Raw genomic sequence first — 288,358 nt, 5'->3', positions numbered from 1 at the left:
TTCGATGAATCAAATCGAATCGAATTGGTCGAATGGTCGATCGAAGCGGTTGGTCGAATCGTCGAATGGTCGAATTGGTCGAATGGAATTGGTCGATTGGTCGAATTGGTCGAATTGGTCGAATCGAATTGGTCGGAATTGGCAAATGTAAACATTGATTTTCAGATTTTCCATGTAATAACGTTTCCAAAAATGTATAGGTTTGCTAATCTACCATGATTTTGAACGAAAAAACATAGTGAACCTGACTAAGTGGAGGCTCTCGAGAATAGACTGCCACAATGCAGCTCAGGGGAGCTTGCAACCTGATTCGAAAAATGTCAAGCAAACAAAATGAAATACAATCAATTTACTTCAAAGAATGCAAAACGATACAATAAGCAAATCATATAAGTATGATGACGGACTTAATTAATAAATCATGACAGACTGAAACAAGAACGGCACTCAGTCGAGAGCATACCTCCGCCTGGTTGGCCATGTCACTCAGTGGTGAAGAATCACTTAAAAAATTAAATAATTCTTATATCCGAATCCATATTCAGATCTTCACCAAAATCGAATATATTCTTATTTGTCACATACATAACTTGTCCAAGTTTCGTCCAAATCCATCCATAACTTTTTGAGATGTCCTGCTATGTATCGTTTTTGGCCCTATCTCCCAATGGTGAAGAATCACTGACAAAATTCAACAATTCTCATATGTGAATCCATATTCAGATCTTCACCAAACTCGAATCTATTTGTCCATGTCAGACACCCTTCGGTACACCAAGTTTCGTCCAAATCCGTTTCCAACTTTTTGAGATGTCCTGCTATGTATCGTTTTTGGCCCTTTCTCCCAATGATGAAGAATCACTGACAAAATTCAACAATTCTCATATACGAATCCATATTCAGATCTTCACCAAACTCGAATCTATTTGTCCATGTCAGACACCCTTCGGTCCACCACGTTTCGTCCAAATCCGTTTCCAACTTTTTGAGATGTCCTGCTATGTATCGTTTTTGGCCCTATCTCGCAATGATGAAGAATCGCTGAAAAAAAATTCGTATAGCCGGATCCGAAGCCGGATCTTCACCAAAATATCATCATTTCGTCATGGTAACATACGCTCCATCTCTGCCAAATTTCATCCGAATCCATCCACAACTTTGACATATTTTGTTCACAAACAAACAGACAGACAGGGGTGAAAACATACCCTCCATCCACCTTTGGTTGCGGAGGTAACAACTAACACAGGCCACGTACATCCGATACGAAAGGCCGACACAACATCACACACACACAGACCATCTATCTAACCCAAGAAGGGAAAGGGAAGCAAAAAAAACAAAAACAACAATATTCGCAGGGAACTCAAATAAAACGGGACGTGAGGATGGGAATGGAATGGGGTTCAGGCTTGTTTGAAGGTCAGATTCATCGATGCTCGTCAGAGCGGGGCTTGGTGGGAACAAAGTGAATGGACCAGTCATCACGCTCTGCGATTCCTTTCTCCAACCTCCTTCATGCAACACATCAAATCCCTCAGCTCAGGAAGTTCATCGAGTTCGACTCCCTCGTAAAGCACACGTCGAGCCCGTTCACAGCATGAGGCTCCGATTGTCCCCACAGAGACCCAAATAAGCACCTTTTTCCACGGAATACCTCTTTTCCTTTTTGTCCACCTGCTTCTTGCACACTGAATCCTTCAGAACGTTCATAGAGATCCAGTCCCTCACACCAACATGCTCAAGCCGTTCACGCCACGAGCAAGGATTCTCTTTTTAACGTGCCGCCAAGAGCCGCTCTTCTTCTTCTTCTTCTTCTGCCTATCTCCTCCCACACGTTCTTGTTTCAAAGAAAAAGAGTTGAATCCTTTCCAAAGCTGTTTTTGTGTTCCACCACCAACAGTCAAAATCACGTGGATTAAAGGGAGTGGATATGGGGTGAACTTTTAGAAAAAGTATAAATAAATACGAAAAGGTCCTATTTGGGATCCACAGTTGACCTGGCATTTCTTGCGCAATCCACCCAAAACAACACGAAGACCCAAAACACCCCGAAGACCCAAAACACCCCGAAGACCCAAAACTTCCCGAATACCCAAAACACCCCGAAGACCCAAAAGACCCCGAGACCCAAAACACCCCAAAGACCCAAAAGAGCCCGAATACCCAAAACACCCCGAAGACCAAAAATACCCGGATGACCCAAAAAGTCCCAAAGACCCTTAAAGAGACCGAAGACCCTTAAGACCCAAAAGCCTCTGAAGACACCAAAGACCCTGAAGACCCAAAACACCTCAAAGACCCAAAATACCCTTGAAGGCCCAGAGGATCCAAAAGGTCCTGAAGACCCAAATGGCCCTGAAGACCCAAAACATCATGAAACCCAAAAGACACCGAAATGGTCAAAGATGCCTACCCCTCTGAAAAGACGTGTGGTGAGGCGCGCGGAGCGCGCCGAGTCACGCTAGTATGTATAATCACGCAAGCATAATATATAAAACAAAGTGTGTGTATGTGTGGGTGCGTGTCCAAATGTAAGTGTTAAATTTAACTTCCACGCCCCGCACGACAATCCGACAAGCTAAGATGACTAATAAACATAGTATAGGCTCTGTGGGGTTGCTTGTGTACATCTCTCTTCTACGGCAAAACTTTTGATTTTCCTGTTCTATATGTTGAGACCCTTGGAAAAAATCTGGGTAACACTCCCAGATCAAGTACGTTTTTTCTGCACACCCCAATACGTGATTATGACTTGAGGCCAATTAGCCGAAATAGCAAAATTCAGTTTTCATGGAATAATTCAAGAGTAGGCAGCTTTAGATTCAAATGTAACATTTATTTATCATGTTTAGACATAGCTAACACATTTTTAGCATGGTTCAATACTATAAACTGTCTTTTTTAGGAAAAAAACACGTCATTTAGCTTCTTTTTCTCCAAAAATCACTTTCAGTTTGAAAGGCGCTCAAAATCCGATCACCTCTCATACACCCAATTATGTAGATAAAGCAACCAAAATTTGTCAGAAGCTTCCTTATGAAGCCCTTTAATAATTCCATGCATCATATTTATGATTCATTATATTGTATAGTGACAGTGGGGTCAAATGTTAACAAAGGTTACCCCTACCCCAAAAAGCGGTATAAACCAAAATTGGTTAAATTGGTCTAACTTTAGAAGTAAGTGTGATATTCGGCTGATTTTGGTGTCTATGTATGGGTTTTTGATAGCAAGCTATTCATTGGAACCATAACCAACCCCTTTTGAATATACCTAATTTGCATAATTTCAAAATGGCCGCCAAACACCTCCTGGCAATGATGTTGACTAAATTTCGCTCAAAATTCAGCTTAAGCAAAACTATTACACTTACATAGCTTAAGGATTCATGAATTAAAATCATAACATGTCCACAAACCCAATATAACTGTCATAACAAGGAAGCGCGTGCTGTCAATTACCACCATTTACCACCCGTGCAACTTCAATACATGTACTCTTTATCAAGCGACAGGATTCTTGCAGGCATCAGGGGAAGCCTTTTTGCAATGACAAAAATTTACACATTTGACTATGGCGGTCCTACAGGGGCATGTTGACCTGGCACACTTAGTGCATGAACAGACAACTGTCCAATGTGATTCTAGAGTTTTCCACGTTGTCTCAGGTATCAGCTGTTCCTTGTCATGCGTATAACCACAATCCTCTGGCTTAAGTGCGATCACATTTTCAGAATCTTGATGAAGCTCCAAAGCATGCATGATATTGTAGGCATTGAAAAAGCTACGCTTCATATGTGGCAGGAGACCTTGGCTGGTTGGTGGCAGGTTGTGATGAGAACTCCCTTTGACATGATGGAAGATCTCCGCACGCAAGTTCGAAAATTTCTTCGCATCACTTTTTGGTTTCAGTACTTTGACCAAGTAGGATTCTGCATTCTTGATCAAAGGCTGAGAAAGGGTCGGCAACCCTCCAAAGTGCTTCAATAACTTTTCTGGCTCGGCATTCAAGGCGGCTTTCTTGGTCCCAACTTTGCTAGTGATATCACATCCTGTAAGACTGTGTACGGCAGGAAGAACAGCACAGAGTTGACATCCGATGCGCTCGAACAAGGTATGAAGGGGCACATACCGAGTGCTATCTCCAACTCCAGCTCGTACCCACAGCTCCTCTAGGTCATGTTGGAGAAAGACAGGCATGTGGTGGAGCAAGGCAACAACTACATCAGTATCATTGGAGATGACAACACATATTTTGTGTCCTTCTATGAGCGCGTCCAAAACATGAAGGAGTATGCGAAGATCCGCCTCTTCAAATGTGGATTGAAGGTGTACCAGTGCGCTCTCATCTCCGTTGTGCATTTTCATACATTTCCAATCCTCGTTCTCTCTGGTCACCTGTCCGAGTACAGTTGGGTACTGACCGGTATTTGCAATATTTGAACGAACATGGCTGTAGATCAGTTTTTCAAGGAGAAGTTTGTTGTTGTTGGAAGGCCAGAATGTGTTCATATCCTTAGGTAGTGGTGTTGATGGCTCTATTGAAGTATATTCGATGGGTAGAGTGTCACTTCGCCTTTTCCTCTCGCTGTCCTTCACTGATGGGTCATCAGAATACATGTCAAAGACATAGTCAGTCCGCCCAAACCGATGATATATGGCCGAAAATGACATGAAATTTGATAGAAGGTCATTGAATTTGGAGAGTTTCGTAACATTAACCTTTCGGATTGTGGCCATGATGTCAACTACAAATGATGCGTCTTTCCGATGACTATATGTAAATTCTTCCGGTTTTAGGTGCGTCTCCAACTCCTTCAGTAGCTGGCTCTTTGCTGGTTTAGTCATCATTCCTGCATCATCAAACAACACTGGGGAGGGAACAATATCGTACTTTAAGAGATCATCAGTGGTGAGGCCACGCTCCCGAGCTATTTCTATGTTTCTCTCAGCGATGTTCATCTCCTTCACTGTCGTCTTGGTAGTCTTCTGTGGCTTCTTTCGAAGAGTTTTCATCGTCTTCAAGTTTGTGCGGTGAATGGTACTGCTTATTCGTTCAGTCTTGGTGACAAACCTTTCCTTTCTGAATTTCAGGTACTTCTCTTTTCCTTTTGAAAAGGCATTGAGCATGTCAGTTTTTATATCATCGGACATAACCTCTTTTGTCACAAAGTTTTGTAGTGTTTTGGAAGCGTCTAGAGACAGAGGGGACCCCTTCTCTTCAATGAATCTCATCATCTCCTGAATATGTCCTTCTTTGCGGTTCGTTGTGGCTTGAGATGATTCGTGGTGGCTGTAAGTCTCATGTGTCCTGTCAATCACATCACTGTATTGCCGATGTAGGTTCTTCACTGCCATCATTTCATGGTATATTAGGTCCCACTGGGCGACATACTGTTTTTGCTTTGCATGTCCAATGACTCCATCGCTGCACTTAGATGAAAGGTTAATGCTTTGCTCTAATTTCTGGTCTCCTCCAACAGCGGTGAATCGGCCGGGTATCTCTCTGATTGAAAAATTGCCTTTGGCAAATTCTTCATGAACTGATGGTGCAGTCTCAGGTAGACGTCGCATGTCTTCAAGGTAGAGAGAACACCATCGCAAGTAGTTGGTCGAATCGAATGCCGCAAACAGGTTCAATGCACGCTGGACAGCGTCAAGATGCAGTTCCCAAATCCCTTCACGATCAGCTCTCAACAGATCACGGACAATATCCATCATTTGCAAGAACTGAGTCCAGAACTTGAAGTTTTCATTGGTATCAGACCGTGTTTGGATGAATCTGTTCAAATCTTCGACCAACGTTTTTGATGCATCAGCAAACTGAACCATATACTTCTGACTATCTGTGATGCATTTCTCCTTGACACTAGACTGGAGGTTCGTCAGGATGGCAAGCTCATGTGTATATTGGTCGATGCCTTTCTCGGAGAAGAATTCTTTGTACTGGAGGCGTTCAAAGGCTTCAGCAAGGAGCTGCATACCCTCAAGACAGCGGCTGTAGTGACCTCCATGTAGAACAGAATCCTCGATGACAGTTGGACCAAAAACACCAGCCTGCAACCATGTGATGTCTGCGCCACTTCCATCCAGGAGTTTGCCAATACATTTCAAAACAGTTTTCACTAAGTGAAACGTTCCCAGGCATGGAACCAGGGTCCTGAATTCCTCTGGTCTCAGCAGTTGTATATCACGGATGATGCAATAAACACCTTCATCACAATACATTGGTATCTCATTTTGAGTCAGCTGAGAACCAATGTCCATAAAGTTCTTCATAGCCGTATAAACTGTCGCGTACTCTGTAACTGGATGCGGCAGAACAGGCACAAATGCAAGATTCTTTAATGGGATGGCCTCCTCCGTCCAAACAGAGTTGCTAGCACTCCAAGATGGCATTGTTTGTGACTCGGGGTAGATGGACACTTCATCATGCATGACGTTCAAGCGTGCGAGGGACCAAGAAATATCCTTCAGTTTTGCTGCATCGGCTTCGGAGGAAGTGTAAGGCAGTTCGGCCACTTTGTAAGTTGCTGGGATGTCAGCACGGCGTGCAGGCTTGTGAAAGTCGGACAGTACCTGGCATTTTAATATTAAACTGAATGACTGTGGACCATGTGTGACCTGTGTGTCAGAAATCTTTGGTTTACTGGTCGACGACGGGGGTTTGTCTTGGTAGAGAACAGTCACAGTGTCATGTTCAGATACATTTGCCCCCTCATGGTCCCAGTTGTCAATTGCACCGGAGGTGAATTGCCCAGGATCAAAGTGTGACGGCAGTGAAACGCGATCGTTGTTGTGCTGTGCTGTAAACGTGGCAAGGTCATGTTGGTACCTACGCAGCTCTGGGTAGCTGATTGCTAGTCCTCCGTGGTTTAGAACTGTAGTTACAATTTTGCCACCACGCCCAAGACCATGAACTGATTCCGCATTCATAATATGCATTGGAGTTCTCTTTCTACCGCAGTGATGGATATAGTACATGACTTGGAAGACAGATTGTATCTTTCTGCAATGCTGTGTGGAGAGGCTGTTACCTGATGGCTTGCTACCGGTATCGTAGTCATCATCATCTTCTTCATCCTCATCAACTGGTTCATCACTTTCTGTCATGACAGCTTCGGCTGCTTTTGCATATGTGTCAGGATTGAAATTGTACAAATGACTGAAAAAACGTAGTACAGGTTCAGGGATATTCATCTCGCTCAAGGAATGCTTTAGATCATGCGCATCACAAAAGCTATCGTCAAGGCCAAAATCATACTCATCTAGAGCCTTCCTAATCACACCAGCGCATACCTGAACAGGATCAAGGGAACGAATGCGCTCAGCTAACACTTTCTTTGGAACACTGAATACCATCATTGATTTTTTGAATGAACTGGGATATGTAAAATCAATCTCATTACCAAAAGTGTTCAACAAGAAAACTTTTACATCTCTATTACGAAAGTTACATTTGTCATCAATATTGTTCAAAGAGTCTCTGACAGCACTAAGTTCATAACCCCTCCCTTCTTTTAGGCCTTGCTCTAACTCTTTAACAACCTGATTCCAAGCAAGCTGTTTCTCAGACACTTTTGGTATGGAAGCTTTATCACGAGAGTCATACTTATACAAGTATTTAGTCATGCAGTCCCTGTGGTAGTACAGATCTGCTCCAAACACAGAATGCGCATCTTGAAGGTCGCACGTTCGGGTGAACACATCATCTTGAAAGAAGTTTGTCGCAGCCAGAAAGGCTGAAGCACGGCCTGATTCACTAATGCGATATTTCGTGTACTGTTGTTTGTGTGATTTACTGTCACAGATAATACACTTCACTTGACGTAAGGCTGTTGTGGACGTCTCTGTATTCGGTGGATGTCGGACGGCCTTAGAACGAGTACTTCTATCTTCTTCCTGCTCAAAACGGGACAGGTCTTGGCATACAGCGAGACTCTTCCTTTTCCTATTGAGAACTGAAGTCATGGTGTATTTTTTGTAACAGTCATTGGTCACATGATAAACAAACCCATCTCCTTTAACCAGCTTAAGCCGTTTGGAAACTTGATCATTGTGGATGTAACTTGCTTCTCGTATCCTTTTGCAACCATTAGTTGTGCTCACAGTTTTATCCCCCGCGCTTTTCTGGCAGATGATGCAAGTAGTGTAATAATGTTGGTTCTGGGACACCCCAAATCCCCATTCACTTACATGTTAATTTTTCCATTCCCTCATTGCCCCTAAACACCTCTATTTCTCTCACCCTGTTCTTTACGAACCTTCTAACCTTTTGACATGTTATCCTTATTCATTAGACCACTTAAACAATGGTCCTTCTGTGTGAACCTGTGATCCTTCTGACCTTATGGACCTTTTAACCTTTTACTCTTAATATCATCTGGTGAATCATCTTTGACCCACTCAAACAACGACCCTACAAATATTTGTTTATGTGTGGGAAATAATTTAATTCTCCTACAACTCTCCTCACCGTCTAATACATTAACAAAAAACATGTTTGAGTTTGGTTCTTTGAGTTTGTTTGAGTTTGGTTTGAGTTGAGTTTGAGTTTGAGTCAAGATATTTTAACTGAGCTAAAATAAAATGATAAACCTCCCTCAATGTTATTGTCTGAGCGCCTCCAGTGCCGCCCACTTTTTGGTAAGCTCCGCCCACTTTTTGGTAAGTGCCGCCCACATTTTGCTAGGCTCCGCCCACTTTTGCTAAGCCCCACCCACTTCTGCTAAGCCCCACCCACTTTGTTAAGTCCGACCCACTTTATAAACTCTTCAGCATTGTATCATTTCCAGGTAATACATTACATCATTTTCAGGGAATTTCCATCACATCATTTCCAGTTAAGACACGCCCAGGTTTGCCCAGGGAATTTCCACAGGAAATGACACACACCCAGCCCTTCTTATAAAAGGCACCGACCACACAGGCTTTTTCAAACACGCTTTCTGCTTCACTTGAGAATGGACGACTATGCCGAAATGGAATGGGATAACTTTGCTATTCCTTGGAGTCCTACTACCTGTGTAGAACTCAACCTTCAGATTGATGAACTGGACTCGAACCTCTTATCAATGGAGGTAAGTTTGTTTATTTATTTATTTAATTAATTAATTTTTTTTTTTTTTTTTTTTTTTTTAGATGAGACTCGTGTAAGAGTTAACAAAGTTTATTTTAATATTCATAGAGCTTGATTTATACAAATAAAAATATTGTATTAAATTAATACATTGTTATTTTCTTTCACAGGAAATTGTATCTGAGATACGAAATGAAAATTCTGCTTTTAACACAACTTGGGATGAAGTTATTTTTTTGTTTGAAGACTTTTTGAACAACCAAGACCCCCTAGAACGAGTTCTACCTTGATGATCCAGCCAAAGAGTTATACCTTGTAGATCCACAAAATCCTGAAAAAGAGTTTTACCATGATGATACTTGTTGTGAGTTATCAAAACAAAACCCATTGAACAAGTTCTACCTTGATGAGTCAGAATACAAGTCATACATTGGAGACCCACAAATTTCTGAAAATTGGGAAACGGGAATTCTCCCTGATGGTCCGCAGTTATACTATGTGAGACACATCATAGAAACCCTAAAAAATTTGGCAAGGAGAGTTCTCCCTGATGGTCCGCAGTTATACTATGTGAGACACATCATAGAAACCCTAAAAAATTGGGAAATGGGAATTCTCCCTGATGGTCCGCAGTTATACTATGTGAGACACATCATAGAAACCCTAAAAAATTGGGCAAGGAGAGTTCTCCCTGATGGTCCACAGTTATACTATGTGAGACACATCATAGAAACCCTAAAAAATTGGGAAACGGGAATTCTCCCTGATGGTCCGCAGTTATACTATGTGAGACACATCACGGAAACCCCCAATATTTCTGAAAATTGTGGTTCTACCTTGGAGACTTGGAAAGATGGTTATATTTTTGGAGACTCGGAATGGGGGTTTTGTTTTGATGACTCGGAATGTGATACCTATCTTGGAGGCTCAACAGGAATGTGGTTATACCTTGGGAACTTGGAAAGTTGGTTTTATTTTGGAGACTCTACCTGTGGGGTCCATCTTGGAGACTCTTTGCATTCTAAAGCAGTGAACAATGTTCTTTGTTTAATGACGCTTGATTTAAGCAATATCAAGAAAGTTCGAGGAAGAAAATGCTGGAAAATTCTTTCTGCCCATTTCTACTTCTTCAAACTTGAAAGCCTTGAAAGACAGAATTGGAAGAAGAGGAGGAAAAAAAAATGAAATATGTATTTAAAAAAGAAAAAAAAAAAGACTATGTTAGGGTTAGGGTGGGATTTTGAATGTGAGGGTTAGGGATGGGGTTGGGTTAGGGATGGGGTTGGGTTAGGGTGGGATTTTGAATGTGAGGGTTAGGGTTGGGCTTCGGTTAGGGATGGGGTTGGGTTAGGGATGGGATTTTGAATGTGAGGGTTAGGGATGGGTTGGGTTAGGGATGGGGTTGGGTTAGGGATGGGGTTGGGTTGGGGATGGGGTTGGCTTAGGGATGGGGTTGGGTTAGGGATGGGGTTGGGTTAGGGATGGGGTTGGGTTAGGGATGGGGCTGGGTTAGGGATGGGGTTGGGTTAGGGATGGGTTTGGGTTCGAGATGGGTTTGGGTTAGGGATGGGGTTGGGTTAGGGATGGGGTTGGGTTAGGGTTTGTATATTATTATGACTCACTCACACATACACACACACACAAAAGTTAAGCCCCAACTAAAAAGTTGTGGGATTCTGTGTTTGGGGTTCACAGATTTAAAAACGTATCCCCATTATACACACACAAAAGTTAAGCCCCAACTAAAAAGTTGTGGGATTCTGTGTTTGAGGTTCACAGATTTAAAAACGTATCCCCATTACATTTTATTTATTTATTTATTATTTTCAAGGGTATTAGCTGCTTACTTGTGTTTTTTGTAATTCTTGCGAGTAAAATGAACCCAAGATTTCTTCTCCATTTAAATCATATAATTTGTAGGTCCAAGGGACTGTATCCATTACATCAATGATTTTAAATAATTCACGAGTCCATTTTTGTGTATAACCTTTCTCAAAATGACTTTTCCATTTGTATATTCTTACAATATCACCAACTTTAAACTTGGGCTTTCTCAAATTAATCTCCTTTTCATATTCTAATTTTGTAAATGTTTCCGATGGTTTTGATTTTGTTGATGAATGAACTGTATTATTGTAATTATCTACAATATCCTGAATTAAATACACCCATTTTTGAGAACCGAGTTGTGTGAATTTTTTATATAGTCTCTCTTTCAAAGTGCGATTAAAACGCTCAATAACAACTGCTTTTCCTTCATTAAAGGTGCTGTATAATTTAATACCCTCCCCTTTAAGAAATTTCATCAATATTTTGTTATAGAACTCTGTTCCCTCATCGGTCCATAACTTTTTTGGTTTCCTTTTATCCCTATCAAATATTAGCTTAAAGGCTAACATTAAAGTATTACCTCTCTTGTTTTTCAATGGAACAACCCAGGCAAATCTACTCCTCAAATCAATAACGGTTAAAGCATACCTGTATCCCCTGTCATTATTCAATTCAATTAAATCAGCGGACCATATGTGGTCGGTGTATTTAGAATAAACTTTCCTTCTTTTAAACTTTGTGATTATAGGTTTGTGTAATTCATTAGCCAAAAGCTCCTCAGTCTTGATAACATCATTGGAGTCTAATAGTTTTTTGAGGGTGAATAACCAAGACCAAGTTTCAATTTGACACTTATCATTTTTTTAACAATAAACCTATCAACTTTCTCTCTCAATGTAGGATTTTGTATCAAAGACAAATTATATAACATTTCTCTGTCTGCTTCATGTTTTTCATCCAATGTAGCGGTTTTCCCATAAGCAATATCATGCTTCATACACACTTCATCAACCCTATTTATAGGTTTAGACCAAGATTTAGGATTGTCAGCCTCATCTAATCTTTTATCTAGGTTTGTTCCAGGACCACAGAACGAATATCCAGGTAGATGTAATTCCCCTGGAATTCCAGTTGTTGTAAATTTACTTCCTGAGAGAAACCTTTGAATGTCTCCTCCTCTTTTAGGAGAGATGAATTGGCACTTTTTAGAGCCACACACTTGACATATTCCTTTTTGATAAACTCTATTATTTTTAGCTTTAACATAAGAGATATTTTTAGATTTAGTTTTCTTTTTACATTTGAGACAATAACTCATATTTATTTATCAGAAAAATTCCGACAGAGGATCAAAACCTTTTTGGTTTTCAACATATACATTTCTATCTTAATTTTTAAAACATAAAGAATCCTAAGGAATGCCTTCACTCTCTCCTCCATTTATTTACAAATAAAACTAACTAAAGTCAATAACACCAACATCATCAACCACATAATCTTTTCCTTCTTCTTCTTCTTCACCACTTTCTCGTTTAAATCTCCCCCCTGAAAGTGAAGACATTGACGCCGTTATTCTTGAAAATAATATTTCCATTAGACTTTTCATTTCTTTATTTTCCTCCTCAGTGCGTTGAGTTTGATTTATTTGCTGTAATACCTTCAATCTTTTATTAATCTCACTGATTTCCATCTTTTTATATTTTTCCTCCCTCTCTCTTTGCTCCCTCTCCTCCTTCTCTCTTTTCTCCCTTTCCTCCCTCTCCTCCTTCTCTCTTTTCTCCCTCTCCTTTTTTTCCCTTTCCTCCTTCTCCTTTTTCTCCCTCTCTTCCTTCTCTCTTTTCTCCCTTTCCTCCCTCTCCTTTTTCTCCCTCTCCTCCTTCTCCTTTTTCTCCCTTTCCTCCTTCTCCTTTTTCTCCCTTTCCTCCTTCTTCTTTTTCTCCCTTTCCTCCTTCTCCTCCTTCTCTCTTTCCTCCTTCTCTTCTTTAACTCCTTCCTCATCCCTTGCTACCCTTGAGCTTGAGCCCCAAAGAATATTATACATATACTCATCTGGATTTTGAGATATTCTTGTATCTATAATTATTTTTCTCATAATAGGATACCAATAAGATTTGTTGACGATTTCTAAAAGAGTTTTATATTTCATAACTTTGAGAAGTTCATTTTTATTTAATATTTTAAACAAGTCTCTATTTGTGGGTTTAACAATATCAGTATAAGGCCAGTTTTTTATGACAAAATTCCCATGTATATGCTCCAAATCATAAGGTATGTAATACCGAGCACCCTTTTCTTGTAGGTATCCTTGAATACAAAAATTATAATTCTCTTGTAGTCTTCTTCCTGCCATTTATGTATCAGAAATATATGTGAGATTAATATTATGACAGGTAATACCACCCCATCTTCCCACTACCAAATCGGTTTGTATTCCTTGGCTTTCTATCCTTATCTCATGACCTTCCTTCTTTGTCATGCTAACCATCGCTATACTATCATATATTTTTCTTTTCTTAAAACCATGTATTTGTTGTTTATTAATTGTACTTCCACATAAATCCTTATCCTCACCAAGTGGATAATATTCTTCTTTACGAGACTGATTAAAATCATGTAGGTCTTCTATGTTTATTGAAAAAGACCAATTATACCCTAAATCAGGCATATCATACCCCCATTTATTAATTCGCATATCAACTATATGTCCTTCTTTATAAAATTCAATTGTAAGCAGGTAGTTAAATTCAATGAGGAAAGGTGTATGGTCAGTATAACCAGGTGTTGTGGTTGTAAATTTTACTTGTTTAACAAAGCGTGCTGTTTTCTTTAAAAATATATATTGTGATAAATCACTTAATCTAATTAAGTCATTCGCATCTGTAGGGTTTGGATAATTGATTAATTTATAAGTATTCTTCATATTAATATTTTTACTTACACTATATTTTTGTCGTTCAGCCTGTGCCTTTGTATAATAATTTGATAAATCAATATCCTGAGAGGATTTTCCAAAGATAGAACCATCTTTTCCAACATGTCATTTATATTAGATTAAAAATGATATCATAAAAATTTTCATTATTGTTGAGTTGAAATAATACATATAAACATAATTGACCACAACATTTAGAATTAATTTCTTGAACTTGAAATGTTTGATAAACACCATTCTGTAAGAATTGTATTACTTCAACAGGTGGTGGCATACCATAACTATCAAAATAATATTTATCCTGACTATTATGAATACAAACCCAATGAGAACCATTCTGTGTGTCTAAATTCATAATAATATTCTTTGTATTCTTATTTATATGTATTAATTCATCTCTCATACAAATAACCACATTATAAATTTTTAGTGTTTTACAATACTTAGCTAGTTCTATATTTGACGTTGTATTCTTTCCAAATTGTTTAAACCATTTATCCATTTATTTATGAGAAAGATACAATCCATTACCCCGTTTAGTTAGTTTAACACCCGCTTGAGCGATAGAGGAAAGCATATCTCCAACCAACAATCTAGCTTTATCAGGTAGACTTTCAAGTTTTTGAGCAAAATCTACAATTACACCACTTCCACTAATTTGTTTCTCCAACTCCTTGTTATGTCTTTCCAATTCTTTTTGAGCTTTTAGTTGTGCCTTCCTTTCGTTAGCAGTTTTTACCGCTGCTGAAATACCACCAGTCAATGCTCCCGCCGCACTTAAACCAGCAAATAAAGGAATTAGAAACGGGAGAAATCCTCCTCTTGACTCGTCTATTGAATATTTCTTTAACATAGGTTTCGTCATTTTAATTTTAAGTGATCCAACATCATTTAGTGTTTTTACTTGTGTGTGTGTGAGTAAAACATCAATTCTTACAGCTCCTTTTCTTTGAATTGTATTAACATTAATAATACAAGGCTTTTGATTTTGAATACAAGATGTTAATTTATTAAGATTGATTTGATTAACATATACCCCAACCATTTATTTATGAGAAAAAACCTATGTGATATTAATCATAACACCATTATCTGTATTAATCTGTAATTCTGTTTCCTCCAAAAGCAAACAATATTGTTGTGGATATGAGAATGTTTTTTTATTTTGATGTTGTTGTAAAAGGTTGTTGTAAAATATCACCCCTCCTCCCTCCGTTTGTGGTTGTATAAAGGTCAAAGGGCGTTTCCGTAGTTAGTCCATAAAACATACATGCAGGACACGATATATCCTTTCTTTTGACAGTTATATCCTTATTATGTGTATTAGCGTAAGGCTGTGTCTTCCATTAATTGAAATACTCCATTGCACCAGTGAAAGAGAATAGATCCCCTTTCCTTCCCATCCCCAAAATCTCCATCCCATATTACATCCCCTCTCGTCATTGCCGAGCCTCGATTGCCAATATTACCTCCCCTCCAATAACCGCCATTGACCACGAGGCTCGAGTCAGGGAAGGAAGGCGTGTCTCCACCTCGTCAGAGGGGAGGAGGGGCGTGCCCGCCCGTCGTCATCCAGGGCGGAGCCCGAGGGTCGCGCGACCAACCAGGGCCGAGGTGAGCACCCCGATGGGCGTGTCCTGAACGCCGGCGGCTTAACCGCCGGAGGCGCTATAAAAAGGCGCGCACGGAAGTAAAAAGAGAGGTGGTTGGACAGTTGGTTGGTTGCACAGAGTTGGTTGCACCGTTGGTCAGGGTTGGTTGCACCGTTGGTCAGAGTTGGTTGCACAGAGTTGGTTGCGGTGAGGAGTCGGTGGTCAGAGTGAGGGACCAAGAAAGAGTGGAGGGTTTGGACCAGACGAGTGGGACAAGGCCTGGCAAGGCAAGTGGAGGCGGGAGCAGCAGCGACACCCGGCAGCCGCTTGGGGCCTGGGCGGCGGTTTGGAGCAGGGCCGAAAAGGAACGGCGGCTGCTAAACGCGCCGATCGTGCTGCATGACCCCCCTTGGACTTCCCTCTCCCTCCAGCCATCCACATCCTGCGATTCCTGCAATTCCCCGCGTGAGTCAGTGTCTTTTGTTTGTTCTGTCATGGGATAAGTTAAGCCTGTAGATAAGCTAGTATTTGCACTGTGTCACCTGCGTCTTATGTGTTGTAAATAAACTTGATTGCTCCTTTTTGCTTGTGTGTGTAAATAATAAACCCCATTACTCGTCTGTACGTCTTCTCGTTTTAATTCCTTTTCCTCTTGCATTGCGTCGTTTTTGTCTTTGCCCTCATTGAGCAGCTACGGTGCGATACGGCCAAAGTTCTGGGTGAATCGGGTGAGTTTTGTTAGGTCGCGGTCTTACACCACCGCTCGGTCTATAACATCTAACCGCGATCTATAACAATTGGTTGTCAGGAGTTGGATTCGAACCTGGGACTAAATTTATTTAGCCCAAATTTTGGAACACCAATTGTACTATTAGAGTAACAATTGGTGTCTGGGAGTGAGATTCGGGGCCCGAACCAAATTTTTAAAACATCTAGAAAAAAAATTTTGGTCAAAATTACGAGCTGCCGAACTTTGTTTTTTTTAAGCAAAACCCGAATTTTGAAATCGCGCCATGGCTGTTCAAGGCGACGGGATGCCGGTGGGAGAGATAGACGGGGTAGAATCGACCCAGGACTTAGGAAAAAAAATGGTGGAGGAGAGGAAAGAAGGTGTGGTTGAGGGAGTATCAGACGCACAAAATGGCGCCTCGCACATTGCTACGGCGGCCGCACCCGCTGCACAAGTGGGAGGGATGGCCCAAATGCAGGCCCTCATGGAGCAATTTATGGCACAAATGAGGGCCTCTATGGAAGAGTCAGTGTATAATTGGAAGAGGGATGCCATGTCAGACGAATCCGGGTGTGATCTAAAAAAATTGAGGGAGGAATCCAGGTGTGAAGTGGAAAAACGGATATCAGAGGCAAGGGAGGAGCAGAGGGACAGAGACCGCAAGTTGGGCGAAAGGGTCCCAGGGGTGCACGACGAGGTAAAGCGGGTCGAAAAGCGCTGGTTGAGCGAAGCGGAGAAAAGCACGGGTACAATGACGGGGGTAGAAATCGCGACACGGGGTTTGAAAAAGCCGGCGACCGATGAGGTAGAGGGAATTTTATTAAAGCCAACGGTCGTCGAGGTGAACAAAGAAATTATGGGTATAGTTGAAATTGGAGAGACCGGGGACTTAAAGTTAAAAGAGCAACAATCGGAGGAAGGAATGGAAATTGCTCAAAGTCTAAATGCACATCCTGATGCTGTACTCGCTAACCCGAATGGAAGTTTGCAGGTTCGCGTGGAGAAAAGGATCCCCCAGGTGAGTCGTGCTGTATATTGTGCGGGTAGATTTTGCAGGAGGATGTTTAGCGACAAAAGAATTTTCGCGCGCTTGGGATCGAGGAAGCACCCGGGCGTTGGTGAAGGGTCCCGTGTGAGTGGAAATGGCACGCGTGGGAAAAAAAAGTGTGCGTCGGCGAGTGGGTGTGTTATAAAGCGTGGGAGTGAAACCGAGTGCGAGCGAGAATGCACGTCGGTGTGTACGGGGTGTGACACAGGGAGTGAGAGCAATACGGAGTGCACGCCCATGGTGAGTGTTACGGAGGACGTAACGGAGGAGAGGTGTGGATCGAAGTGTGCGCAAGAGGTGTGGTGTGTAACAGAGAGAGCGTTGGTGGAATGTACGGACGGCGTTGGAACGCCAGGTTTTGTGAGGGTGAAAGGGGTAGCGTATGCTTGTAAGCATGCAAGTGAAGCGTCGATGGTAACCGGTTTAGTGGTTAGAGCGACGGATAGCCGATGCGAGCACTCGGTGCGAGGGGTGCTTGGTTGGGTGCGAGGCCCGGCGTCGATCGAAGCTGCGTCGTTTCTCTTCGAAGCGTCGTTGCCGATTCGGGCTTGGCCCCGCCCCGCACGGTCGAGTCCGGGCTTTGTCGGGCGAGGCGACCGGTCCGGTTCGAGGGCGAGTGGGAGGAAGCGGAACGGTGCCCCCTCGTGGGGACGGGGTTCCGACCGGGGGAGATGGAGCCATCGGGCCCGGGACCGCAAGGTGCCGCGCCGAGATGGTGCGTGGAATCTCGGTCCAACCAAACCACCTCCCTTGAACCGAAAGCCGGACGGATTCAACCTGCAGGCAACCAAACCACCCGAATTCATTGCTCGGCTTTGCGAAGCCGAGTTTAATGATGTCATGGCGCACCGAGAGGATGTAATAAGTAGACGGATGATGATGGTAGTGATTTGATACGAAATTAATAATAGTGGGTAGAATTGGCAGTAAATGGAAAATTTTTGAATTGGTTGGAATTTGGTGTGCCAAATTGATAGAGAGACCCCCGATGTGGTGGGATGGCAAATCCACCATCCCTCACAGGTTGGGCAAATGCGCTATAGCTTATGGGGTTGATGGCAGTGAAAACTAGCCCGGGTGGGTTAGGTTATATTGATAGGGCCCAAGAAGATGACATTAGGTGACGTTAAGGTTAGTTAGCGACTGATACCTGTAGTGGGGACGCAGGTAGATTAGTGTGGATTATAATGACGTGGGAGCGCAATAGTTTAAAGGGACGACTGGGAAGCGCAAGTTTCAGAGGGGAGTAGTTAGCTGAGATGATGCCGTGGGTGTGAGGATTGAACAGGTGAGAATGGAACAGGTGTGATTGCACAGGTGTGCGACTGAACAGGTGTGTGGAGCAGTGTATGAGGGAGTAGTGGTGATTGCGTGTTGTGCTGACCAAATGGTCCAGGAAGAAAGGAGGGTGCAGGTGGCACCAGGTATGATTGCACAGGTGTGCAACGACAGGTGAATGAAAGACAGGTGTATGGAATAAATGGTCTGGAGAATTGGAATGGATGGTCGTGGAGTGAGAATGGTGGAAATTGTGGAGTGGAGTGGATGGTGCGAAGGTGTGAATGGGGGAAGAGTGGACCCCCATCACGGATACCCGGGGCGGGTAGTGTAAGTGTTAGGTAGAGGGTACAGGTAAATTGTGGTTGGATATTGGCATCTGTGGTGCGGGTTCATCATCAGTCCCTCCTAGGGAGTGGATGGGTGCATTAGTGTTGTGGAAATGGCTGGGCGTGTAGCCTGTTAGTGTGTGTAGTTGGTTGGGCGCTCCACCACTGTGAGGATGTCGGCCAGGTGAGGCCGCAGGTGGGCTCTGGGAGCCGGTAGTAGTTGTTGTGGATGGGGCCCGAGGATCCGGAGGACGGACCCGGGTAGCCCAGTGCCAGAGGGCACCGAGTGGGGTGACAGAGCCAGGAGGGGCCTGCCCCAGTTAGATAGGTTAGGGTGAGGAGCTAGGTAAGCTCGGGTGGCAACTGCAGTGGTGGAGGTGTGCAGGTGGGTAGACCCACTGGGAGAGGTACACGCCACAGCCCAGAAATTGTGCGAGGGCACCGGGAGATGAATCGGGGGAGTGAGACCCCAAATTGAAAAGCACCACAGTTTGGCCAATGGGAATTGGTTTTTAGAACCCATAGTGTAAGAGGGCCAATGGTTTGGCCGGAGAAAGACCCCGGGTAGTGTAAAGTGTGTTAAAATCATTTAGAGGATAGTTAGGATGAAGGATCTCCTCGCACCATCTGCATCCACTCACCTGAGGTGACAGGTACTCCACACCATGCCATGTTTAATTATTTTTACTGTGCAAATGTTTGGAATGAGAGACGCATCATGACGTGGGTGTGACATTGTGCGTAATTCCATCTCTTCCTCCTTATGAGGATTGATGATGAATTGATGATGGCAAATTTTTGAAGTAGAGGGATTGTGGTGACGAATTTGGTATAGGGGAAATATGGGGAAGACGTGACAGTAGTGACGAATTGTTAATGTGTAGGTTTTGTACATATGGGGTAAGGGCAAGGGTGGGCTAGGTAACAGGGGGCTGACGTACGGTAGGGACGAGCTTTCTCACTTCGCCCTCCGTACGCATTTCGCCTTGCATTGCCTTATTGATGTGTACCCTTGTGACCTTACCCCTCGCTCAATTGTCTTTCTTTTGTCTCCCACATGACCTGTGCGCCGTTGGGCGCCGAGGGGAGCGTGCGTGGGTTGGCCATTGTGCGCCCGAAATTCCCAGAACCAGCTGTCTGCATCGATGCACCACATTATGGACCACATGCCTGTGGCCGAGCACCACTTATAGACCCCATGGGTTGGGGCATGGCCCCTCTGCTGGAACCGGCCATGAGGGCCCGAAATCTTGCTGGCGGACCTTGGCCACAGGGCACCGATGCCCCACAGGTGAACCACACTAGTCGGCCCTGTGGGCCATAAATAAAATAAATAAGAAGGACACATTGGGCACACTTTATTGCAAATAGGCCGCCAGTAAGCAAAGCAAAAGAGAATGACAACATCTGGAAGACAAATAATAATAACCAGCAGAGGGAGCCGAAGAGCAAGAGACACCTGCAGGGTTAGGGGTTGTTTGGTTATTTTTATTCATGAACAGTGATGACTGTGCACCGATTGGTGCTTGAGGGTGCTTTGGTGCGTTTTTGGGTGCTTTAATGGTGCATTGATGCAGAGCAGACTGTCTCCCCCCCAGAAAGAACAATTACAGGTCCTGGGTTAGTTTTATAAATAAAAATAGCGTCAGTGTAAATAATGCTTCCCACCGTCAGTGTATAGTTTGAAGACCATTCCGCAATTCGGTTAACTGTGGGCGTAAGTCTGTTAGGCAGGGTGCAATGGAGCAGCGGGACACATTTATTTATGTTTTAAAACTGTCGCACTCAGGGTCAGGTTAAAAGTAGAGGGAACTACACCTACGTGTCACACTAAGGTAAAAGTAATAGGCCCGGGACGTGCCTAAGGGGAGGAGGGTGCAGTGTTGTGGATATGAGAATGTTTTTTTATTTTGATGTTGTTGTAAAAGGTTGTTGTAAAATATCACCCCTCCTCCCTCCGTTTGTGGTTGTATAAAGGTCAAAGGGCGTTTCCGTAGTTAGTCCATAAAACATACATGCAGGACACGATATATCCTTTCTTTTGACAGTTATATCCTTATTATGTGTATTAGCGTAAGGCTGTGTCTTCCATTAATTGAAATACTCCATTGCACCAGTGAAAGAGAATAGATCCCCTTTCCTTCCCATCCCCAAAATCTCCATCCCATATTACATCCCCTCTCGTCATTGCCGAGCCTCGATTGCCAATATTACCTCCCCTCCAATAACCGCCATTGACCACGAGGCTCGAGTCAGGGAAGGAAGGCGTGTCTCCACCTCGTCAGAGGGGAGGAGGGGCGTGCCCGCCCGTCGTCATCCAGGGCGGAGCCCGAGGGTCGCGCGACCAACCAGGGCCGAGGTGAGCACCCCGATGGGCGTGTCCTGAACGCCGGCGGCTTAACCGCCGGAGGCGCTATAAAAAGGCGCGCACGGAAGTAAAAAGAGAGGTGGTTGGACAGTTGGTTGGTTGCACAGAGTTGGTTGCACCGTTGGTCAGGGTTGGTTGCACCGTTGGTCAGAGTTGGTTGCACAGAGTTGGTTGCGGTGAGGAGTCGGTGGTCAGAGTGAGGGACCAAGAAAGAGTGGAGGGTTTGGACCAGACGAGTGGGACAAGGCCTGGCAAGGCAAGTGGAGGCGGGAGCAGCAGCGACACCCGGCAGCCGCTTGGGGCCTGGGCGGCGGTTTGGAGCAGGGCCGAAAAGGAACGGCGGCTGCTAAACGCGCCGATCGTGCTGCATGACCCCCCTTGGACTTCCCTCTCCCTCCAGCCATCCACATCCTGCGATTCCTGCAATTCCCCGCGTGAGTCAGTGTCTTTTGTTTGTTCTGTCATGGGATAAGTTAAGCCTGTAGATAAGCTAGTATTTGCACTGTGTCACCTGCGTCTTATGTGTTGTAAATAAACTTGATTGCTCCTTTTTGCTTGTGTGTGTAAATAATAAACCCCATTACTCGTCTGTACGTCTTCTCGTTTTAATTCCTTTTCCTCTTGCATTGCGTCGTTTTTGTCTTTGCCCTCATTGAGCAGCTACGGTGCGATACGGCCAAAGTTCTGGGTGAATCGGGTGAGTTTTGTTAGGTCGCGGTCTTACACCACCGCTCGGTCTATAACATCTAACCGCGATCTGTAACAATATGCATTAACCTCTTCACTCTCCCCTCTTTCAATGTATAGAGAAGTATCCACTCGATTAGACTTTATAGTTTCCTTTTGAGAACTCAGGTCAATTGCGTAGATTGTATAAAGTTTTTGAAACGCAACCATATCCAACATAGGATCATTATTACCATTACTTTCACACACCTTTTGGTAGGACTTGTAGGCTTCCGCATAATCATTTTTTTCCCAATCAATTTCCAATCTATCTTGTGGATAAAATGTGCCATCAAGAGAAACCCGAAGTTGTTTTACCTTAGCATTATCACTCAGCGCATTATTCTTATTAGTACCGTCCTCTCCATCTGGTTTTTTAAAAATGAGCCAGAGGTATCGTGGCTTTCCTTGAAGAACACCCAAATTCCAAGTGTAGGTAGTGTGTTCCAGTTTAACGTGTTGACATCTTCTTTTAAGGTATGATACATTTAGCGGTTTCTTTGAGTTAAGTCTTCTATTTAACATCTCTTCCGTTTTAAGATTAGGAGTATATTCACTGATATACCAACACAAATCATTAATAACAAATTTATTGTTGTCTCCAAAAGCATTTTCAACCCCAAAAAGCAACCTATTTACATTATCATTCCTTTATAGTTGAAATCTAATTTTAAGACCATACAAAACTTTGTCATAATCACAAAATCCAAATATACCTTTCAGAGGTACTGCTACGGTAAAACTATTCTCTGGTTTTGTGTCATCATTATACATTGCCTTCCTTTGACTATAACCAGGGTCTGTGTTTGTACCCGTTGACATATCAGGAATAAAACCTTCAACAGCTCCCTTACCCATTCTATCACCAAACGAATATAGTGTAAATTTCATCATTTCAGATGTAGCAGAGACATAATCAACCGCTTCAACCTCTTGTGTTCCAATATACAGGCGAACACTATCAAACATTTTCCAGAAGAAATCATTTACGAGTGTAGCATTAGTATTATTCGCAGCCTTAGTGAATTTAAATTTACACAGCAAGAAACTATCAGCTATATTCAAGTAAATTTGTTGATTATTTATTTCAAAACTTTTTGTTCCGTTTGAATTCCAGTCTGTTCCTGTTATAGCATTTACCTTAAAATAGTCTTCCTTTTTCGTGGAGTTTGAAATGATAATTGTATCATCCAAATCATAGATACTATCAATCGCTTCCATACTTGTATTTATATAGTATTAAAATCGTTGAAACCCTGACCCAAGTATTTTAATGATTTTTTGTCGTTCTTGTGAAGATAGTTGAGTTTTACCTTTTTTTATTTCTTTGATTGCTTGTAATTTATGAGACTCCTTTTGAGCATCTTTTATACTCTTTATAGCACCCGCAACCGAGCCCACGGCAGAAGCAGTTGAACCAATTAGGTCTTTATGTTTAAGGATGGTTGAACCAATACCCATTAGAGTATCAATTATCCCATCTCCTTTATTTCGAAATTGATGACCTACACCTCGTTGTCTCTTAGGTTTATAGTATCCTTTACCCACATACCTTGTATCTTATGGTGAAAGGTACATGCCCTCCCCTGTAATTATTTTATATTTTCCCAACTCGTGTTTTCTCACAATAACCATTATTTATTTATTGAAAAACTTCACGTAGGTGAATTCTGATGGATATAATTTCATCATTAAAGGATATCATACTTTGCTTTGCTTTGAGCAATCTTGGTCGGTTATCCTAAAATTTACTCTGTATATGGTTTTTCCTGACACAGGTAAATAGACAAGATTTTTTGGTTCCATATTAAATTTATAACCAATCGGGGTTGAGTATGCACTGAATGAAAATATTGTATTTGTTCTTATTTCATCGTTATAAGCACCATCAATCAAATCACAATGAATTAATACTGAATTTATACCGGAGGATATTTGGATAACATTATCACTGTAAAACGTCCCGTTATTTTCAATCTTTTTTGAAGAGAAACCCAATAGCTCTCTAAACGAATTTTCAGTCGTGAAATCAACTTTATAATTATTTTTAAGTTTAATAGTTGATTTTGAAGTGTGTTTTTGAATATCTATTACAATATTTTTTGGTTCATCACCTTTTTCTTTCATAAGGCGAGAGACTTCTGAAGATATTTGAGAAATCTCGTAAGCTCCAGGTGAAACGGTTATAGTTTTATATCCACTTCCTGGATTATAACTAAACTTGTTGTTTTTCTCTGTGATATTAAACAAGGTATTATAAGTTTCCATCGACAATAAAGATGCCTCATATGAGGTAAGGGGGTCAAGTTGTAGTGGGTAAGGGAATGAAGCTGTGTAATCGCTCGTTGTGAAATTAAAACTAAGAATTGTGCTTCTCATCTTATTTAATATCTAATAAAATATCTTTGTATTGACATTTATTAATTATTTTCATATTCATCAACTGATCTAAAATGGCTGAGGATTCATTAAAACAATTGTTGTTTCCAGCCTTCTTACTACCTAACAACAATAATAGCCTATTAACTAATTGTGATGGGTCATTTGGAAGAAAACTAACACCTGAACCAAGCTTACTTAAAGCATCAATAATATGTTTCTCCTTCTCATTCTTCTTACTTTTACCAGCAACAGAAACTCCATAATCAAGTGCATTTAGCAACTCAATATATACCCTATCTTCCTCTCTTTCCATATCAAGTGGTTCCTCAAAATATTTTGAACCGCTGAATCCGGGGTTTGTTAGAAGAAACATTAATCTTGGAGTTAATTTAACATTTGGTTGAGTAGAACTCAAGAACATCAATTCATCATTAAATACCAATACCTTTTCTTTCACAAGATGAAACACTGCTGGTTCTTCTGTTGGAATGAGACCTGCTCTGGTTTTTGAATCTGCCAAATATTCATTGTTTTGAAGAGCTTCCACTACATAATTAGGGGGTTGATTTACCTCCTCAAGTTTCTGAAATAATTCTTCATCATATTCTAATTTTCCAAGTTCTTGTTTTGTTATCTGACTAAAATCTTTGAGCATTTGAAGTTTTTTCGGAGTAAATTCTACCGTGGGAACTGTAGGGTGTTGAGTTTTTAAAAGCGGTTTAAAAAATTTATCTTGTTTTCTTTCAAAGGCTTCTTCACCAGTTAGTTTCTGTCTCCGTTTCTTCTTTATCTCTTCCTGTTGTTTTACAACTTTTGAAACCAACTCTTGATGTTCTTTAAACTTTCTTGCTCTTTCTTCAGTATTCATTTTCTGTATTTATTTATTGAAAAATATCATTTAATGAATTGTAAAGGTCAATGGGAAAATTTTCCTTTTCTTCATCATTATAGTAAATGTGTTGAAATAAATCCTTTTCTTTAAATATTTCATGAAATTCTTTATTGGTATTAATACGAGTTGTTATTTCTTCTTCACTAATACTTGTATCTCTGCTTTTCATACGTTTGCGTTGAGTCTCCTCATCGATATCAAAACCGAATGATAAAATCTTAACTCCATCACCACACAAATGTTTAATAATTTGTCTCATTCCTTCAGGATTAGTTTCTAAAATCCCAAGACCATTAGATTTTACTTTATTTAACTCACTCTTACAATGTGAATATTTTGTAGAACCAAGAGAGACCTCCTCAAATATTTGACCTTCGTTCCTCAATTGCATATGTTCCTCCATTGAAATGTAGTAATAATCTTTCCCTTCTACTTCTCCTGGTCGCTTTGCTCTGGTTGTAGTACTCACAAAACGAATCATAGGGTGTTTTTAAAAAAAACTTACAATCTTTTCATTTTTACTATTCAAGAGTTTAGATTTATGAAAGTTCTTTCCTGAAGCAGATTTACCCACAAGATTAATAATAATAGTTATCATTTATATATGTAATTATGTTTAAAATAAAAATACATCCTTTAATATCTCATCTTGTTTCACAACAATATATTTATATTTTTCAATCGTGTGTTTCATATAATTTTCAAATTCTTTTTTACTACATAACGTAGAGCAATTATCTCTCCAAAAATTATTTACATCTATTGAATTTAACTTAAATAAAATAAAAGTATTGGCATTGTTTCTTATTGAGCGTCGAGGGAGTTGAAAATATGATTGACTAAGATATATCCAATTACAAGAAGAATGTCTCCCTCTTGTATAGTAGCTATCCATTACTGTTTGGTTTCTCTCATTAACACAATCATCAAAGATGACGAGGTTCTTTTTTGATTTATCTAAATCTTGAGGTGAAGGTATATCATCCGTATTATCACTGAGAATACAAGTTATGGGTTTTGGTTTCGATTTTGATTTCTGTGTATCACAAAATAATTGTATTATATCTTCAATATTATAATCATTTAGTTTGTTTTGAAGTTTAAATAAACCGATTATGTCTTCCTATTTAAGACCTGCATTAAAACCCTGTGAGAGTAGTTGATACTCGGGTTGAAAACTAGACTTTGTAAAAATTATTAAATTATCATAATCTAAAAAATTAGGACCAAGGAGCATCTTTAAAAGTAAACAGGTTTTTCCACATCCGCTTGAACCAACTATTAGACATCTCAATGAATTTGGAATGTTTTTATGGTTATTAAATTTTATCTTATTTTCCCAAACGGGTAAAACATCATTCATTTATATATTTGGAAAACAAGTCATCTAACTTTTTTTGAGCTATTTTAGAAACTCTATATTTTATCCTGAGTTCGGGTTTAATTTCAAAATAATTCATTATTTTATTTATATAGTATCTTGTATTAACATTTCCATTAAAATTATTTTGAATAATAAATATCATTAAACCCTTATACATTTCCTCAATACAAATGGTCTCTTCCCTTGAAAGAAATGGTGTATTATCATCACAATACTTAACATTCATCTCTCTTATTAATCTTGTAAAGTAATTCATTTTTGGTTCTAATTTAAAAGAGTTATATATTTTTTAATATTTTTTATTATCATTAATTAAAATTAAATCACAGAAAATACATTGTTTATATGAACCCTCATTATTAAGCCCTATTCTATCACAAGCCAGACAATTCTCTAATTTATCATATGGAGAGTCTGGAAATTCTAAATATCCTTCAGAACTTATCATATTTATATGGTAAATTTTTACTTAAACTAAACGCAAGTTTATTCATTAATAAATACAATGTTTCAAAGCACAAAAGACAAATTTCAATCAATCTCTACTTCGGTGAAAGATATAGAAAAATATGTCAAAGATGTTAAATTGAACAAAGATAAATATGGAAATTTTTGGGTAAAACCAGTTATGGAAAAGAACATGAGCCCCTCTATTTCATTTAAAGGAAGAGCTCTAACTATACCTGTAAAGACATCTATTAAAGTAAATCTAACAAAAGTTTCTCCCCTACTCCTGGCAATTTATTCAAAGCTTGAAAAAGTGATTGACCACGATACTTTGAAAAAGAATGATAAGACCATCAACAATACTCGTGGAGAAATTTGTATTTACTTTAATAATCCAAAGGGTGTAGATCTAAGTAAAATGAATGATGTTAATATTTCTGGTGAAATGTCATTTCGTTCTATGATAGTTAGAGATTATTTAAAGATAACTTTTGATATTAAAAATGTAGAGATTGAATCCGTTAATGAAAGAAAGTATATTGGTATAGATGGAAAGGTTTTTTCTGCTAATTAAATATGAGTCATTACAGCAGTGAAGATTTTACTATTTCATTGAACTCGGACGATAGTGATGATAGTATTTCATTGAACTCGGACGATGGTGATGATAGTATTTCATTGAACACAGATGATAGTTATGATACTAATAGTTTGTGCTCAAATGATAGTTATGAGAGTAGCTTTATTGATGACTCTGAGTATGATTCTGAGTATTCATGTGATAGTTATGACTTAGATGATTCTGAGTGAAAAAGTGTTTTAGTTTAAGCACAGCGATATATATAAAACGGAGCTGTAAAGCTCAAAAGTGTTTTATTTTAAACACAGCGATATATATAAAACGGAGCTGTAAAGCTCAAAAGTGTTTTATTTTAAGCACAGTGATATATATAAAACACCACGTTTTCTCACGCTATAAATATGGTTTATTGTGATACTTGCGAGAAGGAAGTAAAATATTATAAACAACATATTCTCACCGCAAAACATACATACAACATTCTTAACAAACTTTCCCCTCTTCCACCTAAAACAAAACATTGTAAGGTCTGTAAAACAACCATCCTCAAGAAGGGGTTTAAAGCCCATCTTAAAACTAACAAACACTTGTCAAAATTGTTTACTATTAAAAATACTGATGGTGCTTTCAAAAGACATATCAGGATTCGAATCTTTAACTTCAAACCTCCCGAACCAAAGTCTATAGTTGATGCTGTAGAAATAGTCAAACCTGCTGTTCAAACATTGATTGAAAAAACACTAAAAGAAATGAAACCACTTAAATTTTATATGGGGGTAAAATTAGAAATGACAAAGGATAAAGGAGTTATAGATACACCATACATGAGAACTGAGCCACACTTTATATCTTCATATCAAGATTTTAAAACATCAGGAGTCTATGATGAACTTATTAAACAAGAGCAAGATGTGGATAATTCAATCGTAGGAAGTGGATTCAATATAGGAAAAATTATTTACATAGACATTCATATTCTTAAATCAGATCCTCTAAAAGCTTCTTCTTACATTGATTTACCCAGTGTTATCAAAAATAGAAAAGCAGTTATCAATATCAAAAATAAAGACAATAAATGTTTTCTCTGGTCTATTTTAGCACACTTACATCCTCCACATTTTCATGATGAAAGAGTATCTCATTATAAAAAATATGAGAATACATTAAATACGAAAGATCTAAAGTTTCCGATGACTTTAAATGATATTCCTAAATTTGAAAAGATGAATAATTTATCAGTTAATGTTTATGGTCTAACAGAAACAAACAACATTCAGGTTTTAAAGCTTTCTGACAATTGTAAACAAACTCATATTAATTTTCTATATTTTAATTCAGAGGAAAATTCACATTATACATACATCAAAGATATTGCTAAATTAATAAAACCACAAGTCTGTAAGAGAACAAATAAAATATATATTTGTTTGCGTTGTCTTAACTTCTTCAATTCACAAGAAAGATTAGATAAACATACAAATTATTGTGGCGAACATAAATCAACGGTAATCAATATGCCTAAAGAAGGCTCAAAGATCACATTCAAAGATGAAAATAAAAAGATCAAACATCCATTTGTTATATATGCTGATTTTGAAAGTATTCTAGAAAAAATAGATACTGCTTCTCCAGATCCAAAAGAATCATACACAAATAAATATCAAAAACATACTCCTTGTGGTTTTTGTTATTATATCAAATCATCCGTTTGTGATGAATATAACAAGTTAGAGGTGTATAGAGGCTCAAATACCCCAGAGGAGTTTGTGAAAAGACTAGAAAAAGACTGTGTCCGATTAACCAAGATAATGAGAGAAACCAATAAACCAATGTCCTGAACAAGTAAAGAAAAAAGAGAATTTAGACAGCCAAAGGTTGACTGTCATATTTGTGAGAAGAAAATTGGTAAAGGTCTAAAGGTTAGAGACCATTGTCATCTCACTGGTAAATATAGAGGTCCGGCTCATCAAAGTTGTAATATTAATTATCAACTCCCCTCTTTCATTCCTGTCTTTCTTCATAACAACACTCATTATGATACACATCTATTTATCAAGGAACTCTCAAAGACTTCTGGAAGTATCTCAGCAATTCCAAACACGGATCAGAAATACATTTCATTCACAAAAACAATTCACACATCTCCTATTACTCATATCAGATTTATTGATACATTTAAATTCATGGCAAGTCCATTGGCTAACTTGGTTCAAAATCTAAAAGAGTTTCCATGTCTTTCAGAGTATTTTTTAGATAAAGATTTTCTAACACAAAAGGGAATTTACCCCTATGACTATATGGAATCATTTGAGAGATTCAATGAAACACAACTTCCTTCAAAAGAAAATTTCTATAACAAATTAAACAACAGTAATATATCTGATAAAGATTATGTACATGCACAAAATGTTTGGGAAAAATATAACATCAAGAATCTTGGCGAGTATCACGATTTGTATCTCAAAACTGATGTGCTTTTATTGGCCAATGTATTTGAAGCCTTTAGATCTGTTTGTCGCACTGGATATGGATTGGATCCTGCTCACTACTACACAGCACCTGGATTGGCCTGGAGTGCGATGTTGAAAATGACAAAACAAGGTTTGGATTTGATAACCGATGTTGATATGCTTTTGATGATTGAAAAGGCAAAAAGAGGTGGAATTTCACAAGTCTGCTCGAGTAGATACGCAAAAGCAAATAACAAATATCTTCCAAATTATGATCCAACGAAAGAGAGTTCTTACTTGATGTACTATGATGCAAACAACCTGTATGGCTGGGCAATGTCTCAGGCTCTTCCTTATGGAAAACTTAGATGGGTAAAGGAAAAAGACTACAAAAACATTTTACAAGATGTATGTATCTCTACACAAAAAGAATTGGATGAAGAAAAAGTTGGTTATTATTTTGAAATTGATTTAAAATATCCAGAGGAACTCCATAACCTACACAAAGATCTCCCATTTGCTTGTGAGAAAGAAAGTCCAAAGAAAGAATGGTTGAGTGATTATCAACGATCGTTTGATATAGGTGAATCAACAGAAAAATTACTTACTACATTATATAACAACAAAAATTATGTTCGACACCAAAGAAATTTGCGACAATATTTATCAAAAGGTCTAAGAGTAGAGAAGATCCATAGGGTTCTAAAGTTCAATCAAAGTCATTGGTTAAAGGGGTACATTGATCTTAATACACAAAGAAGAACAGAGTCAAAAACAGATTTTGAGAAAGACTTTTATAAATTGATGAATAATGCGGTCTTTGGTAAGACTATGGAGAATGTGAGGAAAAGACAAAATATCAGACTATCAACATCTTGGGAACAAGCATCAAAATTAATTAATAGACCGAGTTTTACTCGAGCTGAGGTCTTTACTGAGAACTTTTGTGCGATCCATTTGATTAAAGAGAGTATTGAAATGAACAAACCTATTTATATTGGAACATCAATTCTTGATTTATCAAAGTCATTAATGTATGATTACTTTTATAATAACTTGAGGAAGAAATATCAAAATGATGTTAATCTACTTTATATGGATACAGATAGTTTTATTTTGAAAATTAATACCAACGATGTTTATTCAGACATGAAAAGAGACATTAATATCTATGACACGAGTAATTACAGTCCAGAGAGTGAGTTGTTCTCTTCTAAAAATAAAAAGGTGATTGGAAAGTTCAAGGATGAATTAGGAGGAAATGTTATGAGTGAATTTGTGGGATTGAGGTCAAAGGCTTATGCTTATAAATACATTGTGAATAACGTTGAAAAGACTGATAAGAAGTTAAAAGGTGTAAAGAAAAATGTTATTAAAGAAACAATAAACTTTAAGGATTATTATAACTGTTTAACAACAAAGAAAGAAGAGTTTAGAAAGATTAATGGAATAAGAAGTTATAAACATCAATTATATTCAGAAGAGATAAATAAGAAAGCATTGGGGGCTTTTGATGATAAGAGGTTTATTTTAGAAAATGGAATTGATAGTCTCCCTTATGGTTATATAAGTATATAAGTGATAAGCTATATATAAGTGATAAGATATATATAAGTGATAAGATATACATAAGTGATAAGATATATATAAGTGATAAGATATATATATAAGTGATAAGTTAAAAAGGGGGGGTTGGGGATTTTACCGGGCTACCGCCGCCTTTTTTACTATTATATAAATGATAGAACCAAGTATCAACCAGACTAAAGAGTGGAGGTGTAATCAACCTTGGTATATAAATGGAAAACATAATGAATGTGAAAAATATCAAAAAGGTATAATTGAAAAGGCAACTGGTAAAAAAGTTCACAAAACAAATAAGAGAATTAATTTAAATACCGGTGAGTTGGGTAAAAAAGATAAAAATATTTTTGAGTGGACGGAAAACTTTGATGGTTGTCAGGAAAATATATACATTAATTTTAAAATGGTATGTGGGAGAGGAGGCGCTCAGACAAGAACATTGAGGGAGGTTTATCATTTTATTTTAGCTCAGTTAAAATATCTTGAGAAAGAACCAAACTCAAACATATTTTTTGTTAATGTATTAGACGGTGAGGAGAGTTGTAGGAGAATTAAATTATTTCCCACACATAAACAAATATTTGTAGGGTCGTTGTTTGAGTGGGTCAAAGATGATTCACCAGATGATATTAAGAGTAAAAGGTTAAAAGGTCCATAAGGTCAGAAGGATCACAGGTTCACACAGAAGGACCATTGTTTAAGTGGTCTAATGAATAAGGATAACATGTCAAAAGGTTAGAAGGTTCGTAAAGAACAGGGTGAGAGAAATAGAGGTGTTTAGGGGCAATGAGGGAATGGAAAAATTAACATGTAAGTGAATGGGGATTTGGGGTGTCCCAGAACCAACATTATTACACTACTGATGCAGTTAGTCGCATCAAACGAACTGTCTTCGGGCGGTACTGAGAGAGTAACAGACTCCATCGTCAGCGGCCACGCCTGAAAAACAAAAAATGGATATTAGTTACGTTTCTACGGCTGTAAAAATCGGCAAGGTCGGACCATATGCTGAAAATATAAAATGTGAAAGACTGATAAGCCACAAAGAAACCCATGTTTATCCCTATTAAAGGGCTTCATAAGGAAGCTTCTGACAAATTTTGGTTGCTTTATCTACATAATTGGGTGTATGAGAGGTGATCGGATTTTGAGCGCCTTTCAAACTGAAAGTGATTTTTGGAGAAAAAAAAGCTAAATGACGTTTTTTTTCTTTCTAAAAAAGACAGTTTATAGTATTGAACCATGCTAAAAATGTGTTAGTTATGTCTAAGCATGATAAATAAATGTTACATTTGAATCTAAAGCTGCCTACTCTTGAATTATTCCATGAAAACTGAATTTTGCTATTTCGGCTAATTGGCCTCAAGTCATAATCACGTATTGGGGTGTGCAGTAAAAACGTACTTGATCTGGGAGTGTTACCCAGATTTTTTCCAAGGGTCTCAACATATAGAACAGGAAAATCAAAAGTTTTGCCGTAGAAGAGAGATGTACACAAGCAACCCCAAAGAGCCAGGAGTAAAGGGATCACGGAAAGTCAGACCTCATGGGATACAAGATACTGGCACAGACAGAGCAGCGCCGACTCGGACGTGCGTTCTCGAGCTTGCCCCGCAAGAGACCTCCCCTACCCGCGATGCTGAAATAATCAGAAACACTACAATTTAACACAGGTGGAGGCTAATGAACTTTGTGTGTGATTTTGAAGGTGCTTGGTTACACCTGATCTAATTTATAATTGCTATTATATGGGGGGTGGACACCTATCCAACTAAGATATTTTAGTTTTGTATTTTTTATTAATTTTCTGAAATTTGCATAATTTGTTTTTCACTTGGAAGTTGTGGGTTGCGATATGTAAATAAATTGGAAAACGTCTGATTTAATGCAATTTAATTCCAGGCTAAAGGGCAACATAAGGTGAAAACTTTGAAAGGGGGTGTAGACTTTCTATACAATATTCTGATAATGACCTTGTTTCGAAATGCTCCTTAAAATTGAGATTGAGTGTGATGTTTTATTTTCAGATTTTATTGTGGCTGTGAAGGTGGAGTCCGAGTGGCTGGACCAGTCTTCCTCATTCGACAATGGTTTGAATGACAACAATCTTCATGTTGTAGTTCTTTTCAGTTGTTTTTTTACGATAAAATGAGAACGCTATGTTTGTTTGTTTTGCGAATTGTAGTTTCTGGTTGATGCTAATCAGGGGGCAGTCATAATTTTCTTTACGAGTGACTGTCGGGCAGTGTATTGGTTCAATGCAATGTTCATGTGAATTATTATTGATCATTTATTGTTGATGATTTTGTGTTGTTGAGATGAGGTGTTGATTGCAAAAGTTAGAGTAAAAAAGGGACAAGTTTCTTGCAGTTGGATTTGCAAACCATAGAATTATTTATTTATTTTTAAATTTAACTTTATTTTTGTTGTTGTTTTTGTTTTTCCTGAAATGTTAAGGCTCATGAAAGAGCTAGAACACTGAACAGATCAAGACGCAGCAGTATATAGAGGGGGGAAACACCAACAGCAGGGTTGAAGGAAAAAATAGAGCAGGACCTGGGCAAATAATGGGTGTGGAGAGGAATGGGGGGCAGGAGAGGATGCATGGAGTGGACAAGATGGATACAGAAGCAAACTGTCATGAAGGAAAAACTGGAAGTTTGGAGGGAGACGGGGTTGTGGATGGCCGGTTGGTTGGGGGTTGGGGGGTCAGGAGGTTAGCCTGTGTGGAAAATATCATGGTTTTGGATGGGGTATGATCTGAGATGGTGGTGAACAGCTGTGTTGAAGACTGGAGAGAACAATGTGATTGAAGAAAATGTGGAAGTTGGTTCCAGAGGTGGGGAAAAAAGAACAAACTGGAATGGCACCCAGGAGAGAGAGCATACCTCCGCCTTGTTGGCCATATCACTCAATGGTGAAGAATCACTGAAAATTTTTTTTTTAATCACATCTGAATCCATATTCAGGTTTTCATCAAAATCGAATCGATTCTTCCTTGTCACACACGCACACCCTGTCCACCAAGTTTCGTCCAAATCCATCCATAACATTTTGAGAGAATTCTGCAATGTATAGTTTTTGGCCCAACTCCCAATGGTGAAGAATCACTGAAAAAAATTAAATCATTCTCATATCCGAATCCATGTTCAGATCTTCACCAAAATCGAATTGATTAGTCCTTGTCACACACCCAACGGCTCCACCAAGTTTCGTCCAAATCCGTCCACTCCTTTTTGAGATATCCTACTTTGTATCGTTTTTGGCCCCACCTCCCAATGGTGAAGAATCACTTTAAAAATAATAGTAGCCGAATCTGGATCTTCACCTAAATCTAATCATTTCGTCCTTGTGACATACGCTACATCTCTGCCAAATTTCGTCCGAATCCATCCACACAACGTTTTGAGATATTTTGTTCACAAATAAACAAACAAACAAACAGACAGGGGTGAAAACATAACCTCCATCCACCCTTGGTGGTGGAGATAATGAGCAGAGGTGAACCATGATCTTGATTAATGTAGTTTCACCAGCAGGGGGTTTACGGTGGACTGCGTGTACCCTGCAGAAACCTGGGGGGAACAAAGCACGGAAAGAGCAGAGGGTGCAAGATCAGAAAGGAGACCCAAGAAGACAGAGAGACGACCAAGCTGTCTGCGATGGGAAAGTGATAGGCCCACTGACTCATCTTCGTCACAGTAGATTCCAATAATATTGAAGGTCTTGGTTTATATTGGCGTCAAGCTTAGCAAGGTGTGAGGCAGGGGCACCGATTGCCCAGGGGGAGAGCAGTACTCCTTCAAGCAGCAGATGAAGGCCGAGTTGGTGGATATGAGTGCAGGTCTCAGCTCTTTCACGAGCCTCGATTATGTATCCAAAAAAAGAAAAGAAAAAAAAAGGTGTGCCAAGAAAGGATGTTGGCTTTGGAAACCAACTTTGAAATGTGGTTTGCCCACGAACAATCATGCCTGAAAGTGAGACACAGGAATATGAATGACTTATTTACACCACTTGACTTTTTCACATTTTCTTGTGTTTCATCTTGAATTCAAAATTGATTAAATGGAGATATCTTTTGTCACTGATCTGCACATAAAACCCCTTAATGTCAAAGTGCAATTTTTGGGGGAATTTTTTTTATAAACAAATTAAAAATGAAAAGTTTAAATGTGTTGCGTCAATAAGTATTCTTGGGAAAATTCCAGGGGCATAGAAAAGGCCCCTTTATGTAGTATGCTCCATGTGGCAAAGTACATTATAGAAAAGAAGGGACATTCCATAGCTTGTAGAAAATGCCAAACAAAACAAAATAAGGGTTATTCAAAAATCTTGTGTGCATGCTGGACTCCCTGTGTGTTCTGAGGAGGAACCAAGTAATGCTCTGGAAAAGTTCATATTAAGGTGTGCCCTACATCTGGCAAATAAAATTCATTTACTTCTTCATGCAGGTGTATGAATAAAATTGGCACCTCTTTGTCTGAACTGGTGTCTATTTACTTCTGTCATGTCTCTGTTTATACAAGTGCACATTCGCATAAATAAATTTAAAACAATTACCAGACATTTGAACACAAATAATCATAAAAATTCCGGAAGCGGTCGAAGTTGGTGGTAAAGCTTCTTCCTCTTCCTGAACGTCATCATACTTTACTCAGAAACGTGATCAACTTTGATTGATCAACATTCAGCTGCATATATTCAACGAAAAGGTAAAATGATGATTTGACATTTGTGATGGATTCTGATTTGGATGTAAATGCTTTTCCATTATATTTGCCCTCAAATATGTTCATGTCTTTTCGCTTTGCAACGTGGGGTACTCCTGCAAGTACCACATATGAAGGGGCCTTTTCTGTGCCCCTGGCATTTTTCCCAAGAATGTCCCTTCTTTTCTATAGTTTGCCACATGGCACATACCAGATAAAGGGGCCTTTTCTGTGCCCCTGGCATTTTTCACAAGATATATTTTAAATACAAACAAAATGCATTTGTTCATCGTACAAGACTTTATTCAAGACGATATAAAAGACTTGAAGAAGTAAGGGGAAAAAAAGATTAAACCCAGATGGGATTTTAACCGACAATCCCAGCTTGGGAGTCTGATGCTTTATCCATTAGGCCATTGAGCAAGCATGTTCAAATTTTTTTAAAATATATTGTTATGTCGGAGGGTAAAGGAATATCTAGGGCCAGGTAGATCTGTGTAGGTAACATGCTTCGACTGTCGCAATAGGGAATCTACCCTGTAATAAGTTCTATGTGTAGTCCGGTTTGTCGGAATAAGCTGTATTGATGTCCCTGCTACGATGGAGCAGGGCGTCCTAAATAGTACAGGGATTATGGAAAAGATTCCTTTGTTCGTCATCCCCTCTGTTGTCAAACCTGTGTCCCTCATGGCAATGCACTCATTCAATCACTTAGATAGGTCCTTAGTGCACTCATTAAATAATTCCAATCCCTTACCACAACGGCTTTGGAAAACGGCCAGGAGGCCAGGCCGGGGCACCGCCAATGGGGCCGCAACCAGCCACACCACCAGCTGGCCTCACAATCAGCCTCGTGGCAGGATAGCCACGCCCAGGGAGCGGGTAATTGGTTGGAGCGGGAGGCACTCGACAAATGGGAGAAAGCCAGCAAGTGCGAATGTTCTGGAGGTCGAGAGACGAGGCTCTGGTTGGAGAAAGAAAGGCCTGATGCCAAAGGGCGAACCGTAAAACTGCCAGCTCGCCGGGATTGCGCTCTCTTCTCTGCTGACCTGGGCTGATTCGTGTCCTTCCTTCCTCCCCTGCTCTTGCCGTTCCTGTCTCTTTGTGTCTCGTATTGGAGATCGACCTCGTGTGGAGATCGCTAGCCCTGCGTTGGTGCTTGGAGCGGTGCTCTGTCCTTCTTTGTGCTTTTGGTGCTGGGAGCGATCGGGCCTCGTGGGTGTTCGACGAGGAGCCTGGAGTGGGGCATTGGCTCGGGCCTGGCAGAGCGAGTGGGCGAAGCAGATGGAGGGTTTCCTCGCGCCGGAGCGTGGAGTCGTGTTGGACGGTGGACAAGACTGCAGACAGTTAAGACGCACCACATTTCACACGTACACGATGGACAGTTATTTTTGCAATTCATTCCCCTGTCTCGTATTTGGAAGTCAGTGTGCGGGATCCCGATTTAGGACATTTTATTACCGGTGCGTATTTCCCTGTCCCGTGATTCCTTGTAATTAAACCCTTGCTTTATTTTCCTTTTCCATTCAACATCTTGTGTTTGTTGAGTTAATTCCCCTGCAGGATCGGAGCTGCGGTTGGATCACTATAGGTAAGCTCTCCCGCCTCTTCCTCTTCACTTCTTCATCCCGCGGTTTATAGCCGAATCCGTATTTGGTCGTCGCCACAATTAAAGCCGTTTGGTCATTCGCGAGCCCTGGTATTAACCGGGGGGTATTCGCACGACAACTGGTAGTCAGGAGTGGGATAGAACCCTGTTTTAAATTTGGTGTAAAGAGTGTGGAGAATTTGGAAAGAAAATTTTCGTAGTCGGAGGCGATAAATTTGCATCGTTGATCGGTGCGCGGGACGCGAACAGGGTGTCAGTTAAAATTTTAATTTTATTCCTGGTAAAAGCCGCGTGGGAAAGCGACCTCTGCTTAAGGGATGGAGGAGGTGGGCAATATGGAAGAAAGGATGGAAGATGCGGGAAGCATTTGGGGTGAGTCGGATGTAGATGGGGGGGTTGAGCATCGTGATGGAACTTCCCCCGCCGTAGGGACGGCCCCCATAGACAACCAGGCCTTAATGCAATTTATGGCGCGATTGGAAAATAAAATTGATGGAATGAAATGCGATTTGAAGGGAGAGATGGGAGAAATGAACAATAAAATGGAGGGAATGAAAAATGAATTGAAGGGCATCCACCTGGTCCCGATAAATCTCCAGGCCAGCATGTGGGAAACATCCTCCATTTACCTCTTGGCAATCCCCATCTACCTGAAGGCATTCCCCATTCACCTGTAAATTTGCAGTCTCCCATTTTAATTTGCTTGCCATTCTCGGTGCAATTCCCAATTTGAGTTTCCCCCGTTCCGATTCAAATTCTGCCACCCTTGGCTCCTCCTGGGCCCCATCGGCACCATTCTTCCCTCCTTCCTCCAATTCTTTCGTCCATCCTTCAATTTTGTTTTCCATTCCCTTCATGTCCCCCTTCTATTCATTTTTCATTCCCTCCATTTGCTCACTCTGAGCCTCCATTTTATTGTTCATTTCTCCCATCTCTCCCTTCAATTCGCATTTCATTCCATCAATTTTATTGTCCAATCGTGCCATAAATTGCATTAAGGCCTGGTTGTCTATGGGGGCCTTCCCTACAGCGGGGGAAGTTCCATCGCTATGCTCAACCCCCCCGTCTACAGTCATGTGAAAAAGTAAGTACACCCCATGTAAAGTTTTGACTTTTAAAACATATTTCAACATACAGCTATTTGATCTTCATTTCAACAATATTGACAGATAAAGGTGATATAATATAACAAATATCATGAAACATTTACATTTTGTAGTCCATTGATAATTTAAATAAACATAAATGCAAATTTCGCATGTGGAAAAAGTAAGTACACCCTTGGCTCTAATAGGTGGTATTGCCCCCTTTGGCAGAAACAACCTCAAGTAGGCGTTTCTTATAACTGTCTACCAGTCTATGTCATCGACTGGGAGAAATTTTTGCCCACTCCTCCATGCAGAATTGTTTCAGCTGTGCGATGTTTGAGGGGTTTCTTGCATGCACAGCTCGTTTCAAATCCCCCCCACAACATCTCGATGGGATTTAGACCCGGGCTTTGACTTGGCCGTTCCAGAACCATCCATTTCTTTCTTTTTAGCCATTCCTTGGTGGATTTACTGGTATGTTTCGGGTCATCATCATGTTGCAAGGTCCACCTTCGGTTGTGCTTCAACTTCCCGACAGATTTTCAACTCCATCTCTTTATCTCTATCTCTATCTCTCTGTCTCAATCTCTATTCTAATCCTCTCTATCTCTTTGCTGATGACTCCACTCTCTGCCGCTCCATTCCTCTTCCCTCAGATCAGCAGTCTGCAGCCTCCTCACCCTCTGAAGACCTGGACAAAATCACAGACTGGTCAAACAAGTGGAACATGTCTTTCAATCCTGACATATCTCACACTCTTACTATGTCTCTCTGAAAAGATCGACTAGACAACCCTCCCATCTACTTTCTCAACACTCCTCTCCAAGAAGTTCTGTCGCTCAAGCTTTTGAGTCTCACTATCTGCCATGATCTTTCTTGGGAAAACCACATTTCCAAGCTGGCCTCCAAAGCCAGTCGCCGACTGGGCATCCTCCGTCGTGCGAAGTCCCTCCTCGGCACACCTGAGCTCTTCACCACATACAAGGCTTTCATCCGCAGCTCAATGGAATACTGTTCTCCCCTATGGGCCGGTGCTCCTGCCTCACACCTAGCTCGGCTTCACGCTGTTGAAACCAAAGCTTTCAGAATCATTGGAATCTCCCGTGATGAAGCTATCTCCGAGGGCCTTTCACTCACTCACCGAAGACAGGTAGGTGGTGTTTCTGTCTTCTACCGACTCCTCTCCGGCCTTGATCCCCCAGCTCTCTCTGTGCTTTGTCCCCCAAATATTCCTACAGGTCGCACAAGATCTGCCAGCAACCCTCTGATGGTTAAACTGCCGAAATCTCGGCTCTCTGCTCACCTTCACTCTTTCATTCCTCTTTTCTCCCGCCTCTGGAACAAACTCCCACACTCCCTTCAATCCCACTCCTCCCTCCAGGTCTTTAAAAGAGCTGTTCACCACCATCTCTTATCTTTCCCCATCCAAAACCTTGATCTTTTCTACCCCCACTAATTCACCCAAGATCCACCTTGTTTGAAATTCCAACTTCTTTCCTGGAAGTCCTGGCAGTGTCCATATGTTTTATACCTCTCCCACCCCCCCCCCCTTCCCATGCCTCCCCCCCCCCAAAGCCCTCTCCCTCCCACTGATCTCTCGATGTCCCTGCTCCCAGATGTTGTGTTTGTGTTCCTCCCCCTCTCGCCCCATCTTGTCTACCGCTCCCCATGTTATATGTTTTATGTGTCGGTTTGTCTTTCTGTGTGATTAATGTTAGCTCTTTCACGAGCCTCGATCTTGTATACAAAAAAAAAAAGGGGGAAAAAAAAAGATGGCCTCACATTATCCTCAAGCACCCTCTGGTACAATTAAGAATTCATGGTGGATTCTTTGATAGTGAGCTGCCCGGGCCCTGATGCAGCAAAGCTGCCCAAAACCATACTATTTCCACCACCATGCTTTACAGTTGGTATCAGGTTCTTGTGGTCAAATGCTGTCTTTAGTTTTCGCCAAACATGTCTTCTGGTACTGTGGCCAAATAGCTCTTCCTTTGACTCATCTGCCCAGAGCACATTGTTCCAGAAGTGCTGGTCTTTGCCTAGGTGTTCATTGGCAAACTTTAGTCTTCCCCTGATGTTCTTTCTGGACAGCAACGGTTTCCTCCTGGCACACCTCCCATGTAGATCAAATTTGTGCAGCCTCTTTGTAATGGTAGACTCGTGCACTTTGACATCAACAGTGGCAAGAGCTACCTGTAGGGACCCGTTATGGCATTCGGGGTTCTCAGAGACTTCTTTCAGCATCTTGCGGTCTGCTATCGGACTGAACTGCTGGGGCGGCCTGGCCTGAACAAGTTGGCAGTTGTTTGGAATCTTCTCCACTTGTAGACGATCTTCCGGACAGTCGAATGATTGATTTCAAATTGTTTGGAGATCTTTTTAAATCCCTTCCCAGACTCGTAGGCATCTGTAACCTTCTTTCTGAAGGCCTCAGAGAGCTCTTTTGATCTAGGCATTGTGACGCCGTACACTTCAACAACAAAGAGCAAACCAAACGAAATGTCTGAGGTTTAAATAAGACACGTTCCTCGAAGATACTCTCTAACGATGTTCTAATCATTTGCACCTGAGCTGGTGCACCTGATTCAAATTTTAGGTATTTGAAGCAGTGATAAATGTTGGGGTGTACTTACTTTGTCCACATGCGAAATTTGCATTTATGTTTGTTTAAATTATACAATGGACTATAAAATGTAAATGTTTCATGATATTTGTTATATTATATCACCTTTATCTATCAATATTGTTGAAATGAAGATCAAATAGCTGTATGTTGAAATATGTTGAAAAAGTCAAAACTTTACATGGGGTGTACTTACTTTTTCACGTGACTGCACACCCGACTCACCCCAAATGCTTCCCGCATCTTCCATCCTTTCTTCCATATTTCCCACCTCCTCCATCCGTTAAGAAGAGGTCGCTTTCCCATGCGGCTTTTACCAGGAATAAAATTTAAATTTTAACTGACGCCCTGTTCGCGTCCCGCACAGCGATCAACGATGCAAATTTATTGCCTCAGACTACGAAAATTTTGTTTCCAAATTCTTCACACTCTTCACACCAAATTTATAACAGGGTTCTATCCCACGCCTGACTAACAGTTGTCGTGCGAATACCCTCTGGTTAATACCAGGGCTCGCGAATGACCAAATGGCTTTAATTGAGGAGACGACCAAACACGGATTCGGCTATAAACCATGGGAGGAAGAAATGAAGAGGAAAAGGCGGAAGCGCTTACCTATAGCGATCCAACCGCAGCTCCGATCCTTCAGGGAAATTAACTCAATGAACACAAGATGTTGAATGGAAAGGGAAAATAATGCAAGGGTTTATTTACAAGGAATCTCGGGACAAGGAAATACGCGCCGGTAATAAAATGTCCTAAATCGGGATCCCACACACCGACTTCCAAATATGAGACAGGGGAATGAATTGCAAAAATAACTGTCCGTCGTGTACGTGTGAAATGTGGTGCGTCTTAACTGTCTGCAGTCTTGTCCACCGTCCAACACGTCTCCAAGCTCCGGCGCGAGGAAACCCTCCGTCTGCTTCGCCCACGCGTTCGCACTTGCTGGCTTTCTCCCATTTGTCGAGTGCCTCCCACTCCAACCAATCACCAGCTCCCTGGGCGTGGCTAGCCTGCCACGAGGATTGTTGCTAGGCCAGCTGGTGGTTTGGCTGGTTGCGGCCCCATTGGCGGTGCCCCGGCCTGGCTTCCTGCCAGTTTTCCAAAGTCTTTGTGGTAAGGGAGGGGAATTATTGTCCCCCGTCACACCGTGGAGCGAAAGGGGGACTGACTATGGTTTTCCCCTCCGTCCGTGTGTCTGTCCGTGCGTGTGTGTATGCGTGCGGGCGTGCGTGGTGCGTATGTGCATGCATAGGCAAAGGACCAAATTCTAAATTGGTGTGTGGGTGCAACCCACGTCAAAATCCAAGATGGCCACCACCATGTATGTCTGAACCTTGTGAGCGGAATATCTTGAAAAATAAGCGAGGTACCAACTTCTAATTTGGTGTGTGGGTGTGTTGGGAATCGAACCAGGGTCCACAACGAGAATAAGGAGTAACAAGCAGTTTATTGAAAGACCACACAGCTGTGGAGAAGAATTTGGCACATACAGCTCCATAGAACAGCATGCGTCGCAGACCCTCCTATGAAACTGGCAAACAGGGTTTCTTTATATAGACAAAATAATAGAAAAAGTCTCCGCTAAAGACGTGAACTTTAACAAAGGACAGGAGTGGGCTTAACAGCTCTCACCAAGATCCCATCCTGGAGAAATGCTGAGTTTGAGGGAGTAAGGCATTGTGACATTTCTCAAGTCCTTATCTTTCAGAGCAGATATTAACCAGACCTTCCTTCAAGGGCAACAGAAAGTGAAGGGTGTGTTTCCACAAGGGAGTTTAAGCAGTTCCTCAATCCTATTACATTCTTTGTCACAGTTGGACAGCAAAGCATATTTAAGCCATGTGAGATATAACAAGCTTAATTCCAACATAGTGTTGAAGCAAGCATTCTTATTAAAATACAAACAATGATTTATATAAGCATATAAGTCAAAGGATACATAACAAAGTCATGTATCCGACATTTCCCTCCTCTTGTCTTGTAGAGACAACGCATCTAAAGAGACAATCTGTCACATCGGGCTTTATTCGCAAGCAAAAGGGAATGGTGGTGTGTGTGGCCACAAGGGGCTTTATTGAAAGATGATTGTGTGATATGTGTGTCCTCCCAAGGGTATGCCACGCGCTCATAGCGCCACGCATGCACGCTTGAAAGGTGTGTCATGATTGTGCGTGCTTTGGAATATGAAGGGCCAGAACATGAACATCCATTATCGTTTCAGATCCACAACGAAGGTGCCTGGTCCGGCTGGGGATGTGTGCCCGGGGGGTCTCCCAACCCACCCTTGCAGCAGCGTAGGTGCAGCTGAAATTTCCCCCAATCGAAGGGCTCCCCGTCCTCGCACAAACGCGGTCCTTGCAGATCTTCGAAGTTAATCGAGGTCCATGCTCATGAGAGCCTGTACATGCTGTTGTTCTGAGGAATACATAATGTTGTCAGTATCTTGTGTCATGTGTTCCTGGTCAGGGTACAGAGCATTATAATTCAAAGCATTCAAAGTGAAGAGAGAAACTTCCTTTATGTCGAAGTCTTTCATGGATGCATACTCAGCTTCGGGAACTAGAGTATCCGTGTCGGGTCCCTTGACTGCCAGACCCAGCGTCGCAATCAGATCCAGAGTTGGATCGGCCGGAGGTGTGCAGCTGTGAGCTTGTAATACATCAGAAGCATTAGCCAGTTCCCACAGGGGACTTACAACAAAATCATCACAATTGTTAGCAATAAAATCAGCACAATCTTCAGAAGCGACGATCACATCAGCATCGTCCAGGGGCTCGTTCAGGTCGACGGCCTCGGCGGTCAAGACCATGGTCGTTGTCGGCAGTTTCTTCGTTGTCCATCCTGAAAAATACTTTCTCACGCAGAGGAGGACTAAAGCCTTCATTAGTGCTCCCCAGATCACCACCCCAATTATTACCGCCAGTGCGGTCAACAGCCACTTTACTATCGTACCTGTCCATCCCGAAAACCAATCAGTAAGCCAGCTAACCTTAAAATAGTTCTTACGTGCAATCCGATCAACAGTCAGTGCGTGGGTCGTTTTTCTCAATCTCACTATTGCGGCCGACACCCCTTCGGCTGGATCTGGTATGTATGTGCAACATTTTCCCTCTACTATCCCACATACCCCTCCTTTCTCTGCCAGAAGCATGTCCAAAGCCACCCGATTCTGCATTACCATTGTGCGCATATGAACTACTGTGTCCAAGAGTACATCATGGGCTGTGGCGGTGTCGTTAGCCACCTTTTCTCGAGCCAAAGCCAACTTATCTATCCGAAAACTATCCATAACTGTGCCGGCTCCTGGGAAGAAGAAACCTATCACCTTTTCCCATATGGCTCCGTCTAGTTTAGTGGTTCCGTCTTCGTTCCATACTGACCTCCTATGTCGCCTGTCCAGGGACCTTGGATCTAAATCATCCAGTATCTCGACGTCGGGAAGGACCGAGCCAAGATAACATGTGCCACCCCAATTATTTGGTAAAATAGGGGTATGCCTTATCGCCGCATATGAACATTGTCCCATGGGGTGGGACCAGGTGGGTGGATAAGCACTGGATTCCCTTTGTCACCCCATTAATCCTACTAACCCCCCTAGAAAATAATATAGCCGTTATATTGTGGTTGTGTTTATCTTGCAGTACTATTCGTAGTGTAATCCCGGTGCTCCCCTTTTCCAGTCTCCCGGGGAGAGTGTAGGCACATTCTGATTCCCCCATAAGCAAGTGGCCGGAGCCCTGGAGGCAGACCATCCCTTTCTGTGGTTTGACCCAGACGGGGGCGGGCCTCTCGGCCACATGGGCAATCATTGAAGGGCGATAATTAAACTGCCGATTACAACTCCTACCGTTGCCAACCCCCTCTCTTTCCAGAGTGGTGACTAAACATGGGGAATCGATAGGTTGTGAGCAAAGATCATTAAGGGACAAGGGTAGCACTACCATTTGTATTCCAGTGGTGCCTGCTTGGGGAAAGTGCATGCATGACCAGTAGTGAGTCCTATTCTGAATTGTCGCCACCTCTCTTGCTACCTTTCAAAATGTGTTTGCACCCTTTTTGGGGGCCTTGTCTTGGGGGTGCGGCGTGAGTACGTATTCGATGCATGGTGTGTACTTGGTTTCATCACGAGCCACGCCAGGAGTCCAGACACTACACTGAATCTGTATAGTCATGCCTTTCTCTAGGTGTGTCCGTGTTTGTAGCTTAAAATCAGGGGTTCCCACTTGTATCCTGGTTGGGCCCAAGTCTTGACGCTGGCTTGCCCGTCCTCCCGGAACTCTCATTGTTTTCGCAATACCACGCCTATACGTCCAGGCCCTGCCGACAGTGCTAACCATCTTACGCTTACCCAATTTGTGTGCAGGGTTTTCTGCTCAAAACATGGTAACGATACCTTTTGTCCCCATGTTATGGTGAAGTGTCGTGTTTTGTTTTCGCACCTATTGTAATCGGAGCTTGGTGGAGCCCATATTGTGCTCCCAATAGATGCTGCCGCTATCAGTAGCATCATACCTGTGACTGGAACCATCGTTACTGTGGTTGCTGTGGTGTAGTGTCTGGTGCTTGGACAGCCAACTTACAGTGTGTGGCGTGGATCTAGGAGGCCTTGCCCTCGCAAAAGACAGCAGTTGGTGTAGTCAGCAATACCTGGAATGGTCCCGTCCACCTTGGTTCCAGGGCGTTCTTGCGGGTGAAGTGCTTCACGAGCACGTAATCGCTGGCTTGGAAGTTGTGGATGGCGTGGCCTATTGGTTCAGGCAATGCCTCTCGTACTCGGGCGTGGATGCTGCGCGCCACGTTGGACAATCCTATGCAAAACTTTAAAAGCATGTCATCCATCACAGGCAAATCAAGTTTGGACATGTCCATCGGGGCCGAAACAGGCAAACTCATAGGTCGTCCCATCCATATCTCATGGGGGGAAAGACCCGTGGTGCGGCCAGGAGTGGAACGAGTGCTCATTAACGCAAGCGGGAGAGCCTCCGGCCACTTCAAACCTGTATCTGCACAGATCTTTGCTCACTTGAGTTTCATGGTCCCGTTCGTGCGTTCCACATGTCCCGCTGATTGTGGATGGTATACGCAATGGAAGGATTGTTTCACACCCAATGCCTTTAGGATACCCTTAATCACCTCTCCCGTGAAGTGGCCCCCTTGGTCTGAAGATATTTTCTGGGGAATGCCAAATCTGCACATGAAATCCCGCACGAGGCATTTAGCTATTGTCAGGGCGTCTGACCTAACGCATGGATAGGCCTCGACCCATTTTGTGAACATGTCCACGATTACCAAAATGTAGAGGAACGACATACTCGGTTCCATGTTTATAAAATTGAACTGGATATGGAAAAATGGCCCGATGGGTTGAGGATGGCCCGCGTTGTGTGGGTGCCTCGGTGGTGCCCCCCTATTGTGTTGTTGGCAATCCACACATGACCCGCACACATCTGATGCGGTTCGTGACAGTCCCGGCGCCGCCCAAGTATAGTTTATCTGTTCCATCACCCCGCTCTGGCACACATGGCCATTTTGATGTGCCATACGTGCCAGCCAAGGCAGTAGTTCCTTGGGTGCTATTGGTTTTCCGTAAAGGGTCCACATCTCATTTGGTCTGGGGCGCGTGGCCCCTCGTTTTATCCAGTCATCGTGTTCGACTGCTGTCGCTGCATTTTGAAGTTTTAAAACGTCATCGTTAGTTGGTGTGGCAGTTGGCCCTGAGGTCGGTACATTGGCAATCTGTGCGAGCACCCCTTTTGCTCATGTCACCACCGGCATGTTCCATCCTACGTTTTGGTTGGCTGCCTTTCCTGCCGCAGCATCCGCCCTGGCGTTGCCCCGAGCAACGTCAGTGTCCGCTTTTTGGTGGCCGCGACATTTAATCACCGCGATAGCGTGGGGAAGCACTTTGGAGTAGCCCTTCGACCAATTCGCCGTTCTTTATAACCGAACCTGCAGATGTGAGGAAGCCTCGCATCTTCCAGATTTCCCCTTTGTCTTGGACTACCCCATGCGCGTAGGCTGAATCTGTGTAAATGTTGACGGCAAGGCCTGCCGCCAAGTTACATGCTCTAGTTAGGGCGCACAGCTCCGCCTGCTGGGCAGACAAGGTGGGTGGAAGGCGTCCGCTTTCCACTGTCTCATTATCAGTGCACACCGCATACCCGGATAGCAAAGAGCCATCCCATCCACGTTTAGCTGATCCGTCGACATAATATACACAATCGGGGTCGTCGAGGGGAACGTCCTTTAAATCCGGACGCACCGTGGAGACTTGCTGCACTACATCGACGCACACATGGGGTTCACCCTCCTCTGGGGTGGGCATCATTGAGGCCGGGTTGAGTGTAGTGCAACGTTCAACAGTGACATTGGCTGCGGTGATCAGTGCGGTTTCGTTTTGCATTAATCTGGTGGAAGACAAGTGTTGTGTTTTCCGCTGTAGTAACAGCGAAGTGATGCAGTGTGGCACCCGCAACGTTACCGGGTGTCCCATTACGATGTCCGCTGTCCTTTCCACTTCGTACCTGACCGCTGCCACGGCTTGCAGGCACACTGGAAACCCCTGTTCGACCGGGTCTAGCTTTTTACTGAAGTAGGCTACCGGTCGCTCCTTTTCCCCGTGTGTCTGTGTCAATACGGACTGGGCAAAACCCCCTACTGCGTGAGTGTAAAGGGTGAATGGCTTCGCATAGTCGGGGAGTCCTAAAGTCGGTGCCATAACCAATGCCTTTTTTAGACCCTCGAAACAGCGCATCAAGTCGACCGTCCAATCCAAAAAGTGCGGGGCTTCCAATTTGGTAGCCTCGTACAGTGGTTTAGCAAGCAGCACATAGTCAATTATCCAAGTACGGCAGTATCCTGTCATACCTAGGAAGCGCAACATTTCCCGTTGCGTGCGCGGTAGCGGCATCTCCATGATAGCAGTCACTCGTCCGGCGTCCATTTCTCGCTTCCCATGCGAAATGGCATGACCCCAGTAGGTTATGACCTTCCGTACGAATTGGAGCTTTTTTCGTCCCACCTTGTGGCCCTTGGCCGCCAAGGCCTTTAGCAGGGCCATAGAGTCCTCCTCACAAGCTTCTTTGGAGGGGGAACAAATCAACAAATCATCAATGTATTGCAACAACACCGATCCCCCCTTTAGTTCCACGTCCGCCAAATCGCGGTGCAGCGCTCGGGAGAACAGGGTGGGGCTGTCGGAAAACCCTTGGGGTAACACCGTCCAGGTGTACTGGCGCCCTCTATAGGTGAAGGTGAACACATATTGTGACTCGGGTGCAATAGGTACGGAGAAAAAGGCGGAACATAGATCAATAACAGTGAAGTGCCTTTTCCTATGTCTTTCCTGATATGAAGTGCCTATGTCTTTCAATCCTGACAAATCTCACACTCTTACGATGTCTCTCCGAAAAGACCGACTGGACAACCCTCCCATCCACTTTCTGAATAATCCTCTCCAAGAAGTTCTGTCACTCAAGCTTTTGGGTCTCACTATCTGCCATGATCTTTCCTGGGAAAACCACATTTCAGATCTGGCCTCCAAAGCCAGTCGCCGACTGGGCATCCTCCGTCGTGCGAAGTCCTTCCTTGGTACACCTGAGCTCCTCACCACTTACAAGGCTTTCATCCGCAGTTCTATGGAATACTGCTCTCCCCTCTGGTCTGGTGTTCCTGCCTCACACCTAGCTCGTCTTCACGCTGTTGAAACCAAAGCATTCAGAATCATTGGAATCTCCCGCGATGAAGCTAACTCCAAGGGCCTCTCACTCACTCACCACAGGCAGGTTGGTGGTCATCCCGCCTTCTACCGACTCCTCTCTGGCCTTGCCCCCCCCAGCTCTCTCTGGGCTCTGTCCCTCAAATATTCCTACAGGTCGCACAAGATCTGCCTGCAACCCTCTTATGGTTAAACTGCCAAAATCAAGACTCTCTGCTCACCTTCACTCCTTCATTCCTCTTTTCTCCCGCCTCTGGAACAAACTCCCTCACTCTCTTCAATCCCACTCCACCCTCCAGGTCTTCAAAACAGCTGTTCACCACCATCTCTTCTCTTCCCCCATCCAAAACCTTGATCTTCTCTATCCCCGCTAATTTCACCCCAAATGCCACTTTTTTGAAATACCAACTTCTGTCCTGGAAGTCCTTGGTGTCCTTGTGTTTTATACTTCTCCCACACCCCCTCCTCCCCTTCCCACACCTCCTCCGCCCAAGCCCTCTCCCTCCCACACATCTCACTGCTCTTAAATGTTGTGTGCTCTCAAGTGTTTGTGTGCTTCCCCTTCTCTTGTCTTCCGCTCCCTCTTTTTATATATTTTGTTTGTCTGGTTGATTTGTTTGTGAAGTAAATGTCAGCTCTTTCACGAGCCTCGATTCAGTGTACAAAAAGAAAAAAAGAAGAAAAAAAAGGACATTTATTTTAAACTATATTTTATTTTAGAAATTGTCACATTTCAACAATTTACATACATACGTATATAATCGATAAACAGGAACAGGAATTCTTATGTTATGTTATATAGCTCTCCCATAACGATACAAATACCGACATACATTACAAAACGTGTGTACATGGAAATTTTAAATATCGATATTAACAGAAGTGGTATTCGTCATATTATATGTTACATATTTAGTACAACACTCAAAATGTGCATACTAATAGTCGTAGTATACAATACAGGGACGCAATATAAATCAAAACGATTAGACTCTAGAATGAGACTCTTTCTGGTTTGAAAACATGTTTCGATGAATGTTAGATTCGATTAGATTAACTGGTTAGCAGCGCAATGAGAAAGAAAACTACATACTCAAGAACAAGAAATAAATTCTGATAAACGCACACATTACGATCTCCGAAACGCATAATCAGTTTATAATCTGGTAATAAATGTCACTTAAAACTGTGCCCCAGCATATGTGCATGAAAGTTTGATGTAGGTGGGAGAGGGGCAGAGGTATTTAAATGACTATCATTTAATTAATCTGACATGCTTGGGGCTTTTTTGTATTTCAGTATATAAATATCATTCATATCACTGTCCTCTCATCCTTGCTTGAGAAGTCACTGCTATCAAGTTATTTCATCACCATGGATGGTCCAGAGGTGACATATCTGAGAGACTATCTTGTATCTGGTACCTATCCTACTGATTTTGACAAGGAAGATAAGCGGCGGTTAAGAAAGAAGGAGGCATCTTTTACGACAATCGACAGGGTCTTGCACCACAAAGGCAAAGATGGCAAGAAGCAGAAGGTTGTCATCAGAGATGACGAGAAGCAGAAAGTCATGGAATCCCTTCACTCCGACCTCGTTGGGGGATGCCATTTTGGCCAGAACGCAACTATAGTGAAGATCAGCAAGAGATTTTGGTGGAAGAAGATGACCAACCACATACGTGAATTTTGTAAGAAATGCCAGAGATGTCAAAAAGCGAACACCAACAACAGACCTCATGTTGCTACGTTACACACTGTTCCGGTAGAAGACCTTTTCCATCGCTGGGGAGTTGACCTTATTGGACCATTGAAGGAGACGGCCGACGAGAAGCGTTATGTCATCATTGCCACTGAGTATCTGACCAGATGGGTTGTGGTTGATTCATTAAGTGACAAATCTGCTGACAGTGTTCATGCTTTTCTGATGGGACTGGTGTTTTGGTTCGGCGCAAGTGAGGTTCTCCTTCACGACCAAGGTCGCGAATTTTGTAACTCTTTGGTGAAGCAGTTGTGTGACATCCTTGATACAGACCAAGCAATGACATCTGCTTATCATCCACAAATGAACGGTTTGACAGAACGTTTCAATCAGACGATGGTAACGCAGCTTATGAAGATGATCAACGACGAATGTGACGATTGGGACAAGTACCTGCAGCCCATTGCATTTGCCTACAGGACAAAACCACAAGCCTCAACGAAGATGTCACCTTTCGAACTCCTCTATGGTCAGAAGGCCCGATTACCTGTTGATCTGCAGACCCCCACCTGACCCATATACTGTCGCAACGCGGATGAAGCAGTTGGCTGATGCCATTTCACGTCGACGTGCCACTGCCCGAAGCAACATTGAAGCAGCCCAGGCCAAACAGAAGCAATGTTATGATATCAAGCACAGTGGTCCCATGTTTAAGGTAAACAGGAAGCAATGCATAATTGAAATTTGCAATCTAACTATGTAATCGTCAGTAAGACATTGTGTTGAAATGGAAATCTAGCAACAGATCCGTAGTGAACAGATGAAGATGAACAATTGAGTTATTGCAAATTATATAAATGAAATATAACTTGTTTTAACATGTACATCGTGATGAGGTATCTGATTGGTTTGACATCTTGGGCATGCATACGGTAATCTTTCGACACATATTTACACAGATGGGTAACTAATTCTTTTTTTTTCTAGGTCGGCGATCAGGTTGCCTGTGTCAATCGTCGGCGAGAGACACAGATGGGTGATAAGCTAGCAGCCCGCTTCCAGGGACCTTATGTCATCCACCAAGTCCTTGGCAAGGGATTGTATATTCCACAGTAGGGGTCCTCTGTTCTGAAGAAGAAGTACAACGCCGCGAACCTCAAGAGATGGTACAACGGAGAAAAAGCAGATGCCACCATCGCTTCCAGTATACACCAGTCTGCGCCGACTCCTTCTGCACCATCATCTCCATCTGACTCACTGCCATCCTTGACATCTCCGAATCATGGACCGAGTTCACCATCCCAACCATTGGAACCATTCTCCCCAACGACATCACAACCATCCTCCTCATCCGTGCCTTAGAAATTCGCCCGACCATCACAAGAAGTGAATATCACAGACATTGAAGAACGAGAGATCCAGTTCATCCCGATGAATGCCGAGTGGCGAAGATTCAACTGCGAAAAACTGGATATTCCAAAACCACGTGGTTGATGGCCAGTTTGAAAGCCAGGTGTCCTGGATGGCAGTCCCAAAAGAATAGATCCCACAGTTGGTGACAGAAACTGTCTATTTCGGGCCATCTCCAAGGAGATTTGTGGAAGCGAATCCCAACATGTGTCATCAGATCGAAGGTCGTGGACATTCTCGCTGATGCTAAATATCGACCTCACTTTGAAGGATACTCTGGACATCCTGATATGACCCAGTATTTGCCACCCAGTGGAATGGAGAAAAACTCTGTCTGGGCAACTGATGTAGAAATAGTCGCTGCTGCTTCCCTGTTGAATACAGCGATCACCATACACACTGAAGACAGGCATGGTCAAAGAAGATGGATGAGATATGATCCCTTGTGTGTCGTCCCACCTGTGAGTGAAAGTGACTTTACATGCATGATTTACCTGACCAACTACCATGAACACTTTAATCGTGTTATTGACGTTTAAATTACGGAATCAGTGAAGCATGTGTGAGAATCAGGTTTAAATCATTTGGCAGATGCCAGATATACTTGCATGTACCTACATTAAGGCGACAACTGTACAAAAGATATTGTTGTCTTGGTATTTAAGATTTGTACGACTTTCTCTTACAATTTGCAACTGTGTCTCAAGTCTCCAAAAATAATGTAAAGTCAAACCCGTTGACTTGCATATTTCTCAAACTGATTGAAATTGATCATTTTGGTACAAGTATAATGCATTGCATATCCTATAATTCATATCTTAAAGAGTACCGACCTTTATAGTGACTCTCTTGGTGTTCTGTTTCAATATTGAGATATTTGACAAATGACCGTACTGTGTTTATTTTTTATATCTCTCTGATTTCTTCTGATCATGATTTTATTTTAGAACATGTGTTTCTTTACTAGACAGTGAGAACTATTGAAATGTATCGAACTTCTCCGCATTTGTCCTGGCACTGTGCGTCCGATACACATCGGGAAATAAACCACAAGGATGTATATATTTGTTCCATTATTCATTTACACAAGTATATCCGTTGCTATAAAGTGGAAATTAAATAGAACCCATGGGTATCTGGGACATTGAGGCTTGTGAGAAACGTGTTTGTTTTTTGTTTAAAAACTACCATTTGCATTTTACACAAATGTTTGAAGGTGCAGTCTTTTGAGGAGGACTAAGTGGTCTAGTAAATGTCGATCATTGTTTGGTATATTATGGTCAGTTTCCAGAAGACTTTCGTAGAAAGTTTTTACCATGTAAAAACTATTAATTGACATCATTAATTTCAGTTTGTATAGTAATGGGGTGTGTGTGTGTGTGTGTGTGTGTGTGTGTGTGTGTGTGTGTGTGTGTGTGTGTGTGTGTGTGTGAGTGAGAGACATCGAAATCGTTACTGAATGTTGGCATCCATAATGTATTAATTTCCAGCGTTCAGTACTTTGTATAATATGTATACAGTCACGTGAAAAAGTAAGTACACCCCATGTAAAGTTTTGACTTTTTCAACTTATTTCAACATACAGCTGTTTGATCTTCATTTCAACAATATTGACAGATAAAGGTGATATAATATAACAAATATCATGAAACATTTACATTTTGTAGTCCATTGTATCATTTAAATAAACATAAATGCAAATTTCGCATGTGGAAAAAGTAAGTATACCCTTGGCTCTAATTCGTGGTATTGCCCCCTTTGGCAGAAACAATCTCAAGTAGGCGTTTCTTATAACTGTCTACCAGTCTCTGACATCGACTGGGAGAATTTATTGCCCACTCCTCCATGCAGAATTCTTTCAGGTGTTCGATGTTTGAGGAGTTTCTTGCATGCATAGCTCGTTTCAAATCCCCCCACAACATCTCGATGGGATTTAGATCCAGGCTTTGACTTGGCCATTCCAGAACCCTCCATTTCTTTCTTTTCAGCCATTCCTTGGTGGATTTACTGGTATGTTTATTGTCATTGTCATGTTGCAAGTTCCACCTTCGGTTGAGCTTCAACTTTCCGACATGTGGCCTCACATTATCCTCAAGCTCCCTCTGGTACAATGAAGAATTTATAGTGGAATCTATGATGGCGAGCTGCCCAGGCCCTGATGCAGCAAAGCTGCCCCAAACCATAATATTTCCACCATCATGCTTTACAGTTGGTATCAGGTTCTTGTGGGTAAATGCTGTCTTTGGTTTTCACCAAACATGTCTTCTGATACTGCGGCCAAATAGCTCTACCTTTGACTCATCTGCCCAGAGCACATTGTCCAGAAGTGCTGCTCTTTGCCTCGGTGTTCATTGGCAAACTTTAGTCTTGCCCTGATGTTCTTTCTGGACAGCAAATGTTTCCTCCTGGGACACCTCCCATGTAATTCAAATTTGTGCAGCCTCCTTCTCATGGTAGACTCTGCACTTTGACATCAACACAGTGGCAAGAGCTACCTGTAGGTCCTGTGATGACATTCTGGGGTTCTTAGAGACTTCTTTCAGCATCTTGCGGTCTGCTCTCGGGCTGAACTTGCTGTGGCGGCCTGGCCTGAACAAGTTGGCAGTTGTTTGGAATCTCATCCACTTGTAGATGATCTTCCGGACAGTCGAATGATTGATTTCAAATTGTTTGGAGATCTTTTTAAATCCCTTCCCAGACTCGTAGGCGTCTATAACCTTCTTTCTGAAGACCTCAGAGAGCTCTTTTGATCTAGACATGGTGACGCCGCACACTTCAACAACAAAGAGCAAACCAAACTAAATGTCTGAGGTTTAAATAAGATAGGTTCCTCCAAGATCCTCTCTAACGATGTTCTAATCATTTGCACATGAGCTGGTGCTCCTGATTCTAATTTTAGGTATTTGAAGTAGTGATAAATGGAGGGGTGTACTTACTTTTTCCACATGCGAAATTTGCATTTATGTTTATTTAAATTATACAATGGACTACAAAATGTAAATGTTTCATGATATTTGTTGTATTATATCACCTTTAACTATCAATATTGTTGAAATGAAGATCAAATGGCTGTATGTTGAAATATGTTGAAATATGTTGAAAAAGTCAAAACTTTACATGGGGTGTACTTACTTTTTCACGTGAATGTAGATATCTGGGTATTAAGTTTGTCGAAATCGATGTCCTCTTCATTCAAGAGAATATGATCCACATTATGTTTGTGTGTGAAATATATACAGACTTGGCATTTAATATGGCATAGTTTTTTTTGTGGGGGTGAACTTACTTTTCAAGATGTCTTAGAACCAAAAGTTCATTGGAATTATGTTTAAATTATTCTAGATTTTGTTAATGTGACCTTTAAAAGAAACAAAAACCACATTTGACATTTCAAAACAAATAAATTGATCCTTCAAAGTGATGTAAACTGATATCGAACTCAATTCATGGACAGTACTGTGTTAAACTTCTGTACGTTTTCCAGAAGTATCTCTTTATTTTGCACATTCGCCAATTTTTTTTTAACAAAAACAAAAGTAAAATTACGACTGGGATTACGGACAGTAAAATTACAGTTCAGTACTTCGTGTAACCCCCATGAGCATTCAGGAGAGCACGTACACGTTGAGGCATGCTGTTCACGAGATTTGCCAAGGTTTGGACAGGAATTGCTTGCCATGCAGTGACAATAGCCTACTGCAATTCATGCACAGAGGTCGGCTGCTGGTCCAAGTGGTCGATTTGACGCATTAATTCTGCCCACAAGTTCTCTATCGGATTCATATCCGGGGACATGGCAGGCCACTCCATATGCTCTACACCACGGTCAGCAAGGAAGTGTTGGATCATGCGAGCACGATGAGGCCGTGCGTTGTCATCTTGGAAGACAAAGTTTCCTCGAAAGGCTGCACGAGCAAATGGAAGCAATGTTTCTTCCAGAATGTCCCTGTACTTGAACTGGTTCAGGTTTCCATTCAGAACAACCAGGTCAGTTTTGCCCCCTGCATGAAAAGCAGCCAAAACGGTCACCCCACTACCTCCAGCTTGGACTCTTGGCACTATACAATCTTTGTTGTAGGCTTCATGCACTTGTCTGTGCACTCGGAACGCGGCCATCTTGACGATAGACCAGAAATCTAGACTCGTCACTGAAGATCACGTGATTCCAATGTCCTGGCTGCCATTGACGGTGCTCTCTGGCCCACTGCAATCGGCGCTGGCGGTGTTGTCTGGTCAGGCGTGGCTTTCTCAGGGGACGCCTGCACGATAGCCTGCTTGAACCAGTCATTGGTTGACTAGCCTTCTGGATACAGGCACATTTGTCAGTTGCTGCCACTCAGCCCTAAGCCGATTATCTGACTTTGTACGGCCATTGCAGACTAACCGGTGCAGCTGGCGATCATCCCTCCTTGTGGTTCTGCAGGGATGTCCTGGCCTCGGTATTGGAGTAGGGACACCCCTCTGAGCATTTCGTTTCAGGATCTTTGACACCTGACCTTGAGTGATGCCATACTGCCGAGCAATAGCACGGTCTTTCATGCCGTAATTTCGTAAAGCCACCACTCCATGACAAACAGCAGTGTCGAGTTGACGGACCATCTCCAGTGGAAGCAGCAATAACTTTTGGAGATGTGCAGCAGTTGTTTTCCACTAATACAGAATGCAACAGCCCTTGTATAACCGACTGTGAAGCCAATCGTCAAATGCACCTGTCCATAAATTTTGCCACGCCACCTGTGATATAATCCTGTTGTTGACTTCTTGCTGCGACAGACAATCAGTGACATGGTTCTTTTGTTTGATATCACAGAGAAAAACAACAAGTTTAGTTAAAATCCAGGAAGTGGATATAAAACTATAACCGTTTCACCCGGAGCTTACGAGATTTCTCAAATATCTTCTGAAGTCTCTCGCCTTATGAAAGAACAAGGTGATGAACCAAAAAATATGTGAATAGATATTCAAAAACACACTTCAAAATCAACTATTAAACTTAAAAATAATTATTAGGTTGATTTCACGATTGAAAAAACATTGGTTTTTTTTTGTTTGTTTTTTGAATACTGAATCGAGGCTCGTGAAAGAGCTAACATTTATTTCACAAACAAATCAACCAGACAAACAAAATATATAAAAAGAGGGAGCGGAAGACAAGATGGGGAGAGAAGGGGAAGCACACAAACACAACATTTGAGAGCAGGGAGAAGTGTGGGAGGGAGAGGGCTTGGGGGGAGGAGGCGTGGGAAGGGGGAGGGGGGGGGGGGGAGAGGTATGAAACACAAGGGGACCGAAATTAGCGGGGGTAGAAAAGATCAAGGTTTTGGATGGGGGAAGATAAGAGATGGTGGTGAACAGCTGTTTTAAAGACCTGGAGGGTGGAGTGGGATTGAAGAGAGTGAGGGAGTTTGTTCCAGAGGCAGGAGAAAAGAGGAATGAAGGAGTGAAGGTGAGAAGAAAGTCTTGATTTTGGCAGTTTAACCATAAGAGGGTTGCAGGCAGATCTTGTGCGACCTGTAGGAATATTTGGGGGACAGAGCCCAGAGAGAGCTGGGGGGGCAAGGCCAGATAGGAGTCGGTAGAAGACGGAAAGACCACCAACCTGCCTGCGGTGAGTGAGTGAAAGGCCCTTGGAGTTAGCTTTATCGTGGGAGATTCCAATGATTCTGAACGCTTTGGTTTCAACAGCGTGAAGACGAGCTAGGTGTGAGGCAGGAGCACCAGACCAGAGGGGAGAGCAGTATTCCATAGAGCTGTGGATGAAAGCCTTGTAAGTGGTGAGGAGCTCAGGTGTACCAAGGAAGGACTTCGCACGACGGAGGATGCCCAGTCGGCGACTGGCTTTGGAGGCCAGATTTGAAATGTGGTTTTCCCAGGAAAGATCATGGCAGATAGTGAGACCCAAAAGATTGAGTGACAGAACTTCTTGGAGAGGATTATTCAGAAAGTGGATGGGAGGGTTGTCCAGTCGGTCTTTTCGGAGAGACATCATAAGAGTGTGAGATTTGTCAGGATTGAAAGACATGTTCCATTTGTTTGCCCAGTCTGTGATTTTGTCCAGGTCTGCAGAGAGTGAGGAGGCTGCAGACTGTTTTCTGTTGAAATTTTGTACATGTCACATTGTCACATTTCACGGGTAGCCCAGTGAAAAAATTTAACACGGATATCAGAATGAAACTTGCACATGAAAAGGACATGGAACTCTTGTTCAGTATTAAATACATCATGTATGGTATGGCAACACTGAGACACTCGAGCTTCATATCGAATGTACTTATGTGACATGTACTTTAAAATTACTACATCTGAAACGAGCAATATGGTTTTTTTTTGGTTTTTTTTCTTTTTATGTATACATAATCGAGGCTCGTGAAAGAGCTAACATTTATCACACAAACAAATTAAACAGACAAACCACCAAAGTATATAAAAAGGGGAGCGGTAGACAAGATGGGGGGAGAAGAGGAAGCACATAAACACAACATTTGTGAGGGACATCGGGAATGTGTGGGAGGGAGAGGACTGGGGGGAGGCGGCGTGGGAAGGGGGGAGGGGGTGGGAGAAGTATAAACACAAGGACACCAAGGGCTTCCAGGAAAAGTTGGTATTTCAAAAAAGAGGATTTGGGGTGAAATTAGCAGGGGTAGAAAAGATCAAGGTTTTGGATGGGGGAAGATAAGAGATGGTGGTGAACAGCTGTTTTGAAGACCTGTAGGGAGGAGTGGGATTGAAGAGAGTGAGGGAGTTTGTTCCAGAGGCAGGAGAAAAGAGGAATGAATGAGTGAAGGTGAGCAGAGAGTCTTGATTTTGGCAGTTTAACCATAAGAGAGTTGCAGGCAGATCTTGTGCGACCTGTAGGAATATTTGGGGGACAGAGCCCAGAGAGAGCTGGAGGAGCAAGGCCGGAGAGGAGTCGGTAGAAGACAGAAAGACCACCAGCCTGCTTGCGGTGAGTAAGTGAAAGAAGCTCGGAGGTAGCTTCATCGCGGGAGATTCCACTGATTCTGAACGCTTTGGTTTCAACAGCGTGAAGATAAGCTAGGTGTGAGGCAGGAGCACCAGCCCAGAGGGGGGAACAGTATTCCATTGAGCTGCGGATGAAAGCCTTATATGTGGTAAGGAGCTCAGGTGTGCCAAGGAAGGACTTCGCACGACGGAGGATGCCCAGTCGGCGACTGGCTTTGGAGGCCAGATTTGAAATGTGGTTTTCCCAGGAAAGATCATGGCAGGTAGTGAGATCTAAAAGCTTGAGTGACAGAACTTCTTGGAGAGGATGCTGAATGTGCAGCATCAAACTCAAGATGTCCAAATATCACACAAATCCATGCCAGTGGGATTCCCACGGGTGACCCCACTAGTCTTATTATAATAGAGCAAACGTGTATGGTTATGTATGGACCAAAAGGTCTTCTTCTTCAAAATAAATTATTAACACCGTCTTAACCCTTTTAATTACGTTTAGACAACTGAGACCCCTCAGTCCTTTGACGACCCTTTAATTCCCCCAAGACCCTTAATACCACCAAGACCCCTGAAGACCCAAAATACCCTTAAAGACCCATAATGCCCTCAAAGACCCCAAAGACCACGAAGACCCAAAACACCCCAAAGACCAAAAATACCCTTGAAGGCCCTGGCGCTCAAAAACACCATGAAGACCCAAATGGCCCCGAATACACAAAAGACCCCGAAGATCCAAAATACCCCAAATACCCCGAAGATGCAAAACACCCTGAAGACCCAAAACACCCGAAGACCCAAAACATCCTGAAGACCCAAAACACCATGAAGACCACAAAGACCCTTGAAGACCCCGAAGACTCAAAACACCCCAAAGCGCCAAAGACCCAAAACACCAAGAAGACCCAAAAGACACCGAAATGGTCAAAGATGCCCATCCCTCTGAAACGACACATGGTGAGGCGCGCGGAGCGCACCGAGTCACGCTAGCATTTGAAAATATTTAATGAAGCAAAAACTATAACACTCAGGTGGAATTTGTTTCGAACACCATTAACGAGACCTATTGGCCAATGTATATTCCAAGTTCGAGCTAGTTTTAATGTGGAGCCCTTGATATATGAGTGCCAACATATTTTGGGTGGACGGACGGACGGACGGATGAACAGACACCAACGTGATTTCGACGGTTTTCAAAATAAGACTCAAGAATGCAGAAACAAGCCGTTGATGAAATTTGGAACCTATTACCTGGATGGAAAAACAATTTCTCGTGTTTAAAGTTCCCAAGAGCACAATGAGCTCCATCATTAGGAAATGGAAGAATATAAGATTGGAGAACCCCAACCTCGCCCTCTCCCAGGGAGCATACCTGTTTCTCCGGGTTTGATCGGATTTAAAAAGTCTGATGTGTATGTTTGCAAGTTTGTAACAGATGCTCCAAAAGCCTTAGAAACTTGAAAAATCTAAAGTTCAGTTTTAATGTGATGTTTTTCTTTTCAGAATTGATTGTGAAAGTGAAGGTGGAATCTGAGTTTGAGGATGACTCACTATCTCAAGAGAAAGGTCTGAACCACAACAACATTCTGCTTGTTCCAATTACAGACAGTCATGTGTGTGTCTACATTGCACAGGAGGTTGTGAGAGATGCTTTTGCACTTGTCTTTTAAGGCCACATGGTGACTTTAGGCCATGTTAAAATGACCCAACTCATTAATAACGGATTCCTCTCTGCATATTGAAGCATCACGATATTTGTTTGAGATGTTCAGGGTAAACGTGTGTTTCAGAGGAGGAATTAATCTGTAAAACTATTCGGGTCAAATACATCATCATTCACAATGCATGTTCCTCTTGAACAAAACAAAATAAGGAGAGAGGCTAGATGCTAGAGCTTCGTCAATGCCGCACATTCGTAAATCCCCACAATTCCCACCTAAAGTTAAAATATAGCAAAAAGCAAGGTGTTGACACCTGGAAAAGTATTGCCTATATACTCACAGTACCTCTGAATGGATAAACCAGCCAACTCGCGTATTTATTTCGTAAATTAACATTTTAAAGAGTCTCACCATCCCGAATGACATGCCCACGAGAGATGGCAAACAGGAGCATGTACACTGGGCATTCGCCAACAGGCCTCGCTATGCCTTGATTCTTCTTCATATTGCCAATGAACACTTTTCAGAGAACTGCAGAGTATTGTTTCTCCGAGAGGGCTGGTACCCCTTTGTCCTTCGTCTCTCTTCTAGATATTGCAGATGGAAAAGTTATGAAAGTCATTCTGTGTTGGTGGACGCGTAGAACAATGGATGGATTCAACAGAATGTTCATCAAAGTATGTTAACCACCAAAGGAAGCAAGGAGAAACTGATGCTACAATCATTAATACATGGTGGGGACAAGCCTCTGATTGCTATACACTGTCCAGAATGATGGAGCAACCTCTGATAAGATCGTTTGTGTGTGATCAGTAAATGTCTGACTCATTTGGGGAGATGCGCAATTCCTCTATTTTTGAATCTTTCCTGTTCAATCTAATTGAGCATATTTGGGGCCAATCTTCAATCTAATTTGAGTGAAATGTATGTCAATTTTGTAAAGTTGGTGCAAATTAATGATGATTTTTGTGACTTGTCTTTGCAGGGAAACAAACGAAACTGGTTTCTTGTTCAAACTGTTCCCAGTGGTTTGACACGGAAGTTTTCAATCGGCCCACGACTCGGAGTGTTTGTCAAGAAACTGACGAACCTGGCAGCGTGTCTTTCACACGCAGATGTAAGCGTTGTACAGAGCCGCTCAAGAATATCCGAGGAAGTGAGAGACAACACAAGTGTTCCTTGTGTGACAAATCATTTATAACATTGTCATCTTTAAAACAACATCAAGCAATCCACACGGGCAAGAAGCCATGCAAGTGTTCGTTTTGCAGCAAGGCATTTGCTGATTCGTCATATTTGCGTCAACATCAAAAACGTCACACAGGAGAGAAGCCGTACAAGTGTTCGTTTTGCAGCAAGGCATTTGCTGATTCGTCATATCTCCGTCAACATCAAAAGATTCACACAGGAGAAAGCCCTATAAGTGTTCACTGTGCAGCAAGGCTTTTGTTTATTCTTCAAGCTTGGGTAAACATCAAAAACGTCACACAGGAGAAAAGCCATATGAGTGTTCACTGTGCAGCAAGGCTTTTGTTTATTCTTCAAGCTTGCGTCAACATCAAAAACGTCACACAGGAGAAAAGCCCTATGAGTGTTCACTGTGCAGCAAGGCTTTTGTTTATTCTTCAAGCTTGCGTCAACATCAAAAACGTCACACAGGAGAAAAGCCCTATGAGTGTTCACTGTGCAGCAAGGCTTTTGTTTATTCTTCAAGCTTGCGTCAACATCAAAAACGTTACACAGGAGAAAAGCCCTATAAGTGTTCAATGTGCAGCAAGGCTTTTGTTTATTCTTCAAGCTTGCGTCAACATCAAAAACGTCACACAGGAGAAAAGCCCTATGAGTGTTCACTGTGCAGCAAGGCTTTTGTTTATTCTTCAAGCTTGCGTCAACATCAAAAACATCACACAGGAGAAAAGCCCTATGAGTGTTCACTGTGGAGCAAGGCTTTTGTTTATTCTTCAAGCTTGCGTAAACATCAAAAACGTCACACAGGAGAAAAGCCCTATAAGTGTTCAATGTGCAGCAAGGCTTTTGTTTATTCTTCAAGCTTGCGTAAACATCAAAAACGTCACACAGGAGAAAAGCCCTATGAGTGTTCACTGTGCAGCAAGGCTTTTGTTTATTCTTCAAGCTTGCGTCAACATCAAAAACATCACACAGGAGAAAAGCCCTATGAGTGTTCACTGTGGAGCAAGGCTTTTGTTTATTCTTCAAGCTTGCGTAAACATCAAAAACGTCACACAGGAGAAAAGCCCTATGAGTGTTCACTGTGCAGCAAGGCTTTTGTTTATTCTTCAAGCTTGCGTAAACATCAAAAACGTCACACAGGAGAAAAGCCCTATGAGTGTTCACTGTGCAGCAAGGCTTTTGTTTATTCTTCAAGCTTGCGTCAACATCAAAAACATCACACAGGAGAAAAGCCCTATGAGTGTTCACTGTGGAGCAAGGCTTTTGTTTATTCTTCAAGCTTGGGTAAACATCAAAAACGTCACACAGGAGAAAAGCCCTATGAGTGTTCACTGTGCAGCAAGGCTTTTGTTTATTCTTCAAGCTTGCGTCAACATCAAAAACATCACACAGGAGAAAAGCCCTATGAGTGTTCACTGTGCAGCAAGGCTTTTGTTTATTCTTCAAGCTTGGGTAAACATCAAAAACGTCACACAGGAGAAAAGCCCTATGAGTGTTCACTGTGCAGCAAGGCTTTTGTTTATTCTTCAAGCTTGCGTAAACATCAAAAACGTCACACAGGAGAGAAGCCGTACAAGTGTAAGTTTTGCAGCAAGGCATTTGCTGATTCGTCATATTTGCATAAACATCAAAAGATTCACACAGGAGAAAAGCCCTATCAGTGTTCAGTATGCAGCAAGGCCTTTGTTTATTCATCAGGCTTGGGTCAACATCAAAAACATCACACAGGAGAAAAGGCCCATCAGTGTTCTTTATGCAGCAAGGCTTTTGCAACTCCATCATACTTGTGTCAACATCAGAAACATTCACACTGGGTGACCAAGAGTAAGAACAGTAAATGATAACGAGGAGATAGATTAGGACAAACTGCAGAGGAAGAAGAGGAAGGTGACAAAATATTTAAAATGAGCCGCAATAACTGGAATAAGATCAAAATAGAGGAGATGAGCTGAAAGACCATGACTCCCTGGAATAGAAATGCAACAAACGGAGAAAAACACGAGTAAGAGGTTTTTTTTCACTTTTTTAAAAATTGTATACGGGATCGATGCTCGTGAAAGAGCCAACATTAATCACACAAAAAAATCAAAGAGACACATAAAACATAATAAGGGGAGCGATAGACAAGATTGGCAGAGAGGGGTAAGCACACAAACACAACATTTGAGAGCAGAGACATCGGGAGATCTGTGGGAGGGTGAGGACTTGGGGGGAGGAGGCGTGTGAAAGGGGGGCGGGGGGGGGTGGAAGTATAAAACACTTGGACACTGCAAGGACTTCCAGGAAGGAAGTTGGTATTTCAGAAAAGTGGATCTGGGGTGAATTTGCAGGGGTAGAAAAGATCAAGGTTTGGGATGGTGGAAGATAAGAGATGGTGGTGAACAGCTCTTTTAAAGACCTGGAGGGAGGAGTGGGATTGAAGAGAGTGAGGGACTTTGTTCCAGAGGCGGGAGAAAAGTGGAATGAAAGAGTGAAGGTGAGCAGCGACTCTTGATTTTGGCAGTTTAACCATAAGAGGGTTGCTGGCAGATCTTGTGCGACCTGCAGGAATATTTGGGGGACAGAGCACAGGGAGAGCCGGTGGGACAAAGCCGGAGAGGAGTCGGTAGAAGACAGAAAGATCACCAACCTGCCTGTGGTGAGTGAGTGAAAGGCCCTCGGAGTTAGCTTCATCGTGGGAGATTCCAATGATTCTGAAAGCTTTGGTTTCAACAGCCCTTCAGAACCATTTAGAATTAAACAGTGGGTCAGAAAGTTTTGTCAACTTTATTTTTAACGGACGGATGGAAGAAAGGACTTCGGCTTATATTGAAATGGCTTCACAGCTTAAAATGAACACTGAAATATATGTGATATGAATGAAAAATACGTGAAAGATATGTATTTGTAAATGACGATCCGAAAGATTTGTGACATTAAACGACCCAAAACCAATTATAATCCTCTTTTCTTCTTTTCCTCCCCCTTCTCTTCCCATTATAAGGGATGAGGTCCAACCAAGCTGCCTCGACCACAATACTCCACCACTTCCTCCTGCCCTCAACAATCTCTCTCCACTCTCCAACCACCCCACCTCATTGATATCCCTGCTCACACAATCCTCCCATCTCAACCAGCCAATCTCTTCATTCCTCCTACTTTACTCCCTTAACATACCCACTCTCTTTGCCATTCTCTCTTCCTCCATACACATCAAGTGTCCAGCGCACTTCAGCCGGCTTTTCATCAGTCTCTCCGTCAAGCTCAATTGCACACCAATCTCCTTCCTCAGTTCATCCATCCACCTTCTATCCACCCTCTTCACTTCTGCAATCAATTTTCATGATATCTTTATGGCTGCCATTAATCCCTCCACCCTCCTCCACGCATTCGCAACCACCAGAAATCCTGCCTCCATCTTTCCCTCCAACTCACCGAAACTGCCTCCAACTTGCCATCACCGGTCTCTGTTGCCCCCAGATACTCAAACCAATATCCCTGTCTGATCTCCTTCACCTCTCACCTGATACTCATTTATTTCTTCTGCTGCCTGACCCACATCACCTGAGTCTTTGCATTCCTTCAGCCCATGCTTCCCAAATGCCTCTTTCCACTCCCCCAGTACTTCCTGCATCCCCCTTCTTATCTTCCTGCATCTCCATTGCACATTCACTCCACCAACCTAACTTCTGCTTCCGGCAATCCCATCCATCTCAGTGTCGCCATCACCATGGTTCTCAGGACAGTGCCATAGGCCATTTGTAGGTCCACAAATCCCAATGCCAATTAACCTTGCACCTCCAACTTCGTCTTCCTCAGCTATGTTAGCCTGAACATCCCACGCGTTGTCCCTCTTCCCTTTGTCAACCCCTGCTGCTCTTTGCCGATCTCCAACTCCACACTTCCTTGTCCTTCCATCCAGAATCCTCTCCAGTACAGTTTTCATGACATGACGAATGAGTGTAATGCCTCTGCACTTCCCCAGAGCTTGAACATCACCTTTTCTCTTCCATATCTGCACAATTAGGCCTGCCCTCCAATCCTCCAGTTGAACCCTCTCTCATACGTACATTCATCAGCCTCCTCGTCCAACTAACTCCAACTTTTCCCACAGCATCTGTCATCTCTGCACACATCTCGTCAATGCCTGACTCTCTTCCCCTTCTTTATCCTCTTTATTGCTGTCCTTGCTTCCTCCTCCGTGATCTCCACTACCTCCACTTCCCCTCTTCATAACAAGGAAGCACCAGCTCACCATTGCTTCCTCCTCAGTTCATCAGCTCCTTCAAATATCCTCCCCACACATTCACCACTAACCCCCTCCCCTCTCTGTCACTAACCTCCCGGCACCATTCAAAATCACCACCCACCCCCAATTCATGCCCTCACTATCCTCATCCCTGTCCTCATCCTCATCCTTACTATCCCCAATTTATAGATTATCTTCTTCCCACCATCCTCTTCCAACTTGTACACCTCCCTTCCATATATATCCCCACCTTATCCACATCTCTTCTTGCTGCTTTCTTCTTTTGCCCGTGCATGTGCAGCAATCCTGCATACAGTTGAACCCTATATCCTCAATCTTCTCTGTGCGCCTATTCCAAATCCTCCTTAAAATGAGAAATCTAGAAAAGGTAACAAAATAATTGTTTTCAATATCCAGTGCCTTCAGAAAGTATTCACTCCCCTTGACTTCTTCACAATTTGTTGTTACATCCTGTATTTAAAATGGATTAAATCGGGATTTTTTCCACTGATCGACACATAATACCCCATAAAGTCAAAGTGGAATTTATTGTTTGGAGTTTTTTTCAAAATTAATTAAAAGTGAAAATATGAAATGTCAATTAATCCCCTTTGCTATGACACTCAATTTGAGCTCAGGTGCAATCAATTTGCTTTGATCATCTTTGAGATGTCTCTACAACCTGCTTGGAGTCCACCTGTGGCCAATTCAATTGCTTATCTCCGAAAGTGCTGCATCGAAAAAATTGAGACATGGCACATTGGAAAGAACTCTCCAAAGGGGAATAACATATTGTTGCGGGGGCCGGAGGTACAAAGGGCCGCGGCGGTGAGAGCGTCGAATCCTAACCACAAGACCACACCTCATTCAATTGCGTGCCGAGCGGTTTTGCACGGTGTGGAAAGCGGCGTTACCCCCGCGAGATTTATGGACCTAAGTCGAGCCAAATTCGGTCTCGGATGATGCTAGGCCAATTGGTGAAAGGGCTTACCGAACAGACTGGAAAGAAATTAAATGTACAGCCTTTTATTCAGAAGGCACAGAGAACAGAGACGAAGATACACCTTAACAATGCTAACCTATCATAATAAACCCCACTGGCGCCTTCACTCTCTGACACACACACTCAGGGAATAACACTGGTTAAAAGGCACAGAGAACAGACGAAGATACACCTTAACAATGCTTACCTATCATAATAAGCCCCACTGGCGCCTTCACTCTCTGACACACACACTCAGGGAATAACACTGGTTAAAGGGCGTCCCGATGTACGTGCTGGGATTCCTCACAATTGGCCACGGGGTCTGGTGTGTGCGGCTTGCAGTTCGATGACGTCAGGTCCGCAGGACGAACCGCCACCTCGAAGTTGGCACGGACAAACTCAGCACAGGTAGATGAACTTCAGTGCAGGTGAGTCGTGTCGAAATTGCCATCGCTTGCAGGTCGGCCGGATGGCGCAAAAGATCGGCGTAGACGCGATGGGTGTCGGGCGTCAAACAAAGACCAAACACATGTCGTGGAAGAAACGAAAAGGCAAGCGAGGTCTCGTCATGGACGTGGCGAAAAGGGCAAGAGCTCAGATGTGCCCTCGAAGAATTCCAAAAAGCAAGAGAATCGTGTCGTCCACGAGGCAAAGAGAGAACAGAGCAGCAGGTCGTCGACGTGGCGAAATCCCAGGCAAAAGAGAATGAAATTGCGATCCGCGTGGGCTTTTACCAGATCCGCCCACGCCCCTCAAAATGTTCCAGAGCCTCCCTTTGGCTGAGGCATGTTGCATCATGGCAAGGTGTTCCCGCACCCCTCACTGGTCACGTGGGCCTGTGCTTCTGGCCACACCTTTCTGCTTATTAAAAACATGGCTTCCCTTAACCATACAAGGGTGTGACATTATGCCTAACTCAACGCATATTTGGTCTTTTTTTTTACTTCTCAATGGGAAAGGGCTAATCTTTACATTCAATAAGACATAACTGACATAAGACATAACGCGGTTCTGAGAATGTACATATAACATCAATAAAGGTTAAAGGTTTGCCCCCATAGTTAATGCACATGCAACACGTGGGCCACCTTAGAACATTAGTTATGTCATAGTATGTGTGAGGATAAGGCCATTTCCAATCGTGATAACTGCGTTGTGTAAAATAAATAAGCTGAGGTCCCGTTCATTTTGCGGCCCACCCTCCAAATCGACCTCGTTGGGCAGCATCCATCTCGCGCCCTGATTCGGCTAATCCACCTCATTGGCCGGCAGCGTGAGCTGCCAGTTGCTCGCTCGAACTAGTCGGGTGGCCACGAGGTATGCCTGGAAAAGGGGGAGGAGCGCGAGGTCGGGGTGTGGCCACGTCAAGCAGCACGTCAAAGGCGGAGCCAGTAAGAGCCAACAACCAACCAGGGCGCGATGATGGGCATGGCTTAAGGGGCATGGTAAGTGCGTGGCTGGCAAATTCCAGAGGGTTCGCGGGGCGGCGCGATATAAATGCCTGCACAAAGCCCTTCGAGAGGACTGAGAGGACTGATCGATGTGAGATAACTGTATAAGAGGACTGAAGGAATCGTGCTTGCTACCAAAGGGCTTTTGCGACGTGATTGTGCCAAAAGGACTCGTGAGGAGAAACGCATGAAGAAGCGCGTTCGAGCTGCCGATTATTACGTACGCGGTTGAGCCGCGAGTGTAACCGCCAAGCCAGCCTACCTTTCGCCCGCATTCCGCCCTGTAATTGACCGCTCCGCGCAAACGACATGAGAGTTCCTGGCCGCTGCTGCCTGACCATCGCCTTCATGGCACGAGTCGGGGACCGGAGTGAGCTGCCTGGACGCCATCATCCCGGACCATCAACCCAACCATCTACATCCCCGTGTGAGTGTGTCTGTGTGCGCGGGCCTGTAGTCTAGTAGGAAGACTAGGTCCCCCTGCACCCCCCGGAGATATACTTCTAATCAGTGTTTCTAGATTGGAAAAAATGTGTAGAAAATGACTAGCTATGGCCCCAAGCTGAAAAAATGTCCCACATACCATTTTTATGCAAATTACTGCTGCAAATTTTATGCAAAATTATGCAAATTTTATGCAAATTTTTGATGAGGAGTAGAGTTGAGGGGTCTTTGAGGGCTTCATCGAGGTGCTCTCGGTTGCAAGACTGGGTCATTCTGAGAAGCACAGCAGGGTCAGAGATCATGATGTTCTCCTCCTCAGTGAATCTCTCCATCAACAGCCTCTCCATTGCCTCACACACTGTTTTGAGGCAAAAGAGGGACTTTGCGTAGGCCTTTCCACTGAGAACACCTTTGAGAGATCCACTTGTTACTAGTTGTGCCTCAAAGAGAATCTCTGCATATCCAGAACCACGCATCTTGTGTCCAGTGAGCATCCCGATGTAGTTCATGGATGTGTGGAAGGGTCCAATCGTTACTACATGACTAGCAAATTCATTTGGCCAGCGCCAGATGATGGGAAGGGCTTTCATGCAGACACCCAGATCAAATGTATTCAGGACCCATCTCTGACCCACCTCAGCAGTTGCTGCCTCGGAACGCTTCAGTAGCTCACGAACAACTGCGTTGTCTGTGATCGGTTGGTGGATAGGCGTGCAGTAGTCGACTGTTGATTTGCTGGGTGGGGGAGAACCAGTTGCAGAGGTGAAACCCCCTAGCCCAGGCACAGGCTGCAGGCCATTGCCATGCCATGCAGGCACCAGGCACAGACCGATCACAGACAACGCAGTTGTTCGTGAGCTACTGAAGCGTTCCGAGGCAGCAACTGCTGAGGTGGGTCAGAGATGGGTCCTGAATACATTTGATCTGGGTGTCTGCATGAAAGCCCTTCCCATCATCTGGCGCTGGCCAAATGAATTTGCTAGTCATGTAGTAACGATTGGACCCTTCCACACATCCATGAACTACATCGGGATGCTCACTGGACACAAGATGCGTGGTTCTGGATATGCAGAGATTCTCTTTGAGGCACAACTAGTAACAAGTGGATCTCTCAAAGGTGTTCTCAGTGGAAAGGCCTACGCAAAGTCCCTCTTTTGCCTCAAAACAGTGTGTGAGGCAATGGAGAGGCTGTTGATGGAGAGATTCACTGAGGAGGAGAACATCATGATCTCTGACCCTGCTGTGCTTCTCAGAATGACCCAGTCTTGCAACCGAGAGCACCTCGATGAAGCCCTCAAAGACCCCTCAACTCTACTCCTCATCAAAAATTTGCATAAAATTTGCATAAATTTGCATAAAATTTGCAGCAGTAATTTGCATAAAAATGGTATGTGGGACATTTTTTCAGCTTGGGGCCATAGCTAGTCATTTTCTACACATTTTTTCCAATCTAGAAACACTGATTAGAAGTATATCTCCGGGGGGTGCAGGGGGACCTAGTCTTCCTACTAGACTACTGTTTGTCCTGGGATAAGTTAAGACTGTATAAGCTTCACTGTGTGTTCTTCTCCTCCTTCCTGCACAAATTGTAATAAACCAATCTGTTCTTCTTGTTTCTTCCTAATTCGACCGTATCAGTCTTTTCCTCCATTGGGTAAGCGAAGCGTGGCATGATTCGGAACCGCTCAGATCGGGTTTAGTTCTGTTAAGAGCTCGGATCACGGCTCGTTATCGCTCGGCGTTTCCACTAAAACCGTGGTTTGGGTGGGGTTATTTCCTTGCTTCCTGGGAGGCGTTGGTAATTAGGTATTAGGAATTCGGCCTACGACCCTACCCAGTGCTGACCTGAAGGAACGTCATAGCCCCGGATCACGTCGGCTAGATAAATGACAAGGGGATTAATCCCCCCTTGATAAGGGGAAAGGCCGACGTTGAGATCCGCAACGATATCTTATTCCCCAAGGGCAGTACTTGACAATGAGCCATGTTTCAATTATTTCCATGGAGCGGTTTCGGAGATATAGAGGTGCAACTTTTTCGATATTTTCCAAGATGGTGTTTGTATCACGTGACCCATGATGTTATAATAAATCATTACAAAATTCTGCAGGAGAAGCTGCATATATTCAGAAAATTTCGTGTCCATCGGTCCAACAGTTGCAGAGGAATTTTTGTTTTATTCATACTGATCAGATCAAGCGTTGTACTTGTTGAATTATGACGTCATAATTAAGGCACCGATCCCATCAACATATCTTATTGCCCATGGAGAGTACTTGACAATGAGCCATATTTCAATTTTTTCCATTGAGTGGTTTGGGGGATAGAGAGGTGCAACGTTGTTCCAAGATGGCGTCCGTACCACGTGACCTATGACATCATAATTATGAATAAAAATATTATACAGGCGGAGGTGCTTCTATGGTAAAATTTCGTGTCAATCGGACCAACTGTTGCCCAGGAAATGATTTTTTTTAAATGCAAACATGTACAACATACGTACACACATGAATGCTCAACTCTGCTTTTCGCTTCGCGAGCACAGGGTAATGATGATGTCATAAGTGCCTCCATTATGACGTCATAATTTGACAAGGGAGGGGAGGGAGGGGGAAGGGTGTGGAGGGGGGGAAGGGTAGGGGAAGGGGATGTGGAGGGGAAGGAAGGGGGTGAAGGGGAGGGGGGGAGGGAGGCAGGAGAGGAAGGGGAGTAGCTCACGTTTCTGAGTGAATGTGGCTCACGTTTCTGAGTGAATGTGGCTCACGTTTGAGTTCAGTGTGTTGCCGATCAGGAAGAAGAAGAAGCCGTACTCTCAAATTCGTACATTTCCAGAATTGTTTGATTTATTTGTATTCAAATGTCTGGTAATTGTTTTGTATTTATTTATGCGAATGTGTACTTGCATATAACTGTCATTAATTTAAAAGGGCTTCGGCACGATCGAGAAATTATAAAAAAAAATTACACTCCAAAAAAAACGAATTATTTTTTTTCTTCGTTTTTTTTTTTTGCCGAAAACACTCCCACGAACTCCCTGATGAACCTCTGAAAGTTTGATGAAGATCCGTTCAGCCATCTCTGAATAAAACGTGGACACACAAAAACTGGACACACACACACACAGACACCTCGGTTTATATATATATATATATATATATATATATATATATATATATATATATATATATATATATATATATTCAAAAATTGATCCAGACGTCTATTCTCTTTCAAACATTCAAACCGACAGGGGTAGTTATTTATCACAGCATCTGTAGAATTTTCACCCTTTTACTCAACTCCGTTTCGCTGTTATTTGGTGGAGCAAAAAGTCAACTGAGCTTTATAGATATTTACATTCTGCTGGGGGCACTCCAGTTACGGTACGTGGTCGTGATCTATAACCGAGCAACATGCGTGACAAACGCGTTTGAAGCGAACCTTGAGTAACATGCCTTAATCCTTGCTTGATGATCTGTACAGCATGCTCTGCCTGGCCATTAGAAGCGGGTTTGAACGGAGCAGAACGGACATGTCTGATGCCATTCAACCTCATGAATTCCTGAAATTCCTGACATGTGAAACACGAACCATTATCGCTTACCAACTCATCTGGTTGACCATGAGTAGCCAACATGACACGGAAATTATCAATGGTAGCTGCAGAAGTGCTGGTAAACATGATAGAGCATTCAACCTACTTGGAAAATGCATCAATGACAACAAGGCACATTTTCCCTCAAAACGGACATGCAAAGTCAACATGAATCCTGGACCAAGGTTGGAAAGGCCACGGCCACAGGCTCAGTGGCGATTTCACTGGCGACTTACTGAGCTGCGTACACGTATCACAACGATGAACAAAAGATTTAAGTTCGGAATCAATACCAGGCCAGCAAACATGAAACCTTGCAACAGCGTTCATCATAACAATACCAGGATGGGTAATATGTAGTTCAGAAACCAATCTCCCTCTCCCCTGTTTTGGCATGATAACACGTCTGCCCCAAACTCGTCAATCTGACTGGACAGACACCTCATCTCTATTACGTGAATATGGTTTGTACTCCTCCGAGTCTGGTATGCTGGACCAATCGCCAGTCATAACGCAACGCTTGACTACAGACAACACAGGATCTCTGTAAGACCACAACCTAACTTGAGCAGCAGTGACCGGAGAGCTGTCACTCTCAAACGCATTCATAGCCAATACAAGGTCAGCAGGTTGAGGAGTATTGTTGCGATCAGCAACAGACACCGGCAGTCGACTCAATGCATCAGCACAATTCCCAATGCCAGGCCTGTAATGAATAGTATAATTACAAACAGACAACGTCAAGGCCCACCGCTGAACACGGGAATGACGCATTGGTGTTGATGCCTTTGTTCTCTGAAAACAAGAAAGTGAGCGGTTTGTGGTCGGTTTCAAGCTCAAATTTATGACCAAACAGATACTGATGCATCTTGGTTACCCCAAACACACAGTCTAAGGCTTCTATATCAATCATATCATCGGCTCGTTCGGCTTTCGTCAAGGTTCTGGAAGGGAACGCAACCGGCTGTAACTTGCCCGACTCATTGGCTTGTTGCAATACACAGCCTACCCCATAGGCACTGGCATCACACGACAATACAAGACGCTTGCATGAATCAAAAAGAACAATCAGCTTTATGGAACACAATAGACCTTTAGCTTCCTTGAAAGCATCATCCTGGGCCTTGGCCCAACCCAAAATTTTTCCTTTCCGAAGTAGCTGATGCAAGGGTTCAAACACTGTGCTCTCCTGTGGCAAGAAACTGCCAAAATGGTTCAGCAAACCCAAGAAGGAACGTAATTGTGACACATTTTCTGGTATGGGCGTGTTCTTCATTGCATCGACTTTGGAATCACAAGGCATGATTCAAGCGGCGGTGACTCTTCTGCCTAAGAACACCACTTCGGGCGCCATAAACACACATTTCTCACGTTTCAGTCTGAGCCCTACTTTATCCAAACGATGCAGAACTTCCTCCAGGTTACTCAGGTGTTCTGTCGTGTTGCAGCCCGTGATCAGGATGTAGTCCTGGAACACGACAGTTTTTGGCAAATATTTTAATGGACTCTCCATGTTTCTCTGAAAGATGGCCGCTGCTGAGCGGATTCCAAAAGGACAGTGATTGTAGATGAACAGCCCTTTGTGAGTGTTGATGCACATGAGTTTCCTTGAATCCTCATCCAGCGCTTGTGTCATGTAGGCAGACGTTAGATCCAACTTGGTGAATGACCTCCCACCAGCTAATGTCGAAAACAGGTCAGCCACTTTGGGCAGTGGATACTGATCTGGTATTGAGTGGCGATCGATTTATGGTCACCTTGTAGTCCCCACAGATCCTCACTGCTCCATCGCTTTTCAACACAGGAACAATTGGACTGGCCCATTCATTGAACTCAACAGGAGAGATGACCCCCTCATTCTGGAGTCTCTCAAGTTCACACTCAATCTTTTCTCTCATCAAGTAGGGAACAGACACGAGCTTTGAAATAGATGGGCTGCACTTCCGGATTCAGATGAATTTAAACTTTCATCCCCATGAAGGAATCAATTCCTGGCTCAAATAGAGATGGAAATTTATCCAGCACTTGAGCACAACCAGGAGCCTCCACTGTCGACAGCTCTTTGATATCATGCCAGTTCAACTTTTTTCTCCTAAGCCAGTTCCGTCTGAACAGTGTCGGGCCATAGCCTGGCACAACTCACATGGCCAGTTCATAAATTACACCATCACAAGACACACTGACAGCTGCGCTGCCAAGCACCGGAATAATTTCCTTCGTGCATGTCCGAAGTTTGGCTCTCACCGTGCTCAATTTAGGCTTCAAGGCCTCACAGCCCCAAAGCTTGGCAAATGTTTCCTTGCTCATAAATCGACTGACTCGGCCCTGTGTCAACTTCCATTGACACCTGCTTGCCATTCAGTTGAAGATCAACCGTTATTTGTGCGGGGCCACCAGAAATCGTATGCAACTCATGCTCATCATGCAGCAATGACTTATCAGCACGAGCGACATTCTCGCCATCATCCACATGATGGGTGGTGGTGGTGTCACCATCATTGCTGGACTTGAGACACCTCTTTTGAAGATGCACAATCTTGCCACATCCATTGCACGTGTACCGTTTGAAACGGCACTGGTGAGCCACAGGATTCGCACCACAACGCCAACACATGTTTTGAGGGCCTCTCGCTACCAAGGAAGCAGGTTTCAAAAACACGACTGGTCTCGGCACAGCCTTATACAAGGATGGAGCAATCTTATTTACAGTATCTGCACTCGAAGAGTTCTGCCCTTTTGACGAGATCTCCTTCAGGTTTTCAGCAGTTGTCACACACGTCTGTGCAGTCTTCACTGCTTGTCCCAGGTCAAGGTCGTCTTCTTGAGCAATAACTTTTCGTAAGATGACATCGTGATTTACCCCAATCACAAAGAAATCTCGGAGCATCTCATCAAGTACAGCACCAAATTGACATGGCTCTGCTAAACAGCGCAGATCAGAAACAAAGCCGGGAATGTCCTGATCCTCCCATCATGTGTGTGTAAAACTTGTACCTTGATATGATGACACCAGCTTTCGGCTTGAAGTGGAGCTTGACAAGCTCACAGAGTTCCTCATCGGAAAGGTCGGAAGGTCGCCGTGGTGACAGCAGGTTTTTGATGAGTCCGTACACCTTCTGCCCGCACACAGTCAACAACACAGCACGATGACGGACGGCATCACCAGCGGCCGCCATGTTGTTGGCCACTGTTATGGATTCGTCACTTCCGTTGTTGTGGTTTTCATCCACTTGAAACATTTCTGGTTCCATGTATTATTATTATTGTTGTGAGGGAAATAGCAAATATTATTGTCAAAACGTCAAAAGGTTAATGTTTTAAATGAAACAGGAACCGGACGGCGACGAAGAGGGAGAGGAGAGAAAGAAGGCGGAGCGAGTGAGTCGGACAAGAAAGCCGAGTTGCTCCGAGTTCGGAAGCGAACGTTGTCGAACGGGAGTCACTAGCGAACTTTCGGGTTTCCCGGGAAAGGGATTCCAGCGATAGAGTTGCATCGCTGTGACCGATCAACCTGCGTGTCAGGTTTTTGGCGGTGGATTCCGAAGAGAATCATCGAAGGGCCGTTACGTCTCGAGAATGTGCCGTTGGCCATTTTGACTTGCGTGCTTTGCGCGTCGAGCAAGGTTTCTTTGCTTCGTCAGCCGTTTTCACCGCTTTCAGACGTATCTGGTGTGTGTGTGTGCACCATGGCTTTTGACGATTAATTTGCGGTTCGCCGACTGTGAGCCGTGAAAGTCCATACCCGAGGGTGTGATCTCTCAGTCGCCTGGAGGGCGCCTTTGGATTTCCCAGTCGCCTTGAGGGCGACTGTGTGCAGCTTTGGCTGGGTGACTGTACTCGCCATCCGAACGGGATTCTGGTCTCGATCGGACATCGTTCTGGCGATCGCTGGAGCGGATCGACTTTGGCGTGCAGCCGGGATCGACTTTGGGAAAGAGACATTGGGAATGTTCTTGTTTCACTCACTTGGAGCACAGTGAGTTATAAATTACAATGGTACCATCACAGGATATTGATTGTACTTTTGATTCATATTATTGTTGTACTGTTATTCTTGTGTGATCTTAATACAATATTTGCTTGTGAGTAACAACTGGGGTGGCTTCTCCATTGATTTTTGACATACAGAATAATACATTTTTCTGCCGTGACTCCTCTCGGGTCTCGGAGGTACACCGTGACCAGGGGTCGGGGAGGAGCACATAACACCACAAAGCACTGGTCCGGCCTCTCTACAAAATCCACCCAATCCACCCAAAATCCACACAATCCTCCCCATCGGAGTATTCATGGAAAATGCCGACAGTCGCCATCGAGACACGAACGGGTCTTCACCTCGTCACCACTTGTGATGTCTGGAAGCACAAACAATCAGACCAATGAAGGCACTCAACTTTATATCCGCTTTATTACCCTGCGCTCGCATCGTGAAAAGCGGCGTTAAGTATTCAGTTGCGTACGTGTGCCGTATGTGTGCTGTGTGCCGCATGTGTGCTGTGTGCTGTGTGCCGTACGTGTCTGCATTTTAAAAATCCATTTTCTCAGCAACCGTTGGTCCGATTGAAATGCAAATTTTCACCACAGGAGTGCCTCTTCCTGCAGAATATTTTAATGATTATTATGACGTCATAGGTCACATGGTACAGGCGCCATCTTGGAAAAAGTTCGCACCAAGACATCTCTCAAACCACTCCATGGAAAAAATCGAGTCCTGGCCCATTGTCAAGTACTCCTCATGGGAAATAAGATATGTTACTGATGATGTCATCGGTGCCTTCATGACGTCGTCATAATTCGACAAGTACACTTATCCGCTCATTATTTAAAAAAACTTTCAGCAACTGTTGGTCTGATGGACACTAAATTTTCACCATCGGAGCGCCTCCTCCTTTAGAATATTTTAATGATAATCATGACGTCATAGGTCATGTGGTACAGGCGCCATCTTGGGAAAAAACAAAAAATGTTGCACCGCAATATCTCCAAAACCGCTGCATGGAAAAAATTGAAACATGGCTCATTGGAAAGAACTTCATATGGGGAATAGGTGCTGTTAACGATGACGTCATTTGTGCCATAATTATGACGTCATCATTCGACAGGGACAACACTTCGTCTGATTAGTTTGAAATGTATTGAGTGTGATCTCTGCAACAATTATATTAGAGTTTATAAATTCATGATGTCATCGCTCATGTGGTCTGGCAGTCATATTGGATCAACAAAAAATGTTCAAAAACAGAAGAGTTGGCTCGCAACAAGTTGACTGCTCAGGGTAAGTATTCTATGAATACCATCAGGTTAACATTGCACTCAGCTCCACGTTCCTGGTCCCGTGTGTCGGGCGTCCGCACACCGGACTCACATACATCACACCATGTAATGTCGATATTGCAACACCATGTAATGTCTATATTGTAACACCATGTAACGTCTTTATTGTAACACCATGTGATGTCTTTATTGTAACACCATGTGATGTCTTTATTGTAACACCATGTAATATCTGTATTACAACACCATGTAATGGCTTTATTGCAACACCATGTAACGTCTTTATTGTAACACCATGTCATGCCTATATTTTAACAACATGTGATGGCTTTATTGTAACACCATGTGACGGCTTTGTTGTAACACCATGTGATGTCTTTATTGTAACACCATGTGATGTCTTTATTGTAACACCATATGTAATGTCTTTATTGTAACACCATGTAATGTCTATATTGTAACACCTTGTGATGTCTTTATCATAACACCATGTGATGTCTTTATCATAACACCATGTAATGTCTTTATTGTAACACCATGTAATGTCTTTATTGTAACACCATGTAATGTCTTTATTGTAACACCATGTAATGTCTTTATTGTAACACCATGTAATGTGTATTTTGTAACACCATGTGATGTCTTTATCATAACACCATGTAATGTCTTTATTGTAACACCATGTAATGTCTTTATTGTAACACCATGTGATGTCTTTATTATAACACCATGTGACGTCTTTGTTGTAACACCATGTAATGTCTTTATTGTAACATCATGTAATGTCTTTATTGTAACATCATGTGATGTCTTTATTGTAACACCATGTCATGTCTATATTGTAACACCATGTGATGTCTTTATTGTAACACCATGTAATGTCTTTATTGTAACACCATGTGATGTCTTTCTCATAACACCATGTAATGTCTTTATTGTAACACCATGTAATGTCTTTATTGTAACACCATGTAATGTCTTTATTGTAACACCATGTAATGTCTTTATTGTAACCCCATGTCATGTCTATATTGTAACACCATGTGATGTCTTTCTTGTGACACCATGTAATGTCTTTATTGTAATACCATGTGATGTCTATGTTGTAACACCATGTGATGTCTTTATTGTAACACCATATGATGTCTTTATTGTAACACCACGTAATATCACCATGTAACACCACGTAATGTCACCACGATTCTTCTGTTTGAGGTCTCAACCCGCTCTGTCTTTATTTCCGTTTCCATTCCGTAGGGGGCGGGGTCATGAACAAAAAGTACAGTGAGTCACAGGAGCAGAGGCTCTTCACTGCCTTGGACTGTACTGCCTTGGAGTTGGACTGTACTGCCTTGGACTGTACTGCCTTGGACTGTACTGTACTGCCTCGGACGGTACTGTACACGACGACACAACACTTTACTCTCCTGTGTCCAATGAACCGAGATCTCTCCGATGAGGAACACGTGGTGAACACTCCGGGATCCACGATGGTCTCCGATGGAAGGAACCTGCTTGATCCGGGAGAATCTCCCGCGGCCAAGGAGTTCGGACCCGGTACGTGACGTTCTTATTAGTCCCCGACCGGTGTACACCGGAGGGGACTTTCGGTTTGCACTCCGTCCCTCCGTCTGTCCGTCCGTCACGAAAAGAACAGTTTTCCGGACTTTTTTTTCTCATCTCTTAATGCTAATGATTTCAAACTTGGCACGTGGTTTCCTTATGATAAGTTACAGATCAAGTTCGAACTTCACGACGTTTCGATCATTTTTGACAAAGTTATGGCATTTTTAACTTTGGTAATTTCCCCAACAGTTTTCCGGAGGACAGACTGCCGGTCGGGGACGTGAATTGCAGCGCTGATGAACAGAGGTGAAGAAGAGGCACGTGGTTTCCTTATGATAAGTTACAGATCAAGTTCGAACTTCACGACGTTTCGATCATTTTTGACAAAGTTATGGCATTTTTAACTTTGGTAATTTCCCCAACAGTTTTCCGGAGGACAGACTGCCGGTCGGGGACGTGAATTGCAGCGCTGATGAAGAGAGGGTGAAGAGAACAGAGAGAGGGAGTGAAAGAGCGGAAGAACAGGATTTTAGGACCCGTGGGCTGATGCCGTCAGGTCCAGTTGCAGAATCAGAGTCGAGGGTTGACAGAAACTTTTCCACCTTGTCAGGAGGAAAGGACACAGTCCAGGAGCAGCTGAGTACGACTGGGTATGGTGGGTACAGAGATGGATGGGTTTGGGACACAAGATTTAGAGGCAAACACAGAGTTGAGACATTCAGCTTTTTCACGTGCGGAGTCAGCTGTGTAGCCATTTGAGGTAAGGGAGGGGATGGAGGGGGAACAAACACCAGAAACAGATTTGACCAGACTCCACCAGGATTTGGAAGAGGGAGACAGATAAGAGAGTTCACACACTTGTTTCCGGCTTCGTGAAAGGAAATGAGATTTCCTTCCGTTGGATTTACTTTCCATGAGACGAAGGCAAGTTGTTTCTGGGCAACAGCCTCACCACATGATTCTGTGTACCATGGATGGGAGGAAGGGTATGACACCTGAAGATGAGATGGGATAAATTTGTGCATGAGAGAGAGCAATTTACTTTGGAAGAATTCCCAGGATGAGTTGATGTCAGAGGTGGAGCTGAATGTCTCTGTGCTCTGTCCCCCAAATATTCCTGAAGGTCACACAAGATCTGCCGGCAACCCTCTTATTGTTAAACTGCCAAAATCAAGACTCTCTGCTCACCTTTACTCTTTCATGCCTCTTTTCTCCTGCCTCTGGAACAAACTCCCCCACTCCCTTCAATCCCACTCCTCCCTCCAGGTCTTCAAAACAGCTGTTCACCACCATCTCTTATCTTGCCCCATCCAAAACCTTGATCTTTTCTACCCCCGCTAATTTCACCCCAAATCCTCTTTTTTGAAATACCAACTTTTCCTGGAAGTCCTTGGTGTCCTTGTGTTTATAATTCTTCCACCCCCTTCCCCCTTCCCACGCCGTCTCCCCCCAGCCCTCTCCCTCCCACACATTCCCGATGTCCCTCACAAATGTTGTGTTTATGTGCTTCCCCTTCTCTCCCCATCTTGTCTACTGCTCCCCTTTTTATATACTTTGTTTGTTTGTCTGTTTAATTTGTTTGTGTGATAAATGTTAGCTCTTTTACGAGCCTCGATTATGTATACATAAAAAGAAAAAAAAGAAAAAAAAAAGCATATTGCTCGTTTCAGATGTAGTAATTTTAAAGTACATGTCACATAAGTACATTCGATTTGAAGCTCGAGTGTCTCAGTGTTGCCATGCCATACATGATGTATTTAATACTGAACAAGAGTTCCATGTCCTTTTCATGTGCAAGTTTCATTCTGATATCCGTGTTAAATATATTGGTGTACTTGTATACAAGTGTAACTAATTTGAAAATTTCAACAGTATGATGTCAAGTAATGATATTATTGTTTTGAAGGGTCTCGGGACGTATTTATACGATGTACAGAAAAGGAAAAAACAGTTACTCATGTAAATGTGACATGTACAAACACTATATATTTTGAAATAGATGTATGTTTTATCCTCCGTTTCTATGTTAAAATCCTTCCTTCATTGCATCGTTCGTCCCATTCTGGGTGTCAGATTGCCCATTCTCTGTTTAGGACATTTTATAACGTGTATTTTTCAAATTTAAGCACAAATGTGGTGGGTTGGGGCACAAAAATGCAGTGATATGGAAGTATGTTCTTCGCCATTTAAAATATAAGTGTCTGAGGTCAATTAGAATTTCGTCCAAAATGAAGGATTGAATGCGTCCAAAATTGAGTAGGACGTTGCATGAAACTACTACACAAGGGGATGATTGCACTTTACCGGGTGCGCTTTTCTTAACCTTCTGACCCGAACGTAACCCTAAAACCCTCGGTAATCTGCTATCTACCCTGATACAAAAGACGTACATAACAATATTGGTGATATGAATGCACTTACCTTCAATAGGTGATTAGATTAGTTTGATTATAAGTTCAATCTTATGTACTTCAACTCTCCCGTGCTTTGTAATAATTTGTGTGATTTTATTTTAAATGGCGTCACAGCTTGTAATTGATTTTGCATGACAAATGTGGCACACACACACATGGCTAGAATAACACTTCAACATAACAAGTCATTCCTAAAGGAGTTAATATTCCTCATTAGTAGTGAAGCTATCTGTAGCTCTCTGCACTGACATGGTCCCAGTGAATAATGCACACACGTCATGATCAGAATATTTCGACAAACATTGTGTGATGAATATTTTGATAAATATTTGATCAGTTCATGCATAAGTATATATTTCACACACAAACATAATGTGGATCATATTCTCTTGAATGAAAAGGACATCGATTTCGACAAACTTAATACCCAGATATCTACATTCATGTGAAAAAGTAAGTACACCCCATGTAAAGTTTTGACTTTTTCAACATATTTCAACATACAGCTATTTGATCTTCATTTCAACAATATTGATAGTTAAAGGTGATATAATATAACAAATATCATGAAACATTTACATTTTGTAGTCCATTGTATAATTTAAATAAACATAAATGCAAATTTCGCATGTGGAAAAAGTAAGTACACCCCTACATTTATCACTGCTTCAAATACCTAAAATTCGAATCAGGAGCACCAGCTCAGGTGCAAATGATTAGAACATCGTTAGAGAGGATCTTGGAGGAACCTATCTTATTTAAACCTCAGACATTTAGTTTTGGTTTGCTCTTTGTTGTTGAAGTGTGCGGCGTCACCATGCCTAGATCAAAAGAGCTCTCTGAGGCCTTCAGAAAGAAGGTTATAGATGCCTACGAGTCTGGGAAGGGATTTAAAAAGATCTCCAAACAATTTGAAATCAATCATTCGACTGTCCGGGAGATCATCTACAAGTGGAGGAGATTCCAAACAACAGCCAACTTGTTCAGGCCAGGCCGCCACAGCAAGTTCAGCCCGGGAGCAGACTGCAAGATGCTGAAATAAGTCTCTAAGAACCCCAGAATGTCATCACAGGACTTACAGGTAGCTCTTGCCACTGTGTTGATGTCAAAGTGCATGAGTCTACCATTAGAAGGAGGCTGCACAAATTTGATCTACATGGGAGGTGTGCCAGGAGGAAACCTTTGCTGTCCAGAAAGAACATCAGGGCAAGACTAAAGTTTGCCAATGAACACCGAGGCAAAGAGCAGCACTTCTGGAACAATGTGCTCTGGGCAGATGAGTCAAAGGTAGAGCTATTTGGCCGCAGTATCAGAAGACATGTTTGGCGAAAACCAAAGATAGCAGTTGACCACAAGAACCTGATACCAACTGAAAAGCATGGTGGTGGAAATATTATGGTTTGGGGCAGCTTTGCTGCATCAGGGCCTGGGCAGCTCACCATCATAGAATCCACGATGAATTCTTCATTGTACCAGAGGGAGCTTGAGGATAATGTGAGGCCAACTGTCGGAAAGTTGAAGCTCAACCGAAGGTGGACCTTGCAACATGACAATGACCCTAAACATACCAGTAAATCCACCAAGGAATGGCTGAAAATAAAGAAATGGAGGGTTCTGGAATGGCCAAGTCAAAGCCCGGATCTAAATCCCATCGAGATGTTGTGGGGGGATTTGAAACGAGCTGTGCATGTAAGAAACCCCTCAAACATCGCACAGCTGAAAGAATTCTGCATGGAGGAGGGGGCAAAAATTTCTCCCAGTCGATGTCAGAGACTGGTAGACAGTTATAAGAAACGCCTACTTGAGGTTGTTTCTGCCAAAGGGGGCAATACCACCTACCTATTAGAGCGAAGGGTGTACTTACTTTTTCCACATGCGAAATTTGCATTTATGTTTATTTAAATTATACAATGGACTACAAAATGTAAATGTTTCATGATATTTGTTATATTATATCACCTTTATCTATCAATATTGTTGAAATGAAGATCAAATAGCTGTATGTTGAAATTTGTTGAAAAAGTCAAAACTTTACATGGGGTGTACTTACTTTTTCATGTGGCTGCATCTATATTATACAAAGTACTGAACGCTGGAAATTAATATATTATAGATGCCAACATTCAGTAATGATTTCGATGTGACACACACACACACACACACACACACACACACACACACACACACACACACACACACACACACACACACACACACACACACACACACACACACACACACATACACACACCATTACTATACTAACAGAAATTAATGATGTCAATCAATCCCCCCCCCCCCCCGCTCCCTCCCCCTCCCCTTCCCACGCCTCCTGCCCCCAAGCCCTCTCCCTCCCACACTTCTCCCTGCTCTCAAATGTTGTGGTTGTGTGCTTCCCCTTCTCTCCCCATCTTGTCTTCCGCTCCCTCTTTTTGTATATTTTGTTTGTCTGGTTGATTTGTTTGTGAAATAAATGTTAGCTCTTTCACGAGCCTCGATTCAGTATACAAAAAAAAGAAGAAAAAAAGAAGTTTTTACATGGTAAAAACTTTCTACGAAGGTCTTATGGAAACTGACCATAATATACCAAACAATGATCGACATTTACTCGATCACTTAGTCCTCCTCAAAAGACTGCACCTTCAAACATTTGTGTAAAATGCAAATGGTAGTTTTTAGAACAAAAAAACAAACACGTTTCTCACAAGCCTCAATGTCCCAGATACCCATGGGTTCTATTTAATTCGCCTTAATGTAGGTACATGCAAGTATATCTGGCATCTGCCAAATGATTCAAACCTGATTCTCACACATGCTTCACTGATTCCGTAATTTAAACGTCAATAACACAATTAAAGTGTTCATGGTAGTTAGTCAGGTAAATCATGCATGTAAAGTCACTTTCACTCACAGGTGGGACGACACACAAGAGATCATATCTCATCCATCTTCTTTGGCCACGCCTGTCTTCAGTGTGTATGGTGATCGCTGTATTCAACAGGGAAGCAGCAGTGACTATTTCTACATCTGTTGCCCAGACAGAGTTTTTCTCCATACCACTGGATGGCAAATACTGGTATGGGTCATATCAGGATGTCCAGAGTATCCTTCAAAGTGATGTCGATATTTAGCATCAGCGAGAATGTCCACGACCTTCGATCTGATGACACCATTTTGGGATTCGCTTCCACAAATCTCCTTGGAGATGGCCCGAAAGAGACAGTTTCCGTCACCAACTATGTGATCTATTTTTTGGGACTGCCATCCAGGACACCTGGGTTTCAAACTGGCCATCGACCATGTGATTTTGGAATATCCAGTTTTTTGCAGTTGAATCTTCGCCACGAGGCATTCGTCGGGATGAACTGGATCTCTCGTTCTTCATTGTTTGTGATATTCACTTCTTGTGAGGATCGGGCGCATTTCCGAAGTCACTGATGAGGAGGATGGTTGTGATGTCGTTGGGGAGGCTGGTTCCAATGGTTGGGATGGTGAACTCGGTCCATGATTCGGAGATGTCAAGGATGGCAGTGAGTCAGATGGAGATGTTGCAGAAGGAGTCGGCGCAGACTGGTGGATACTGGAAGAGATGGTGGCATCTGCTTTTTCTCCGTTGTACCATCTCTTGAGGTTCGCGGCGTTGTACTTCTCCTTCAGAACAGAAGACCCCTTCTGTAGATTATACAATCCTTTGCCAAGGACTTGGTGGATGACATAAGGTCCCTGGAAGCGGGCTGCTAGCTTATCACCCATCCGTGTCTCTCGTCAACGATTGACACAGGCAACCTGATAGCCGACCTAGAAAAAAAAAGAATTAGTTACCCATCTGTGTAAATATGTGTCGAAAGATTACCGTATGCATGCCCAAGATGTCAAACCAATCAGATACCTCATCACGATGTACATGTTAAAACATGTTATATTTCATTTATATAATTTGCAATAACTCAATTGTTCATATTCATCCGTTCACGACGGATCTGTTGCGAGATTTCCATTTCAACACAATGACTTACTGACGATTACATAGTTAGATTGCAAATTTCAATTATGCATTGCTTCCTGTTTACCTTAAGCATGGGACCACTGTGCTTGATATCATAACGTTGCTTCTGTTTGGCCTGGGCTGCTTCAATGTTGCTTCGGGCAGTAGCACGTCGACGTGGAATGGCATCAGCCAACTGCTTAATCCGGGTTGCGACAGTATCTGGGTCAGGTTGTGACGGCAGCGATGAGTCCTCTGCGTCAGTGGGGGTCTGCAGATCAACAGGTAATCGGGCCTTCTGACCATAGAGGAGTTCAAAAGGTGACATCTTCGTTGAGGCTTGTGGGTTTGTCCGGTAGGCAAATGCAATGGGCTGCAGGTACTTGTCCCAATCGTCACATTCGTCGTTGATAATCTTCATAAGCTGCGTTATCATAGTCTTATTGAAACATTCTGTCAAACCGTTCGTTTGTGGATGATAAGCAGTTGTCATTGCTTGGTCTGTATCAAGGATGTCACACAACTGCTTCACCAAAGAGTTACAAAATTCGCGACCTTGGTCGTGAAGGAGAACCTTACTTGCGCCGAACCTAAACACCAGTCCCATCAGAAAAGCATGAACACTGTCAGCAGATTTGTCGCTTAATGAATCAACCTCAACCCATCTGGTCAGATACTCAGTGGCAACGATGACATAACGCTTCTCGTCGGCCGTCTCCTTCAATGGTCCAATAAGGTCAACTCCCCAGCGATGGAAAAGGTCTTTTACCGGAACAGGGTGTGACATAGCAACATGAGGTCTGTTGTTGGTGTTCGCTTTTTGACATCTCTGGCATTTCTTACAAAATTCACGTATGTCGTTGGTCATCTTGTTCCACCAAAATCTCTCGCTGATCTTCACTATAGTTGCGTTCTGGCCAAAATGTCATCCCCCAACGAGGTCGGAGTGAAGGGATTCCATGACTTTCTGCTTCTCGTCATCTCCGATGACAACCTTCTGCTTCTTGCCATCTTTGCCTTTGTGGTACAGGACCCTGTCGATTGTCGTAAAAGATGCTGCCTTCTCTCTTAACCGCCGCTTATCTTCCTTGTCAAAATCAGTAGGATAGGTACCAGATTCAAGATAGTCTGTCAGATATGTCACCTCTGGAGCATCCATGGTGATGAAATAACTTGTGATAGCAGTGACTTCTCAAGCAAGGATGAGAGGACAGTGGTATGAATGATATTTAAATACTGTTGGGGGGTCCTTCCCTATCCTCTGGTCTCGGTAAACCTCTGAACACCGAGGAAGTCCCTGGCAGAAAGATGTGTTGTCCTTGGTTGAAAACAAGCCAATCAATAATGAGTCCACACCAAGGGTTACGAACAAACCACAATATATTATAAATCCCACACAGGAATCACGACCCCAATTAGTACAGCACTTCACCATATAATTCCTATCTGCAGGTGGCACCACCTTATCGGGTCCCTTAACCCCCAAACTCACGGCCCTTTCCCCAATGTCTCTGGACTCCTCCCAGGCGACGTCGATTCCCTCCAGCGATCGTGGAATCAATTTCCGATTCCAATCAGTGGAGGCGTAGACGATCGAACCAACCCGCAGGTCACGTGGTCCAATCCCCAGCACGATAGCGGTAGAATGGGTACCTCCCAAAGCCGATTTCTGGTACGTACACGGTTGCGGTTCAATCCGCGAGTCTCCTCAATAACCCTCCAAAAGCCACTGCCTTGTACAGCCGTCCCCGGCAAGCCACCGGAGAATTACGCCCGGCCGACACGACACAAAAACCTGGTCACTGCCGGTTGTGCGCTGTCGAAGATGGCGGACGGCTTTCTCTCGCACCCGGATTTGGAGGTAAGGATACTCGGCAACCTCAGTGAGGATACCCGACTACGCAGGCTACGCAGCAATCCGGCGATCTCCTATCGCGTGGACTTCTTTTCCAAGGAGGCAAAGTTCCCTTGTACTGTACGTTTGACTGCTCGGTCTGGAGCTGCAATCAGAAACGTCGGCTCACGATCCTCTGCCGCTTCTTCCCTCCCCCCTCCTTCTCTTCCGGGTCACGATCCGATTTCCGGCGACATTTTACCAGCCACAATAAGCATCATCTAGAATCGACATTTTCTTTGCTGATGACTCCACTCTCTGCCGCTCCATTCCTCTTCACTCAGATCGGCAGTCTGCAGCCTCCTCACTCTCTGAAGACCTGGACAAAATCACAGACTGGTCAAACAAGTGGAACATGTCTTTCAATCCTGACAAATCTCACACTCTTACTATGTCTCTCCGAAAAGATCGACTGGACAACCCTCCCATCTACTTTCTCAACAATTCTCTCCAAGAATTTCTGTCGCTCAAGCTTTTGGGTCTCACTATCTGCCATGATCTTTCTTGGGAAAACCACATTTCCAAGCTGGCCTCCAAAGCCAGTCGCCGACTGGGCATCCTCCGTCGTGCGAAGTCCTTCCTAGGCACACCTGAGCTCCTCACCACATACAAGGCTTTCATCCGCAGCTCAATGGAATACTGTTCTCCCCTATGGGCTGGTGCTCCTGCCTCACACCTGGCTCGGCTTCACGCTGTTGAATCCAAAGCTTTCAGAATCATTGGAATCTCCCGCGATGAAGCTATCTCTGAGGGCCTTTCACTCACTCACCGCAGGCAGGTAGGTGGTCTTTCTGTCTTCTACCGACTCCTCTCCGGCCTTGCTCCCCCCGCTCTCTCTGTGCTCTGTCCCCCAAATATTCCTACAGGTCGCACAAGATCTGCCAGCAACCCTCTGATGGTTAAACTGCCGAAATCTCGGCTCTCTGCTCACCTTCACTCTTTCATTTCTCTTTTCTCCCGCCTCTGGAACAAACTCCCTCACTCTCTTCAATCCCACTCCACCCTCCAGGTCTTTAAAACAGCTGTTCACCACCATCTCTTATCTTCCCCCATCCAAAACCTTGATCTTTTCTATCCCCGATAATTTCACCCCAATGCCACTTTTTGAAATACCAACTTCTGACCTGGAAGTCCTTGGTGTCCTTGTGTTTTATACTTCTCCCACCCCCCACCCCCCCCCCCACCCATTCCCACGCCTCCTCCCCCCGAGCCCTCTCCCTCCCACACATCTCCCTGCTCTCAAATGTTGTGCGCTCTCAAGTGTTTGTGTGCTTCCCATTCTCTTGTCTTCTGCTCCCTCTTTTTATATATTTTGTTTGTCTGGTTGATTTGTTTGTGAAGTAAATGTCATGGGGGGGGGGGGGGGGTTCTGGAATGTCAGCTCTTTCACGAGCCTCGATTCAGTATACAAATCCAAAACCTTGATCTTTTCTACCCCCCACTAATTCACCCCAGATCCACCATGTTTGAAATTCCAACTTCTTTCCTGGAAGTCCTGGCAGCGTCCATATGTTTTATACCTCTCCCACCCCCCACCCCTTCCCATGCCTCCCCCCCAAAGCCCTCTCCCTCCCACAGATCTCTCGATGTCTCCATGTCTCGTTGTGTTTGTGTCCTTCCCCCTCTCTCCCCATCTTGTCTACCGCTCCCGATGTTATTTGTTTTATGTGTCTGTTTGTCTTTCTGTGTGATTAATGTTGGCTCTTTCACGAGCCTCGATCTTGTATACAAAAAAACCCAAAAAAAAACCATGATAACAAGAACCACCATAATTAGGGCCGGTATCCGTAACAATACTGAAATACAAAAAAGCCCCAAGCATGTCAGATTAATTAAATGGTAGTCATTTAAATACCTCTGCCCCTCTCCCACCTACATCAAACTTTCATGCACATATGCTGGGGCACAGTTTTAAGTGACATTGATTACCAGATTATCAACTGATTATCCGTTTCGGAGATCGTAATGTGTGCGTTTATCAGAATTTATTTCTTGTTCTTGAGTATGTAGTTTTCTTACTCATTGCACTGCGAACCAGTTAATCTAATCTAGTCTAACATTAATCTAAACGTATTTTCAAACCAGAAGGTCTCATTCTAAAGTCTAATCGTTTTGATTTATATTGTGTCCCTGTATTGTATACTACGACTATTAGTATGCACATTTTGAGTATTGTACTAAATATGTAACATATAATATGACGAATACCACTTCTGTTCATATCGATATTTAAAATTTCCATGTACGCGCGTTTTGTAATGTATGTCAGTATTTGTATCGTTATGGGAGAGCTATATAACACAACATAATAATTCCTATTCCTGTTTATCGATCATATACGTAAGTATGTGAATTGTTGAAACTAGGGCGTGCCCGTAAGTGCGTGATGTGACCGTACAATGAATGTATCGTCCCGACGCCGCAGCTCGGATGGCGCTGCAGTTAATCGGGCCTGTATCGGCAGAGTTATTATAAACGCGTACTACAATCGATCGTACCTTACAACAATCAACACAGATTGCAACGTCAAATAAATGAATACGCTCTCAAATGTGCCGTCCGAGGCAGCGTCTGCTCGCCACGTTCAGCATCAGTACGTCGTCACTATGACTATCCGTAAGTCCGGAAGTGACGTCCTCATTTGACTGTCCGGAAGGTCGCATATCGCAGTTACGATGAATCGCAAATTAGTTTTAATTAGTTTTAAAACATAGTTTAACGCCAACATAGCGCCAACATAGTTTGCCAACGTGAAATAAATGAATACGCTCTCAAATGTGCCGTCTGAGGCAGAGTCTGTTCGCCACGTTCGGCACACGTGATAGCTCGCTGCTCTCTGATTGGTTGAATCGTTTTTTGGACATAGCTCGATAACTACTTCTCCGATTAATATGAAACCTTGAAAAGGCACATCCTCAGGTCCCCAGCAATATATCTGGCAAGTTTCAATTAGATCGGACCCGTGGTTGTCGAGAAACAGCGGTCACAGACAAACACACACACACACAGACACACACACATACACACAGAGATTACTGGAATTATAGATAGATGTGACAATTTCTAAAATAAAATATAGTTTAAAATAAATGTCACCCAGTGTTTATAAATATTTGAAATATCTCCATTAGCTTTTGCGTAAACTTCATTAAAACCGCCAACTCTGAGTTGGGATTCAGACCAAAACCACTTCGTCATTGTAAAGAAAGCAAACTTGTGTAATCTCATTTATTTACATCTTCTTCGAAATTTCATCCGCAAAAATAAGCACCACAAAAATGAATGGGTGATGCACATCATAACTTGCGGGGTTTATTCGAAAATTTTGATTTACGCTATCATGATGTATGATTACAACAATGTGATATTGATATTGTTACGGTCCGCAGATTAGATGTTATTTACCTTTATTTACCTTTATTTAGATGTTATTTTACATTAGAATGTTATTTACCGAGCGGAGGTACCGCGGCCGAACAGTTTTTCCCCGACTCACCCGATTCACCCAGACGTTGGCCGTATCGCGCCACAGCTATTCAATAGGGAAACGACTAAGACGACGAATGCAAAGAGGAAGAAGAAGACGTACAGAAGAGTAACGGGGTTTATTATTTACACACACATCAGCAAAAAGAGCAGTCACGATTATTTACAGGGGACATGAAAAAGCAGGTAACACAGTGCAAATTACTAGCTTATACAGACTTGGTTTACTACCCAGGAGAGCACAAACAGAACAAATTCACGTACACGAATGGGGAACTTGCTGGCAGGAATGGCTGGAAAGGAGAGGAAGGTCCGGAGCTGGCAGCACGATCGGCGCGTTCGGCAGCCGCCGTCCTTTCGCGGCCCTGCTCCAAACTGCCGTCCAGGCCTCAAATGGCTGTCGAGTCTTGTTGCTGCTGTAGACACTACTGCTGCTGCTGCTGTAGACGCTGCCGCTGGCGAGCAAGGTGACGAATAGCAGGCTGTTGCGCTTCCCCGGATGATCTCTGCTTTTGGACCTCACAACTCAGCTCTTGTCGTAGCTCGTCTCAGATCTCCGCTCATCTCAGCCTTGGACCTTTTTGCAACTCTCTCGCAACTCTCTTTGTCATGTACCTCTCCACGCAGCTCAGCTCAGCCCTGGACCTTTTTGCAACTCAGCTCTCTTCTGACGACCCAGCTCTTTCCTTTTGCACCTCACCACGCAGCTCAGCTCAGCCTTTGACCTTTTTGCCACTCTCTTTGGGGAACGTCCCGCCGCGGGTTATATAGGCCCCGCCCCTCAACCTTTGCGAACCTCCTTGATCTTTCTCTCCACCCCCTCTCCAAGTCCAACCCCTTGTTCGTGGTTGGTTGAGTGAGGCTGACTCAATCCTCCCCTCTATGACGAGGTGGGGACCCGCCTTTCTTCCCCAACCCTGCCTCGTGGTCAATGGCGGCTTTGGAGGGGATGTAATTGCCAATCGACAAAAGGGGGAATGGAGGTTTTTGGGAATGGGAATGAAGGGAATCTATCTCTTTCACTTGGTGCAATGGAGTGTCATTCTAATGGAAGACAAGGCCTTACTCTAAAACACATAATAAAGATATAAGCTACTGAACAAGGGTCTTATAGTGTCCTGCAATGTGGTGTTTCATGGAATTAACTACCGGGACGCCCTTTTTACCTTTACACAACTCTGGAGGCAGGAGGGGCCACATCCAAACAATGTTACACAACAATTTGCCACAATACAATACACACAATCAAAAAAATGCAATCCTCATATTCGCAACAATATCAAATCTCAAGAAAAGAAAATATACACTCTAGCTATAGATTTCACGAGTCGTTTCTTCAAACATGGTCTGACACATGTAACGTCTTCACGGTGAGCATCAAAATCTATCAATAATTACTATATCAAGTGTTCAAGTATGTCTTTAAAAGATTGAGAATATGTGTGAGTCTGCACTCAATATGTGTGAGTCTTCAATAATTATATTGTAATTATATTTCAATTCGGAGTAACAGGTTCATGTTAAACAACTGAAATAATCATTATTTATATTTAAAAATCACGCAATGCCTTATCTGCTTTCTGTATATTATATAAATTGTGAGAATACGATAAATAATGCACGTATTGAAACGCCAAGAGCTTATTTGTTGAGAAAATGCTCAGCAAATATGTTTTATTTAATGGAAATGTAAACGAGAATGGGGGGCGATTCTATTATGATGGGGGCGAGAAACGTATCCGCGGGGGGGGGGGGGGGGGCGAGTTTATACCGGTGCAGATTCGCCGGGGGGGAGAGTTTATACGGGGACGGATTTATTTCGCGACACCGGCAAGCTGACCAAGCAGTTTTGGGGAACTTGAACTTTTGTTTTTATGCAAGCAGTGGAGGCTCTAGAGTTTAGACTGCCACAATGCAGCTCAGGGGAGCTTGCAACCTGATTAGAAAAATGTCAAGCAAACAAAATGAAATACAAACAATTTACTTCAAAGAATGCAAAACGATACAATAAGCAAATCATATAAGTGCGATGACGGACTTAATTAATGAATCATGACAGACTGAAACAAGAACGGCACTCAGTCGAGAGCATACCTCCGCCTGGTTGGCCATGTCACTCAGTGGTGAAGAATCACTGACAAAATTCAACAATTCTCATATCCGAATCCATATTCAGATCTTCACCAAAACCGATTCTATTTGTCCTTGTCAGACACCCTCCGGTCCACCAAGTTTCGTCCAAATCCGTCCACAACTTTTTGAGATATTCTGCAATGTATCGTTTTTGGCCCTGTCTCCCAATGATGAAAAATCGCTGCAAAAAATTCGAATAGCCTGATCCAAATCCGGTTCTTCACCAAAATATCATCATTTCGTCCTGGTAACATACGCTCCATCTCTGCCAAATTTCATCCGAATCCATCCACAACTTTGAGATATTTTGTTCATAAACAAACAGACAGACAGGGGTTAAAACATAACATCCATCCACCTTTGGTGGCAGAGGTAACAACTAACACAGGCCACATACATCCGATACGAAAGGCCGACACAGCATCACACACACAGACCCTCTATCTAACCCAAGAAGGGAAAGGGAAGCAAAATAAAAAAGAAAAAAAATATTCGCATGGAATTCAAATAAAATGAGATATGAGGATGGGAATGGAATGGGGTTCAGGCTTGTTTGAAGGTCAGATTCATCGATGCTCGTCAGAGCGGGGCTTGGTGGGAACAAAGTGAATGGACCAGTCATCACGCTCTGCGATTCCTTTCTCCAACCTCCTTCATGCAACACATCAAATCCCTCAGCTCAGGAAGTTCATCGAGTTCGACTCCCTCGTAAAGCACACGTCGAGCCCGTTCACAGCATGAGGCACCGATTGTCCCCGCAGAGACCCAAAGAAGTGCCCTTTTCCACGGAATAACCCCTTTTCCTTTTTGTCCACCTGCTTCTTGCACACTGCATCCTTCAGAACGTTCGTAGAGATGCAGTCCCTCACACCAACATGCTTAAGCCGTTCACGCCACGAGCAAGGATTCTCTTTGTAACGTGCCGCCAAGACCCGCTCTTCTTCGTCCTCTTCTTCTGCCTATCTCCTCCCACACGTTCTTGCTTCAAAGAAAAAGAGTTGAATCCTTTCCAAAGCTGTTTTGTGTTCCACCACCAACAGTCAAAATCACGTGGAGTAAAGGGAGTGGATATGGGGTAAACCTTTAGAAAAAGTAAAAATAATTACGAAAAGGTCCTATTTGGGATCCACAGTTGACCTGGCATTTCTTGCGCAATCCACCCAAAACAACACCAATCGTCGTCTGTGCATGCTTTGTAAACGATTGACAGTCCCACAAATGTAACAATATGAATCATGAAACGACGTCACCCCGACGAGATGTTATCATTCCTCAATACAGGACAAGGGTTGTTGTGACCATATAGTCAGGTTCACTATGTCAATAAATTCTATTTCGTTCAAAATCATGGTAGATTAGCAAACCTATACATTTTTGGAAAGGTTATCGCATAAGGAAACTAAAAATCAATGTTTACATTTGGAGAGATACCTGTATGGAGGCCATTTTGGATTTTCAAAATGGCCACTGTAAAATACATATTTTGTTCTATTTCTGCCTCTAATTACCCTAAAAACTTTTAAAAATATACTAAACCTATATTTTCAGGGACAAGGAATCCAATGAAAGTATCAAATTAGTGTTATGGGGAATGGTAAGACACGAATCAAAGGTTTTGAATTGCAAAATACTGTCTTTATATTCGCGATAAGTTGCATAATCAAATACATGTTATCATTTTGTACAGGCAGTTAATAACATCAAAATGTGTCACAATAATTCATATCACCAAACATACACAGGCAGTCAGCAAAATCAGATATACACAAGCAGTCAGTATAACTTCACATCTACACAGGCAGTCAATGACAAAATATACACAGGCAGTCAATGGCATCAAACATACACGATTACAGAATATGCCATTTAGAGTTCGTCATCACTGTCCTGTGTGTCGTATCCGACAATATAGTCCGCATCGTTTTCACAGTCCGTTCCACACAAGCAAAGGTCGGTCAAATTGATTGGCAAATCGAATTGGTCGAATGGTCGATCGAATCGAATTCGATGAATCGAATCGAATCGAATCGATCGAATTGGTCGAATGGTCGAATGGTCGATCGAAGCGATTGGTCGAATGGAATTGGTCGATTGGTCGAATCGAATTGGTCGGAATTGGCAAATGTAAACATTGATTTTCAGATTTTCCATGTAATAACGTTTCCAAAAATGTATAGGTTTGCTAATCTACCATGATTTTGAACGAAAAAACATAGTGAACCTGACTAATAAACCAACTCCACACATCCTTCCACAAATGTTTCACGCGGAGAGCCGGCTGGCTTCCCCCACCTCCCCATCATGGCATGGCTGTTCTCAACACTGCACTGAACAGTTCAATTAATTTTAACACAGTGTAGTTTCTACCACATTATAACTTTCACCATGTGATTGACGACTTAAATGGTATTTATTTTGTAACATCCTCGCATCCAGTCGTGTGTATCTTCTTTTTGTTATAAAAGAGCAAACGTATATGGTTACGTCGCTCTGCATGTGTTCAGATGCGACTAAAACGTCTTCTTCTTCTTCTTCAAATAAAATTACCACCCTCTTGATTAACCCTCTTAATTGCGTGAAGACTGCTGAGAACCCTCAGACCTTTGATGACCCTTTAATTTCCCCAAGACCCTTCAGACCACCAAAACCCCTGAAGACCCAAAACACCCCGAAGACCCAAAACATCCCGAACACCCAAAACACCCCGAAGACCCAAAACACCCCGAAGACCCAAAACACCCCGAAGACCCAAAACACCCCGAAGACCCAAAACACCCCAAAGACCCAAAACTCCCCGAAGACCCAAAAGACCCCGAGACCCAAAACACCCCAAAGACCCAAAAGACCCCGAAGACCCAAAACACACCGAAGACCCAAAACTCCCCGAAGATCCAAAACTCCCCGAAGACCCAAAACTCCCCGAAGACCCAAAACACCCCAAAGACCCAAAACACCCCAAAAACCCAATACACCCCGAAGACCCAAAACACCCCGAAGACCCAAAACACACCAAAGACCCAAAATACCCGAAGACCCAAAACACCCCGAAGACCCAAAACACCCCGAAGACCAAAAATACCCGGATGACCCAAAAAGTCCCAAAGACCCTTAAAGACACCGAAGACCCTTAAGACCCAAAAGCCTCTGAAGACCCAGAAGACCCAAAACACCTCAAAGACCCAAAATACCATTGAAGGCCCAGAGGATCCAAAAGATCCTGAAGACCTAAATGGCCCTGAAGACCCAAAACATCATGAAACCCAAAAGACACCGAAATGGTCAAAGATGCCCACCCCTCTGAAACGACGTGTGGTGAGGTGCGCGGAGCGCGCCGAGTCACGCTAGTATGTATAATCACGCAAGCGTAATATATAAAACAAAGTGTGTGTATGTGTGGTGTCCAAATGTAAGTGTTAAATTTAACTTCCACGCCCCGCACGACACTCCGACAAGCTAAGATGACTAATAAACAAGGGATCTCGGAAAGTCAGACCTGATGGGATACAAGATACTGACACAGACAGAGCAGCGCCGACTCGGACGTGCGTTCTCGAGCTTGCCCCACAAGAGACCTCCCCTTCCCCCGATGCTGAAATAATCAGAATCACTACAATTTAACACAGGTGGAGACTAATGAACTTGGTGTGTGATTTTGAAGGTGCTTGGTTACACCTGAGCTAATTTATAATTGCTATTATATGGGGGTGGACACTTATCCAACTAAGAAATTCTAGTTTTGTATTTTTTATTAATTTTCTGAAATTTGCATAATTTGTTTTTCACTTGGAAGTTGTGGGTTGCGATATGTAAATAAATTGGAAAACGTCTGATTTAATGCAATTTAATTCCAGGCTAAAGAGCAACATAAGGTGAAAAACTTTGAAAGGGGGTGTAGACTTTCTATACAATATTCTGATAATGACTGTTGAGAAATGCTCCTTAAAATTGAGTTCGAGTGTGATGTTTTATTTTCAGATTTTATTGTGGCTGTGAAGGTGGAGTCCGAGTGGCTGGACCAGTCTTCCTCGTTCGACAAAGGTTTGAACGACAACAATCTTCATGTTGTAGTTCTTTTTAGTTATTTTTTACGATAAAATGAGAACGCTATGTTTTTTTTTTTTGCCAATTGAAGTTTCTGGTTGATGCTAATCAGGGGGCAGTCATAATTGCTTTATGAGTGACTGTTGGGCAGTGTATTGGTTCAATGCAATGTTCATGTGAATTATTATTGATCATTTATTATTAATGATTTTGTGTTGTTGAGATGGTGTTGATTGCAAAAGTTAGAGTAAAAAATGGAAGGGTATATTGTAGTTGGATTTGCAAACCATGGAATTATTTATTTATTTTTAAATTTAACTTTATTTTTGTTTGTTTGTTTTTCCTGCAATGTCAAGGCTCATGAAAGAGCGAGAACACTGAACAGATCAAGACGCAGCAGTATATAGAGGGGGGAAACACCAACAGCAGGGTTGAAGGAAAAAATAGAGCAAGACCTGGACAAATAATGGGTGTGGAGAGGAATGGGGGGCAGGAGAGGATGCATGGAGTGGACAAGATGGATACAGAAGCAAACTGTCATGAAGGAAAAACTGGAAGTTTGGAGGGAGACGGGGTTGTGGATGGCCGGTTGGTTGAGGGTTGGGGGGGGTCAGGAGGTTAGCCGGTGTGGAAAATATCATGGTTTTGGATGGGGTATGATCTGAGATGGTGGTGAACAGCTGTCTTGAAGACTTGGAGAGGACAATGCGATTGAAGAAAATGTGGAAGTTGGTTCCAGAGGTGGGGAAAAAAGAACAAACTAGAATGGCACTCAGCAGAGAGCATACCTCCGCCTTGTTGGCCATATCACTCAATGGTGAAGAATCACTTAAAAATAATTTTTTTAATCATATCTGAATCCATATTCAGGTCTTCACCAAAATCGAATCGATTCTTCCTTGTCACACATGCACACCCTGTCCACCAAGTTTCGTCCAAATCCATCCATAACATTTTGAGATATGCTGCAATGTATAGTTTTTGGCCCTATCTCCCAATGGTGAAGCAACACTGAAAAAAATTAAATCATTCTCATATCCGAATCCATGTTTAGAACTTCACCAAAATCGAATTGATCCTTGTCACACACCCAACGGCTCCACCAAGTTTCGTCCAAATCCGTCCACTCCTTTTTGAGATATCCTACTTTGTATCGTTTCTGGCCCCACCTCCCAATGGTGAAGAATCACTTTAAAAATTCTAGTAGCCGAATCTGGATCTTCACCTAAATCTAATCATTTCGTCCTTGTGACATACGCTACGTCGCTACATCTCTGCCAAATTTCGTCCGAATCCATCCACAATTTTTTGAGATATTTTGTTCACAAACAAACAAACAAACAAGCAGACAGGGGTGAAAACATAACCTCCATGCACCCTTGGTGGTGGAGATAATGAGCAGAGGTGAATCATGATCTTGATTAATGTAGTTTCACCAGCAGGGGGTTTATGGTGGACTGCGTGTACCCTGCAGAAACCTGGGGGGAACAAAGCACGGAAAGAGCAGAGGGTGCAAGACCAGAAAGGAGACCCTAGAAGACAGAGAGACGACCAAGCTGTCTGCGATGGGAAAGCGATAGGCACACTGACTCATCTTCGTCACAGTAGATTCCAATAATATTGAAGGTCTTGGTTCTATTGGCGTCAAGCTTAGCAAGGTGTGAGGCAGGGGCACCGATTTCCCAGGGGGAGAGCAGTACTCCATCAAGCCTCAGATGAAGGCCGAGTTTGTGGATATGAGTGCAGGTGTGCCAAGAAAGGATGTTGCATGATGCAGGAAGCCCAATCGGCTGCTGGCTTTGGAAACCAACTTTGAAATGTGGTTTGCCCACTGACAATCATGCCTGAAAGTGAGACACAGGAATATGAATGACTTATTTACACCACTTGACTTTTTCACATTTTCTTGTGTTTCACCTTGAATTCAAAATTGATTAAATGGAGATATCTTTTGTCACTGATCTGCACATAAAACCCCTCAATGTCAAAGTGCAATTTTTGGGGGAATTTTTTTTATAAACAAATTAAAAATGAAAACTTTAAATGTCTTGCATCAATAAGTATTCTTGGGAAAATGCCAGGGGCATAGAAAAGGCCCCTTTATGTAGTATGCTCCATGTGGCAAAGTACATTATAGAAAAGAAGGGACATTCCATAGCTTGTAGAAAATGCCAAACAAAACAAAATAAGGGGCATTCAAAAATCTTGCGTGCATGCTGGACTCCCTGTGTGTTCTGAGGAGGAACCAAGTAATGCTCTGGAAAAGTTCATATTAGGGTGTGCCCTACATCTGGCAAATAAAATTCATTTACTTCTTCATGCAGGTGTATGAATCAAATTAGCACCTCTTTGTATGAACTGGTGTCTATTTACTTCTGTCATGTCTCTGTTTATACAAGTGCACATTCGCATAAATAAATTTAAAACAATTAACAGACATTTGAACACAAATAATCATAAAAATTCCGGAAGCGGTCAAAGTTGGTGGTAAGGCTTCTTCCTCTTCCTGAACGTCATCATACTTTACTCAGAAACGTGATCAACTTTGATTGATCAACATTCGGCAGCACATATTCAACGAAAAGGTAAAATGATGATTTGACATTTGTGATGGATTCTGATTTGGATGTAAATGCTTTTCCATTATATTTGCCCTCATTTCAAATATGTTCATGTGTCTTTTCACTTTGCATCGCGGGGTACTCCTGCAAGTACCACATATGAAGGGGCCTTTTCTGTGCTGCCGGCATTTTTCCCAAGAATGTCCCTTCTTTTCTATAGTTTGCCACATGGCACATACCAGATAAAGGGGCCTTTTTATGCCCCTGGCATTTTTCACAAGATATATTTTAAATACGAACAAAATGCATTTGTTCATTGTACAAGACTTTATTCAAGACAAAACAAAAGACTTGAAGAAGGAAGGGGAAAAAAAGATTCAACCCAGATGGGATTTTAACCGACAATCCTAGCTTGGGAGTCTGATGCTTTATCCATTAGGCCATTGAGCAAGCATGTTCAATTTTTTTTTAAAATATATTGTTATGTCGGAGGGTAAAGGAATATCTAGGGCCAGGTAGATCTGTGTAGGTAACATGCTTCGACTGTCGCGATAGGGAATCTACCCTGTAATTTCTATGTGTAGTCCGGTTTGTCGGGATAAGCTGTATTGATGTCCCTGCTACGATGGAGCAGGGCGTGCTAAATAGTACAGGGATTATGGAAAAGATTCCTTTGTTCATCGTCCCCTCTGTTGTCAAACCTGTGTCCCTTATGGCAACGCACTCATTTAATCACTTAGATAGGTCCTCAGTGCACTCATTAAATAATTCCCCTCCCTTACCACAACGACTTTGGAAAACGGGCAGGAAGCCAGGCCGGGGCACCGCCAATGGGGCCGCAACCAGCCACACCACCAGCTGGCCTCGCAATCAGCCTCGTGGCAGGATAGCCACGCCCAGGGAGCGGGTAATTGGTTGGAGCGGGAGGCACTCGACAAATGGGAGAAAGCCAGCAAGTGCGAACGTTCTGGAGGTCGAGTGACGAGGCTCTGGTTGGAGAAAGAAAGACCTGACGTCACAGGGCGAACAGTAAAACTGCCGGCTCGCCGGGATTGCGCTCTCATCTCTGCTGGCCTGGGCTGATTCGTGTCCTTCCTTCCTCCCGTGCTTTTGGTGCTGGTGCTGCTTTTGGTCTCGGTGCTTTTGGTGCTGGGAGCGAACGGACCTCGTGGGCAGTCGACGAGGAGCCTGGAGTGGGGTGTTGGCTCGGGCCTGGTGGAGCGCGTGGGCGAAGCGGACGGGGGATTTCCTCGCGCCGGAACTTGGAGCCATGTTGAATGGTGGACAAGACTGCAGACAGTTAAGACGCACCACATTTCACACGTACATGACGGACAGTTATTTTTGCAATTCATTCCCCTGTCTCGTATTTGGAAGACAGTGTGCAGGATCCCGATTTAGGACATTTTATTACCGGCGCGTATTTCCCTCTCCCGTGATTCCTTGTAAATAAACTCTTGCACAATTTTCCCTTTCCATTCAACATCTTGTGTTCGTTGAGTTAATTCCCCTGCAGGATCGGAGCTGCGGTTGGATCGCTATCGGTAAGTGCTTCCGCCTCTTCCTCTTCACTTCTGCCTCCCGCGGTTTGTAGCCGAATCCGTATTTGGTCGTCGCCTCAATTAAAGCCGTTTGGTCATTCGCGAGCCCTGGTATTAACCGGCGGGTATTCGCACGACAACTGGTAGTCATGAGTGGGATAGAACCATGTTATAAATTTGGTGTCAAGAGTGCGGAGAATTTGGAAAGAAAATTTTCGTAGTCTGAGGCGATAAATTTGCATCATCGCTCGGTGCGCGGGACGCGAACAGGGCGTCAGTTAAAATTTAAATTTTATACCTGGTAAAAGCCGCGTGGGAAAGCGACCTCTTCTTAACGGATGGAGGAGGTGGGCAATATGGAAGAAAGGATGAAAGATGTGGGAAGCATTTGGGGTGAGTCAGATGTAGATGGGGGGGGGGGGGGTTGAGCATAGTGATGGAACTTCCCCCGCCGTAGGGATGGCCCCCATAGACAACCAGGCCTTAATGCAATTTATGGCGCGATTGGAAAATAAAATTGATGGAATGAAATGTGAATTGAAGGGAGAGATGGGAGAAATGAACAATAAAATGGAGGCTCAGAGTGAGTAAATGGAGGGAATGAAAAATGAATTGAAGGGCTTCCACCTGGTCCCGATAAACCTCCAGGCCAGCATGTGGGAAACATCCTCCATTTACCTCTTGGCACTCCCCATCTTCCTGTAGGCATTCCCCATTCACCTCTAAGTTAGCAGTCTCCCGTTTTAATTTGCTTGCCATTCTCGGTGCAATTCCCAATTTGAGTTCCCCCCATTTCCGATTCAAATTCTGCCACCCTTGGCTCCTCCTGGGCCCCATTGGCACCGTTCATCCGTCCTTCCTCCAATTCCTTCGTCCATCCTTCAATTTTGTTTTCCATTCCCTTCATGTCCCCCTTCAATTCATTTTTCATTCCCTCCATTTGCTCACTCTGAGCCTCCATTTTATTGTTCATTTCTCCCATCTCTCCCTTCAATTCGCATTTCATTCCATCAATTTTATTTTCCAATCGCGCCATAAATTGCATTAAGGCCTGGTTGTCTATGGGGGCCGTCACTACAGCGGGGGAAGTTACATCACTATGCTCAACCCCCCCATCTACAGTCACGTGAAAAAGTAAGTACACTCCATGTAAAGTTTTAACTTTTTCAACATATTTCAACATACAGCTATTTGATCTTCATTTCAACAATATTGATGGATAAAGGTGATATAATATAACAAATATCATGAAACATTTACATTTTGTAGTCCATTGCATAATTTAAATAAACATAAATACAAATTTTGCATGTGGAAAAAGTAAGTACATCAGTGGTATTGCCCCCTTTGGCAGAAACAACCTCAAGTAGGCGTTTCTTATAACTGTCGACCAGTCTCTGACATCGACTGGGAGAATTTTTTGCCCACTCCTCTATGCAGAATTCTTTCAGGTGTTCGATGTTTGAGGAGTTTCTTGCATGCATAGCTCGTTTCAAATCCCCCCACAACATCTCGATGGAATTTAGACCCGGGCTTTGACTTGGCCATTCCAGAACCCTCCATTTCTTTCTTTTCAGCCATTCCTTGGTGGATTTACTGGTATGTTTAGGGTCATCGTCATGTTGCAAGGTCCACCTTCGGTTGAGCTTCAACTTTCCGACAGATGGCCTCACATTATCCTCAAGCACCCTCTGGTACAATGAGGAATTCATAGTGGATTCTTTGATGGTGAGCTGCCCAGGCCCTGATTCAGCAAAGCTGCCGCAAACCATAATATTTCCCCCACCATGCTTTACAGTTGGTATCAGGTTCTTGTGGTCAAATGCTGTCTTTAGTTTTCGCCAAACATGTCTTCTGGTACTGTGGCCAAATAGCTCCACCTTTGACTCATCTGTCCAGAGCACATTGCTCCAGACGTGCTGGTCTTTGCCTCGGTGTTCATTGGCAAACTTTAGTCTTCCCCTGATGTTCTTTCTGGACAGCAAAGGTTTCCTCCTGGAACACCTCCCATGTAGATCAAATTTGTGCAGCCTCTTTCTCATGGTAGACACGTGCACTTTGACATCAACAGTGGCAAGAGCTACCTGTGGGTCCCGTGATGACATTCTGGGGTTATTAGACTTCTTTCAGCATCTTGCGGTCTGCTCTCGGGCTGAACTTGCTGGGGCGGCCTGGCCTGAACAAGTTGGCAGTTGTTTGGAATCTTCTCCACTTGTAGATGATCTTCCGGACAGTCAAATGATTGATTTCAAATTGTTTGGAGATCTTTTTAAATCCCTTCCCAGACTCATAGGCATCTATAGCCTTCTTTCTGAAGGCCTCAGAGAGCTCTTTTGATCTAGGCATGGTGATGCTGCACACTTCAACAACAAAGAGCAAACCAAACTGAATGTCTGAGGTTTAAATAAGACAGGTTCCTCCAAGATCCTCTCTAACGATGTTCTAATCATTTGCACCTGAGCTGGTACACCTGATTCAAATTTTAGGTATTTGAAGTAGTGATAAATGTAGGTGTGTACTTACTTTTTCCACATGCGAAATTTGCATTTATGTTTGTTTAAATTATACAATGGACTACAAAATGTAAATGTTTCATGATATTTGTTATATAAAATCACCTTTGCCGGTCAATATTGTTGAAATGAACATCAAATAGCTGTATGTTGAAATATGTTGAAAAAGTCAAAACTTTACATGGGGTGTACTTACTTTTTTACGTGACTGCACACCCGACTCACCCCAAATGCTTCCCGCATCTTCCATCCTTGCTTCCATATTTCCCACCTCCTCCATCCGTTAGGAAGAGGTTGCTTTCCCGCGCGGTTTTTACCAGGAATAAAATTTAAATTTTAACTGACGCCCTGTTTGCGTCCCGCACACCGATCGACGATGCAAATTTATCACCTCCGACCACGAAAATTTTGTTTCCAAATTCTCCACACTCTTGACACCAAATTTATAACAGCGTTCTATCCCACTCCTGACTACCAATTGTCGTGCGAATACCCTCCGGTTAATACCAGGGCTCGCGAATGACCAACCGGCTTTAATTGAGGCGAGGACCAAATATGGATTCGGCCATAAACCGCGGGAGGAAGAAGTGAAGAGGAAGAGGCGGAAGCGCTTACCTAGAGCGATCCAACCACAGCTCCGATCCAGCAGGGGAATTAACTCAACGATCACAACATGTTGAATGGAAAGGGAAAATAATGCAAGGATTTATTTACAAGGAATCTTGGGACAGGGAAATACGCGCCAGTAATAAAATGTCCTAAATCGGGATCCCGCACACCGACTTCCAAATACGAGACAGGGGAATGAATTGCAAAAATAACTGTCCGCTGTGGACGTGTGAAATGTGGTGCGTCTTAACTGTGTGCAGTCTTGTTCACCATCCAACGCGGCTCCAAGCTCCGGCGCGAGGAAACCTATATGGTTATGTATGGACCAAAAGGTCTTCTTCTTCAAAATAAATTATTAACACCCTCTTAACCCTCTTAATTACGTTTAGACTACTGAGACCCCTCAGACATTTGATGACCCTTTAATTCCCCCAAGACCCTTAATACCACCAAGACCCCTGAAGACCCAAAATACCCTGAAAGACCCATAATGCCCTCAAAGACCCCAAATACCCCGAAGACCCAAAACACCCCAAAGACCAAAAATACCCTTGAAAGCCCTGGGGATCAAAAAGACCCTGAAGACCCAAATGGCCCCGAATACACAAAAGACCCCAAAGACCCAAAATACCCAAAATACGCCGAAGACGCAAAACACCCCGAAGACCCAAAACACCCCGAAGACCCAAAACATCCCAAAGACCCAAAACACCATGAAGACCACAAAGACCCTTGAAGACCCTGAAGACCCCGAAGACTCAAAACACCCCAAAGGCCCAAAACACCATGAAGACCCAAAAGACACTGAAATGGTCAAAGATTCCCATCCCTCTGAAACGACACGTGGTGAGGCACGCGGAGCGCGCCGAGTCACGCTTGTATATAAAAATATTTAATGAAGCAAAAACTATAACACTCAGGTGGAATTTGTTTCGAACACCATTAACGAGACCTATTGGCCAATGTATATTCCAAGTTCGAGCTAGTTTTAATGTGGAGCCCTTGAGATATGAGTGCCAACATATTTTGGGTGGACGGATGAACAGACACCAACGTGATTTCGACGGTTTTCAAAATAACACTCAAGAATGCGGAAACAAGCCGTTGATGAAATTTGGAACCCATTACCTGGATGTATAAAACAATTTCTAGTGTTTAAAGTTCCCAAGAGCATAATGAGCTCCATCATTGGGAAATGCAAGAATATAAGATTGGAGAACCCCAACCTCGCCCTCTCCCAGGGAGCGGAACTGTTTCTCCGGTTTTGATCGGATTAAAAAAGTCTGATGTGTATGTTTGCAAGTTTGTAGCAGATGCTCCATAAGCCTTAGAAACTTGAAAAATATAAAGTTCAGTTTTAATGTGATGTTTTTCTTTTCAGAATTGATTGTGAAAGTGAAGGTGGAATCTGAGTTTGAGGATGACTCACGATCTCAAGAGAAAGGTCTCAACCACAACAACATTCTGCTTGTTCCAGTTACAGAAAGTCATGTGTGTGTGTGTGTGTGTGTGTGTGTGTGTGTGTGTGTGTGTGTGTGTGTGTGTGTGTGTGTCTGCATTGCACAGGAGGTTGTGAGAGATGCTGTTGCACTTGTCTTTTAAGGCCACATGGTGACTTTTGGCCATGTTAAAATGACCCAGCTCATTAATAACGGATTCCTCTCTGCATATTGAAGCATCACTATATTTGTTTGAGGTGTTCAGGGTAAACGTGTGTTTCAGAGGAGGAATTAATCTGTAAAACTATTCGGGTCAAATACATCATCATTCACAATGCATGTTGCTCTTGAACCAAACCAAATAAGGAGAGAGGCTAGATGCTAGAGCTTCGTCACTGCCACGCATTCGTAAATCCCCACAATTCCCACCTCAAGCAAAGTTAAAATATAGCAAAAAGCAAGGTGTTGACACCTGGAAAAGTATTGCCTCTCTACTCACAGTACCTCTCTGAATGGATAAACCAGCCAACTTGCGTATTTATTTCGTAAATTAACATTTTAAAGAGTCTCACCATCCCGAATGACATGCCCACGAGAGATGGCAAACAGGAGCATGTACACTGGGCATTCGCCAACAGGCCTCGCCATGCCTTGATTCTTCTTCATATTGCCAATGAACACTTTTCAGAGAAAAGCAGAGTATTGTTTCTCCGAGAGGGCTGGTACCCCTTTGTCCTTCGTCTCTTTTCCAGATATTACAGATAGAAAAGTTATGAAAGTCATTCTGTGTTGGGGGACACGGAGAACAATGGATGGATTCAACAGAATGTTCATCAAAGTATGTTAACCACCATAGGAAGCAAGGAGAAACTGATGCCACAACCATTAACACATGGTGGGAGCAAGCCTCTGATTGCGACACACTGTCCAGAATGATCGGAGCAACCTCTGAAAAGATCGTTTGTGTGTGATCAGTAAATGTCTGATTCATTTGGGGAGATGCGCAATTCCTCTATTTTTGAATCTTTCCTGTTCAATCTTATTGAGCATATTTGGGGCCAATCTTCAATCTAATTTGAGTGAAATATATGTCAATTTTGTAAAGTTGGTGCGAATTAATGATGATTTTTGTGACTTGTCTTTGCAGGGAAACAAACGAAACTGGTTTCTTGTTCAAACTGTTCCCAGTGGTTTGACACGGAAGTTTTCAATCGGCCCCCGACTCGGAGTGTTTGTCAAGAAACTGACGAACCTGGCGGCGTGTCTTTCACACGCAGATGTAAGCGTTGTACAGAGCCCCTCAAGAATATCCGAGGAAATGAGAGACAACACAAGTGTTCCTTGTGTGACAAATCATTTATAACATTGTCATCTTTAAAACGACATCAAGCAATCCACATGGGCAAGAAGCCGTACAAGTGTTCGTTTTGCAGCAAGGCATTTTCTGATTCATCACATTTGCGTCAACATCAAAAACGTCACACAGGAGAGAAGCCGGACAAGTGTTCGTTTTGCAGCAAGTCATTTGCTGATTCGTCATATGTCCGTCAACATGAAAAGATTCACACAGGAGAAAAGCCCCATCAGTGTTCTTTATGCAGCAAGGCTTTTACTATTTCATCACTTTTGCGTCGACATCAAATGATTCACACAGGAGAAAAGCCCCATCAGTGTTCTTTATGCAGCAAGGCTTTTACGACTTCATCACTTTTGCGTCGACATCAAACGATTCACACAGGAGAAAAGCCCCATCAGTGTTCTTTATGCAGCAAGGCTTTTACGACGTCATCATACTTGCGTCTACATCAAACGATTCACACAGGAGAAAAGCCCCATCAGTGTTCTTTATGCAGCAAGGCTTTTACGACGTCATCATACTTGCGTCAACATCAAACGATTCACACAGGAGAAAAGCCCCATCAGTGTTCTTTATGCAGCAAGGCTTTTATTACTCCATCACAGTTGCGTCAACATCAAACGATTCACACAGGAGAAAAGCCCCATCAGTGTTCTTTATGCAGCAAGGCTTTTACGACGTCATCATACTTGCGTCTACATCAAACGATTCACACAGGAGAAAAGCCCCATCAGTGTTCTTTATGCAGCAAGGCTTTTGGCACTTCATCATACTTGCGTCTACATCAAATGATTCACACAGGAGAAAAGCCCCATCAGTGTTCTTTATGCAGCAAGGCTTTTATTACTCCATCACAGTTGCGTCAACATCAAACGATTCACACAGGAGAAAAGCCCCATCAGTGTTCTTTATGCAGCAAGGCTTTTACGACGTCATCATACTTGCGTCTACATCAAACGATTCACACAGGAGAAAAGCCCCATCAGTGTTCTTTATGCAGCAAGGCTTTTACGACGTCATCATACTTGCGTCAACATCAAACGATTCACACAGGAGAAAAGCCCTATCAGTGTTCTTTATGCAGCAAGGCTTTTATTACTCCATCACTTTTGCGTCGACATCAAACGATTCACACAGGAGAAAAGCCCCATCAGTGTTCCTTATGCAGCAAGGCTTTTGCTACTTCATCATACTTGCGTCTCCATCAAACGATTCACACAGGAGAAAAGCCCTATCAGTGTTCTTTATGCAGCAAGGCTTTTATTACTCCATCACATTTGCGTCAACATCAAACGGTTCACACAGGAGAAAAGCCACATCAGTGTTCTTTATGCAGCAAGGCTTTTACGACTTATTCATACTTGCTTCAACATCAGAAACATTCACACAGGAGACCAATAGTAAGAACAGCAAATGATAACGAGGAGAAAGATTAGGCAAACAGCAGAGGAAGAAGAGGAAGGTGACAAAAAATTAAAAATGAGCCGCAACAACTGGAATAAGATCAAAATAGAGGGATGAGGTGAAAGACCATGACTCCCTGGAATAGAAAAACAACAAACGGAGAAAGTTTTTTTTTTCACTTTTTTTTCTTTTCTTATTTTGGATACGGGATCGAGGCTCGTGAAAGACCTAACATTAATCACACAAAAAAATCAAAGAGACACGTAAAACATATAATAAGGGGAGTGGTAGACATGATGGGGAGAGAGGGGTAAGCACACAAATACAACATTTGAGAGCAGGGATATCGGGAGATCTGTGGGAAGTTGAGGACTTGTGGGGAGGAGGCATGTAAAAGGGGGGGAGAAGCATAAAACACTTGGACACTGCAAGGACTTCCAGGAAAGAAGTTGGTATTTCAAAAAAGTGGATCTCGGGTGAATTTGCAGGGGTAGAAAAGATCAAGGTTTTGGATGGGTGAAGATAAGAGATGGTGGTGAACAGCTGTTTTAAAGACCTGGAGGGAGGGGAGGGATTGAAGAGAGTGAGGGAGTTTGTTCCAGAGGTGGGAAAAAAGAGGAATGAAGGAGTGAAGGTGAGCAGAGACTCTTGATTTTGGCAGTTTAACCAGAAGAGGGATGCTGGCAGATCTTGTGCGACCTGTGGGAATATTTGGGGGACAGAGCACAGAGAGAGTTGGGGGAGCAAAGCCGGGGAGGAGTCGGTAGAAGACAGAAAGACCACCAACCTAACCTGCCTGTGGTGAGTGAGTGAAAGGCCCTCGGAGTTAGCTTCATCGCCGGAGATTCCAAAGATTCTGAAAGTTTTGGTTTCAACAGCCCTTCAGATCCATTTAGAATTAAACAGTGTGTTAGAAAGTTTTGTCTACTTTATTTTTAACGGACGGATGGAAGGAAAGACATCGGCTGATATTGAAATGGCTTCACAGCTGAAAATGAACACTGAAATATATGTGATATGAATGAAAAATATGTGAAAGATATGTATTTGTAAATGTCGATCCGAAAGATTTGTGACATTAAACGACCCAAAACCAATTATATTCCTCTTTTCTTCTTTTCCTCACCCTTCTCTTCCCATTATAAGGGATGAGGTCCAACCAAGCTGCCTCGACCACAATACTCCACCTCTTCCTCCTGCCCTCAACCATCTTTCTCCACTCTCCAACCACCCCACCTCATTGATATCCCTGCTGACACAATCCTCCCATCTCAAACAGCCAATCTCTTCATTCCTCCTACTTTACTCCCTTAACATACCCGCTCTCTTTGCCATTCTCTCTTCCTCCGTACACATCAAGTGTCCAGCGCACTTCAGCCGGCTTTTCATCAATCTCTCCGTCAAGCTCAACTGCACACCAATCTCCTTCCTCAGTTCATCCACCCACCTTCTGTCCACCCTCTTCACTTCTGCAATCAATTTTCATGATATCTTTAGGGCTGCCATCAATCCCTCCACCCTTCTCCACGCATTCGCACCCACCAGAAATCCTGCCTCCAACTTTCCATCCAACTTTCCGAAACTGCCTCCAACCTACCATCACCGGTCTCTGTTGCCCCCAGATACTCAAACCAATTTCCCTGTCTGATCTCCTTCACCTCTCACCTGATACTGATTTATTTATTCTGCTGCCTGACCCACATCACCTGAGTCTTTGCATTCCTTCAGCCCATGCTTCCCAAATGCCCCTTTCCACTCCCCCAGTACTTCCTACATCACCCGTCTTATCTTATTGCATCTCCATTGCACATTCACTCCACCAACATAACTTCTGCTTCCAGCAATCCTATCCATCTCAGTGTCGCCATCACCATGGTTCTCAGGACAGTGTCATAGGCCATTTGCAGGTCCACAAATCCCAATGCCAATTAACCTTGCACCTCCAACTTCTTCTTCCTCAGCTATGTCAGCATGAACATCCCATGCGTTGTCCCTCTTCCCTTTCTCAACCCCTGCTGCTCTTTGCCGATCTCCAACTCCACACTTTTTTTTTGTATACAGAGTCGAGGCTTGTGAAAGAGCTAGCATTTATCAAACAAACAAATCAAACAAACAAGCAAACAAAGTATTGAAGGAACTGCGCTCCAACGCGAGTCGAAAGAATTGACGCGACCAAAGACGGAATTCGTCCGAGTTGCTTTATTGAAACAAAACAGCTCAGGTATTCTCACAAGCCCGTTTATCGGGCAGCAATATATATACACATTTATGTCGGGAAGTTTGCCCGGCAAAAGCTATACCGGGCATGCCCGTGTGTCAAGGGCGAGCCTTGGAAAGGCGAGTCTGGACCTGCCCGGGCGTGTTTGGCTGCGGCCTGGCAAGTCGAGGCTGGGCGTGCCCGGGCGCTCTGGACGAGCACTGGAAAAGCGAGAGCGGGCATGCCCGGACGCTCTGGGCGAGCCCTGGAAAGGCGATAGCGGGCATGCCCGGACGCTCTGGGCGAGCCCTGGAAAGGCGATAGCGGGCATGCCCGGACGCTCTGGGCGAGCCCTGAAAAGGCGAGAGCGGGCATGCCCGGGAAAGACGAGACCGGGCGTGCCCGGGAGGTTCGGGCGTGCCCGGGAACAGTGAGTCCGGGCATGCCCGGGAGAGGCGCGTCTGGCCGTGTTCTGGCCGGTGCAAGGCGATTGTGTGCATCCAGCGGTAACCGCTACACACGCCCCTCCAGAATCGACCTGCACCGGCAGGGTCAATTTAAGGGGGGTCCGGATGACCCGGCCGAAGCGACCCCTGGAGGGTCGTGGGGAGGGGTCCGACGTGGTGGTGGGTGGTCGAGCGGGGGGAACTGTGGACGGGGGGCGGCCTCGCCGCGGAGGAAGGGCCAACCGTGGTGGTCGGTCGACATCCATGTGCGCCGGTTTGAGGCGGTCCACAGAAATCCGGTCCGGCCGGCCGCCGAAGTCGACGATGAAAGACTTGTCACCCCGTCGCAGGACCCGGAAGGGCCCGTCGTACGGCGGCCGGAGTGGCCCCCGGTGCGCGTCATGACGCACAAAGACGTACTCCGCTGTGCGAAGCGCCGGGGGGACGTAGGACTGGGGGCCACCGTGGCGGGACGTCGGCACGGGGGCAAATCGTCGGGCGGCCTCCTGGAGGTCCGAGCGCTGGCGAGCGGCGGACCAGGGACTGGTAGCGTCGGGCACGAATTCGCCCGGGACGCGGAGCGGCTGGCCGTAGACGAGCTCGGCGGCGGACGCCTGGAGGTCATCCTTGGGGGCCGTGCGAAGGCCCAAAAGGACCCACGGCAGCCGGTCGGCCCAACCGTCGTCCTGAAGGCCGGCCATGAGTGCGGCCTTCATGGAGCGGTGAAACCGCTCGCACAACCCGTTGGCTTGGGGGTGGTAGGCCGTGGTGCGGTGCAGCGTGACCCCCAACGAACGGACGACCGCGCCCCAAAGCTCAGACGTGAACTGTGGGCCGCGGTCGGACGAGATGTCCGCTGGTGCGCCGAAGCGCGCGACCCAGGTGGCGATGAACGCCTGCGTCACGTCGGCGGTGGTGGTGGAGGCGAGGGGCACGGCCTCCGGCCACCTGGTGGTCCTGTCCACCATGGTGAGCAGGTGGGTGAACCCCCGCGAGGGGGGCAGGGGACCCACCAGGTCCACGTGGACGTGGTCGAAACGCCGTTCAGGCACGGCGATGCCCGGGAGAGGGCTCACCGAGCAACGAGAGCATATAGTCCATGCGCTCGGACGGGCGCGTGTCGCCGAGCTCGGGCAGAGCGAGCAGGCGCCGTGCGCGTGCTGCCGGTGAGAGGGCGAAAGCGTCGAGGAGGAGTGTCTTCAGCGCGTCGTATTTGTCAGCAGCCGGCGGGTGCTCGAGGAGGCTCAAGGCGCGGGCCGCGGTGGCGGAACCGAGCGCCGCCACAACATGGTGGCAGCGTGTGTCGTCCGCGGTGATGCCTCGCAGGGCGAACTGAGAGTCCGCCTGAGCGAACCAAACAGCCGCCTGAGCCTCCCAGAAGGTAGGCAGTTTAAGCGTCACTGCCGTATCCATGTCGGTAGGTCACCAATGAAGGAACTGCGCTCCAACGCGACTCGAAAGAATTGACGCGACCAAAGACGGAATTCGTCCGAGTTGCTTTATTGAAACAAAACAGCTCAGGTATTCTCACAAGCCCGTTTATCGGGCAGCAATATATATACACATTTATGTCGGGAAGTTTGCCCGGCAAAAGCTATACCGGGCATGCCCGGGTGTCAAGGGCGAGCCTTGGAAAGGCGAGTCTGGACCTGCCCGGGCGTGTTTGGCTGCGGCCTGGCAAGTCGAGGCTGGGCGTGCCTGGGCGCTCTGGACGAGCACTGGAAAAGCGAGAGCGGGCATGCCCGGACGCTCTGGGCGAGCCCTGGAAAGGCGATAGCGGGCATGCCCGGACGCTCTGGGCGAGCCCTGGAAAGGCGATAGCGGGCATGCCCGGACGCTCTGGGCGAGCCCTGAAAAGGCGATAGCGGGCATGCCCGGACGCTCTGGGCGAGCCCTGGAAAGGCGAGAGCGGGCATGCCCGGGAAAAAAGAGACCGGGCGTGCCCGGGAGGTTCGGGCGTGCCCGGGAACAGTGAGTCCGGGCATGCCCGGGAGAGGCGCGTCTGGCCGTGTTCTGGCCGGAGCAAGGCGATTGTGTGCATCCAGCGGTAACAGCTACAGTATATAAAAAGGGGAGCAGTCGACAAGATGGGGAGGGAAGGGGAGGAAGCACACAAACACAACATTTGAGAGCAGGGACATCGGGAGATGTGTTGGAGGGAGAGGGCCTGTGGGGGGGGGGGGGGGGCAGGATAGGTATAAAACGCAAGGACACCAAGAACTTCCAGGAAAGAAGTCGGCACTTCAAAAAGTGGATTTGGGGTGAAATTATCGGGGGTAGAAAAGATCAAGGTTTTGGATTGGGGAAGATAAGAGATGGTGGTGAACAGCCGTTTTAAAGACCTGGAGGGATGAGTGGGAGTTTGTTCCAGAGGTGGGAGAAAAGAGGAATGAAGGAGCGAAGGTGAGCAGACAGTCTTGATTTTGGCAGTTTAACCATAAGAGGGTTGCAGGCAGATCTTGTGCGACCTGGAGGAATATTTGGGAGTCAGAGCCCAGAGAGAGCTGGGGGAGCAAGGCTGGAGAGGAGTCGGTAGAAGACGGAAAGACCACCAACCTGCCTGCGGTGAGTAAGTGAAAGGCCCTCGGAGATAGCGTCATCGCGGGAGATTCCAATGATTCTGAATGCTTTGGTTTCAACAGCGTGAAGACGAGCTAGGTGTGAGGCAGGAGCACCAGCCCAGAGGGGAGAGCAGTACTCTATTGAGCTGCGGATGAAAGCCTTGTATGTGGTGAGGAGCTCAGGTGTGCCATGGAAGGACTTCGCACGATGGAGGATGCCCAGTCGGCGACTGGCTTTGGAGGCCAGCTTGGAAATGTGGTTTTCCCAGGAAAGATCTTGGCAGATAGTGAGACCCAAAAGCTTGAGTGACAGAACTTCTTGGAGAGGATTATTCAGAAAGTAGATGGGAGGGTTGTCCAGTCGGTCTTTTCGGAGAGACATCGTAAGAGTGTGAGATTTGTCAGGATTGAAAGACATGTTCCACTTGTTTGCCCAATCTGTGATTTTGTCCAGGTCTGCAGAGAGTGAGGAGGCTGCAGACTGCCGATCTGAGGGATGAGGAATGGAGCGGCAGAGAGTGGAGTCATCAGCAAAGAGATAGAGAGGATTTTCAAGAGAGTCAGAGAGATCATTGATGAAGACCAGAAAAAGCACAGGGTCCAGAACACTGCCTTGGGGAACTCCAGCCTGAACAGGAAGAGGAGATGAGAGAAACCCATTCAGGGCCACACGTTGACTACAACTGGAGAGGAAGTCCGCCAGCCATGCATGGAGATTTCCATGGATACCAAAGGAGTAGAGTTTGGTGAGCAGAGCGGGGTGCCAGACCGTATCGAAGGCACGTGATATGTCGAGGGAGACAGCTCTAATTTCCTGTTTGGCATTGAGGACCTCCATCCATTGTTGAGACAGCAGAAGCAGCATGTCCAGAGTAGAGTGACCTGGTCTGAAACCAAATTGATGATCAGAGATCAAGCCATTGGAGAAGAGGAAAGATTTCATATCCGAAGCAATGATGGATTCCATGACTTTGCTGATAATTGGGAGAAGGCTGATTGGTCTGTAGTTGCTAGGATCTGTTTTTGCACCTTTTTTGTGCAAAGCGGTGATGTTGGCTGATTTCCAAGCAGATGGCAGTTGACCTTGAGAAAAAGAGAGGGTGAAGAGAACAGAGAGAGGGAGTGAAAGAGCAGAAGAACAGGATTTTAGGACCCGTGGGCTTATGCCGTCAGGTCCAGTTGCAGAATCAGAGTCGAGGGTTGACATAAACTTTTCCACCTTGTCAGGAGGAAAGGACACGGAGTCCAGGAGCAGCTGGGTACGACTGGGTATGGTGGGTACAGAGAGGGATGGGTTTGGGACACAAGATTTCGAGGCAAACACAGAGTTGAGGCATTCAGCTTTTTCACGTGCGGAGTCAGCTGTGTAGCCGTTTGAGGTAAGGGAGGGGATGGAGGGGGAACAAACACCAGAAACAGATTTGACCAGACGCCACCAGGATTTGGAAGAGGGAGACAGATAAGAGAGTTCGGTCTTGAGAATGGAGAGATATTGTTTCCTGGCTCTCCTGAGGGTGGACACACACTTGTTTCGGGCTTTGTGAAAGGAAATGAGATTTCCTTCCGTTGGATTTGCTTTCCAGGAGACAAAGGCAAGTTGTTTCTGGGCAACAGCCTCACCACAAGATTCCGTGTCCCATGGACGGGAGGAAGGGTATGACAACTGAAGACGAGATGGGATAAATCTGTGCATGAGAGAGAGCAATTTACTTTGGAAGAATTCCCAGGATGAGTTGATGTCAGAGGTGGCAGAGATGGGAGACCAGTCCAGATGATTGATGGCTGCTTGAAGATGGCTGCCAGTTGGCCTGAGTTAAATGCCAGACTCATCGACGCTGAGCAGGCTCCCTGAGAATGGTCAGAGAGATGTCCACTTTAACAAGCACATGATCAGATGAGCCGATTGGAGCAGAAGAAGAGCAGCAGACATTTTCAGCGAAGTTAGTCATAACCAAGTCCAGAAGAGAAGATGCTCCGTTGACTGAGATCCGGGTCAGGAAATTGACAGATTGTGTCAGTCCCAGTGAGTCGCAGAAGTCCTTTGCTGTGGAGCCTTGGCTGGTGAGAGAGGTACCCACACCCAGCCAACTGGCATGGTGACAATTGAAATCACCACATATGAGGAAGAGAGAGTTGGGATGAGTAGATAGAAGTTGGTCCATATTATCAGACAGCGAGATGTAGATGGAGTCATCACTGTTTGGTGGACGGTACAACACACATATGAACAAGAGGTGGGAGTGAAGGGGAAGCCGTAGCCAGAGGTATTCCTGGGGTGAGGTGGAGAGAGTGCAGTGCAGGGCGAGTGAGGAAGAGAGTTTTTGATAAAGATAGCAACCCCACCTCCAGGACGAGGCTCAGGTCTATCATACCGGAGGAGGGAGTAACCCGGGAGAGATACTAAGGAATCAGAGACGTCATGAAGGAGGAAAGTTTCTGTTAAGCAGATCACGTCTGGTTCTTCAGAAGCAACCTGTATGGAGAGATCAGTTAAGTTTGAACGAAGGCCCCGGATGTTTGAGGTCCATACCATTAATGAAGAGGAAGGGGGAGCATCGGATACAGCACAGGGGGGAGGAGGGGTAGGGTAAGATGTGGAAGAGGTGGAAGAGGTAGGGAGAGCTGTTGAAGGTGTGTCAGAGATTTCAGAATAGCTCGGAGAAAGGGAAGGATGGGGCGGACAAAAGGTTTGATGGTGATTGGGTGAGGCACAATGAGGTGTTATTTGAGGAGGGGGAAGAGCGAGGCAAAAGGTTGGGGGAGATGGAGGTGAGAGCTGGAAGGGGGAAGAAGTGGGGAGGATGCTTTGAGGAGGGGAGTGAGAGGGGGGAAATTGAGAAGAAATGAGGGTGGGGAGATTTGAAGGGGAGGGGCGAGGGGGGAGTTTAGGAGGGAAGGGACACGGGGAGGGATTTGAAAGGGATGGGATATGGGGGAGATTTGGAGGGGAGGGGTGAGCGGGGATTCTAGGAGGGGAGGGGCGAGGGGGAGTCTTGGAGGGGAGGGGTGTGGGGGGAGATTTGAAAGGGATGGGTGATGGGAAGGATTTGGAGGGGAGGGGCAAGGGGGAAGATTTGAAAGGGATGGGTGATGGGGAAGATTTGGAGGGGAGGGGTGATGGGGAAGATTTGGAGGGGAGGGGTTATGGGGAAGATTTGGAGGGGAGGGGTGAGATTGGATTTTAGAAAGTGTACGATTCATGGGAAACGAACATTTATTGCAAAATGAGTTTCTTGTGACCTTTGAGTCAAAAATACGTTTAAGGATGCTGGAGGGAGGATGGAGTGCAGGAGAGTTTAGGGAATGTAGAAAAGAGGCACTGGAAGAGATGGAATTTTTTTCGGGATGAATAGATTTGGTGAGCAAGTCGAAAGCAGCCTTTGAAAGAAGAAGAAGAAAAAGGTGTTATAATATACGACGGAATACAGAACTTGAGGGGAAAGTGTCAACATTTTAAAGTTTAACAGTGAAAACTATCTGGGGAAATAGGGGAGAAACACGTGGTTGAAGAATGAACGAACGAATAAGAACGAAAAAACGAATGAGAACAACAAATAAGAACAGAGAAGGAAATGGTTTTTTTTTTTTGGTTTTTTTTCAGTTGAGATTTTAAACAACGAAGTAGGCTATGGGGTGAAAAGACTGGGAAAACAGAGAACGAAAGTTATTGGAGCACAAATGACGGACCGCTGAGAGAAAAACAAAGCCTCAAGGTTGGACACTGTACAAGGCCTCAAAAAACACGACACGAATTAACACGATTTTCCATACAGGTATGAAAGATTTGCACCGAAAATCTTCCTCGGGACACACTACACGTAGAACACCATAAAATAAATACAGTTATAACGAAAATACAAATGGGAACAATGACGACTTCGATTTCGATGGAGAGTGTGGAGAGCTGCGAATAAACGAAACCGGCAAGACCGGAAGCGGGTCATCCTTGTCCTTCCATCCTTGTCACACTTCCTTGTCCTTCCATCCAGAATCCTCTCCAGTACAGTTTTCATGACATGACTAAGGCGTGTAATGCCTCTGCACTTCCCCAGATCTTGAACATCACCTTTTCTCTTCCATATCTGCACAATTAAGCCTGCCCTCCAATCCTCCAGTTGAACCCTCTCATACGTACATTCATCAGCCTCCTCGTCCAACTGACTCCAACTTTTCCCACAGCATCTGTCATCTCTGCACACATCTCGTCAATGCCTGACTCGCTTCCCCCTCTTCATCCTCTTTATTGCTGTCCTTGCTTCCTCCTCCGTGATCTCCACTACCTCCACTTCCCCTCTTCATAACAAGGAAGCACCAGCTCACTATTGCTTCCTCCTCAGTTCATCAGCTCCTTCAATTATCCTTCCCATACATTCACCACTAACCCCCTCCCTTCTCTGTCACTAACCTCCCGGCACCATTCAAAATCAGCACCCACCCCCAATTAATGTCCTTACTGTCCTCATCCCTGTCCTCATCCTCATCCTTACTATCCCCAATTTATAGATGATCTTCTTCCCACCATCCTCTTCCAACTTGTACACCTCCCTTCCATATATTTCCCCACCTTATCCACATCTCTCCTTACTGCTTTCTTATTGTGCCCGTACATGTGCAGCAATCCTGCATACAGTTGAACCCTATATCCTCAATCTTCTCTGTGCGCCGATTCCACATCCTCCTTAAAATGAGAAATCTAGAAAAGGTAACAAAATAATTGTTTTCAATATACAGTGCCTTCAGAAAGTATTCACACCCCTTGACTTCTTCACAATTTGTTGTTACATCCTGTATTTAAAATGGATTAAATCGGGATTTTTTCCACTGATCGACACCTAATACCCCGTAAAGTCAAAGTGGAATTTATTGTTTGGAATTATTTTCCAAATTAATTAAAAATGAAAATCTGAAATGTCAATTAATCCCCTTTGCTATGGCACTCAATTTGAGCTCAGGTGCATACAATTTCCTTTGATCATCTTTGAGATGTCTCTACAACCTGCTTGGAGGCTACCTGTGGCCAATTCAATTGATGATCTCCGAAAGTGCTGCATCGAAAAAATTGAGACATGGCACATTGTAAAGAACTCTCCAAAGGGGAATAACATATTGTTGCGGGGGCCAGAGGTACGAAGGGCCGCGGCGGTGAGAGCGTCGAATCCTAACCACGAGACCATACCTTATTCAATTGTGTGCCGAGCAGTTTTGCACGGTGTGGAAAGCGGCATTACCCCCACGAGATTTATGGACCTGAATCCAGCCAAATTCGGTCTCGGATAATGCTCCGCGAATTGATGAAAGGACGTACCGAACAGGTTGGAAAGGAATCAAATGTGCAACCTTTTATTCAGAAGGCACAGAGAACAGAGACGAAGATACACCTCAACAATGGTTACCTATCATAATAAACCCCATTGGCGCCTTTACTCTCTGACACATACACTCAGGGAATAACACTGGTTAAAGGGCGTACCGATGTACGTGCTGGGATTCCTCCAATTGGCCACGGGGTCTGGTGTGCACGGCTCACAGTTCGATGACGTCAGGCCCACAGGACGAACCGCTGCCTCGAAGTTGGCACGGACGAACTCAGCACAGGCAGATGAACTTCAGCGCAGGTGAGTCGTGTAGAAATTGCCAACGCTTGCGGGTCAGCCGGATGGCGCAAAAGATCGGCGCAGACGCGATGGGTGTCGGGCATCGAACAAAGGCCAAACACGTGTCGTGGAAGAAACGAAAAGGCAAGCGAGGTCTCGTCGTAGACGTGGCGAAAAGGGCAAGAGCTCAGGTGTGTCCTTGAAGAAGTCCAAAAAGCAAGAGAATCGTGTCGTCCATGAGGCAAAGAGAGAACAGAGCAGGAGGTCGTCGACGTGGCGAAATCCCAGGCAAAAGAGAATGAAATTGTGATCCGCGTGGGCTTTTACCAAATCCGCCCACGCCCCTCAAAATGTTCTATAGCCTCCCATTGGCTGAGGCTTGTCGCATCATGGCGAGGTGTTCCCGCCCCCTCACGAGTCACGTGGGCCTGTGCTTCTGGCCACGCCTTTCTGCTTATTAAAAACATGGCTTCCCGTAACCACACAAGGGTGTGACACTGTGACATTCTGCCTAACTCAATGCATATTTGGTCTTTTTTTACGACTCAATGGGAAAGGGCTAATCTTTACATTCAATAAGACATAACTGACTAATGCAGGCTGCATTTTGTCATGCAACGAACCATAGGGGGTTTGCCTTTATTTCACAACCGCAACAACATGTTAACGACATGGTATTCATGGAATACTTACCTGCGCAGTCAACTTGTTGCGAGCCAACTCTTCTGTTTTTGAACATTGTTTTGCTTTGATCCAATATGGCTGCCAGACCACATGAGTGATGACATCATAAATTTATATTCTCTAATATAATTGTTGCATCGATCATGCTTAATACATTTCAAACTGATCAGACTAAGCATTGTCCCTGTCGAATTATGACGTCATAATTATGGCACCAATGACGTCATCGTTAACAACACCTATCCCCCATATGGAGTTCTTCACAATGAGCCATGTTTCAATTTTTTCCATGCAGCGGTTTTGGAGATTTTGAGGTGCAACATTTTTCGGTTTTTCCAAGATAGCGCCTGTACCACATGACGTCATGATTATCATTAAAATATTCTGAAGGAGGAGGCTCTCCTATGGTGAAAATGTTGTGTCCATCAGACCAACAGTTGTTGAATTTTTAAAATAATGATCGGATAAATGTTGTATTTGTCGAATTATGACGTCATAACAAAGGCACCAATGACATCATCATTAACATATCTTATTCCCCATGGGGAGTAGTTGACAATGAGGAAGGTGTCAATTTTTTTTCCATGGAGTGGTTTCAGAGATATAGAGGTGCGAAGTTTTTCGATTTTTTCCAAGTTGGCGTCTGTACCACGTGACTTATGACGTTATAATCATCATTATAAAATTCTACAGGAGCAGCTGCATATATTCTGAAAATTTCGTGTCCATCGGTCCACACGATTTCGTGTCCACTGAAACAGTTTCAGAGGAATTTTTGTTTTATTCATGCTGATCAGATCAAGCATTGTACTTGTTGAATTATGACGTCATAATTTAGGCACCGATGACATCACCATCAACATATCTTATTGCCCATGGGGAGTACTTGACAATGAGCCATATTTCAATTTTTTCCATTGAGTGGTTTGGGAGATGGAGAGGTGCAACGTTGTTCCAAGATGGCGTCCGTACCACGTGACCTATAACATCATAATTATGAATAAAAATATTACACAGGTGGAAGCGCTTCCATGGTAAAATTTTGTGTAAATAGGACCAACTGTTGCCCAGAAAATGATTTTTTTAAAATGCAGACACGTCCGGCACACGTACGCACATGAATGCTCAACTCTGCTTTTCGCTTCTTGAGTACAGGGTAATGATGATGTCTTAAGTGCCTCCATTATGACGTCATAATTTGACAATTGAGGGGAGGGAGGGAGAGGGGTGTGGAGGGGGGGGGGGAAGGGGAGGTGGAGGGGTGAGGAGGGGGTGAAGGGGAGAGGAGCAGGTGAATGGGAGGGGAGGGGGAAGGCAGAAGAGGAAGGGGAGTGGCTAACGTTTCTGAGTGAATGTGGCTCACGTTTGAGCAGTGTTTTGCCGATCAGGAAGAAGAAGAAGCCGTACTACCAAATTTGTGCACTTCTGGAATAGTTTGATTTATTTGTATTCAAATGTCTGGTAATTGTTTTGTATTTATTTATGCGAATGTGTACTTGTATATAACTGTCATTAATTTAAAAAGGCTTCGGCATTGTCGAGCAATTATAAAAAAAAATTTAACTCCAAAAAAAACGAACTTTTTTTTTTCATCTCTTTATTTTTGTTTTTGTTTAGAACACTCCCAGGCACTCACTGATGAACCTCTGAAAGTTTGATGAAGATCCGTTCAGCCATCTCTGAATAAAACGTGGACACACAAAAACTGGACACACACAGACAACTCGCGTTTATATATATACTAGCTGAGGTACCCGGCCGGCTTCGCCCAGGTTGAATAAGAATAAGACAAATATATGACGAAAAGAACATGTATATTTTAGAGCAATATCACAGTACATTTCCTACATGACGTTTTTTCAATTTTCAATTTCTCAAAACCTCTGGGTATACAACATTTCTGGTTTTCTTACTTGGTGCCAAGACATAAAGATTGCTTGGTTTTCCAACCCTCGAGCAGCCCACGTACAGCTGGCCATGGGCAAACACTTGTTCTGTGAAGTTCAGGCCTACAACCTTCATTGATTGCCCCTGCGCCCTGTTGATGGACATAGCAAAACATAGCCTGATGGGGAACTGAATCCTCTTGAAGGAGAATGGAAGGTCAGGTGGAATAAGTGGTATCCTTGGAATTAATACTTTCTCTCCTCTGTATTGTCCTGAGAGGATGGTTGCCTCTAGAACATGCGGCATCATTTGCTGGATTGTCAATCGTGTTCCATTACACAGCTTTGGTGGATCAAGATTCCTTAGAAGCATGATTGGTGCTCCCACCTTGAGAATCAACCTGTGTGTTGGGAGTCCTTGAGGCTGACGACTGTTGAGAAACTCAGTTGGGTGGTTTACTGCCTGATCTTCATTTGTCACTTTGGCAAGAGAATCATAATTTCTTTCATGACCGGGCAGCGAACGTCATTGTGTGCGACATTACGTCACTCCTACGGACGTGAAAACATTTGTTTTCCTTAAAAATATATTTAAAATAAATAAAATAGTACATAAATTAACAATAAAAGAAGCTAAAAAACAATTTAAAATACAATAAAAAGCACATTAAAAATATATAAATATGTACATACAGTATAATGTACGTACGCGCAACTGCTGATTCTCATTCAAAACAGGCGACGTACAGTATTCCTTTACTGTGTCTGTGTTAGCCATGGGTCCGAAGAAGGATAATGCTTGTGTTTCCAAGCATAATGTGGTTACGATGGACGACAAGGTAAATCTGATTAAAAGGTATGGAAAAGGTGGAAAAGTGTCGGTGATAGTGCATAGACCTTATCTCGAATCGGAACCGCAATGCATCATGGGATCGGAAAGGGGCAATAGCGCCGCCACAAACTACACCATGGAATTGCAGCTAGCCCAGTTTTTTAAACCATTGATATTAAAATAAAAAGTAGCCTATAACCACCAGGATTTTATGCTGATTCCGAATCTGTGTCTAAAACTTTTCTCCGATGTGTAGTTCTTGAGTTATAAGCAGACATCCAAACAGACACACAGACACTCCTCCTTGATATATAGAGATTCAAAAATTGATCCAGACGTCTATTCTCTTTCAAACATTCAAACCGACAGAGGTAGTTATTTATCACAGCATCTGTAGAATTTTCACCCTTTCACTCAACTCCGTTTCGCTGTTATTTTGTGGAGCACAACGTCAACTGAGCTTTTCGATATTTATATTCTGCTGGGGGCACTCGAGTTACGGTATGTGGTCGTGATCTATACCCGAGCAACACGCGTGACAAACACGTTTGAAGCGAACCTTGAGTAACATGCCTTAATCCTTGCTTGATGATCTGGACAGCATGCTCTGCCTGGCCATTAGAAGCGGGTTTGAACGGAGCAGAACGGACATGTCTGATGCCATTCAACCTCATGAATTCCTGAAATTCCTGACATGTGAAACATGAACCATTATAGCTTACCAACTCATGTGGTACACCGTGAGTAGCCAACATGACACGTAAATTTATCAATGGTAGCTGCAGAAGTGCTGGTAGACATGATAGAGTATTCAATCTACTTGGAAAATGCATCAATGACAACAAGGAACATTTTCCCAAAGAACGGACCTGCAAAGTCAACATGAATCCTGGACCAAGGTTGGAAAGGCCACGACCACAGGCTCAGTGGCGATTTCGCTGGCGACTTACTGAGCTGCGTACACGTATCACAATGATGAACACAAGATTCAAGTTCGGAATCAATACCAGGCCACCAGACATGGAACCTTGCAACAGCTTTCATGATATCAATACCAGGATGGGTAATATGTAGTTCAGACACCAATCTCCCTCTCGCCTGTTTTGGCATGATAACACGTCTGCCCCAAACTAGGCAATCTGAATGGAGAGACAGCTCATCTCGATGACGTGAATATGGTTTGTACTCCTCTGAGTCTGGTATGCCGGACCAATCGCCAGTCATAACGCAACGCTTGACTACAGACAACACAGGATCTCTGTAAGACCACAACCTAACTTGAGCAGCAGTGACCGGAGAGCTGTCACTCTCAAACGCATTCATAGCCAATACAAGGTCAGCAGGTTGAGGAGTATTGTTGCAATCAGCAACAGGCACCGGCAGTCAACTCAGTGCATCAGCACAATTCCCAGTGCCAGGCCTGTAACGAATAGTATAATTACAAACAGACAACTTCAAGGCCCACCGCTGAACACTGGGAATGACGCATTGGTGTTGATGCCTTTGTTCTCTGAAAACAAGAAAGTGAGCGGTTTGTGGTCGGTTTCAAGCTCAAATTTACGACCAAACAGATACTGATGCATCTTGGTTACCCCAAACACACAGTCTGAGGCTTCTTTATCAATCATACCATGGGCTCATTCTGCTTTCGTCAAGGTTCTGGAAGGGAACGCAACAGGCTGTAACTTGCCCGACTCATTGGCTTGTTGCAATACACAGCCTACCCCATATGCACTGGCATCACACGACAATACAAGACGTTTGCATGGATCAAAAAGTACAAGCAGCTTGATAGAACACAATAGGCCTTTAGCTTCCTTGAAAGCATCATCCTGGGCCTTGGCCCAAACCCAAATTTTTCCTTTCCGAAGGAGCTGATGCAAGGGTTCCAACACTGTGCTCACCTGTGGCAAGAAACTGCCAAAATGGTTCAGCAAACCCAAGAAGGAATGTAATTGTGACACTTTTTCTGGTATGGGCGTGTTCTTGATTGCTTCGACTTTGGAATCACATGGCATGATTCCAGCGGCGGTGACTCTTCTGCCTAAGAACACCACTTCGGGCGCCATAAACACGCATTTCTCACGTTTCATTCTGAGCCCTACTTTATCCAAACGATGCAGAACTTCCTCCAGGTTACTCAGGTGTTCTGTAGTGTTGCAGCCCGTGATCAGGATGTCGTCCTGGAACAGGACAGTTTTTGGCAAAGATTTTAATGGACTCTCCATGTTTCTCTGAAAGATGGCCGCTGCTGAGCGGATTCCAAAAGGACAGTGATTGTAGATGAACAGCCCATTGTGAGTGTTGATGCACATGAGTTTCCTTGAATCCTCATCCAGCGCTTGTGTCATGTAGGCAGACGTTAGATCCAACTTGGTAAATGACTTCCCACCAGCGAATGTCGAAAACAGGTCATCCGCTTTGGGTAGTGGATACTGATCCTGTATTGAGTGGCGATCGATTTATGGTCACCTTGTCGTCCCCGCAGATCCTCACTGCTCCATCGCTTTTCAACACAGGAACAATTGGACTGGCCCATTCATTGAAATCAACAGGAGAGATGACCCCCTCATTCTGGAGTCTCTCAAGTTCACACTCGATCTTTTCTCTCATCAAGTAGGGAACAGACCGAGCTTTACAATAGATGGGCTGCACTTCCGGATTCAGATGAATTTTAACTTTCATCCCCATGAAGGAACCAATTCCTGGCTCAAATAGAGATGGAAATTTATCCAGCACTTGAGCACAACCAGGAGCCTCCACTGGAGACAGCTCTTTGATCTCATGCCAGTTCAACTTTATGCTCCAAAGCCAGTTCCGCCTGAACAGTGTCGGGCCATAGCCTGGCGCAACCCACATGGCCAGTTCATAAATTACACCATCACAAGACACACTGACAGCTGCGCTGCCAAGCACCGGAAGAATTTCCTTCGTGCAAGTCCAAAGTTTGGCTCTCACCATGCTCAATTTAGGCTTCAAGGCCTCACAGCCCCAAAGCTTGTCAAATGTTTCCTTGCTCATAATCGACTGACTCGCCCCTGTGTCAACTTCCATTGACACCTGCTTGCCATTCAGTTGAAGATCAACCGTTATTTGTGCGGGGCCGCCAGAAATCGAATGCAACTCATGCTCATCATGCAGCAATGACTTAGCAGCACCAGCGACATTCTCGCCATCATCCACATGATGGGTGGTGGTGGTATCACCATCACTGCTGGACTTGAGACACCTCTTTTGAAGATGCCCAATCTTGCCACATCCGTTGCATGTGTACCGTTTGAAACGGCACTAGTGAGCCACATGATTCTCACCACAACGCCAACACATGTTCTGAGGGCCTCTCGCTACCAAGGAAGCAGGTTTCGAAAACACAACTGGTCTAGGCACAGCCTTATACGAGGATGGAGCAATCTTATTCACAGTATCTGCACTCGAAGAGTTCTGCCCTTTTGACGAGATCTCCTTCAGGTTTTCAGCAGTTGTCACACACGCCTGTGCAGTCTTCACTGCTCGTCCCAGGTCAAGGTCGTCTTCTTGAGCAATAAGTTTTCGTAAGATGACATCGTGATTTACCCCAATCACAAAGAAATCTCGGAGCATCTCATCAAGTACAGCACCAAATTGACATGGCTGTGCTAAACAGCGCAGATCAGCAACAAAGCCGGGAATGTCCTGATCCCCCCATCGAGTGTGTGTAAAACTTGTACCTTGATATGATGACACCAGCTTTCAGCTTGAAGTGGAGCGTGACAAGCTCACAGAGTTCCTCATCGGAAAGGTCGGTTGGTCGCCGTGGTGACAGCAGGTTTTTAATGAGTCCGTACACCTGCCCGCACACAGTCAACAACACAGCACGATGACGGACGGCATCACCAGCGGCCGCCATGTTGTTGGCCACTGTTACGGATTCGTCACTTCCGTTGTTGTGGTTTTCATCCACTTGAAACATTTCTGGTTCCATGTATTATTATTATTGTTGTTTGAGGGACATAGCAATTATTATTGTCAAAAGGTAAAAAGGTTAATGTTTTAAATGAAACAGGAACCGGACGGCGACGAAGAGGAAGAGGAGAGAAAGAAGGCGGAGCGAGTGAGTCGGACAAGAAAGCCGAGTTGCTCCGAGTTCGGAAGCGAACGTTGTCGAACGGGAGTCACTGTCGAACTTTTGGGTTTCCCGGGAAAGGGATTCCAGCGACAGAGTTGTCATCGCTTTGACCGATCAACCTGCGTGTCAGGTTTTTGGCGGTGGATTCCGAAGAGAATCATCGAAGGGCCGTTACGTCTCGAGAATGTGCCGTCGGCCATTTTGATTCGCGCACTTTGTGCGTCGAGCAAGGTTTCTTTGCTTCGTCAGCCGTTTTCACCGCTTTCAGACGTATCTGGTGTGTGTGTGTGCACCATGGCTTTTGACGATTAATTTGCGGTTCGCCGACTGTGAGCCGTGAAAGTCCATACCCGAGGGTGTGATCTCTCAGTCGCCTGGAGGGCACCTTTGGATTTCCCAGTCGCCTTGAGGGCGACTGTGTGCAGCTTTGGCTGGGTGACTGTACTTGCCATCCGAACGGGATTCTGGTCTCGATCGGACATCGTTCTGGCGATCGCTGGAGCGGATCGACTTTGGTGTGCAGCCGGGATCGACTCTGGGAAAGAGACATTGGGAATGTTCTTGTTTCACTCACTTGGAGCACAGTGAGTTATATATTACAAAACTGATGGTACCATCATAGGATATTGATTGTACTTTTGATTCATATTATTGTTGTGCTGTTATTCTTGTGTGATCTTAATACAATATTTGTTTGTGAGTAACAATTGGGGTGGCTTCTCCATTGATCTTTGACATACGGAATAATACATTTTTCTGCCGTGACTCCTCTCGGGGCTCGGAGGTACACCGTGACCAGTGGGTCGGGGAGGAGCACACAACACCACAAAGTACTGGTCCGGCCTCTCGACAAAATCCACCCAATCCTCCCCATCGGAGTATTCATGGAAAATGCCAATAGTCGCCATCGAGACACGAACGGGTCTTCACCTCGTCACCACTTGTGATGTCTGGAAGCACAAACAATCAGACCAATGAAGGCACTCAACTTTATATCCGCTTTATTACCCTGCGCTCGCATAGGGAAAAGCGGGGTTAAGTATTCAGTTGCATACGTGTGCCGCCCCTGTGCTGTGTTGTGTGTGCCGTATGGGTCTGCATTTTAAAAATCCATTTTCGCAGCAACCGTTCTTCCGATTGAAATGCAAATTTTCACCATCAGAGCACCTCCTCCTTTAGAATATTTTAATGATAATCATGACGTCATAGGTCATGTGGTACAGGCGCCATCTTGGAGAAAAAACAAAAAATGTTACACCTCTATATCTCCAAAACCGCTGCATGGAAAAAATTGAAACATGGCTCATTGGAAAGAACTCCATATGGGGAATAGGTGCTGTTAACGATGACGTCATTGGTGCCATAATTATGACATTGTAGCGGTTGCCGCTGAGCACACACAATCGCCTTACACCTGCCGATGACGCAACCAGGGAGCGATCACTGTACCGGGCTCGCCCAGGCCGCCCGGGCATGCCCAGACTCGCCTTTCCCGGGCTCGCCCAGGCCGCCCGGGCATGCCCAGACTCGCCTTTCCCGGGCAAACGCTCCGATCGGCATGCCGCGCCCGGCTTGGGAGGCGTGGCTTCCGGCATGACGTGTTTGATTGTGCTTATATATATTGCCACCCGATAAACGGGCTTTTCAGAGTACCCGAGTTTTCATTTTACCAATAAAGGAGCTCGGACGAATTCCCGTCTTTTGTCGTGTCAATCCTTTCGACTCCCGTAGGAGAACAGCTCTTCACTGGTGACCCCCGACATGGACACGGCAGTTACCCTTAAACTGCCTACCTTCTGGGAGGCTCATGCGGCGGTTTGGTTCGCCCAGGCAGACTCCCAGTTTGCCCTGCGAGGCATTACCGCAGATGACACCCGCTTCCACCATGTGGTAGTGGCACTCAGCTCCGCCACCGCGGCCCACGCCCTGAGCCTCCTCCAGCACCCGCCAGCCACTGACAAATATAGCGCGATCAAGACGCTCCTCCTCGACGCATTCGCCCTCTCACCGGCAGAACGCGCACGACGCCTGCTCGACCTGCCCGAGCTCGGCGACACGCGCCCTTCCGAGCGGATGGAATACATGCTCTCGCTGCTAGGTGAGCACTCCTCGGATTTTCTTTTCCAGGAGCTGTTCCTCCGCCAGCTACCTAGCCAGGTACGCTTCGCCCTGGCAGGCACGCAGATCACGGATCACCGCGCCCTCGCCAGGGAAGCCGACAAGATCTCCTCGGCAGGCCAGCACATCGGGGCAGCTACCTGGAGCCCGCCGCCGCCCGAGGCGACGCCCATGGCGCCCGAGCGCCCAGTGCGGTTGGAGGCCGAACTGCCAGTGCGACTGGCGGCCGCCACGCCGCGCCGACCGATTCCAACACGACGGCCGGGGCCTCCACCTGACCAGGCATGGTGTTATTACCATGCTAGGTTCGGACAAAAGGCTCGTACATGCCGACCCCTGTGCACTTTCGGCGAGTCGGGAAACGGCCGGGCCGGCGTTCATTACCAGCCATGAGCGCCGCCACTCGGGCAACTTGCTTTTCATCAAGGACAAAGCGTCCGGGCGGCGTTTTCTTTGTGACACCGGCGCCCAACTGAGCATCATACCCGCCTCCGAGCAGTACAAGCAGACCGCTGTGTGTGGCCCCTCCTTGGTCGCTGCCAACGGATCGACCATCCGCTCCTTCAGCCCACGCAACGTCACCCTCTGCTTCGGCAGCCAGCGCTTTAATTGGATCTTTGTGACGGCAAGCGTGCCCATGGCTTTGCTAGGTGCCGATTTCCTCTGCACGCACGGGCTGCTAGTCGACGTAAAACGGCGTCACCTCGTCAACGCCGAGACTTTCAGCTCCCTGGCATGCACAATGAGCAGCTCCGCGCCGACCGAACTATCATGCGCCCTCCCGGCGGCGAACGAGTTCGCTTGCCTGCTCGCAGGGTTCCCGGCCCTCACGCGGCCGACGTTTTCGGGCGTCGCAGTGAGACATGGTATCGAGCACCACATACCAACTATGGGCCCGCCGGTCTACGCCAGAGCCCGCCGCCTCGACCTGGCCAAGCTCGCTGTGGCAAAGGCCGAGTTCGATGCGTTGGAGCACCTCGAGATCGTGCGGCGCTCCGATAGCGCGTGGGCCTCACCTCTGCACATCGTGCCGAAGCCGGGGGGCGGCTGGCGCCCATGTGGCGACTACCGCCACCTCAACGACGTTACCACCCCCGACAGGTATCCTGTCCCGCATATCCAGGACTTTTCCGCCCGTTTGGCGGGGCGGGTCATTTTCTCGAAAATTGACTTGATACGGGGATACCACCAGGTACCTGTCAGGCCAGCCGACATCCCAAAAACGGCCGTCATCACACCTTTCGGCCTGTTCGAATTCCTGAGGATGCCGTTTGGCCTCGAGAACGCGGCCCAGGCGTTCCAGCGCTTGATGGACGGCGTGCTGCGCGACCTGCCGTTCCTCTTCGTCTACTGGACGACATCGTCGTCGCCAGCACTTCCCGGGCCGAGCACCTCCTCCACCTCCGAACACTGTTCGGACGCCTCGGCGAGCATGGCTTAATTGTCAACCCGGCCAAATGCCACTTCGGCACGACGGCCGTTGACTTTTTGGGCCACCACATCACCAAGAACGGGGCCGTGCCGCTGCCAACCAAGGTCGAGGCCATCACCAAGTTCCCACGTCCCCGCTCCATCAAGGCCCTGCAGGAGTTCCTCGGCATGGTGAATTTTTATCACCGTTTCGTGCCCCGCGCTGCTCAGCTCAAGCGGCCCCTTTACGAAGCCCTCCGGGGCAAGCCGGCCAAGCATGACGTCGTCTGGTCTGCAGACATGGACGCGGCATTCACAGGCACAAAGCTGGCCCTTGCCGACGCAACGCTGCTTGCTCACCCGGTGCTCGACACTCCCATCGCCCTCACTACGGACACCTCTGACTACGCGGTTGGCGCCGTACATGAACAATGGGTGAATGGGGTTTGGCAGCCACTCGTTTTTTTTATCCGGCAATTCCGACCGAACGAGCTAAAATATAGCACATTTCACCGCGAGCTCCTCGGTCTATACCTGGCCGTTCGCCACTTCTGCCACCTCCTGGAGGGCTGCCCGTTCACGGCTTTCGTCGACAACAAGCCGTTGGTTTACGCGATGGCCAAAGTCACGGAGCCGTGGTCGGCCCGCCAGCAGCGCCACCTCTCCACCGTGTCGGCGTTTACCACGGACATCCGGCACGTCGCCGGAAAAGACAACGCCGTGGCCGACTGTCTTTCTCGGGCCAGCGCGAACGCGGTCCACCTGGGTGTGGACTTCGCGCTTATGGCGGCCGACCAGACCGCCGACACCACGGTGCAAGCCCTCTGGCAGACACGGGCCTCCGCCTGGCCGACGTCCCCTTCGCAGACACTGTCCTACTCTATGACGTCTCCCAAGGCCAGCCTCGCCCCATCGTGCCCGTTACCTGGCAGTGCGCATTTTCGCCTCCCTCCACGGCCTTTCTCACCCGGGCCGGAAAGCTTCCCAGAAGCTGGTGTCGGCGTGTTTCGTCTGGCACGGACTTTGACGGGACGTCCGCGACTGGGCCAACCCCTGCACGGCCTGCCAGCGGGCCAAGGTCCACCGCCACACCCAGGCCCCGCTGGCACCTTTCACCGTGCCCGAATGGCGTTTCGACCACGTCAATGTGGACCTGGTGGGCCCCCTCCCCCCATCACGAGGTTTCACACACCTGCTCACCATGGTGGACAGGACCACCAGGTGGCCGGAGGCCGTTCCCCTTGCTTCCACCACAACCGCCAACGTGGCGCAGGCTTTCATCGCCACCTGGGTCACCCGTTTCGGCGCACCGGCAGACATCTCTTCGGACCGCGGTCCGCAGTTCACCTCCGAGCTTTGGGGTGCGGTCGCCCGCAACCTGGGGGTCAAGCTCCACCGTACCACGGCCTACCACCCACAAGCCAACGGGTTGTGCGAGCGTTTTCACCGCTCCATGAAGGCCGCGCTCATGGCCGGCCTTCAGGACAGCGGTTGGGCCAACTGGCTGCCGTGGGTCCTTTTGGGCCTCCGCACGGCCCCCCAAAGAGGACCTCCAGGCGTCCACCGCCAAGGTCGTCTACGGCCAGCCGCTACGCGTCCCGGGCGAGTTCGTGCCCCACCCTACCAGTCCCTGGTCCGCGGCTCGCCAGCGCTCGGACCTCCAGGAGGCCGCCCGACGGTTTGCCCCCATGCCAACGTCCCGCCACGGTGGCCCCCAGTCCTACGTCCCCCCCAGCGCTTCGCACAGCGGAGTACGTTTTTGTGCGTCATGACGCACACCGGGGGCCACTCCGGCCACCGTACGACGGGCCCTTCCGGGTCCTGCGACGGGACGACAAGTCCTTAGTCGTCGGCGGCAGGTTGGACTGGATTTCGGTGGACCGCCTCAAGCTGGCGCACTTGGATGTCGACCAACCACCACGGGTGGCCCTTCCTCCGCGGCGAGGCCACCCCCCGTCCACGGTTCCCCCCGCTCAACCACCCACCACCACACCGGACCACCCCCCCCCCCCCACGACCCTCCAGGGGTCGCTTCGGCCAGGTCATCAGGACCCCCCTTCAATTGACCCTGCCGGTGCAAGTCAATTCTGGGGGGGGGCGCGTGTAGCAGTTGCCGCTGAGCATACACAATCGCCTTACACCTGCCGATGACGCAACCAGGGAGCGATCACTGTACCGGGCTCGCCCAGGCATGCCCAGACTCGCCTTTCCCGGGCTCGCCCAGGCCGCCCGGGCATGCCCAGACTCGCCTTTCCCGGGCAAACGCTCCGATCGGCATGCCGCGCCCGGCTTGGGAGGCGTGGCTTCCGGCATGACGTGTTTGATTGTGCTTATATATATTGCGACCCGATAAACGGGCTTTTCAGAGTACCCGAGTTTTCGTTTTACCAATAAAGGAGCTCGGACGAATTCCCGTCTTTTGTCGCGTCAATCCTTTCGACTCGCGTCGGAGCACAGCTCTTCATCGTCATCATTCGACAGGGACAACGCTTCGTCTGATTAGTTTGAAATGTATTGAGTGTGATCTCTGCAGCAATTATATTAGAGAATATAAATTCATGATGTCATCGCTCATGTGGTCTGGCAGTCATATTGGATCAAAAAAAATGTTCAAAAACAGAAGAGTTGGCTCGCAACAAGTTGACTGCTCAGGGTAAGTATTCTATGAATACCATCAGGTTAACATTGCACTCAGCTCCACGTTCCTGGTCCCGTGTGTCGGGCATGCATACACCGGACTCACATACATCACACCATGTAATGTCTATATTGTAACACCATGTAATGTCTTTATTGTAACACCATGTAACGTCTTTATTGTAACACCATGTCATGTCTATATTGTAACACCATGTGATGTCTTTATTGTAACACCATGTGACGTCTTTGTTGTAACACCATGTAATGTCTTGATTGAAACACCACGTGATGTCTTTATTGTAACACCATTTGATGTCTTTATTGTAACACCATGTAATGTCTTAATTGTAACACCATGTAATGCCAATATTGTAACACCATGTAATGTCTTTATTGTAACACCATGTGATGTCTTTATCATAACACCATGTAATGTCTTTATTGTAACACCATGTAATGTCTTTATTGTAACACCATGTAACGTCTTTATTGTAACACCATGTAATGTCTTTATTGTAACACCATGTAATGTCTTTATTGTAACACCATGTGATGTCTTTATTGTAACACCATGTAATGTCACCATGTAACACCACATAATGTCACCATGTAACACCACGTAATGTCACCACGATTCTTCTGTTTGAGGTCTCAACCCGCTCTGTCTTTATTTCCGTTTCCACTCCGTAGGGGGCGTGGTCATGACCAAAAAGTACAGTGAGTCACAGGAGCAGAGGCTCTTCACTGCCTTGGACTGTACTGTACTGTACTGTACACTACGACACAACACTTTACTCTCCTGTGTCCAATGAACCGAGATCTCTCCGATGGAGAACACGTGGTGAACAATCCGGGATCCACGATGGTCTCCGATGGAAGGAACCTGCTTGATCCGGGAGAATCTCCCGCGGACAAGGAGTTCGGACCCGGTACGTGACGTTCTTATTAGTCCCCTACCGGTGTGCACCTGCAGGGGACTTTCGGTTTGCATTCCGTCCATCCGTCTGTCCGTCTGTCCGTCTGTCAGTCCGTCACGCAAAGAACAGTTTTCCGGACTTTCTTTTCTAAACTCTCAATGCTAACGATTTCAAACTTGGCACGTGGTTTCCTCATGATAAGTTACAGATCAAGTAAGAACTTCACGACGTTTCGATCATTTTTGACAAAGTTATGGCACTTTGAACTTTGGTAATTTCCCCAACAGTTTTCCGGAGGACAGACTGCCGGTCGGGGACGTGAATTGCAGCGCAATACTCAGAATGCTTGTTCCCGTGAGGGTCCGTGCTGTGCACTGTGCACGTTCATAATCATAGTTTATGTTCGAATCACACCATGTACGGACCGTGTCGATCTCCTGATCGGGTTCCCTTTTACAAGATCGTGTCGATCTCCTGATCGGGTTCCCTCTTTCAAGATCGTGTCGATCTCCTGATCGGGGTCCTTCGTGCAATATCGTGTCGATCTCCTGATCGGGTTCCCTCGTACAAGAATGTGTCGATCTCCTGATCGGGTTACCTCGTACAAGATCGTATCGATGTCCTGATCTAGTTCCCTCGTACAAGATTGTGTCGATATCCTGATGGGGATCCCTCGTACAAGATCGTGTCGATGTCCTGATCTGGTTCCCTCGTGCAAGATCGTGTCGATGTCCTGATCTGGCTCTCTCGTACAAGATCGTGTCGATCTCCTGATCGGGCTCCCTCTTGCAAGATCGTGTCGATCTCCTGATCGGGTTCCCTTTTACAAGATCGTGTCGATGTCCTGATCTGGTTCTCTCGTGCAATATCGTGTCGATATCCTGATGGGGTTCCCTCGTACAAGATCGTGTCGATGTCCTGATCTGGTTCCCTCGTACAAGATCGTGTCGATGTCCTGATCTGATTCCCTCGAACAAGATCGCGTCGATGTCCTGATCTGGTGCCCTCGTACAAGATCGTTTCGATCTCCTGATCGGGTTCCCTCGTGCAATATTGTGGGGTCTCGTCTCATTGTGCATAATACAATATATTGAACACAATGCGTCACGTGTGCTGCGGATGACGTGATGACGTGATCACGCAGAGGGAGAGAATGCGACGTGGTTGGCGTGTGTTTGAATGGATTAAACGATCGCTCCGATTATGCTCTTTGGAGTTCCGCCGTTTTTGTCTTGCTCTTTCATACTTCAAATACAACAAATATCGTGTCCATCTCCTGTGCCGGTTAATCAATTCCGTTCGTTGTAATCGGAGGTCGAACAGACATTTTGATTCCTGAGCAGCTTCGTCAATCCTCTTGGTAAGTGTGACGTATGGCGCGCGTCATAATTCTGCTTCCGGGTCCAAACAAAACCACTGGAGCCAAACACCAGCTGGACTCAGTGAGAAAAGTGCTCGGTCATGCCGCAGTGTTGCGTTCCTGAGTGTGTAAATAGATCAGAAACCAACCAAGAACTTCTTACTTACTTACTAAAGACTTACTGTCTTACTAAAGATTTCCTGCTGATAAAAAACAAAGGCTGAAGTGGCAACATACTACTACTACATACAACATACTACCACTACTACTACAACATACCACGACTGCAACATACTACATACTACTACTACTACAACATACTACTACTACTACAACATACTAATACTACAACATACTAATACTACTACAACATACTAATACTACTACTACTACAACATACTACTACTACTACAACATACTAATACTACAACATACTAATACTACTACAACATACTAATACTACTACAACAAACTTATACTACTACAACATACTACTACAACATACTATTACTACAACATACTACCACTACAACATACTACCACTACTACATACTACTACAACTACAACATACGACTACCACTACAACATTCTACGACTACAACCAACTACATACTACTACTGCAACATACCACTACTACTACTACAACATTCTACTACTACAACATACTACTACTACAACATACTACTACTACTACTACAACATTCTACTACGACAACATACTAATACTACAACATACTAATACTACCACAACATACTAATACTACTACAACATACTTATACCACAACAACATACTACTACTACAACATACTATTACTACAACATACTACTACTACAACATACTACATACTACATACCACTACAACATTTTACTACTACAACAAACTACATTCTACTACTGCAACATACCACATACTACTACAACATACTACTACTACTACTACTACTACTACTACTACTACTACTACTACTACTACTACATACTACTACCACAACATACTAATACTACAACATACTAATACTACCACAACATACTAATACTACTACAACATACTTATACCACTACAACATACTACTACTACAACATACTATTACTACAACATACTACTACTACAACATACTACATACTACTACAACTACAACATACTACTACTACTACAACATACTACTACTACAACCAACTCCATACTACTACTGCAACATACTACATACTACTACAACATACCACTACTACTACAACATACCACTACTACTACAACATACTACTACTACAACATACTACTACTACAACATACTAATACTACCACAACATACTAATACTACTACAACATAATTATACTACTACAACATACTACTACTACAACATACTATTACTACAACATACTACTACTACAACATACTACATACTACTAAAACTACAACATACTACTTCAACATACTACTACTGCAACATACTACATACTACTACTGCAACATACTACATACTACTACTACAACATTCTACTACTACAACATACTACTACTACTACTACTACAACATACTACTACTACTATTACGACAACATACTACTACTACAACATACTAATACTACAACATACGAATACTACTACAACATACTACTACTACAACATACTATTACTACAACATACTACTACTACAACATACTACATACTACTACAACTACAACATAATACTAGCACTACACCATTCTACTACTACAACTAACTACATAATACTACTGCAACATACTACATTCTACTACTGCAACACACCACATTCTACTTCAACATACGACTACTACTACTACTACTACTACTACTACTACTACTACTACTACTACAACATACTACTACGACAACATACTAATACTACAACATACTAATACTACCACAACATACTAATACTACTACAACATACTTATACTACTCCAACATACTACTACTACTACAACATACTACTACTACAACATACTATTACTACAACATACTACTACTACAACATACCACATACCACTACAACTACAACATACTACTACTACTACAACATACTACTACTACAACCAACTACATACTACTACTGCAACATACTACATACTACTACTGCAACATACCACATACTACTACAACATACCACTACTACGACAACAGGCTACTACAACATACTACTAATGCAACATACTACCACTACAACATGCTACTACTACTTCAACATACTACTACTACTACAACATACTACAACTACTATAACATACTACTACCGCTACTACTATTACATACTACATACTACATACTACTATGACAACTTGGCACTACAACTACTACTACTACCACTGCATACTACTACCACTGCATACTACTACCACTTCATACTACGATAACATACTACTACTACCTACATACATACTACCTTCAATCCTTCATACATACTACCTACATACATACTACCTTCAAACATAATACCAACATACTTCCTACCTACATAAATAATACCTACATACCACTAATACTACTACATAATACTACTTACATACTTGCTACATAATGCGACTACATACATATTTACTACCGACATACATACGACCGACATAAATACCACCGACATACATACTTCTTACATTCTTACTACCTACATTCTTAATACCTACTGTTACGGATTCGTAACTTCCGTTATTGTGGTTTTCACCCACTTGACGTAGTTCTGATGTTAGGTACTATCATTATCTTCAAAAGGTTTATTATTCAGGAACGATTATCTAAAGTTAAAAAGGCTAACTTTAAATGATACAGGAAACCGACCCGGAAGAGATGAAGAGGAAGAAGCGGCGCGAGCAAAGTCGGAGAAGACGGATGACGTCAGCGCTCTGTAACGAGCAAGGTCTACCAACAGCTGCGAGGAATTTTGAGTTCCTTGAAAGGAGATCCGGCGATCGGAAGTATCGCTGGAGGGGGAGAAATCTGCGTAGTCAGATTTGGGCACCGTGATTCCGACGAATCATCGCCTCACCGCATCGGCTCAAGCAGGAGCCGTCTGCCATTTTGAACCCCGTGCTTCGGATACCACAGAAGGTTTTGCCGCGTCATCTTCACACCAACATCCCACCGTCTGTTGGGGATGTGTGTGTGCGACCGCTTCGTCTCCCATCACGTTGCGGGTTGCTGAGTGAGCAGTGAAGGTGCGCCTCTGGAGGGCGCCCTTGTACAGTTTGGCGGGGCGATCTCCAAGGCCAACTGTACGCGCTTCGGATATCGACTGGAGAGCGAGATTCGGGCTTCGACCGGATTTCGTTCTATCGACCGCTGGAGTGAATCACATTCGCCTTGGGAAACGTTATAGAGACATTGAGGAGTGTCCTTTCACTCGCTGGCAGCGCAGTGAGTTACCTGACTTTATATAAGATATATATAGAGTGCACTCTTAATGGCCATCTGTTATACCGTTATTCCTGTGTGTGATTTCTAATACAATTTTGTTCATTTTATAATCATTGGTGTGGTTTCACTATTGATTTTCAACACAGGGTAATATATTTTTCTGCCGGGGTTCCTCTTGGGGTTCGGAGGTTACCGAGACCAGGAGATTGTAGAAGACTCCGTAACACTACATACTTACTACCTACATACATATTACCTACATACATACTACCTACATACTACTACTACCATTACATGCATACTACCTACATACATACTACCTCCAAACTACTACTACCACTACATACGTACTACCTACATACTGTTGCGGTTTTTAGAACCCTCACTTGTAAATAAATAATCACTTGTAAATATGACATTAAAGGTTAAAGGTAGCACCCTTAGTTAGGCCACAGCAACACGTAGGTCACCATAGGAATTCCAGTTATTTCATTATTATGTGTTTAGTTAAGGCTGTGTTTCCAATATATACTGAAACGCAAAAGAAACTTACCACCTTTGAAACCTTTAAATATCAACAATAACACTGCGTGTAGTAAATGTGTGAACTTATTTGTGGACAATAGTGTCCTCACTGTCAGACAAAATGGTCACGGATGGTCACTTGAACCTTCAATGGTCACTTCATAGCACAGCTGTTGAACAGACGTTTTGACTGTCAGTGATTAGCCAAGGGGTACAGGATGATTTTAATGAGCTGCACGTGATGTCTTGATATTGGCTTTTAAAATGCCAGTGCAAAATGGGCATTTCAATCAACATGCCACGATTGTCAAGGGATCAACGGCAGCGTGCCCTGGGCATGCTGCAAGGCAGACTGAGCTACCGTGAGGTGGCACGTCGCCTTGGCTGTTCACACCAGACGATATCGGCCTTGACTCATCGCTTGACTCATCGCTGAAACAGAACCTTGACTCATCGCTGAAAGCGACCTCGTTCCACTGCGCCAAGGTCCACCGCTGATGCTGCTGGCACCATCTCTGTCAGTTGCGGCGATGGGCAGCCGTCATCACGGGGCCTCTGTATGGTCTTCTGGCAGTCAGACCATAGTCATGCAGTCATCTTCGTGCAGTATCATTGGAGATCCGTGGGTTTGCACGCCCCGGAGTTTCTGCCGCAGTGTGGGATGCTGGACGGAATCGATCCCGCAGGTGACTTCGGACCATCTGCCTGTCCTGCCTTGCAGTGGTGACTCTTGGCCTCCCTGATCGAGGTCTGTCATCTGCAGAGTTGTGGAGGGTGTCTCTGTCCACCAGGGCCGATATCGTCTGGTGTGAACAGCCAAGGCGACGTGCCACCTCACGGTCGCTCAGTCTGCCTTGCAGCATGCCCAGGGCACGCTGCCGTTGATCCCTTGACAATCGTGGCATGTTGATTGAAATGCCCATTTTGCACTGGCCTTTTTAAAGCCAATATCAAGACATCACGTGCAGCTCATTAAAATCATCCCGTACCCCTTGGCTAATCACTGACAGTCAAAACGGCTGTTCAACAGCTGTGCTATGAAGTGACCATTGAAGGTTCAAGTGACCATCCGTGACCGTTTTGTCTGACAGTGAGGATACAATTGTCCACAAATAAGTTCACACATTTACTACACGCAGTGTTATTGTTGATATTTAAAGGTTTCAAAGGTGGTAAGTTTCTTTTGCGTTTCAGTATATGAATCTGCGTTGCATCAATTAAATAAGAGTAGGTCCCAATTTCGTCCATTTTGCGACCTCCCTCTCCAAGCGACGCCATCACGCGCCTTGCCAGCAGCGTTCGCTGCCTTTGCGCTTGCGCAAGCGCCGCCATTAACCATGCGGTCGGCTCGAGGAAAAAGGGGGCGGAATGCCAAGAACAAGGTGTGGCCTGTCAACTAGCCATCAAAGGCGTGGCCGGTAAGCCCCCACCAGCCAACCAGAGCTGATGTAATATGACCGACGGGTGTGGCTTGGAGCGCGGAGTGATCTTGAAGCGCGATATATAAGCGCGAGCGCAAAGCCTTTTCACAGGACTATTCTGCCCTACTTTGACAACAGGAAGCAACTGCCTGAAAGGAGTTTTCTTGTAAATGAGGAAAATGTGTTTTTCTTTCTGCTCTCTTTGGCAGAAATGCCAAATATCAGAAATGATATCTCAGAAATGGAGGGTCGTGTTACTTTATTTTGTGTACGAACGTGTAGAGCATACCTCAAAATACCTCAAATACCCGAGAACAAGTGATAACTCAATTTCGACAAAAATGACAGTTGCTTCCTTTTGTCAAAGTAGGGCAGTATTGGGAAAGGCGCTTTATTGAAGGACTATTGGGAAAGGCACTTTATTGAAGGACTTTTGGGAAAGGCGCTTTATTGAAGGACTGGTGGGAGAGCGCGCATTGTAAAGAACCTATTTGGGGGCGCTCATTTGAAGGACTGCGAGGAGACGTCTGATTGTAAAAGGGACTGGTGGGAGAGCGCGCATTGTAAAGAACCTATTCGGCGGCGCTCATTTGAAGGACGGGCACGGACTTATTCTTTTGGTGGACTTGATGAGAGAGCGCTGAGTGCATTGCAAAAGCCTATACGGAGTGCACATTGGCAAAAAAGGACTCATCCGCCGATGCTGTAAGAGAACCTTGGAGAGGGTGCATTTGGCACAGCCATACAACTATTACGTACGCTGAAGGACACCAGCCTTCCCCCCCCCCCCCCCCCGCCATATGTAAGGTCCAGTCGCATTCCACCAGTACGCAGAACTGCCTGCCGGGTTTTCGCCCACGGAATCGGAGCCTCACCTGGAGCCTGGACCCCATCACCGGACCATCTATCTGGACCTTCCACCCTACCAGCTACAATCCCCGTGTGAGTGTGTGTGTTTGTCTGTGGTCGTAAGTAAGACTGTAGTTAAGACTGCCCTGTGTCCTGCTTCTTCTTCTTCCTTCCTTGTTCATTCCTTTCGCCTCTTTCCTCCTGTATATTTGTAATAAATTCACCTTGTTCTTTCTTGGTTTTCCCTAATCCGATTGCATCCGTCCTTTCTTCCATTGGGTAAACGTGGCACGATCGCAACCGCATAGGATCGGGTTTAGTCGCTTGTTAATTGCTCGGATCGCGGATTTCTAACCGCTCGGCATTATCCATCATATCCGTGGTTCGAGCAGGAGTTGTTTCCCTGCTTTACGGTCGGGTTAGTAAGTAGGTATTTGGGACTGTATTGACCAATGACCCTAGCTAATACCGACCGGAAGGAGCGTTATAACTTCTAAGGACTCGGGACGGCCAGCTTAAAAGACAAGGGGATTGACCCCCCCTTGATAAGGGGAGAGCCGACCCCCGAAATCCGCAACAATTGGTAGTCAGGAGTTGGGATCTGGAACCTGGGACTAAATTTGTTGGACAAAATTTTGGACACCAATTGTGCTATTGGCCACAACAATTGGTGTCTGGGAGTGGGATTTGAAGCCCAAACCAAATTTTTTTTATCATCTGAACAAATTTGGTCAAAATTTCGAGCGGCCGAAATTTTTATTAAGATCTAAATTAAATCGTGCCATGGATAATCAAGGCGATCGGATGCCGGTGGGGGAAAATGAGGGGGTAGAGGAAGGTTTAGAGTCAACCCAGGACCCCAGGGAAGAAGTGGGAGAGATGGAGGAGGAAGGTAATGAAGAAGGTGCGGTGGTGGGGGTTGCAGGCACACAAAATGGCGGCACCTTGCACATGGCCGCGGCAGTCAAGCCCGCGGTGCCAGCGGACTGGGGCCTATTTATGGTGCAAATGAGGGTCTTTATGGTCAAGATGGGTGAAACATGGAAAAGAACAGGGAGCAATTGGGAAGTCAAATTGGGGGGTTGAGAAATGATATGGGCAACCAAATTGGCGGATTGAGGAATGAATTGGGCGGTCAAATTGGGGGGTTAGAGAACAAATTAGGAGACCAATTGGAGGACATGGGTGTTCAAGCCCGAGACATTAACGAGGGGTTGGCGTGGGGGCAAGCCAGGTATGAAACAAAGGAATTTGAGAGGGAGGTTGACCGCGGGGCAGGCGAGGAGGTCGCATTTGTATGCGACGAGGTAACGCGGCTTGAGGAGCGTGGGTTAAGCGAGGCCTAGCAAGGCGCAGGTAATTGGATGGGTATAGAAATCGCGACCCGGTGTATGGAGAAGGCGGCGACCGCCGAATTAAAAGATTTTATTTTGTTGGCGCCAGCGGTCATCGAGCTGAATAAAGGAAATGAAATCGAAGCAATAGTGGAAATTGGGTTTGAAGAGACGGCAGAGGTAGAGCATGAATTGGAGGGAGAAATGGACAATGCCCAAAGTCTGTGTTCACATCATGATGTCGTGCTGCCTAATTCCAATGAAAGTTTGCAGGTGGGGCAGCGAAGAAGAAGAAGCGCCAAGAGGAGTAGGGTGGTGTATTGTGCGAAAAGATTTGGTGCAAAAGTGTTTGGTGTGAGAGGGTTTTCGCACGCTTGGGATCCCGGCGTAACCCGGGCTCTCGTAGAAGGTCCGTGGTGCGCTGTGTGAGTGGAAATGGCGCGCATGTGCGAATGGCGCCAGAGCGCGAGTGTGACATCGAGAGTGAGGGAGAATGCACGATGGAGTGTGAGAGTGAGAGTGACACAGAGTGTGAGATGGAGATGGATGAGGAGCGTGTGCGAGGATGCACACCTGAGCTGGTTGTGGAGAGTGTGCGGGAAGGCACATTGGAGCGCGTGATTGGGTGTGCAGCAGGGGATTCCACACCCGTGGGTAGGTGTGCGCTGAGTGGGTGTGCAATAGGGTGCACACCCAGGAGTGTTACGGAGTGCGTAATGGAGGTGTGTGTGATGATGGAGTGTGTGGAAAGAATGAGTGCGCATGAGTGGTGTGCATCTGAGTGTGGAGCGGAAGAGAAAGCACGAGCGAGTGCAGTAGTAGAATGCGTGGGATGTATGGGATGTGTGAGTATGGGAAGAGTCGCGTGTGGATGTGAGAAGGCGAATGGAGCATCGACGCTGACCGGGGCAGTGGTTAGGCCGACGTATAGCCAACGCGAGCTCTCGGGGCATGGTGCTCTTTGTGTGCTGCGAGGGCCAGCGGGGATCGTTGCCGCGTCGCTCCTGTACGGAGCGCCGTGCACGATTCAGGCCAGGTCCCGCCCTGTATGGTCGGTGCCGCGTCATAAGGGCGATCGGCGCGATTTCGGGGGAGAAAGGCCAGGTCGGACCTTTGCCCCCTAGCGGGGGCGGTGTTCCGACCGGGTGAGGTTGGGTCATCGGGCCGGAGACCGAAAGGGTTCGTGCAGAGATGGACCCTGGAATCTCGGTCCGACAAAACCTCCTCCCCAGAATCGACATGCCGGACGGACCCAACCACAGTAGACCAAACACCAGTATGCATGGCTCGGCTTTTTGAAGCCGAGCAGTAAAAATGTATTCCCGCACCGAGGCTCGAGATAGTGGACTGGAGAGCGATAGTGATGGCGATGGTGATGTAGAGGGATGGTAGAGCTACCATCCCTCTCATCCACATTAGGGCAAAGGAGCAATAGGTTATGGGGTGGCAGTACAAACTAGCCCGGGAGGGCTAGGATAATGATTAGGATCTAGAGATGACTGGGCATCCTCCGTCGTGCAAAGTCCTTCCTTGGCACACCTGAGCTCCTCACCACATACAAGGCTTTCATCCGCTGGCAATGTGCCTACTGACTATAGGTGACTTGAGAGTTAAGTAGTGACATTGTACAGGTAGTGGGGACGTAGAGTAGAGTAGAGGGATGATAATGACGAGGGATGTGCGTAATTTAATGGGATGACAGGGAAGCACTAATTTTAGAAGGGAGTAGATAGATTAAATGATGCAGTGTGTTTGTGGTGAAGTTTATTGAGTGAAGAATTGGTATGAGAGTCTTGCTGGTGAGCATATTTAAATGAGGTAGTGAGAGGAATTGCTCGTGAATGATGTGTGTGTGTGTGTGTGTGTGTGTGTGTGTGTGTGTGTGTGTGTGTGTGTGTGTGTGTGTGTGTGTGTGTGTGTGTGTGTGTGTGTGTGTAGAAAGGGTATGAGCAGAGTATTGTGGATGTGTGTCATTGCATATTTAGTGAATGGCTTGCATGGTGGCAAGTGAAAATGGTCTGGAATGGATGGTCTGGAATGAACGGTGTGGAGTGAGTAGTGTGGAATACGTGGAGTGGAGTGCATGGTGCGAAGGAGTGGATGGAGGAAGGATGGACCCCTTCACGAGTACCCGGGGAGGGCAGTTTAATGTTAGGTAGAGGGAGCAGGTAAATTGTGGTTGGATATTGACATCTGTGGTGCGGACAGTAAGTAGCAGAGTACTGCTTGGTTGGGTGCATGAGTGAAATGGAATGGCTGGGCTTGTGGCCTGTTAGTGAGTATGGTTGGTTGAGCACTCCGCCACTGGTAGTCTGTCGGCCAGGTGAGGCCACAGGTAGGCTCTGGGAGCCAGGTAGTTTTGTGGAGAGTTCAGCGGGGCCCGAGGATCCTAGGGAGAGGACCCGGGCAGCCCAGTGCCATAGAGGGCATTGAGGGGGTCAGTGCCAGGGAGGGCCTTCCCCAGGTAGGTTAGGGTGAGGAGCTAGGCAAGCTCGGGTGGCGACGTTCAGTGGCGGAGGTGTGCAGGTGAGCGGACCTGCTGGTGAGCCGCACGACCCAGCCCCGAAATTGTGCGAGGGCACAGGGAGAAAAATCGGGGGAGTGAGACCCCAAATTGGTGAGCGCCACAGTATGGTCAATGGGAATTGGTTTTTAGAACCGCAAAGAGTAAAGTGGCCAATGGATTGGCAGGGAAAGACCCCGGGTAGTGTAAACAGTGTTAATGTCATGGAGAAGAATAGATGGGAGAAAATCTCTTCGCACCATCCACATCCACTCACCGAGGTGACAGAACTCTACACCGTGTTTTGCAAATATTTGGAGAATGTAAGACGCATCCTGACGGAGTGTGACATTGTGTTGATTCCATCCCTTCCTTCTTGGGAGGGATTGGGAGCGAATTTGGCATTAGGGGAGATAAGGGGAGACGAGACGTTAGCGACGGATTTGAAATTTGTAAAAAGTGTAAATACGGGGTAGGGGCAAGGGTAGAGTAGGTGACATGGGGGGGACGAACGCTAGGGACGAGCTTTCTCGGCTCGCTCTCCCGCGCCCTTCATGTCTGCATTACCTGGTATTAATGTGTACCCTTGCGCCCTTGCTCCGCTGATCTGCTTGTCCTTCCTTTCCCACTCATGGACCATTGTTCTTTTGTGCCTGAGGGGAGTGTGCAGGTGGCGCAAGTTGTGCGCCCGCACCCTTGCTGCCTCCTGCCTGCACTGATGCACCATATGGACCACACATCTGTGGACTGGCACCACATATGGACCACATGTCTGTGGCCTGGCACCACATAGGGACCACACGTTCTGTGGCCTGGCACGTCTGCTGGGACCGACCATTGTTGCCAGCGGTGTCTGGCTTGCGGACCACTGTGTTTCAAGTGGCATCCATGCCTGGCAGTGGACCACCTAAGTTGGCCCTGCTGGCCATACAAATAATAAAAAGCGGACGCGGTGTGTGCCCTTCTTATTAAAATTAACATCAAGTAAGAAGATGAAGACACCCAGAAACATTGGCCCATCAGAGAAGACATCAGACATCGTTGATTAATTTAAAATTGTTTGTTTTGGTGCATTTTTTCATTATGGTGCTTTTTCGTGCTTATGGTGCATTTCTTTATTGGTGCATATGGGTACATATGGTATTATGGTATGGTGTATCGGTGCAGTGCATGGCAATGGCATTTTCCCCTTCTTAAAACATCTTCTCTTTTCCCCACAAAAGACAGGTCCTGGGTGACGGTGTAGATAATTAGTGTTTTGTAAATAATGCTCCCCACCGGCTTAAATGTGCAGTTTGAAAACCATTCCGTAATTTGGTTAATTGTGGGCGTGAGTCGGATAGGTAGGACCAACGCAGCAGGTGGGACATATTTAGTGTTAAAACTGTCGCACTCAGGGTGAGGTTAAAAGTAGAGGGTAACCACACCTAAGTGTCACACGAAGTTAAAAGATAGCCCTTTTCTTTCGGCTCAGAGGGAGCTTGGAGAAAGGGAGGGTGCAGTGTTGTGGTTTTTAGAACCCTCACTTGTAAATAAATAATCACTTGTAAATATGATGTAATGGATTTGAGAAACCCTGCACTTGGTGTCATTATTGTAAATACCACCCTCTGTAAATGCAATGATTCTTGTAAATACCTCCGTTTCATGTAAAGATCAAAGGTCGTCCTTTTAGTTAGTCCATTGCACACACGTAGAGAACCATAGGATCCCTCAATAGTTATATCATTATTATGTGTTCCAGTTTAAGGCTCTGTTTTCCATTAGTTGACTCTGCATTGCACCAAAATCAAATAAGATAGATCCCCTACAATATCGCCGTGGCTTCCAAAGCGCCAGCACGGCGGTGTTCGCCACCGTTGCATTGGGTGGTTGTTATTGGCATCATCATCGCCCCAAACTCCATTGAACACGAGGTCATCTCGGAGCAGAAGGTGGGAGAAGTCAGCCAAGCACCAGGAACAAGGCGTGGCTCTGCCAGCGCCTCATCAAGGGGCGGGAACGGTGAGCCCTCGCGACCAACCAAGGCCGAGGCGAGCTCACCGGTGGGCGTTTCCAAAAGGCAGGCGGCTTGATCGCACCAGGCGCAATATAAGCGCACTCGCTAGCCTATTCAGGGAGAGGCGTGATCCAGCTGAACAGGAGAAGTTCTGTGAAGGGAGGTGCATGAGCAAGGAACACCAGTGGGGAGGATTGTTCATTTGCTTGGCGCGAACGTCCTGCGGCGAATGAGAATCGGCACGCCCTGCTCGCAATACCATCCAGCACTGACGGCGACTGCCAGAACCTACCTCCAAAAGAACAAGTGCGTGCACGCAAACCCCGACGTCGTGCCGCGACCCTCGGACCTCCCTATCGCCCATTCTGTGGACCACCTGAACCTTCTCATCCCTCCAGCCAATCCTACCTGCAATTCCCCATTCGTGTGAGTTCGTTCGTTCTGTCTGTGTTGTCCTGGGTTTAAGTAAGCCTGTATAAGTTAAGCTTGCTCTGTGTCTATCTTCACTGTGTATTACTTTTATTCCTTGCTTTCTTTGGTTTGTGTAAATAGTAGTTAATAAATACCTGTGTTCTTCCTACCTTTGCCTTCTTTCCTTCACATCCGTTCGTTTTAGAGGTTTCCACATTGAGTTCTTGTGGTGCGATTTCGGCCAATGCATATGAATCGGGTTTAGCCTTTGCTAATGGTTCGAACCGCGATCTGCTAAAACCGCTCATCAAATAACATCTTGCCCGTGGTTTCGAGCGGAGTTGCCCACCTGCCTCGTGGAGGGATTGCCGGAGGTTTACGGGAATCCCTTGACCAATCACTTCGGGCAATCCCGCCCCACAGGGAAGCGGGGTAGCTTCAGGATCGGAGACGGCCAGTGCAAATAGAAGGGTGATTAACCCCCCCCCCCCCCCCCCGTGCTAAGGGGAGCACCGTACTCCGTTTCCGTAACAATGACATTAAAGGTTAAAGGTAGCACCCTTAGTTAGGCCACAGCAACACGTAGGTCACCATAGGAATTCCAGTTATTTCATTATTATGTGTTTAGTTAAGGCTGTGTTTCCAATAGTTGAATCTGAGTTGCGTCAATTAAATAAGAGTAGGTCCCAATTTCGTCCATTTTGCGACCTCCCTCTCCAAGCGACGCCATCACGCGCTTTGCCAGCAGCGTTCGCTGCCTTAGCGCTCGCGCAAGCGCCGCCATTAACCATGCGGTCGGCTCGAGGAAAAAGGGGGCGGAACGCCAAGAACACGGTGTGGCCTGTCAACTAGCCATCAAAGGCGTGGCGGTATGCCCCCACCAGCCAACCAGAGCTGATGTGATATGACCGACGGGCGTGGCTTGGCAGAGCGCGAAGTGATCTTGAAGCGCGATATATAAGCGCGAGCGCAAAGCCCTTTCACAGGACTATTGGTAAAGGCGCTTTATTGAAGGACTATTGGGAAAGGACACACCGGGATCTCGTGAGATCTTGGAGACGGTGGCAGGGGTTTTCGACGGTCCACACGGTCTCCACGTTTTTCAAAGTTAAGTCTCTTCACAATTGTATTTTGTCGAAACTGTATTTATCGTTCGGTGTGTGAACTTATAGTGTCCCCCTTGGAAGTTTCTCGGTGTTTATCTTTCATAAATAAATCGTTTGTTTGCCGCGTCGCGATCAAGGCCTTGCCGCCTCAGGCTTCCCCCGTCGAATGTTGTTCTTTCCTTTGCTGTTTTGCTAGCTTTTTGATTTCCCCTTCTCCACCAAGCTTCACCAAACATCTACTATTTGTCTAACGTTGTAACCCCGACACCCCCCCCCCCCAAAAAAAACAAAAAAACAAACAAAAAAAAACTTTTATTTCCCTTTCTCCTCGTGTGCTTTTGCCTCTGCCCACGTGCGCGGTCTCGCCCCGCCCCGCCCCCATTTTCCCCTTGCCTTCCACCTTTTGCCCTGTTCAAGTGACTCGTGGTCGTCGCTCTCGGCTTCCTCTCCCCATTGGTATTTTTGTGAATATAAGATTGTTCTTCACAGTTCTGTTTAAATATGTTTCAACTATCCCCTTCAGTGTTTTATTCAGTGGTTTATTACAACACGCTGTTTTTCTTCTTATTTAAAAGGCTCCTTTCAATTTCCTCCAACTCATTCCATTTCAAAAAAATATTCATTCTCTTATGATTCCAAATCACTCCATGCTCTAAATTCTCATTCATTACATCCCTCCTCCATCATTCTTAAACGAATCGCTAACTTGAAAATCACAACAAACCCAATTTGTTATATATGTTCATCTTTCATTAATCATCCACTTTCTAAACTCCCCCCTTGCTCCTCCCCTTCAAATCTCCCCCCCAACCATCCCTGCCAAATTCTCCCTCCTCCCACCTCCTTCTCAAAGCTGCCTCCTCCCCACTTCCTCACCCGCCTATGTCATACCTCCACCTCCCCCAACCTTCTACTTTCCTCTGCCCCCCCTCAAACAAACTCTCACTGTGCCTCATTCCATCACCATCAAACCTTTCGTCCTCCTCATCCTTCCCTTTCTTGTAACTCTTCTGTAATCTCTGACACACTATCAACTGCTCTTCCTACATCCCCCTCTCACCCTTCATCTGACCCTACCCCTCCCCTCCCCTGGCCTGCACCCGATGCTCCCCCTCTCTCCTCACTAATGGTATGGACCTCAAACATCCGGGGCCTTTGCTCAAACCTGATTGATCTCTCCATTCAGGTTGCTTCTGAAAATCCAGACTTGATCTGCTTAACAGAAACTTTCCTCCTTCAAGATGTCTCTGATTCCTTAATATCTCTTCCTGGTTACTCCCTCCTCCGGTAGACCTGATCCTCGTCCTGGTGGTGGGGTGGCTATCTTTATCAAAAACTCTCTTCCTCACTCTCCCTGCACTGCCCTCTCTCCACCTCACCCACAGGAGTACCTCTTGCTACGGCTTCCTCTCCGCTCCCACCTTTTGTTCATATGTGTTCTGTACCGTCCTCCAAACAGTGATGACTCCATTTACATTTCTCTGTCGGACAACATGGACCAACTTCTATCAACTCATCCAAACTCTCTCTTCCTCATATGTGGCGACTTCAACTGTCATCATGCCAGCTGGCTGGGTGTGGGTTCATCTCTCACCAGCCATGGCACCTCAGCAAAGGACTTCTGCGACTCATTGGGACTGACACAATCTGTCAATTTCCCGACCCGGATCTCAGTCAATGGAGTATTTTCTCTTCTGGACTTGGTTATGACTAACTTCCCTGCAAATGTCTGCTGCTCTTCTTCTGCTCCAATCGGTTCTTCTGATCATGTGCTTGTTAAAGTGGACATCTCACTGGCCATTCTCAGAGAGCCTCCTCAGCGCCGACGAGTCTGGCATTTCACTCAGGCCGACTGGCACGGTCTGCAAGCAGCCATCAATCAACTGGACTAGTCTCCCATCTCTAATGCCTCTGACATCAATTCTTCCTGGGAATTCTTCCAAAGCAAACTGCTCTCTCTCTCTCATGCACAGATGTATCCCATATCGTCTTCAGTTGTCTTACCCTTCCTCCCGTCCATGGTACACTGAATCTTGTGGTGAGGCAGTTGCCCTGAAACAACTTGCCTTTGCGTCTTGGAAGGCAAATCCAACTGAAGGCAATCTCAGTTCCTTCCACCAAGCTCGAAACAAGTGTGTTTCTACCCTCAGGAGTGCCAGGAAGCACTATCTCTCCACACTCAAGATTGAACTCTCAAACCTGTCTCCTTCCTCCAAATCCTGGTGGCGTCTGGTCAAATCCGTTTCTGGTGTTTGTTCCCCCTCCATCCCCTCCCTTACCTCAAATGGCTACACAGTTGACACAGCACGTGACAAAGCCGAATGCCTCAACTCTGTGTTTGCCTCAAATTCTTGTGTCCCAAACCCATCTCTCTCTGTTCCCACCTTTCCCAGTCGAACCCAACTGCTCCTGGACTCTGTGTCCTTCTCTCCTGACAAGGTGGATAAGTTTTTATCAAACCTCGACTCTGATTCTGCAACTGGACCAGATGGCATCAGCCCTCGGGTCCTAAAATCCTGCTCTGCCGCCCTATCTCACCCTCTCTCTGTTCTTTTCACCCTCTCTTTTGCTCAAGGTCATCTGCCAGCATCTTGGAAATCAGCAAACATTACCGCCTTACACAAAAAAGGTGCAAAAACAGATCCTTGCAACTACAGACCAATCGGCCTGCTCCCAATTATCAGCAAAGTCATGGAATCCATCATTGCTTCAGATATCAAATCCTTCCTCTTCTCCAATGGCTTGATCTCTGATCATCAATTTGTATTCAGACCAGGTCATTCTACTCTGGACATGTTGCTTCTGCTGTCTCAACAATGGATGGAGGTCCTCAATGCCAAACAGGAAATGAGAGCTGCCTCACTTGACATATCACGTGCCTTCGATACGGTCTGGCACCCAGCTCTGCTCACCAAACTCACCTCCTATGGTATTCAGGGAAATCTCCACTCATGGCTTGCGGATTTCATCTCTGGTCGTAGGCAACGTGTGGCCCTGAATGGATTTCTCTCATCTTCCCTTCCTGTTCTGGCTGGAGTTCCCCAAGGTAGTGTTCTGGGCCCTGTGCTATTTCTGGTCTTCATCAATGACCTCTCCGACTCTCTGGAAAATCCTCTCTATCTCTTTGCTGATGACTCCACTATCTGCCGCTCCATTCCTCATCCCTCAGATCGGCAGTCTGCAGCCTCCTCACTCTCTGCAGACCTGGACAAAATCACAGACTGGTCAAACAAGTGGAACATGTCTTTCAATCCTGACAAATCTCACACTCTTACAATGTCTCTCCGAAAGGACCGACTGGACAACCCTCCCATCTACTTTCTCAACAATCCTCTCCAAGAAGTTCTGTCGCTCAAGCTTTTGGGTCTCACTATCTGCCATGATCTTTCGTGGGAAAACCACATTTCCAAGCTGGCTTCCAAAGCCAGTCGCTGACTGGGCATCCTCCGTCGTGCGAAGTCCTTCCTTGGCACACCTGAGCTCCTCACCACATACAAGGCTTTCATCGGCAGCTCAATGGAATACTGTTCCCCCCTCTGGGCTGGTGCTCCTGCCTCACACCTTGCTCGGCTTCACGCTGTTGAGGCCAAAGCTTTCAGAATCATTGGAATCTCCTGCGATGTAGTCAACTCCGAGGGCCTTTCACTCACTCACCGCAGGCAGGTTGGTGGTCTTTCTGTCTTCTACCGACTCCTCTCCGGCCTTGCTCCCCCAGCTCTCTCTGTGCTCTGTCCCCCCAATATTCCTTCAGGTCGCACAAGATCTGCCTGCAACCCTCTTATGGTTAAACTGCCAAAGTCTAGGCTCTCTGCTCACCTTCACTCTTTCATTCCCCTTTTCTCCCGCCTCTGGAACAAACTCCCCCACTCCCTTCAATCCCACTCCTCCCTCCAGGTCTTTAAAACAGCTGTTCACCACCATCTCTTATCTTCCCCCATCGAAAACCTTGATCTTTTCTACCCCCGGTAATTCACCCCAGAGTCCTTGCAGTGTTCATATGTTTTATTCCTCTCCCACCTCCCCCCAAGTCCTCCCGATGTCCCTGCTCTCAAATGTTGTGTTTGTGTCCTTCCCCCTCTCTCCCCATCTTGTCTGCCGCTCCCCTTGTTTTTTTTGTTTTGTGTGTCGGTTTGTCTTTTTGTGTGATTCATGTTAGCTCTTTCACGAGCCTCGATCTTGTATACAAAAAAGAAAAGAAAAAAAAAGGCGCTTTCTTGAAGGACTATTGGGAAAGGCGCTTTTTTGAAGGACTGGTGGGAGAGCACGCATTGTAAAGAACCTATTCGGCGGCGCTCATTTGAAGGACGGGCATGGACTTCTTCTTTTGGTGGACTTGATGAGAGAGCGCTGAGTGCATTGCGAAAGCCTATACGGAGCACACATTGGCGAAAAAGGACTCACTCGCCGACGCTGTAAGAGATCCATGGAGAGGGTGCGTTTGGCACAGCCACACAACTATTACGTATGCTGAAGGACACCAGCCTCCCCCCCCCCCCCCCGCCCCCCCGCCATATGTAAGTTCCAGTCGCGTTCCACCAGTACGCAGAGCTGCCGGCCGGGTTTTCACCCGTGGAATAGGAGCCTCACCTGCAGCCTGGACCCCATCACCGGATCATCTACCTGGACCTTCCACCCTACCAGCCACAATCCCCGTGTGAGTGTGTGTGTTTGTCTGTGGTCGTAAGTAAGACTGTAGTTAAGACTGCCCTGTGTCCTGCTTCTTCTTCTTCCTTCCTTGTTCATTCCTTTCGCCGCTTTCCTCCTGTATATTTGTAATAAATTCACCTTGTTCTTTCTTGGTTTTCCCTAATCCGATCGCATCCGTCCTTTCTTCCATTGGGTCAACGTGGCACGATCGCAACCGCATAGGATCGGGTTTAGTTGCTTGTTAATTGCTCGGATCGCGGATTGCTAACCGTTCGGCATTATCCATCATATCCGTGGTTCGAGCAGGAGGTATTTCCCTGCTTTACGGTCAGGTTAGTAAGTAGGTATTTGGGACTGCATTGACCAATGACCCTAGCTAATACCGACCGGAAGGAGCGTTATTACTTCTAAGGACTCGGGACGGCCAGCTTAAAAGACAAGGGGATTGATAAGGGGAGAGCCGACCCCCGAGATCCGCAACAATACATACTACCTCCAAACTACTACTACCACTACATACATACTACCTACATACATACTACCTCCATAATACTACTACCAACGACATACATACGACCGACATACATGCTACCTACATATGTACTCCCGACATACATACTACCAAGATACATATTAGCTGCATACAACTACTACAAATACATACTTACCCCTAACATACTACCACTACATACTTACTATCTACATACTTACTATCTACAGACTTACTATCTACATACTTACTATCTACATACTTACTATCTACATACTTAGTACCTTCATACTACATACTGCCTTCATATGTTGTGATTTCAATTGTCACCATGCCAATTGGCTGGGTGTGGGTACCTCTCTCACCAGCCATGGCTCTTCAGCAAAGGACTTCTGCGACTCACTGGGACCGACACAATCTGTCAATTTCCCGACCCGGATCTCAGTCAACAGAGCATCTTCTCTTCTAGACTTGGTTATGACTAACTTCCCTGAAAATGTCTGCTGCTCTTCTTCTGCTCCAATCGGCTCATCTGATCATGTGCTTGTCAAAGTGGACATATCTCTGACCATTCTCAGAGAGCCTGCTCAGCGCCGACGAGTCTGGCATTTCATTCAGGCGAACTGGCACGGTCTTCAAGCAGCCATCAATCATCTGGACTGGTCTCCCATCTCTACCGCCTCTGACATCAACTCATCCTGGGAATTCTTCCAAAGTAAATTGCTCTCTCTCATGCACAGATTTATCCCATCTCGTCTTCAGGTGTCATACCCTTCCACCCGTCCATGGTACACGGAATCTTGTGGTGAGGCTGTTGCCCAGAAACAACTTGCTTTCGTCTCCTGGAAAGCAAATCCAAAGGAAGGAAATCTCATTTCCTTTCACAAAGCCCGAAACAAGTGTGTGTCCACCCTCAGGAGAGCCAGGAAACTATATCTCTCCATTCTCAAGACCGAACTCTCGTATCTGTCTCCCTCTTCCAAATCTGTTTCTGGTGTTTGTTCCCCCTCCATCCCCTCCCTCACCTCAAACGGCTACACGGCTGACTTCGCACGTGAAAAAGCTGAATGCCTCAACTCTGTGTTTGCCTCTAAATCTTGTGTCCCAAACCCATCCCTCTCTGTACCCACCGTACCCAGTCGTACCCAGCTGCTCCTGGATTCTGTGTCCTTTCCTCCTGACAAGGTGGAAAAGTTTCTGTCAACCCTCGACTCTGATTCTGCAACTGGTCCTGATGGCATCAGCCCACGGGTCCTAAAATCATGTTCTTCCGCTCTTTCACTCCATCTCTCTGTTCTCTTCACCCTCTCTTTTGCTCAAGGTCATCTGCCATCTGCTTGGAAATCAGCCAACATCACCACTTTGCACAAAAAAGGTGCAAAAACAGATCCTCGCAACTACAGACCAATCAGCCTTCTCCCTATTATCAGCAAAGTCATGGAATCCATCATTGCTTCAGATATGAAATCTTTCCTCTTCTCCAATGGCTTGATCTCTGACCATCAATTTGGTTTCAGACCTGGTCACTCTACTCTGGACATGCTGATTCTGCTTTCTCAACAATGGATGGAGGTCCTCAATGCCAAACAGGAAATTAGAGCTGTCTCCCTTGACATATCACGTGCCTTCGATACAGTCTGGCACCCCACTCTGCTCACCAAACGCTCCTCCTTTGGTATCCATGGAAATCTCCACGCATGGCTGGCGGACTTCCTCTCTAGTCGTAGTCAGCGTGTGGCCCTGAATGAGTTTCTCTCATCTCCTCTTCCTGTTCAGGCTGGAGTTCCCCAAGGCAGTGTCCTGGGCCCTGTGCTTTTTCTGATCTTCATCAATGATCTCTCTGACTCTCTTGAAAATCCTCTCTATCTCTTTGCCGACGACTCTACTCTCTGTCGCTCCATTCCTCATCCCTCAGATCGGCAGCCTGCAGCCTCCTCACTCTCTGCAGACCTGGACAAAATCACAGACTGGGCAAACAAGTGGAACATGCCTTTCAATCCTGACAAATCTCACACTCTTACGATGTCTCTCCGAAAAGACCGACTGGACAACCCTCCCATCCACTTTCTGAATAATCCTCTCCAAGAAGTTCTGTCACTCAAGCTTTTGGGTTTCACTATCTGCCATGATCTTTCCTGGGAAAACCACATTTCAAATCTGGTCTCCAAAGGTAGTCGCCGACTGGGCATCCTCCGTCGTGCGAAGCCCTTCCGTGGCACACCTGAGCTCCTCACCACATACAAGGCTTTCATCCGCAGCTCAATGGAATACTGCTCTCCCCTCTGGGCTGGTGCTCCTGCCTCACACCTAGCTCGTCTTCACGCTGTTGAAACCAAAGCGTTCAGAATCATTGGAATCTCCCACGATGAAGCTAACTCCAAGGGCCTTTCACTCACTCACCGCAGGCAGGTTGGTGGTCTTTCCGCCTTCGACTGACTCCTCTCTGGCCTTGCCCCCCCAGCTCTCTCTGGGCTCTGTACCCCAAAAATTCCTCCAGCTCGCACAAGATCTGCCTGCAACCCTCTTATGGTTAAACTGCCAAAATCAAGACTTTCTGCTCACCTTCACTCCTTCATTCCTCTTTTCCCCCACCTCTGGAACAAACTCCCTCACTCTCTTCAATCCCACTCCACCCTCCAGGTCTTTAAAACAGCTGTTCACCACCATCTCTTATCTTCCCCCATCCAAAACCTTGATCTTTTCTACCCCCGCTAATTTCACCCCTAATCCTACACTTTTTTGAAATACCAACTGCTGTCCTGGAAGTCCTTGGTCTCCTTGTGTTTTATACCTCTCCCCCCCACCCCCCCCTTCCCACGCCTCCTCCCCCCGGGCCCTCTGCCTCCCGTGCTTCTCCCTGCTCTCAGGTGTTGTGTTTGTGTGCTTCCCCTCCTCTCCCCATCTTGTCTTCCACTCCCTCTTTTTGTATGTTTTGTTTGTCTGATTGATTTGTTTGTGGAATAAATGTTAGCTCTTTCACGAGCCTCGATTCAGTACACAAAAAAAAAAAAAAAAAAAAAAATACTACAAACTGTAGCGGTTATCGCTGGGTGTACACAATCGCCTTGCACCTGCCAGGACGCGGCATGGGCGCAATCGCCATGCCGGGCTCGTCCGGACCGGCCCAGACACGCCTCTCCCGGGCATGCCCAAACTCGCTGTTCCCGGGCTCGCCCGAACCTCCCGGGCACGCCCGGTCTCGTCTTTCCCGGGCATGCCTGCTCTCGCCTTTCCAGGGCTCGCCCAGAACGCCTGGGCATGCCCGCTCTCGCCTTTCCAGGGCTCGCCCAGAGCGTCCAGGCATGCCCGCTCTCGCCTTTCCAGGGCTCGCCCAGAACGCCCGGGCATGCCCTCTCTCGCCTTTCCAGGGCTCGTCCAGGATGCCCGGGCATGCCCGCTCTCGACTTGCCAGGCCTCGTCCAGCACGCCCGGGCAGGTCCAGACTCGCCTTTCGAGGACTCGCCCTTGACACCCGGGCATGCCCGGTCTCGCTTTTCCCGGGCAAACGCTCCGGCATAAATGTGTATATATATTGCTGCCCGGTAAACGGGCTTTTCAGAGTACCCGAGTTTGATACGTACAATAAAGCAACTCGGACGAATTTCCGTCTTTGGTCGCGTCAATTCTTTCGACTCGCGTTGGAGCACAGCTCCTTCCTTGGTGACCCCGAACATGGATACGGCAGTGGCTCTTAAACTGCCTACCTTCTGGGAGGCTCACGCGGCTGTTTGGTTCGCCCAGGCGGACTCCCAGTTCACCCTGCGAGGCATCACCGCCGACGACACCCGCTTCCACCATGTCGTGGCAGCGTTCAGCTCCGCCACCACGGCCCGCGCCCTGAGCCTCCTCGAGCGCCCGCCAGCTGCTGACAAGTATGACGCGATTAAGACGCTCCTCCTCGACGCTTTCGCCCTCTCACCGGTGGCACGCGCACGGCGCCTGCTCGACCTGCCCGAGCTCGGCAACACGTGCCCGTCCGAGCGCATGGACGACATGCGCTCGTTGCTCGGTGAGCACTCTCCGGATTTTCTGTACCTCGAGCTGTTCCTTCACCAGCTGCCTCACCCGGTACGCCTCGCCCAGGCTGGCTCGTCGATCACAGATCCCCGCGCCCTCACCAGGGAAGCCGAAAAGATCTCCTCGGTGGGCCAGCACATCGGAGCGGCTACCTGGAGCCCGCCGCCGTCCGAGGCGACGCCCACGATGCCCGAGCGCCCTGCGCGGTTGGAGGCCGAACTGCCGGTGCAACTGGCGGCCGCCACGCCGTGCCGACTGCTTCCAACACGACGGCCGGGGCCTCCACCTGACCAGGCGTGGTGTTATTACCACGCCAGGTTCGGACACAAGGCTCGGACATGCCGACCCCCGTGCACTTTCGGCAAGTCGGGAAACGGCCAGGCCGACGTTCATTACCAGCCATGAGCGTCGGCCACTCGGGCAACTTGCTTTTTATTAAGGACAAAGCGTCCGGGCGGCATTTCCTTTGTGACACCGGCGCCCAACTGAGCGTCATACCCGCCTCCGAGCAGGACAGGCGGACGCCGTTTGCGGCCCCTCTTTGGTTGCTGCTAATGGATCGGCCATACGCACTTTCGGCCCGCGCGACGTCAGCCTCTGCTTCGGCAGCCAGCGCTTTCAGTGGACCTTTGTGACCGCCAGCGTCCCCATGGCTTTGCTGGGCGCCGACTTCCTCTGCGCGCACGGGCTGCTGGTCGACGTCAAATGACGTCGCCTTGTCAACGCCGAGACCTTCAGCTCCCTGGCGTGTACGATGAGCAGCTCCGCGCCGACCGAACTGGCATGCACCCTCCCGACGGCGAACAAGTTCGCTCGCCTGCTCGCGGAATTCCCGGCCCTCACGCGGCCGACGTTTTCGGCCGTCGCAGTGCGACATGGGATCGAGCACCACATACCAACTACGGGCCCGCCGGTCTACGCCAGGGCCCGCCGCCTCGACCCGGCCAAGCTCGCCATGGCAAAGGCCGAGTTCGATGCATTGGAGCCCCTCGGCATCGTGCGGCGCTCCGATAGCACGTGGGCCTCACCACTGCACATCGTGCCAAAGCCGGGGGGCGGATGGCGCCCGTGTGGCGACTACCGCCGCCTCAACGATGCTACCACCCCCGACAGGTACCTGATCCCGCATATCCAGGACTTTTCCGCCCGTTTGGCGGGACGGGTCATATTTTCAAAAATTGACCTGATACGGGGATACCACCAGGTACCTGTCCGGCCGGCCGTCGTCCCGAAGACGGCCATCATCACGCCATTCGGCCTGTTCGAATTTTTGAGGATGCCGTTTGGCCTCAAGAACGCGGCCCAGGCGTTCCAACGCTTGATGGACGGCGTGCTGCGCGACCTGCCATTTCTTTTCGTCTATTTGGACGACATCCTCGTCGCCAGCACGTCCCGCGCCGAGCACCTCCTCCACCTCCGAACACTGTTCGGTCGCCTCAGCGAGCACGGCTTAATTGTCAACCCGGCCAAATGCCACTTCGGCACGACGACCGTTGACTTTTTGGGCCACCGCATCACCAAGACCGGGGCCGTGCCACTGCCGACCAAGGTCGAGGCCAACACCACGTTCCCGCGTCCCCGCTCCATCAAGGCCCTACAAGAGTTCCTCGGCATGGTGAATTTTTATCACCGATTCGTGCCCCGCGCTGCTCAGCTCATGCGGCCCCTTTACGAGGCCCTCCGGGGCAAGCCGGCCAAGCATGACATCGTCTGGTCCGCGGCCATGGACGCGGCATTCGCGAGCGCAAAGCGGACCCTCGCCGACGCAACGCTGCTGGCTCACCCGGTGCTCGACGCGCCCATCGCCCTCACTACGGACACCTCCAACTACGCCGTGGGCGCCGTCCATGAACAATAGGTGGACGGGGTTTGGCAGCCCCTCGCTTTTTTCAGCCGGCAACTCCGGCCGAACGAGTTAAAATACAGCACGTTCGACCGCGAGCTCCTCGGTCTATTCCTGGCCGTTCGCCATTTCCGGCACCTCCTTGAGGGCCGCCCGTTCACGGCTTTCGTCGACCACAAGCCGTTGGTTTACGCAATGGCCAAAGTCACGGAGCCGTGGTCGGCCCACCAGCAGCGCCACCTCTCCGCCGTGTCAGAATTTACCACGGACATCCGGCATGTCGCCAGCAAAGACAACGCCGTGGCCGACTGTCTTTCTCGGGCCAGCGCGAACGCGGTCCACCTCAGCGTGGACTTCGCGCTCATGGCGGCCGACCAGACCACCGACACCTCGGTGCAGGCCCTCCGGGCGGCGGACACGGGCCTCCGCCTGGCCGACATCCCCTTCGCGGACACTCGCCCCATCGTGCCCGTTACCTGGCAGTGCCGCATCTTCGCCTCCATCCACGGCCTTTCTCATCCGGGCCGGAAAGCTTCTCAGAAGCTGGGGTCGGCGCGTTTCGTCTGGCACGGCTTTTGATGGGACGTCCGCGACTGGGCCAACGCCTGCACGGCCTGCCAGCGGGCCATGGTCCACCGCCGCACCCAGGCCCCGCTGGCACCTTTCACCGTGCCTGAACGGCGTTTCGACCACGTCCACGTGGACCTGGTGGGTCCCCTGCCCCCATCGCGGGGGTTCACCCACCTGCTCACCATGGTGGACAGGACCACCAGGTGGCCGGAGGCCGTGCCCCTCACCTCCACCACCACCGCTGACATGGCGCAGGCATTCATCCCACCTGGGTCGCGCGTTTCGGCGCCCCTGCGGACATCTCGTCCGACCGCGGCCCACAGTTCACGTCCGAACTTTGGGGCACGGTCGCCCGTTCCTTGGGAGTCACTCTGCACCGCACCACGGCCTACCACCCCCAAGCCAACGGGTTGTGCGAGCGGTTTCACCGCTCCATGAAGGCCGCACTCATGGCCGGCCTTCAGGACGACGGTTGGGCCGACCGGCTGCCGTGGGTCCTTTTGGGCCTCCGCACGGCCCCCAAGGAGGACCTCCGGGTGTCCGCCGCCGAGCTCATCTACGGCCAGCCGCTCCGCGTCCCGGGCGAGTTCGTGCCCGACGCTACCCGTCTCTGGTCCGCCGCTCGCCAGCGCTCGGACCTCCAGGAGGCCGCCCGGCGGTTTGCCCCCATGCCAACGTCCCGCCACGGTGGCCCCCAGTCCTACGTCCCCCCGGCGCTTCGCACAGCGGAGTACGTCTTTGTGCGTCATGACGCGCACCGGGGGCCACTCCGGCCGCCGTACGACGGGCCCTTCCGGGTCCTGCGATGGGGCGACAAGTCATTCGTCGTCGACTTCGGCGGCCGGTCGGACCGGATTTCTGTGGACCGCCTCAAACCGGCGCATGTGGACGTCGACCAACCACCACGGTTGGCCCTTCCTCCGCGGCGAGGCCGCCCCCCGTCCACAGTTCCCCCCGCTCGACCACCCACCACCACATCGGACCCCCCCCCCCCACGTCCCTCCAGGGGTCGCTTCGGCCAGGTCATCCGGACCCCCCTTAAATTGACCCTGCCGGTGCAGGTCGATTCTGGAGGGGCGTGTGTAGCAGTTACCGCTGGGTGTACACAATCGCCTTGCACCTGCCAGGACGCCGCCTGGGCGCAATCGCCGTGCCGGGTTCGTCCGGACGGGCCCAGACGCGTTTCTCCCGGGCATGCCCGAACTCGCTGTTCCCGGGCTCGCCCGAACCTCCCGGGCACGCCCGGTCTCGTCTTTCCCGGGCATGCCCGCTCTCGCCTTTCCAGGGCTCGCCCAGAACGCCCGGGCATGCCCGCTCTCGACTTGCCAGGCCTCGTCAAGCACGCCCGGGCAGGTCCAGACTCGCCTTTCCAGAACTCGCCCTTGGCACCTGGGCATGCCCGGTCTCGCTTTTCCCGGGCAAACGCTCCGGCATAAATGTGTATATATATTGCTGCCCGATAAACGGGCTTTTCAGAGTACCCGAGTTTGATACGTACAATAAAGCAACTCGGACGAATTTCCGTCTTTGGTCGCGTCAATTCTTTCGACTCGCGTTGGAGCACAGCTCCTTCAATACTACCTTTATACTATTATACATATTATACATATTAGAAAAGAAGTTGGTCTGAGTGAAAAGTGTCACAGGCTCCATTTTCGTGTTTGGACCCGGAAACAGAATTATGACACGGCGCGTTACGTGACGGCTTACCAAGAGGACAGGCACCCACAAGAGGGCAGGACCGGTAACTTCCGGTTAGTGCACCCTTCGCGACAACAGTCACGTGATTGGATACATTGAAAACAAACCACAAAAGGGCATGTGTTACAGGCGGAAATTATGGAAACGGTGGAGGTTATTTGATCATAAATCGCTTAATTCTTGCCTGATCTTTACAATTTTAACTTTCCGACAAGCTCGAAGTAATTCTCTTTCTAACAATATAAAGTTTTATGAAAAAGAATACGAAATAGTTTGTATATCTGCCCGCCGAACTGCGCAACTTCCGGTTCGTGCACCCTTCGCGACAAGAGTCACGTGTTTGGATACGTTGAAAACAAACCACAAAAGGGCACGTGTTACAGCTTACTTCCGGTAGTCTCGCCCTCACCTATGTACGATTTTGAGGAGACGTTTGAACCAAACCCTCTTCCCTTGGATTTTTGGTTCATGAGTTATCAAATGACCACTATATTCGTTGTGTGTGTGTGTGTGTGTGTGTGTGTGTGTGTGTGTGTGTGTGTGTGTGTGTGTGTGTGTGTGTGTGTGTGTGTGTGTCTGTCCGCAGCATAACTACCCGATGATATCTGATCTTGATGAAACTTGGGTGGGAGGTTGATATCATGATCTAGTTATGTCCTGCCGAGAGTGGGCATATTGCGCCCATTGTGGGCGGAGCCATGCCCGAAAAAGATGTCTTTTTAGGGGGTAATCGAGTTCAAGCTACATCTTCTCCGAGGGGTTTGGTGGAATCTGACAGCGGTTTCGATATTTGGTTAGGTCAATGTCATGTGTCTAGCCCCATAGAGCTCGATTTTTCATTTTCGCCCCAAGGTCAAGGTCACAAGGTCACAAAATTTAGAAAAGTCGATTTTTGATGGTTTTATTACATTATTCGCTTCCTGAGAGGGTGAAATGTCATACATGATCTTATATTATCACATACATCATGAAATACAAGTTTTCCAACAAATTTCAGAATCTTTGCCCTTTGAAGGTCACAAAGGTCAAAGTTTCAAAGTTGTCGGAATCGAACCGAATTTTCGGTATTGTGCAGCTAACTAACCTCATAACTGATTATATACATTATTTTCTATATCATTTCTAGGTCAGTAGCTTTTGTTTTGACATTTCCGTGCCTGGCCTGTCCGGGCCTGTTTCGGTTGTAGTCCGTCCTTTGTCATTGAGTACCGCTCTCTCGTGAACCATCTTCGTCTCCTGACTTGTATAAATCTACATTCCCTATATAATAGTAGTTGTGACAATTTGTTTTGAGGCATTTCATAAAATTAATTATTAATCCATTAAAAGCCATTTTTTCCTAAGAGCGGGATGTCCCAAACCTCGTGTTCCCGTTTTCTCATCAAGATCTTTCTTTGTGCCCAAAATAGACATTATTTAACAATATATTTTCATTCTCCCCATGAATCTGAATAATCACCAATCAGACAGGATCGATTTATCCTTGAAACATATTGCAGAAACCACAGGAAAATGAGGTGTAATGAGCGAGCAAAGGTGATGAGAGTACCTGATTCGAAGTGTACAGGGCGAGAGTACAAGAAACACATCCAGGTAGTGGAGTACATAATTTGACATGGACAGAGCGAGTGTGCAGAAGACACACACACACACACACACACACACACACACACACACACACACACACACACACACACACACACACACACGTACCCAGCCAGCATGTCGATGACCATGCCCCTCCAATTAGCCGTGCTAACGAGGTGAAACACCTCGTGAACCAGGTCATACCTGCATCCCGGCTGAAAAGACTCCAACGCCTTCAAAGCCGAGATGGAGTCGGAAAATATAACAGCACGCAGGGGGGAGGGGAGGGGGGGGGGTTTACAGCAAGGGAGTCGAAAATCATATCAATCACGATGTTCAGTTGTGATTGCGCAAACTTTAAAGCAACCTGTAGCCTCTTGTCGGACGACAATCATGTGGTACCCAAGTTGCTGATAAATTGGTGATATTTTCTTGTAAAACCCAAGTCTTCTCTGGCAGCTTCATTCAGTTGTTCAAAAGTTTTACCAGCGACTTCTATTTCCACTCGTTTTCTTACCGTAATTAACCATGAGTTCTTGACGACGATCATACACCGCGGCTCAAAAACTAAACATTGTTCGATGCGCTGAAGATCACGGCAACAGAACTGCTGGGCCGGAGTTCGATGGAATATCTGAGGTGAACATCAGACTATGGAGACGACAGAAGGAGCATCGGCAGTCGCTCCCATCAAGCAAAATGGCCGAACGGGGTCATGCGGCCACCCATCCCGAGCTCGAGGCCAAACTGCTTGATTGGGTCACAGATCGTCAGCAACAAGGCGGCGGCGTCAGCATTTCGGAGGTGCGTGTGAAAGCCGTCATGCTTGCGAAGACGCTGCCAAACATGGTCACCTTCAAGGTATTTTTATATTCAAGGTGGATTCAGATTATACAGTCATGGCCAAAAATATTGGCACCCTTGCACTCTTTTCAAATAATTCACAATTTTCTCCAATAACAAGTTGAAATAGACAAGAGCATGTGGTCTCCACAATTCTTTATTTCACTGATAATATTACAGAACCTTTGTTTTTGATGCAGAACTTAATATATCCCTTTAAATCAGAAAATAAAAAGAAATGGCATTGACAAAATTATTGACACCCTCGACTTAATATTTGGAAGCACAGCCTTTGGACAAAATAACTCCAGTCAAGCGCTTCCTATGGCCGTGAATGAGCTTCCTACACCTCTCGACTGGTAGTTTGGCCCACTGTTCTTGCGCAAACTGCTCCAGTTCTCCCAGATTTGAAGGGTGCCTTCTCCCAACTGCTGTTTTCAGATCTTCCCACAGGTGTTCAATGGGATTTAGATCTGGACTCATTGCTGGCCACTTCAGAACAGTCCAGCGTTTTGTCTTGAACCATTCCTGGGTGCTTTTTGAAGTGTGTTTGGGGTCATTGTCCTGCTGCAAGACCCATGACCTTTGACGTAGACCCAGCTTTCTGACACTTGGTTGAACATTGCGCTCCAAAATGCCTTGGTAATCCCCTGATTTCATGATTCCAGGCACACATTAAAGGCACCTCATGCCATAGGCAGCACAGAACCTCCTCCATGTTTGACTGCAGGGAAGGTGTTCTTTTCTTTGAAGGCTTCATTTTGTTTTCTGTAAAAATAGAGATGATGTGCTTTCCCCCAAAACATCTAATTTGGTCTCATCTGTCCACAGGACATTCTCCCAGAAGGATTTTGTCTCGTTCAGGTGTGTTTTGGCGAACTCCAGTCAGTCTTTCTTATGTCTTTCTTTCAGGAGTGGGGTCCTCCTTGGTCTCCTGCCATAGAACCCCCTTTGATTTAGTTGGTGATGGATGGTGTGAGTTGAAACTGTCGTACCTTGTGTCTGAAGGTCAGCTTGAATCTATTTGGCAATTGATTGAGGTACTTTATTCACCATTTTAACAATCCTTCCCTGCAATCTTCGGTCAAGTTTTCTCTTGGTGAGCTACAATGAGGTTAGCTGCAATGCCATGGGCCTTAAACATCCTGATAACATTGCGTACGGTGGACACAGAAACATCAAGCAAGGTCTCTGGAGATGGACTTGCAGCCTTGAGATCGTCCATGCTTGGCTACAATCTTGTGTCTGACCTCCTCAGACGATGCCCTGGTTTTGTTTCTTTTCTCCATACTCATTGCGGTACACACAGTGACACAAGACAGCAGAATGACTCATTTTCTGTATTCAAACTCGTTGAATGAGTTTTTTTTATATTGCATGCACCTGCAACTCACCACAGGTGAGTTCAATTCCAAAGAAAAGGAGAATCACCTGCTTGAAATCTAATTATTTCTGACAACTTCTAAAAGGTGCCAATAATATTGTCTGGGCCATTTTAGGATTTCTGTGTGGAATAAGGTAAGATTTGGTACATTTTTCAGCTTTTTTGGTTTTGTTCCACTGCACACCAAAGAAATACAAATGTGGATACCAAAATATTTTTTTATTTCAATAATTTCTGGTAGAGTGCAAGGGTGCCAATATTTGAAAAAAGTGCAAGAGTGCCAATATTTTTGGCCACGACTGCATCTGCATATTCCATATTAAACATGTAGCCATTCTTTGTTGTTGTTCTTTGAGCATTGCCACTTCCATTTTCGAAGATGTCCTCGACGATCGTTTCAATCTGAAAAAATCTTACAAAAATTCAGACCTATGTACAGTACGCACCTCTAACTTAAAAAAGATTTTTGGGTTAAAAAAAAAAGTGCACGTTATAGTCGAAGGTTTACGGTAATTGTTATCATGACCTCTTCTACCTTCCTCTTGCGGGTGAAAATTACAAAATTTGCACTTGGAACCAGAAATAACGAAGCCCCATTTTTTGGTCCATTGCTTGATCCTGAAAATGTCAGCCTGGATTGATTTGGCTGTGTAAGCTAGATTCCTGCCCTGAGCCCAGATTGCAATGCCGTTTGCAAACAGAGACAACCTGCACAGAGATTCTGAAGAAAAGGCAACATCATTGATCATTATGTAAAAAGACTACCCTGGGGGATGCCATTATCTATGAGAAACACGGAGGACGGGACTACCCCAACTCACACTTGAAAGGATCTGCCAGACAGAAAGTCCCAGATCCACCAGTAGATTCTGCCCTTGATACCTAATTAGTGACTTGTCCAGAAGACCTTCCCTCCAGAGTGTCTCATTGGCCTTGTGGATGTCAAGGAACACTCCCAACAGCGACTCGTGATCGGTGAGATATTTCCTGATATCATTGGACAGTGAAGCTATATGGCCTGTGGAGGAGCGACTCCGCCTGAATCCACTGTGGTACCTATACAGCACGTTGTTTTTTTTGTTTTTTTTCCAAGAAGAAAATCAGCCGTTTGTTCACCATTGTCTCCATTAGTTTGCTGATGACAAATGTGTGCTTTTGTGCGATATGAGGATGGATGTGTGGGATCTTTACCTGGTTTGAGAATGGGGATGAGATGAGATGAGATTCCCTTGAGATGGCTTGCTTGACTTCTCGCAGTGCGAAGTCCTGGTTAAGTGGGGAGCTAGCAGGACCAACATTACTGAGAATGGCTTTTTGCTGGATGGCAAAATGAGTCTTATCCTCGTTGGACAAATAGCATGTCTCATACTAGATTGGAAAATGGACTCCAAGGCCTTGTCCCGGATCGAGTGGACTAACTCATTACAGACTAGTTGGGGGATGGATCTCCCTCCACTTTTGCTTCCATACATGCTTTAGCCCTTTTCTGGACAGAGTGGAGAGAGGCGTCCTGATAGATGAGCAGAAGGAATGCCAAGAAGCTGTCTTGGCACGTTTAATTACCCGCTGGGCTTGAGCTCTTCTCCTTTTGAACTCGATAGCATCTTGGGGCAGCAGAGATTTTTCTTACTCTTTTGAAGGTGGCCCTCCTGGCCCAGATGGCCTGCTTACATTCATCATTTCACCAGGGGACTTTAATTGTCTGACCGACCAAACTTTTACAAATATGGATAGACTCATGAGCAATGTGGTATATGGCATTGAAAAAGTTAATTTTAATTTATATCAACATTTATGTTCAAATGGATATCACTCCAGACAAGGCATACAGCCACTGTAGGTAAGGCGCTAAGAGAAGGTTCGAAAAAGATACGGATAAAGCAATACAAAATAAAAATAAATAATAAAAAGAGAACATCTTGAGACACAGGAAGACACAATAACAAAAGACACAGGAAGTAGCAGAGGTTGGGTAAAATGCAATTGAACCTCAAAAATGTAGGATGTATGAACTGACATTCCTCTTAAAACCATGTAGATTGTCGGATAATGGGAAGCATGTTACAGGTAGTAAATTCCAGAGTGAGACAGCACGAAGGATAAAACTATCTGCATCACCTTTCATTCTGCATCTTGGATCGGCTATGGTGTATGTGTGTGCGGAGATGGCAAACCGAGTCTTACGTCCAAACACTCATACGGGAGGAACTAAGTCAGAAAGTCCAACAGAACATTTGCCATGAAAATATCTGCAGAACAAAGCAAGAGTGGCAATCGACCTACGGTGAGAGTGTGGTTGAAGAGTTGAGCACATCTCCACACCAACCAAGTTGACAATGCGTTTCTGGAGCCTATCAAGTAAAGATAAGTGGCAGGCTGGTGCTCCAGCTTGCCACATTTGCTTTTGGGCCAAAAAATAAGGTTTTGGGCCCCCACAAGGAGAGTGCAGAAGGTACACATGATTATTGAATTTAAAAATATATTTTCATTCACATCAGGGTATTTTGAGTGGGCCTCCCAGACCTCCCATGATTTTTTGTTTAATTAAAAAAATACAGATCCTGAGATCCATTTGGCGGCCCCCCTCCATTGGGGGCCCAGGGGGAATTTTCAAATAGCTCCCCCTATCCCCCCTCCCCCCTTCGATACACCACTGCCAACAGTACTCCATGAGGGGACGTATAGTTGCCTTCTACAGGTACAAAATAGCCTCAGGAGGTAAATACCTCTGTGCTCGATTAAAAACAACCAACTCACTTGGAAGCACTCTTGGCAATACCAGAAATGTACTCATCCCAACGGAGGTGAGAAGACATGTCAAGACCAAGAAGCCGAAGCTCCAATGAATCTGTTGAGGTTGAAGACCCCGTGTGCACAGAAGGGAAAGACCTGTTTCTGGAGCGAGATATGGACAACAGTTTAGTTTCCTTTGCATTGAAGGTTACTAGCCAGTCGTGCCCCCATTTCAACACATTCTCTCAATTATTGTCCAGAGAAACACCAACCTCATTACGTGTGGCATTCAGTGAATCAGCAGATGTACAGTAGAGTGAGGAATCGTCAGCATACATGGCCAGCTGAGATAGAACATTATCAGGAAGATCATTGATATAAACAAGGAAAAATGTGGGACCAAGGACAGAATCCGGTGGAACACCAGAATTGATGGAGCAAGTAGGAGAAGATTGACCCTCAAGTACAACCTTAATTTTGCGATTTGTAAGGAAAGCTGAGATGATTGAATACATCACTCCAGATGCACCATATGACTGAAACGTGTGGAGCAGACCCTTGTGCCAAACTTTATCAAAGGCTTTTGAGACATCCAATGCAACTAATCGAGCTTCACCCTTGAGCTCCAATGCCTTTTTGAGATGAGCCATAATTAAGGACAGCAGATCATCAGTAGAGCGAGAATAGTGAAAGCCAAACTGGCAGTCAGTGAGAAGTTCATTGTCCTCCAGATGGCTGAGAAGTTGTTCGTTGATGAAGCATTCAAATACCTTCCTTATTACAGGAAGCATGCTGATGGGGCAATAGTTAATTGGTTCAGAATGCTCACCGGCACCCTTGAAAACAGGGACAAAAGAAGCCACTTTCTATGATGAAGGAAACACTGAAGCAGACAACACATGTTGAATGGCTTGTCAAGAATCGGTGACAGTTTGGGACAACACATCTTCAACACAATCACAGGGATTCCATCAGGACCAGTCACTTTTGAGGCATCTAAAATACGAATAATTCTGGCAACCCTCTTTGGAGTGATAACTGGAGCAAGAATATCAGAGTCTGTACGAGATGGAAAATCAGAAATAGGGTGTCCGCGATCATTGAGTGTTGAATTGGAAACAAAGCGGTTTAAAGCACATGTGCACAAAGCGGTTTAAAGAATATTAAGGTGTCAATATTCTCGTGAGTGAGCTCAGATTTGACTACCTCGGAGCAACGCCTTGGAAAATTTGCCCATTTAGCCTTGGAAAGATTCCATGAGGGGGGTCCATCCATATCGTCTTGTTCCCTTTCCAATTTGAGTTGGGTGACCACCGGCAGGTGGTCGCTCCCCAAGCTGTCCGGAAGGACCTATCATTCACACCTTGCTGCCAGAGAAGCGGAGACATAGGTGAGATTGAGGGTGGAGGACTGCCCAGAGGATGAATTCACAAATGTCCCGCTGCCATCATTTAAAAGCACCAAATCAAACTCATCAATTATGTTCTCAATACAAACCCCATTGCTGTCCATACATTTGGAGCCCCGAAGGGTGTTGTGACTGTTAAAAGCACTGTACCAGAGGGTTGGCCCTTCACACCTGTGTGAAACCTCCTTGTGGAGAATCGGAGTTCAGTGGCTCGCAAGGCTTGTAGAAATTAACAATGGTGAAGGTCTCCCTCGAGCAGGGAATTGCGATCACATTGCATTCCAATTCAACATATGACGGTCAGTTACGCTGTGAGAAATACCAAACCTGACAAACACCCCGCATCTACCTCCTACCCCACTAGATCTATCCTTGCAAATGAAAGTGTAACCAGGAATCCTAAATTGGATATGTCCTTTTAACCAGGTGTCTGGTATGATATCTGGTTATTAACATTGATATCTGTCTGTGATATCTGTCTGGTATTAACACATATGATATCTGGTTTAACAGTGAGATCACTTAAGAATTTAATAAATTCGGCTCCATGGCCCGAGGCATATTCAGAACCCCTAGGTCCTATCCCCAGCCCCTAGGCCGAGGCCGGTTTCATGAAACAGATCCGCCCCCGAAACAGATCCGCCCTCCGGCGATTCTGTACCAGTACAGATTAGCCCCCCTCGAAATAGGCTCTCCCCCGTGACAAATTCGCCCCCTCATAATATTTATGTACATGTTTCAGCAGATATTCAAACTTGGAAAAAAGTGTAACAATTGTATGGCTCTTGGTGATTGTGGAAGAGTTCTTTTACAAATAATCTACAACTAGAGCAACTGAATATTGGTGTAAACTTGCACAACCAAACAATAGTAGACTACCCTATGAATGTTATGACATGTTAAAATATCTTGATGATGCTGGTAGGGTTGCATGTGCGACGCATATAAAAACTATATTATATCAGTATGGATTTGGCTTTGTGTGGTTGTCACAAGAAGTTGGAGATGTCAATGTTTGTTGCAACTTTTAGACAAAGACTTCTGATAATCGTTTTCGAATGTGGTCAGCATCTGTTGATAACACATCTCAGAGTTTTACTTGTAAGCACTACAAGTCATCATTAAATGTTGAATCTCATTTATCTATCACTGTTCCTACTTATTTTAGAAAGCATATTGCTCGTTTCAGATGTAGTAATTTTAAAGTACATGTCACATAAGTACATTCGATATGAAGCTAGAGTGTCTCAGTATTGCCATACCACACATGATGTATTTAATACTGAACAAGAGTTCCATGTCCTTTTCATGTGCAATCCGTGTTAAATATATTGGTGTACTTGTATACAAGTGTGACTAGTTTGAAAATTTCAACAGTATGATGTCAAGTAATGATATTATTGTTTTGAAGGGTCTCGGGACGTATTTATCCTATGTACAGAAAAGGAAAAAACAGTTACTTATGTAAATGTGACATGTACAAACACACTATATATTTTGAAATAGATGTATGTTTTATACTCCGTTTCTATGTTAAAATCCTTCCTTCATTGCATCGTTCGTCCCATTCTGGGTGTCAGATTGCCCATTCTCTGTTTAGGACATTTCATAACGTGTGTTTTTCAAATTTAAGCACAAATGTAGTGGGTTGGGGCACAAAAATGCAGTGATATGGAAGTATGTTCTTCGCCATTTAAAATATAAGTGTCTGACGTCAATTAGAATTTCGTCCAAAATGATAGATTGAATGCGTCCAAAATTGATTAGGACGTTGCATGAAACTACTACACAAGGGGATGATTGCACATTACCGGGCGCGCTTTTCTTAACCTTCTGACCCGAACGTAACCCTAAAACCCTCGGTAATCTGCTATCTACCCTAATACAAATGACGTACATAACAATATTGGCGATATGAATGCACTTTTCTTCAATAGGTGATTAGATTAGTTTCATTATAAGTTCAATCTTATATACTTAAACTCTCCCGTGCTCTGTAATAATTTGTGTGATTTTATTTTAAATGGCGTCACAGCTTGTAATTGATTTTGCATGACAAATGTGGCTCACACACACATGGCTAGAATAACACTTTTCAACATAACAAGTCATTCCTAAAGGAGTTAATATTCCTCATTAGTAGTGAAGCTATCTGTAGCTCTCTGCACTTATATGGTCACAGTGAATAATGCACACACGTCATGATCAGAATATTTCGACAAACATAGTGTGATCAATATTTTGATAAATATTTGATAAGTTGATGCATAAGTATATATTTTGAAATAGATGTATGTTTTATCCTCCGTTTCTATGTTTAAATCCTTCCTTCATTGCATCGTTCGTCCCATTCTGGGTGTCAGATTGCCCATTCTCTGTTTAGGACATTTCATAACATGTGTTTTTCAAATTTAAGCACAAATGTGGTGGGTTGGGGCACAAAAATGCAGTGATATGGAAGTATGTTCTTCGCCATTTAAAATATAAGTGTCTGATGTCAATTAGAATTTCGTCCAAAATGAAGGATTGAATGCGTCCAAAATTGAGTAGGACATTGCATGAAACTACTACAAGTACATTTCCTGCTTGTACTTACTTTTTCCACATGTGAAATTTGCATTTATGTTTCTTTAAATGATACAATGGACGACAAAATGTAAATGTTTCATGATATTTGTTCTATTATATAAACCTTTATCTGTCAATATTGTTGAAATGAAGATCAAATAGCTGTATGTTGAAAAAGTCAAAACTTTACATGGGGTGTACTTACTTTTTCACGTGACTGTATCTATATTATACAAAGTTCTGAACGCTGGAAATTAATATATTATGGATGCCAACATTCAGTAACGATTTCGATGTGACACACACACACACACACACACACACACACACACACACACACACACACACACACACACACACACACACACACACACACACACCATTACTATACAAACAGAAATTAATGATGTCAATCAATAGTTTTTCCATGGTAAAAACTTTCTACGAAGGTCTTATGGAAACTGACCATAATATACCAAACAATGATCGACATTTACTAGACCACTTAGTCCTCCTCAAAAGACTGCACCTTCAAACATTTGTGTAAAATGCAAATGGTAGTTTTTAAACAAAAAAACAAACACGTTTCTCACAAGCCTCAATGTCCCAGATACCCATGGGTTCTATTTCATTTCCACTTTATAGCAACGGATATACTTGTGTAAATGAATAATGGAACAAATATATACATCCTTGTGGTTTATTTCCCGATGCGTATCGGACGCACAGAGCCAGGACAAATGCGGAGAAGTTCGATACATTGCAATAGTTCTCACTGTCTAGTAAAGAAACACATGTTCGAAAATAAAATCATGATCAGAAGAAATCAGAGAGATATAAAAAATAAACATATTACGGTCATTTGTCAAATATCTTAATATTGAAACAGAACACCAAGAGAGTCACTATAAAGGTCGGTACTCTTTAAGATATGAATTATAGGATATGCAATGCATTATACTTGTACCAAAATGGTCAATTTCAATCAGTTTGAGAAATATGCAAGTCAACGGGTTTGACTTTACATTATTTTTGGAGACTTGAGACGCAGTTGCAAATTGTAAGACAAACTCGTACAAATCTTAAATACCAAGAGAACAATATCTGTTGTACAGTTGTCGCCTTAATGTAGGTACATGCAAGTATATCTGGCATCTGCCAAATGATTTAAATCTGATTCTCACACATGCTTCACTGATTCCGTAATTGAAGCATCAATAACACGATTAAAGTGTTCATGGTAGTTAGTCAGGTAAATCATGCTTGTGAAGTCACTTTCACACACTGGTGGGATGACACACAAGGGATCATATCTCATCCATCTTCTTTGGCCATGCCTGTCTTCAGTGTGCATGGTGATCGCTGTATTCAACAGGGAAGCAGCAGTGACTATTTCTACATCTGTTGCCCAGACAGAGTTTTTCTCCATACCACTGGATGACAAATACTGGGTCATATCAGGATGTCCAGAGTATCCTTCAAAGTGATGTCGATATTTAGCATCAGCGAGAATGTCCACGACCTTCGATCTGATGACACCATGTTGGGATTCGTTTCCAGAAATCTCCTTGGAGATGGCCCGAAATAGACAGTTTCCGTCACCAACTATGGGATCTATTCTTTTGGGACTGCCATCCAGGACACCTGGCTTTCAAACTGGCCATCGACCATGTGGTTTTGGAATATCCAGTTTTTCGCAGTTGAATCTTCGCCACGAGGCATTCTTCGGGATGAACTGGATCTCTCGTTCTTCAATGTTTGTGATATTCACTTCTTGTGAGGATCGGGCGAATTTCCGAAGGCACGGATGAGGAGGATGGTTGTGATGTCGTTGGGGAGGATGGTTCCAATTGTTGGGATGTTGAACTCGGTCCATGATTCGGAGATGTCAAGGATGGCAGTGAGTCAGATGGAGATGATGGTGCAGAAGGAGTCGGCGCAGACTGGTGGATACTGGAAGAGATGGTGGCATCTGCTTTTTCTCTGTTGTACCATCTCTTGAGGTTCGCGGCGTTGTACTTCTTCTTCCGAACAGAAGACCCCTTCTGTAGAATATACAATCCCTTGCCAAGGACTTGGTGGATGACACAATGTCCCTGGAAGCGGGCTACCAGCTTGTCACCCATCCGTGTCTCTCGTCAACGATTGACACAGGGAACCTGATCGCCGACCTAGAAGAAAAAAGAATTAGTTACCCATCTGTGTAAATATGTGTCGAAAGATTACCGTATGCATGCCCAAGATGTCAAACCAATCGGATACCTCATCACGATGTACATGTTAAAACATGTTATATTTAATTTATATAATTTGCAATAACTCAATTGTTCATATTCATCTGTTCACGACGGATCTGTTGCTATATTTCCATTTCAACACAATGCCTTACTGACGATTACATAGTTAGATTGCAAATTTCAATTTTGCATTGCTTCCTGTTTACCTTAAACATGGGACCACTGTGCTTGATATCATAACGTTGCTTCTGTTTGGCCTGGGCTGCTTCAATGTTGCTTCGGGCAGTAGCACGTCGACGTGGAATGGCATCATCCAACTGCTTCATCCGGGTTGTGACAGTATCTGGGTCAGGTTGAGACAGCAGCGATGAGTCCTCTGCGTCAGTGGGGGTCTGCAGATCAACAGGTAATCGGGCCTATGGTAAGTTAAAGACCATAGACTCACTCTATGGTCTTACCATAGAGTGAGTTAAAAAGGTGACATCTTCGTTGAGGCTTGTGGGTTTGTCCGGTAGGCAAATGCAATGGGCTGCAGGTACTTGTCCCAATCGTCACATTCGTCGTTGATCATCTTCATAAGCTGTGTTACCATAGTCTGATTGAAACGTTCTGTCAAACAGTTCGTTTGTGGATGATAAGCAGATGTCATTGCTTGGTCTGTATCAAAGATGTCACACAACTGCTTCACCAAAGAGTTACAAAATTCACGACCTTGGTCGTGAAGGAGAACCTTATTTGCGTCGAACCTATGCACCAGTCCCATCAGAAAAGCATGAACACTGTCAGCAGATTTGTCACTTCATGAATCAACCTCAACCCATCTGGTCAGATACTCAGTGGCATCGATGACATAACGCTTCTCGTCGGGCGTCTCCTTCAATGGTCCAATAAGGTCAACTCCCCAGTGATGGAAAAGGTCTTTTACCGGAACAGGGTGTCACGTCGCAACATGAGGTCTGTTGTTGGTGTTCGCTTTTTGACATCTCTGTCATTTCTTACAAAATTCACGTATGTCGTTGGTCATCTTCTTCCACCAAAATCTCTCGCTGATCTTCACTATAGTTACGCTCTGGCCAAAATGGCATCCCCCAACGAGGTCGGAGTGAAGGGATTCCATGACTTTCTGCTTCTCGTCATCTCCGATGACAACCTTCTGCTTCTTGCCATCTTTGCCTTTGTAGTACAAGACCCTGCCGATTGTCGTAAAAGACGCTGCCTTCTCTCTTACCCGCCGCTTATCTTCCTTGTCAAAATCAGAAGGATAGGTACCAGATTCAAGATAGTCTCTCACATATGTCACCTCTGGAGCATCCATGGTGATGAAATAACTTGTGATAGCAGTGACTTCTCAAGCAAGGATGAGAGGACAGTGATATGAATGATATTTATATACTGAAATACATAAAAGCCCCAAGCATGTCAGATTAATTAAATGATAGTCATTTAAATACCTCTGCCCCTCTCCACCTACATCAAACTTTCATGCACATATGCTGGGGCACAGTTTTAAGTGACATTGATTACCAGATTATCAACTGATTATCCGTTTCGGAGATCGTAATGTGTGCGTTTATCAGAATTTATTTCTTGTTCTTGAGTACGTACATTTCTTACTCATTGTGCTACTAACCAGTTAATCTAATCTAATCTAACATTAATCTAAACATATTTTCAAACCAGAAAGAGTCTCATTCTAGAGTCTAATCGTTTTGTTTTATATTGCGTCCCTGTATTGTATACTACGACTATTAGTATGCACATTTTGAGTATTGTACTAAATATCTAACATATAATATGACGAATACCACTTTTGTTAATATCGATATTTAAAATTTCCATGTTCGCACGTTTTGTAATGTATGTCAGTATTTGTATCGTTATGGGAGAGCTATATAACATAACATAAGAATTCCTATTCCTGTTTATCGATCATATATGTAAGTATGTAAATTGTTGCAATGTGACAATTTCTAAAATAAAATATAGTTTAAAATAAATGTCACCCAGTGTTTATATATATTTGAAATATCTCCATTAGCTTTTGCGTAAACTTTATTAAAACCGCCAACTCCGAGTTGGGATTGAGACCAAAACCACTTGGTCATTGTAAAGAAAACAAACTTGTGTAATCTCATTTATTTACATCTTCTTCGAAATTTCATCCGCAAAAATAAGCACCACAAAAATGAATGGTTGATGCACATCATAACGTGCGCGGTTTATTCGAAAACTTTGATTTACGCCATCATGATGTATGGTTACAACAATGTGATATTAATATCAAATCTCAAGAAAAGAAAATATACACTACAGCTATAGATTTCACGAGTCGTTTCTTCAAATATGGTCTAACACATGTAACGTCTTCCACGGTGAGCATCAAAATCTATCAATAATTACTATATCAAGTTGTCAAGTATGTCTTTAAAAGATTGAGAATATGTGTAAGTCCGCACTCAATCAATTCCCCAAACAATATTAGTCGTACTTTTATCACGTCCCCTCTTGTAAACCAATATTTCCATATGTATATTTACATTTGATGGTAATTTCTCAAAATATAAACAAATGCATACGAATGTAAACATTCATCTTGAGGCCCATAATTGCTTCAAAATGTCGCATGTATATAATCGTGAAAAAAATTCATATCTATGGCACGCGCACACACTTCCCAACATCCTGTAGAATTGTATATGCATAATTGTATATGTCCTCTTATATGCAGTGTCACACGGCAATGCAAGAGAGTAATAAAAGTTCAGTTCATGCAGGTAGATATTGACATCCTTGTTTCGATTGACAGGTGTTGTGGCGTTCAATAATTGAGATAATTATATTGTAATTATATTTCAATTCGGTTTAACAGGTTCATGTTAAACAACTAAAATAATCATTATTTATTTTCAAAAATCACGCAATGCCTTATCTGCTTTCTGTATATTATATCAATTGTGAAAATACGATAAATAATGCGCGTATTGAAATGCCAAGACATTATTTGTTGAGTTTATACGGGGGCGGATTTATTTTGCGACACCGGCAAGCTGACCGAGCGGTTTTGGGGACTTGAACTTTTGTTTTAATGTAAGCAGTTAATCAGGTTCACTATGTCAATAAATTATATTTCGTTCAAAATCATGGTAGATTAGCAAACCTATACATTTTTGGAAAGGTTATAGCATAAGGAAACTAAAAATCAATGTTTACATTTGGAGAGATACCTGAATGGCGGCCATTTTGGATTTTCAAAATGGCCACTGTAAAATACATATTTTGTTCTATTTCTGCCTCTAATTACCCTAAAAAATTTTAAAAATAAACTAAACCTATATTTTCAGGGACAAGGAATCCAATGAAAGTATCACATTAGTGCTATGGGGAATGGTAAGACACGAATCAAAGGTTTTGAATTGCAAAATACTGTTTATATTCGTGATAAGTTGCATAATCAAATACATGTTATCATTTTGTACAGGCAGTTAATAACATCAAAATGTGTCACTGTAGCGGCTGCCGCTGGGTTTTCACAATCGCCTTGCACCTATCAAGGACGCGGAGCGATCACCATGCCGGGCTCGTCCAGGACGCCCGGGCAGGCCCGCGCTCAACTTGCCAGGCCTCGGTCGGGACGCCCGGGCATGCCCGGGCATGCCCGGGCAGGCTCGCCCTCAACTTGCCAGGCCGCAGCCAGGACGCTGGGCCACGCCCCCTGGCGCCGGGCCTGGGCAAACGCTCCGGGATAATTGGTATATATATTGCTGCCCGATAAACGGGTTTTCAGAGTGCCTGAGTGTTTGATTTGATTAAAGCAACTCGGATGAATTCCAGCTTTTTGTCGCGTCCATTCTTCCGATCGACGTGGGAGCCCCAGCTCCTTCATCACAATAATTCATATCACCAAACATACACAGGCAGTCAGCAAAATCATATATACACATGCAGTCAGTATAACTTCACATCTACACAGGTAGTCAATGACAAAATATACACAGGCAGTCAATGGCATCAAACATACACGATTACAGAATATGCCATTTAGAGTTCGTCATCACTGTCCTGTGTGTCATATCCGACAATATAGTCCGCATCGTTTTCACAGTCCGTTCCACACAAGCAAAGGTCGGTCAAATTGATTGGCAAATCGAATTGGTCGAATGGTCGATCGAATCGAATTCGATGAATCAAATCGAATCGAATTGGTCGAATGGTCGATCGAAGCGGTTGGTCGAATCGTCGAATGGTCGAATTGGTCGAATGGAATTGGTCGATTGGTCGAATTGGTCGAATTGGTCGAATCGAATTGGTCGGAATTGGCAAATGTAAACATTGATTTTCAGATTTTCCATGTAATAACGTTTCCAAAAATGTATAGGTTTGCTAATCTACCATGATTTTGAACGAAAAAACATAGTGAACCTGACTAAGTGGAGGCTCTCGAGAATAGACTGCCACAATGCAGCTCAGGGGAGCTTGCAACCTGATTCGAAAAATGTCAAGCAAACAAAATGAAATACAATCAATTTACTTCAAAGAATGCAAAACGATACAATAAGCAAATCATATAAGTATGATGACGGACTTAATTAATAAATCATGACAGACTGAAACAAGAACGGCACTCAGTCGAGAGCATACCTCCGCCTGGTTGGCCATGTCACTCAGTGGTGAAGAATCACTTAAAAAATTAAATAATTGTTATATCCGAATCCATATTCAGATCTTCACCAAAATCGAATATATTCTTATTTGTCACATACATAACTTGTCCAAGTTTCGTCCAAATCCATCCATAACTTTTTGAGATGTCCTGCTATGTATCGTTTTTGGCCCTATCTCCCAATGGTGAAGAATCACTGACAAAATTCAACAATTCTCATATGCGAATCCATATTCAGATCTTCACCAAACTCGAATCTATTTGTCCATGTCAGACACCCTTTGGTACACCAAGTTTCGTCCAAATCCGTTTCCAACTTTTTGAGATGTCCTGCTATGTATCGTTTTTGGCCCTTTCTCCCAATGATGAAGAATCACTGACAAAATTCAACAATTCTCATATACGAATCCATATTCAGATCTTCACCAAACTCGAATCTATTTGTCCATGTCAGACACCCTTCGGTCCACCACGTTTCGTCCAAATCCGTTTCCAACTTTTTGAGATGTCCTGCTATGTATCGTTTTTGGCCCTATCTCGCAATGATGAAGAATCGCTGAAAAAAAATTCGAATAGCCGGATCCGAAGCCGGATCTTCACCAAAATATCATCATTTCGTCCTGGTAACATACGCTCCATCTCTGCCAAATTTCATCCGAATCCATCCACAACTTTGACATATTTTGTTCACAAACAAACAGACAGACAGGGGTGAAAACATACCCTCCATCCACCTTTGGTTGCGGAGGTAACAACTAACACAGGCCACGTACATCCGATACGAAAGGCCGACACAACATCACACACACACAGACCATCTATCTAACCCAAGAAGGGAAAGGGAAGCAAAAAAAACAAAAACAACAATATTCGCAGGGAACTCAAATAAAACGGGACGTGAGGATGGGAATGGAATGGGGTTCAGGCTTGTTTGAAGGTCAGATTCATCGATGCTCGTCAGAGCGGGGCTTGGTGGGAACAAAGTGAATGGACCAGTCATCACGCTCTGCGATTCCTTTCTCCAACCTCCTTCATGCAACACATCAAATCCCTCAGCTCAGGAAGTTCATCGAGTTCGACTCCCTCGTAAAGCACACGTCGAGCCCGTTCACAGCATGAGGCTCCGATTGTCCCCACAGAGACCCAAATAAGCACCTTTTCCCACGGAATACCTCTTTTCCTTTTTGTCCACCTGCTTCTTGCACACTGAATCCTTCAGAACGTTCATAGAGATCCAGTCCCTCACACCAACATGCTCAAGCCGTTCACGCCACGAGCAAGGATTCTCTTTTTAACGTGCCGCCAAGAGCCGCTCTTCTTCTTCTTCTTCTTCTGCCTATCTCCTCCCACACGTTCTTGTTTCAAAGAAAAAGAGTTGAATCCTTTCCAAAGCTGTTTTTGTGTTCCACCACCAACAGTCAAAATCACGTGGATTAAAGGGAGTGGATATGGGGTGAACTTTTAGAAAAAGTATAAATAAATACGAAAAGGTCCTATTTGGGATCCACAGTTGACCTGGCATTTCTTGCGCAATCCACCCAAAACAACACGAAGACCCAAAACACCCCGAAGACCCAAAACACCCCGAAGACCCAAAACTTCCCGAATACCCAAAACACCCCGAAGACCCAAAAGACCCCGAGACCCAAAACACCCCAAAGACCCAAAAGAGCCCGAATACCCAAAACACCCCGAAGACCAAAAATACCCGGATGACCCAAAAAGTCCCAAAGACCCTTAAAGAGACCGAAGACCCTTAAGACCCAAAAGCCTCTGAAGACACCAAAGACCCTGAAGACCCAAAACACCTCAAAGACCCAAAATACCCTTGAAGGCCCAGAGGATCCAAAAGGTCCTGAAGACCCAAATGGCCCTGAAGACCCAAAACATCATGAAACCCAAAAGACACCGAAATGGTCAAAGATGCCTACCCCTCTGAAAAGACGTGTGGTGAGGCGCGCGGAGCGCGCCGAGTCACGCTAGTATGTATAATCACGCAAGCATAATATATAAAACAAAGTGTGTGTATGTGTGGGTGCGTGTCCAAATGTAAGTGTTAAATTTAACTTCCACGCCCCGCACGACAATCCGACAAGCTAAGATGACTAATAAACATAGTATAGGCTCTGTGGGGTTGCTTGTGTACATCTCTCTTCTACGGCAAAACTTTTGATTTTCCTGTTCTATATGTTGAGACCCTTGGAAAAAATCTGGGTAACACTCCCAGATCAAGTACGTTTTTTCTGCACACCCCAATACGTGATTATGACTTGAGGCCAATTAGCCGAAATAGCAAAATTCAGTTTTCATGGAATAATTCAAGAGTAGGCAGCTTTAGATTCAAATGTAACATTTATTTATCATGTTTAGACATAGCTAACACATTTTTAGCATGGTTCAATACTATAAACTGTCTTTTTTAGGAAAAAAAACACGTCATTTAGCTTCTTTTTCTCCAAAAATCACTTTCAGTTTGAAAGGCGCTCAAAATCCGATCACCTCTCATACACCCAATTATGTAGATAAAGCAACCAAAATTTGTCAGAAGCTTCCTTATGAAGCCCTTTAATAATTCCATGCATCATATTTATGATTCATTATATTGTATAGTGACAGTGGGGTCAAATGTTAACAAAGGTTACCCCTACCCCAAAAAGCGGTATAAACCAAAATTGGTTAAATTGGTCTAACTTTAGAAGTAAGTGTGATATTCGGCTGATTTTGGTGTCTATGTATGGGTTTTTGATAGCAAGCTATTCATTGGAACCATAATCAACCCCTTTTGAATATACCTAATTTGCATAATTTCAAAATGGCCGCCAAACACCTCCTGGCAATGATGTTGACTAAATTTCGCTCAAAATTCAGCTTAAGCAAAACTATTACACTTACATAGCTTAAGGATTCATGAATTAAAATCATAACATGTCCACAAACCCAATATAACTGTCATAACAAGGAAGCGCGTGCTGTCAATTACCACCATTTACCACCCGTGCAACTTCAATACATGTACTCTTTATCAAGCGACAGGATTCTTGCAGGCATCAGGGGAAGCCTTTTTGCAATGACAAAAATTTACACATTTGACTATGGCGGTCCTACAGGGGCATGTTGACCTGGCACACTTAGTGCATGAACAGACAACTGTCCAATGTGATTCTAGAGTTTTCCACGTTGTCTCAGGTATCAGCTGTTCCTTGTCATGCGTATAACCACAATCCTCTGGCTTAAGTGCGATCACATTTTCAGAATCTTGATGAAGCTCCAAAGCATGCATGATATTGTAGGCATTGAAAAAGCTACGCTTCATATGTGGCAGGAGACCTTGGCTGGTTGGTGGCAGGTTGTGATGAGAACTCCCTTTGACATGATGGAAGATCTCCGCACGCAAGTTCGAAAATTTCTTCGCATCGCTTTTTGGTTTCAGTACTTTGACCAAGTAGGATTCTGCATTCTTGATCAAAGGCTGAGAAAGGGTCGGCAACCCTCCAAAGTGCTTCAATAACTTTTCTGGCTCGGCATTCAAGGCGGCTTTCTTGGTCCCAACTTTGCTAGTGATATCACATCCTGTAAGACTGTGTACGGCAGGAAGAACAGCACAGAGTTGACATCCGATGCGCTCGAACAAGGTATGAAGGGGCACATACCGAGTGCTATCTCCAACTCCAGCTCGTACCCACAGCTCCTCTAGGTCATGTTGGAGAAAGACAGGCATGTGGTGGAGCAAGGCAACAACTACATCAGTATCATTGGAGATGACAACACATATTTTGTGTCCTTCTATGAGCGCGTCCAAAACATGAAGGAGTATGCGAAGATCCGCCTCTTCAAATGTGGATTGAAGGTGTACCAGTGCGCTCTCATCTCCGTTGTGCATTTTCATACATTTCCAATCCTCGTTCTCTCTGGTCACCTGTCCGAGTACAGTTGGGTACTGACCGGTATTTGCAATATTTGAACGAACATGGCTGTAGATCAGTTTTTCAAGGAGAAGTTTGTTGTTGTTGGAAGGCCAGAATGTGTTCATATCCTTAGGTAGTGGTGTTGATGGCTCTATTGAAGTATATTCGATGGGTAGAGTGTCACTTCGCCTTTTCCTCTCGCTGTCCTTCACTGATGGGTCATCAGAATACATGTCAAAGACATAGTCAGTCCGCCCAAACCGATGATATATGGCCGAAAATGACATGAAATTTGATAGAAGGTCATTGAATTTGGAGAGTTTCGTAACATTAACCTTTCGGATTGTGGCCATGATGTCAACTACAAATGATGCGTCTTTCCGATGACTATATGTAAATTCTTCCGGTTTTAGGTGCGTCTCCAACTCCTTCAGTAGCTGGCTCTTTGCTGGTTTAGTCATCATTCCTGCATCATCAAACAACACTGGGGAGGGAACAATATCGTACTTTAAGAGATCATCAGTGGTGAGGCCACGCTCCCGAGCTATTTCTATGTTTCTCTCAGCGATGTTCATCTCCTTCACTGTCGTCTTGGTAGTCTTCTGTGGCTTCTTTCGAAGAGTTTTCATCGTCTTCAAGTTTGTGCGGTGAATGGTACTGCTTATTCGTTCAGTCTTGGTGACAAACCTTTCCTTTCTGAATTTCAGGTACTTCTCTTTTCCTTTTGAAAAGGCATTGAGCATGTCAGTTTTTATATCATCGGACATAACCTCTTTTGTCACAAAGTTTTGTAGTGTTTTGGAAGCGTCTAGAGACAGAGGGGACCCCTTCTCTTCAATGAATCTCATCATCTCCTGAATATGTCCTTCTTTGCGGTTCGTTGTGGCTTGAGATGATTCGTGGTGGCTGTAAGTCTCATGTGTCCTGTCAATCACATCACTGTATTGCCGATGTAGGTTCTTCACTGCCATCATTTCATGGTATATTAGGTCCCACTGGGCGACATACTGTTTTTGCTTTGCATGTCCAATGACTCCATCGCTGCACTTAGATGAAAGGTTAATGCTTTGCTCTAATTTCTGGTCTCCTCCAACAGCGGTGAATCGGCCGGGTATCTGTCTGATTGAAAAATTGCCTTTGGCAAATTCTTCATGAACTGATGGTGCAGTCTCAGGTAGACGTCGCATGTCTTCAAGGTAGAGAGAACATCATCGCAAGTAGTTGGTCGAATCGAATGCCGCAAACAGGTTCAATGCACGCTGGACAGCGTCAAGATGCAGTTCCCAAATCCCTTCACGATCAGCTCTCAACAGATCACGGACAATATCCATCATTTGCAAGAACTGAGTCCAGAACTTGAAGTTTTCATTGGTATCAGACCGTGTTTGGATGAATCTGTTCAAATCTTCGACCAACGTTTTTGATGCATCAGCAAACTGAACCATATACTTCTGACTATCTGTGATGCATTTCTCCTTGACACTAGACTGGAGGTTCGTCAGGATGGCAAGCTCATGTGTATATTGGTCGATGCCTTTCTCGGAGAAGAATTCTTTGTACTGGAGGCGTTCAAAGGCTTCAGCAAGGAGCTGCATACCCTCAAGACAGCGGCTGTAGTGACCTCCATGTAGAACAGAATCCTCGATGACAGTTGGACCAAAAACACCAGCCTGCAACCATGTGATGTCTGCGCCACTTCCATCCAGGAGTTTGCCAATACATTTCAAAACAGTTTTCACTAAGTGAAACGTTCCCAGGCATGGAACCAGGGTCCTGAATTCCTCTGGTCTCAGCAGTTGTATATCACGGATGATGCAATAAACACCTTCATCACAATACATTGGTATCTCATTTTGAGTCAGCTGAGAACCAATGTCCATAAAGTTTTTCATAGCCGTATAAACTGTCGCGTACTCTGTAACTGGATGCGGCAGAACAGGCACAAATGCAAGATTCTTTAATGGGATGGCCTCCTCCGTCCAAACAGAGTTGCTAGCACTCCAAGATGGCATTGTTTGTGACTCGGGGTAGATGGACACTTCATCATGCATGACGTTCAAGCGTGCGAGGGACCAAGAAATATCCTTCAGTTTTGCTGCATCGGCTTCGGAGGAAGTGTAAGGCAGTTCGGCCACTTTGTAAGTTGCTGGGATGTCAGCACGGCGTGCAGGCTTGTGAAAGTCGGACAGTACCTGGCATTTTAATATTAAACTGAATGACTGTGGACCATGTGTGACCTGTGTGTCAGAAATCTTTGGTTTACTGGTCGACGACGGGGGTTTGTCTTGGTAGAGAACAGTCACAGTGTCATGTTCAGATACATTTGCCCCCTCATGGTCCCAGTTGTCAATTGCACCGGAGGTGAATTGCCCAGGATCAAAGTGTGACGGCAGTGAAACGCGATCGTTGTTGTGCTGTGCTGTAAACGTGGCAAGGTCATGTTGGTACCTACGCAGCTCCGGGTAGCTGATTGCTAGTCCTCCGTGGTTTAGAACTGTAGTTACAATTTTGCCACCACGCCCAAGACCATGAACTGATTCCGCATTCATAATATGCATTGGAGTTCTCTTTCTACCGCAGTGATGGATATAGTACATGACTTGGAAGACAGATTGTATCTTTCTGCAACGCTGTGTGGAGAGGCTGTTACCTGATGGCTTGCTACCGGTATCGTAGTCATCATCATCTTCTTCATCCTCATCAACTGGTTCATCACTTTCTGTCATGACAGCTTCGGCTGCTTTTGCATATGTGTCAGGATTGAAATTGTACAAATGACTGAAAAAACGTAGTACAGGTTCAGGGATATTCATCTCGCTCAAGGAATGCTTTAGATCATGCGCATCACAAAAGCTATCGTCAAGGCCAAAATCATACTCATCTAGAGCCTTCCTAATCACACCAGCGCATACCTGAACAGGATCAAGGGAACGAATGCGCTCAGCTAACACTTTCTTTGGAACACTGAATACCATCATTGATTTTTTGAATGAACTGGGATATGTAAAATCAATCTCATTACCAAAAGTGTTCAACAAGAAAACTTTTACATCTCTATTACGAAAGTTACATTTGTCATCAATATTGTTCAAAGAGTCTCTGACAGCACTAAGTTCATAACCCCTCCCTTCTTTTAGGCCTTGCTCTAACTCTTTAACAACCTGATTCCAAGCAAGCTGTTTCTCAGACACTTTTGGTATGGAAGCTTTATCACGAGAGTCATACTTATACAAGTATTTAGTCATGCAGTCCCTGTGGTAGTACAGATCTGCTCCAAACACAGAATGCGCATCTTGAAGGTCGCACGTTCGGGTGAACACATCATCTTGAAAGAAGTTTGTCGCAGCCAGAAAGGCTGAAGCACGGCCTGATTCACTAATGCGATATTTCGTGTACTGTTGTTTGTGTGATTTACTGTCACAGATAATACACTTCACTTGACGTAAGGCTGTTGTGGACGTCTCTGTATTCGGTGGATGTCGGACGGCCTTAGAACGAGTACTTCTATCTTCTTCCTGCTCAAAACGGGACAGGTCTTGGCATACAGCGAGACTCTTCCTTTTCCTATTGAGAACTGAAGTCATGGTGTATTTTTTGTAACAGTCATTGGTCACATGATAAACAAACCCATCTCCTTTAACCAGCTTAAGCCGTTTGGAAACTTGATCATTGTGGATGTAACTTGCTTCTCGTATCCTTTTGCAACCATTAGTTGTGCTCACAGTTTTATCCCCCGCGCTTTTCTGGCAGATGATGCAAGTAGTGTAATAATGTTGGTTCTGGGACACCCCAAATCCCCATTCACTTACATGTTAATTTTTCCATTCCCTCATTGCCCCTAAACACCTCTATTTCTCTCACCCTGTTCTTTACGAACCTTCTAACCTTTTGACATGTTATCCTTATTCATTAGACCACTTAAACAATGGTCCTTCTGTGTGAACCTGTGATCCTTCTGACCTTATGGACCTTTTAACCTTTTACTCTTAATATCATCTGGTGAATCATCTTTGACCCACTCAAACAACGACCCTACAAATATTTGTTTATGTGTGGGAAATAATTTAATTCTCCTACAACTCTCCTCACCGTCTAATACATTAACAAAAAATATGTTTGAGTTTGGTTCTTTGAGTTTGTTTGAGTTTGGTTTGAGTTGAGTTTGAGTTTGAGTCAAGATATTTTAACTGAGCTAAAATAAAATGATAAACCTCCCTCAATGTTATTGTCTGAGCGCCTCCAGTGCCGCCCACTTTTTGGTAAGCTCCGCCCACTTTTTGGTAAGCACCGCCCACATTTTTACTAGGCTCCGCCCACTTTTGCTAAGCCCCGCCCGCTTCTGCTAAGCCCCACCCACTTTGTTAAGTCCGACCCACTTTATAAACTCTTCAGCATTGTATCATTTCCAGGTAATACATTACATCATTTTCAGGGAATTTCCATCACATCATTTCCAGTTAAGACACGCCCAGGTTTGCCCAGGGAATTTCCACAGGAAATGACACACACCCAGCCCTTCTTATAAAAGGCACCGACCACACAGGCTTTTTCAAACACGCTTTCTGCTTCACTTGAGAATGGACGACTATGCCGAAATGGAATGGGATAACTTTGCTATTCCTTGGAGTCCTACTACCTGTGTAGAACTCAACCTTCAGATTGATGAACTGGACTCGAACCTCTTATCAATGGAGGTAAGTTTGTTTATTTATTTATTTATTTATTTAATTAATTAAATTTTTTTTTTTTTTTTTTTTTTTAGATGAGACTCGTGTAAGAGTTAACAAAGTTTATTTTAATATTCATAGAGCTTGATTTATACAAATAAAAATATTGTATTAAATTAATACATTGTTATTTTCTTTCACAGGAAATTGTATCTGAGATACGAAATGAAAATTCTGCTTTTAACACAACTTGGGATGAAGTTATTTTTTTGTTTGAAGACTTTTTGAACAACCAAGACCCCCTAGAACGAGTTCTACCTTGATGATCCAGCCAAAGAGTTATACCTTGTAGATCCACAAAATCCTGAAAAAGAGTTTTACCATGATGATACTTGTTGTGAGTTATCAAAACAAAACCCATTGAACAAGTTCTACCTTGATGAGTCAGAATACAAGTCATACATTGGAGACCCACAAATTTCTGAAAATTGGGAAACGGGAATTCTCCCTGATGGTCCGCAGTTATACTATGTGAGACACATCATAGAAACCCTAAAAAATTTGGCAAGGAGAGTTCTCCCTGATGGTCCGCAGTTATACTATGTGAGACACATCATAGAAACCCTAAAAAATTGGGAAACGGGAATTCTCCCTGATGGTCCGCAGTTATACTATGTGAGACACATCATAGAAACCCTAAAAAATTGGGCAAGGAGAGTTCTCCCTGATGGTCCACAGTTATACTATGTGAGACACATCATAGAAACCCTAAAAAATTGGGAAACGGGAATTCTCCCTGATGGTCCGCAGTTATACTATGTGAGACACATCACGGAAACCCCCAATATTTCTGAAAATTGTGGTTCTACCTTGGAGACTTGGAAAGATGGTTATATTTTTGGAGACTCGGAATGGGGGTTTTGTTTTGATGACTCGGAATGTGATACCTATCTTGGAGGCTCAACAGGAATGTGGTTATACCTTGGGAACTTGGAAAGTTGGTTTTATTTTGGAGACTCTACCTGTGGGGTCCATCTTGGAGACTCTTTGCATTCTAAAGCAGTGAACAATGTTCTTTGTTTAATGACGCTTGATTTAAGCAATATCAAGAAAGTTCGAGGAAGAAAATGCTGGAAAATTCTTTCTTCCCATTTCTACTTCTTCAAACTTGAAAGCCTTGAAAGACAGAATTGGAAGAAGAGGAGGAAAAAAAAATGAAATATGTATTTAAAAAAGAAGAAAAAAAAAGACTATGTTAGGGTTAGGGTGGGATTTTGAATGTGAGGGTTAGGGATGGGGTTGGGTTAGGGATGGGGTTGGGTTAGGGTGGGATTTTGAATGTGAGGGTTAGGGTTGGGCTTCGGTTAGGGATGGGGTTGGGTTAGGGATGGGATTTTGAATGTGAGGGTTAGGGATGGGTTGGGTTAGGGATGGGGTTGGGTTAGGGATGGGGTTGGGTTGGGGATGGGGTTGGCTTAGGGATGGGGTTGGGTTAGGGATGGGGTTGGGTTAGGGATGGGGTTGGGTTAGGGATGGGGCTGGGTTAGGGATGGGGTTGGGTTAGGGATGGGTTTGGGTTCGAGATGGGTTTGGGTTAGGGATGGGGTTGGGTTAGGGATGGGGTTGGGTTAGGGTTTGTATATTATTATGACTCACTCACACATACACACACACACAAAAGTTAAGCCCCAACTAAAAAGTTGTGGGATTCTGTGTTTGGGGTTCACAGATTTAAAAACGTATCCCCATTATACACACACAAAAGTTAAGCCCCAACTAAAAAGTTGTGGGATTCTGTGTTTGGGGTTCACAGATTTAAAAACGTATCCCCATTACATTTTATTTATTTATTTATTATTTTCAAGGGTATTAGCTGCTTACTTGTGTTTTTTGTAATTCTTGCGAGTAAAATGAACCCAAGATTTCTTCTCCATTTAAATCATATAATTTGTAGGTCCAAGGGACTGTATCCATTACATCAATGATTTTAAATAATTCACGAGTCCATTTTTGTGTATAACCTTTCTCAAAATGACTTTTCCATTTGTATATTCTTACAATATCACCAACTTTAAACTTGGGCTTTCTCAAATTAATCTCCTTTTCATATTCTAATTTTGTAAATGTTTCCGATGGTTTTGATTTTGTTGATGAATGAACTGTATTATTGTAATTATCTACAATATCCTGAATTAAATACACCCATTTTTGAGAACCGAGTTGTGTGAATTTTTTATATAGTCTCTCTTTCAAAGTGCGATTAAAACGCTCAATAACAACTGCTTTTCCTTCATTAAAGGTGCTGTATAATTTAATACCCTCCCCTTTAAGAAATTTCATCAATATTTTGTTATAGAACTCTGTTCCCTCATCGGTCCATAACTTTTTTGGTTTCCTTTTATCCCTATCAAATATTAGCTTAAAGGCTAACATTAAAGTATTACCTCTCTTGTTTTTCAATGGAACAACCCAGGCAAATCTACTCCTCAAATCAATAACGGTTAAAGCATACCTGTATCCCCTGTCATTATTCAATTCAATTAAATCAGCGGACCATATGTGGTCGGTGTATTTAGAATAAACTTTCCTTCTTTTAAACTTTGTGATTATAGGTTTGTGTAATTCATTAGCCAAAAGCTCCTCAGTCTTGATAACATCATTGGAGTCTAATAGTTTTTTGAGGGTGAATAACCAAGACCAAGTTTCAATTTGACACTTATCATTTTTTAAACAATAAACCTATCAACTTTCTCTCTCAATGTAGGATTTTGTATCAAAGACAAATTATATAACATTTCTCTGTCTGCTTCATGTTTTTCATCCAATGTAGCGGTTTTCCCAAAAGCAATATCATGCTTCATACACACTTCATCAACCCTATTTATAGGTTTAGACCAAGATTTAGGATTGTCAGCCTCATCTAATCTTTTATCTAGGTTTGTTCCAGGACCACAGAACGAATATCCAGGTAGATGTAATTCCCCTGGAATTCCAGTTGTTGTAAATTTACTTCCTGAGAGAAACCTTTGAATGTCTCCTCCTCTTTTAGGAGAGATGAATTGGCACTTTTTAGAGCCACACACTTGACATATTCCTTTTTGATATACTCTATTATTTTTAGCTTTAACATAAGAGATATTTTTAGATTTAGTTTTCTTTTTACATTTGAGACAATAACTCATATTTATTTATCAGAAAAATTCCGACAGAGGATCAAAACCTTTTTGGTTTTCAACATATACATTTCTATCTTAATTTTTAAAACATAAAGAATCCTAAGGAATGCCTTCACTCTCTCCTCCATTTATTTACAAATAAAACTAACTAAAGTCAATAACACCAACATCATCAACCACATAATCTTTTCCTTCTTCTTCTTCTTCACCACTTTCTCGTTTAAATCTCCCCCCTGAAAGTGAAGACATTGACGCCGTTATTCTTGAAAATAATATTTCCATTAGACTTTTCATTTCTTTATTTTCCTCCTCAGTGCGTTGAGTTTGATTTATTTGCTGTAATACCTTCAATCTTTTATTAATCTCACTGATTTCCATCTTTTTATATTTTTCCTCCCTCTCTCTTTGCTCCCTCTCCTCCTTCTCTCTTTTCTCCCTTTCCTCCCTCTCCTCCTTCTCTCTTTTCTCCCTTTCCTCCCTCTCCTTTTTTTCCCTTTCCTCCTTCTCCTTTTTCTCCCTCTCTTCCTTCTCTCTTTTCTCCCTTTCCTCCCTCTCCTTTTTCTCCCTCTCCTCCTTCTCCTTTTTCTCCCTTTCCTCCTACTCCTTTTTCTCCCTTTCCTCCTTCTTCTTTTTCTCCCTTTCCTCCTTCTCCTCCTTCTCTCTTTCCTCCTTCTCTTCTTTAACTCCTTCCTCATCCCTTGCTACCCTTGAGCTTGAGCCCCAAAGAATATTATACATATACTCATCTGGATTTTGAGATATTCTTGTATCTATAATTATTTTTCTCATAATAGGATACCAATAAGATTTGTTGACGATTTCTAAAAGAGTTTTATATTTCATAACTTTGAGAAGTTCATTTTTATTTAATATTTTAAACAAGTCTCTATTTGTGGGTTTAACAATATCAGTATAAGGCCAGTTTTTAATGACAAAATTCCCATGTATATGCTCCAAATCATAAGGTATGTAATACCGAGCACCCTTTTCTTGTAGGTATCCTTGAATACAAAAATTAATTATAATTCTCTTGTAGTCTTCTTCCTGCCATTTATGTATCAGAAATATATGTGAGATTAATATTATGACAGGTAATACCACCCCATCTTCCCACTACCAAATTGGTTTGTATTCCTTGGCTTTCTATCCTTATCTCATGACCTTCCTTCTTTGTCATGCTAACCATCGCTATACTATCATATATTTTTCTTTTCTTAAAACCATGTATTTGTTGTTTATTAATTGTACTTCCACATAAATCCTTATCCTCACCAAGTGGATAATATTCTTCTTTACGAGACTGATTAAAATCATGTAGGTCTTCTATGTTTATTGAAAAAGACCAATTATACCCTAAATCAGGCATATCATACCCCCATTTATTAATTCGCATTTCAACTATATGTCCTTCTTTATAAAATTCAATTGTAAGCAGGTAGTTAAATTCAATGAGGAAAGGTGTATGGTCAGTATAACCAGGTGTTGTGGTTGTAAATTTTACTTGTTTAACAAAGCGTGCTGTTTTCTTTAAAAATATATATTGTGATAAATCACTTAATCTAATTAAGTCATTCGCATCTGTAGGGTTTGGATAATTGATTAATTTATAAGTATTCTTCATATTAATATTTTTACTTACACTATATTTTTGTCGTTCAGCCTGTGCCTTTGTATAATAATTTGATAAATCAATATCCTGAGAGGATTTTCCAAAGATAGAACCATCTTTTCCAACATGTCATTTATATTAGATTAAAAATGATATCATAAAAATTTTCATTATTGTTGAGTTGAAATCATACATATAAACATAATTGACCACAACATTTAGAATTAATTTCTTGAACTTGAAATGTTTGATAAACACCATTCTGTAAGAATTGTATTACTTCAACAGGTGGTGGCATACCATAACTATCAAAATAATATTTATCCTGACTATTATGAATACAAACCCAATGAGAACCATTCTGTGTGTCTAAATTCATAATAATATTCTTTGTATTCTTATTTATATGTATTAATTCATCTCTCATACAAATAACCACATTATCAATTTTTAGTGTTTTACAATACTTAGCTAGTTCTATATTTGACGTTGTATTCTTTCCAAATTGTTTAAACCATTTATCCATTTATTTATGAGAAAGATACAATCCATTACCCCGTTTAGTTAGTTTAACACCCGCTTGAGCGATAGAGGAAAGCATATCTCCAACCAACAATCTAGCTTTATCAGGTAGACTTTCAAGTTTTTGAGCAAAATCTACAATTACACCACTTCCACTAATTTGTTTCTCCAACTCCTTGTTATGTCTTTCCAATTATTTTTGAGCTTTTAGTTGTGCCTTCCTTTCGTTAGCAGTTTTTACCGCTGCTGAAATACCACCAGTCAATGCTCCCGCCGCACTTAAACCAGCAAATAAAGGAATTAGAAACGGGAGAAATCCTCCTCTTGACTCGTCTATTGAATATTTCTTTAACATAGGTTTCGTCATTTTAATTTTAAGTGATCCAACATCATTTAGTGTTTTTACTTGTGTGTGTGTGAGTAAAACATCAATTCTTACAGCTCCTTTTCTTTGAATTGTATTAACATTAATAATACAAGGCTTTTGATTTTGAATACAAGATGTTAATTTATTAAGATTGATTTGATTAACATATACCCCAACCATTTATTTATGAGAAAAAACCTATGTGATATTAATCATAACACCATTATCTGTATTAATCTGTAATTCTGTTTCCTCCAAAAGCAAACAATATGCATTAACCTCTTCACTCTCCCCTCTTTCAATGTATAGAGAAGTATCCACTCGATTAGACTTTATAGTTTCCTTTTGAGAACTCAGGTCAATTGCGTAGATTGTATAAAGTTTTTGAAACGCAACCATATCCAAAATAGGATCATTATTACCATTACTTTCACACACCTTTTGGTAGGACTTGTAGGCTTCCGCATAATCATTTTTTTCCCAATCAATTTCCAATCTATCTTGTGGATAAAATGTGCCATCAAGAGAAACCCGAAGTTGTTTTACCTTAGCATTATCACTCAGCGCATTATTCTTATTAGTACCGTCCTCTCCATCTGGTTTTTTTAAAATGAGCCAGAGGTATCGTGGCTTTCCTTGAAGAACACCCAAATTCCAAGTGTAGGTAGTGTGTTCCAGTTTAACGTGTTGACATCTTCTTTTAAGGTATGATACATTTAGCGGTTTCTTTGAGTTAAGTCTTCTATTTAACATCTCTTCCGTTTTAAGATTAGGAGTATATTCACTGATATACCAACACAAATCATTAATAACAAATTTATTGTTGTCTCCAAAAGCATTTTCAACCCCAAAAAGCAACCTATTTACATTATCATTCCTTTATAGTTGAAATCTAATTTTAAGACCATACAAAACTTTGTCATAATCACAAAATCCAAATATACCTTTCAGAGGTACTGCTACGGTAAAACTATTCTCTGGTTTTGTGTCATCATTATACATTGCCTTCCTTTGACTATAACCAGGGTCTGTGTTTGTACCCGTTGACATATCAGGAATAAAACCTTCAACAGCTCCCTTACCCATTCTATCACCAAACGAATATAGTGTAAATTTCATCATTTCAGATGTAGCAGAGACATAATCAACCGCTTCAACCTCTTGTGTTCCAATATACAGGCGAACACTATCAAACATTTTCCAGAAGAAATCATTTACGAGTGTAGCATTAGTATTATTCGCAGCCTTAGTGAATTTAAATTTACACAGCAAGAAACTATCAGCTATATTCAAGTAAATTTGTTGATTATTTATTTCAAAACTTTTTGTTCCGTTTGAATTCCAGTCTGTTCCTGTTATAGCATTTACCTTAAAATAGTCTTCCTTTTTCGTGGAGTTTGAAATGATAATTGTATCATCCAAATCATAGATACTATCAATCGCTTCCATACTTGTATTTATATAGTATTAAAATCGTTGAAACCCTGACCCAAGTATTTTAATGATTTTTTGTCGTTCTTGTGAAGATAGTTGAGTTTTACCTTTTTTTATTTCTTTGATTGCTTGTAATTTATGAGACTCCTTTTGAGCATCTTTTATACTCTTTATAGCACCCGCAACCGAGCCCACGGCAGAAGCAGTTGAACCAATTAGGTCTTTATGTTTAAGGATGGTTGAACCAATACCCATTAGAGTATCAATTATCCCATCTCCTTTATTTCGAAATTGATGACCTACACCTCGTTGTCTCTTAGGTTTATAGTATCCTTTACCCACATACCTTGTATCTTATGGTGAAAGGTACATGCCCTCCCCTGTAATTATTTTATATTTTCCCAACTCGTGTTTTCTCACAATAACCATTATTTATTTATTGAAAAACTTCACGTAGGTGAATTCTGATGGATATAATTTCATCATTAAAGGATATCATACTTTGCTTTGCTTTGAGCAATCTTGGTCGGTTATCCTAAAATTTACTCTGTATATGGTTTTTCCTGACACAGGTAAATAGACAAGATTTTTTGGTTCCATATTAAATTTATAACCAATCGGGGTTGAGTATGCACTGAATGAAAATATTGTATTTGTTCTTATTTCATCGTTATAAGCACCATCAATCAAATCACAATGAATTAATACTGAATTTATACCGGAGGATATTTGGATAACATTATCACTGTAAAACGTCCCGTTATTTTCAATCTTTTTTGAAGAGAAACCCAATAGCTCTCTAAACGAATTTTCAGTCGTGAAATCAACTTTATAATTATTTTTAAGTTTAATAGTTGATTTTGAAGTGTGTTTTTGAATATCTATTACAATATTTTTTGGTTCATCACCTTTTTCTTTCATAAGGCGAGAGACTTCTGAAGATATTTGAGAAATCTCGTAAGCTCCAGGTGAAACGGTTATAGTTTTATATCCACTTCCTGGATTATAACTAAACTTGTTGTTTTTCTCTGTGATATTAAACAAGGTATTATAAGTTTCCATCGACAATAAAGATGCCTCATATGAGGTAAAGGGGTCAAGTTGTAGTGGGTAAGGGAATGAAGCTGTGTAATCGCTCGTTGTGAAATTAAAACTAAGAATTGTGCTTCTCATCTTATTTAATATCTAATAAAATATCTTTGTATTGACATTTATTAATTATTTTCATATTCATCAACTGATCTAAAATGGCTGAGGATTCATTAAAACAATTGTTGTTTCCAGCCTTCTTACTACCTAACAACAATAATAGCCTATTAACTAATTGTGATGGGTCATTTGGAAGAAAACTAACACCTGAACCAAGCTTACTTAAAGCATCAATAATATGTTTCTCCTTCTCATTCTTCTTACTTTTACCAGCAACAGAAACTCCATAATCAAGTGCATTTAGCAACTCAATATATACCCTATCTTCCTCTCTTTCCATATCAAGTGGTTCCTCAAAATATTTTGAACCGCTGAATCCGGGGTTTGTTAGAAGAAACATTAATCTTGGAGTTAATTTAACATTTGGTTGAGTAGAACTCAAGAACATCAATTCATCATTAAATACCAATACCTTTTCTTTCACAAGATGAAACACTGCTGGTTCTTCTGTTGGAATGAGACCTGCTCTGGTTTTTGAATCTGCCAAATATTCATTGTTTTGAAGAGCTTCCACTACATAATTAGGGGGTTGATTTACCTCCTCAAGTTTCTGAAATAATTCTTCATCATATTCTAATTTTCCAAGTTCTTGTTTTGTTATCTGACTAAAATCTTTGAGCATTTGAAGTTTTTTCGGAGTAAATTCTACCGTGGGAACTGTAGGGTGTTGAGTTTTTAAAAGCGGTTTAAAAAATTTATCTTGTTTTCTTTCAAAGGCTTCTTCACCAGTTAGTTTCTGTCTCCGTTTCTTCTTTATCTCTTCCTGTTGTTTTACAACTTTTGAAACCAACTCTTGATGTTCTTTAAACTTTCTTGCTCTTTCTTCAGTATTCATTTTCTGTATTTATTTATTGAAAAATATCATTTAATGAATTGTAAAGGTCAATGGGAAAATTTTCCTTTTCTTCATCATTATAGTAAATGTGTTGAAATAAATCCTTTTCTTTAAATATTTCATGAAATTCTTTATTGGTATTAATACGAGTTGTTATTTCTTCTTCACTAATACTTGTATCTCTGCTTTTCATACGTTTGCGTTGAGTCTCCTCATCGATATCAAAACCGAATGATAAAATCTTAACTCCATCACCACACAAATGTTTAATAATTTGTCTCATTCCTTCAGGATTAGTTTCTAAAATCCCAAGACCATTAGATTTTACTTTATTTAACTCACTCTTACAATGTGAATATTTTGTAGAACCAAGAGAGACCTCCTCAAATATTTGACCTTCGTTCCTCAATCGCATATGTTCCTCCATTGAAATGTAGTAATAATCTTTCCCTTCTACTTCTCCTGGTCGCTTTGCTCTGGTTGTAGTACTCACAAAACGAATCATAGGGTGTTTTAAAAAAAAACTTACAATCTTTTCATTTTTACTATTCAAGAGTTTAGATTTATGAAAGTTCTTTCCTGAAGCAGATTTACCCACAAGATTAATAATAATAGTTATCATTTATATATGTAATTATGTTTAAAATAAAAATACATCCTTTAATATCTCATCTTGTTTCACAACAATATATTTATATTTTTCAATCGTGTGTTTCATATAATTTTCAAATTCTTTTTTACTACATAACGTAGAGCAATTATCTCTCCAAAAATTATTTACATCTATTGAATTTAACTTTAATAAAATAAAAGTATTGGCATTGTTTCTTATTGAGCGTCGAGGGAGTTGAAAATATGATTGACTAAGATATATCCAATTACAAGAAGAATGTCTCCCTCTTGTATAGTAGCTATCCATTACTGTTTGGTTTCTCTCATTAACACAATCATCAAAGATGACGAGGTTCTTTTTTGATTTATCTAAATCTTGAGGTGAAGGTATATCATCCGTATTATCACTGAGAATACAAGTTATGGGTTTTGGTTTCGATTTTGATTTCTGTGTATCACAAAATAATTGTATTATATCTTCAATATTATAATCATTTAGTTTGTTTTGAAGTTTAAATAAACCGATTATGTCTTCCTATTTAAGACCTGCATTAAAACCCTGTGAGAGTAGTTGATACTCGGGTTGAAAACTAGACTTTGTAAAAATTATTAAATTATCATAATCTAAAAAATTAGGACCAAGGAGCATCTTTAAAAGTAAACAGGTTTTTCCACATCCGCTTGAACCAACTATTAGACATCTCAATGAATTTGGAATGTTTTATGGTTATTAAATTTTATCTTATTTTCCCAAACGGGTAAAACATCATTCATTTATATATTTGGAAAACAAGTCATCTAACTTTTTTTGAGCTATTTTAGAAACTCTATATTTTATCCTGAGTTCGGGTTTAATTTCAAAATAATTCATTATTTTATTTATATAGTATCTTGTATTAACATTTCCATTAAAATTATTTTGAATAATAAATATCATTAAACCCTTATACATTTCCTCAATACAAATGGTCTCTTCCCTTGAAAGAAATGGTGTATTATCATCACAATACTTAACATTCATCTCTCTTATTAATCTTGTAAAGTAATTCATTTTTGGTTCTAATTTAAAAGAGTTATATATTTTTTAATATTTTTTATTATCATTAATTAAAATTAAATCACAGAAAATACATTGTTTATATGAACCCTCATTATTAAGCCCTATTCTATCACAAGCCAGACAATTCTCTAATTTATCATATGGAGAGTCTGGAAATTCTAAATATCCTTCAGAACTTATCATATTTATATGGTAAATTTTTACTTAAACTAAACGCAAGTTTATTCATTAATAAATACAATGTTTCAAAGCACAAAAGACAAATTTCAATCAATCTCTACTTCGGTGAAAGATATAGAAAAATATGTCAAAGATGTTAAATTGAACAAAGATAAATATGGAAATTTTTGGGTAAAACCAGTTATGGAAAAGAACATGAGCCCCTCTATTTCATTTAAAGGAAGAGCTCTAACTATACCTGTAAAGACATCTATTAAAGTAAATCTAACAAAAGTTTCTCCTCTACTCCTGGCAATTTATTCAAAGCTTGAAAAAGTGATTGACCACGATACTTTGAAAAAGAATGATAAGACCATCAACAATACTCGTGGAGAAATTTGTATTTACTTTAATAATCCAAAGGGTGTAGATCTAAGTAAAATGAATGATGTTAATATTTCTGGTGAAATGTCATTTCGTTCTATGATAGTTAGAGATTATTTAAAGATAACTTTTGATATTAAAAATGTAGAGATTGAATCCGTTAATGAAAGAAAGTATATTGGTATAGATGGAAAGGTTTTTTCTGCTAATTAAATATGAGTCATTACAGCAGTGAAGATTTTACTATTTCATTGAACTCGGACGATAGTGATGATAGTATTTCATTGAACTCGGACGATGGTGATGATAGTATTTCATTGAACACAGATGATAGTTATGATACTAATAGTTTGTGCTCAAATGATAGTTATGAGAGTAGCTTTATTGATGACTCTGAGTATGATTCTGAGTATTCATGTGATAGTTATGACTTAGATGATTCTGAGTGAAAAAGTGTTTTAGTTTAAGCACAGCGATATATATAAAACGGAGCTGTAAAGCTCAAAAGTGTTTTATTTTAAACACAGCGATATATATAAAACGGAGCTGTAAAGCTCAAAAGTGTTTTATTTTAAGCACAGTGATATATATAAAACACCACGTTTTCTCACGCTATAAATATGGTTTATTGTGATACTTGCGAGAAGGAAGTAAAATATTATAAACAACATATTCTCACCGCAAAACATACATACAACATTCTTAACAAACTTTCCCCTCTTCCACCTAAAACAAAACATTGTAAGGTCTGTAAAACAACCATCCTCAAGAAGGGGTTTAAAGCCCATCTTAAAACTAACAAACACTTGTCAAAATTGTTTACTATTAAAAATACTGATGGTGCTTTCAAAAGACATATCAGGATTCGAATCTTTAACTTCAAACCTCCCGAACCAAAGTCTATAGTTGATGCTGTAGAAATAGTCAAACCTGCTGTTCAAACATTGATTGAAAAAACACTAAAAGAAATGAAACCACTTAAATTTTATATGGGGGTAAAATTAGAAATGACAAAGGATAAAGGAGTTATAGATACACCATACATGAGAACTGAGCCACACTTTATATCTTCATATCAAGATTTTAAAACATCAGGAGTCTATGATGAACTTATTAAACAAGAGCAAGATGTGGATAATTCAATCGTAGGAAGTGGATTCAATATAGGAAAAATTATTTACATAGACATTCATATTCTTAAATCAGATCCTCTAAAAGCTTCTTCTTACATTGATTTACCCAGTGTTATCAAAAATAGAAAAGCAGTTATCAATATCAAAAATAAAGACAATAAATGTTTTCTCTGGTCTATTTTAGCACACTTACATCCTCCACATTTTCATGATGAAAGAGTATCTCATTATAAAAAATATGAGAATACATTAAATACGAAAGATCTAAAGTTTCCGATGACTTTAAATGATATTCCTAAATTTGAAAAGATGAATAATTTATCAGTTAATGTTTATGGTCTAACAGAAACAAACAACATTCAGGTTTTAAAGCTTTCTGACAATTGTAAACAAACTCATATTAATTTTCTATATTTTAATTCAGAGGAAAATTCACATTATACATACATCAAAGATATTGCTAAATTAATAAAACCACAAGTCTGTAAGAGAACAAATAAAATATATATTTGTTTGCGTTGTCTTAACTTCTTCAATTCACAAGAAAGATTAGATAAACATACAAATTATTGTGGCGAACATAAATCAACGGTAATCAATATGCCTAAAGAAGGCTCAAAGATCACATTCAAAGATGAAAATAAAAAGATCAAACATCCATTTGTTATATATGCTGATTTTGAAAGTATTCTAGAAAAAATAGATACTGCTTCTCCAGATCCAAAAGAATCATACACAAATAAATATCAAAAACATACTCCTTGTGGTTTTTGTTATTATATCAAATCATCCGTTTGTGATGAATATAACAAGTTAGAGGTGTATAGAGGCTCAAATACCCCAGAGGAGTTTGTGAAACGACTAGAAAAAGACTGTGTCCGATTAACCAAGATAATGAGAGAAACCAATAAACCAATGTCCTGAACAAGTAAAGAAAAAAGAGAATTTAGACAGCCAAAGGTTGACTGTCATATTTGTGAGAAGAAAATTGGTAAAGGTCTAAAGGTTAGAGACCATTGTCATCTCACTGGTAAATATAGAGGTCCGGCTCATCAAAGTTGTAATATTAATTATCAACTCCCCTCTTTCATTCCTGTCTTTCTTCATAACAACACTCATTATGATACACATCTATTTATCAAGGAACTCTCAAAGACTTCTGGAAGTATCTCAGCAATTCCAAACACGGATCAGAAATACATTTCATTCACAAAAACAATTCACACATCTCCTATTACTCATATCAGATTTATTGATACATTTAAATTCATGGCAAGTCCATTGGCTAACTTGGTTCAAAATCTAAAAGAGTTTCCATGTCTTTCAGAGTATTTTTTAGATAAAGATTTTCTAACACAAAAGGGAATTTACCCCTATGACTATATGGAATCATTTGAGAGATTCAATGAAACACAACTTCCTTCAAAAGAAAATTTCTATAACAAATTAAACAACAGTAATATATCTGATAAAGATTATGTACATGCACAAAATGTTTGGGAAAAATATAACATCAAGAATCTTGGCGAGTATCACGATTTGTATCTCAAAACTGATGTGCTTTTATTGGCCAATGTATTTGAAGCCTTTAGATCTGTTTGTCGCACTGGATATGGATTGGATCCTGCTCACTACTACACAGCACCTGGATTGGCCTGGAGTGCGATGTTGAAAATGACAAAACAAGGTTTGGATTTGATAACCGATGTTGATATGCTTTTGATGATTGAAAAGGCAAAAAGAGGTGGAATTTCACAAGTCTGCTCGAGTAGATACGCAAAAGCAAATAACAAATATCTTCCAAATTATGATCCAACGAAAGAGAGTTCTTACTTGATGTACTATGATGCAAACAACCTGTATGGCTGGGCAATGTCTCAGGCTCTTCCTTATGGAAAACTTAGATGGGTAAAGGAAAAAGACTACAAAAACGTTTTACAAGATGTATGTATCTCTACACAAAAAGAATTGGATGAAGAAAAAGTTGGTTATTATTTTGAAATTGATTTAAAATATCCAGAGGAACTCCATAACCTACACAAAGATCTCCCATTTGCTTGTGAGAAAGAAAGTCCAAAGAAAGAATGGTTGAGTGATTATCAACGATCGTTTGATATAGGTGAATCAACAGAAAAATTACTTACTACATTATATAACAACAAAAATTATGTTCTACACCAAAGAAATTTGCGACAATATTTATCAAAAGGTCTAAGAGTAGAGAAGATCCATAGGGTTCTAAAGTTCAATCAAAGTCATTGGTTAAAGGGGTACATTGATCTTAATACACAAAGAAGAACAGAGTCAAAAACAGATTTTGAGAAAGACGTTTATAAATTGATGAATAATGCGGTCTTTGGTAAGACTATGGAGAATGTGAGGAAAAGACAAAATATCAGACTATCAACATCTTGGGAACAAGCATCAAAATTAATTAATAGACCGAGTTTTACTCGAGCTGAGGTCTTTACTGAGAACTTTTGTGCGATCCATTTGATTAAAGAGAGTATTGAAATGAACAAACCTATTTATATTGGAACATCAATTCTTGATTTATCAAAGTCATTAATGTATGATTACTTTTATAATAACTTGAGGAAGAAATATCAAAATGATGTTAATCTACTTTATATGGATACAGATAGTTTTATTTTGAAAATTAATACCAACGATGTTTATTCAGACATGAAAAGAGACATTAATATCTATGACACGAGTAATTACAGTCCAGAGAGTGAGTTGTTCTCTTCTAAAAATAAAAAGGTGATTGGAAAGTTCAAGGATGAATTAGGAGGAAATGTTATGAGTGAATTTGTGGGATTGAGGTCAAAGGCTTATGCTTATAAATACATTGTGAATAACGTTGAAAAGACTGATAAGAAGTTAAAAGGTGTAAAGAAAAATGTTATTAAAGAAACAATAAACTTTAAGGATTATTATAACTGTTTAACAACAAAGAAAGAAGAGTTTAGAAAGATTAATGGAATAAGAAGTTATAAACATCAATTATATTCAGAAGAGATAAATAAGAAAGCATTGGGGGCTTTTGATGATAAGAGGTTTATTTTAGAAAATGGAATTGATAGTCTCCCTTATGGTTATATAAGTATATAAGTGATAAGATATATATAAGTGATAAGATATATATAAGTGATAAGATATACATAAGTGATAAGATATATATAAGTGATAAGATATATATATAAGTGATAAGTTAAAAAGGGGGGGTTGGGGATTTTAACGGGCTACCGCCGCCTTTTTTACTATTATATAAATGATAGAACCAAGTATCAACCAGACTAAAGAGTGGAGGTGTAATCAACCTTGGTATATAAATGGAAAACATAATGAATGTGAAAAATATCAAATAGGTATAATTGAAAAGGCAACTGGTAAAAAAGTTCACAAAACAAATAAGAGAATTAATTTAAATACCGGTGAGTTGGGTAAAAAAGATAAAAATATTTTTGAGTGGACGGAAAACTTTGATGGTTGTCAGGAAAATATATACATTAATTTTAAAATGGTATGTGGGAGAGGAGGCGCTCAGACAAGAACATTGAGGGAGGTTTATCATTTTATTTTAGCTCAGTTAAAATATCTTGAGAAAGAACCAAACTCAAACATATTTTTTGTTAATGTATTAGACGGTGAGGAGAGTTGTAGGAGAATTAAATTATTTCCCACACATAAACAAATATTTGTAGGGTCGTTGTTTGAGTGGGTCAAAGATGATTCACCAGATGATATTAAGAGTAAAAGGTTAAAAGGTCCATAAGGTCAGAAGGATCACAGGTTCACACAGAAGGACCATTGTTTAAGTGGTCTAATGAATAAGGATAACATGTCAAAAGGTTAGAAGGTTCGTAAAGAACAGGGTGAGAGAAATAGAGGTGTTTAGGGGCAATGAGGGAATGGAAAAATTAACATGTAAGTGAATGGGGATTTGGGGTGTCCCAGAACCAACATTATTACACTACTGATGCAGTTAGTCGCATCAAACGAACTGTCTTCGGGCGGTACTGAGAGAGTAACAGACTCCATCGTCAGCGGCCACGCCTGAAAAACAAAAAATGGATATTAGTTACGTTTCTACGGCTGTAAAAATCGGCAAGGTCGGACCATATGCTGAAAATATAAAATGTGAAAGACTGATAAGCCACAAAGAAACCCATGTTTATCCCTATTAAAGGGCTTCATAAGGAAGCTTCTGACAAATTTTGGTTGCTTTATCTACATAATTGGGTGTATGAGAGGTGATCGGATTTTGAGCGCCTTTCAAACTGAAAGTGATTTTTGGAGAAAAAAAAGCTAAATGACGTTTTTTTTTCTTTCTAAAAAAGACAGTTTATAGTATTGAACCATGCTAAAAATGTGTTAGTTATGTCTAAGCATGATAAATAAATGTTACATTTGAATCTAAAGCTGCCTACTCTTGAATTATTCCATGAAAACTGAATTTTGCTATTTCGGCTAATTGGCCTCAAGTCATAATCACGTATTGGGGTGTGCAGTAAAAACGTACTTGATCTGGGAGTGTTACCCAGATTTTTTCCAAGGGTCTCAACATATAGAACAGGAAAATCAAAAGTTTTGCCGTAGAAGAGAGATGTACACAAGCAACCCCACAGAGCCAGGAGTAAAGGGATCACGGAAAGTCAGACCTCATGGGATACAAGATACTGGCACAGACAGAGCAGCGCCGACTCGGACGTGCGTTCTCGAGCTTGCCCCGCAAGAGACCTCCCCTACCCGCGATGCTGAAATAATCAGAAACACTACAATTTAACACAGGTGGAGGCTAATGAACTTTGTGTGTGATTTTGAAGGTGCTTGGTTACACCTGATCTAATTTATAATTGCTATTATATGGGGGGTGGACACCTATCCAACTAAGATATTTTAGTTTTGTATTTTTTATTAATTTTCTGAAATTTGCATAATTTGTTTTTCACTTGGAAGTTGTGGGTTGCGATATGTAAATAAATTGGAAAACGTCTGATTTAATGCAATTTAATTCCAGGCTAAAGGGCAACATAAGGTGAAAACTTTGAAAGGGGGTGTAGACTTTCTATACAATATTCTGATAATGACCTTGTTTCGAAATGCTCCTTAAAATTGAGATTGAGTGTGATGTTTTATTTTCAGATTTTATTGTGGCTGTGAAGGTGGAGTCCGAGTGGCTGGACCAGTCTTCCTCATTCGACAATGGTTTGAATGACAACAATCTTCATGTTGTAGTTCTTTTCAGTTGTTTTTTTACGATAAAATGAGAACGCTATGTTTGTTTGTTTTGCGAATTGTAGTTTCTGGTTGATGCTAATCAGGGGGCAGTCATAATTTTCTTTACGAGTGACTGTCGGGCAGTGTATTGGTTCAATGCAATGTTCATGTGAATTATTATTGATCATTTATTGTTGATGATTTTGTGTTGTTGAGATGAGGTGTTGATTGCAAAAGTTAGAGTAAAAAAGGGACAAGTTTCTTGCAGTTGGATTTGCAAACCATAGAATTATTTATTTATTTTTAAATTTAACTTTATTTTTGTTGTTGTTTTTGTTTTTCCTGAAATGTTAAGGCTCATGAAAGAGCTAGAACACTGAACAGATCAAGACGCAGCAGTATATAGAGGGGGGAAACACCAACAGCAGGGTTGAAGGAAAAAATAGAGCAGGACCTGGGCAAATAATGGGTGTGGAGAGGAATGGGGGGCAGGAGAGGATGCATGGAGTGGACAAGATGGATACAGAAGCAAACTGTCATGAAGGAAAAACTGGAAGTTTGGAGGGAGACGGGGTTGTGGATGGCCGGTTGGTTGGGGGTTGGGGGGTCAGGAGGTTAGCCTGTGTGGAAAATATCATGGTTTTGGATGGGGTATGATCTGAGATGGTGGTGAACAGCTGTGTTGAAGACTGGAGAGAACAATGTGATTGAAGAAAATGTGGAAGTTGGTTCCAGAGGTGGGGAAAAAAGAACAAACTGGAATGGCACCCAGGAGAGAGAGCATACCTCCGCCTTGTTGGCCATATCACTCAATGGTGAAGAATCACTGAAATTTTTTTTTTTTAATCACATCTGAATCCATATTCAGGTTTTCATCAAAATCGAATCGATTCTTCCTTGTCACACACGCACACCCTGTCCACCAAGTTTCGTCCAAATCCATCCATAACATTTTGAGAGAATTCTGCAATGTATAGTTTTTGGCCCAACTCCCAATGGTGAAGAATCACTGAAAAAAATTAAATCATTCTCATATCCGAATCCATGTTCAGATCTTCACCAAAATCGAATTGATTAGTCCTTGTCACACACCCAACGGCTCCACCAAGTTTCGTCCAAATCCGTCCACTCCTTTTTGAGATATCCTACTTTGTATCGTTTTTGGCCCCACCTCCCAATGGTGAAGAATCACTTTAAAAATAATAGTAGCCGAATCTGGATCTTCACCTAAATCTAATCATTTCGTCCTTGTGACATACGCTACATCTCTGCCAAATTTCGTCCGAATCCATCCACACAACGTTTTGAGATATTTTGTTCACAAATAAACAAACAAACAAACAGACAGGGGTGAAAACATAACCTCCATCCACCCTTGGTGGTGGAGATAATGAGCAGAGGTGAACCATGATCTTGATTAATGTAGTTTCACCAGCAGGGGGTTTACGGTGGACTGCGTGTACCCTGCAGAAACCTGGGGGGAACAAAGCACGGAAAGAGCAGAGGGTGCAAGATCAGAAAGGAGACCCAAGAAGACAGAGAGACGACCAAGCTGTCTGCGATGGGAAAGTGATAGGCCCACTGACTCATCTTCGTCACAGTAGATTCCAATAATATTGAAGGTCTTGGTTTATATTGGCGTCAAGCTTAGCAAGGTGTGAGGCAGGGGCACCGATTGCCCAGGGGGAGAGCAGTACTCCTTCAAGCAGCAGATGAAGGCCGAGTTGGTGGATATGAGTGCAGGTCTCAGCTCTTTCACGAGCCTCGATTATGTATCCAAAAAAAGAAAAGAAAAAAAAAGGTGTGCCAAGAAAGGATGTTGCATGATGCAGGAAGCCCAATCGGCTGCTGGCTTTGGAAACCAACTTTGAAATGTGGTTTGCCCACGAACAATCATGCCTGAAAGTGAGACACAGGAATATGAATGACTTATTTACACCACTTGACTTTTTCACATTTTCTTGTGTTTCATCTTGAATTCAAAATTGATTAAATGGAGATATCTTTTGTCACTGATCTGCACATAAAACCCCTTAATGTCAAAGTGCAATTTTTGGGGGAATTTTTTTTATAAACAAATTAAAAATGAAAAGTTTAAATGTCTTGCGTCAATAAGTATTCTTGGGAAAATTCCAGGGGCATAGAAAAGGCCCCTTTATGTAGTATGCTCCATGTGGCAAAGTACATTATAGAAAAGAAGGGACATTCCATAGCTTGTAGAAAATACCAAACAATACAAAATAAGGGTTATTCAAAAATCTTGCGTGCATGCTGGACTCCCTGTGTGTTCTGAGGAGGAACCAAGTAATGCTCTGGAAAAGTTCATATTAAGGTGTGCCCGACATCTGGCAAATAAAATTCATTTACTTCTTCATGCAGGTGTATGAATAAAATTGGCACCTCTTTGTCTGAACTGGTGTCTATTTACTTCTGTCATGTCTCTGTTTATACAAGTGCACATTCGCATAAATAAATTTAAAACAATTACCAGACATTTGAACACAAATAATCATAAAAATTCCGGAAGCGGTCGAAGTTGGTGGTAAAGCTTCTGCCTCTTCCTGAACGTCATCATACTTTACTCAGAAACGTGATCAACTTTGATTGATCAACATTCAGCTGCATATATTCAACGAAAAGGTAAAATGATGATTTGACATTTGTGATGGATTCTGATTTGGATGTAAATGCTTTTCCATTATATTTGCCCTCAAATATGTTCATGTCTTTTCGCTTTGCAACGTGGGGTACTCCTGCAAGTACCACATATGAAGGGGCCTTTTCTGTGCCCCTGGCATTTTTCCCAAGAATGTCCCTTCTTTTCTATAGTTTGCCACATGGCACATACCAGATAAAGGGGCCTTTTCTGTGCCCCTGGCATTTTTCACAAGATATATTTTAAATACAAACAAAATGCATTTGTTCATCGTACAAGACTTTATTCAAGACGATATAAAAGACTTGAAGAAGTAAGGGGAAAAAAAGATTAAACCCAGATGGGATTTTAACCGACAATCCCAGCTTGGGAGTCTGATGCTTTATCCATTAGGCCATTGAGCAAGCATGTTCAAATTTTTTTTAAATATATTGTTATGTCGGAGGGTAAAGGAATATCTAGGGCCAGGTAGATCTGTGTAGGTAACATGCTTCGACTGTCGCAATAGGGAATCTACCCTGTAATAAGTTCTATGTGTAGTCCGGTTTGTCGGGATAAGCTGTATTGATGTCCCTGCTACGATGGAGCAGGGCGTGCTAAATAGTACAGGGATTATGGAAAAGATTCCTTTGTTCGTCATCCCCTCTGTTGTCAAACCTGTGTCCCTCATGGCAATGCACTCATTCAATCACTTAGATAGGTCCTTAGTGCACTCATTAAATAATTCCAATCCCTTACCACAACGGCTTTGGAAAACGGCCAGGAGGCCAGGCCGGGGCACCGCCAATGGGGCCGCAACCAGCCACACCACCAGCTGGCCTCACAATCAGCCTCGTGGCAGGATAGCCACGCCCAGGGAGCGGGTAATTGGTTGGAGCGGGAGGCACTCGACAAATGGGAGAAAGCCAGCAAGTGCGAATGTTCTGGAGGTCGAGAGACGAGGCTCTGGTTGGAGAAAGAAAGGCCTGATGCCAAAGGGCGAACCGTAAAACTGCCAGCTCGCCGGGATTGCGCTCTCTTCTCTGCTGACCTGGGCTGATTCGTGTCCTTCCTTCCTCCCCTGCTCTTGCCGTTCCTGTCTCTTTGTGTCTCGTATTGGAGATCGACCTCGTGTGGAGATCGCTAGCCCTGCGTTGGTGCTTGGAGCGGTGCTCTGTCCTTCTTTGTGCTTTTGGTGCTGGGAGCGATCGGGCCTCGTGGGTTTCCGACGAGGAGCCTGGAGTGGGGCATTGGCTCGGGCCTGGCAGAGCGAGTGGGCGAAGCAGATGGAGGGTTTCCTCGCGCCGGAGCGTGGAGTCGTGTTGGACGGTGGACAAGACTGCAGACAGTTAAGACGCACCACATTTCACACGTACACGATGGACAGTTATTTTTGCAATTCATTCCCCTGTCTCGTATTTGGAAGTCAGTGTGCGGGATCCCGATTTAGGACATTTTATTACCGGTGCGTATTTCCCTGTCCCGTGATTCCTTGTAATTAAACCCTTGCTTTATTTTCCTTTTCCATTCAACATCTTGTGTTTGTTGAGTTAATTCCCCTGCAGGATCGGAGCTGCGGTTGGATCACTATAGGTAAGCTCTCCCGCCTCTTCCTCTTCACTTCTTCATCCCGCGGTTTATAGCCAAATCCGTATTTGGTCGTCGCCACAATTAAAGCCGTTTGGTCATTCGCGAGCCCTGGTATTAACCGGGGGGTATTCGCACGACAACTGGTAGTCAGGAGTGGGATAGAACCCTGTTTTAAATTTGGTGTAAAGAGTGTGGAGAATTTGGAAACAAAATTTTCGTAGTCGGAGGCGATAAATTTGCATCGTCGATCGGTGCGCGGGACGCGAACAGGGTGTCAGTTAAAATTTTAATTTTATTCCTGGTAAAAGCCGCGTGGGAAAGCGACCTCTTCTTAACGGATGGAGGAGGTGGGCAATATGGAAGAAAGGATGGAAGATGCGGGAAGCATTTGGGGTGAGTCGGATGTAGATGGGGGGGGTTAAGCATCGTGATGGAACTTCCCCCGCCGTAGGGACGGCCCCCATAGACAACCAGGCCTTAATGCAATTTATGGCGCGATTGGAAAATAAAATTGATGGAATGAAATGCGATTTGAAGGGAGAGATGGGAGAAATGAACAATAAAATGGAGGGAATGAAAAATGAATTGAAGGGCATCCACCTGGTCCCGATAAACCTCCAGGCCAGCATGTGGGAAACATCCTCCATTTACCTCTTGGCAATCCCCATCTACCTGAAGGCATTCCCCATTCACCTGTAAATTTGCAGTCTCCCATTTTAATTTGCTTGCCATTCTCGGTGCAATTCCCAATTTGAGTTTCCCCCGTTCCGATTCAAATTCTGCCACCCTTGGCTCCTCCTGGGCCCCATCGGCACCATTCTTCCCTCCTTCCTCCAATTCTTTCGTCCATCCTTCAATTTTGTTTTCCATTCCCTTCATGTCCCCCTTCTATTCATTTTTCATTCCCTCCATTTGCTCACTCTGAGCCTCCATTTTATTGTTCATTTCTCCCATCTCTCCCTTCAATTCGCATTTCATTCCATCAATTTTATTGTCCAATCGTGCCATAAATTGCATTAAGGCCTGGTTGTCTATGGGGGCCTTCCCTACAGCGGGGGAAGTTCCATCGCTATGCTCAACCCCCCCATCTACAGTCATGTGAAAAAGTAAGTACACCCCATGTAAAGTTTTGACTTTTAAAACATATTTCAACATACAGCTATTTGATCTTCATTTCAACAATATTGACAGATAAAGGTGATATAATATAACAAATATCATGAAACATTTACATTTTGTAGTCCATTGATAATTTAAATAAACATAAATGCAAATTTCGCATGTGGAAAAAGTAAGTACACCCTTGGCTCTAATAGGTGGTATTGCCCCCTTTGGCAGAAACAACCTCAAGTAGGCGTTTCTTATAACTGTCTACCAGTCTATGTCATCGACTGGGAGAAATTTTTGCCCACTCCTCCATGCAGAATTGTTTCAGCTGTGCGATGTTTGAGGGGTTTCTTGCATGCACAGCTCGTTTCAAATCCCCCCCACAACATCTCGATGGGATTTAGACCCGGGCTTTGACTTGGCCGTTCCAGAACCATCCATTTCTTTCTTTTTAGCCATTCCTTGGTGGATTTACTGGTATGTTTCGGGTCATCATCATGTTGCAAGGTCCACCTTCGGTTGTGCTTCAACTTCCCGACAGATTTTCAACTCCATCTCTTTATCTCTATCTCTATCTCTCTGTCTCAATCTCTATTCTAATCCTCTCTATCTCTTTGCTGATGACTCCACTCTCTGCCGCTCCATTCCTCTTCCCTCAGATCAGCAGTCTGCAGCCTCCTCACCCTCTGAAGACCTGGACAAAATCACAGACTGGTCAAACAAGTGGAACATGTCTTTCAATCCTGACATATCTCACACTCTTACTATGTCTCTCTGAAAAGATCGACTAGACAACCCTCCCATCTACTTTCTCAACACTCCTCTCCAAGAAGTTCTGTCGCTCAAGCTTTTGGGTCTCACTATCTGCCATGATCTTTCTTGGGAAAACCACATTTCCAAGCTGGCCTCCAAAGCCAGTCGCCGACTGGGCATCCTCCGTCGTGCGAAGTCCCTCCTCGGCACACCTGAGCTCTTCACCACATACAAGGCTTTCATCCGCAGCTCAATGGAATACTGTTCTCCCCTATGGGCCGGTGCTCCTGCCTCACACCTAGCTCGGCTTCACGCTGTTGAAACCAAAGCTTTCAGAATCATTGGAATCTCCCGTGATGAAGCTATCTCCGGGGGCTTTTCACTCACTCACCGAAGACAGGTAGGTGGTGTTTCTGTCTTCTACCGACTCCTCTCCGGCCTTGATCCCCCAGCTCCCTCTGTGCTTTGTCCCCCAAATATTCCTACAGGTCGCACAAGATCTGCCAGCAACCCTCTGATGGTTAAACTGCCGAAATCTCGGCTCTCTGCTCACCTTCACTCTTTCATTCCTCTTTTCTCCCGCCTCTGGAACAAACTCCCACACTCCCTTCAATCCCACTCCTCCCTCCAGGTCTTTAAAAGAGCTGTTCACCACCATCTCTTATCTTTCCCCATCCAAAACCTTGATCTTTTCTACCCCCACTAATTCACCCAAGATCCACCTTGTTTGAAATTCCAACTTCTTTCCTGGAAGTCCTGGCAGTGTCCATATGTTTTATACCTCTCCCACCCCCCCCCCCTTCCCATGCCTCCCCCCCCCCAAAGCCCTCTCCCTCCCACTGATCTCTCGATGTCCCTGCTCCCAGATGTTGTGTTTGTGTTCCTCCCCCTCTCGCCCCATCTTGTCTACCGCTCCCCATGTTATATGTTTTATGTGTCGGTTTGTCTTTCTGTGTGATTAATGTTAGCTCTTTCACGAGCCTCGATCTTGTATACAAAAAAAAAGGGGGGGAAAAAAAAAGATGGCCTCACATTATCCTCAAGCACCCTCTGGTACAATTAAGAATTCATGGTGGATTCTTTGATAGTGAGCTGCCCAGGCCCTGATGCAGCAAAGCTGCCCAAAACCATACTATTTCCACCACCATGCTTTACAGTTGGTATCAGGTTCTTGTGGTCAAATGCTGTCTTTAGTTTTCGCCAAACATGTCTTCTGGTACTGTGGCCAAATAGCTCTACCTTTGACTCATCTGCCCAGAGCACATTGTTCCAGAAGTGCTGGTCTTTGCCTAGGTGTTCATTGGCAAACTTTAGTCTTCCCCTGATGTTCTTTCTGGACAGCAACGGTTTCCTCCTGGCACACCTCCCATGTAGATCAAATTTGTGCAGCCTCTTTGTAATGGTAGACTCGTGCACTTTGACATCAACAGTGGCAAGAGCTACCTGTAGGGACCCGTTATGGCATTCGGGGTTCTCAGAGACTTCTTTCAGCATCTTGCGGTCTGCTATTGGACTGAACTGCTGGGGCGGCCTGGCCTGAACAAGTTGGCAGTTGTTTGGAATCTTCTCCACTTGTAGACAATCTTCCGGACAGTCGAATGATTGATTTCAAATTGTTTGGAGATCTTTTTAAATCCCTTCCCAGACTCGTAGGCATCTGTAACCTTCTTTCTGAAGGCCTCAGAGAGCTCTTTTGATCTACGCATTGTGACGCCGTACACTTCAACAACAAAGAGCAAACCAAACGAAATGTCTGAGGTTTAAATAAGACACGTTCCTCGAAGATACTCTCTAACGATGTTCTAATCATTTGCACCTGAGCTGGTGCACCTGATTCAAATTTTAGGTATTTGAAGCAGTGATAAATGTTGGGGTGTACTTACTTTGTCCACATGCGAAATTTGCATTTATGTTTGTTTAAATTATACAATGGACTATAAAATGTAAATGTTTCATGATATTTGTTATATTATATCACCTTTATCTTTCAATATTGTTGAAATGAAGATCAAATAGCTGTATGTTGAAATATGTTGAAAAAGTCAAAACTTTACATGGGGTGTACTTACTTTTTCATGTGACTGCACACCCGACTCACCCCAAATGCTTCCCGCATCTTCCATCCTTTCTTCCATATTTCCCACCTCCTCCATCCGTTAAGAAGAGGTTGCTTTCCCATGCGGCTTTTACCAGGAATAAAATTTAAATTTTAACTGACGCCCTGTTCGCGTCCCGCACAGCGATCAACGATGCAAATTTATTGCCTCAGACTACGAAAATTTTGTTTCCAAATTCTTCACACTCTTCACACCAAATTTATAACAGGGTTCTATCCCACGCCTGACTACCAGTTGTCGTGCGAATACCCTCTGGTTAATACCAGGACTCGCGAATGACCAAATGGCTTTAATTGAGGAGACGACCAAACACGGATTCGGCTATAAACCATGGGAGGAAGAAATGAAGAGGAAAAGGCGGAAGCGCTTACCTATAGCGATCCAACCGCAGCTCCGATCCTTCAGGGAAATTAACTCAATGAACACAAGATGTTGAATGGAAAGGGAAAATAATGCAAGGGTTTATTTACAAGGAATCTCGGGACAAGGAAATACGCGCCGGTAATAAAATGTCCTAAATCAGGATCCCACACACCGACTTCCAAATATGAGACAGGGGAATGAATTGCAAAAATAACTGTCCGTCGTGTACGTGTGAAATGTGGTGCGTCTTAACTGTCTGCAGTCTTGTCCACCGTCCAACACGTCTCCAAGCTCCGGCGCGAGGAAACCCTCCGTCTGCTTCGCCCACGCGTTCGCACTTGCTGGCTTTCTCCCATTTGTCGAGTGCCTCCCGCTCCAACCAATCACCAGCTCCCTGGGCGTGGCTAGCCTGCCACGAGGATTGTTGCTAGGCCAGCTGGTGCTTTGGCTGGTTGCGGCCCCATTGGCGGTGCCCCGGCCTGGCTTCCTGCCAGTTTTCCAAAGTCTTTGTGGTAAGGGAGGGGAATTATTGTCCCCCGTCACACCGTGGAGCGAAAGGGGGACTGACTATGGTTTTCCCCCTCCGTCCATGTGTCTGTCCGTGCGTGTGTGTATGCGTGCGGGCGTGCGTGGTGCGTATGTGCATGCATAGGCAAAGGACCAAATTCTAAATTGGTGTGTGGGTGCAACCCACGTCAAAATCCAAGATGGCCACCACCATGTATGTCTGAACCTTGTGAGCGGAATATCTTGAAAAATAAGCGAGGTACCAACTTCTAATTTGGTGTGTGGGTGTGTTGGGAATCGAACCAGGGTCCACAACGAGAATAAGGAGTAACAAGCAGTTTATTGAAAGACCACACAGCTGTGGAGAAGAATTTGGCACATACAGCTCCATAGAACAGCATGCGTCGCAGACCCTCCTATGAAACTGGCAAACAGGGTTTCTTTATATAGACAAAATAATAGAAAAAGTCTCCGCTAAAGACGTGAACTTTAACAAAGGACAGGAGTGGGCTTAACAGCTCTCACCAAGATCCCATCCTGGAGAAATGCTGAGTTTGAGGGAGTAAGGCATTGTGACATTTCTCAAGTCCTTATCTTTCAGAGCAGATATTAACCAGACCTTCCTTCAAGGGCAACAGAAAGTGAAGGGTGTGTTTTCACAAGGGAGTTTAAGCAGTTCCTCAATCCTATTACATTCTTTGTCACAGTTGGACAGCAAAGCATATTTAAGCCATGTGAGATATAACAAGCTTAATTCCAACATAGTGGTGAAGCAAGCATTCTTATTAAAATACAAACAATGATTTATATAAGCATATAAGTCAAAGGATACATAACAAAGTCATGTATCCGACATTTCCTTCCTCTTGTCTTGTAGAGACAACGCATCTAAAGAGACAATCTGTCACATCGGGCTTTATTCGCAAGCAAAAGGGAATGGTGGTGTGTGTGGCCACAAGGGGCTTTATTGAAAGATGATTGTGTGATATGTGTGTCCTCCCAAGGGTATGCCACGCGCTCATAGCGCCATGCATGCACGCTTGAAAGGTGTGTCATGATTGTGCGTGCTTTGGAATATGAAGGGCCAGAACATGAACATCCATTATCGTTTCAGATCCACAACGAAGGCGCCTGGTCCGGCTGGGGATGTGTGCCCGGGGGGTCTCCCAACCCACCCTTGCAGCAGCGTAGGTGCAGCTGAAATTTCCCCCAATCGAAGGGCTCCCCGTCCTCGCACAAACGCGGTCCTTGCAGATCTTCGAAGTTAATCGAGGTCCATGCTCATGAGAGCCTGTACATGCTGTTGTTCTGAGGAATACATAATGTTGTCAGTATCTTGTGTCATGTGTTCCTGGTCAGGGTACAGAGCATTATAATTCAAAGCATTCAAAGTGAAGAGAGAAACTTCCTTTATGTCGAAGTCTTTCATGGATGCATACTCAGCTTCGGGATCTAGAGTATCCGTGTCGGGTCCCTTGACTGCCAGACCCAGCGTCGCAATCAGATCCAGAGTTGGATCGGCCGGAGGTGTGCAGCTGTGAGCTTGTAATACATCAGAAGCATTAGCCAGTTCCCACGGGGGACTTACAACAAAATCATCACAATTGTTAGCAATAAAATCAGCACAATCTTCAGAAGCGACGATCACATCAGCATCGTCCAGGGGCTCGTTCAGGTCGACGGCCTCGGCGGTCAAGACCATGGTCGTTGTCGGCAGTTTCTTCGTTGTCCATCCTGAAAAATACTTTCTCACGCAGAGGAGGACTAAAGCCTTCATTAGTGCTCCCCAGATCACCACCCCGATTATCACCGCCAGTGCGGTCAACAGCCACTTTACTATCGTACCTGTCCATCCCGAAAACCAATCAGTAAGCCAGCTAACCTTAAAATAGTTCTTACGTGCAATCCGATCAACAGTCAGTGCGTGGGTCGTTTTTCTCAATCTCACTATTGCGGCCGACACCCCTTCGGCTGGATCTGGTATGTATGTGCAACATTTTCCCTCTACTATCCCACATACCCCTCCTTTCTCTGCCAGAAGCATGTCCAAAGCCACCCGATTCTGCATTACCATTGTGCGCATATGAACTACTGTGTCCAAGAGTACATCATGGGCTGTGGCGGTGTCGTTAGCCACCTTTTCTCGAGCCAAAGCCAACTTATCTATCCGAAAACTATCCATAACTGTGCCGGCTCCTGGGAAGAAGAAACCTATCACCTTTTCCCATATGGCTCCGTCTAGTTTAGTGGTTCCGTCTTCGTTCCATACTGACCTCCTATGTCGCCTGTCCAGGGACCTTGGATCTAAATCATCCAGTATCTCGACGTCGGGAAGGACCGAGCCAAGATAACATGTGCCACCCCAATTATTTGGTAAAATAGGGGTATGCCTTATCGCCGCATATGAACATTGTCCCTTGGGGTGGGACCAGGTGGGTGGATAAGCACTGGATTCCCTTTGTCACCCCATTAATCCTACTAACCCCCCTAGAAAATAATATAGCCGTTATATTGTGGTTGTGTTTATCTTGCAGTACTATTCGTAGTGTAATCCCGGTGCTCCCCTTTTCCAGTCTCCCGGGGAGAGTGTAGGCACATTCTGATTCCCCCATAAGCAAGTGGCCGGAGCCCTGGAGGCAGACCATCCCTTTCTGTGGTTTGACCCAGACGGGGGCGGGCCTCTCGGCCACATGGGCAATCATTGAAGGGCGATAATTAAACTGCCGATTACAACTCCTACCGTTGCCAACCCCCTCTCTTTCCAGAGTGGTGACTAAACATGGGGAATCGATAGGTTGTGAGCAAAGATCATTAAGGGACAAGGGTAGCACTACCATTTGTATTCCAGTGGTGCCTGCTTGGGGAAAGTGCATGCATGACCAGTAGTGAGTCCTATTCTGAATTGTCGCCACCTCTCTTGCTACCTTCCAAAATGTGTTTGCACCCTTTTTGGGGGCCTTGTCTTGGGGGTGCGGCGTGAGTACGTATTCGATGCATGGTGTGTACTTGGTTTCATCACGAGCCACGCCAGGAGTCCAGACACTACACTGAATCTGTATAGTCATGCCTTTCTCTAGGTGTGTCCGTGTTTGTAGCTTAAAATCAGGGGTTCCCACTTGTATCCTGGTTGGGCCCAAGTCTTGACGCTGGCTTGCCCGTCCTCCCGGAACTCTCATTGTTTTCGCAATACCACGCCTATACGTCCAGGCCCTGCCGACAGTGCTAACCATCTTACGCTTACCCAATTTGTGTGCAGGGTTTTCTGCTCAAAACATGGTAACGATACCTTTTGTCCCCATGTTATGGTGAAGTGTCGTGTTTTGTTTTCGCACCTATTGTAATCGGAGCTTGGTGGAGCCCATATTGTGCTCCCAATAGATGCTGCCGCTATCAGTAGCATCATACCTGTGACTGGAACCATCGTTACTGTGGTTGCTGTGGTGTAGTGTCTGGTGCTTGGACAGCCAACTTACAGTGTGTGGCGTGGATCTAGGAGGCCTTGCCCTCGCAAAAGACAGCAGTTGGTGTAGTCAGCAATACCTGGAATGGTCCCGTCCACCTTGGTTCCAGGGCGTTCTTGCGGGTGAAGTGCTTCACGAGCACGTAATCGCTGGCTTGGAAGTTGTGGATGGCGTGGCCTATTGGTTCAGGCAACGCCTCTCGTACTCGGGCGTGGATGCTGCGCGCCACGTTGGACAATCCTATGCAAAACATTAAAAGCATGTCATCCATCACAGGCAAATCAAGTTTGGACATGTCCATCGGGGCCGAAACAGGCAAACTCATAGGTCGTCCCATCCATATCTCATGGGGGGAAAGACCCGTGGTGCGGCCAGGAGTGGAACGAGTGCTCATTAACGCAAGCGGGAGAGCCTCCGGCCACTTCAAACCTGTATCTGCACAGATCTTTGCTCACTTGAGTTTCAGGGTCCCGTTCGTGCGTTCCACATGTCCCGCTGATTGTGGATGGTATACGCAATGGAAGGATTGTTTCACACCCAATGCCTTTAGGATACCCTTAATCACCTCTCCCGTGAAGTGGCCCCCTTGGTCTGAAGATATTTTCTGGGGAATGCCAAATCTGCACATGAAATCCCGCACGAGGCATTTAGCTATTGTCAGGGCGTCTGACCTAACGCATGGATAGGCCTCGACCCATTTTGTGAACATGTCCACGATTACCAAAATGTAGAGGAACGACATACTCGGTTCCATGTTTATAAAATTGAACTGGATATGGAAAAATGGCCCGATGGGTTGAGGATGGCCCGCGTTGTGTGGGTGCCTCGGTGGTGCCCCCCTATTGTGTTGTTGGCAATCCACACATGACCCGCACACATCTGATGCGGTTCGTGACAGTCCCGGCGCCGCCCAAGTATAGTTTATCTGTTCCATCACCCCGCTCTGGCACACATGGCCATTTTGATGTGCCATACGTGCCAGCCAAGGCAGTAGTTCCTTGGGTGCTATTGGTTTTCCGTAAAGGGTCCACATCTCATTTGGTCTGGGGCGCGTGGCCCCTCGTTTTATCCAGTCATCGTGTTCGACTGCTGTCGCTGCATTTTGAAGTTTTAAAACGTCATCGTTAGTTGGTGTGGCAGTTGGCCCTGAGGTCGGTACATTGGCAATCTGTGCGAGCACCCCTTTTGCTCATGTCACCACCGGCATGTTCCATCCTACGTTTTGGTTGGCTGCCTTTCCTGCCGCAGCATCCGCCCTGGCGTTGCCCCGAGCAACGTCAGTGTCCGCTTTTTGGTGGCCGCGACATTTAATCACCGCGATAGCGTGGGGAAGCACTTTGGAGTAGCCCTTCGACCAATTCGCCGTTCTTTATAACCGAACCTGCAGATGTGAGGAAGCCTCGCATCTTCCAGATTTCCCCTTTGTCTTGGACTACCCCATGCGCGTAGGCTGAATCTGTGTAAATGTTGACGGCAAGGCCTGCCGCCAAGTTACATGCTCTAGTTAGGGCGCACAGCTCCGCCTGCTGGGCAGACAAGGTGGGTGGAAGGCGTCCGCTTTCCACTGTCTCATTATCAGTGCACACCGCATACCCGGATAGCAAAGAGCCATCCCATCCACGTTTAGCTGATCCGTCGACATAATATACACAATCGGGGTCGTCGAGGGGAACGTCCTTTAAATCCGGACGCACCGTGGAGACTTGCTGCACTACATCGACGCACACATGGGGTTCACCCTCCTCTGGGGTGGGCATCATTGAGGCCGGGTTGAGTGTAGTGCAACGTTCAACAGTGACATTGGCTGCGGTGATCAGTGCGGTTTCGTATTGCATTAATCTGGTGGAAGACAAGTGTTGTGTTTTCCGCTGTAGTAACAGCGAAGTGATGCAGTGTGGCACCCGCAACGTTACCGGGTGTCCCATTACGATGTCCGCTGTCCTTTCCACTTCGTATCTGACTGCTGCCACGGCTTGCAGGCACACTGGAAACCCCTGTTCGACCGGGTCTAGCTTTTTACTGAAGTAGGCTACCGGTCGCTCCTTTTCCCCGTGTGTCTGTGTCAATACGGACTGGGCAAAACCCCCTACTGCGTGAGTGTAAAGGGTGAATGGCTTCGCATAGTCGGGGAGTCCTAAAGTCGGTGCCATAACCAATGCCTTTTTTAGACCCTCGAAACAGCGCATCAAGTCGACCGTCCAATCCAAAAAGTGCGGGGCTTCCAATTTGGTAGCCTCGTACAGTGGTTTAGCAAGCAGCACATAGTCAATTATCCAAGTACGGCAGTATCCTGTCATACCTAGGAAGCGCAACATTTCCCGTTGCGTGCGCGGTAGCGGCATCTCCATGATAGCAGTCACTCGTCCGGCGTCCATTTCTCGCTTCCCATGCGAAATGGCATGACCCCAGTAGGTTATGACCTTCCGTACGAATTGGAGCTTTTTTCGTCCCACCTTGTGGCCCTTGGCCGCCAAGGCCTTTAGCGGGGCCATAGAGTCCTCCTCACAAGCTTCTTTGGAGGGGGAACAAATCAAAAAATCATCAATGTATTGCAACAACACCGATCCCCCCTTTAGTTCCACGTCCGCCAAATCGCGGTGCAGCGCTCGGGAGAACAGGGTGGGGCTGTCGGAAAACCCTTGGGGTAACACCGTCCAGGTGTACTGGCGCCCTCTATAGGTGAAGGTGAACACATATTGTGACTCGGGTGCAATAGGTACGGAGAAAAAGGCGGAACATAGATCAATAACAGTGAAGTGCCTTTTCCTATGTCTTTCCTGATATGAAGTGCCTATGTCTTTCAATCCTGACAAATCTCACACTCTTACGATGTCTCTCCGAAAAGACCGACTGGACAACCCTCCCATCCACTTTCTGAATAATCCTCTCCAAGAAGTTCTGTCACTCAAGCTTTTGGGTCTCACTATCTGCCATGATCTTTCCTGGGAAAACCACATTTCAGATCTGGCCTCCAAAGCCAGTCGCCGACTGGGCATCCTCCGTCGTGCGAAGTCCTTCTTTGGTACACCTGAGCTCCTCACCACTTACAAGGCTTTCATCCGCAGTTCTATGGAATACTGCTCTCCCCTCTGGTCTGGTGTTCCTGCCTCACACCTAGCTCGTCTTCACGCTGTTGAAACCAAAGCATTCAGAATCATTGGAATCTCCCGCGATGAAGCTAACTCCAAGGGCCTCTCACTCACTCACCACAGGCAGGTTGGTGGTCATCCCGCCTTCTACCGACTCCTCTCTGGCCTTGCCCCCCCCAGCTCTCTCTGGGCTCTGTCCCTCAAATATTCCTACAGGTCGCACAAGATCTGCCTGCAACCCTCTTATGGTTAAACTGCCAAAATCAAGACTCTCTGCTCACCTTCACTCCTTCATTCCTCTTTTCTCCCGCCTCTGGAACAAACTCCCTCACTCTCTTCAATCCCACTCCACCCTCCAGGTCTTCAAAACAGCTGTTCACCACCATCTCTTCTCTTCCCCCATCCAAAACCTTGATCTTCTCTATCCCCGCTAATTTCACCCCAAATGCCACTTTTTTGAAATACCAACTTCTGTCCTGGAAGTCCTTGGTGTCCTTGTGTTTTATACTTCTCCCACACCCCCTCCTCCCCTTCCCACACCTCCTCCGCCCAAGCCCTCTCCCTCCCACACATCTCACTGCTCTTAAATGTTGTGTGCTCTCAAGTGTTTGTGTGCTTCCCCTTCTCTTGTCTTCCGCTCCCTCTTTTTATATATTTTGTTTGTCTGGTTGATTTGTTTGTGAAGTAAATGTCAGCTCTTTCACGAGCCTCGATTCAGTGTACAAAAAGAAAAAAAGAAGAAAAAAAAGGACATTTATTTTAAACTATATTTTATTTTAGAAATTGTCACATTTCAACAATTTACATACATACGTATATAATCGATAAACAGGAACAGGAATTCTTATGTTATGTTATATAGCTCTCCCATAACGATACAAATACCGACATACATTACAAAACGTGTGTACATGGAAATTTTAAATATCGATATTAACAGAAGTGGTATTCGTCATATTATATGTTACATATTTAGTACAACACTCAAAATGTGCATACTAATAGTCGTAGTATACAATACAGGGACGCAATATAAATCAAAACGATTAGACTCTAGAATGAGACTCTTTCTGGTTTGAAAACATGTTTCGATGAATGTTAGATTCGATTAGATTAACTGGTTAGCAGCGCAATGAGAAAGAAAACTACATACTCAAGAACAAGAAATAAATTCTGATAAACGCACACATTACGATCTCCGAAACGCATAATCAGTTTATAATCTGGTAATAAATGTCACTTAAAACTGTGCCCCAGCATATGTGCATGAAAGTTTGATGTAGGTGGGAGAGGGGCAGAGGTATTTAAATGACTATCATTTAATTAATCTGACATGCTTGGGGCTTTTTTGTATTTCAGTATATAAATATCATTCATATCACTGTCCTCTCATCCTTGCTTGAGAAGTCACTGCTATCAAGTTATTTCATCACCATGGATGGTCCAGAGGTGACATATCTGAGAGACTATCTTGTATCTGGTACCTATCCTACTGATTTTGACAAGGAAGATAAGCGGCGGTTAAGAAAGAAGGAGGCATCTTTTACGACAATCGACAGGGTCTTGCACCACAAAGGCAAAGATGGCAAGAAGCAGAAGGTTGTCATTAGAGATGACGAGAAGCAGAAAGTCATGGAATCCCTTCACTCCGACCTCGTTGGGGGATGCCATTTTGGCCAGAACGCAACTATAGTGAAGATCAGCAAGAGATTTTGGTGGAAGAAGATGACCAACCACATACGTGAATTTTGTAAGAAATGCCAGAGATGTCAAAAAGCGAACACCAACAACAGACCTCATGTTGCTACGTTACACACTGTTCCGGTAGAAGACCTTTTCCATCGCTGGGGAGTTGACCTTATTGGACCATTGAAGGAGACGGCCGACGAGAAGCGTTATGTCATCATTGCCACTGAGTATCTGACCAGATGGGTTGTGGTTGATTCATTAAGTGACAAATCTGCTGACAGTGTTCATGCTTTTCTGATGGGACTGGTGTTTTGGTTCGGCGCAAGTGAGGTTCTCCTTCACGACCAAGGTCGCGAATTTTGTAACTCTTTGGTGAAGCAGTTGTGTGACATCCTTGATACAGACCAAGCAATGACATCTGCTTATCATCCACAAATGAACGGTTTGACAGAACGTTTCAATCAGACGATGGTAACGCAGCTTATGAAGATGATCAACGACGAATGTGACGATTGGGACAAGTACCTGCAGCCCATTGCATTTGCCTACAGGACAAAACCACAAGCCTCAACGAAGATGTCACCTTTCGAACTCCTCTATGGTCAGAAGGCCCGATTACCTGTTGATCTGCAGACCCCCACCTGACCCATATACTGTCGCAACGCGGATGAAGCAGTTGGCTGATGCCATTTCACGTCGACGTGCTACTGCCCGAAGCAACATTGAAGCAGCCCAGGCCAAACAGAAGCAATGTTATGATATCAAGCACAGTGGTCCCATGTTTAAGGTAAACAGGAAGCAATGCATAATTGAAATTTGCAATCTAACTATGTAATCGTCAGTAAGACATTGTGTTGAAATGGAAATCTAGCAACAGATCCGTAGTGAACAGATGAAGATGAACAATTGAGTTATTGCAAATTATATAAATGAAATATAACTTGTTTTAACATGTACATCGTGATGAGGTATCTGATTGGTTTGACATCTTGGGCATGCATACGGTAATCTTTCGACACATATTTACACAGATGGGTAACTAATTCTTTTTTTTTCTAGGTCGGCGATCAGGTTGCCTGTGTCAATCGTCGGCGAGAGACACAGATGGGTGATAAGCTAGCAGCCCGCTTCCAGGGACCTTATGTCATCCACCAAGTCCTTGGCAAGGGATTGTATATTCCACAGTAGGGGTCCTCTGTTCTGAAGAAGAAGTACAACGCCGCGAACCTCAAGAGATGGTACAACGGAGAAAAAGCAGATGCCACCATCGCTTCCAGTATACACCAGTCTGCGCCGACTCCTTCTGCACCATCATCTCCATCTGACTCACTGCCATCCTTGACATCTCCGAATCATGGACCGAGTTCACCATCCCAACCATTGGAACCATCCTCCCCAACGACATCACAACCATCCTCCTCATCCGTGCCTTAGAAATTCGCCCGACCATCACAAGAAGTGAATATCACAGACATTGAAGAACGAGAGATCCAGTTCATCCCGATGAATGCCGAGTGGCGAAGATTCAACTGCGAAAAACTGGATATTCCAAAACCACGTGGTTGATGGCCAGTTTGAAAGCCAGGTGTCCTGGATGGCAGTCCCAAAAGAATAGATCCCACAGTTGGTGACAGAAACTGTCTATTTCGGGCCATCTCCAAGGAGATTTGTGGAAGCGAATCCCAACATGTGTCATCAGATCGAAGGTCGTGGACATTCTCGCTGATGCTAAATATCGACCTCACTTTGAAGGATACTCTGGACATCCTGATATGACCCAGTATTTGCCATCCAGTGGAATGGAGAAAAACTCTGTCTGGGCAACTGATGGAGAAATAGTCGCTGCTGCTTCCCTGTTGAATACAACGATCACCATGCACACTGAAGACAGGCATGGTCAAAGAAGATGGATGATATATGATCCCTTGTGTGTCGTCCCACCTGTGAGTGAAAGTGACTTTACATGCATGATTTACCTGACCAACTACCATGAACACTTTAATCGTGTTATTGACGTTTAAATTACGGAATCAGTGAAGCATGTGTGAGAATCAGGTTTAAATCATTTGGCAGATGCCAGATATACTTGCATGTACCTACATTAAGGCGACAACTGTACAAAAGATATTGTTGTCTTGGTATTTAAGATTTGTACGACTTTCTCTTACAATTTGCAACTGTGTCTCAAGTCTCCAAAAATAATGTAAAGTCAAACCTGTTGACTTGCATATTTCTCAAACTGATTGAAATTGATCATTTTGGTACAAGTATAATGCATTGCATATCCTATAATTCATATCTTAAAGAGTACCGACCTTTATAGTGACTCTCTTGGTGTTGTGTTTCAATATTGAGATATTTGATAAATGACCGTACTGTGTTTATTTTTTATATCTCTCTGATTTCTTCTGATCATGATTTTATTTTCGAACATGTGTTTCTTTACTAGACAGTGAGAACTATTGAAATGTATCGAACTTCTCCGCTATTGTCCTGGCACTGTGCGTCCGATACACATCGGGAAATAAACCACAAGGACGTATATATTTGTTCCATTATTCATTTACACAAGTATATCCGTTGCTATAAAGTGAAATTAAATAGAACCCAAGGGTATCTGGGACATTGAGGCTTGTGAGAAACGTGTTTGTTTTTTGTTTAAAAACTACCATTTGCATTTTACACAAATGTTTGAAGGTGCAGTCTTTTGAGGAGGATTAAGTGGTCTAGTAAATGTCGATCATTGTTTGGTATATTATGGTCAGTTTCCAGAAGACTTTCGTAGAAAGTTTTTACCATGTAAAAACTATTAATTGACATCATTAATTTCAGTTTGTATAGTAATGGGGGGTGTGTGTGTGTGTGTGTGTGTGTGTGTGTGTGTGTGTGTGTGTGTGTGTGTGTGTGTGTGTGTGTGTGACATCGAAATCGTTACTGAATGTTGGCATCCATAATGTATTAATTTCCAGCGTTCAGTACTTTGTATAATATGTATACAGTCACGTGAAAAAGTAAGTACACCCCATGTAAAGTTTTGACTTTTTCAACTTATTTCAACATACAGCTGTTTGATCTTCATTTCAACAATATTGACAGATAAAGGTGATATAATATAACAAATATCATGAAACATTTACATTTTGTAGTCCATTGTATCATTTAAATAAACATAAATGCAAATTTCGCATGTGGAAAAAGTAAGTACACCCTTGGCTCTAATTCGTGGTATTGCCCCCTTTGGCAGAAACAATCTCAAGTAGGCGTTTCTTATAACTGTCTGTCCGTCTCTGACATCGACTGGGAGAAATTTTTGCCCCCTCCTCCATGCAGAATTCTTTCAGCTGTGCGATGTTTGAGGAGTTTCTTGCATGCACAGCTCGTTTCAAATCCCCCCACAACATCTCGATGGGATTTAGATCCAGGCTTTGACTTGGCCATTCCAGAACCCTCCATTTCTTTCTTTTCAGCCATTCCTTGGTGGATTTACTGGTATGTTTATTGTCATTGTCATGTTGCAAGTTCCACCTTCGGTTGAGCTTCAACTTTCCGACATGTGGCCTCACATTATCCTCAAGCTCCCTCTGGTACAATGAAGAATTTATAGTGGAATCTATGATGGCGAGCTGCCCAGGCCCTGATGCAGCAAAGCTGCCCCAAACCATAATATTTCCACCATCATGCTTTACAGTTGGTATCAGGTTCTTGTGGGTAAATGCTGTCTTTGGTTTTCACCAAACATGTCTTCTGATACTGCGGCCAAATAGCTCTACCTTTGACTCATCTGCCCAGAGCACATTGTCCAGAAGTGCTGCTCTTTGCCTCGGTGTTCATTGGCAAACTTTAGTCTTGCCCTGATGTTCTTTCTGGACAGCAAATGTTTCCTCCTGGGACACCTCCCATGTAATTCAAATTTGTGCAGCCTCCTTCTCATGGTAGACTCTGCACTTTGACATCAACACAGTGGCAAGAGCTACCTGTAGGTCCTGTGATGACATTCTGGGGTTCTTAGAGACTTCTTTCAGCATCTTGCGGTCTGCTCTCGGGCTGAACTTGCTGTGGCGGCCTGGCCTGAACAAGTTGGCAGTTGTTTGGAATCTCATCCACTTGTAGATGATCTTCCGGACAGTCGAATGATTGATTTCAAATTGTTTGGAGATCTTTTTAAATCCCTTCCCAGACTCGTAGGCGTCTATAACCTTCTTTCTGAAGACCTCAGAGAGCTCTTTTGATCTAGACATGGTGACGCCGCACACTTCAACAACAAAGAGCAAACCAAACTAAATGTCTGAGGTTTAAATAAGATAGGTTCCTCCAAGATCCTCTCTAACGATGTTCTAATCATTTGCACATGAGCTGGTGCTCCTGATTCTAATTTTAGGTATTTGAAGTAGTGATAAATGGAGGGGTGTACTTACTTTTTCCACATGCGAAATTTGCATTTATGTTTATTTAAATTATACAATGGACTACAAAATGTAAATGTTTCATGATATTTGTTGTATTATATCACCTTTAACTATCAATATTGTTGAAATGAAGATCAAATGGCTGTATGTTGAAATATGTTGAAATATGTTGAAAAAGTCAAAACTTTACATGGGGTGTACTTACTTTTTCACGTGAATGTAGATATCTAGCTATTAAGTTTGTCGAAATCGATGTCCTCTTCATTCAAGAGAATATGATCCACATTATGTTTGTGTGTGAAATATATACAGACTTGGCATTTAATATGGCATAGTTTTTTTGTGGGGGTGAACTTACTTTTCAAGATGTCTTAGAACCAAAAGTTCATTGGAATTATGTTTAAATTATTCTAGATTTTGTTAATGTGACCTTTAAAAGAAACAAAAACCACATTTGACATTTCAAAACAAATAAATTGATCCTTCAAAGTGATGTAAACTGATATCGAACTCAATTCATGGACAGTACTGTGTTAAACTTCTGTACGTTTTCCAGAAGTATCTCTTTATTTTGCACATTCGCCAATTTTTTTTTAACAAAAACAAAAGTTAAATTACGACTGGGATTACGGACAGTAAAATTACAGTTCAGTACTTCGTGTAACCCCCATGAGCATTCAGGAGAGCACGTACACGTTGAGGCATGCTGTTCACGAGATTTGCCAAGGTTTGGACAGGAATTGCTTGCCATGCAGTGACAATAGCCTACTGCAATTCATGCACAGAGGTCGGCTGCTGGTCCAAGTGGTCGATTTGACACATTAATTCTGCCCACAAGTTCTCTATCGGATTCATATCCGGGGACATGGCAGGCCACTCCATATGCTCTACACCACGGTCAGCAAGGAAGTGTTGGATCATGCGAGCACGATGAGGCCGTGCGTTGTCATCTTGGAAGACAAAGTTTCCTCGAAAGGCTGCACGAGCAAATGGAAGCAATGTTTCTTCCAGAATGTCCCTGTACTTGAACTGGTTCAGGTTTCCATTCAGAACAACCAGGTCAGTTTTGCCCCCTGCATGAAAAGCAGCCAAAACGGTCACCCCACTACCTCCAGCTTGGACTCTTGGCACTATACAATCTTTGTTGTAGGCTTCATGCACTTGTCTGTGCACTCGGAACGCGGCCATCTTGACGATAGACCAGAAATCTAGACTCGTCACTGAAGATCACGTGATTCCAATGTCCTGGCTGCCATTGACGGTGCTCTCTGGCCCACTGCAATCGGCGCTGGCGGTGTTGTCTGGTCAGGCGTGGCTTTCTCAGGGGACGCCTGCACGATAGCCTGCTTGAACCAGTCATTGGTTGACTAGCCTTCTGGATACAGGCACATTTGTCAGTTGCTGCCACTCAGCCCTAAGCCGATTAGCTGACTTTGTACGGCCATTGCAGACTAACCGGTGCAGCTGGCGATCATCCCTCCTTGTGGTTCTGCAGGGATGTCCTGGCCTCGGTATTGGAGTAGGGACACCCCTCTGAGCATTTCGTTTCAGGATCTTTGACACCTGACCTTGAGTGATGCCATACTGCCGAGCAATAGCACGGTCTTTCATGCCGTAATTTCGTAAAGCCACCACTCCATGACAAACAGCAGTGTCGAGTTGACGGACCATCTCCAGAGGAAGCAGCAATAACTTTTGGAGATGTGCAGCAGTTGTTTTCCACTAATACAGAATGCAACAGCCCTTGTATAACCGACTGTGAAGCCAATCGTCAAATGCACCTGTCCATAAATTTTGCCACGCCACCTGTGATATAATCCTGTTGTTGACTTCTTGCTGCGACAGACAATCAGTGACATGGTTCTTTTGTTTGATATCACAGAGAAAAACAACAAGTTTAGTTAAAATCCAGGAAGTGGATATAAAACTATAACCGTTTCACCCGGAGCTTACGAGATTTCTCAAATATCTTCTGAAGTCTCTCGCCTTATGAAAGAACAAGGTGATGAACCAAAAAATATGTGAATAGATATTCAAAAACACACTTCAAAATCAACTATTAAACTTAAAAATAATTATTAGGTTGATTTCACGATTGAAAAAACATTGGTTTTTTTTTGTTTTTTTTTTGAATACTGAATCGAGGCTCGTGAAAGAGCTAACATTTATTTCACAAACAAATCAACCAGACAAACAAAATATATAAAAAGAGGGAGCGGAAGACAAGATGGGGAGAGAAGGGGAAGCACACAAACACAACATTTGAGAGCAGGGAGAAGTGTGGGAGGGAGAGGGCTTGGGGGGAGGAGGCGTGGGAAGGGGGAGGGGGGGGGGAGAGGTATGAAACACAAGGGGACCGAAATTAGCGGGGGTAGAAAAGATCAAGGTTTTGGATGGGGGAAGATAAGAGATGGTGGTGAACAGCTGTTTTAAAGACCTGGAGGGTGGAGTGGGATTGAAGAGAGTGAGGGAGTTTGTTCCAGAGGCAGGAGAAAAGAGGAATGAAGGAGTGAAGGTGAGAAGAAAGTCTTGATTTTGGCAGTTTAACCATAAGAGGGTTGCAGGCAGATCTTGTGCGACCTGTAGGAATATTTGGGGGACAGAGCCCAGAGAGAGCTGGGGGGGCAAGGCCAGATAGGAGTCGGTAGAAGACGGAAAGACCACCAACCTGCCTGCGGTGAGTGAGTGAAAGGCCCTTGGAGTTAGCTTTATCTAACTTTTTATCTAACTTTATCTAACATTTTAAAGAGTCTCACCATCCCGAATGACATGCCCACGAGAGATGGCAAACAGGAGCATGTACACTGGGCATTCGCCAACAGGCCTCGCCATGCCTTGATTCTTCTTCATATTGCCAATGAACACTTTTCAGAGAACTGCAGAGTATTGTTTCTCCGAGAGGGCTGGTACCCCTTTGTCCTTCGTCTCTCTTCTAGATATTGCAGATGGAAAAGTTATGAAAGTCATTCTGTGTTGGTGGACGCGTAGAACAATGGATGGATTCAACAGAATGTTCATCAAAGTATGTTAACCACCAAAGGAAGCAAGGAGAAACTGATGCTACAATCATTAATACATGGTGGGGACAAGCCTCTGATTGCTATACACTGTCCAGAATGATGGAGCAACCTCTGATAAGATCGTTTGTGTGTGATCAGTAAATGTCTGACTCATTTGGGGAGATGCGCAATTCCTCTATTTTTGAATCTTTCCTGTTCAATCTAATTGAGCATATTTGGGGCCAATCTTCAATCTAATTTGAGTGAAATGTATGTCAATTTTGTAAAGTTGGTGCAAATTAATGATGATTTTTGTGACTTGTCTTTGCAGGGAAACAAACGAAACTGGTTTCTTGTTCAAACTGTTCCCAGTGGTTTGACACGGAAGTTTTCAATCGGGCCACGACTCGGAGTGTTTGTCAAGAAACTGACGAACCTGGCAGCGTGTCTTTCACACGCAGATGTAAGCGTTGTACAGAGCCCCTCAAGAATATCCGAGGAAGTGAGAGACAACACAAGTGTTCTTTGTGTGACAAATCATTTTTAACATTGTCATCTTTAAAACAACATCAAGCAATCCACACGGGCAAGAAGCCACACAAGTGTTCGTTTTGCAGCAAGGCATTTGCTGATTCGTCATGTTTGCGTCAACATCAAAAACGTCACACAGGAGAGAAGCCGTACAAGTGTTCGTTTTGCAGCAAGGCATTTGCTGATTCGTCATATCTCCGTCAACATCAAAAGATTCACACAGGAGAAAAGCCCTATGAGTGTTCACTGTGCAGCAAGGCTTTTGTTTATTCTTCAAGCTTGCATCAACATCAAAAACATCACACAGGAGAAAAGCCCTATCAGTGTTCACTGTGCAGCAAGGCTTTTGTTTATTCTTCAAGCTTGCATAAACATCAAAAACGTCACACAGGAGAGAAGCCGTACAAGTGTAAGTTTTGCAGCAAGGCATTTGCTGATTCGTCATATTTGCATAAACATCAAAAGGATTCACACAGGAGAAAAGCCCTATCAGTGTTCAGTATGCAGCAAGGCCTTTGTTTATTCATCAGGCTTGGGTCAACATCAAAAACATCACACAGGAGAAAAGCCCTATCAGTGTTCAGTATGCAGCAAGGCTTTTGTTTATTCATCAAGCTTGCGTAAACATCAAGAACGTCACACAGGAGAGAAGCCCTATCAATGTTCTTTATGCAGCAAGGCTTTTGCAACTCCATCATACTTGTGTCAACATCAGAAACATTCACACTGGGTGACCAAGAGTAAGAACAGTAAATGATAATGAGGAGATAGATTAGGACAAACTGCAGAGGAAGAAGAGGAAGGTGACAAAATATTTAAAATGAGCCGCAACAACTGGAATAAGATCAAAATAGAGGAGATGAGGTGAAAGACCATGACTCCCTGGAATAGAAATGCAACAAACGGAGAAAAACACGAGTAAGAGGTTTTTTTTCACTTTTTTAAAAATTGTATACGGGATCGATGCTCGTGAAAGAGCCAACATTAATCACACAAAAAAATCAAAGAGACACATAAAACATAATAAGGGGAGCGATAGACAAGATTGGCAGAGAGGGGTAAGCACACAAACACAACATTTGAGAGCAGAGACATCGGGAGATCTGTGGGAGGGTGAGGACTTGGGGGGAGGAGGCGTGTGAAAGGGGGGCGGGGGGGGGGGGTGGGGGTGGAAGTATAAAACACTTGGAGACTGCAAGGACTTCCAGGAAGGAAGTTGGTATTTCAGAAAAGTGGATCTGGGGTGAATTTGCAGGGGTAGAAAAGATCAAGGTTTGGGATGGTGGAAGATAAGAGATGGTGGTGAACAGCTCTTTTAAAGACCTGGAGGGAGGAGTGGGATTGAAGAGAGTGAGGGACTTTGTTCCAGAGGCGGGAGAAAAGTGGAATGAAAGAGTGAAGGTGAGCAGCGACTCTTGATTTTGGCAGTTTAACCATAAGAGGGTTGCTGGCAGATCTTGTGCGACCTGCAGGAATATTTGGGGGACAGAGCACAGGGAGAGCCGGTGGGACAAAGCCGGAGAGGAGTCGGTAGAAGACAGAAAGACCACCAACCTGCTTGTCGTGAGTGAGTGAAAGGCCCTCGGAGTTAGCTTCATCACGGGAGATTCCAATGATTCTGAAAGCTTTGGTTTCAACAGCCCTTCGGAACCATTTAGAATTAAACAGTGGGTCAGAAAGTTTTGTCTACTTTATTTTTACGGACGGATGGAAGAAAGGACTTCGGCTGATATTGAAATGGCTTCACAGCTTAAAATGAACACTGAAATATACGTGATATGAATGAAAAATACGTGAAAGATATGTATTTGTAAATGACGATCCGAAAGATTTGTGACATTAAACGACCCAAAACCAATTATATTCCTCTTTTCTTCTTTTCCTCCCCCTTCTCTTCCCATTATAAGGGATGAGGTCCAACCAAGCTGCCTCGACCACAATACTCCACCACTTCCTCCTGCCCTCAACAATCTCTCTCCACTCTCCAACCACCCCACCTCATTGATATCCCTGCTCACACAATCCTCCCATCTCAACCAGCCAATCTCTTCATTCCTCCTACTTTACTCCCTTAACATACCCGCTCTCTTTGCCATTCTCTCTTCCTCCATACACATCAAGTGTCCAGCGCACTTCAGCCGGCTTTTCATCAGTCTCTCCGTCAAGCTCAATTGCACACCAATCTCCTTCCTCAGTTCATCCATCCACCTTCTATCCACCCTCTTCACTTCTGCAATCAATTTTCATGATATCTTTATGGCTGCCATTAATCCCTCCTCCCTCCTCCACGCATTCGCAACCACCAGAAATCCTGCCTCCATCTTTCCCTCCAACTCACCGAAACTGCCTCCAACTTGCCATCACCGGTCTCTGTTGCCCCCAGATACTCAAACCAATATCCCTGTCTGATCTCCTTCACCTCTCACCTGATACTCATTTATTTCTTCTGCTGCCTGACCCACATCACCTGAGTCTTTGCATTCCTTCAGCCCATGCTTCCCAAATGCCTCTTTCCACTCCCCCAGTACTTCCTGCATCCCCCTTCTTATCTTCCTGCATCTCCATTGCACATTCACTCCACCAACCTAACTTCTGCTTCCGGCAATCCCATCCATCTCAGTGTCGCCATCACCATGGTTCTCAGGACAGTGCCATAGGCCATTTGTAGGTCCACAAATCCCAATGCCAATTAACCTTGCACCTCCAACTTCGTCTTCCTCAGCTATGTTAGCCTGAACATCCCACGCGTTGTCCCTCTTCCCTTTGTCAACCCCTGCTGCTCTTTGCCGATCTCCAACTCCACACTTCCTTGTCCTTCCATCCAGAATCCTCTCCAGTACAGTTTTCATGACATGACGAATGAGTGTAATGCCTCTGCACTTCCCCAGAGCTTGAACATCACCTTTTCTCTTCCATATCTGCACAATTAGGCCTGCCCTCCAATCCTCCAGTTGAACCCTCTCTCATACGTACATTCATCAGCCTCCTCGTCCAACTAACTCCAACTTTTCCCACAGCATCTGTCATCTCTGCACACATCTCGTCAATGCCTGACTCTCTTCCCCTTCTTTATCCTCTTTATTGCTGTCCTTGCTTCCTCCTCCGTGATCTCCACTACCTTCACTTCCCCTCTTCATAACAAGGAAGCACCAGCTCACCATTGCTTCCTCCTCAGTTCATCAGCTCCTTCAAATATCCTCCCCACACATTCACCACTAACCCCCTCCCCTCTCTGTCACTAACCTCCCGGCACCATTCAAAATCACCACCCACCCCCAATTCATGCCCTCACTATCCTCATCCCTGTCCTCATCCTCATCCTTATCACTATCCCCAATTTATAGATTATCTTCTTCCCACCATCCTCTTCCAACTTGTACACCTCCCTTCCATATATATCCCCACCTTATCCACATCTCTTCTTGCTGCTTTCTTCTTTTGCCCGTGCATGTGCAGCAATCCTGCATACAGTTGAATCCTCAATCTTCTCTGTGCGCCTATTCCAAATCCTCCTTAAAATGAGAAATCTAGAAAAGGTAACAAAATAATTGTTTTCAATATACAGTGCCTTCAGAAAGTATTCACACCCCTTGACTTCTTCACAATTTGTTGTTACATCCTGTATTTAAAATGGATTAAATCGGGATTTTTTCCACTGATCGACACATAATACCCCATAAAGTAAAAGTGGAATTTATTGTTTGGAGTTTTTTTCAAAATTAATTAAAAGTGAAAATATGAAATGTCAATTAATCCCCTTTGCTATGACACTCAATTTGAGCTCAGGTGCAATCAATTTCCTTTGATCATCTTTGAGATGTCTCTGCAACCTGCTTGGAGTCCACCTGTGGCCAATTCAATTGCTTATCTCCGAAAGTGCTGCATCGAAAAAATTGAGACATGGCACATTGTAAAGAACTCTCCAAAGGGGAATAACATATTGTTGCGGGGGCCGGAGGTACAAAGGGCCGCGGCGGTGAGAGCGTCGAATCCTAACCACAAGACCACACCTCATTCAATTGCGTGCCGAGCGGTTTTGCACGGTGTGGAAAGCGGCGTTACCCCCGCGAGATTTATGGACCTAAGTCGAGCCAAATTCGGTCTCGGATGATGCTAGGCCAATTGGTGAAAGGGCTTACCGAACAGACTGGAAAGAAATTAAATGTACAGCCTTTTATTCAGAAGGCACAGAGAACAGAGACGAAGATACACCTTAACAATGCTAACCTATCATAATAAACCCCACTGGCGCCTTCACTCTCTGACACACACACTCAGGGAATAACACTGGTTAAAGGGCGTCCCGATGTACGTGCTGGGATTCCTCACAATTGGCCACGGGGTCTGGTGTGTGCGGCTTGCAGTTCGATGACGTCAGGTCCGCAGGACGAACCGCCACCTCGAAGTTGGCACGGACGAACTCAGCACAGGCAGATGAACTTCAGTGCAGGTGAGTCGTGTCGAAATTGCCAACGCTTGCGGGTCAGCCGGATGGCGCAAAAGATCGGCGTAGACGCGATGGGTGTCGGGCGTCAAACAAAGACCAAACACATGTCGTGGAAGAAACGAAAAGGCAAGCGAGGTCTCGTCATGGACGTGGCGAAAAGGGCAAGAGCTCAGATGTGCCCTCGAAGAATTCCAAAAAGCAAGAGAATCGTGTCGTCCACGAGGCAAAGAGAGAACAGAGCAGGAGGTCGTCGACGTGGCGAAATCCCAGGCAAAAGAGAATGAAATTGCGATCCGCGTGGGCTTTTACCAGATCCGCCCACGCCCCTCAAAATGTTCCAGAGCCTCCCTTTGGCTGAGGCATGTTGCATCATGGCGAGGTGTACCCGCACCCCTCACTGGTCACGTGGGCCTGTGCTTCTGGCCACACCTTTCTGCTTATTAAAAACATGGCTTCCCTTAACCATACAAGGGTGTGACATTATGCCTAACTCAACGCATATTTGGTCTTTTTTTTTACTTCTCAATGGGAAAGGGCTAATCTTTACATTCAATAAGACATAACTGACTAATGCAGGCTATATGTTGTCGTGCAACGAACCATAGGGGGTTTGCCTTTATGGCACAACCGCAACAATATGCCCTTCTCTCACCAAGACTCGGCCCAAGTCGTCCACATGGAGCCGCTGGGGTGAGCTGGCATTCTTTTAAACATTACTTTTAGTGTGACACGCAGATGTGATTCCCCTAACATTTTAAACTCTAATCCCAGTGCGTGCGACATTTTAATTTTTTTTTCCTTTTTTCAACATTTAAATATACATTTTTAAAGTAAATATGTCCCTCCCAATGCGTTGAGAAACTACCTCACAGATTCACACCCACAACCTTATACTGTTCACGTATTGCCGGAATTTTGAAACTAAAAAAACCGGTGGGCAACATTTTCACATTTTACACTAAAACACCATTTATTTTACAAAAATATGACCCAGGACCTGGACTTGAGGAATAGCACTTTTAGAATTTGTTGCTGGAGTCATCTTCATGCTTCTTGCCTTGGTAGGCGGGCTAACAAAAACCGGCTGACCCTGACTGGCATACACGCCATTTCACGATCAGGGCCATCTAATTCTTCATAATTGCACACTTGGATCACTTTTTATTTCTTGAGCAGGGCCACTCGAATCGTGGTCCAAATGTGTGGCATCAATGCCACTCAACAGGTGATCCATGTGTGGCAAGATGATGAGGCAGCCAAGAGGTGTAACAATGGAAATGGGTGTGGCCACTAAGCCAGTGGTCCATAAGGTTATGGAAGAGTTGTAAAGGATATGGAAAGACAAGTTTTGGCCCATTGTTAAATTCGTATTTACAAACCAGAATGTGCTTTCAAGGCTCGGCAGCGTGAGCAAGGCCTTGGGAGTGGAACCGAAGCGAAAAGGGGACATCTGTTCATAGTTTTTTTACCCTTAAGTGGAGAGCCCCAGCGCTGAGTGTTGACTCAAGCCCAGGGTAAATGCATTAATCAAGTAGTGAGATTGTGCAGGTCAGAGTAGGTTGACATATAGGGGATAAGTCCATGGTTTCTCCTCCTTTGCCTGCGATAGTATCTTATGTAAAGCTTTCAGTGACTGTAGAATAGAAACCAGATGGGCTTTTGGTGCCAAGAAGACAGAGTCAACGAAGTTCTGTGTTGATCTCTACATTTCAATCCCACGACATCAAAGTAACAGAGGTCTACTTATGGAGAATGCTCCAAGAGAAGAGGGAGCAGGACGAGAGAGGAGAGAAGAGAAGGAAGAAGTCTTCAACCAAGCGATGCATCATATCTTGGTTATATTTTGTGTAACAAGTTCTCTCTAAATTCAGAATAAACCTTGGCTTGAATAGACGAGTCTGAGTTCCTCGAGTCTGAGTCTCGTCTTGAGAAATTTCTTTTAGGGTTCAGTTAAAAGTTCCCTAACAAGGTGATGGATGGAAGGATGATGGGTGTGAGGGGCAGCAAGATGCTGCGATGGCAAGGTAAGTCCTCTTGATGGTCCTGGATCGGCGAGGCAGAGAAGACGCAATGAGCAAAAAGGAAAAGACACGGTGGCACATGCAAAACACAGATATGACAAATGGGTGAGAGGAACGCCGGCAGAGTGAAGTCGAGCCTGGCCCTACCCATTCGTGCCTCCCACCGTTAACTACACTACCCTAGCCCTCCTTGTATTTACAATTCGTCTCTACGTCTCGTCTCCCCTGTCCCCTCTTTATTCCAAATTCGTCCCCATCTCCCCCCAGGTTCTCCCAGGAAGGAATGGCGGAATGAACACAATGTTTCATACTCACGTCGTGATGCATCTTACAAATCAAACATTGAGTCCCGTGGTGCGAAATACATCCCCTTGTGGATGGCTGTGGATGGTGCGAAGGGGTCTTCACAAAATTCGAACTACACGAACATTATTTACACATTTTAATCTCCCCGGGTTTGTACCGTGCCAATCGGCCTTCTTGAAACTATGTGGTTCTGAGAACCCGAATTCCCATTGCCCACACTGTGGTGCCCTCCAAATTTGGGTCTAACCCCACAAATTTTCCATTCGTGCCCTCACACAATTTCGGGGATGGGTCGTTTGGTTCTACCAGCAGGTCTACCTACCTGCACCCCTCCGTTCACTGGAGCCACCTCCCGAGCTTGCCTACTCCCCACCCTAACCAACCTGGGGAAGGCCCTCCGTGGCTCTTACCCCCTGATGCCCACCTTGGCATTGGGCAACCCGGGTCCTTTCCCTGGATCCTCGGGCCCCACTCACTCTAACAAACGAACCTAACTGGCTCCCTGAGCCTACCAGCGGCCTTACCTGGCCGACAAGCTCCCAGTGACGGAGTGTCCCAATAACTATTTCTACCAATTAAGCCACATGCCCAGCCATTCCGCTGTCTCCTGCACCTCACCAAAAAATCTATTTCCACAAACAGCACCAAAGGTGTCAATATCCAGGTAATTTACCTGTACCCTCTATCTACCTTTAAACTACCCCGCCGGGTCTCCGTGAGTGAGTTCCACTCCCCCCATTCAATCATTCGCACCATGCATTCCACACCATGCATTCCACACCATTTATTCTCACACCAAATATTTTCACACCACCACACAATTCCATTTACAATCACACACAGCATCATTTATCTATTTAATTTCCCCTATAACTCGTGCTTCCCCATCGTCCCTTTACACAACGCACACCCTTTGTAAGCAACCAGCAAAACTCTCTACGTCCCCACTACTGTTCATTGTCACGACTTAAATCTTGTCCCGATTGTCTCTCTAGATCCCTCATCATTATCCTAGCCCTCCCTCAGCTAGTGCTTCTGTGCCCCCATGGAGCAACCATTGCTGGCCCCTCCATGGGCCTAACAATGCTATCCCCTAAACTCGTGCTCATGGGCCCCGTCCATGTGGGGAATGGTCTCACCGCCATACCCCCATGTGGGGGGCACAATACTTCACCCAGTCCTCCAAACTATGAGCCCCCATCTATGGAGGTACTTGGTCACAGCTTGGCTTCTAAGGGCCGAGCGATCCATGCGGGTAGTTGTTCGCCTGTATGGGGTGATATCCGGCCGGCATTGACAATCCGAGGGGGGGGGGGGAATTGGTGGGCCCAGGTGCCGGGGTCCATCCCTGCGTGGGACCGCTGACCCAAACAGCCACGGTTAGAGAACCTCACCCGTAAGGTGCTTGCCTTCGACAATCCGAATTGCCCCTCAAAACCCGCCCATCACTCTTGCCGCAGTACGGCGCCAACAATACCGTGTGGGTGCCGGAGGTATGGATCCCGCACGCCGGTCTTTGCGAGACCAACGCAGCATCGATTCCCTCCGGTCCCCACGGCACACCTCTCATCGGGGGCTCACGTACACGATTCGTCCCACTAAGCACTACCCCGGTCGGCGTTGATGCCTGAGCCACATCAGCTCTTGCACTCCATTTCGTACTTGCACAAACCGGTGTGCACACTCTCTCCACACACTCCGTAATTGCACACACCGGTGCGCACATGCTCTCCACACACTCCGTAATCACACACACCGGTGCACACACTCTCTCCACACGCTCCGTAATCGCACACACCAGTGCGCACACTCTCTCCACACACTCTGTAATCGCACACACTGGTGCGCACACACTCTCCACACACTCCGTAATCGCACACACTGGTGCGCACACTCTCTCCACACACTCCATAATCGCACACACCGGTGCGCACACTCTCTCCACACACTCCGTAATCGCACACACCGGTGCGCACACTCTCTCCACACACTCCGTAATCGCACACACCGGTGCGCACACTCTCTCCACACACTCCATAATCGCACACACCGGTGCGCACACTCTCTCCACACACTCCGTAATCGCACACTCTCTCCACACTCCGTAATCGCACACACCAGTGCGCACAGTCTCTCCACACACTCCATAATCGCACACACTGGGGCACACACTCTCTTCACACACCCCGTAATTGCACACACCGGTGCGCACACTCTCTCCACACACTCTGTAATCACACACACCAGTGCGCACACTCTCTCCACACACTCCGTTTCAGTCGCACCCCTCACAAAGGGCCCTTCACGAAATCCTGGGTCGATCCCGACCCACAAGCTCGCCGAACTCCCCATCGCACCAAACACATTTCCGATATCGCTACTCACCTCGGGCCTCACCTTTTCCCGGCTCTCTTCATTAACCTGCAATCTTTTTATTTGATTAACAGGCATTTCATCACGGTCCGAGCACCAGTCTTGCACACATTCCATCAATTCCTTCCCTAATTCATTCTCCGTCTCTCCTGTCTTTTCAATTTCAAAAATTTTCCTCCTTCTACCTTCTCCAGCTTCTGTTTCACCTCTGTTATTTCCCGTTGTGCCTCTACTATTTCCTCCTCTAACTCGACCATCGTCGGTTCCCCTACCTCCCGCATCAATACTTCCATTGCCCCAGTCAGTTTGGCCGTGCTCTCCTTCAGCCCTCGCTGGACGCTCATCTCACTCAGCTTTACCTCGTCACGTGCACCCATGAACTCCTCTCTCATCCTACGCCCAAACCCCTCCCCCATCTTTTTCATGTCACACCTCCATTCTTTTATATCTTCCCTAGTCTCGACCATGGATGCCCTGAGGTGCGCCATAAATATGCCCATATCCGTCGGCACCGCGGGCTCAACCTGTCCAGCCAGCCACGGGTGCGAATCGATGCCATCTTCACCTCCTCCTGCTGCACCGTCATTAATTCCAAGTTCAATCTGTTCGCCTGTGTCCTGGGCCATTAATTCACCTTCATTCTCTACATTCTCTGTACCCACCGGAACCTGCACGTCTTGGCCCGACATCATCCGAATTTAATTTTTTATTTTGTTTAAATTTGTTTTCAACTAAATTTGCACTCGCTCGTAATTCCGCAGCATGTGAAATGTACTGCAGGTCCAATCCCACTCCCGGACACCAATTTGTTGCAGGACGACCGAAAGTGGTACGAATCCCCACTCCTGACAACAATTTGTTGTGGGGTGCAGCCGAAGTTTGAGGGACCGGGAGGGTGCCAAATTTAAGGTGCACACGTCACCAAAGACGGCGATCGAACCCTCACTTTCCCACACCTTCTAGATGCCGAACGGTTTTGCACGGTGTGGAAAGCGGCGTTACCCCCACGAGATTTATGGACCTGAGTCTCGCCAAATTCGGTCTCGGATGATGCCAGGCCAATTGGTGAAAGGACGTACCGAACAGATTGGAAAGAAATGAAATGTACAGCCTTTTATTCAGAAGGCACAGAGAACAGAGACGAAGATACACCTTAACAATGCTTCCCTATCATAATAAACCCCACTGGCGCCTTCACTCTCTGACACACACACTCAGGGAATAACACTGGTGAAAGGGCGTCCCGATGTACGTGCTGGGATTCCTCGCAATTTTCCACTGGGTCTGGTGTGCGCGGCTCGCAGTTCGATGACGTCAGGTCCGCAGTACGAACCACCGCCTCGAAGTTGGCACAGACGAACTCAGCACAGGTCGATGAACTTCAGTGCAGGTGAGTCGTGTCGAAATTGCCAATGCTTGCGGGTCAGCCAGATGGTGCAAAAGATCGGCGCAGACGCGATGGGTGCCGGGCGTCGAACAAAGGCCAAACACGTGTCGTGGAAGAAACGAAAAGGCAAGAGAGGTCTTGTCGTGGACATTGCGAAAAGGGCAAGAGCTCAGGTGTGTCCTCGAAGAAGTCCAAAAAGCAAGAGAATCGTGTCGTCCATGAGGCAAAGAGAGAACAGAGCAGGAGGTGCGAAATCCCAGGCAAAAGGGAATGAAATTGTGAGCCGCGTGGGCTTTTACCAGATCCGCCCACGCCCCTCAAAATGTTCCAGAGCCTCCCATTGGCTGAGGCTTGTCGCATCATGGCGAGGTGTTCCCGCCCCCTCATTGGTCACGTGGGCCTGTGCTTCTGGCCACGCCTTTCTGCTTATTAAAAACATGGCTTCCCTTAACCACACAAGGGTGTGACATTCTGCCTAACTCAATGCATATTTGGTCTTTATTTACTACTCAATGGGAAAGGGCTAATCTTTATATTCAATAAGACATAACTGACTAATGCAGGCTACATGTTGTCGTGCAACGAACCATAGGGGGTTTGCCTTTATGGCACAACCGCAACAATATGTAAACTACATGGTATTCATAAAATACCTACCCTGCGCAGTCAACTTGTTGCAAGCCAACTCTGCTGTTTTTGAACATTGTTTTGCTTTGATCCAATATGGCTGCCAGACCACGTGAGCGATGACATCATAAATTTATATTCTCTAATATAATTGTTGCATAGATCACGCTTAATACATTTCAAACTGATCAGACTAAGCATTGTCCCTGTCGAATTATGACGTCATAATTATGGCACCAATGACGTCATCGTTAACAACACCTCTTCCCCATATGGAGTTCTTCACAATGAGCCATGTTTCAATTATTTCCATGCAGCGGTTTTGGAGATTTCGAGGTGCAATATTTTTCGTTTTTTTCCAAGATAGCGCCTGTACCACATGACGTCATGATTATCATTAAAATATTCCAAAGGAGGAGGCACTCCTTTGGTGAATAATTTGTGTCCATCAGACGAACAGTTGCTGAATTTTATAAATAATGATCGGATAGTGTTGTATTTGTCGAATTATGATGTCATAATGAAGGCACCGATGACTTCATCATTAACATATCTTATTCCCCATGGGGAGTATTTGACAATGAGGCAGGTGTCAATTTTTTTTCCATGGAGTGGTTTCAGAGATACAGAGGTGTGAAATTTTTCCAAGATGGTCCCTGTACCACATGACCAATGACGTCAAGATTATCATTAAAATATTCTTCATGAGGAGGCGCCACAATGGTGAAAATTTCGTGCCCATCAGACCAGCAGTTGCTGAGAAACAAAATTCACAATGATCGGATACGTGTTGTACGAATTATGACATCATAACGAAGGCACAGATGACATCATCATTAACATATTGTTGCGGTTCTGAGAATGTACATATAACATCAATAAAGGTTAAAGGTTTGCCCCCATAGTTAATGCACATGCAACACGTGGGCCACCTTAGAACATTAGTTATGTCATAGTATGTGTGAGGATAAGGCCATTTCCAATCGTGATAAGTGCGTTGTGTAAAATAAATAAGCTGAGGTCCCGTTCATTTTGCGGCCCACCCTCCAAATCGACCTCGTTGGGCAGCATCCATCTCGCGCCCTGATTCGGCTAATCCACCTCGTTGGCCGGCAGCGTGAGCTGCCAGTTGCTCGCTCGAACTAGTCGGGTGGCCACGAGGTATGCCTGGAAAAGGGGGAGGAGCGCGAGGTCGGGGTGTGGCCACGTCAAGCAGCACGTCAAAGGCGGAGCCAGTAAGAGCCAACAACCAACCAGGGCGCAATGATGGGCATGGCTTAAGGGGCATGGTAAGTGCGTGGCTGGCAAATTCCAGAGGGTTCGCGGGGCGGCGCGATATAAATGCCTGCACAAAGCCCTTCGAGAGGACTGAGAGGACTGATCGATGTGAGATAACTGTATAAGAGGACTGAAGGAATCGCGCTTGCTACCAAAGGGCTTTTGCGACGTGATTGTGCCAAAAGGACTCGTGAGGAGAAACGCATGAAGAAGCGCGTTCGAGCTGCCGATTATTACGTACGCGGTTGAGCCGCGAGTGTAACCGCCAAGCCAGCCTACCTTTCGCCCGCATTCCGCCCTGTAATTGACCGCTCCGCGCAAACGACATGAGAGTTCCTGGCCGCTGCTGCCTGACCATCGCCTTCATGGCACGAGTCCGGGACCGGAGTGAGCTGCCTGGACGCCATCATCCCGGACCATCAACCCAACCATCTACATCCCCGTGTGAGTGTGTCTGTGTGTGCGGGCCTGTTTGTCCTGGGATAAGTTAAGACTGTATAAGCTTCACTGTGTGTTCTTCTCCTCCTTCCTGCACAAATTGTAATAAACCAATCTGTTCTTCTTGTTTCTTCCTAATTCGACCGTATCAGTCTTTTCCTCCATTGGGTAAGCGAAGCGTGGCATGATTCGGAACCGCTCAGATCGGGTTTAGTTCTGTTAAGAGCTCGGATCACGGCTCGTTATCGCTCGGCGTTTCCACTAAAACCGTGGTTTGGGCGGGGTTATTTCCTTGCTTCCTGGGAGGCGTTGGTAATTAGGTATTAGGAATTCGGCCTACGACCCTACCCAGCGCTGACCGGAAGGAACGTCATAGCCCCGGATCACGTCGGCTAGATAAAAGACAAGGGGATTAATCCCCCCTTGATAAGGGGAAAGGCCGACGTTGAGATCCACAACAATATCTTATTCCCCAAGGGCAGTACTTGACAATGAGCCATGTTTCAATTATTTCCATGGAGCGGTTTCGGAGATATAGAGGTGCAACTTTTTCGATATTTTCCAAGATGGCGTTTGTATCACGTGACCCATGATGTTATAATAAATCATTACAAAATTCTGCAGGAGAAGCTGCATATATTCAGAAAATTTCGTGTCCATCGGTCCAACAGTTGCAGAGGAATTTTTGTTTTATTCATTCTGATCAGATCAAGCGTTGTACTTGTTGAATTATGACGTCATAATTAAGGCACCGATCCCATCAACATATCTTATTGCCCATGGGGAGTACTTGACAATGAGCCATATTTCAATTTTTTCCATTGAGTGGTTTGGGGGACAGAGAGGTGCAACGTTGTTCCAAGATGGCGTACGTACCACGTGACCTACGACATCATAATTATGAATAAAAATATTATACAGGCGGAGGTGCTTCTATGGTAAAATTTCGTGTCAATCGGACCAACTGTTGCCCAGGAAATGATTTTTTAAAAATGCAAACATGTACAACATACATACACACATGAATGCTCAACTCTGCTTTTCGCTTCGCGAGCACAGGGTAATGATGATGTCAAAAGTGCCTCCATTATGACGTCATAATTTGACAAGGGAGGGGAGGGAGGGGGAAGGGTGTGGAGGGGGGGAAGGGTAGGGGAAGGGGATGTGGAGGGGAAGGAAGGGGGTGAAGGGGAGGGGGGGGAGGGAGGCAGGAGAGGAAGGGGAGTAGCTCACGTTTCTGAGTGAATGTGGCTCACGTTTCTGAGTGAATGTGGCTCACGTTTGAGTTAAGTGTGTTGCCGATCAGGAAGAAGAAGAAGCCGTACTCTCAAATTCGTACATTTCCAGAATTGTTTGATTTATTTGTATTCAAATGTCTGGTAATTGTTTTGTATTTATTTATGCGAATGTGTACTTGCATATAACTGTCATTAATTTAAAAGGGCTTCGGCACGATCGAGAAATTATTTTTAAAAATTTCACTCCAAAAAAAACGAATTATTTTTTTTCTTCGTTTTTTTTTTTTTGCCGAAAACACTCCCACGAACTCCCTGATGAACCTCTGAAAGTTTGATGAAGATCCGTTCAGCCATCTCTGAATAAAACGTGGACACACAAAAACTGGACACACACACACACACACAGACACCTCGGTTTATATATACTAGGGCATGCCCGTACGTGGGTGCAAAAAAACATGCGTGCAAACAACAACAACAAAAAAAAACTTTGAAACCACGTGGCAGTAACGACCACAGAACCCCCCCCTCTATTTACATGAAATGGTTTGGTCTATTCGCAACGACCACAGAACCCCCCCCCCTCTATTTACATGAAATGGTTTGGTCCATTCGCAAAGCCAAAGCGAACGGCGAACGGCTAAATCGCCATAGCTCGGTAACTACTTCTCCGATTAATTTCAAACCTTGAAAAGGCACATCCTCGGGTCCCCAGCAATATACCTGGCAAGTTTCAAGTATATCGGACCCGTGGTTGTCGAGAAACAGCGGTCACAGACACACAGACACACAGACACACACACACACACACAGACACACACACATACACACAGAGATTACTGGAATTATATATATATATATATATATATATATATATATATATATATATATATATATATATATATATATATATATATTCAAAAATTGATCCAGACGTCTATTCTCTTTCAAACATTCAAACCGACAGGGGTAGTTATTTATCACAGCATCTGTAGAATTTTCACCCTTTTACTCAACTCCGTTTCGCTGTTATTTGGTGGAGCAAAAAGTCAACTGAGCTTTATAGATATTTACATTCTGCTGGGGGCACTCCAGTTACGGTACGTGGTCGTGATCTATAACCGAGCAACATGCGTGACAAACGCGTTTGAAGCGAACCTTGAGTAACATGCCTTAATCCTTGCTTGATGATCTGTACAGCATGCTCTGCCTGGCCATTAGAAGCGGGTTTGAACGGAGCAGAACGGACATGTCTGATGCCATTCAACCTCATGAATTCCTGAAATTCCTGACATGTGAAACACGAACCATTATCGCTTACCAACTCATCTGGTTGACCATGAGTAGCCAACATGACACGGAAATTATCAATGGTAGCTGCAGAAGTGCTGGTAAACATGATAGAGCATTCAACCTACTTGGAGAATGCATCAATGACAACAAGGCACATTTTCCCTCAAAACGGACATGCAAAGTCAACATGAATCCTGGACCAAGGTTGGAAAGGCCACGACCACAGGGTCAGTGGCGATTTCGCTGGCGACTTACTGAGCTGCGTACACGTATCACAACGATGAACACAAGATTTAAGTTCGGAATCAATACCAGGCCACCAAACATGAAACCTTGCAACAGCGTTCATCATAACAATACCAGGATGGGTAATATGTAGTTGAGAAACCAATCTCCCTCTCCCCTGTTTTGGCATGATAACACGTCTGCCCCAAACTCGTCAATCTGACTGGACAGACACCTCATCTCTATGACGTGAATATGGTTTGTACTCCTCCGAGTCTGGTATGCCGGGCCAATCGCCAGTCATAACGCAACGCTTGACTACAGACAACACAGGATCTCTGTAAGACCACGACCTACCTTGAGCAGCAGTGACCGGAGAGCTGTCACTGTCAAACGCATTCATAGCCAATACAAGGTCAGCAGGTTGAGGAGTATTGTTGCGATCAGCAACAGACACCGGCAGTCGACTCAATGCATCAGCACAATTCCCAGTGCCAGGCCTGTAATGAATAGTATAATTATAAACAGACAACGTCAAGGCCAACCGCTGAACACGGGAATGACGCATTGGTGGTGATGCCTTTGTTCTCTGAAAACAAGAAAGTGAGCGGTTTGTGGTCGGTTTCAAGCTCCAATTTACGACCAAACAGATACTGATGCATCTTAGTTACCCCAAACACACAGTCTAAGGCTTCTTTATCAATCATATCATCGGCTCGTTCGGCTTTCGTCAAGGTTCTGGAAGGGAACGCAACCGGCTGTAACTTGCCCGACTCATTGGCTTGTTGCAATACACAGCCTACCCCATAGGCACTGGCATCACACGACAATACAAGACGCTTGCATGGATCAAAAAGAACAATGAGCTTTATAGAACACAATAGACCTTTAGCTTCCTTGAAAGCATCATCCTGGGCCTTGGCCCAACCCCAAATTTTTCCTTTCCGAAGTAGCTGATGCAAGGGTTCAAACACTGTGCTCTCCTGTGGCAAGAAACTGCCAAAATGGTTCAGCAAACCCAAGAAGGAACGTAATTGTGACACATTTTCTGGTATGGGCATGTTCTTGATTGCTTCGACTTTGGAATCACAAGGCATGATTCCAGCGGCGGTGACTCTTCTGCCTAAGAACACCACTTCGGGCGCCATAAACACGCATTTCTCACGTTTCAGTCTGAGCCCTACTTTATCCAAACGATGCAGAACTTCCTCCAGGTTACTCAGGAGTTCTGTCGTGTTGCAGCCCGTGATCAGGATGTAGTCCTGGAACACGACAGTTTTTGGCAAAGATTTTAATGGACTCTCCATGTTTCTCTGAAAGATGGCCGCTGCTGAGCGGATTCCAAAAGGACAGTGATTGTAGATGAACAGCCCTTTGTGAGTGTTGATGCACATGAGTTTCCTTGAATCCTCATCCAGCGCTTGTGTCATGTAGGCAGACGTTAGATCCAACTTGGTGAATGACCTCCCACCAGCTAATGTCGAAAACAGGTCAGCCGCTTTGGGCAGTGGATACTGATCCGGTATTGAGTGGCGATCAATTTATGGTCACCTTGTAGTCCCCACAGATCCTCACTGCTCCATCGCTTTTCAACACCGGAACAATTGGACTGGCCCATTCATTGAACTCAACAGGAGAGATGACCCCCTCATTCTGAAGGCTCTCAAGTTCACACTAAATCTTTTCTCTCATCAAGTAGGGAACAGACCGAGCTTTGCAATAGATGGGCTGCACTTCCGGATTCAGATGAATTTAACTTCATCCCCATGAAGGAATCAATTCCTGGCTCAAATAGAGATGGAAATTTATCCAGCACTTGAGCACAACCAGGACCTCCACTCTAGACAGCTCTTTGATATCATGCCAGTTAAACTTTTTTCTCCTAAGCCAGTTCCGTCTGAACAGTGTCGGGCCATAGCCTGGCACAACCCACATGGCCAGTTCATAAATTACACCATCACAAGACACACTGACAGCTGCACTGCCAAGCACCGGAATAATTTCCTTCGTGCATGTCCGAAGTTTGGCTCTCACCGTGCTCAATTTAGGCTTCAAGGCCTCACAGCCCCAAAGCTTGTCAAATGTTTCCTTGCTCATAGTCGACTGACTCGCGCCTGTGCCAACTTCCATTGACACCTGCTTGCCATTCAGTTGAAGATCAACCGTTATTTGTGCGGGGCCACCAGAAATCATATGCAACTCATGCTCATCATGCAGCAATGACTTATCAGCACCAGCGACATTCTCGCCATCATCCACATGATGGGTGGTGGTGGTGTCACCATCACTGCTGGACTTGAGACACCTCTTTTGAAGATGCCCAATCTTGCCACATCCATTGCACGTGTACCGTTTGAAACGGCACTGGTGAGCCACAGGATTCGCACCACAACGCCAACACATGTTCTGAGGGCCTCTCGCTACCAAGGAAGCAGGTTTCGAAAACACGACTGGTCTCGGCACAGCCTTATACGAGGATGGAGCAATCTTATTTACAGTATCTGCACTCGAAGAGTTCTGCCCTTTTGACGAGATCTCCTTCAGGTTTTCAGCAGTTGTCACACACGCCTGTGCAGTCTTCACTGCTCGTCCCAGGTCAAGGTCGTCTTCTTGAGCAAGAACTTTTCGTAAGATGACATCGTGATTTACCCCAATCACAAAGAAATCTCGGAGCATCTCATCAAGTACAGCACCAAATTGACATGGCTCTGCTAAACAGCGCAGGTCAGCAACAAAGCCGGGAATGTCCTGATCCTCCCATCGAGTGTGTGTAAAACTTGTACCTTGATATGATGACACCAGCTTTCGGCTTGAAGTGGAGCTTGACAAGCTCACAGAGTTCCTCATAGGAAAGGTCGGAAGGTCGCCGTGGTGACAGCAGGTTTTTGATGAGTCCGTACACCTTCTGCCCACACACAGCCAACAACACAGCACGATGACAGACGGCATCACCAGCGGCCGCCATGTTGTTGGGCACTGTTATGGATTCGTCACTTCCGTTGTTGTGGTTTTCATCCACTTGAAACATTTCTGGTTCCATGTATTATTATTATCATTGTTGTGAGGGAAATAGCAAATATTATTGTCAAAACGTCAAAAGGTTAATGTTTTAAATGAAACAGGAACCGGACGGCGACGAAGAGGGAGAGGAGAGAAAGAAGGCGGAGCGAGTGAGTCGGACAAGAAAGCCGAGTTGCTCCGAGTTCGGAAGCGAACGTTGTCGAACGGGAGTCACTAGCGAACTTTCGGGTTTCCTGGGAAAGGGATTCCAGCGACAGAGTTGCATCGCTGTGACCGATCAACCTGCGTGTCAGGTTTTTGGCGGTGGATTCCGAAGAGAATCATCGAAGGGCAGTTACATCTCAAGAACGTGCCGTTGGCCATTTTGACTCGCGTGCTTTGCGCGTCGAGCAAGGTTTCTTTGCTTCGTCAGCCATTTTCACCGCTTTCTGACGTATCTGGTGTGTGTGTGTGTGCACCATGGCTTTTGACGATTAATTTGCGGTTCGCCGACTGTGAGCCGTGAAAGTCCATACCCGAGGGTGTGATCTCTTAGTCGCCTGGAGGGCGCCTTTGGATTTCCCAGTCGCCTTGAGGGCGACTGTGTGCAGCTTTGGCTGGGTGACTGTACTTGCCATCCGAACGGGATTCTGGTCTCGATCGGACATCGTTCTGGCGATCGCTGGAGCGGATCGACTTTGGCGTGCAGCCGGGATCGACTTTGGGAAAGAGACATTGGGAATGTTCTTGTTTCACTCACTTGGAGCACAGTGAGTTATAAATTACAATGGTACCATCACAGGATATTGATTGTACTTTTGATTCATATTATTGTTGTACTGTTATTCTTGTGTGATCTTAATACAATATTTGCTTGTGAGTAACAATCGGGGTGGCTTCTCCATTGATCTTTGACATACAGAATAATACATTTTTCTGCCGTGACTCCTCTCGGGGCTCGGAGGTACACCATGACCAGGGGGTCGGGGAGGAGCACATAACACCACAAAGCACTGGTCCGGCCTCTCTACAAAATCCACCCAATCCACCCAAAATCCACACAATCCTCCCCATCGGAGTATTCATGGAAAATGCCGACAGTCGCCATCGAGACACAAACGGGTCTTCACCTCGTCACCACTTGTGATGTCTGGAAGCACAAACAATCAGACCAATGAAGGCACTCAACTTTATATCCGCTTTATTACCCTGCGCTCGCATCGTGAAAAGCGGCGTTAAGTATTCAGTTGCGTACGTGTGCCGTACGTGTGCGGCCGCATGTGTGCTGTGTGCTGTGTGCCGTACGTGTCTGCATTTTAAAAATCCATTTTCTCAGCAACCGTTGGTCCGATTGAAATGCAAATTTTCACCACAAGAGTGCCTCTTCCTGCAGAATATTTTAATGATTATTATGACGTCATAGGTCACATGGTACAGGCGCCATCTTGGAAAAAGTTCGCACCAATACATCTCTGAAACCACTCCATGGAAAAAATCGAGTCCTGGCCCATTGTCAAGTACTCCTCATGGGAAATAAGATATGTTACTGATGATGTCATCGGTGCCTTCATGACGTCGTCATAATTCGACAAGTACACTTATCCGCTCATTATTTAAAAAAACTTTCAGCAACTGTTGGTCTGATGGACACTAAATTTTCACCATCGGAGCGCCTCCTCCTTCAGAATATTTTAATGATAATCATGACGTCATAGGTCATGTGGTACAAGCGCCATCTTGGAAAAAAACAAAAAATGTTGCACCGCAATATCTCCAAAACCGCTGCATTGAAAAAATTGAAACATGGCTCATTGTAAAGAACTCCATATGGGGAATAGGTGCTGTTAACGATGACGTCATTTGTGCCATAATTATGACGTCATCATTCGACAGGGACAACACTTCGTCTGATTAGTTTGAAATGTATTGAGTGTGATCTCTGCAACAATTATATTAGAGAATATAAATTCATGATGTCATCGCTCATGTGGTCTGGCAGTCATATTGGATCAACAAAAAATGTTCAAAAACAGAAGAGTTGGCTCGCAACAAGTTGACTGCTCAGGGTAAGTATTCTATGAATACCATCAGGTTAACATTGCACTCAGCTCCACGTTCCTGGTCCCGTGTGTCGGGCGTCCGCACACCGGACTCACATACATCACACCATGTAATGTCTATATTGCAACACCATGTAATGTCTATATTGTAACACCATGTAACGTCTTTATTGTAACACCATGTGATGTCGTTATTGTAACACCATGTTATGTCTACATTGTAACACCATGTGATGTCTTTATTGTAACACCATGTGACGTCTTTGTTGTAACACCATGTAATGTCTTTATTGTAACACCATGTGATGTCTTTATTGTAACACCATGTCATGCCTATATTTTAACACCATGTGATGGCTTTATTGTAACACCATGTGACGTCTTTGTTGTAACACCATGTGATGTCTTTATTGTAACACCATGTGATGTCTTTATTGTAACACCATGTCATGCCTATATTTTAACACCATGTGATGGCTTTATTGTAACACCATGTGACGTCTTTGTTGTAACACCATGTGATGTCTTTATTGTAACACCATGTGATGTCTTTATTGTAACACCATGTCATGCCTATATTTTAACACCATGTGATGGCTTTATTGTAACACCATGTGACGTCTTTGTTGTAACACCATGTGATGTCTTTATTGTAACACCACGTAATGTCTATATTGTAACACCATGTGATGTCTTTATCATAACACCATGTAATGTCTTTATTGTAACACCATGTAATGTCTTTATTGTAACACCATGTGATGTCTTTATTGTAACACCATGTGACGTCTTTGTTGTAACACCATGTAATGTCTTTATTGTAACACCATGTAATGTCTTTATTGTAACATCATGTAATGTCTTTATTGTAACACCATGTGATGTCTTTATTGTAACACCATCTGATGTCTTTCTCATAACACCATGTAATGTCTTTATTGTAACACCATGTAATGTCTTTATTGTAACACCATGTAATGTCTTTATTGTAACACCATGTAATGTCTTTATTGTAACCCCATGTCATGTCTATATTGCAACACCATGTGATGTCTTTCTTGTGACACCATGTGATGTCTATATTGTAACACCATGTGATGTCTTTATTGTAACACCATGTGATGTCTTTATTGTAACACCATGTGATGTCTATATTGTAACACCATGTGATGTCTATATTGTAACACCATGTGATGTCTTTATTGTAACACCATGTGATGTCTTTATTGTAACACCATGTAATGTCTTTATTGTCACACCATGTAATGTCTTTGTTGAAACACCTTGTAATGTCTATATTGTAACACCTTGTGGTCTTTTTCATAATACCATGTAATGTCTTTATTGTAACACCATGTAATGTCTATATTGTAACACCATGTGATGTCTTTTTCATAACACCATGTGATGTCTTTATTGTAACATCATGTAATGTCTATATTGTAACACCATGTAATGTCTTTGTTGAAACACCTTGTAATGTCTATATTGTAACACCTTGTGGTCTTTTTCATAATACCATGTAATGTCTTTATTGTAACACCATGTAATGTCTATATTGTAACACCATGTGATGTCTTTTTCATAACACCATGTAATGTCTTCATTGTAACACCATGTAATGTCTATATTGTAACACCATGTGATGTCTTTATTGTAACATCATGTAATGTCTATATTGTAACACCATGTAACACCATGTAATGTCTTTATTGTAACACCATGTAATGTCACCATGTAACACCACATAATGCCACCATGTAATGTCACCATGTAACACCACGTAATGTCACAATGTAACACCAAGTAACACCATGCAATGTCACCATGTAACACCACGTAATATCACCATGTAACACCACGTAATGTCACCACGATTCTCCGCTCTGTCTTTATTTCCGTTTCCACTCCGTAGGGGGCGTGGTCATGAACAAAAAGTACAGTGAGTCACAGGAGCAGAGGCTCTTCACTGCCTTGGACTGTACTGCCTTGGACGGTACTGTACTGTACACTACGACACAACACTTTACTCTCCTGTGTCCAATGAACCGAGATCTCTCCGATGAGGAACACGTGGTGAACACTCCGGGATCCACGATGGTCTCCGATGGAAGGAACCTGCTTGATCCGGGAGAATCTCCCGCGGACAAGGAGTTCGGACCCGGTACGTGACGTTCTTATTAGTCCCCGACCGTTGTACACCGGAGGGGACTTTCGGTTTGCACTCCGTCCCTCCGTCCCTCCGTCTGTCCGTCCGTCACGCAAAGAACAGTTTTCCGGACTTTTTTCCTAATCTCTGAATGCTAATGATTTCAAACTTGGCAGATGGTTTCCTCATGATAAGTTACAGATCAAGTTCGAACTTCACGACGTTTCGATCATTTTTGACAAAGTTATGGCACTTTGAACTTTGGTAATTTCCCCAACAGTTGTCCGGAGGACAGACTGCCGGTCGGGGACGTGAATTGCAGCGCAATACTCAGAATGCTTGTTCCCGTGAGGGTCCGTGCTGTGCACTGTGCACGTTCATAATAATAGTTTATGTTAGAATCACACCATGTACGGATCGTGCTCCATCGTAGAAGATCGTGTCGATGTCCTGATCTGGTTCCCTCGCACAAGATCGTGTCGATGTCCTGATCTGGTTCCCTCGTTCAAGATTGTGTCGATATCCTGATGGGGGTCCCTCGTATAAGATCGTGTCGATGTCCTGATCTGGTTCCCTCGCACAAGATCGTGTCGATGTCCTGATGGGGTTTTCCTCATACAAGATCGTGTTGATCTCCTGATCGGGGTCCTTCGTTCAAGATTGTGTCGATATCCTGATCTGGTTCCATCGTACAAGATCGTGTCGATCTTGTCACCGAGGTAGGTGGTCTTTCTGTCTTCTACCGACTCCTCTCCGGCCTTGCTCCCCCCCCGCTCTCTCTGTGCTCTGTCCCCCAAATATTCCTACAGGTCGCACAAGATCTGCCAGCAACCCTCTGATGGTTAAACTGCCGAAATCTCGGCTCTCTGCTCACCTTCACTCTTTCAATTCCTCTTTTCTCCCGCCTCTGGAACAAACTCCCTCACTCTCTTCAATCCCACTCCACCCTCCAGGTCTTTAAAACAGCTGTTCACCACCATCTCTTATCTTCCCCCATCCAAAACCTTGATCTTTTCTATCCCCGATAATTTCACCCCAATTCCACTTTTTGAAATACCAACTTCTGACCTGGAAGTCCTTGGTGTCCTTGTGTGTTATACTTCTCCCACCCCTTCCCACGCCTCCTCCCCCCGAGCCCTCTCCCTCCCACACATCTCCCTGCTCTCAAATGTTGTGCGCTCTCAAGTGTTTGTGTGCTTCCCATTCTCTTGTCTTCCGCTCCCTCTTTTTATATATTTTGTTTGTCTGGTTGATTTGTTTGTGAAGTAAATGTCATGGGGGGTTCTGGAATGTCAGCTCTTTCACGAGCCTCGATTCAGTATACAAATCCAAAACCTTGATCTTTTCTACCCCCACTAATTCACCCCAGATCCACCATGTTTGAAATTCCAACTTCTTTCCTGGAAGTCCTGGCAGCATCCATATGTTTTATACCTCTCCCACCCCCCCCCCCCCCTTCCCATGCCTCCACCCCAAAGCCCTCTCCCTCCCACAGATCTCTCGATGTCTCCATGTCTCTCGGTCCCTGCTCTCAAATGTTGTGTTTGTGTCCTTCCCCCTCTCTCCCCATCTTGTCTACCGCTCCCGATGTTATTTGTTTTATGTGTCTGTTTGTCTTTCTGTGTGATTAATGTTCGCTCTTTCACGAGCCTCGATCTTGTATACAAAAAAAATAAAAAATAAACCATGATAACAAGAACCACCATAATTAGGGCCGGTATTGCGTAACAATACTGAAATACAAAAAAGCCCCAAGCATGTCAGATTAATTAAATGGTAGTCATTTAAATACCTCTGCCCCTCTCCCACCTACATCAAACTTTCATGCACATATGCTGGGGCACAGTTTTAAGTGACATTGATTACCAGATTATCAACTGATTATCCGTTTCGGAGATCGTAATGTGTGCGTTTATCAGAATTTATTTCTTGTTCTTGAGTATGTAGTTTTCTTACTCATTGCGCTGCGAACCAGTTAATCTAATCTAATCTAACATTAATCTAAACGTATTTTCAAACCAGAAGGTCTCATTCTAAAGTCTAATCGTTTTGATTTATATTGCGTCCCTGTATTGTATACTATGACTATTAGTATGCACATTTTGAGTATTGTACTAAATATGTAACATATAATATGACGAATACCACTTCTGTTCATATCGATATTTAAAATTTCCATGTACGCACGTTTTGTAATGTATGTCAGTATTTGTATCGTTATGGGAGAGCTATATAACACAACATAATAATTCCTATTCCTGTTTATCGATCATATACGTAAGTATGTAAATTGCTGAAATGTGACAATTTCTAAAATAAAATATAGTTTAAAATAAATGTCACCCAGTGTTTATAAATATTTGAAATATCTCCATTAGCTTTTGCGTAAACTTCATTAAAACCGCCAACTCCGAGTTGGGATTGAGACCAAAACCACTTGGTCATTGTAAAGAAAACAAACTTGTGTAATCTCATTTATTTACATCTTCGAAATTTCATCCGCAAAAATAAGCACCACAAAAATGAATGGGTGATGCACATCATAACTTGCGGGGTTTATTCGAAAATTTTGATTTACGCTATCATGATGTATGATTACAACAATGTGATATTGATATTGTTACGGTCCGCAGATTAGATGTTATTGTCGCGTGACTACCCTTGGTGAACACCGTAGGGTAACACGGATGACCGATTGCGAGACTTTACACTCCCGAGGCGAAAACTCAATGGCGGATTCAAGCTCAACACAAAGTTAAACGCGCGGGAGGCCAGACGCAACGAGCTCCACAGCCTTATCTATTAAAATGAGACACCCAGGAAACTGCGTTCAAATATGTACAGAAAATAATATAAGGATTTATTATTTAAAAGTAATAACAGTGAAAAAAAACACGCGCCGGTAATACTAATAACTAAATCGGGACGTCCCCACACGACTGATATCAAACACAAAACGAGGGAGATTAATTACGAAAAGAACACGTCACGTCGTTCAAAATGTACGCGGATTCGGGCTTATCTGGTCTTTCGTCGTCTTTGTGGCTGCCGTCCAACACCGCTCCTTTCGGCCCGATCGCACACCTCGCTCCAAGTTCCACGGCCCTCTGCGTCCGCCTCCAAGCGCCACCAGGCCTCGTCGGTCCAACGGCCCACACACACCACGAGCTCCTTTGCTCCAACGGTCCACCGCAGGGCTGCACGAAGCAACCAAAACCAAGTGCCAACTGCCAACTGCAACGAGCTGTGGTCACGAATGTTCAACGAACCGTGTCCTGTGCCAACTCCGACGAACTGTGCAACGAACCGTGTCCTGTGCCAACTGCCACGAACTCTGGTACGGAACTGTAACAACGAACTCTGCGACTCAACTCTCTCAACTCTGGACTCCACTCGAACTGCCGAAATGGCGTCCGACCGTCGCCTATATTGGTGGCCGATGACGTCACATTGGCGCGCTCCTCAGCCAATCATAGCCTCCCAACTCGCCCAGGTCACGCCCTCTGCGGCATGCGACTCCTGACATCTCCCGTCCGTGACCCCGCGGTCCTGGTGTAACACGTGCCAGCGAGGTTGGTAGGCCTTTGAGGTGCGCAGGCGAGGTTTGTAGGCCTTGGAGGTGTAAACGGTGGCGGTGTATTGTGGCGGTGTTCTTGGCCTGGTGGTGCCCATTTATTACGAAGTCAATGTCAGGGAAAGGGAATTATTTAATGTTGCACTAAGGACCTAACTAATGTTTATGTGGTTTGCAGTGCCATAAAGGACAAAGGTTTGATTACTAGGTGATACTCACAGGGGCGTTACCTTTAATCCCTCACTATTTAACACTCGAATCTCCAGGTAGATCCACACTCATACATCTTACCCCGACAACCGCCTGAACATCAATAACTTATTACATGTAGAGTCCCTGTCACGACAGCCGAATACCTACCTATTCAGATCTACCTAGCTCTAGATGTTGCATTACCAAATTCATAACACAGCCCCCCCCCTGGAACCGTAGCTCCTGCAAGGTTCACCGCAGGGCTACCATTCCAGCCTTAACACTTACTGTCACACACTTAATTAACCTATGAAATAAATCAGGAAGGGCTGTGGGAAGTGAGTCGGACTACCTACCTACACTTCCTTAACATGCTGAACCCCTTAACCATCATGCAAGTATGTACATCTTCTTCGTTGTTCCTGTGGAGGGAGGAAACAACAACACACAACACTAACTTAACCACAAAACTTAACCATCTTTCCAAAACTCAAAACTCTAACCTTTGTACATACCCCGGTCTACAGACCGCGTCCCCCGGTGGATGCCACAAGACTCAACCTTACCTGCGGGGCCATCCCCAATGCATCCCCCTAAATTTCCTCGGGCCCTGTCCAGATGTTACAGGTGAGTGACACGGCTCGGTGGATTTCGCCCACATTCATGCTACACAGACCCCTTAACCACTCATTCTCATTCCATAGGTCATCAAGGCATTTCAAAAATCAACAAAGCACTTATTCCCAATACACCCCCTGCAGGACCATGGCATTGATGTCATTCACGTGTGTGTGCATTCCTCAACTAGGCAGCGGGGAGGTACCGCACAAAAGATGGTGGGGGCGCATCAGGCTGTGGTGCCCGCAGTCCCAAAAACAAGTCAACCGACTTACAAATTCATTGCCCCCCCCCCCTTTACCTCTTGGCCCCGTGACAGCCCAACAGCCCCTTTCCGCCGTTACCTCGCCGGTGAGGGTCTCCACACACACCAGGCTCCTTTGCCTCCTGCTTTCACGCAGCAACACGGGTCACCGGGGGACTTCCTCACCCCGCGGCGCCCAACCAGACCCTCCACCGACGAGCTCCAATTTCCAGTTACCACCGGCTGCCAGGGGTAATTGCCGCAGAGGGGGGCCCGCAGGCATCGCTCCTCAGAGCTTGCTCTGTACCTGCGGACACACACACCTTCCCCACCCACAAGACCCCAAAACACACTTCCTCCCCCACTGCCATTCAATTCTCCACACAACTCAGCACAATTCAGTACAATTCCATAGATGGTGTAAAAGGTGTTACAAGGCTTGCCATGGCCTGCTACATGTGAAATTCCCCCAGTTCACATTTAAACCATCACATCTTCCCAAAAGCACATTTCCAAAAGCACAATTATCACCCCTCATTATCTCCAATAATCATCACACACTCTCCAGGTTCCACTCTCACGACCACATCAAAACACCTAACCACAACACAAAAACATACGCCACCCACAAGACACTGTGGCTCCCATTCCATCCCCTCACCGGCCATGTCATCACTCGCTCTCACCTCCCAACTCCAAATTACATGTCCCCAATTTCCCAAAGCAAATCCTGAAGCCTGGGACAGTACTCCTCAAAACACTCACCTCAAGTGCAGGTAGTTGCAGGTTGGTCAGGTTCAAAGGTGCCATCCACCCATACAATTCCCAAAATTTCACATTGGGCCAACCAAATACTTCCAAATTTCTCTTTTGTCCCCACTACACTGGCAGGTATGTGGATCCGCATCCAACGGTGATCATCACTACACAACTACCTGTGGCCACGACAGCTCTGCACCTCTACCGTGCAAGGGTCACCGGGACAAGGTGAGCAGTCAAAACGCCAACATGGCCCATGAGTGTCCATAAGGGTGCGACCCACCATCCATCCTTCGGCCCCCCTGCGAGGAACACAGCTGCAGCAGCCCCAGCTGGCCAATGTGGTGAGCACTTGCTGCCACAACACACACTACCGCACACACAACCTCGGCCCTGGGGGGCACGGTCACAGTGCGTGGCATCCCTACAGCCACGTCCCCTGCACCTCCCCATCATCCCCCAGTCCGACTACAGAACTGCAGCCCCCCAGTGCTCACCCACACTTGACCACACCAAGGTCCAGTCAACAGCCATGCTCCACCAGGAGACTCACCCAGAAGACATGGTCCACACACCTCGGACACGCACAGCACCACGTTGACCCTCAGGCTACACAACTACATCCCCATCATCCCGCGTCCCAAATATCAGCACAGTTGCCCCCGCAACCAGTTGAAAGCTGTGTCTTGCTACCCTATTAATTTCATCACAGCCTCCAACACTTTGGTCTACACACCTGGATCAATAATGGCGTCACTGTACAGTGTCCACCATGGCATTTCAAAATCCACCCTTAAATTTCCATCTAACCCACAGATTACCCATGCCAACCATTTGTCACATTTCACTCACCTCACCAAAGAAGGATGCTTTGCCATACACATGCCAGCCGAGCATGGCCCATATGCTCGGCGCGTTACACATCTCCCGATTCACATCCCCATGGCTCTCTTCCCAACCCGAGAGTCCATAAATCATAACGGAGCATCTGTGGAAGGTCACTCACACCATCACGCTCCACAGATGCCCCAATGGTTGTCCGGCAGGCTATCTCCATCCCTGTCCATTCGGTTTGACCCGCGTCCATAGACCAACCACCATGCCAGGTCACCACATGCTGGTTGTCCCAGAGTCTCAGGGAGAGGGTGTCAGGTCGCATGCCCGGGTGATCACTACATCAGGCCCAAGCTGGCCATCTGCGGTGCCACCACCAAAGCGCGACCCACAACACCTCCCCCTAGTGGTCCTCAATATTTGCCATCCCAGGCTTGAGAAACCACCTCGGACCTCCCTGGAGGTCTTAACCCCCACCAGGGTCCGGTGACCCTGCCGGCCCGAGCCACCAGCTCGGACGGCGCCCCGATGGACAAGGGACGCCACACTCCACCAGACCCCCCGTGGGACCCAGCTCGTACCTCGACACCCAAGGCTGGACCCCACGTCCAAATCTCGCCATCACAGCCCCCCAGCTGGCTGGCATACCCAAATTTTGAAAGGGGCAACTTTGGCCCGAGGCCATCACCCATGACCTCGCCATGTCCAGATCCCGCAGCCCGGGGACCAATCCCCACCATGGCTGCTCCAAATCAATTTCCCATTGTAATTTTCTTTTAAATTTTCTTTTACAAATTTTCATTCCCACTGCCAAACCGCAGCTGCAGGGAACAACCTCTACCACCGGTTGTTCTGCCCCTCCCTGCAGTTGATCCAAATTCCCTACAGGGACCAAATCTCCAGAAGCTCTATCTCCCGATCCTCCAAGATCCAAATCCAGCCCGGAGCCAACACACTCCCCCAACTGGTTGTCCAATTTTGGAGCCTCTGTTTCCAAATAGCAGTGTACAGTGAGCGTCCCCTCGGTCATTCCAACCACCTCCTCGAACCAACTCACCTCTTCCCCCAGACTCCTTTGGGCCTGAACAAGCTCTACCTCCATGGGACTGTCACGGGTCTCCAGCCGCTGGATCAAATCATCCTCATCATTACAAATCATTCCTGGCCCCGCCAGGCTTTGATCAATATCCCCAATAAATACCTGGTCCGGCTCCATTGCACGGACCCCCAAAAACTCTACCCCCTCTTGCTCCGCACCACCGCCCTGGTGCTGCACAATTCCAAATTCATCCCCCGGTTGGGGTGTTGTGACATCCACACGGTCCCGATAAACAACCAGGCCAGAATGTGGGAAACATTCCCCATTACAACTCTCACATTCCAAATTTCCTTCCCCGCTCACCTGTGGACTCTCCACGTTTACCTGCAGGCATTCCCCCTCTACCTGTACACATTCCCCATCCACCTGTGGACATTCCCCATCCACCTGTGGACATTCCCCATCCACCTGTGGACCTGCGGTCTCCCCATTTACTTCAATTGCCATTCCCTGTGCAATTCCCAATTTTGCCATTCCCGGCTCCTGAGCCCCGTGCACATCTGCATGGGCCGTACTCTCTCCTGTTCCCAATCTAGCTTCCCCCCGTTCCGATTCAATTTTTGCCACCTTTGGCTTCTCCTGTGCCCCCATTTGAGTTTCTACTTTACCCTCAAATTTCCCCAGTCTGTCCGTAATTTGGTTTTGCACTCTCCCTTCTATGCCATCAATTCGTTCCCCCAGCTGCTGTGCCATTTCCCCAATTTTTCCTTCCAATTGTTCATTCCTTCCCTTTATTTCATTCCTCCATTCCTTCCCCTGCGATTCCATTTTATTTTCCAACCCACTTTTCATTTCTCCCATATCCTTACTCATTCCCTTCATTCCTTCCCTCCATTCCTTCCCCTGGGACTCCATTTTATTTTCCATCCCACTTTTCATTTGTCCCATTTGTTCCTCCAATCGCTCACTCATTCCCTTCATTCCTTCCCTACATTCCTTACTCATTTTATTTTCCAGCCCGTCAATTTTTCGAAGCAATTGACCCAACATCTGGTCGGTTGTCGGGGCCGTTCCTACTGCTCCCGACTCCCCGGTGGGGGAGGGGGATAAGTTGGTGCTCGGGACGAGGGAGGTTCCAAGGCTCACCTCTGCATCTAATTCCCCTATTTCCGGCTCACTCCCGACGCTGACGGAGGCCTCGCTGCGTACTTCCATCTCGTCGACCTCCGACATCCGCTTTTCGGAAGGTCGTTCCCCGCGCGCGTATTTATTTTAATAATTCCTGAAACACAATTTAAATTTGACGAAGACGCGATATCGCGCTCCGTTTGCCCAATTGATTATCAAATTTCTCCGCCTCAACTATAAAAATTTTGCGTTCGAACGTCGAGCGCAATGTACGCCCGACCGTGTCGATGTCGCCCCGCGGACAAAAAAATTTGTCCGACCGTGTCGATGTCTCGCCGCGGACAAAAAATTTGTCCGACGGGTTCAAATCCCACTCCTGACACCACTTGTCGCGTGACTACCCTTGGTGAACACCGTAGGGTAACACGGATGACCGATTGCGAGACTTTACACTCCCGAGGCGAAAACTCAATGGCGGATTCAAGCTCAACACAAAGTTAAACGCGCGGGAGGCCAGACGCAACGAGCTCCACAGCCTTATCTATTAAAATGAGACACCCAGGAAACTGCGTTCAAATATGTACAGAAAATAATATAAGGATTTATTATTTAAAAGTAATAACAGTGAAAAAAAACACGCGCCGGTAATACTAATAACTAAATCGGGACGTCCCCACACGACTGATATCAAACACAAAACGAGGGAGATTAATTACGAAAAGAACACGTCACGTCGTTCAAAATGTACGCGGATTCGGGCTTATCTGGTCTTTCGTCGTCTTTGTGGCTGCCGTCCAACACCGCTCCTTTCGGCCCGATCGCACACCTCGCTCCAAGTTCCACGGCCCTCTGCGTCCGCCTCCAAGCGCCACCAGGCCTCGTCGGTCCAACGGCCCACACACACCACGAGCTCCTTTGCTCCAACGGTCCACCGCAGGGCTGCACGAAGCAACCAAAACCAAGTGCCAACTGCCAACTGCAACGAGCTGTGGTCACGAATGTTCAACGAACCGTGTCCTGTGCCAACTCCGACGAACTGTGCAACGAACCGTGTCCTGTGCCAACTGCCACGAACTCTGGTACGGAACTGTAACAACGAACTCTGCGACTCAACTCTCTCAACTCTGGACTCCACTCGAACTGCCGAAATGGCGTCCGACCGTCGCCTATATTGGTGGCCGATGACGTCACATTGGCGCGCTCCTCAGCCAATCATAGCCTCCCAACTCGCCCAGGTCACGCCCTCTGCGGCATGCGACTCCTGACATCTCCCGTCCGTGACCCCGCGGTCCTGGTGTAACACGTGCCAGCGAGGTTGGTAGGCCTTTGAGGTGCGCAGGCGAGGTTTGTAGGCCTTGGAGGTGTAAACGGTGGCGGTGTATTGTGGCGGTGTTCTTGGCCTGGTGGTGCCCATTTATTACGAAGTCAATGTCAGGGAAAGGGAATTATTTAATGTTGCACTAAGGACCTAACTAATGTTTATGTGGTTTGCAGTGCCATAAAGGACAAAGGTTTGATTACTAGGTGATACTCACAGGGGCGTTACCTTTAATCCCTCACTATTTAACACTCGAATCTCCAGGTAGATCCACACTCATACATCTTACCCCGACAACCGCCTGAACATCAATAACTTATTACATGTAGAGTCCCTGTCACGACAGCCGAATACCTACCTATTCAGATCTACCTAGCTCTAGATGTTGCATTACCAAATTCATAACATTATTTACCGAGCGGAGGTACCGCGGCCGAACAGTTTTTCCCCGACTCACCCGATTCACCCAGACGTTGGCCGTATCGCGCCACAGCTATTCAATAGGGAAACGACTAAGACGACGAATACAAAGAGGAAGAAGAAGACGTACAGAAGAGTAATGGGGTTTATTATTTACACACACATCAGCAAAAAGAGCAGTCACTATTATTTACAGGGGACATGAAAAAGCAGGTAACACAGTGCAAATTACTAGCTTATACAGACTTAGTTTACTACCCAGGACAGCACGAACAGAACAAACTCACGTACACGAATGGGGAACTTGCTGGCAGGAATGGCTGGAAAGGAGAGGAAGGTCCGGAGCTGGCAGCACGATCGGCGCGTTCGGCAGCCGCCGTCCCTTCGCGGCCCTGCTCCAAACTGCCGTCCAGGCCTCAAATGGCTGTCGAGTCTTGTTGCTGCTGTAGACGCTACTGCTGCTGCTGCTGTAGACGCTGCCGCTGGCGAGCAAGGTGACGAATAGCAGGCTGTTGCGCTTCCCCGGATGATCTCTGCTTTTGGACCTCACAACTCAGCTCTTGTCGTAGCTCGTCTCAGATCTCCGCTCATCTCAGCCTTGGACCTTTTTGCAACTCTCTCGCAACTTTCTTTGTCATGTAGCTCTCCACGCAGCTCAGCTCAGCCCTGGACCTTTTTGCAACTCAGCTCTCTTCTGACGACCCAGCTCTTTCCTTTTGCACCTCACCACGCAGCTCAGCTCAGCCTTTGACCTTTTTGCCACTCTCTTTGGGGAACGTCCCGCCGCGGGTTATATAGGCCCCGCCCCTCAACCTTTGCGAACCTCCTTGATCTTTCTCTCCACCCCCTCTCCAAGTCCAACCCCTTGTTCGTGGTTGGTTGAGTGGGGCTGACTCACTCCTCCCCTCTATGACGAGGTGGGGACCCGCCTTTCTTCCCCAACCCTGCCTCGTGGTCAATGGCGGCTTTGGAGGGGATGTAATTGCCAATCGACGAAAGGGGGAATGGAGGTTTTTGGGAATGGGAATGAAGGGAATCTATCTCTTTCACTTGGTGCAATGGAGTGTCATTCTAATGGAAGACAAGGCCTTACTCTAAAACACATAATAAAGATATAAGCTACTGAACAGGGGTCTTATAGTGTCCTGCAATGTGGTGTTTCATGGAATTAACTACCGGGACGCCCTTTTTACCTTTACACAACTCTGGAGGCAGGAGGGGCCATATCCAAACAATGTTACACAACAATTTGCCACAATACAATACACACAATCAAAAAAATGCAATCCTCATATTCGCAACAATATCAAATCTCAAGAAAAGAAAATATACACTCTAGCTATAGATTTCACGAGTCGTTTCTTCAAACATGGTCTGACACATGTAACGTCTTCATGGTGAGCATCAAAATCTATCAATAATTACTATATCAAGTGTTCAAGTATGTCTTTAAAAGATTGAGAATATGTGTGAGTCTGCACTCAATATGTGTGAGTCTGCAATAATTATATTGTAATTATATTTCAATTCGGAGTAACAGGTTCATGTTAAACAACTGAAATAATCATTATTTATATTTAAAAATCACGCAATGCCTTATCTGCTTTCTGTATATTATATAAATTGTGAGAATACGATAAATAATGCGCGTATTGAAACGCCAAGACCTTATTTGTTGAGAAAATGCTCAGCAAATATGTTTTATTTAATGGGAATGTAAACGAGAATGGGGGGCGATTCTATTATGATGGGGGCGAGAAACGTATCCGCGGGGGGGGGGGGGGGGAGGGGGAGGCGAGTTTATACCGGTGCAGATTCGCCGGGGGGAGAGTTTATACGGGGGCGGATTTATTTCGCGACACCGGCAAGCTGACCAAGCAGTTTTGGGGAACTTGAACTTTTGTTTTAATGCAAGCAGTGGAGGCTCTAGAGTTTAGACTGCCACAATGCAGCTCAGGGGAGCTTGCAACCTGATTAGAAAAATGTCAAGCAAACAAAATGAAATACAATCAATTTACTTCAAAGAATGCAAAACGATACAATAAGCAAATCATATAAGTGCGATGACGGACTTAATTAATGAATCATGACAGACTGAAACAAGAACGGCACTCAGTCGAGAGCATACCTCCGCCTGGTTGGCCATGTCACTCAGTGGTGAAGAATCACTGACAAAATTCAACAATTCTCATATCCGAATGCATATTCAAATCTTCACCAAACTCGAATCCATTTGTCCTTGTCAGACACCCTCTGGTGCACCAAGTTTCGTCCAAATCCGTCCACAACTTTTTGAGATATTCTGCAATGTATCGTTTTTGGCCCTGTCTCCCAATGATGAAAAATCGCTTCAAAAAATTCGAATAGCCTGATCCAAATCCGGATCTTCACCAAAATATCATCATTTCGTCCTGGTAACATACGCTCCATCTCTGCCAAATTTCATCCGAATCCATCCACAACTTTGAGATATTTTGTTCATAAACAAACAGACAGACAGGGGTTAAAACATAACATCCATCCACCTTTGGTGGCAGAGGTAACAACTAACACAGGCCACATACATCCGATACGAAAGGCCGACACAACATCACACACACAGACCCTCTATCTAACCCAAGAAGGGAAAGGGAAGCAAAAGAAAAAAGAAAAAAAATATTCGCATGGAATTCAAATAAAATGGGATATGAGTATGGGAATGGAATGGGGTTCAGGCTTGTTTGAAGGTCAGATTCATCGATGCTCGTCAGAGCGGGGCTTGGTGGGAACAAAGTGAATGGACCAGTCATCACGCTCTGCGATTCCTTTCTCCAACCTCCTTCATGCAACACATCAAATCCCTCAGCTCAGGAAGTTCATCGAGTTCGACTCCCTCGTAAAGCACACGTCGAGCCCGTTCACAGCATGAGGCACCGATTGTCCCCGCAGAGACCCAAAGAAGCGCCCTTTTCCACGGAATAACCCCTTTTCCTTTTTGTCCACCTGCTTCTTGCACACTGCATCCTTCAGAACGTTCGTAGAGATCCAGTCCCTCACACCAACATGCTCAAGCCGTTCACGCCACGAGCAAGGATTCTCTTTGTAACGTGCCGCCAAGACCCGCTCTTCTTCGTCTTCTTCTTCTGCCTATCTCCTCCCACACGTTCTTGCTTCAAAGAAAAAGAGTTGAATCCTTTCCAAAGCTGTTTTGTGTTCCACCACCAACAGTCAAAATCACGTGGAGTAAAGGGAGTGAATATGGGGTAAACCTTTAGAAAAAGTAAAAATAATTACGAAAAGGTCCTATTTGGGATCCACAGTTGACCTGGCATTTCTTGCGCAATCCACCAAAAACAACACCAATCGTCGTCTGTGCATGCTTTGTAAACGATTGACAGTCCCACAAATGTAACAATATAAATCATGAAACGACGTCACCCCGACGAGATGTTATCATTCCTCAATACAGGACAAGGGTTGTTGTGACCATATAGTCAGGTTCACTATGTCAATAAATTATATTTCGTTCAAAATCATGGTAGATTAGCAAACCTATACATTTTTGGAAAGGTTATAGCATAAGGAAACTAAAAATCAATGTTTACATTTGGAGAGATACCTGTATGGAGGCCATTTTGGATTTTCAAAATGGCCACTGTAAAATACATATTTGTTCTATTTCTGCCTCTAATTACCCTAAAAACTTTTTAAAATATACTAAACCTATATTTTCAGGGACAAGGAATCCAATGAAAGTATCAAATGAGTGTTATGGGGAATGGTAAGACACGAATCAAAGGTTTTGAATTGCAAAATACTGTCTTTATATTCGCGATAAGTTGCATAATCAAATACATGTTATCATTTTGTACAGGCAGTTAATAACATCAAAATGTGTCACAATAATTCATATCACCAAACATACACAGGCAGTCAGCAAAATCATATATACACATGCAGTCAGTATAACTTCACATCTACACAGGCAGTCAATGACAAAATATACACAGGCAGTCAATGGCATCAAACATACACGATTACAGAATATGCCATTTAGAGTTCGTCATCACTGTCCTGTGTGTCGTATCCGACAATATAGTCCGCATCGTTTTCACAGTCCGTTCCACACAAGCAAAGGTCGGTCAAATTGATTGGCAAATCGAATTGGTCGAATGGTCGATCAAATCGAATTCGATGAATCGAATCGAATCGAATCGATCGAATTGGTCGAATGGTCGAATGGTTGATCGAAGCGATTGGTCGAATGGAATTGGTCGATTGGTCGAATTGGTCGAATCGAATTGGTCGGAATTGGCAAATGTAAACATTGATTTTCAGATTTTCCATGTAATAACGTTTCCAAAAATGTATAGGTTTGCTAATCTACCATGATTTTGAACGAAAAAACAAAGTGAACCTGACTAATAAACCAACTCCACACATCCTTCCACAAATGTTTCACGCGGAGAGCCGGCTGGCTTCCCCCCACCTCCCCATCATGGCACGGCTGTTCTCAACACTGCACTGAACAGTTCAATTAATTTTAACACAGTGTAGTTTCTACCACATTATAACTTTCACCATGTGATTGACGACTTAAATGGTATTTATTTTGTAACATCCTCGCATCCAGTCGTGTGTATCTTCTTTTTGTTATAAAAGAGCAAACGTATATGGTTACGTCGGTCTGCATGTGTTCAGATGCGACTAAAACGTCTTCTTCTTCTTCTTCAAATAAAATTACCACCCTCTTGATTAACCCTATTAATTGCGTGAAGACTGCTGAGAACCCTCAGACCTTTGATGACCCTTTAATTTCCCCAAGACCCTTCAGACCACCAAAACCCCTGAAGACCCAAAACACCCCGAAGACCCAAAACACCCCGAAGACCCAAAACACCCCGAAGACCCATAACACCCCGAAGACCCAAAACACCCCGAAGACCCAAAACACCCTGAAGACCCAAAACACCCCAAAGACCCAAAACTCCCCGAAGACCCAAAAGACCCCGAGACCCAAAACACCCCAAAGACCCAAAAGACCCCGAAGACCCAAAACACACCGAAGACCCAAAACTCCCCGAAGACCCAAAACTCTGCGAAGACCCAAAACTCCCCGAAGACCCAAAACACCCCGAAGACCCAAAACACCCCAAAAACCCAATACACCCCGAAGACCCAAAACACCCCGAAGACCCAAAACACACCAAAGACCCAAAATACCCGAAGACCCAAAACACCCCGAAGACCCAAAACACCCCGAAGACCAAAAATACCATTGAAGGCCCAGAGGATCCAAAAGATCCTGAAGACCTAAATGGCCCTGAAGACCCAAAACATCATGAAACCCAAAAGACACCGAAATGGTCAAAGATGCCCACCCCTCTGAAACGACGTGTGGTGAGGTGCGCGGAGCGCGCCGAGTCACGCTAGTATGTATAATCACGCAAGCGTAATATATAAAACAAAGTGTGTGTATGTGTGGTGTCCAAATGTAAGTGTTAAATTTAACTTCCACGTCCCGCACGACACTCCGACAAGCTAAGATGACGAATAAACAAGGGATCTCGGAAAGTCAGACCTGATGGGATACAAGATACTGACACAGACAGAGCAGCGCCGACTCGGACGTGTGTTCTCGAGCTTGCCCCACAAGAGACCTCCCCTTCCCCCGATGCTGAAATAATCAGAATCACTACAATTTAACACAGGTGGAGGCTAATGAACTTGGTGTGTGATTTTGAAGGTGCTTGGTTACACCTGAGCTAATTTATAATTGCTATTATATGGGGGTGGACACTTATCCAACTAAGAAATTCTAGTTTTGTATTTTTTCTTAATTTTCTGAAATTTGCATAATTTGTTTTTCACTTGGAAGTTGTGGGTTGCGATATGTAAATAAATTGGAAAACGTCTGATTTAATGCAATTTAATTCCAGGCTAAAGACCAACATAAGGTGAAAAACTTTGAAAGGGGGTGTAGACTTTCTATACAATATTCTGATAATGACTGTTGAGAAATGCTCCTTAAAATTGAGTTCGAGTGTGATGTTTTATTTTCAGATTTTATTGTGGCTGTGAAGGTGGAGTCCGAGTGGCTGGACCAGTCTTCCTCGTTCGACAAAGGTTTGAACGACAACAATCTTCATGTTGTAGTTCTTTTTAGTTATTTTTTACGATAAAATGAGAACGCTATGTTTTTTTTTTTTGCCAATTGAAGTTTCTGGTTGATGCTAATCAGGGGGCAGTCATAATTGCTTTACGAGTGACTGTTGGGCAGTGTATTGGTTCAATGCAATGTTCATGTGAATTATTATTGATCATTTATTATTAACTAGGACGTACCCGTACGTGGGTGCCCGTTCCTTGCCAAAAAAAAAAAAAAAAATGTCTTCGCCCATGCATGCATGGGCGTGCCCATGGGCCCATGGGCGTGCCCGTAAGTGCGTGATGTGACCGTACAATGAATGTATCGTCCCGACGCCGCAGCTCGGATGGCGCTGCAGTTAATCGGGCCTGTATCGGCAGAGTTATTATAAACGTGTACTACAATCGATCGTACCTTACAGCGTCTGCTCGCCACGTTCAGCATCAGTACGTCGTCACTATGACTATCCGTAAGTCCGGAAGTGACGTCCTCATTTGACTGTCCGGAAGGTCGCATATCGCAGTTACGATGAATCGCAAATTAGTTTTAATTAGTTTTAAAACATAGTTTAACGCCAACATAGCGCCAACATAGTTTGCCAACGTGAAATAAATGAATACGCTCTCAAATGTGCCGTCCGAGGCAGAGTCTGTTCGCCACGTTCGGCACACGTGATAGCTCGCTGCTCTCTGATTGGTTGAATCGTTTTTTGGACATAGCTCGGTAACTACTTCTCTGATTAATATGAAACCTTGAAAAGGCACATCCTCAGGTCCCCAGCAATATACCTGGCAAGTTTCAAGTATATCGGACCCGTGGTTGTCGAGAAACAGCGGTCACAGACACACATACACACACACATACACACACACATACACACACACATACACACACACATACACACACACATACACACAGAGATTACTGGAATTATAGATAGATGATTTTGTGTTGTTGAGATGGTGTTGATTGCAAAAGTTAGAGTAAAAAATGGAAGGGTATATTGTAGTTGGATTTGCAAACCATGGAATTATTTATTTATTTTTAAATTTAACTTTATTTTTGTTTGTTTGTTTTTCCTGCAATGTCAAGGCTCATGAAAGAGCGAGAACACTGAACAGATCAAGACGCAGCAGTATATAGAGGGGGGAAACACCAACAGCAGGGTTGAAGGAAAAAATAGAGCAAGACCTGGACAAATAATGGGTGTGGAGAGGAATGGGGGGGGCAGGAGAAGATGCATGGAGTGGACAAGATGGATACAGAAGCAAACTGTCATGAAGGAAAAACTGGAAGTTTGGAGGGAGATGGGGTTGTGGATGGCCGGTTGGTTGCGGGTTGGCGGGTCAGGAGGTTAGCCGGTGTGGAAAATATCATGGTTTTGGATGGGGTATGATCTGAGATGGTGGTGAACAGCTCTCTTGAAGACTTGGAGAGGACAATGCGATTGAAGAAAATGTGGAAGTTGGTTCCAGAGGTGGGGAAAAAAGAACAAACTAGAATGGCACTCAGCAGAGAGCATACCTCCGCCTTGTTGGCCATATCACTCAATGGTGAAGAATCACTTAAAAATAATTTTTTTAATCATATCTGAATCCATATTCAGGTCTTCACCAAAATCGAATCGATTCTTCCTTGTCACACACGCACACCCTGTCCACCAAGTTTCGTCCAAATCCATCCATAACATTTTGAGATATTCTGCAATGTATAGTTTTTGGCCTTAGCTCCCAATGGTGAAGCAACACTGAAAAAAATTAAATCATTCTCATATCCGAATCCATCTATCTATAATTCCAGCAATCTGTGTGTGTGTGTGTGTGTGTGTGTGTGTGTGTGTGTGTGTGTCTGTGTGTGTGTGTGTCTGTGTGTCTGTGTGTCTGTGTGTCTGTGTGTGTGTTTGTTTGTTTGTCTGTGACCGCTGTTTCTCGACAACCACGGGTCCGATATACTTGAAACTTGCCAGGTATATTGCTGGGGACCCGAGGATGTGCCTTTTCAAGGTTTGAAATTAATCGGACAAGTAGTTACCGAGCTATGTCCAAAAAACGATTCAACCAATCAGAGAGCAGCGAGCTATCACATGTGCCGAACGTGCCGAACAGACTCTGCCTCGGACGGCACATTTGAGAGCGTATTCATTTATTTCACGTTGGAAAACTATGTTGCCGTTAAACTATGTTTTAAAACTAATTAAAACTAATTTGCGATTCATCGTAACTGCGATTTGCGACCTTCCGGACAGTGAAGACTGCACTTCCGGCAGCCAATCACAGAACGCGTTATTGCGTAGGCGTGGCCGATGTGAGAGCGAGCCGAGCCGAGCGCGTGCGCCATTACGGTTCGTAATTCGATTTCTTCCGGAGAAAATAATAATTTCTCGATTTCTTATGCGCATTATTTCTCCCAATTCAGTCAGAGCGAAGGGCGGAAGCGAAGAGCGTTGTTTTTTTTGTTTACGGGCGTACGGGCGGGGTAGAGCGTACGGGTAGCGTTATTTTTTTTTTTTGGCAAGGAACGGGCACCCACGTACGGGCATGCCCTAGTGTTTAGAACTTCACCAAAATCGAATTGATTAGTCCTTGTCACACACCCAACGGCTCCACCAAGTTTCGTCCAAATCCGTCCACTCCTTTTTGAGATATCCTACTTTGTATCGTTTCTGGCCCCACCTCCCAATGGTGAAGAATCACTTTAAAAATTCTAGTAGCCGAATCTGGATCTTCACCTAAATCTAATCATTTCGTCCTTGTGACATACGCTACGTCGCTACATCTCTGCCAAATTTCGTCCGAATCCATCCACAATTTTTTGAGATATTTTGTTCACAAACAAACAAACAAACAACCAGACAGGGGTGAAAACATAACCTCCATGCACCCTTGGTGGTGGAGATAATGAGCAGAGGTAAACCATGATCTTGATTAATGTAGTTTCACCAGCAGGGGGTTTATGGTGGACTGCGTGTACCCTGCAGAAACCTGGGGCGAACAAAGCACGGAAAGAGCAGAGGGTGCAAGACCAGAAAGGAGACCCTAGAAGACAGAGAGACGACCAAGCTTCACCTTGAATTCAAAATTGATTAAATGGAGATATCTTTTGTCACTGATCTGCACATAAAACCCCTCAATGTCAAAGTGCAATTTTTGGGGGAATTTCTTTTACTAGGACGTGCCCGTACGTGGGTGCCCGTTCCTTGCCAAAAAAAAAAAAAAAAATGTCTTCGCCCATGGGCCCATGGGCGTGCCCGTAAGTGCGTGATGTGACCGTACAATGAATGTATCGTCCCGACGCCGCAGCTCGGATGGCGCTGCAGTTAATCGGGCCTGTATCGGCAGAGTTATTATAAACGTGTACTACAATCGATCGTACCTTACAGCGTCTGCTCGCCACGTTCAGCATCAGTACGTCGTCACTATGACTATCCGTAAGTCCGGAAGTGACGTCCTCATTTGACTGTCCGGAAGGTCGCATATCGCAGTTACGATGAATCGCAAATTAGTTTTAATTAGTTTTAAAACATAGTTTAACACCAACATAGCGCCAACATAGTTTGCCAACGTGAAATAAATGAATACGCTCTCAAATGTGCCGTCCGAGGCAGAGTCTGTTCGCCACGTTCGGCACACGTGATAGCTCGCTGCTCTCTGATTGGTTGAATCGTTTTTTGGACATAGCTCGGTAACTACTTGTCCGATTAATATGAAACCTTGAAAAGGCACATCCTCAGGTCCCCAGCAATATACCTGGCAAGTTTCAAGTATATCGGACCCGTGGTTGTCGAGAAACAGCGGTCACAGACACACATACACACACACATACACACAGAGATTACTGGAATTATAGATAGATAAACAAATTGAAAATGAAAACTTTAAATGTCTTGCATCAATAAGTATTCTTGGGAAAATGCCAGGGCCATAGAAAAGGCCCCTTTATGTAGTATGCTCCATGTGGCAAAGTACATTATAGAAAAGAAGGGACATTCCATAGCTTGTAGAAAATGCCAAACAAAACAAAATAAGGGGCATTCAAAAATCTTGTGTGCATGCTGGACTCCCTGTGTGTTCTGAGGAGGAACCAAGTAATGCTCTGGAAAAGTTCATATTAGGGTGTGCCCTACATCTGGCAAATAAAATTCATTTACTTCTTCATGCAGGTGTATGAATCAAATTGGCACCTCTTTGTATGAACTGGTGTCTATTTACTTCTGTCATGTCTCTGTTTATACAAGTGCACATTCGCATAAATAAATTTAAAACAATTAACAGACATTTGAACACAAATAATCATAAAAATTCCGGAAGCGGTCAAAGTTGGTGGTAAGGCTTCTTCCTCTTCCTGAACGTCATCATACTTTACTCAGAAACGTGATCAACTTTGATTGATCAACATTCAGCAGCACATATTCAACGAAAAGGTAAAATGATGATTTGACATTTGTGATGGATTCTGATTTGGATGTAAATGCTTTTCCATTATATTTGCCCTCATTTCAAATATGTTCATGTGTCTTTTCGCTTTGCATCGCGGGGTACTCCTGCAAGTACCACATATGAAGGGGCCTTTTCTGTGCTGCTGGCATTTTTCCCAAGAATGTCCCTTCTTTTCTATAGTTTGCCACATGGCACATACCAGATAAAGGGGCCTTTTTATGCCCCTGGCATTTTTCACAAGATATATTTTAAATACGAACAAAATGCATTTGTTCATTGTACAAGACTTTATTCAAGACAAAACAAAAGACTTGAAGAAGGAAGGGGAAAAAAAGATTCAACCCAGATGGGATTTTAACTGACAATCCGAGCTTGGGAGTCTGATGCTTTATCCATTAGGCCATTGAGCAAGCATGTTCGAATTTTTTTTTAAATATATTGTTATGTCGGAGGGTAAAGGAATATCTAGGGCCAGGTAGATCTGTGTAGGTAACATGCTTCGACTGTCGCGATAGGGAATCTACCCTGTAATAAGTTCTATGTGTAGTCCGGTTTGTCGGGATAAGCTGTATTGATGTCCCTGCTACGATGGAGCAGGGCGTGCTAAATAGTACAGGGATTATGGAAAAGATTCCTTTGTTAATCGTCCCCTCTGTTGTCAAACCTGTGTCCCTTATGGCAACGCACTCATTTAATCACTTAGATAGGTCCTCAGTGCACTCATTAAATAATTCCCCTCCCTTACCACAACGACTTTGGAAAACGGGCAGGAAGCCAGGCTGGGGCACCGCCAATGGGGCCGCAACCAGCCACACCACCAGCTGGCCTCGCAATCAGCCTCGTGGCAGGATAGCCACGCCCAGGGAGCGGGTAATTGGTTGGAGCGGGAGGCACTCGACAAATGGGAGAAAGCCAGCAAGTGTGAACGTTCTGGAGGTCGAGTGACGAGGCTCTGGTTGGAGAAAGAAAGACCTGACGTCACAGGGCGAACAGTAAAACTGCCGGCTCGCCGGGATTGCGCTCTCATCTCTGCTGGCCTGGGCTGATTCGTGTCCTTCCTTCCTCCCGTGCTTTTGGTGCTGGTGCTGCTTTTGGTCTCGGTGCTTTTGGTGCTGGGAGCGAACGGACCTCGTGGGCAGTCGACGAGGAGCCTGGAGTGGGGTGTTGGCTCGGGCCTGGTGGAGCGCGTGGGCGAAGCGGACGGGGGATTTCCTCGCGCCAGAACTTGGAGCCATGTTGAATGGTGGACAAGACTGCAGACAGTTAAGACGCACCACATTTCACACGTACATGACGGACAGTTATTTTTGCAATTCATTCCCCTGTCTCGTATTTGGAAGACAGTGTGCAGGATCCCGATTTAGGACATTTTATTACCGGCGCGTATTTCCCTCTCCCGTGATTCCTTGTAAATAAACTCTTGCACAATTTTCCCTTTCCATTCAACATCTTGTGTTCGTTGAGTTAATTCCCCTGCAGGATCGGAGCTGCGGTTGGATCGCTATCGGTAAGTGCTTCCGCCTCTTCCTCTTCACTTCTGCCTCCCGCGGTTTGTAGCCGAATCCGTATTTGGTCGTCGCCTCAATTAAAGCCGTTTGGTCATTCGCGAGCCCTGGTATTAACCGGCGGGTATTCGCAAGACAACTGGTAGTCATGAGTGGGATAGAACCATGTTATAAATTTGGTGTCAAGAGTGCGGAGAATTTGGAAAGAAAATTTTCGTAGTCTGAGTCGATAAATTTGCATCATCGATCGGTGCGCGGGACGCGAACAGGGCGTCAGTTAAAATTTAAATTTTATACCTGGTAAAAGCCGCGTGGGAAAGCGACCTCTTCTTAACGGATGGAGGAGGTGGGCAATATGGAAGAAAGGATGAAAGATGTGGGAAGCATTTGGGGTGAGTCAGATGTAGATGGGGGGGGGGGGGGGGGTTGAGCATAGTGATGGAACTTCCCCCGCCGTAGGGATGGCCCCCATAGGCCTTAATGCAATTTATGGCGCGATTGGAAAATAAAATTGATGGAATGAAATGTGAATTGAAGGGAGAGATGGGAGAAATGAACAATAAAATGGAGGCTCAGAGTGAGTAAATGGAGGGAATGAAAAATGAATTGAAGGGATTCCACCTGGTCCCAATAAACCTCCAGGCCAGCATGTGGGAAACATCCTCCATTTACCTCTTGGCACTCCCCATCTTCCTGTAGGCATTCCCCATTCACCTCTAAATTAGCAGTCTCCCGTTTTAATTTGCTTGCCATTCTCGGTGCAATTCCCAATTTGAGTTCCCCCCATTTCCAATTCAAATTCTGCCACCCTTGGCTCCTCCTGGGCCCCATTGGCACCGTTCATCCGTCCTTCCTCCAATTCCTTCGTCCATCCTTCAATTTTGTGTTCCATTCCCTTCATGTCCCCCTTCAATTCAATTTTCATTCCCTCCATTTGCTCACTCTGAGCCTCCATTTTATTGTTCATTTCTCCCATCTCTCCCTTCAATTCGCATTTCATTCCATCAATTTTATTTTCCAATCGCGCCATAAATTGCATTAAGGCCTGGTTGTCTATGGGGGCCGTCACTACAGCGGGGGAAGTTACATCACTATGCTCAACCCACCCATCTACAGTCACGTGAAAAAGTAAGTACGCCCCATGTAAAGTTTTAACTTTTTCAACATATTTCAACATACAGCTATTTGATCTTCATTTCAACAATATTGATAGATAAAGGTGATATAATATAACAAATATCATGAAACATTTACATTTTGTAGTCGATTGCATCATTTAAATAAACATAAATACAAATTTTGCATGTGGAAAAAGTAAGTACACCCTTGGCTCTAATCGGTGGTATTGCCCCCTTTGGCAGAAACAACCTCAAGTAGGCGTTTCTTATAACTGTCGACCAGTCTCTGACATCGACTGGGAGAATTTTTTGCCCACTCCTCCATGCAGAATTCTTTCAGGTGTTCGATGTTTGAGGAGTTTCTTGCATGCATAGCTCGTTTCAAATCCCCCCACAACATCTCGATGGGATTTAGACCCGGGCTTTGACTTGGCCATTCCAGAACCCTCCATTTCTTTCTTTTCAGCCATTCCTTGGTGGATTTACTGGTATGTTTAGGGTCATCGTCATGTTGCAAGGTCCACCTTCGGTTGAGCTTCAACTTTCCGACAGATGGCCTCACATTATCCTCAAGCACCCTCTGGTACAATGAGGAATTCATAGTGGATTCTTTGATGGTGAGCTGCCCAGGCCCTGATTCAGCAAAGCTGCCGCAAACCATAATATTTCCCCCACCATGCTTTACAGTTGGTATCAGGTTCTTGTGGTCAAATGCTGTCTTTAGTTTTCGCCAAACATGTCTTCTGGTACTGTGGCCAAATAGCTCCACCTTTGACTCATCTGTCCAGAGCACATTGCTCCAGACGTGCTGGTCTTTGCCTCGGTGTTCATTGGCAAACTTTAGTCTTCCCCTGATGTTCTTTCTGGACAGCAAAGGTTTCCTCCTGGAACACCTCCCATGTAGATCAAATTTGTGCAGCCTCTTTCTCATGGTAGACACGTGCACTTTGACATCAACAGTGGCAAGAGCTACCTGTCGGTCCCGTGATGACATTCTGGGGTTATTAGACTTCTTTCAGCATCTTGCGGTCTGCTCTCGGGCTGAACTTGCTGGGGCGGCCTGGCCTGAACAAGTTGGCCGTTGTTTGGAATCTTCTCCACTTGTAGATGATCTTCCGGACAGTCAAATGATTGATTTCAAATTGTTTGGAGATCTTTTTAAATCCCTTCCCAGACTCATAGGCATCTATTGCCTTCTTTCTGAAGGCCTCAGAGAGCTCTTTTTATCTAGGCATGGTGATGCTGCACACTTCAACAACAAAGAGCAAACCAAACTGAATGTCTGAGGTTTAAATAAGACAGGTTCCTCCAAGATCCTCTCTAACGATGTTCTAATCATTTGCACCTGAGCTGGTGCACCTGATTCAAATTTTAGGTATTTGAAGTAGTGATAAATGTAGGTGTGTACTTACTTTTTCCACATGCAAAATTTGCATTTATGTTTGTTTAAATTATACAATGGACTACAAAATGTAAATGTTTCATGATATTTGTTATATAAAATCACCTTTGCCGGTCAATATTGTTGAAATGAACATCAAATAGCTGTATGTTGAAATATGTTGAAAAAGTCAAAACTTTACATGGGGTGTACTTACTTTTTCACGTGACTGCACACCCGACTCACCCCAAATGCTTCCCGCATCTTCCATCCTTTCTTCCATATTTCCCACCTCCTCCATCCGTTAAGAAGAGGTTGCTTTCCCACGCGGTTTTTACCAGGAATAAAATTTAAATTTTAACTGACGCCCTGTTTGCGTCCCGCACACCGATCGACGATGCAAATTTATCGCCTCCGACTACGAAAATTTTGTTTCCAAATTCTCCACACTCTTGACACCAAATTTATAACAGGGTTCTATCCCACTCCTGACTACCAATTGTCGTGCGAATACCCTCCGCTTAATACCAGGGCTCGCGAATGACCAACCGGCTTTAATTGAGGCGAGGACCAAATATGGATTCGGCCATAAACCGCGGGAGGAAGGAGTGAAGAGGAAGAGGCGGAAGCGCTTACCTATAGCGATCCAACCACAGCTCCGATCCAGCAGGGGAATTAACTCAACGATCACAATATGTTGAATGGAAAGGGAAAATAATGCAAGGATTTATTTACAAGGAATCTTGGGACAGGGAAATACGCGCCAGTAATAAAATGTCCTAAATCGGGATCCCGCACACCGACTTCCAAATACAAGACAGGGGAATGAATTGCAAAAATAACTCTCCGCTGTGGACGTGTGAAATGTGGTGCGTCTTAACTGTGTGCAGTCTTGTTCACCATCCAACGCGGCTCCAAGCTCCGGCGCGAGGAAACCCTCCGTCCGCTTCGCCCATGCGCTCTGCCAGGCCTGAGCCAACGCCCCACTCCAGGCTCCTCGTCAACCGCCCATGAGGTGAGTTTGCTCCCAGCACCAAAAGCACCAAGAAGGACCGAGCACCGCTCCAAGCACCAACGCAGGGCTAGCGATCTCCACACGAGGTGGATCTCCAACACGAGACACAAAGAGACAGGAACGGCAAGAGCATGGGAGGAAGGAAGGACACGAATCAGACCAGGCCAGCAGAGAAGGGAGCGCAATCCCGGCGAGCTGGCAGTTTTACTGCTCGCCCTGTGACGTCCGGCCTTTCTTTATCCAACCGGAGCCTCGTCTCTCGACCTCTAGAACGTTCGCACCTGCTGGCTTTCTCCCATTTGTCGAGTGCCTCCCGCTCCAACCAATCCCCCGCTCCCTGGGTGTGGCTATCCTGCCACGAGGCTGGTTGCTAGGCCCGCTGGTGGTGTGGCTGGTTGCGGCCCCATTGGCGGTGCCCCGGCCTGGCCGCCTGCCCATTTTCCAAAGTCTTTGTGGTAAGGGAGGGGAATTATTTAATGAGTGCACTGAGGACCTATCTAAGTGTTCAAATGAGTGCGTTGCCATGAGGGACACAGGTTTGACGACAGAGGGGACGACGAACAAAGGAATCTTATCCATAATCCCTGTACCATTTGGCACGCCCTGCTCCCTCGTAGCGGGGACATCAATACAGCTCATCCCGACAAACTGGACTACACATAGAACTTATTACAGGGTAGATTCCCTGTCGCGACAGTCGAAGCATGTTACCTATACAGATCTACCTGGCCCTAGATATTCCTTTACCCTCCGACATAACAATATTAAAGGGGTATAAAGTGTGTATACACTGTATATTTCGTTACATTTATTTTTCTATATATCTTTATTATATTCTCCGGAGGTGATTCTGTCTGTTGAACATCTGTCCGGGGGTGTGGCTTCCTTCTTTGAGAGAGTAGCTCCACCCATTCTGGAAGAGGCTTCAAAAACAAATATCCACCATTTTATTTACTCACATAGCTTTGAAGCCTGTTTTGTTCGGCCCATGGTGTCTTGCTCTCTCTCACAGTTTTGTTTCAACTCTAATTCGATATCTCATTTCATTTTTCACAGTCGCTAACATGGTTTTGGACTCTGTTGAAAAAAACCGGAATAAAATCCGATTAAAGTTTCCGTTTATAGAACGAAATGCATTTTCAAAGGCCTTTTACATAAAGGCCATTGACACTCTCTCACACCTTTATCTCCACTATAACTCACCATCTGATTTCATTTTTATCGATGGTTTTAGATTCGGTGTCAGCAATAATTGATAACATTCACGCACACCTGGGGAATTGCCGAGATATATGAAAAAAAAATCACGGCACGGGCTGTCATACACCGTTTAAAATAACCGACGGGAAAATGGCGAGATATTTTCAAAATTTGTGGCGGACTTTTCCATTTGATGACAGTCGTCACGATGAAATATTTAATTTATACGTCGTCACAATAATGTGGGGAAAGGGGTGAAGCTTCGTTCACGTATCATCACAGACAGCAAATTGCCGAGATATATTAAATAATTGCGGCTTTTCACGGCACGATATATCTTACACCGCCCAAGTACAAAGACAGGAAATTGCCGAGATTTATGAAGAAATCGCGTCGGACGTTTCCATCGTCACGATGAAATGTTTAACTTATACGTAGTCAACAATGTTGGGAGAGGGGTGAAGCTTCGTTCACGTATCGCCACAGACGGCAAATTGCCGAGATTGTGTGTGTGTGTGTGTGTGTGTGTGTGTGTACATGTGTGTGTGTGTATATATGCATGTGTATATATGTGTGTGTATGTGCATATGTGTATATGTGTGGATGTGTATATGTGTGTGTGTGTATGTGTGACCCACTCCCATGTGTGTGTGTGTGTGACCCACTACCCCATGTGTGTGTGTGACCCACTACCCCATGTGTGTGTGTGACCCACTCCCGCGTGTGTGTGTGTATGTGTGTGTGTGTGTGTGTGTGTGTGTGTGTGTGTGTGTGTGTGTGTGTGTGTGTGCGCGCGTGTCGAAGAGAGAGACAGAAATGTGAGTAACAGAAATGAAAAAAAGAGGTGTGTGTGTGTGTTTGTGTGACACACTCCCCCCCCCCCCCCTCCCCGTGTGTGTGACCCACTCCCCTGTGGGTGATCCACTCCCTGGTGCAGTGTGCATGATGGGGGTGGGGAGGGAGAGGATTTGAGCTCTTGAAGTCACATTTTACATGAGATGTAATCACACATTTCAAACTGTATTTCCCATTTGCACGCACATGCATTCACATGTTATCAGAAGTAAATACATTGTGGAGATTACATCATTTGTTTCTGATAAATTGCCAGTAATCATTTTGTAAAACGGAATGTGCAGCATCAAACTCAAGATGTCCAAATATCACACACATCCATGCCCGTGGGATTCCCACGGGTGACCCCACTAGTCATATTATAACAGAGCAAACGTATATGGTTATGTATGGACCAAAAGGTCTTCTTCTTCAAAATAAATTATTAACACCCTCTTAACCCTCTTAATTACGTTTAGACTACTGAGACCCCTCAGACATTTGATGACCCTTTAATTCCCCCAAGACCCTTAATACCACCAAGACCCCTGAAGACCCAAAATACCCTGAAAGACCCATAATGCCCTCAAAGACCCCAAATACCCAGAAGACCCAAAACACCCCAAAGACCAAAAATACCCTTGAAAGCCCTGGGGATCAAAAAGACCCTGAAGACCCAAATGGCCCCGAATACACAAAAGACCCCAAAGACCCAAAATACCCAAAATACGCCGAAGACGCAAAACACCCCGAAGACCCAAAACACCCCGAAGACCCAAAACATCCCAAAGACCCAAAACACCATGAAGACCACAAAGACCCTTGAAGACCCTGAAGACCCCGAAGACTCAAAACACCCCAAAGCCCCAAAACACCATGAAGACCCAAAAGACACTGAAATGGTCAAAGATTCCCATCCCTCTGAAACGACACGTGGTGAGGCACGCGGAGCGCGCCGAGTCACGCTTGTATATAAAAATATTTAATGAAGCAAAAACTATAACACTCAGGTGGAATTTGTTTCGAACACCATTAACGAGACCTATTGGCCAATGTATATTCCAAGTTCGAGCTAGTTTTAATGTGGAGCGCTTGAGATATGAGTGCCAACATATTTTGGGTGGACGGACGGGTGGACGGATGAACAGACACCAACGTGATTTCGACGGTTTTCAAAATAACACTCAAGAATGCGGAAACAAGCCGTTGATGAAATTTGGAACCCATTACCTGGATGTATAAAACAATTTCTAGTGTTTAAAGTTCCCAAGAGCATAATGAGCTCCATCATTGGGAAATGCAAGAATATAAGATTGGAGAACCCCAACCTCGCCCTCTCCCAGAGAGCGGACCTGTTTCTCCGGTTTTGATCGGATTAAAAAAGTCTGATGTGTATGTTTGCAAGTTTGTAGCAGCTGCTCCATAAGCCTTAGAAACTTGAAAAATATAAAGTTCAGTTTTAATGTGATGTTTTTCTTTTCAGAATTGATTGTGAAAGTGAAGGTGGAATCTGAGTTTGAGGATGACTCACGATCTCAAGAGAAAGGTCTGAACCACAACAACATTCTGCTTGTTCCAGTTACAGAAAGTCATGTGTGTGTGTGTGTGTGTGTGTGTGTCTCTGCATTGCACAGGAGGTTGTGAGAGATGCTGTTGCACTTGTCTTTTAAGGCCACATGGTGACTTTTGGCCATGTTAAAATGACCCAGCTCATTAATAACGGATTCCTCTCTGCATATTGAAGCATCACTATATTTGTTTGAGATGTTCAGGGTAAACGTGTGTTTCAGAGGAGGAATTAATCTGTAAAACTATTCGGGTCAAATACATCATCATTCACAATGCATGTTCCTCTTGAACCAAACCAAATAAGGAGAGAGGCTAGATGCTAGAGCTTCGACACTGCCACGCATTCGTAAATCCCCACAATTCCCACCTCAAGCAAAGTTAAAATATAGCAAAAAGCAAGGTGTTGACACCTGGAAAAGTATTGCCTCTCTACTCACAGTACCTCTCTGAATGGATAAACCAGCCAACTTGCGTATTTATTTCGTAAATTAACATTTTAAAGAGTCTCACCATCCCGAATGACATGCCCACGAGAGATGGCAAACAGGAGCATGTACACTGGGCATTCGCCAACAGGCCTCGCCATGCCTTGATTCTTCTTCATATTGCCAATGAACACTTTTCAGAGAAAAGCAGAGTATTGTTTCTCCGAGACGGCTGGTACCCCTTTGTCCTTCGTCTCTTTTCCAGATATTACCGATAGAAAAGTTATGAAAGTCATTCTGTGTTGGGGGACACGGAGAACAATGGATGGATTCAACAGAATGTTCATCAAAGTATGTTAACCACCATAGGAAGCATGGAGAAACTGATGCCACAACCATTAACACATGGTGGGAGCAAGCCTTTGATTGCGACACACTGTCCAGAATGATCGGAGCAACCTCTGAAAAGATCGTTTGTGTGTGATCAGTAAATGTCTGATTCATTTGGGGGAGATGCGCAATTCCTCTATTTTTGAATCTTTCCTGTTCAATCTTATTGAGCATATTTGGGGCCAATCTTCAATCTAATTTGAGTGAAATATATGTCAATTTTGTAAAGTTGGTGCGAATTAATGATGATTTTTGTGACTTGTCTTTGCAGGGAAACAAACGAAACTGGTTTCTTGTTCAAACTGTTCCCAGTGGTTTGACACGGAAGTTTTCAATCGGGCCCCGACTCGGAGTGTTTGTCAAGAAACTGACGAACCTGGCAGCATGTCTTTCACACGCAGATGTAAGCGTTGTACAGAGCCCCTCAAGAATATCCGAGGAAGTGAGAGACAACACAAGTGTTCCTTGTGTGACAAATCATTTATAACATTGTCATCTTTAAAACGACATCAAGCAATCCACACGGGCAAGAAGCCGCACAAGTGTTCGTTTTGCAGCAAGGCATTTTCTAATTCGTCACATTTGCGTCAACATGAAAAACGACACACAGGAGAGAAGCCGTACAAGTGTTCGTTTTGCAGCAAGGCATTTGCTGATTCGTCATATGTCCGTCAACATGAAAAGATTCACACAGGAGAAAAGCCCCATCAGTGTTCTTTATGCAGCAAGGCTTTTACTACTTCATCACTTTTGCGTCGACATCAAACGATTCACACAGGAGAAAAGCCCCATCAGTGTTCTTTATGCAGCAAGGCTTTTACTACTTCATCACTTTTGCGTCGACATCAAACGATTCACACAGGAGAAAAGCCCCATCAGTGTTCTTTATGCAGCAAGGCTTTTACGACTTCATCACTTTTGCGTCGACATCAAACGATTCACACAGGAGAAAAGCCCCATCAGTGTTCTTTATGCAGCAAGGCTTTGGCTACTTCATCATACTTGCGTCTACATCAAATGATTCACACAGGAGAACAGCCCTATCAGTGTTCTTTATGCAGCAAGGCTTTTATTACTCCATCACAGTTGCGTCAACATCAAACGATTCACACAGGAGAAAAGCCCCATCAGTGTTCTTTATGCAGCAAGGCTTTTACGACGTCATCATACTTGCGTCTACATCAAACGATTCACACAGGAGAAAAGCCCCATCAGTGTTCTTTATGCAGCAAGGCTTTTGCTACTTCATCATACTTGCGTCTACATCAAATGATTCACACAGGAGAAAAGCCCCATCAGTGTTCTTTATGCAGCAAGGCTTTTACGACGTCATCATACTTGCGTCTACATCAAACGATTCACACAGGAGAAAAGCCCCATCAGTGTTCTTTATGCAGCAAGGCTTTTACGACTTCATCATACTTGCGTCAACATCAAACGATTCACACAGGAGAAAAGCCCCATCAGTGTTCTTTATGCAGCAAGGCTTTTACGACGTCATCATACTTGCGTCTACATCAAACGATTCACACAGGAGAAAAGCCCCATCAGTGTTCTTTATGCACCAAGGCTTTTATTACTCCATCACTTTTGCGTCGACATCAAACGATTCACACAGGAGAAAAGCCCTATCAGTGTTCCTTATGCAGCAAGGCTTTTGCTACTTCATCATACTTGCATCTACATCAAACGATTCACACAGGAGAAAAGCCCTATCAGTGTTCTTTATGCAGCAAGGCTTTTATTACTCCATCACATTTGCGTCAACATCAAACGGTTCACACAGGAGAAAAGCCCCATCAGTGTTCTTTATGCAGCAAGGCTTTTATGAGTCCAGCACGTTTGCGTCACCATCAAACGATTCACACAGGAGAAAAGCCACATCAGTGTTCTTTATGCAGCAAGGCTTTTACGACTTAATCATACTTGCTTCAACATCAGAAACAGTCACACAGGAGACCAATAGTAAGAACAGCAAATGATAACGAGGAGAAAGATTAGGCAAACAGCAGAGGAAGAAGAGGAAGGTGACAAAAAATTAAAAATGAGCCGCAACAACTGGAATAAGATCAAAATAGAGGGATGAGGTGAAAGACCATGACTCCCTGGAATAGAAAAACAACAAACGGAGAAAGTTTTTTTTTTCACTTTTTTTTCTTTTCTTATTTTGGATACGGGATCGAGGCTCGTGAAAGAGCTAACATTAATCACACAAAAAAATCAAAGAGACACGTAAAACATATAATAAGGGCAGTGGTAGACATGATGGGGAGAGAGGGGTAAGCACACAAATACAACATTTGAGAGCAGGGATATCGGGAGATCTGTGGGAGGTTGAGGACTTGGGGGGAGGAGGCGTGTAAAAGGGGGGGGTGGGGAGAAGCATAAAACACTTGGACACTGCAAGGACTTCCAGGAAAGAAGTTGGTATTTCAAAAAAGTGGATCTCGGGTGAATTTGCAGGGGTAGAAAAGATCAAGGTTTTGGATGGGGGAAGATAAGAGATGGTGGTGAACAGCTGTTTTAAAGACCTGGAGGGAGGGGAGGGATTGAAGAGAGTGAGGGAGTTTGTTCCAGAGGCGGGAAAAAAGAGGAATGAAGGAGTGAAGGTGAGCAGAGACTCTTGATTTTGGCAGTTTAACCAGAAGAGGGTTGCTGGCAGATCTTGTGCGACCTGTGGGAATATTTGGGGGACAGAGCACAGAGAGAGTTGGGGGAGCAAAGCCGGGGAGGAGTCGGTAGAAGACAGAAAGACCACCAACCTAACCTGCCTGTGGTGAGTGAGTGAAAGGCCCTCGGAGTTAGCTTCATCGCGGGAGATTCCAAAGATTCTGAAAGCTTCTGTCTTCTGAAAGACAGCCCTTCAGAACCATTTAGAATTAAACAGTGTGTTAGAAAGTTTTGTCTACTTTATTTTTAACGGACGGATGGAAGGAAGGACATCGGCTGATATTGAAATGGCTTCACAGCTTAAAACGAACACTGAAATATATGTGATATGAATGAAAAATATGTGAAAGATATGTATTTGTAAATGACGATCCGAAAGATTTGTGACATTAAACGACCCAAAACCAATTATATTCCTCTTTTCTTCTTTTCCTCACCCTTCTCTTCCCATTATAAGGGATGAGGTCCAACCAAGCTGCCTCGACCACAATACTCCACCTCTTCCTCCTGCCCTCAACCATCTTTCTCCACTCTCCAACCACCCCACCTCATTGATATCCCTGCTGACACAATCCTCCCATCTCAAACAGCCAATTTCTTAATTCCTCCGACTTTACTCCCTTAACATACCCGCTCTCTTTGCCATTCTCTCTTCCTCCGTACACATCAAGTGTCCAGCGCACTTCAGCCGGCTTTTCATCAATCTCTCCGTCAAGCTCAATTGCACACCAATCTCCTTCCTCAGTTCATCCATCCACCTTCTGTCCACCCTCTTCACTTCTGCAATCAATTTTCATGATATCTTTAGGGCTGCCATCAATCCCTCCACCCTTCTCCACGCATTCGCACCCACCAGAAATCCTGCCTCCAACTTTCCATCCAACTTTCCGAAACTGCCTCCAACCTACCATCACCGGTCTCTGTTGCCCCCAGATACTCAAACCAATTTCCCTGTCTGATCTCCTTCACCTCTCACCTGATACTGATTTATTTAT

General features: G+C 44.5%; 2 protein-coding genes across 2 annotated transcripts; both read left to right on the top strand.

Moving 5' to 3' along the window:
• Positions 1-51,681: 51,681 nt before the first annotated feature.
• On the top strand, positions 51,682-240,123 carry LOC137411778 (uncharacterized). The gene is made up of 14 exons (XM_078777303.1): positions 51,682-51,801; positions 52,074-52,176; positions 60,957-61,019; positions 62,100-62,473; positions 62,557-64,129; positions 79,540-79,839; positions 85,236-85,338; positions 87,154-87,293; positions 97,736-97,798; positions 106,407-106,511; positions 107,612-108,825; positions 108,910-109,192; positions 231,847-232,224; positions 239,960-240,123. Exons 1-14 carry the CDS (start codon positions 51,682-51,684, stop codon positions 240,121-240,123), a joined length of 4,983 nt encoding a protein of 1,660 aa, XP_078633429.1.
• A 14,221-nt stretch (positions 240,124-254,344) lies between these two features.
• LOC137411776 (uncharacterized) lies at positions 254,345-286,992 on the top strand. Its single transcript, XM_078777302.1, has 4 exons — positions 254,345-254,582; positions 270,736-270,798; positions 283,793-283,855; positions 284,965-286,992. The coding sequence occupies exons 1-4, from the start codon at positions 254,345-254,347 to the stop codon at positions 286,611-286,613; spliced, it is 2,013 nt and encodes a 670-aa protein (XP_078633428.1). The 3' UTR covers positions 286,614-286,992.
• The last annotated feature ends 1,366 nt before the right edge of the window (positions 286,993-288,358 follow it).

The sequence above is a fragment of the Myxine glutinosa genome, chromosome 5 (genome assembly GCF_964187855.1).
Source record: "Myxine glutinosa chromosome 5, kmMyxGlut1.1, whole genome shotgun sequence".
In the NCBI taxonomy this organism is placed as follows: domain Eukaryota; kingdom Metazoa; phylum Chordata; class Myxini; order Myxiniformes; family Myxinidae; genus Myxine; species Myxine glutinosa.
The sequence above is the reverse complement of the archived record's forward strand: the minus strand, read 5'-3'. Positions and strand labels throughout refer to the sequence as shown.

Excerpts from the sequence above, each read along its gene's own strand:
- LOC137411778 (XM_078777303.1), top strand. The coding sequence starts at position 51,682 with ATGAAGCAGTTGGCTGATGCCATTTCACGTCGACGTGCCACTGCCCGA. Across the intron at positions 79,840-85,235 it reads GGCCAAGGAGTTCGGACCCG|TGTGTATGGTGATCGCTGTA; the intron begins GTACGTGACGTT and ends GCCTGTCTTCAG. Across the intron at positions 85,339-87,153 it reads CCACTGGATGGCAAATACTG|TTGCGTTCTGGCCAAAATGT; the intron begins GTATGGGTCATA and ends TCTTCACTATAG.
- LOC137411776 (XM_078777302.1), top strand. The coding sequence starts at position 254,345 with ATGAACAAAAAGTACAGTGAGTCACAGGAGCAGAGGCTCTTCACTGCC. Across the intron at positions 270,799-283,792 it reads GTCTTCCTCGTTCGACAAAG|AATTGATTGTGAAAGTGAAG; the intron begins GTTTGAACGACA and ends TTTTCTTTTCAG. Across the intron at positions 283,856-284,964 it reads CTCACGATCTCAAGAGAAAG|GGAAACAAACGAAACTGGTT; the intron begins GTCTGAACCACA and ends TTGTCTTTGCAG.